General features: G+C 43.9%; 2 protein-coding genes across 8 annotated transcripts; one reads left to right on the top strand and one right to left on the bottom strand.

Annotated features, from left to right (window-relative positions):
• The first annotated feature begins 99,101 nt into the window (after positions 1-99,101).
• On the top strand, positions 99,102-122,991 carry TP53I11 (tumor protein p53 inducible protein 11). Its single transcript, XM_066187905.1, has 7 exons — positions 99,102-99,248; positions 115,577-115,951; positions 116,506-116,564; positions 117,124-117,172; positions 117,602-117,698; positions 118,238-118,339; positions 119,262-122,991. The coding sequence occupies exons 2-7, from the start codon at positions 115,823-115,825 to the stop codon at positions 119,393-119,395; spliced, it is 570 nt and encodes a 189-aa protein (XP_066044002.1). The 5' UTR covers positions 99,102-99,248; positions 115,577-115,822; the 3' UTR covers positions 119,396-122,991.
• A 72-nt stretch (positions 122,992-123,063) lies between these two features.
• TSPAN18 (tetraspanin 18) lies at positions 123,064-243,794 on the bottom strand. Of its 7 annotated transcripts, none has more exons than XM_066187897.1 (10): positions 243,651-243,794; positions 182,566-182,696; positions 149,547-149,631; positions 143,773-143,864; positions 142,815-143,009; positions 137,289-137,363; positions 131,488-131,586; positions 130,085-130,264; positions 127,517-127,600; positions 123,064-126,560 (listed from the first exon to the last, which is right to left on the bottom strand). In XM_066187897.1, the coding sequence occupies exons 4-10, from the start codon at positions 143,833-143,835 to the stop codon at positions 126,513-126,515; spliced, it is 744 nt and encodes a 247-aa protein (XP_066043994.1). In that variant the 5' UTR covers positions 143,836-143,864; positions 149,547-149,631; positions 182,566-182,696; positions 243,651-243,794; the 3' UTR covers positions 123,064-126,512. The 7 variants fall into 7 exon arrangements, with proteins under 7 accessions (XP_066043994.1, XP_066043995.1, XP_066043997.1 ...); XM_066187898.1 differs by lacking the exon at positions 243,651-243,794 and adding an exon at positions 243,089-243,193; XM_066187900.1 differs by lacking the exon at positions 243,651-243,794 and adding an exon at positions 241,995-242,077.
• Positions 243,795-288,358: the final 44,564 nt, after the last annotated feature.

Below are 288,358 nucleotides of genomic sequence, written 5' to 3'. Positions count from 1 at the left end.
GGGAGAAGCATCTCTCCAGACACCATGGTCAGTTGAAGGAGGAGAAGAGGTGCTCCAGGTGCCAGAGCAGAGATTCCCTGGCAGCCTGTAGAGAACACCATGGTGAGGCAAGGTGTGTCCCTTCAGCCCACGGTGGTCCATGGTGTAGCGGATACCTACTTTTGCCCTCTGAAGGACCCCAAACCAGAACAGGTGGATGCTCCAATCAGGCTGTGACCCTTTGGGAAGCCCATGCTGGAAACACGCTCCTGGCAAGACCTGCGCACCAGTGGAGAGAAGAACCCACACTGGAGCAGGTTTGCTGGCAGGACTAGGGGACCTGCACAAGAGCAGTTTGTGAAGAACTGGAGCCTGTGGGAGGGACCCCACATTGGAGCAGGGAAATAATGTGAGGAGTACTCCCCCTAAGGAGGAAGGAGCATAAAAGAAAATGTGTGAGAAAATGACTGCAGCTCCCATTCCCTGTCCCCCTGCACTGCTGGAAGGGAGGAGTTCTCTAACTCAGAAGTAAAATTCAGCCCAGAAGAAGGGAGGGTGGGGGAAGGTGTTTTAATATTTAGTTTTTATTTCCCATTATCCTTCTTTGATTTGGTAGGTAATAAGCTAATTTTCCCAAGTAGGGTCAGTTTTGCCCTTGATGCTAATTGGTGAGTCATCTTTCCTTGTCTTATTTCAACCCCTGAGCTTTCAGTAGTTGTTTTTTCTCTCCACTCTCTGGTTGAAGGGGGGGGTGATAGAACCACTCTGGTGGACACCTGGTATCCAGCCAAGGTCAGCCCGTTCCATCAGGAGATAAAATCACCATGAAGAAGATTTTGTATCTTTTCTATCTAGAAACAAATAATGGAAGGAAGGCAGTGCAAATTTGTACTGTCTCTGCAAAAATGTTACCTTTGAGGCTTGAAAACGCTTCCCTTCTTCAACAAGCTGCCTCCTCCCTTATCAAGAAGACATAGGGGGTTTTTGTTTTGGTTTGGTTTTGGTTTTTTTGTTGTTGTTGTTGTTTTGGGTTTTTTTGTTTTGTTTTTTTTTAATGAGTACATTCATCCCCTACTCCACCACCCATACAAATTCTCCTCTGTCTAACAGGCTCTCAGAATAAAGTTTTACAAATGCCAACATCAGTTCAGAATGACTGTCTGATTAGGTGTTGTCAGAATGACTGTCTAATTAAGTGTTGACTTCCAGCATTATATTGTCAAATCTGTTCTTCTATGAAATGCTGGATATTATCCTGCAGAGGCAAAAGGTTTCTTCTATTGACACTGAACTTTTAGCCAATGGTACAAAATATAATCTTTGCAAAAGTGGCTGAAACTGAATCGAGCTTGTCAAAAAACACACTTAAATGGTCTTCAAAGCTCTAAATGCTGGGAGCTGGCAGGTGCATTTGTCAGCTGCAAAATCTGACCCCTGCACCAGAAGAGTCTGGATGTATTTTGTAGAATGAGCTTGCCTAAAAACACCCAGTGTCTCAGGTGCTGCAAAGAGGGTGAAACACTGCAAAGAGGGTGAAAGCCGGGACCTGTGCTGGAGGTGAGGTGGTGGGGGATGCCTGGCTGTCATCAACAGGGTGCCTAAGGAAAGGTAGGAAAGCATTTGGGTCCTTCTGCAAGCTGTAGCACACAGCAGCCTTGACGTTACGGAGTGTTCTCCCATTTAAGATTGTCAAGATCGTAGGTAACCACATCAGTACCAAGAGGCATCTGCTTCCCAGGCTCTGCGAAACTAGTTGCTTGGGGCCAAACTTCATCTTTTTCCAGGAAAGGTCACTCAGTTGCAAGCAGAAAGGAAAATCCTACCACTATTACCCAGGCAACATTTCTCTGGCACACAGAAAAAAATTGCAGGACCACAGTGCTGATGCTCTCAGTCAGTGTGTCACCAGCTGTTAAACATTTTTCACATTAAAAATTCTGTTAATAAGCCACACCAAAATCAGGGACATTTCCACATTCATAGGTTATTGGATAGTGAGGCAGAACACAAACTTTTCCCTTTGAAAATCTGAAAATGGCCCACAAAAGAAAAGGAAATTACATGAGTGAGAAGGAAACTCGGCCAGAAGCCCATAGTTACAAATTACTGTAGCAGGGTGGGACAGGCTCCGAATGAGGTGCGGGGGAAGAGCTCTTTGAAGAGCACGTAACTGTGCAGAGCTGCAGTTTGTGTTTTTATTTCTGCTGTACAATAGAAGCGGTGATGACCTTCACCCAGCAGTGCTGGGTGTTTTTCCTCATCATGCTATATGAGTCTTCCACTGTTATTGGTAGAAGAATATGAATCCTTTAGCAATGCAGTGCTCTCCTTGAAGTTATGGGTTTCATTGGATTAAACCAAATGATTTCTTTAAGCAGACTGATGAATATTGCTGTGTTCAACTAGTCAGCAAGAAACTTCTGGGTGCAGCCTTCTACCCTTTACTCTCTTCTCCAGCCTTGACAATTGTGTCATCGCCTGAAGGGCTGGGCCTGCCCATGCTGTGGCCACAGCAGCTCTGATGCTAACAGGACAGCAGGGAAAGACACTGTTAAGGACAGTGGGCAGGGAGGAATGATCCTGCCTGGGGTTTAGAATAGTGTCTGGAGCCCTTCCTGGGAATGCTGTAGAGCTGCATGGGCAACTGAGGGTGTGGTGTGATGGTAGAGATGCCATAATGCAGCAGGCAGGGAGAGCCACTCCAGCAGTCACAGCCCCTCGAGCTGCCCCCTCTGAGCTGCATGCCTAACCCAGCAATTGCCAGCATAAGAAAAAGGAGGTGGTGGTGGGGCCACGTTGTCAGGGGAGAGGAGGAAAGCCAGACCTTTCCCTTGGCAGTAACGAGACAGGGAATCAGCCTTGGCATCTGCACCTCCAAGGCAGCGGTGACTTTAGAATTTCCTGTTCTGTGGTGAGTGGGTGCTGCCACAGCCACCCAGTCCTGACTGTGCTGACAAGGCTGTTCATAGGCCATGAGCTGAAGAAGGCTGAACTAGGTTAAAAATAATCCACAAAAAAAAAAAAAGAAGAAAGCTGCTTAGTTATCATAGTATTGGTCTATGCATCTGTATAGCCTTTTACCCAGATTGGTGCTCATGCCTCGGTCTGCAGGGATGGCAGCAGGAATTAGCAGTCAAACTGTAGCCAGAAACTCAGAAATTAAATCACTTGCTCAGGACCAGTCCTGAACTCTTTTGGACTAGAGGAGGCACATACAAAGCCTTTTTCAAACACTAGGGTCTGAGAATTTGCACTGGTATGTTTTTAATGAATAACCAGAACTGCTTTTCCATATGAAATGGTCTCTCTGTAGCTGGCCCAAAGACTGGAAAGCGAGGAATGTCTCTGCTCACAAGCACTTCAAAACTCAGTGGTTTGTTTCTAGGCACCCGTCACATGTTTTGGCAGTCCATAGGAATGTGCACTTCTGTATATCACAGGCAGCTACCCTGGCTTGAGTCAAATAACTTGTGCTTAACTATAAAGTTGTCTTTAAGAAAGACACTGAGTTCTGATCTTCAGAAATCAAGAGATAAAGAGTTTATCTTTCCCTTTGTCCTCTCCTCATTATAAACACGGGCTTACATTCTCTGTATGAATTTGGCAATATCCACCTTCTAGCCACTGGTTCTTTTTATGCTTCTCTTTATGCTCAGATATATTCTTGATATTTTCTTCCTGGGAAGATATTATCTATGCTGTTATCTAGTCAATTCAAAATATTCCCTTCTGAGTTAGTTAATGAATTTTTCTCTTTAAATCTCTCAACAAAAGATATTTTTATCAGTCCTTATATTGTTTTCTGCTTTTCCTGTGAACCCCACTCAGTTTTTCAACATCAGTTTTAAAACACGGTTGTCTGAACTGCCCCGGCAATATTGGATCCACCTTATCAAAAATACATATATCTATTTATAAACAAGTACCTTTACAGCTATGCTTTAAGGATCACCACAGTATGTTGTCGTGTCAGGACACTACAAGTTCCCCAGGAAAATGTCCTTTTACCCTTTCCAGAGCTGCTGTTACCCAGAGGGTGTTCCATCACTCCTTGGGAATGGCCTGTGCTCGAAGTGCCATGAATGGCACTGCCTGCAAAATCCCCTTCTGGGAATGGGCCCATTCTGACATCAAGCACTCTCAGATCAGATAACATAACACCTTCTCTTCCCTCATTTGCTAATCTTGATGTCACCTGTGAATTTTATCATCAGTAATTTTATATTTAACTTTGTGGTGTAACACTGGATAGGTTAGATGTAAATACTCCTTAGAAAGCCCATTCGTTGCTGGTTGTTTATCTATTGCAGTACCTGGAGGCAGAGTTCCTGAGCAGGGGACATTATTTGAGAGAGGTTGTTGTCACTTCAGCAGTCCTGCAGTTGACTCTGACTCTACATTGACGTTCTACATTCACTCTTCTTACCAGGGAGTTGCAGCTACTCCGTGCTGCTCTTGGGAAGGCCAGGATAGGCTCTCAGGATGCTCGCTGCCTTATGAGGGGATGGCCCTTGTCAGACAGCTCTTCCAGTTCAACTTTAGGACAACCATATGGAATGCCTCCTGCACACATCATTTATTACTGTTTCATTTTATTGGGAGGGCAAGAGTGTTGCTCTTCGGGAAACACTAACGTGATATGTTACAGGCAGTCTGTGCAACAGTTCCCCACTAGCTGATGTTATCCTTAGCAGGCTATTTTGTAAAATAAGTCAACACAAATGCTCCACCAGAGCAGAGCTCCAAAGCAAGTAGTTCCAGCAGATTTTCACAGGCAGAGCCTCCCCCATTCAGTGCTGCACTGGCATATTATGTTACGGGCTCTACACCACAAGAACATGATCTCTAAATCTCAGGATTCTCTCTTCCAAATTAGAGACATGTAGATCAAGTTTAACTCTGAATCAAAATTTTAATTAAAGTGACTAAATTAATATACACCAAATAAATACTTCCATGTGGTTTTGAAGTCTTGGAGGAGAAAAAAAAATTATACCAAGTAACTTGTTTCTTGTTCTGTTGCAGTCCAAACAATTTCATGTTGTTCTAATGCATCAGAGTCTAAAATTATTTTGACTGGGAGCTAATAATAAACAAAAAGTAAAATGACTGTTCAGACCTTCTGGAGAAGAAAACTGGATATAATTGTAGACCTTTGATTTTTTTTTTTTTTTTGCCTAATTTCAGCTGTCGATAATAGCATAATTGAAGATAATCAAATGGATTTGTAAGAAGACCATTCACTTAAAGGACAACATACTGCACTTAACCATAGCATTGAAGAATGTAAGGGGGAAAGAGCCCTAAATTTGGCATCAAAAACAGAATCTGAAGAAAAACATTGGTAGGGAACTACAGTGTCTACTCTCATGACACTTGGTATTTTCTTTAAAGCTTCTAATTACATGGGTTTCACAGTTTCCATTTTAAAAATAGTGCTTTCTTGTCCTCTGGCTAAGAGGCTGCAGAAAGCCTGGGATTCTGGACAAAATATTTAAAAATGCCTAAGCTAGAAGTAAATAAAAGGCAGCCACCTTTTCATTATTATTTTGAATGTCATGATTGTAAAGCTAATTCTGGCTGTTTAGCGACTGGCTACCTTTTTTTGTTTCTTTGTTGTTCCTGAACTCTGCAGTCTGCCAGATCTCCTGCCTAATCATAGTATGTTTAAGTCAAGAACCACTTGGTGGTTGGTTTTTTTTGTTGGTGGTGGTTTTTTTGTTTGTTGGTTTGGTTTTTTTGTTTGTGTGTGTGTGTGTGTGTGTGTGTGTTCTGCATTTGATTAGCACTTTGGTAGCCTTACAGTCTCTACATCTTCCATTAATACAAGTAATAAAAAGACTAATATAAGTGACAACAATGGCCATGATTCAGGGTGGTTTCAAAGCAGACAAATTACTTTATCGAAAGCATGAATGCCAAAAGTGTTCAAAGTGAAGAAATGCTTCAAAAAATCCCCACTGAGCTGAAAACAATGTTTTCATTGGTACAACTTGCATTGATAAGAGATTTCAAAGCTACTTTTTTTTTTTTAATGAGAAAAGATTTATTTCTCATTTTCTTTGCCTTTTCCTTTTTATGATGAAAGCTTCATCTTTTAGGTGTAGGTAAAATATCATGTGTTTGTCCCGTGTAAGCTCTAGTTTCCCCCAAAGGCTGAATGCTGTTTTCCTTTAGTAACATTGTTAATGACTTAAGCTTATGGAAGAAAAGGCCGTTTGGTTAATACAAAGTGTCAAAAGTGTTTCTGAGAACAATTTCAATAAAAACACATACAAACTGAAAAGAAAAATAGTATAATCTCTGAATTTGTCTTTCCTACTGTCTGAAGAATAAAACAGATTCAACACTTAATTTCACCAGAATGGATTTTCCTATCTTTATCAGTTGTAAGAACATTTGGTCAAAGGAATGCCTTAAAATATGGGGTAGATTCCACGGATTTTCCTGCTAAGAATGTTTTTATTTTAAATTTCACTAACAGCTTCCTCCAGACGTGTCGGAACATTATTTGTGTCATGATTTCTTCCAGCAGGAGGAAAAAGTAAGCCGGAGGATGTTTTTCTCCCTCAATTTCGTTTGTGAATGAGTTAGTGCGTTGTGTGTATTCCCTTTGCTTGGCTGGCAATCATGACCTTCGCCTGTTGGTGCGGGCAACTTTAAAGGCGAGCTGAGAGGTTGCCCAAGCCCTCTCAGGTCTGAAGTCTCCGTTGGGATCAGGTCGGGTTTTCACGCTGTCCGGTGGGAAGGAACTGGGGCAGTGCGGCGCCGTGTGGCGGTGGAGGAGCCGCGATGTGCCGGCTGCACCCTGGCCGCTCTCCCGGCAGGGCAGCCCCGGTGCGGGCTCCACTCCGCCGCAGCTCGCCCCGGCTCTCCGCATCCCTGCCCGTGGGACGGCCGCGCCTGTTCCCCAGCCGACCCTGCTTTTCCCGGGCAGGGATGGATGTTCGGCCGCCCAAGTGCCGCTCCCCGCCCTCTGCCGTCACCGCCACCCAGCCGCCTTCGGGGCTTAGGGAACAACCGGCGGCTGGGAGACGCGCTCCCCATCTCATCGCCGCCTCCGAGTGCCCGGGGGGCCAAGGAGATAGACTGACTGCTCATAAGGGCCCGCAGGGACAGAGGAAGGGGGGATGACTTTAAACTGAAAAGAGGGTAGCTTTAGATTAGTCCTTGGGAAGTTCTTCATTGTGAGATGGATGAGACACTGGAACAGGTTGCTCTGACGAGCTGTGGATGCCCCATCCCTGGGAGTGTTCAAGGGCAGGTTAGATGTCATTCTAAGCCACCTGGTCTAAGGGAAAGTGTCCCACCCATGGCCGTGGGATTGGAACTAGGTGATCTTTATGGTCTCTTCCAACCCAAGCCATTCTATGGTTCTATTCTTCTATGAAAATTAATAATTCATTTTTACACGACCTAGATTAAAACTAATTTTGTTTTGGGCTGCTACAGATATTTAAATGCCAGTTCCCTCTAGGCCACTCAGTTGCCATCACTACCGATAAACAAAGCATAAAGGAGGTAATGAAGTGGTAGAAGATGAGTCCACTCTCTTTATGCTACATTAGGAACACATTAAATGTTTGCCAAATAATTAAACCCCCCCTCAATATTTTAAACCAAGCTGATTTTCTTCAGGTTTCCTGAAACTGATCTTTCTTCAGCGTTCATGGAGACTATGCAGGCAGAACAGAAACTTAAGAGTGGGAATCTTACAAGGCTTTCCATGGAGCTCTTTCTTCATGTGAAACACAGCAAGTAAATTGTAGTATTCCCGAAAAGGACAGCATTGTTTCTTTTACCTTTGATGAACCAGTAAGTGCAAATTGATTTCTGAATAAAGCTGTGCCTCTAAATGTGGAATTTTCCATATTTTTCATACTGAAGCTCATTTTTAAGGAAGATAGCTTCCTGAGGATCAAAACAAAGCCAGAGAAAGATGGAATTATTGGGAAAGTGTTTTGGGACTGGAAAAGCCTGTATCAGAGAGAGAACAATGTAGAGTGAAGGAGTGGGGAAAGAAAAGCACTGACAGGAAGCTGTGAGGTGTGGAAATACAAATATCATGTCTCACAGTAATGTTTAATGCTGTGAAACCCCTGTCCACCCAGCACTGCCAGTCTCTCAAACAGCCTCAAAGTCTTCTGGATGACAGTCTCAGAGCCCTGAGTTCCCACATGGCCATGCAGCTCATGTTAGTACAGCACTTACCTTTTCTACATAACTGAAGCAATCCAAAATCACTTCTCTTTTCAAGTTCAGAGTCTCATAGAATCATACAAAGATCATCTGAGAAAGCATGACCTAGACAAGACAGCCCAGCACCCTGTGCCCCCAAATTTTAAAGTTGTTCAGTACTGGGGAATCCAACACTTCCCTGGGGACATTATTCCAATGGCTGATTGTTCTCATTGTTAAAAATTTGTTCTCTTGTGTCCAGTCAGAACTTCCTCAGGAGTAACCTGTATCCATTACCCCTCATCTTTACTGTGTGACTCCTCATAAAAAGGCAGTCTCCATCCTTTTGTACCCACCCTTTAAATATTGGAACGTGGTGATAAACTGTCTCCTAAGTCTTATATTCTCAAGGCTGAACAAATCCCATTCTCTCAGCCTTTCCTCACATGGCAGGCTTCCCAGTCCCTTGATCATCCTCATGGCCCTTCTCTGGACCTTCTCCAGCCTGTCCACATCTTTTCTGCATCATGGGGACTAAAACTGAACCCAGTATTCCAGGTGTGGCCTGGCAAGCACTGAGTAAAGTGGGATGATTTCTTTATCTCTGCTTATGATGCCCTTTTTGATGCAGCCCAGCATCCCATTGGTTTCTGTGTTACATCATCACACTGCTAACCCTCCCTGAGCTTGCTGTCCACTAGGACCCCAGGTCCCTTCCCACAGACCCCAGGTAGACCTCAGCCTGTGCTGCACTTCAGGATTATCTTTCCCCAGGTCCAAGACTTTACACTTGATTTTGTTCCATTTGATTTGTTCTCTACTCTTCTTCTGCTTTTAATTGACTCTGTGCAAAAGCTGCTCAGAAGTTTGGGTTTCTCCACGACGCAGATACAGCACTGCAGATGGTGCCAAGTGGAGGCTCCTGAGCTGGCCTGAAGCTGCCTGACTCAAGCAATGGAAACACCCCGTGGCAATGCTGATTCCAGAGTGGAACACTACATGGCTATCAGGGCTAACACTAGCTAATTATTTTGAAGTTATTTCCAGTGCCTTTGTACTACAACATAGTCACTTCTATGCCATATGAAAATCTGTTATGATTTCTCACTTACACAGCCTCTGAAGTGGTCATTCTGGTTTTAAAAACAGGAGAATATGTGCTGTATTACATCAGACATATGGTGCCAGTATATACCAGGCCTGTGTTATTTTGCAGTTTGAGTAGTTTATTTGTTAACTTTTTACTACTGGAAAACTGTTTTAGGAAACCTCTTTATCCATGAGAATATAGATTCATGATGTGCTTGGCTGTTATTCTCCACTTTACCGATTTCAATCTTTGTTGTTCAGAGCTCTGTTATGGCACTGTTTCTCCAGCAAGGGGCATGGAAGATCTTTAGCTGAAGCCTGAAGGTACCTCACCGGGGCTTGCTAGGTTCTTGGCACAACTATTTCTTCATGTCCAGAGATGGCATGTTTCTGTGCATCTCTGAGCCAGCTAGGTGGATGGAATCAAATGAATGCTCAATGTCTGCTGGCAGGCTGCTCTCTGATGCTATCCCCGTGTGACAGTTTACACCAATTTGGGTCAAAGAGCATCAGGTTTGGTGTAGGTGGGAAAACAAAATATTCCTCTTTCACAACTAGTGATGCATTTACAGGCTTCCTCAGTACTTGTGGGGATACAACACATTCCATTTGTATGTATCTGAAAGCACAGTTTCCCAGAGAGTGGAACTGAAAGGTGGCATCTTTCCTCTCCTGTTCTGAGCAGCAAACTGTCCCTTGCAGCCCCAAAACAGCCTCAGTCCTTCTCGAGGTGGTGACAGTAAATATGGGAAAAGCTCTGAATGTTCCTGCTCTGATCAGCCTGTCATGGGAGATTTTTTTCGGTTTTTCCTTTCTTTGTGTCCTTCCAGTGCTCCAGTGGCACACATGTGCTGGAAAAAAACCATCACCAAATCCAAGGATGCCGGCATGAATGTGTTACCTGCTTGCTGGAGGCACCAAAACCATCAGATTTTATTGTGTATAGTTCAAACCTGGATGCTGGTGCAGGGGTGATGGGTGATGAGGGGACTGTGAAAGGGTGAAGCATGTCAGCATGAGCAGTTAGAAGTACCAGGATGTGTGGCAGGGAAGATGCAGCCTCCACCCATGTAGTGAGTTGCTGGCTGACCCAGAACCTGATGAGTAAGGTAGAGCCAGGCTGTTTAACTTCTGCATTTCTACTCCCAGCTGTGGTATCCAAAACATGTGTGTAAACAAGTAAACGAATTCTGACCCATGCTACCCTGTAGGTCTGTGCAGTGGAAAGCAGAAGGATTGAGCCAATGGCAGAGCTGACCTGTCTGTGGTTGTGACTGGTGTTATCACTTCACAGTTACCAGAGTAAATCTCACCAGCCCTTTTCCAGTGTGGGGAGAAATTTTCTGGAATGATGTTTTTTCATCAGTACTATTCAAACTTGGATGGAGAAGCTGAACCTGCCCTTTGCAAGATGTAAATCCTCTCTGAATTAATGCTGCTCTTCCCCACATGGTGAGATAGCTCAGACCGACTGTCTGCTTTTCTGTAGCCCCAAAAAGAGGGAGTTGCTGCCCAGCCGCTGAGAGAGGAGGGACTGCGCAAACAATACTGCTGGCAACAATGAAAAGTGCTGGGACTGACTGAGCTTTGCTCCCCTTTGAGATCAGACTGATTGTCACAGCTAAGCAGGACAGGTTTCTCACGCTACCGGTGCCTCTGAAATGGAGGGATTTGTGTTGTTTACTGAGATTCATGTGTTGGGCACTGCCACTGCCTTAGGTTCAACAACCACTTGCATTTAATCTTTCTGTCAAAGCTGACAAAGCTTTTTCCCTAGGCCTGTGTTTATCTCTCCACCTGGAGAAGCTGATAACACAGGTAGATAAGTTATCCCTCTTACTCAGGATGGAGCAGAGAAACTGCATTCAAAGGGAAAAGATTATATTTGGAGCTTGACAAGTGCAAGTATCAAAAGAAATAGTAGGTGTACACATACATGAAAGAGAACAATGCATCTTCTTTTGCAGTCACACACACACACACAAGTGATTTGCTTGCACCATTCCCAGTGCTTAGGAGATTTAAGGTTTTCTCTTTTCAGTGCAAGTGTATTAGCATACCTCTACATGCAGCTATTCCATTAACCATTCCTGTTATCATGGAAAAATGAAGAGAGGACTATCCTCTTTTTCATGTCTGAGCCCACAGCTTTGCCTTTTCTGTGGCATATGCTACCTCAGAAACTTTGAGCAAGAAGAGGAGGTGGTCAGTACGGATTCAGCTCAAGCAGTGGAGTAGAGGGAGGCAAGGGTTAATCTCACCTGTCTGGAGCTGCAGGCTAGGCAGTGAAACTGAAGGTAATGGGTTTAGCTGTATTTATCTTTGGTTTAATCACTTGACTCAGGTTCAGACATACCCCTTTATGAGGGAACTGCAAAGTCAGATGCCCATGAGAAAGGTAACTGGAAGAAGAAATGCATCATAGGGAAGGATAAGGATCCCTGAGTGGCTTGAGAGACTGACAGTCTCAATAACCAGAGGAAGTCTTAATACTGAAGGAAGATGAGACACCGAATTTCTGGCAGATCCCACTGGTGCTTGTGCACAGGCTGCTCTCCCAGCAGAGACTCTGCACACTGACATGGGCCACTTGGGCTTTGCTCAGTAGTAGAGACCCAAAATCCCAAGTTGCTACCATGCCCATATCCTTCCAAGGACACAGACTGCTTCTTCTGCTGGCTCATATCATACAATGCTTAAAAAAAAAAATCTGCCTTCTTCAAATTCACTTCAGTAACATCTTGAAACAGAGAGTCTTTTGAAGAGCTGTTCAGGCAGAAAAAAATCCATCTTTTCAGCTGCCCACATTTTCCAGTAATTGCAGGTCTGGCCATTATCTTCCACAAACACATGCAGGATGACCCAGCAAGGGCACCCTCTTGGCAGGATGATTCTTGTATATCAAAGCCTGTGCCTTTGCACTGGTCATAGCGGTGCTCTGGCAACCCATCACTGTGTCTGTTCATGCTCTCACCGTGCTGTTCACAAACACTCTTTTCCAGAGTGCAGTCTTTTCTCTGTCAATGTAACCAGAATTTATGTGTGTAAATCTTCATTATTTACCAGCCTTGCAGGCAGTGAGAGCTGAGAATTTTGCAGACAGTAACTTTAAGTTCCTCTCTGGATTGCTGCTGGAGTATGGGAGAGCAGCAGGTCAGGGATGCACCTCTCTTGGAACGCCTTGAGATAGTGGACATCATGTTGACCATTCCTGGTTGGTGAAAAGGGTTTGAGGTCTATCAGTTGGTTGGTTTGCAGTGCAAGAAATGAGGGGGTATAATTTAGCCAGTTTAGTGATGAGCACTGTCACTGTCCTAGGATAAAAGCACATTTGTGATTCTCCCTCCTTCAAATGTCTCCAGACACGAAGTACCCTGCTCTGTGCAATAATTACCCAGCCTCACATGCCTCTGCCTCTGCCTGGTACCCCTCTCCCCAGTAGTGGGCTCATGGCCATGGGGGGTGAGCTGAAGACAGCTTGCCTCTGCCTCTCTCTCCCTGCCTCCATCTCCCTCTCTTCTTTGCATCCCATTTATAATTTAAAAGTGCTAATGGAATGATGCTTCCCTTACAGTTTGCAGACAAATCTCAGTTCTTCCAAATTTTATTTAAAATTGACATTAACTGTCTAGAGAGGTCTTCAGAGAGTTAAAAAAACCTCTTTTGAATACTATTTAGGTGTCCTGATTTTAAAATACTTATCTCTAGTAAAGTATATTCAAAAATTTTTTTTGTTAATGCAGAACATAGTAGAATAATGCATTAATCTCATGGGATACTAGTATGGTACCTGTTTTGTTTTTTTTTTTCAGAATACAGAAGATAAATATACACTGGATATGGCTGGGGGGGTTTGCACAGTAGTATTAGATAAATAATTATCTTCATCTGATAAAAGATCTATAATGATTTTAGGATTTCTTTTGTTCTTAGAACAAGCTGCTGGTGCATCCCATAGGAGAGCAACAATGCTTCCTGGAGGGATGGGGACAAGTTGTGTTGGGTGAGGAACAACTTTAACACTCCTGGTGACCGTGGTCATTGACCCTGTGACACTCACTGCATTTGCTGCTCCTTGTGGCCACCAGCAGCAGGCAGGCACTGCTTTTACTGCTCTCTTTGCAGGTGGAGGGCTGAGTCACAGACAGACAAAGTGATGTGGCCAAAACCACAGAGGAAATCTGCAGCCAGTTTTTTTCCCATTTAAGCTGAGTCCCCAGCCTTGGGCTGCATAAACATCCTCCCTAATGTGTGAGCAGATATCCGTACATGTGGGCACCTGCCACCGCCCATCCTCCAAGGCAGCCAGAAATGCACAGCTACCTCACAAGCCTCATGTTCCAGCAATTAAATAAAATTCTCTTTTCACTCCAACAGCAAGAGGATCTGTGCTTTTTCCTCCTGTCAGTGCCAGGCCTAGAGAATACAATAAAGTCCGGGGTGGCTGGTTTTGTTGTAAGGCAAAAAATGTGGGATGATTATTATCTTGGGAAGAGATGAGGAGGCCTAAAGAAGGTGTCGGAATTATGCAGCTTTCTCTAATGTAAAGCGAGTCATTCTGTTCTGCTTCACAGTCATCTACTGGAAATATTCTGGGATTAAAATGGACACAGATTTTGGCCTTTATAGTCCCCTCTAAAGTGAAGCTTGGGCATGCTGTGAGAAGGAGCTTGCTAATACATGACACAAAAGAGCATTTTTTATGCCCTGGAATGGCTTCTGCCTGCAGGCATATGGAAGACCACGGTCTGCTCCTGTAGGATCCTTGAAAAAAAGCAAAGGTAAACTCTGCCAAGGAAGTGCCTAAATTCTCTGTATAACTCTCCATCCTGGCATTTGAAGATACTTAGGGGCCACAGGTCAGGACTGGTGGAAAAGTACAAAGCACAGTGTGAAAAACATTGAAAACTGGCCCATTTTTGAGGATTTAAAGAACTGTAAGGAGGAGGCAGTCTGCAGGGTGATACCATTTCCTTCTCAGGAATGGAGGGGAAGGTTATCTTTGCTCTGATCCACTTTCATGATCAGTAAAGGGATTTAGAAGCACTTTCACCCAGCTCCTACTGAGTGAAATTCTTACAGAAGGTAGAAGAAAGGGAAGACATCTATTGCCGACATTGGTCTGGAGACTAATACAGGGGTATGGGGCTTTAGCAGGAAGCAACTGGTAAAAATTCCTGCAGCAGTATCAGCAATGCACTTTACCCCCTCCTGAGCAGTTTCCGCCCTGAAGAGGATCAGAGCCATTCGCTGAGCTGGGCTGAGCCGCACGGGCATCCCTGCCACAGTCAGGGGTGGGACTGACTCCAGTGGCTCTGCTCACCAGCGGGGTTAGGGTGCCGGAACAAAGCCTCGGTGTCCCGAAGGGAAAGTAGGAGATGCACCGGCACTATTTCATCCTTGGCAGCTGGAGCACATCACAGGGGTTGGCTAACAATACTCGACAGAAGTTCAGAGCAGAGCACAAGTTAGATCTCGCCTGTGGCTGATATGAGAAATAGAATTAAAACGTAGTTTCTTGATCTGAAATTCTCGTCAGACAATCAATTCTTGTGGGAAATATAATAAGCCCTTTGATTACTTATTATTCCAGATCTTTTTTGTGATACTCGAAGTGGTGCAAGGGATTTATCCACACAGACACCACCCTGCTGCATAAAACACAGCTGCAATTCCCAATTTGCTTTGAAATTTTCAGGTCTTGTTTCATCCAAAAAAATGAAAAACGCCTGTTGGGCAGCCCGCAGTGAGTAGGTGCTGTGGGTGGAGCCCTGCCAGCAGTGGTACTTGCCCCATCCAGCTTCGCTGCGCTTGGGGGGAACTCATCGAAGTTCCATTTCCACCTCCCTCCGCTGTGCTGGTGAGTCTCGCCCAGCTCTGCCCCCAGTAGCATCTGACAGCGAAATCCAGAGCCTCCGAAGCCAGAGGTGGAGAGGTGTGCCTGGCTGCCGGTGTTCTCCGCCCAGTCCTGCGGGCTGACAGGAGGGAAGATGCTGTGCGCTCCGACCTTTCTGCACTGGTGGGTGTGTGCCCACGGTCGGTGAACTCTGTGCATCTCAGCTGCCTCTGGGCGCTCCGTTTCCTTGTTTTCTTCTCTCCCTTCCAGGCAGGAATGTGCCATCTCTTCTCGCTGCTATCTTAATGTTTCTCTGACCGCATCTGTGTTACTGCATCCTCAGGAGCTTCTTGACTGTACAAGCTGCAGTGTTCATTTAGGTCATTTTAACAGAGGCAATTAAGAGGCAGTGCCCATGGGGAAACACACACCTTCCTCAAACTGCAGGGAGGCCCTGGGCTCCTGCCCAAAGCAGCAGGTGCCTGTGTGTGCTGTGAGCATTGGGTGGGGAGAAAGGAGTGATGTATCTGCAGGAGCCCACGGTACTGAGCAGATCACAAGCTAATAGAGAAGCCTCTGGTCCACGAAATATTTCTTTCCCGGCTATCCCTCCTACAGACATATGAGGTGAGATGAAGAGAAGCCAAGCCACAATGCTTGTGTAAGCTATGTCTGAGCACCAGTATAGCATCCATCAGCTTATGGGACAGTCGGGGAGGAGGGAGGACATCCAGCTGAATTGAATGGGAACCTCCATCTGGAAATGACAGCACTAAAGCAGGGGAATACAGGGAAGATTTATGGAAGAACATATGGGTGCTGGATGTGTGGTTGTGAGACAGTATCACAGGGATAAAGTGGGAAGCCGGATTTCAAGTATAACTGAAACAGTGTCAGAAAAAATAAGCTGGAAGAAATAATCTCTCTGTGTCTTTTCTGAGGGAAATGGCCCAGAAGGAGCCTCCTAGGGCTGTCTCGTTTTCACCCTCTGACAAAAGGAGATTGTATGCCAATGCAATAGGTTTCCTCTGGGGAATCTAGATGGAGGTTTCTCCATTCCCAGTCAACAAATAAAATATAATGGATCTAAATATAATATATATATAGCGGACTCTAAACCTCAGGGGTCACAGGCAGACCTGACTGCCTTACCATCAGGAGCTGAATGCAGAGGAGGGCTCCACAAAGGCTAGGACTTTGGGAAAAACATGTCCTGCAACCCACACTCACAATCCCATTGGCCTTGGGTACATGTAGGGAACTGCTCAACAGTGCCCCTATGTCCCTTGCCTCCTGCTGCAGTTCAGAGGGAGATAGTTTGTGAGACACAGTCTCTGCTCTGACTTGATTTTCTTTTTTGAAGTCAGTCAGTTTCCCATAAGATCAGAGGTGAAGGCAATCACATCTTACCATGTGGTGATTTCAGGAACAGATGTATATGTTTTTAGCATCAGGCAGATAACCAAAATAAATCAAGCTCTGACAACCTTGTGATTATATATTCATCTAAGAGCTCTTAAAGCCACCACAAGAAGCTTCTTTGTGTCTAGCAACACCTCCCTGCACAAGGCTCCCTCCTGTTTGTGTGGTCTTGCATCCACTCCAGCATTTACAGTGTCTATACAATGTTTCCCTGGGAAAAAGGAAGTGGACGTATGAGGGGGTGGCAGATGGGGGTTGAGGAAAATGTCCTTCTTACAGGTTGCCAATTGTCCTCCTTTGGCAAGTGCCAGCACCTCTGGGCAGAGGTACAATAAAACTTGTCTTCATAAATGTTTTGCAGCCATGGTGGTGCTGTGGGGCTGCTCCTCTTCTTTGCTGCAGAAGATCCCTGTGAGAGGCTCTCCTCACTGCTGGGGCTGGAGAAGATCCTTGTGAGAGGCCCTCCTCACTGCTGGGGTTGCAGAAGATCACTGTGAGAGGCTCTCCTCACTGCCCCCCACAGCAGCAGCACTGACAGAATGTGGTGTAAGGGGATGCAGTGGGAACTGGAACAAGAGACAGAGCTGGGCTATGGTTGTGAGAACACGAGGGAGTTACAGGAGAGGTCGGTGAAATGTGAAGACTCTTCCTGCAATTTGACCTACTTTTGGTGTCTTTAGGGGCAGCTGATGCTCTTTTTGCCTGTTATTTAAAAAGGTTGCTATGGGAAATTCTGTAGCTTCTCATTAAAGGCAAAGCTGCAGAAACAAAGCTGGGAGCCAATGCCATGAGGGAGGAAATCTCCGTCTGCTCCAGAGTGCACTTCCGTCTGCCACTGGCAGGGCCCAGTTTCCCATGGGCTGCTGATGTTTCCCAGAGGCAGAGCACTCCTCTCCTTGGCTCCCCCCTCCCTGTAGCTGACACTGAATCCTGAAACCCCCTGTCTACCAAAAATGACCCTTGATGTGCAGCAAACTGATCTCCCTTGCCCTCTCACGTCAGCTTTCCTACATGGTTATCCAGCACATGGAGCACTGCATGCAGACATGGACCACAGCCCCTGTGCCCGCTGGCCTCTGCCCTGCCTCTTTGCACACATGCATGCATACATATGGAGAACAGCTCCTATTTTTTTTTTTAATGCCATGAAAGAAATTTATTTTCATCCAGAAACCTCCAAGATTTAGTTTGTGCATTAGATGTGGTAAGGAAAACTCCAAACCTGTTTTCCACCCAAACCCTACTGAATGAAACATGGACTCTTCAGAGTAAAACTCAACAAACCAACAGCTAAAACACTGCACCGAAACCCCCAAAGTCCAAGCAATTCTATCTTTGAGCATAATGTGGTGAAAATGTTCAGAACTCTGGGAATATATCTAGCAAGTGTTACCTCTTGCCTGGAAGATGATACCAGGGGCGTGAGATTCAATATTCATCTTCTGTTTGTTATTATTCTTTAGTTTAAATATTTCAAGCACACAACTAGTGAAAGGAAAAAAATGCCCATTGACCAGTTACATATCTGCAGTCACGAACTGCAGTGTGTGGAAGAAAAACAATATGAAAAGAAATGATGGGCTGAAAATTACTCAGCCAAACACTAATGTATGGTGCTGTTAGTCCCAGAAATGAGAATAGGTCTGAACTGGAGCTCCATCCCAGCACTCACGTGTTTCAGCCATCTGCCTTTGTGTTAAAGCATAGAAGCACAGACCTGCATCAGACATTAGGGGAGTTTTCTGCTCTGATGAATGACACCCTTGTGTTTATCTGTTTGCAGTTTATTACAGGTCGTGTGCTCTGTGACTGGGTAAGAGCCAGCTTCCTCATGTTGGTTGCTGCATTCTGGGTTCAGTGGAGATTTCTGGGTGGAGGGAGTTATCACACTGACCAAGAGAGAAACTGAGTTTGCAGATGTGAAAAAGGTATGGACGTAGAGGGGTGGGGAGGAGGTGGGTGGGAGGGGAAGGTTCTTCATCAGAGAGGCAGAGATTTTGCTACAGAGGAAGATGTGGAGAGTTTGCTGAGATGAGAAAGGAGAAGGTGCAGCACTCAGACCTGGAGGAAGTCAGCTTCTCTGGAAAACTGCAGGGAGGTGATGTGGAGTTTGCTGCTACTTAATGTTACTCTAATTTTTACAACACCTCTTTTCCTTTTTGCATTTCTCTTTCCAGCTTCTGTTGGCATTGGTTACTTGTACCTCCAGCATGGCAGTGTTTGGACCAATGCAGTGGGAGAAGGTTTATGGGACACTTTGAGTCCTTTCTGAGGAGACTCATCAAAGGTGATGCCTGAGCTGTAGGGTTGCTGGCTGACTGGCAGCTGGTCCCTCCACTGGCCCCTGCAGTAGGAATGTGTGGCTTCCTATTTCTTCTAACATGGAGACACATTGAGCTTATTGATGGAGTAGGTGGTGGGGCTTGGGGTCAATGAACAGTGCAGGACATTGCAGGGAGAGGAAAGAGAGGAGCTGGGTGTGTCAGCAGCACAGTGACAGAGAGGGGAAATATTTTTTTTCTTCTCTCTTCTGAGCTGCAAGAACACCCAAACACAAAAGCTAAGGATTCTGGATAGAAACCTCATATTTATTTCCTCGGTATGGGAACCCCCATGAGGAAGAAAATAACTTCATCCCAGGAGCTGTTAGAAAGAGCCCTTGGGGCAGTATTTATGCAGCAGCAATATCTAGACCTTCACAGGAAGGGAAATACAGTGCACTCAAATTAAAGTCTATGCTCTAAATTGTTCCCTCCTGAAAAAAAAAAGAAAAAAAAAAGAAAAAAAAAAAAGAAAAAAAAAAAAAAAAAAGAAAAAAAGAAAAAAAAAAGAAAGAAAAAGTGTATAAGTGATGCTGAGCTAAAATGCTGGATGTTTCAGAAATCATTTGAAGAAGAGAGATGAGGGTTATTTACATTGATGTCCGCAACCTCACACTTCCCAGAAGTCCAGCAGCCTGCAGCTAGGTTGTCTGGCTCAAAAATAAACCAAGTTACACTCAGGCAGACACACAAGAAGGCTTCTATACTCTTCCTGCATTTGGGGGTAACACTAAGCAGTACAAGAATGCAACATTCTCATATCCCAGGAAATGTGTGTGGATGTCAAGGGTCCAAATTATATACATATGTATAAAGCATTAATATGTTCCATCTGAACATCCCACCTGAGTGCTTGGCAGATCTTTTTTTGTGTTGTGTGCTTGGAACAGTCCCTGAAGCCCTGCCTCAGAAGCAGCCATTTCTTCTGTTCAGTGTGCAAGTGGCACAGCAGAGGCTCTTTCTGCAGGAGCATTGAGCTCACAGAGATGTCCCCACAGTGCATGTTCCCAGTCTCACCTGAGCTCTTTCTCTGCGGCTGTTTTCTGCAGTACAGAGCAGGGCTGTCTTCCCAGCCCCAATCTTGACTCCCTGGCTTGGCTGGACACACCAGCCTGCTGCAGACGATGTGAGGGGCAGCACAAAAGGTAAGGTTATGGACTCCTGGTGTTTTGGGTTATCGAGTAACTGGAAGCACAGTGGAGGCAGAATATGCTGGGAAAATGCAAGACTCTCACTGATCGGCACAGATGCATCCTCCAAACCTTGGCAACCAAACAGGCTTGTAGGTGAATAGTCATGATGGAAGAGGATCATCTACAGCATCTTCCAAATTAGTAAATCACTGAAGTGAAAGAGTTTCTTTGACTGGCAGAATCTCTGTAGCTTTGGTGTTTGTTATTCTAAATTCAGTCTGTCCCATCCTTGGCTTTTTTAAAAAAAAAAATGGATCGGCAGGAAATGAAGCTGATATTTCACTTTATCTGTCAGCTTGTTCTACAAAGCAGTGTGTGAGAAGAGTAAATGTGACTGGACCCTGACCTGCCTCACAAAAAGTCTGACCCTCTCACTCCACAAACATACACTTTTTGACATGTTTATTTGGGGAAGAACATATACAGAACCAGATGAGCCCAGGCAAAGAATTTGTTCATGAGGAAGGAAAACAGCTTATATTCCCATTTCACCGGGGCTTTTGAATAAATAAATAGAGCAATTAATAATTAATAGATTTAAACTGGAACTCCTTACTCTAGGCAAAATTCCCCTTCAATGAGGTCTTTGCTCAAGCGCAATATGGGTCAGAAATTCATGGGCTGACGTGAAGATTTTAAAATATAATAATTGTGGGTTGATTTTCTCCCCTCCCAAAAGAAACATTAAGTGAAAGAGCCATGTGGAAAGTAGAAGTCTGTATTGTTCTCTGGATCTTGTCCAATGCTGGGGAAAGGAGGAAGCTAAAGTAGGGTCTGTGTCTTTCTTACACGTCTTTGGTTCAATAGGCAGCAATAAAGGTATCCAGGGGGAGGCATCACAAGGCCTCCTGAGCCCTACTTATTATAGGGCAGGGAGACAATCTGCAGGAGAGCTTCCTGAGTGGGGAAACCATAATACAGCTGGACTCGCCACTAATCCCATGCACAAACACAATCTAGAAATTATCCACAGATATTTCTGTGCTCACTGCCTAAAATGATGGCTAACAGCTTCAGACTAACAATTAGGCAGACCTGGAGCATTCTTGTGAGAGAAATCAAAGCTACAACACATGAATCTCATGATTCAGTAGATTTTGAGGGGCCCTTGCTCATTGCTACCTCCTCCTTACATGTTTTTTTTTCAATTTTTACTATGGAGACACGACACTACAGTCTTAGGAGAAAAAATAAGCAAAACTGAGTCAGTAAAGGAGTTTGAATCATCAATACTTGGATTTTTACTGTGTTTTCTCAGTTTTGGGGTTTTTTTCCCCTGTTGTTAATTTCTCCCAGTTCTGGATTTTCTTTTGCTTGTCAGCTAAATTGCCATCCAAGCAATCTCTTCTGACTGTATTTCATCCCTGCGTTTTGCTAATGTCTGCATGATGCTTCTACCCAAATTCTCCATCCACACTTAGTCTCCATCCTGTCCTGCTCTGATCCCTGTTTTGTTTCCCCAGGTCTTCTGATGCTTTTGTTTATCCCACTTGTGCTGTCTGTCCTTTTTCTGCCCAAATGCTTTGTTTGTCTGCTTCTTGCAGGTTTCCAGCTCTCTAGAGATATGTACACAACTGCTTTCCTGAGCTAAGCCAGAAGTCTTCATCTCCCCCCAAATGCCCCACACAAATCACATTTCTTTCTGTTTGGAAAAACAGCAAGTGAACGAAAAGACCAAACAACACACTGATGACAAAGCTTTCACTTTAGTCAGCAGAGATGAAAGGACACTCAAAGCAACTTCTTGTAGAATCAGACAGGTAAATGGCAACAAAAGAAATCCAGTGCTATTATTTTCTTTATAAAACTCATTTCAGAAAGGCACTTCAAGTATTTGTACGCTGTAAAGGTTTCCACATTAGCCCTGTCAGAGAGGAGAGATAGAAACATATCATGGCAGAGAGAGTTCAGAAAGGCCTTTTTGACCTTGGTCAGCAAAGCTTACTCTTGTAGACTGTGAAAGGAATGGAATGGAAGCATGTTCTGAAACATTTCTTGGACATACATGCTGAAAAGTTGACATGTGTGTTTAAACAATGAGCCAGAAATTGCCCCAGGGATGTCTCAGTTTGTTTTCTTTGAAGAAGGCTGTAAAACTGCTTTCATTTCATTATGCATGGGGCATGAAGTAGCTCTCTGAACTTCCTAAACTCTATTGGAGAAGTTAAGTGGGCTAACATTTTATAGGAGGCACCTTCTCCATCTATTTTCTTGGCCAGGAAGGAGCCTTCATCAGTGTTTTCTCTCCAGTCATGGCTGGGGCAGAGCTGATGTCCAGGATGAGCAGGGAGAGGGGACTGAGTCCTCTGAACATGCATCCACCCTCCAGACCTGGCAGGCTTGGAGGGGTGGTCCAGCTCCATCGTGGGAGTGACAGACAAGTCCCCTCAGACCAAGACAGCAAGTGACAAATGACAGCACAAGGGGACAATATGCAATGGCAATATCTTTTTCTCCAGCAGAGTGACTCATTCAGCCACGGCTGCCAGCCTGGGGCTCATTAGTTGCTTTACCTATGGAGGAGGCAGAGCGATCCGTGATTTGCTGAGGAAATATTAATTGCATAAAAAGATAATTACGGAAAGGCAATTCACTTCATGAAATTACTGTTTTGAGAAGGTGGCAGCTCTAGTGCTGGGGCAAGTGGATAATGCAGGAAGCAGCGGGTGTTACAGTACATTGAGCAATTAAACACACGCTCCTGGCTGAGCCGTGCTCATCAACTGAGCAGCCTGCGAATCGCTCGCCCCAAGCACGCTTGAAATGTCATCTCCATGACCAACCTCACTGCCACACAAACACAGCCTCTGACACTGGCCTGCCTCGGTGGATAATTTGGCTTTGCAGCAGAGTCAGGGCTCTCCAGGGCAGATCTGGGGACCTGCTGCTTTGAGATGGGCTTGGCCCCAAGCTGGGCAACCCCTCTGCCCTGACCTGCAGAGGCACAGCCAGTGTCTGGCGGTGCAGCAGCTGGAGGGCCTGGGTGGTCACGTGCCCTGGGTGTCCCCTAGACAGGTGTCCCCTCTCCTGCACACACAGCCTTTTGTCATGGCTCTTTGCAGGCAAGCCCCACTGCTGGGATGGGCACTGCCAAGGGCCCAGTTGGGATGTGGCTGACCAGAAGGTTGGGATGGTCTCTCAGTGGAGAGTGGCTCAGTGTCTGCAGACTGGTCATGGCAGTAACAACCCCATTCCAGAGGCCATTGTACCAGGGACTCAGGAGTGACAAAGGGGCAGAATTACAGGGAACTGAAGTGAATTCAGGGTGGCACAGCTGTTGGCTGGCTGCAAAGTCCCAAATCCTATTGTATGGCTTCAGTCTTTGTGTCACACGTGATCCACTTGGGTTTCATTAGTAAAAATATTCTCCTTGTACATGGAAGACAGGCAGTGAAGCTGCAGAGGAGCTGATTCAGATGAGAATGTCCCAGCAGAACAATTGGTGCTATTTATAAAAAATGCACTCTTTGCAGTGTATAATTAGAAGCTTTGCCTTCCACACAAAAATTTGAGATAATGGCTCTGAAAGAAAGTGAAGGAAATCCAAACAGAACAATTTCTGTCCTTAAACTCATTTGTTAAAAACTCTTTCAGCTTTTCCCCACACTCTCATCTGGATATCTCATTTTCCATGTCCCAGCTCAATGACTAGTGCTCTGCGGATGTGGAAGCACTGCAGAAGGTTTTGCAGCCAGGAAGGTAGCTCAGGCTGGTGGAAGTAAAACCTGTGGGTTTGTTACACCCTCATACTCAAAAACCACTTTTGAAAGCCCCACCTGTTGTGACAGAGATGCCTGGAACAGAGGAAGCTGCTATGCCTGGAGATCTGGACTTCCAAATTGGAGCAAAATATATTTTCAAAATTTTTTTGTGGAAAGGCAAAGCCCAGCTGTTCCATTTTCTGACTTCAACACAGAAATAGCTTTAACTGATAATTACATTTCAAAATTTAAATGTACTTTGCCTCCATAATGTTAACACATATCATAGTATGGATTAAAAACATGACATTCATTCTTAACAAAATTCCAGAGATTTGCTGTAAGTGCACACAATTAAAGTGAATTACTAGCTAAAACATTTCGAAAAGACAGCAAGGTAGTTCACAAAAATCAAAACACAGTGAAATCAGAAAGTTGCCCAAGAAACCCTTCTGGATCAGCATTTTTCTTAAAACAGATACAATGTATTCCCACAAGATATCGTGGCTTTCATGAGACAGCACCTTCTGCTGTGCTGTCCATCCACAGCTTGTCCATCCACAGCTCAGCAGCAAGCCCAGCTAATGCTCCCAGCCTTGCTGCAAGTGAAGAACCTCCTCAGCAGTTGTTTGGCATTTTGGGAGATGTCTTTGCCCTGAACCAAGGGAGGAAGGGAAGCCAAGGATCTGGTCAACGAGCTCTCCCACCAGCTCTGTGGCCTGGGCTGATGCTGGCAGGGTGGGGACAGCCACTCTGATGTGTAGAAGCAGATTTAATTAAATCCTGTCATACGGCAAAACTCTTGGAGTTCAAACACCAACTACTTCTCCATCTAGGCAGAGAGTAGCCCATCAGAGTATATGAGATCTCAGGTACAGGTGTGGGGATTGCTGAGTGCATTTGCTTGCCATATAAGCTCACTTTTAAAAAATTATAAATTGTTGATAATTAAATTATTTTCATATATAGATCTCATTGTTTTAAAGTCATATAAAAATTTGCTTTAAAAGCAGTAAAGGGAATACTCACAGTCCCCCTGCAGAGCAGCTCTTTTATACTCCTGTTTAATGGAGAGATAAAATGAGGTGCTGTGGATCAGCATAAATATCTGGTTTGGAGATCAGACAAATAGCTAGATGCACAGCTAGAAATAGAAACCAGGAAACTTATTTTTCACTCTGTGCACAACAGTGTCATCCATTCTCCTCCTATGGGAAAGGGAAACAATGAAATTATTATGGGAGTGCTGTGAGTATTTGGAAGGTTGGAAGGAAAGCATTTCCTTCCCCACAGGCAGCTCTGGGTTGGCTTCCCTTCTCTGATGACCACAGTGAGCAGTGTCAGACCCTCAAGTCTTGTGTCCTAAGGAAATGTGTCATTTGCATTTCTGACACTTACTGGGTGCCATGGACTCCTCACAGCTACAAGGCTACCCTTATTGTGCCTTCCAAGCACCTTTTGGGCGGGACATAGAAGATCTGGTTGCTCACCGGCTGGGGTCAGTGTACTGAGCCAAGTGGCACTCCCTCTCACAACAGCTTTCTCTGAAATCAGAACATACACCACTATTTGGAGACATATTCACTCCTGACCCCTCAAGCTACAGCTTCACAGCAAATATATGGTTACCACAAGATTCTTGAAAACTGTCCTAATTATTACCATCTTTGTTTTTAAAAGCAGTCTTACCTAGTTACTTGACATATGGTCCAGAATATATGATTTTCTGTGCTCTGCACTTTAAAGCTAGTAATTGTTCCTCAAAGTTCATTCCTTCCACCTCTGTTTGCTGAGCTCACAAGAACTTGCTTAGGATTGAGTGATAAATGTTTAAAAAGTGCTTCCAGCAGCATGGACTGAAATTTGGCAGGCTAAATCCTGTTCAGGATAGATACAGGCTGGATATGGATCAGTTTTATCCAAGCAGAAGGCACTGCCACTGCATCCTTCTCCTGCCTAGGACATAGCAAGCAACCTGCCAGCGGGACGATGATGACAATGTAGCCTCTAACTGCAGGTGGGCTGCTCCTGCAGCCTGGGACCCTTTCTCAGCATGCTCATTTGACCAGAAGGTGGAAGCTGCGCATAGGACTGGGGAGTCACCTATAACCTCCAGTATGACTGGTTTGATTTAGCATGGATAATTCCTTAGGCATCTGGTGATCAATGGAACCTGCTTGCAGCTGGGCCCCTTAATGCTGTTCACTTTTCAAAGAGATGCAGTAATGGAGTAGAACAGGCAGTAATGAAACTCTGAAGGACCCCAAAGTAGAGCTTCTTTTTCTCTTCCTTTAATTGCAAGGCTAATGTTCCACATAAATATATAGCAGCTGGTTATTTGTGTATGTCACTTTGAAAGCCTGGCTAAAGAACAAGAGAGAGTACAGCTGGGAGTCAAAAAAGCTTTCAGAGGAGATAAGGCACTTTGCCACCAGCATTTCATGGGAGGGGCACTCAGACAGCAACATGATTTTAAAAGATTAAGTGCAGACAGTATTAAGTTCATAAGGAATTTAAATGTTTATTAAACATATGTACCAGAGGCAGCCACAAAGCATCAGGTTTAAGAGAGGGCTCCTGAGATAAAAGGTAAAATACAGATGGTATATAATGCACTCTGCTTCCAATAAGGAGAAATCAGTCAGACATTGCTAAATGAAAAAAGAAAAAAGAAAAAAAAAAAAAAAGCAAAAAAAAAAGCATAAACCTCTGAAATGAGCTGAGTAGTAATTGCCTAATGTCAAAAAGACAAAGCACAGGGTTCTTCCCTCTATTCTCTTTATTATTTATAATTAACTTTTTGCTCAAACCTGCAGCCGTAACTGCTCCGGGTGCAGTCACCGTCTGGGAAGCTACCGGAGGCTGACATTTTAAAGGCAGAAGGGATCTGAGCTAGCCCCTGAAAAGCAGGGTCTCTGCCTCTGTAGACAGTTCCTCTGATTTCTCATGCAAATATATGGATAAATATCCAATTATCTGTATCTGACAGACAGGCATGTCTGTATGAATAGAAACATGCAGCTGTGTGCTCATCTCAGACTCGGTGTTTAAAGACTGTCTCCTGCCTCAAGGAAGCTGGCATTCAAGAGGAGAGATGTGTCAACTCCCAGACATTAGCTGAAAAGCCACGGAAGTTCGGGCGAGCCACCTCCGACAGGACTGGATTTCGCGGGCACAGGGGAGTAGAGGATCAGCTGATGGTCCAACAGCGCAGCACGGTGAGGGGCAGGGGGCAGCTCACGGCTCGTGTGACACAGCAAGTTCATGTGCTGGGCTCCTGGGAACCACCGTCAATGGAGGCTGTATGGCTCAGCAGCGAAAATAAGAAAGAAAAGTGAAACTAATCACAAGTAAAGACATGAAAGTGCATACTTGCAAAAGAAGAAAATCTTGGCTAGACTCAGAAAGCAGGTTTTAGAAAGGGAGCAGACACTGCAGATGAGAAACTCTGCAGGGACATCAGTCAGAGGAACTCAGCCTTAATGTGAGACTGTTTTTTTTTTTTTATTTCTTAAGAAATAACACTAAATTTTGAGCTCCAGATGATCTAATTAAGCATGTCCCTGTCATCTTACCTTAGTCTAAGTAATACGAAGTACATGTCTGTTGGTACTTGCCAGCAAGGATCTTTTGATATTTTTCTCACAGAAAATCTTGACTCATCTCTTTCCCTCACCTCCAATATTTGTCCATTACCTAAACTCCACTTAGCTTAACTAAAGCAAGGATGGCGTATGATGCCTGTTATAGTTACTCATTTCTGGTAAACCACTATCCATATTCATATCACATTCTATTTCTAATGACTATAAACAATTTCCTCTATAATTCAGGGCTGGTTGACTATTTATAGACCTACTAAAAGAGTTAAAATTATCAAAGGTCCAGCACTTGAGAGACAGAACATGATCAATTGTTAGCACCAGTGCCAGGGTGAGAAAAACCTGTAAGAAGACAACTTGAAGAGGTGATATTGGATGGAGAAGTTTCCCACCAGCCATTTCCAAACAGGGGTTTTGCTATCCAGATGGGAGCCCTGGCACAGCTGTTCCTTGGCGCCTCAGGACTTCCTTTCCCTCTCTTCAGAGAGCCGGCTCTGAGGCTTGCTCTGCAGCACAAGTGCTGCTGCCCTTGTTCATGTGCAGGACTTCACTTTCACGATGGCTGTGTTCAGCCCTTTCCTGTCAAATTCATGTCCTTTAAGTTATCTCCAAAATGGAGAAATTTTTAGGCATTTCCTAACCCCCTGATGTTGTAAACTCAGAAAGCTGAGTGGACTTAGAGCAGCCTAAACTAATTTACAAGATCCATTTACTGGCAGGATTTAATTTCCTTTTAGATTTCTGAAACACAAAAAAATTTAAAGGCTTTCTACCCCCTGTTTTTGAAATGCTTGCCAAATGGTCCTGCAAACACATTGACATGGACAATCTCAACACGGACAGTCTCTAACTGTGCAATTAATGATTCTCAAATATTTGCACTGTGGGAATGTGGGAGTGCTATTGTTTTTCTTCCCAGGAAAGCATGATGTCCACATCACTCAACACCCCCTTCCAAGGTTTTTGGAATAGCTGTGAGAATGTGCCCTGCACAAATAGCTGCATGACATTTTTATCTAGACCAGATTTACTTTATGTGCTTTCTTCAAATATTTGTGGGAAATAGATAAATGCATCAGGAATGTATGGTAGGGAATGAACTTTTAGAGGAAAACAGTGTCACAGAGATACTGCAGCTTTTTCTGCTTCAACCAGCCCCGCTTACCTTTGCAGCTCATCTCTGGGTTTTAAATGGTCTTGGACAACGCCCCAGAATTCAGGTACTTTTTCAATGAAAAATGAGGTAGACACCACTCACACTTCTCACAAAAGAGCTGTTTTCCTTCAGTCTTGGGTTTTTCTGTGACTGTGTGTGTCCTGTCAAGCATTTTCTTATTGCTTCCTCACCAGACCTAATGCAGGCCAGTCTGACATTCACTACCAGGGCTGACAATGCTGGGACCTCTCACCTTTCCATCTTCTTTCCTAGGAAGGGAGAGGGAAAGATGGAAGTATCCACAAGATCATCATGAGGAAATGGGTATAGCATTGTCACACTCCCATTTCCATTGACAGGGAAGGACATTCAGGTTGTTGAGCAGAGGTCCTTCATGCATGGTGAGAAGTTCAAGGGAAAAATGGATTTATTTGTCCAACATTTTAAAGTATAAAGTTGAAAAGCCTAAAAATCAGAACTCATTTTGCCTGCTGAGCCTGAATGTACCCAAGAAGTAGCAATACCTGCATCTCCACCATGCTTTTGCCCATGTTGGTATGAATTCCAGATTTCTAGAAAAAGAGGTGAGGGATAGACCTGCCTAAAGGCCTTTTAATCACTGACCTTTGTTCTGAATGACCTTCTAGGCTAGTTTTGACTCAAGGGATCTCATAAACTGGGAAGTCCTCCTCCTAATGGAGGTAATAAAAGTACAGTTTGTGCCACGCAATACCAAACTGACTGTACTGAGCAACTCAGAGACTTCTCTGGGGAACCAGAAACCTGTGGGTGAAAACAATCAATGCTTGACTTTTTATTTTTTGTCATAGTTAGCTTTCCAAATGTCAGTGTCACGCAGTTTGCCAGCAGTAGCACCACTGTGCTAGTAACTAAACTGGGGTACTGATTTTATACAGAGTGGAAAACAAAAACACTTCAAACTGCATCATGATTTTATCCAACCTCAGGAACAGCCAGGAGGTTTTCACAGCCAGAGTTCATCTGACACATTTTTTTTTCTGCATCCAAAGTCCAACTTGAATTTGAGTTTTGCTTTCCAAAAAGGGCTGTGTTCAACAATGTGCCTGTTTGAGTAACCTCTGTAGACAGGAAGTGAGAAGCTCACAGGTAAATGTTACAGAAACCCCAAAGCCCTCTTTGCACAGCTATTCTTAGCAGAGACTTTATTGACCCAACATCATCTGTATTGCTTAAGATGCCAGTTCTGGCAAAAAGTGCTAGACTGACAACTGTGGGGACTTGAGGTTTTTTTACTCACTGAACCAAGAGAAAACAGCAGCAGGGAATACTTCCTTCCCAGCACTCCCTGCCAACTTTATTCTTATAACCTAACTTTTGTACCCAAGCAGTTTTTCAGAGCTGCAACCAGCAGCTCCTGCTGCTGAACACTGTAAAAATAGATAACCTCTTTCATTCTAGCAAGCAGGACTAGGATAGTAAAGTACTTCTCACTCCTATGAGATTTCCAATGAAACAGCAGCTACATTCTGAGGATTTTCACCGTCCCGACCAAGACCTGCAAACTCATTTTATGCAGGGAACAGTGTGAAGACCCGACATCATCTAATCTCTCACCATCTCCTTAGGCTGTCACCAAAATCCTGGTTTAGGAGGACCCTGATCTAACGCTGTGATATGCCTGAGTAGTACATATGCTTTAGCCAAAAGAAGAGGAACAGCAGAAGGAAAACTAAGACAAGGGGATAGTTAGAAGAAACAGTGCATTACTGAGAAATGTGTTTGCCTCGGGGGCAGCAGAACAAGACAAGCTTTCCTCTAAAAGTTGAAAATTGCCTCCAATGGTCAGGGCTGAAGCTGAAGAACTTGACAATTTCTCGGTTTGGGAGGGAACTCCAGTGGAAGGAGATGGCATCCTGATTTGGAGTCCATTCAGTTCAGCACCCAGAGACAAGTGCAGCCCTCCAGCACAGAACACTCTAATTGCATCCTATTTACAGGGTAATTGCCCTATAAACAGACACACACATACAGCATAAGATAATTTGGATCTGTAATTATGAGCAGTTAGCAACATTCATTGCTCCCTGCTCTACTTATCCCTAATGAATGGCCTGTGCAAACAGCAGGCTTGGTACTGGGACAAATTTAAGTGTGACATGGGCAAGGGTAGTGCCAGAGATCAGCACCATTTGTCACAGAGTGAGGAAATGGAGGAGTATCAATGTCTAGCAGGAGCAATGAGCAGATCCCCAAAGCCAGGGGGGTAGGGGTCACAGGAACAGTGATTGACCAAAGGATGCAGAGGACTCAGACTCTGCTTTTGACCTGGAAGTGCAGTTTCAGGAAAATAATTTGTGTGTCTTTATGCATCAATTTCAGCACCTACAAGACAAGGCTGGCCTCCTCATTTCTTTGGAATTGAGATGGGACACAGAAAAAAAAATATGGAAGAGCTGAGATATTCTGTTATTTTAACAATCCAGAAGGGATCCTCATATACTAAAGTCCAGTAAATACTTTAAAGTCTTAGTGGATGGAAAAAACATTAGAGATATATGACTCAAAGGTGCTATCACCTAATGAGAAAGGCACTGGTTGAAGAGGCTCAGGAACATCCCCTAAGTCAGAAATTTTAGGACCAGACAAAACCAGATGTGTCTGAGGTATTGGCAGCAGACTACAAGGAAACAGGCACATTCTCATCATCTCAAGCTTGTGAAACAAAGCAATTTAATGTTGGGAAACTATATTCTTTGTGGCAAAGAAAGTCCTCCTGGGGCCGACAGATGAAGAAAATGGAGTTTTCTGTCCCTAGAAGCTACAGTTCTGGGGAGCAGAGCTGGGCACTAAGTGAATCAAAACTGTCTGTGAGGCTCTCCAGCAGATCTGTCATTTGCTGAACAGTGATGATAATGGTGAAAAAATATCCATGTTCTAAAAAAAATCTACTGCAAAGGGAAACCACCCAGCTGGGCTTCCACTCTATGAATTCAGGCTGTAGTATTATCTGGGAGGATGCCTTCTTGCTGGCAAATGTTAGCCAGTACCTGCTGGAAGAGAAGAAAAGCAGAACCTTTTTTCTGGCCCAGCTCTCCTCTGGGGGTGTATCCTTCCAGGAGTGACTCAGCAGCTTAGCTTGGAATTGCTCTTTTGCTGCCCTCCGTTTGTTTCTTGCATTCCAAGGAATGCAGGTCATTTACTTTGGTCTCCCTTAGCTGATCCTCGAGGCGTTTTTTCTCTTTCCCTCCTAGAGGACCATGTCCCCCTCTGGATTGCCCCATGCCATCAGGGGCAGAGCTGGTGCAGCAGGGCTGTCTGGGGTGGCTGCTTCCACAGAGGGACAGTACTCAGCCTTAGCACTCCTGCACCAAGAGGGTGCCCTGTGCAGGAGGCAGAAAAACCTCATATGCACCCTTACTTTTGAGGAATTAAATAGCTAGGAATTAAGCATGAATTTCTCTTCTCTCTTGTTTGATTAAGGTTAGAAAATACCATCTCGGTGAGGCTGGCATCCTTTCCCACACACAGCCTCTGGCAGCTAAACCTTCTCCTTTTTTGAACTCAGTAGCTTAGTGCCCTTCCCACTGGGTGCCCTGATCTGAGAGAACTTGTTTAATGAAATCTCCCATCTAATGGCTAAGTTCCCTGACACAGGGACTTACTAGGCCCCAGGAAATTTAGGAAAAAGTGGAGGAATTTTTCCACCTAAGCAGAGCAGAGTGTGAGCCATGGGTGGGTGAGCAGCAGGCTTGGCTTTGGTGGCTTTGGAAGGCAGTAATGCATCTCCCTGGAGAAAGGCACCTCTGACCTAACCCTGGGGGACCCATCTTCCCACTCATTTTGAGGAAACACTAACAGAGGCTGCTTCTGGTCCATCTCCTTCCTGGCATGTGCTTGTCTTTTTGGACTCCTATTCCCATGAGATTTCCTGCATTTTTCTGTGCTGTACAGAGAAGGTTGCATTCAGATATCAGCCTCACTCTCCCATCACACCGCTCTTCTTCATATTTCTGCTCTCTTAAGCCAGGAGAGCCCCATGGCCTCTGCGGCAGCCCTGGATCACCCCAGAAGGCTGTCCAGTCCCATGGAGCACAGCATCACAGCAGGCCAGGCTCCAGGGTGCAGTTCTGGCAACCCAGCAGCCTGCTGCCGGCTCTCCCTGTGCCAGGAGCCCTGCACAGGGAGGCATTAGCCAGGCACAAGCCTGTCGACCTGGAGCAATGCAATGCTGGCACTGCTTCAGCTGGAGAGCTCAGCAGGGCCTGGCTCTGGATAATCACAGCAACCTAGGCACAGCCTCCAGGCTCAGCAAATGCTGTATTTAATGTGAATAAAATAATTACAGGAATGGCACTCACTGTAGTTAGGAAAAAAAAAAAAAAAAAGACTGCCTGCACCGTCAGTGTGTGTTACCACTAAAGAGCACTGTTTAGTTTCATAATTTAAATTTTCTTTAAATTCTGCTTCCTGCCCTGGAGCATTTGAGAGCTTTTGAGAGCTAGCAATGGGAGGAGAAAAGTTGAAACAAATTCTGTGCTGGGCTCCAGGAGCACTCTGGGACCAGATCCTTCTCACCCCACCAGCAGCCAAACTTCTGCTTGGACCTAGAGGGAGCATGAAGAAAAGGTTTATTGAATGGCTGCCTAAAGGGCAAGATCCTTTTGTCAGCATGAGGAAGAGAAGCAGCCTATTCTTATCTTTGGCACTAGAGCAACAGAAGGGCCATACCGCTAGAGTCAGAGAGAGACCTAAGATGGCATTTTTAAATCCCCTTTTGTAGACAGAAGTTGCAGTAAGCAGAAGTCTTCTTTAAAATGCCAGCAGATACTGAACTGCCTCATGACGAACAGTTTTTGGCAGCATGTGAACATTGAGGATGGATCATCTGGACACATCTGTGGGCTGCAGATGGGGCAAGTGTTTTGCTGAACTTCAGGAAACCTTAGGATCTTGGCTGTGTTCACAGAAAGAGCAACAATTTCAGGAGTTTCTGCAAAACAGCACCCACAATAACAAGTAGTTTTGCTTTCCAGAGCTGCACAAGTCTTCCAGTGTATTAAGAACAAGGATACCCTGTAAGTCCTCTAACAACATTCATCAGGAAGGATGATACAATAGAACATGGAATAAGTGTATGTGGGAGGAAAGGAGGGGCATGAGATAATCTACATAATTTTTAAATCCAGGCAGATCAGATGTACTGAAGCAGCTCCTTACATCCAGGGAGATGCAACAGCTGAGCAGGTGATTAATGAGGCCTTGGCTTGGCTGTGCTGAACATTCTTCCAAGGCGTGGGAAGGGACACAAATCGGTGAGCTGAGGTGGAGTTGCAAGGAGGCAACTTTAAAAATTGGTACCATTTGTCAGCTTGCTGCTTACTCAGCCTGGGCAATTCTTCTCTGTCTGGGTTGCTCCAAGAGTGGAGAAGGGGACTGCAACCAGGTGTTCTGATAAAAAAATATTTGATCATTAAAATTATTTCTTGATTTAAAAAAGATAATAAATTTCACAGTAGCTCATAATGGCACCATCAGCAAACATATTAATCCTCATGTTCCTTGGAGAGGAGCAATGGCAAAGATCAGTGAGCCAGAAAAGTTGAAAGAAAGATGAAAGAAATTAGCATAATATAACATTGACCTCGAGGAAAGTAGAGGGAGAAATGTGCCATGGCAGGTTATAGTGCATAAAGAAGGAGGAGAGAGAGCGTGCTGGCTGAAGCAGCACAACAGGCCTTGGGAGAGCCATAGCAACAAAAACAGATTGAAGTGATAAAGCAAGAAATGTTTCACAGGGAGAGGTTTCTCAAGGCAGAGAGATGACTGAACAGGACTGAACCAAGACCAGCCAAAGAAAATCTCTTTGGAATCTGCTGGCACTTGCTTCAGAAAATAGACCAGTGGAGGTCAAAGAAGTCTCTTACCTCGGTTAAATGAGCCCTGACATATCTGGTTTTCTTGGAGCTGGAGCAGTTCTTAGGTCCAGCAAAAGTTAAGGCAGCATTAGCAATCACAGTGCTTGGCTCTAGCCCTGATGCCCACTGGAGCGCATATTGTACAATAACATGTGGGGTCCTACATGCCTGTGTCATTTTACTGTGCAGTTTCTAAGGCAAGTAATTTTATTAGACTGTGGCAGAAAAGATATGAAAAGGATAATTAATTTTATCACATTATTTTGAAAACAGACTGCTGTTGATTTTGAAATAGAAAATGTTTCCTCCTCTATATTTATAGAGTCTGAACTTTTAAACCCAGAAGGCACAGGGCAATTCCGCCTTACCACCTATTTTAGCAAGCTGGCCAGACTGTCTTACCAAAAATTTCAGTTTCAGATGGGTAGCATCTGTTTAAGATCCACCACCTCTGATTGCTTTTTTTTTTTTCCCCAGTCCTCAGTCCGTTGCAAGAACTGTTCCAACATTCAGGTGCAGATTAGAGCCTGTTCAAGCTGTCAGGTGACAGGAAACCTTTCCTAAATATGCTCAGGATTGCAGGAACAAAGTGCTCAGCAAACAATATTGCCATTGCAAGGTGTTTTTTTGATGAGATTTCTTCAACACATTGCTGATGATGCCATCCTTGTGATCTTGGTCAGGCATCATTTTGGGAGGGGGCTGAATGCTGTGCTGGTAACAGCACAAATGCCTTCCACTTTCTGCTCTGAAGCTTTCTACAGACTTTCTGTTCCCACCTCCATGTCCAAAGAGGCATTTTGGTCTGGCAGGAGGCCTGTAAGAACGATATCACTGAAGTTTCTGAAAGGCTGATCTGTGATGGGGAAAAGCCCATCCATCCATTCATTTACCAGCAATTTAGAGAAATAGGGTGAAATCTTGTTCCCCTCTGAAAAGGGAAGCAAAACTGCTCTCTGATTTCAGTGGCACTCGCAGGATGCACAACCCTCAGTTTCAGTCAGAGGTAAATCTGCCTCTCCCGAGAGGACTAATGGGACGAATCGATATAACCAGTGTAGATATTAGGGCCAGAGTAGGTGCTGTTGGTAAATTGTAAAGGATAGGGTAAGAGTGGGCTTTAATTTTATTTGCTAGCAGACCTCACCACATGTTGTGTGAAATAAGATATTACTAATGCTGTTAATCTGCAGTGACAGCAATCTTTTTTTACTCTGTGTGCTGAATGCTCACAATCACTAATCACTGGCGTTTGCTTTTCTTCAGTTCTTTCCTTTAATGAGCAATTAGCCTGTACAATGGTGGACCCATGGTGGATATAATTTTCAGGTGGATACCTATGCCATATCGTTCAATTATTACAAAAGCTTCATTAACTGAGTTAAATTATTAAGAAATATTTCCTGGTGTACGAAGTGGCAGCTGTTCTGGGATGAGGGGAATTCTCCAGGCTCATAAAAAGCATACGAAAATGCAGCATAGGTCCTCATTGGAGAAATATCTTTGGCTGTCTCTACTCAGCCTCTTAGATTGCTTTTAAGCTTGAAACATAATCTTAAGCCTACTTGTGGCAGAAGGGGAGGGGGGGTGGTGAGGGGGAAGCCTCAAAACTTGAATTCAGGGCTTGGCCTCTAAGCTTTGGGAAGTGGTGGCTGCCCATGGGATGACACATCAATATAAAAGGAGTCAGGTTTGTGTCCTGATCTTGCTTTGTACAAATTAAAGACATCTAGATAAATAACCACAGCCATTTTGCCTTTCACAGAGTCAAACTAGATGGGATGACCCTCTTCTTCCTCTTGCTGCCCCACTGTTTTGCACATGCAACCAATAAATCTAGTGAATGAAACTGCTTGCAAGTATGGCAGTTCCACTCAGAACTAATTCAGATTCTGCAGAAATATTGTAGAATAATTTTGTGGAACTTTTTTCTTCTGTGTGCTTTTAGCTTCATGCTTATGTGCATGTATTTGATCTCTTTTACTCTTAAAATATATCAAAAAGACTAGGAGACATTAATGATGAGATAGATGGCAGGTCTAAATTGCATTATCAACACTGCCTTGTCATCCACCATCTGGGTAAAATAACATGCAATAGAAATGGAAGTTTAAGTCAAAAAATCTGTTCAAAGGATTCAAGATTTGCCTCTAGCTTTACAGACAAAGCTGTATGACAACAACTACAGAGAGCAGTTTATTTTCTCTCTTCAGCAACAGAGTTCAGTGGAATGCTCTGCAGGCAGTATGGCTGAATTTAGAATTCTGTGGAAACTCAGAGCAGGGAAAATGACCCCCAAGAGTCCCTTTCTGTTTCCAAATCAGTTGCTCAGCTTAAATGCTGAGATAGGCTACTGAATGCAATATGAATACATTGAATATATTGTACCCAGCTTCAGATTTTGAAGACCTCAGAAGTTTTGGTTAGTGAGGAAGGAAGATGTTGTCCTGTGCTAGAGGCACAGAGCAACTCCTCCTCCTCTTATTCTGCCCAAATGCTTGTAGACACAGTTCAAGAACCCTCATGATCCTGAGATTCTGCTTTGTTGATCAGCTACCTTTGCCTGTGACAGCACTAAAATGAGGCATGAGGGCTGCCACTGCTAAACCCATTGCAGCGAGTGCAGATCTCTTGGGAATTTCCTCCCTCAGACCTTATATCTAGCTATAAATAGAGAACAACGAATAGCACAATTTGCAGGGCATTTTCTTTGTTGCTTAGCTGGATGCCTTCTATCTGAACAGATGAATACCACCCAGAGCACGGTATTTTAAGCAACTTTTGTTTACTTCTTCATTGTACTAGAGGCCTGAATTGTGTTACACACACTGAAGTGGTGGACACTAACCATATCCTGCAGCTAAATTCTTCCATAAATTCTTGGAAGATGGGCTGGCCTGGCTGTAGGTATAATCAAGGCAGGTTTGCCCTGAACCCTTGGCAGCACCTCACTTTCCTTCTGCTTAGTGTGTAATAGTGTCCACTAGCTGTTTTCCGCTCTCTGCTGAGAGAGGAGGCTGATCTGAAAGCAGAAAAGGTCACAGGAAATTTGAAACAACCAGAAATCTGCTGGTGGAACTGGTTGTGGGGAAAGGTTTCTCTGTGGCAGCCAAACACAGAGCCCCTCTGCCAGTGGGACACACACACCGTCCCTGCTGCTGGATCACCTTTGTCAGCTCTGGGGGTGGGCAGGGAGGGAGGAAACCAGACACAGCACCTGTACACGTCTTGAGATGTCACCAGTAGACTGGGACATTCTCTTCTGTATCCACCTGAGGTATTTGCTTCGTGGTGGTATTTAAATGCCAGTCACCTGGAATTTGATCCTCCTGAGTCCTATGGGAGGAAGCAGTAGGCTGGGTCCTCAACACAGGGTTTCGTGTAGAGCACAGGAGCTGAATTTTTGAGATAAATGCACAACTTTTGTTGTGGTCACTTCAGGAGAGTGGTAAGTAGTCCAGCACTGGAGCAGGTTGGCTTGTTGAAAGAGCTGTGAAATCTCCATCCCTGGAAATATTCACAACTTGGCAGAACAAAGGGCAAGTAACCCCACACGAGTTTGCTCTGCTTTGGATGAGACGATCTTCAAAAGCACATTTCCTCCCAAATTATCCTCTGGCACTCTGATGTCATGTCAGGGTGACATGGCTTTTGAAACAACTGTGAATGTTCCCAACACAGGCTGGGCAAAATGTCAGAACATAGGCATCTAAATTTACATTTCCAAACTTTAGGTCAATAAAAGTCACCAAAAGTGCCAAATCCACTAATGTAGATGGGCTCTTTAAACAAAAAACGTTGCTGCTTTTCACAAATCACCTTAGCCTTTCCTTTGCTTTGTTCTTTTGTGTTTTTCTGGTAACTTAATAATGGAGAAATCCGATTTATTCACTAAAGCTGACCAGAAAGAAAAGTTTTTTACAAAGGATCAAATGCAGAGCTGCTTAAAGATTAAAAACCAAACAAAGAAAAAACCAAACAAAAACAAAAAACCAAAACCATATCACCACTTGCTCCCCCAAACACACTGCCAACAGCCAGGAAATATAAATTCTACAAAAACATCCAGACAACCCAGTTCTCACAGCATTTATCTTAGGCAAGGGCAAGCCAGAGTTAAGATCTTTACTCTTTCTGGTTCATTATGTGGTCAATGTTTTTAATTATGTTTGTTTTGGCTTAGGATAGAGTGGGTGCAACCTGAGATCTGCTAGGGGATCAGGGTCTGAAGGACAGCTAGAGGAAAAAGCCAGCTTCATCCTCTAGCTTTCATCCAAAATCATGCTGGCTTGGATTCTGTATTAGGCATAGTTGGAATGAAATGACAGATCTGAGCCCATAAACCTGAGAACTGAGGAAAACTCAGTTACGCTGGTAATTCACTAGTCTCCCTGGGACAGGAACACAGGCTGACCAGCAGAATTCCATTAACCGTGCAAGAGGTGGAGTCGAAACAACACAAAAGTGCACACCTTCTGCGGACATGAACTATTTTAAAGCATTTTTCAATATTTTCAAAAAATATCCAACATTTTCCTTTGGGTCAGATTTTTGCCTGCCCTTTTTCTGTTCTGCTGCAGGTTGCACTGTTGCACAGTCCTGTTTTCTGCTTCCATCTCTGCTGGGGAGGTGCAGTAGAGACTGGGGCTCCCACTTTAATGACAGGTGACAAACACACATCAGGTCCTGTTGCAATCTATCTTTGGATTACGGCATAGATTGGGTGATCTGCCTTACCAAGACTGTTGGGAACATGTTAGAGCTGATGTAAATGGAGCAGAAAAAACACCATCCTTTATTTTTCAGCTTAAGGAACTCATTTTGGTACAGCCTGGAACACAACTCTGTGAGAGCATTACTTGAGAGCTTGCACAAGTACCTTTCCTGTCACAGTGCTGAATTCCTCAAAAATAATGCAGTCATGAATAGAAACATACTAACCATTAAATGTTTAGTGAAACCAAAAGAGAAAATTGGCAGGGAAAGAAATGTTCTTTTCAAACTTCTGAAAGAGCACTACAGGCAAGGGGGAGCAAACAGCAATATCAAAGCCTAATAACAATGATGCTTGAGGACTCCTTTAAAGTAATGAATATGTTTTTAATAAGCATATTTCCCCATTTTGGGATCTCTGGGTTCACATAGAGATGTAATTTCATATGCAGAGTGTGGCTGTGAGGATGCATCTGAAATGCCTGGGGACTCTCCAGATGGGGAGTTGGGGGTATGTAGAGGAACAGTCTCTGTTAGAAGGGGTTTAATTTGAATTGTCTCTCAAACATGAGGAAAAAAAAATCCAGAAAAGCTGGCAATCTCCCAGACCCTGCTGTCTGCCTCCCCCAAAGATGACTGCACAGCAAGTTCTACCCAAGAGTGTGCAAGACCCAGTCACTGAGCAGGGCAGAGCATCAGTGTCCTGGCTGTGCCTCCTGGATCACTCCACAGGGTATGGGGATTTTCCTGTCCCAACCCCTGTGCAAGGGCCACCAGCCTCTGGGACAACCACAGGGAATCTGCTGGCAATGCCCCAGTGGCACAGCCTAGGGCCTCTGACACCTCTCTCATGGATCTGTAATGAAATTAATCTTTCCTCTGCACTGTTGGGTGAGGGAGACAGTGGGGAGGGGTAGGCAGACTTCAGGTATGATTATCTTATCTTCCCATGCTTTTTGCCTTTTAGTAAATAAACCTAATAAGATGCTGGGCAGCAATTCAATCTGTCATGCTTCACACATCAGAATAATTCAGCCAGAAATAGAAAGCGTTCAACCCCCATTAGAGGCAGTGCCCTAAAGAACAGGCTGATTTCTCTGTTTTTTGGCTTGTAATTTATTTCAAATCAATTATGCACTGCCAACAAAAGTAGCTTCATGCCAAGCTGTGATCAACTCTTCTTTTAAAGACATCCTAACCATTTTACTTCTTTTCAGACTGCTTGTTGGCAGAGTCCTATTGACAGCAAAATCTTAACGATGTGAAGTAGTCAGATGTGGCTCTTCCTTCCCAGCGCTACAATGTAATTCCCTCTGTGGCATGAGGTCCTGAGCCCGCTCTCCCTAAGGTCTTTTCCTCTCATTAAGAGGAATGCAAATTTTGCCTGGCCTTGTTCTCATTGTCTCTGCGAAGGAACTATATGCTTGGAGAAAAATGTGACCATCCTTATGACCACGAGATTGACCACACATACTCTGACACTCACCCCTTGGCAGATCAGGGATCCAATCCTTGCAGTTTAGGCTCATCAAAAAGAGGTGGCAGAGAGAGGAGCAAGGTTGCTGACACCATGGTCCTAACCACCCTCCTGGAAGCCACATCTGCAGGCTGCATCACTGGCTGGGAAGCTCCTCTGGGAGAGGGGAAAGAGATCCTCTTTGCATTGTAGAGCTGTTCTACCCCTCTGCCTCTCTCACTGCATTGTCATGGTAATGGGTCTGCTTCAAACGAGAAGCCATACTCTTCTTTTTATTCTTATTACTAAATTAATTTTTTGGACCACATTCCATATTGCTTTACTTCTCATATTGCCACTAGCACAAAAAATGGAAACATTTTCTACCTAAATTGCACCTTGTGGAAAAGGCACAGATCAGATCTGCAATAGAAAAGCAGGGCAGTCACCACTCACATTTAGGCAGCATTCCTGAGTTGATGTTTCTGTAAAGCAGAGGTGAAGCACCTGAATGAGCCAGCCCTGCTGTTCAGCTCACTGCCCAGTGTGATGGTCTCTTGCCTTCCCTAGCTCTCACTGCACAGCATTATCCAAGTTTGCATGAATCAGACCTGGAATTCACAGCCTGTGCCAGGAATTGCTCATTCCATGCCATTCAAAGTTTTGCTGAATTGGGCATTCTTTTAAGTCTGTTTTTTCAATCATTTGCTAACACACAAGGGGAACTAAAAAGGTTTTGTTTCTTTGGTCCCATGTCCCCATCATCTGTGCTGTTTTGAGAGCTTGTTGCAGGCATATGTGGAAATCTTTGTTCTAGGGAGCCATTGGTAGCTGCTATCTTGGGAATCAAGAGAGAGGCAGGCAATAGCCCTCTGCCAGGGAGAAGCTTGAGTTTTTTTATATTCTTCCTGCATGGTGCTGGAGCCTGAAGGAAAAGGCATATCACCAACAGGTGCAGGTAAAAGCTGTGCCTGCCCAAGACATCCAAGACGCTGATCCTAAAGGGGATCAAAGTAGGAGTGCTAATTAATTCAGTCATCGAGTTGACTATCATTTCCATCATTAGCAAGGACAGGCAAGACATCAGTCATTCTCAGTGGCTGGCTCTGTCCCAGGGGTGGGCATTGCAAAGTCAGTCCCCAGTGGCACTGCAATGCCAGAAGTGTGAATGCATTTGCCAAAGTGGACCCAGAGGGCCTGGCTTGCTGCAATCCAGTGTCTCTGCCCTCTGAAACAGAGGAGTCAGGCTGGAGAGACGGGACTTTGCCTCTCCTGGTTGCTCTCTGGAGGGAACATGAAAGCTCTCAAGTGCCTGGAATTTCCCAGGAGAAAGCAGAGCCTTCAGGTACCTGCTGCTCTGGAGGAGATGGTGGCTGGGAGCAGGAGTCAGCATGCCAGGAGGCACTGAGATTGCTCTGCTTTTGAAGGGTGTTATTTAATTACTTTGCTGCATAATGACATTACCTGTGTGTTTCCTTTGCTAATACATCTTTGCCGGCTGTAGGAGACAAAGTGATTGTTAATCACACCGCTGTGACTGTTCAGGTATCAATATCTCACTGTGTTGTTTATGAACTATGGCAGTATTGCCTGTACAGGTATTTTTATGCCATTTCACCTGCAGGAGGTTGTAAGTATTTCTCCTTTCTGACTTCCTAGATAATACTGTTTCTGCAGAGCATTTCTGGGAGTTTTGCAAACTAGGCCAGCTTGTAAAAACCGTTATGAGCTCTTTCAATAGCCAGGGTGAACTGTGAGTGAGCCCTCTCCCTGGTGAAACCAGACTGTGAGGCGCAGGACTGGGATGCAGAGCCAGCCAAGGTGGCTGCAAGTCATCCAGGGCTTCTCATAGCCGTGTACAAGTGCCACTGTGGAGGAGTGGTGCACCTGCATGCACGCTAGCTCTCCAATCTCCCCTAGATAGGCACATAAATATACATATATAAACGTTCCTTTGCTTCCAAGCAATTATTTTCAGAAAAATCTCCAGATCTTCTGGGTTTGCAGGAAACCAGCTAGATCAAAACAATTTCCTCTGGTCTATTAAAGCTGTTGTTACACTTTGGCTGAGACACTATGAGATTTGCTTGTTTTCTTTAGAGCCCAGTCCTAAAAGCCCTGCCAGGAGCTCAGTGTGCAAACAACGTAACAATGCTGAAGTGCTCTTCCCAGCAGGTTGAGTAATGCTTCCATGTCTACTCGCAGAGAAGCTCTTTGCCACCTCTAAACATACTCACAGCCAGGGTTATGTTCTTACCCTTTTTTTTTTTTCTTTTTTTGTTCTGCTCGCTGGAAAAAATGAGGAAACTCGGGTGTTCTGTAATAGAAATTTTTATGATGTACAACCCCTCCAGAAAGTTTTTCATGACAGGATTGAGAAAAAGCCAGGTTCCAACAGGCTGGGCTTTACTGGCACAGCCAAGAGATCTGTGGCTCATTCCTGTCTCCAGAACAGGCTTTCTGTGTGTCTGGGTGGACTTCACAGGCTCCCTGTCTCCCTGCCACCGAGCAAAGGCCTTGCTGATACACAAGCCCATCACAAAGTCCTCGGATAGCAGCAAGTAATGAAAGATGAAGCTGGTGAGAACCCCTGAGCTGTGCAGGGCACCCCAGCACAGCTGAGGTGCTCCTGGGGAGAGGAAAGCTGCAGGCAAGGCACTGCTTCTCCAGGTTGCAGCAACCCAGTCCCAGCTGATCCTGGCTGCAGGCATGGTGTTACAAATGGACGTCATGGCTTAGATAAATCCTTGCCTTTTGCCCAGGCCTCTGGCAGAAGGCAGTAGCTTTATTGAGGTGGCCAGCACCCCAAAATCCACTCCTGTTTGCAAGTTCTTTATTAATGGCTGATTCAGTCTATTATAGAATGAATTATTTATTCAACAGACAGAAAACTAACAGACATAAGACTTAAATACTACACAGGGGTGAAGACAAAAAGAGACTACTAGTAGGTATACACAGCGGGGTTAAAGGTACCTATTAATGTTACAGCTAGTGAAGAAATAATATAACTTAGGATTCAATGTATCTTATCATCTAATTGTTGGTGAGGCACACATCTAGGTCCTTTCCCCAGGGAAGTAACCACAGATTTGCATCCAAATTCTGGGGAGAAGTGTCCCACACTTTCAGGGTGTGTGTGTGTGTGTAGAAGATTTCTGCCTCTGATAACTTATGTGTCTTTTATCGTTTGTAAAACAGTGTCTCTTAGTCAAGAATTTTTCTTTTATCTCTTCCCATCCTAGCTCTCCAAACTAAGATGTTGATTCTCAGCTGAGGCCTGAGCCCTTTTGGTGCCAGAGATGATCCGTTGCTGGGTCTTTCAGCCCAGGCTATCTCTTTTTGCACCAATTGTCTGGGGTAGAGGGGCAGGGGCGGTAGACGTCCTGCCACACATGGGAACCTGGAGACCTATGCAACACTACCTAATACTGTACTCACCTCCAAACTAGAGCAAAGCACTGATCCCTCACATTATATCTTCTATTAAAGACAGGCCAAAGGTCTTGCTGGATCAGGACACCTATCTCTGACTCAATGACCAGGGACAAAAGCACTACCTTAAGCATCAGAGTATGTTTCCAAGAGTGGGAAGGCAGTGATTTCTGATGCAGATGGAAATCAGCCTTGCCTTGAAGCACAATGATGGCCTTATCTCATAATTATTTCCTACTGAGTATCATTTCACATGCAAATCCCATCCGTGCAAAAATTTAATCCTTTTAAAAAAATCTGAATAAGTGACAGGGTCTATAATTTCCTGCTGTGGTGGCACTGCACAGTGTCATCAGGAAGTGTGGTGGTTTCAGCACCCGCTGGTCTCATCTGTCTGCACACTGCAGGAAGCTTTGCCAGGAGCTTTGGGCTTTGCTGCAGGTACAGCCAAAGTTGCCAGGGTTCTGGGCAAGCTGCTCTCTGCAGGCATTTACAATCTGTGGGGCGTTTATAAAACAAGATTTTCTCCAAACAAGCCCATTCAGAAGGCAAAATGCAGCTGCATAAATATAACTCAGGTGCTTGGGGAACTGAAAAGAGTCCGTGATACGTGTCAGAGAAAGGCTAGCGTGGGTCAGGCTGAGAGGTTCCAGCTGCCAGCCCATGCTAACCTTGGATTAGCACAGGGCTGGCTCAGAAACCCTTTGCAGACATTCTGTATGCCATCCTTGTCCAGACTGGGCCTTCCAGAGGAAAACTCTTCATGTCCTTCACTAATTGTTGTCCCCATCTCTACCTGGGATGTTCTTGAAGAATTATTTGGGATGTTTTGGGGAGACCTAGTTTTCCTCATTCATTGCTTATATCATCACCCTCTTCCTTGTGGCACTGTGAAGCAGCAACGGAGACAAAAAGAAATTTATGTAGGAATATTACTGGTCTTCAGAAGCCTCTAGCTGAGAGGCCCAAGCTGACGGCAGCCTGTGGGCCAAAGCCCATATTCCTGCTGGGGATGTCCTGGTGGTCTGCTGAGGATGTTGTGGAGAGAGAAGTAAATAAAGGCACTCTTCAAGGAGCTGTTTGCAGCTTTCTGTCCACTATCAAGGAGATGAATTCAAAAGTTGTGAAAAACTTAGGTTGTTGAGTACCACCTGTCTCTAGATATTCGTGTTCTTTTAGCTGATGATTCACTGTCAAATATACATACATACATATATATATACATATATATATACACATGACTCTGTCATATACATGTATTTAATACACATAGCTCACAACTGCACTCTGAGCTCAGTGAGAAAGATGAGAATAGGCAAATACCTGAGGAGAACTGCTTTCTCTGCCTGGAATGGGAGCCTGCCCTGAGCTGACAGCCTTCTACTGTGATCTATCACTATCAAATTCTTCACCAGCTTGCTTTCACGTAATTAAAGCACAAGTGGTGCTAGTTTTGATATTGAAAGCAAAAAAAAAAATATCTCATCTCTGTCTCCCAGGAAGCTCCTCTAAATGAAGCAACCCATCCTGCAAAGGCTTTCCCAGTGACAAACAGAGCGTGCCTAATGCTGAATCGAAACCAAAACATACAGATTGACAAGAAAGAGTATCTTGGACTGGGGACAGGAATACAAAAACACAGAAAGCAAAGCAGAGACCAGGCAAGGAAGGAGCAGAGCCAGGAGGCAAGTTAATTTGAGAGACATGAGCTGCTCCAGGCTGGATGTCTTCTTGCACAGCACCGTGACTGCTGGAGTTAATGCTGGATTATAAAACAAGCTCTTGTGCTGGCTGCTGCTGAGGAAACCTTCACTTACAACAGGAGCTGGGAGAAGGGAACAGTTTGTTGGAGCCAAAACCCAAATCTGTGAGATATCTATAACCAGGGAAAAAGCTAAAAGGTTTTCCAAATGGCAGGAAACGGCAAAGTAGACCCACATATTGGGAAACCTTGTGTCTGCTGCCAGCCCTGGCCCTTGCAGATTTGTTTATTTATGCAAAGTTAAACCATGACTGAGCTCTACTCACAGCAGTGTTATTGCCTGGCTTCATGCTAAAGAGCAGCAGTTGAGAGGACAAAGTACAAAGTTTTGTTTTTATGTAAAGATGGTTCATTCAGATTTAGCTCAGAATAAATAACAGCAATAAATTATTGTCTCAGAGCCCGATCTGTTAATCCAGGTAGAGACAGTTTGCAGGCCAGCAATCCAACTCTTAATTGCCCTGCTTGCAAAGCAGGGACACATCCTGCCTTGTCAAACCAGAACAGGCATTTCAGTCTGGGTTTGTGAGAGAAGGCAGAACATATCCTCAGCTTTGAGGTGTTTCTTTCAAGGCAGCTGGTGAGTAGATTTAAGAATTGCAGAAAAAACTATCTTCCCCAATCGTGTTACACTAATGCTGCAAATAAATCTACTCTTTCTGAAGGCCATTGCAGGGCTGTCTTTTCTCTCACTGCCCTTATTTCTCTGTCCCTCCTGCCTGTATCTGAACAGCATCCACACCCCACGAACCTCAATGCGTGGCCTAAATGACAACCCTTCCTGGTTGTATAGGGAGCAGAGAAAAAACTGAGAACTAGAGATAAAATTGATCATTCTCCCATTTCCCCGCCACATTAGTATAAATTTTGTATTCTCCTCTATTCATCCCAAAAGAACTAACATGACTCAGAGAACGCACATTAAGCAGATTCACAACTGCGCAGCAGGCACTGGTGGAAGTTAAAAAAACGTGAAGGAAACTTAAATTTGCCATTTTCTTCCTTGTTGCAGTTCTTCAGGAAGATAGATAATTTTACATAGACAAAAGAGAGGAAGAAAGCCTGGGAAAAGCAGCTGTTATCTTTGTATATATGTATGAAGCATGCATTCAAACCCCAGAGATATCCTACAGGAGCAGCCAGCCCAGAGAGTACCCTGAGGTCCTATGAGGCCGACCATGAATGCAAAATTGATCATCCTCAGTATTGGAAACTGGCTGTTTTACAATCTAGAGATGCTTTATGATGACCTTGCCATGGGATTTATGCCTCAGAAAATGGTCTTGCTGATTAGCGGTAAAGCAGCCTGCAGGCCCCTGGGGATTCCCGGTCTTGCATCAGAGCACTGAGCAGTGGGAGAAGAGCATTATCCCCCTTCCAGCCTATTGCTCCCAGCAGAAAGGAAATATGATAGCTTGCCAATCCCCCGAGTCACCCTTAGCAATAGGCAAGCATTAAAGTTAAAAAAAAAAAAAAAAAGAAAGAAAGAGATTTACATTGCCCTTACTGCAATGAAAAGCCTAATGAAGCAGTTACTATATTTAGAGATAGACTCTTATGGCTGTGGTCTCACTGCAAGGCACTTCTGCTCCTCAGTTTTGTAGCTAGTTACTCCAACTCAAAAAGCTTCAGAGTAAAACATTTTATTCCAGTAGTTTCCCAAAGCTAAGTCCTATTCCTGTGCCAAGCTTTTCCTACTTACTTGCCCCCTCCTAAAGTGCTGGTTGTACAGCATGAAATATCCCCTAAACATATGCCATCAAGCTTTCTGCTGAGTAAATTCCTAACTTTGGGATTTCCTGCAACCCCTGGTCCTGATAAATGAACGACTTAATCCTCTGCTCTGCTCATGGTACTCTGCCTGTCACAGTTCTGCAATTTTCAGATAAAAATAATGTCTGTCCCAGGTCTCAGCAAATCCTATCTCCTCATGGGCTGCAAATAATCCATGAAACCTGCTTCTTCTGAGCAAACAGATGGGTAGCATCAAATTTAGTATCTCTAAATCAATGGGAGCTTCTGTTCCCTATTTCTTATCATTTATCAGTTTACTTTGGAACCAAACATATGTGAGGAGACAATGGATATCCCAATGCCTGATAGAGACAAGGTGACATGGGTTTGGGGCTGTTAGGTACAGAAAATTCTTACAAAGAACTTGCCAGAGTTATCTGGCATAACTCTAAAATATATGGTCAAAGTGTGAAGATGGTACACACTGATACACCTACTCCAGTTTGAAATTATAATTTCACTGAAATTACATAATTGGGCCCAAAAAAAAAGCAGTGCTGTGTTCACTCTAAGTTCCTATAAGCCAGCAAAATCCAACTAAGAAAGTGGATAAATCTCTGTATGATTATCTTGTGTTGATCTTTATGCTGGACAGATTTTGTAAATGTCAATTTATGGGATCTGAGGTCGATGTAACATGATATTTGGTGCAAGCTGTTAGAGGCAGGAATCCAACACCTCAAACAACTCTGGAAGAGACATCCTCAGTAAATGCTGAGGTAAATGCACCTGTAACCAACTCTTTGTCATTTAGCCCTGATTGTTTAATTTAATGATACAATGTGATTTGATGGTTTGCAGTTTATGTAATTATAGCACTCATTGTATTTCCTTTGTTCAAAGAGCTTCTTTATGGGAGAGATTATTCACGTGAGCGACACAATTTGTTCTTCTGTCACAGATCTTAATAATAAAAAAAGCTAAAATTAGAGTGGCTGGTGGATCTTAAACAACTTTTCAGTGTTGCTTGTTGTAGTGGAAGAAGTCACAAGCGGGGCACTCAGATTCACCATTTCAGTACATCTAACATTGCAGTACATGATGCATAGGAGAGCAGGAGCAGACTGCAGTGGTGTGGAGGGAAAGTAACTCAGGCAATGAATGACTGTATTGGCAACCTGTCTGTGAAACAGGTGAGAAAGGGCAAAAATACATGCAGCTAGCTCTAGGTAGCACAATTCAGTTGCAAATCCCTGGCATGTAGCATCTCTGCCTAGTTGTGTGATATTGTCAGTAGCAAATTGTGTCTCTAAACCGTCTCAGAAGGGAGCATCTGCCCACAAGAACATGGTATTTGTTTATATGGTTACATGTCCTAGCTGTTGCCAGACTGGATAAGGGCATCAGTTCATCAAAACCTCTCTAGCCTGCTCTAATGCACCAATTTTATGTCTTACCACATTAAATTGTCAACTATGTTTCCCATATCTAATATCTTTGGAGACAATTAGTTTCACTCACCATAAATGTCATGTTAATTACAAACAGAATGAAATGTAATATGCATTTACTTCATCCACTTTGCACATCAGGCAGTGGTTTGCACTGCACACAGTTCAGAAATTTGCTTTAGAAAAGCATCTCTGATACTATAGAACTGTGAAAATTAGAAGAGCTTGTTGGAACATGGTTGGACTTTGATCCTCAACAGGGCAGACAGCAGATCTAATCATCTTTATTTCACTTTTTCTGAGTCTAAAACTGACTCTGGGAAGTGCTATGTGAGAAGTTATTGCCAGCTTTCTGGCAGTCTATGCTTCAAACTAAGCTGGGAGTACCAAAACAGCAGACTCCAGAATGGCAGTCAGTACACTTTGTCCTTTGTGCCTGCAAGGTCACCTTCAACTTTTTCCAGGACTTCAGAGATTGACTCATTCATATTCATAGCCTCACCTGGGAAATTTAGCCCACAGGAACCCTGCAGCCACAATTCATAACCTGTAAATCTGATGCATCACACATCCTGCTCTGACATACATTCATTCACTCCCAGATCACATCCATGATCAAAGTTTGGACACGTCCAACTTTCCATGCGGGAAACAAATGCATTTGCCAACATTTCCCTTTCTGAGGGATCTTTCCATTTAGAAAAACCCTCACTTTTTTTTTTTCATGACTTCATACACATGATGGGAGGCAATCTGCTCTTATTCCACATATCTCCACCCCGCAGGCTGACACACAGTCAGTGTTATCAATCTGTGGTGAAAGATGAGGAAACTGATAATTTACTTGCCTGACACCCTATGTCCACAGAAGAGACTTGTCACTTGTCTTGGTGAAATCTGAGAATCCAGAAGCAAAAAAGGTAAGGAGCAGAAGGATGGATCAAGCTGTCTGACTCAGACTGTCTTTGAGAGTCACAGAGTACCCCTGGCTCCCAATTATCAAAATGGCATGAAACCTTAATGTAGTAGAACATCCTGTTTTAGTAACAGGTGACATCTTGAAACTAAACTACTGAGTAGGCTGGTTAAGACATGTCATGTCATGGTGAAGTCACTGCATCTGACCTCACCATGCACAAAATGTGGACAAGGTCCTGAACCTTCATGGTAAATCTTACCTGGTTTTGGTTCCTCCCCTGAGGCTCTTGAACAATTCCTCAGTGAGCAGCATGTCAACACTACAATTTGCTTGAGAATGTCCTACTGTGAATAGTTGCCTATTTGCTCCCGTGATTATCAGGCCTCTTCCAGTAACCCATAGAAGATGTGGATCAAACAATCCACAGCAGGTTTTTAACAGTACAGGAGAAAAATACCCTCCAGTAATGCTGTATGGATGTGTCAGAAACAGCAGAAAAAGCAGGCTGAGAGAGCAAGAGGAGGGACATATTAAGCGCACTGTGCTGTTACTGTCTTTGTGTCCAAGGGTCCATGTGCCTACTGACTCACCTGTTTATTTTCTTCCTTCAGGTTCTTTTGGACTTTCACCTGCTGCACGGCATTGGCAGGAGAAAGAGCTGCCCAGGAAGTCTCTGTTACATCAACAGAGCCTGCCACACTTCCTCTCCCCCACCCTTTCCTTCCCGGGCTCCCTTTTATGTGCTGCCTGCCAGCCTGTAGCACATGTGACCCCTTACTGAAAAGAAGCACAGAAGTATTTTGACCTTAAACTGAGTTGACAACATCAGTGCTTAGACCAGAAAGATTCAGGTGGGGGGATGAGGAGGCCAAATGGTGCTTCCCAGAGACTTCTGTGCTGATATGATGAATCACAGCCCTGTCCCTTTCCATTGCTCTGGGCACAAACATTTATTCTGTGCTGACTGCTGAACCGTGAGCATCAAAGGGATTTAATATTTCAGGTCTGAATCCATGTCCAGGATTGCTGCTGCTATTGCCATGGCATCATTTGGGTCTGATTAGACGAGCTATTTTTTAAAACACTGCTGCCTACCTGCACAGGGTTTTCTACCAGTAATAGGGTCTATTAATGAGGGAACCAGCTAAGGTCAAAATGATGACATGCCATCTCAGCTTAGTGGTAGACGTATCCAAGTCCTGTGCACAAATGTCCCATGATAAGTCACGGCCAAATCACCCCCACTTGTCACGATGTTCCTGGAGGAAGAGTTAGGTCAAAGAAATTCATTTATCCCTTCAGTCCTTCAGGGCTTTGCTTAAATCAGAGGAAAGAGATGCTGCCTGTGCAGTAGGCAGCATCCATTTCTCCCCAGCTGCAAGCCTACTTTACATTTTTCTAAACAAATAAGAGCATAATCAGCTTCCCTCAGAGCTCCCAGCACTGCTGACTCCTCGGTAGGGCTGTCAGGCACCACTGGTGTAGTACAGGCATCCACAGCATCCTGGATGGAGGAGGGCTCTACTCTTTGGAGAGGTGATGGCCAAACCTGGGAAAGTGGCGCATGGGCCCCAGGCAAGGGCTCCTCAGCATGGAAAGATTGGCTCAGCTGGAAAAGAGGGAAGGTGTCCAGCCCAGCCTGCAAGGGGAATGCTCCCTTCCTGCTTTCCTTTCAAACCAGCCCCCAGTGATCCCCTGGTGACCCCTGTTCACTTATGAGGGAAGCTGGGCATACCCATGACGGACTGAAATTGTGCTCTCTGGAAAAGCTGCTCTGGGGTCACCTCTCCAAGGGGCAGCAACTGAGACAACACACCCATGTAAACTCAGTATTTGGGGAAAACTCCATCTCACAGGCTGTTTCTCAGGCCCTGCACAGGAGCAGGGGTGAACCTGAGTTTTGGAGGGATTTGGAGGCAGTGCTAAGGGCCAGGGCAGGGGTCAGGGCTGCTGGGCCTGGTGCAGCCACGGGGCAGCAGCTGAGCTCACCCCAAAGCATGGAGAAATACCAAAGGGGTAAGGGCACAGCTGTCGAGTACCCTTGGGGTCTGTTGCCTCTTCATGAGGAACCCCGTGAGGTGCCCTTCCCAGGGAAGGTAAGGGGATCTGGGTGGGCCAGAGACAGAATGCTTTCTGCTCTCAGATTGTGAAGATGTAGCAGGAAATCCCTTGGGAAAACTCCACCTCTAGCCCAAGGTTCTGCATCCACATTCTCCTTCAAATATTTACATTTTTTCATTTCTGCAACCTATGGGCATAGGACTGGTAAAGCAGATTACGACAGGGTGAGGCTTTTGCTCACGCATTATAGAATCACTTTCTGTTTCTAAATGCAGTTGGAAGGCAATCTCCTCTGCCACACAAAGGATTATTTCATAATGCTGAAGTTTAAACAAAATATTTTTCCCTAGAACAGGAAAGAAGCTGGGATCTACCGAGTACACAAGAAATACAAACCTACTGAAAAAAAGTATGTCATTTTTCTTCAGATGGCTGAGATGTGGTATCAGCAATTGGAAGTGGCATTGCTCAGCATAAAGGGAAAGGCAGGAAAATGTGACAAGTCACATACAAGGAATTGTTAGCTGATGTAGCCAGTTTACACTGAAAAAAATGAGTAGAGCAAAACCTTCTTAAATTTGTGCAGTTTCAATTTCCAAAAAAAAAAAAAAAAAAAACAAAACAGCCCACCCTGTTGGGCATGTTGTTTCCTTTCAGTCTTGTTTGTGGTTTGGGGTTTTCTTTCTCTGTTTTAAATATTTTCCATGTAGGTTGGCAGTGGAAAAACCCACTTTGCTCACCACCCCTTCTCACCAGGCAGCTCCCGCACGAGCCAGCACAGCCCCCAGCTCTCCCGGCTTGTACCAGGCTGGTTTTGCAGCAGTGAGTGCCAGCAAGGGAAGCAAGAAGCCTTTGCATGCAGGATCAGCATCCTTAGAGGTGCAGACCATGTCATGCAGTTTCAGACTTGCAGATCTCCAGTAGTGCCCTTGATGACATGCACAAAGTTGTTGGCACTTGGCTCAGGCTGGAAAAGCTCAGCTCTTGTTCTGTGGTGACAAGTAAACTGCTCTCAGTCAGACAGAACATTGTGGTGGTGGCTTCCAGTCTGTCCCTTAGTTTGTCCATTGCAAAGCAGGCTTGTGAGACAGAAATGTGTGGGTGATAAAGACCTGGAGGCTGTCTGCAGCTGCCTCAAAGGGGGCCACAGTGCAAACGTAGGAGAATGGCAGTACATAAGCCCTCACTGCCATTAATTAAACAACAGGACAGTGCAGACTCATCCCTTGTGTGATGCTTTGGAAGCTGAACAGAAACCACCATCTTGTTTCTATGGGATCAACAAAGCACAGCTAGATGCCAGCCCCCAGAGGACACGTGTTTGTGAACAAGGAAGGAAGTAGCTAAACACGGTCCTTTAGCCCTTCAGTGAGGGATAAAGTATATTGGAGCAGTGACAGTGATGGCAAGGGCAGCCAAGGCTGGGTTGGTCCCCTGCAGAAGCTTCTAGGGAGTGATTCCTTGGCTACAAGTGACTCCATTCTCCAGAGCAGGGTGAAGTGCCTGGAGGTGCCTGCCTGAGTCATGCTGCCTGTACCCCTGAGAAGTGCCTTCCCAAGGCAGCCCCAAGAGACCAGATGCCTGGTGTTTAGCAGCTTCTTGGAGCACAGCTCAAAAAAACCACAGGCTCTCTCCTCTTGGCAGGGATTAAGAAAACAAAAATAAACCATCTGGAAGAGACACAGACAGTCCTGGTGACTGGAGCAAGTGCCCAGGTTTGTTTGGAGTACCCACAGCAATAGGAGGAAAAACCGGTGCAGGAATGGCAGTGGGGAACAAATAAAGGCTCTGTTGGGCAGAAAGGGGTCCTTGTGCTCAGCCCTGCCCACTATCTGGGGGGGAGATGCCATAGGGGCAGAGTATGGAGAAGATCTTTTCAGGCAGGCTGCTGCTGCTGCCCACTCTTTAATGCCAAATAAGACAGAAAAATCTACTGGGTTTATTATCAAAAACACCTGCTCACTGTCAACACAAACTGGAGCACTGAGAGAAGGGATAAGCAGGGGATATGGAAAAGGCTTCAGTAGCCTTGTTATCTGATAATCTCAGTGATGACCACATCCCTCATTTTTCCTCAGCATGCTTCTTCATTCACATGGCTATGGCTCCCCCAGAGACATGACTGTGAAGCTACTTGGAAGGGAGTGAGCAGAGGAATCCTCCCTGCCTCTTTGGTCCCAAAAATGGGGAAAGTGATCTTTAGCCTCATGTTAGGAGGCTTAGTTAGGTGTCTGTTGTAGACCCGATGCAGGATATACACATCTGGTAGCTTAGAAAGGCAATGCTATGTTTGCAGGAAATACACTTTTCCTCACCCTCCACCCCTTTTCTAATGATCTCATTCCCAGAGCAAGAAATGGCAGGTGGCTTCACACCACATATGGCCAACTCATAATGTGCATATCCACAGAACTAATATCCTGCCATCAGCAATGTGCTTTCTTTGGATCAGATTTGGAAGGTGATATAATCCAGGGTGAATTGTTGGAGGGAAACGCACAAGAGTTTATCTGCCACTCTTGTCCTCTGGTGTCAGTGGTTATGCTTAGCACTGGGCTCCTGTTTGTGTGGGGTTTGAGCTCAGTGTCACTGTGCGCTGAGATTTCTCCCACTTACTGTCAGCTGACCAACACCTGGCTTCTGTGTGAGAGCCTGGGGCAGGTGAGGAGAGCTGTGCAGTGCCCCTTAAGGGGGAAGACAATTGTAAAAAGCCAGTAATAGGACTCGCCTTCTCCATTGGTAGAAGCAACGGTTAACATTTCTTCAAGTTCCAGTAAAACAGGAGTGCAGTATAAACACATGATTGCTAATACAAGAATTGTTAAAATAAACGTGTATGTGGGAGATGTTTTAAATAAAGAATATTTGTGGGAGAGAAGGAAAGGGGTAGACAGCTGTGTCATCCTCACAGCCCTCTCAGCACAGCAGTAGGGGAAGGTGATTCTCAGAAAAGTACATGTATGTTGCAATAGTCTGCACTGACATCATAACCACCAGTGCACCCTGAGCCTGTTTGGAAGGCACTGGGATGTACTGGAAGGGGGTTTTGTGGCATCAGGCCACTTCCTAACTCACAGGGAGAAAACCAAGTGCATCTTGTGCCACCAGAACTGACTCACAGCATGCATGAAGCTCTGCTTCTTTCCCCTCTGCAGCACCGGGGCGTGGTGCTCCTCTCCCAAAGCACAGTGCTCTGGTTTTGATGGTTTGTTGGTACATCAGTCATTGGAGTTTGTCCGGTCTGCATGGTAATTTCTGTTTGACTTGAATAGTCTTGCTGGGAGACAAATTTCTTGCTAGCAGGGCTGTCTGTGTCTCTGAAATATACAAGCTTTCTCAGCACCTCCTAGGGCAGTTCCCAGGGAAGAAGCAGAGAAACAGGGCTAACTTAATTATCTATCAACTAACAGTGAATAAACACATCTCACAATGAGCAAACAGCCTCTCCAGGCCCTTCTGTCTCCTTTGCCTGCAAATTGTAGAGGAAAGAGAAAAGCCAAATGGGCCATCACTCAGTTTCCTGGTCTGGGAAAGATCAAATTTATTTTTATTTGGTGTTGTCATAATATTTCTATGTAGGTGAAGCAATATTTGTGGAGGCATTTCTGGATTTGCAGAAAATGTTTGGAAATTGCAGCGGTTTGTTTCAATGAAAAATTTAAAAATATTTGATGGCATGTCAATGGATCAGTGGCGTCTTTTTTTTTTTTTTCTTGGTTTACTTATGGAGAACAAAGAGGTAGGATGTGCATATGGGTTAAGTGGAGAGCTACTGTAACTCAACATGGGAAAGGGAATCTGACACATGTCCACAAAGCCAAACAGATGGAAATGCAGTTTATATAAAACCTGTGTGCAGAAGACAGGAAACAATCTGGGGAAGGGAGGGGAAGATCCAGAAGCAGCACAACTGATAATGTGTGTTTAGCGCCATGTAGCTTTACAGTACCTTATGAGCCCTAATGAAGGCTCACAAAGGCTCTCACAAACAACAGCTACAAATGCTGTCTTGCAGAGAAGATGTCTTGTTCTGAAATAACCCTATGCCATAAAACTGCACGTTTATGCAGAACAAACAAAACAGGGAAACATAACCCCAGCCAGCAGGAAATCCTCAGATGCATGAAGGGAAATAGGCTGTGCTAGTGAGATGATTCTTTCATTATGTCACCTAAGTCAAGGCAAAATATATCCCCAAGGTTGTATTACAAGGAAAGGCAAGTAACCTTCTTTGGATAAGCGCTGTTGGTGAGGGCGAAGACAAATGGGATGGCACAAACAGAAATATGTGCTTGGTTTTCATTTTGACTGTTTCATAAACCATAGAGAACCTTTCATTCATTTCTCGTTCTGAAGACCACACTGGATGGGGCTTAGGCCAGGCTGAATGAGACTTTGAGCAAGTTGGTCTGTTGAAGGTTGGAACTTGATGCCAGGGGGGTTGGAACTGGATGATCTTCAAGGTCTCCTCCCCACTCAAACCATTTTATGATTCCATGATTATGATTCTGTGATTCTTTTCTCTATTACAGTTTTGGGCAGGGTACACCTTACCTAGCATGGCTATCAAGTTCAGTGGGTCACCAGTGGACTGGAAAAGCCCTTGGGGAATTTCCCTCTCCTCCTTTGACTTGTTTTTGGCAGCAGGGGCTCTGTCTGCCCTCTGGGAGCATTGCTGTCTGCCAGGGTAGGCAGAGCCCTCCTTCCCTCCGCCTCCACTTGCCTCACTCCTGCCCCTAACTACCATTGCACTGGCTGTGGAGAGTGGCTGAAGTCTCAATGCACACAGTCTGGACTTTCTCAAACCACTTGATTATGACAGAGAAGACAGAGGTCCCATGCTTGTTCTGGCTGTGCAGGTGCGTGCTTTCCCTCTACGCCATCCTGCTCTGGTGCTTCTGCTTTAGCTCTTGGTTCATAGGCAGGTTAGCCTTTCCTCCTGGTTTATCTTCTCCAGCTAGTTTCCATTTCAATGAGTCATCACACTCTTCTGTTTATTCCCTTTTTCATGTGGAAAAACATTTTCTCAGTGGATCTTACCATCTGTCAGGTATTGCTGCCATTGCCTGGATGGCTACACTGACAGCACGTGATGGAAGCATTTTCTGGACAGTAATCCAAGCACGGGAGGATAGTTCTTCAGGAAAAAAAGTCCAGGAGCACAAAGATCAGAGAAAAGTATTGCAAGTTTATTCTTACACATTTTCTCTCCAGATTTTACTCATATCCACCTTCTAGCACTGTCAAAAATAATGTAGCCCAGTGTCATCCCTGAAACACGGTTAACTTGTTATTGTCCTGACACCACACTTCCATGGGGAGGTAATATCTGGTTTTACTGTAAATAACTGAGGATAAACACAGGTCCTTGAACAGATATCAGGTGCTTCAGGCAACAATTATCAAATACTGGCACAGATATTCATGGATCACAGGTACTTTCTTACAATTGCAAGTTAGGAAAACAGACCCAATGGGACAGATTTGCATCCTTCTCCAGCTGAGCTTCCAGATCAGGTGGTGTGTGAACAGCTATTCCCAAATCAGGGAAGATGCTGTGTGAGCTAAAGCAGATCCATCTAAGGGGACATTGGCAGGCTGCCATGCATGATGTGCAAGAAAAGATTGAGGAAGTTGGGCTGCTGTAGCCTCAGTTTCTCACTGCTGACTGTAGCTAACTCATGCAGGAAGACAGAGCCAGCCTCCTCTCAAGAAAGGAAGAAGATAAGAAATAAGGAAGACAAATGGCAAAAAGGGAAATTTTGGTTGCATATAAGGAAAAATATCCCTCCCTGTATCACAGTATCATAGAATCATAGAATAGTTTGGATAGGAAGGGGCCTTTAAAGGTCATCTAGTCCAACCCCCATGTACCTTCAACTACATCAGGTTGCTCAGAGCCCCATCCAACCTGGCTTTGAATGTTTCCAAGGATGTGGCACCTCTCTGGGCAACCTGTGACAGTGTTCCACCACCCTCATTGTTAAAAAAAGTTTTCCTTATATCTAACCTAAACTTAGTCTCTTTCAGTTTAAAACCATAACCTCTTGTCCTATCAGTACACACCCTAAAAAAAGTCTGTCCCCATCTTTCTTAAGAGTTCCCTTTAGATACTGAAAGGCTGCAATAAAGTCTCTGGAGCCTTCTCTTCTCCAGGATGAACAACTCCAGTTCTCTCAGCCTGTTTTTACAGGAGAGGTGCTCTAGTCCTTGAATGATCGTCATGGCCCTACTCTGTCAACCCTCCAATCGTCCTATGTCTTTCCTGTGTCTGGATGCAGCACTCCAGGTGGGGTCCCATGAGGTTTCACAAGCTCTTTGGCAGCAACACCAGCCACAGAGATGTATTAATAGACTCAGTCCATCTGCTTTTTCCAATGTCACTGCCCACATCTGTAAGGAGAGAGGAAAAAATAACCTGTGGTCCAGATTCCCTTACCAATCATCCCAAAGGCCCAAAGCACCTTTTGATTGCCCTGTAAAAATGTTCATGCACTGAAAAGGGTGCCCCAGGAGCCTGCAGTATTTCCACCCTTGGAGAGACTCACAGCTCAGCTGGACACAGCCCTGATAGCCTGGTCTAACTGTGAAGACAGCTGTGCCTTCAGGGGGGTGGTCAACCTAGACAAACTTTCAAGGTGCCCATCAACTAAAAGCATCCTGTGACATCCACTAGGGCAAAGAAAGACAATGGAGAGCCTGGACTGGAGTGAAGTGAGGGAATATGATGGCAAGAACTTAATCTCTTAATTCTATTCTAACTACTCATTCAGGAATACATTATCAATATTACAATCTCAGTTCACCAGCAAAATAATCTCAAAAGTAAACAAGTTGGGACTTGGGACAAAAAACTTGGGACACACTAATACTGGACATCAAGACACCCTTGTGCTTGATCTTCATATGGACACAGCCAGTGACATTGAAGAAACCTGAAAATGTCCGAAAGAGACAACTCTAATTACCGTCCTTCACTAGGCGCCAATGTGCTGTTTACAGAAAAATCTTAAAATGAAATTTCTTTGAAGGTATAAAGAAAGGAGGACAGGAGAATTTGTCAAATGTGGTGCTGACCCATGGTCCTAGAGATGTGCTGTGTAAAATGATCCTTCCTCAAATTCTCGTTGTGAATCAGTCATTAGGTGAGAGAAGAGTGAAATGGTTCCCTTTTGGATAACTCATTTGCAGTGCCTTACCCTTGGGTCACCTCCAAGGGGACAGACAGGACAAGAGAAAAGGATCTTTTCCAGGATTTCTCTGCAGGAAGCCAAAAACTCAGTATTGCTTATGAAACATATTTTTGACTTTCTGCGGAAATATTTCCCAGCCAAATGCTTTTCATTTTTTCAGCACAATTAAAGGAAAAGGAAGAGGCAGGCTTGGTTTGACCAAAATAGACAGCAGATGCTGGAGAAGAAGAAGGGGAAAGGTTGTCAACTGGAGCAAAGAGGACAGAACAGCCAGTTGTAGATGGACACAGCTGCAAAGGGTCATGGCTCCACAGCCTTTCTGTCTGAGGCTGGAGCCATTTCACATTTTCGTGTGGAAGAGGACAGGTTACAATAACTCTGGCAAGAAGGGAAAAATAATTCCTAAGCCTCGGGGGTGAAAGAGATCAACACTAAAGTGAAGGCAGTTATTCCCTATAACAGAATTAACTGTTCCCAGGATCTCGTTTTACAACTACATCATCCAACTTCTGTGTGACAGGGGAGGCATTTTATTTCTAATTAAGTATATATTCTTGATTGTAATTTTCTCTGCAGGTATTCAAGATACTCTATGCAAGCATAGGAAACAGGAGGTCTTGAGATAAATAACTTCCTGTCTGATTGCAGAAAGTAGAAGGGAGATCAAATAATTTGGTGGACATGATCTAGCTAGGCAGTACTGTATCTAGGAACAGAAGTCATGTGCATAAAGTGATAGCAGAAATCCATACGCCCTGAAATAGGTGACCCTTCTTCAGGCTTCCTGGAATGCAGCTCCTGTGACAGAGAATGTGCTCTTGTGTACGGAAACACACCAAGTTGTTAAAGGTTGTTAAAAACGCCCATACCAGCCACAACAAATCACAGCAAAACTCACTGGAAAAAGCACACTTGATCAGAAAGAATCTGCCCCAGGGTAGTGGGAGAAACCCAGCAGAAATTTATAAATGTTGTTAAAATTTATCTTTGTCATTCTATCTCAACAGTGACAGAAGTGGCATAACTCAGTGTAGGTCTACTTGTCCTACACAACTAAGGTGACTATGAAAATCCTTCCAACTTGCAGTAACAGGCAGCAAATTCCTATTTCTGTGTTCTTATTCATTGTTCCCCTACCCAGTAGGTCTCAATGGGGCTGGCAGCCTCCAAGCCTGCAGTGACAAGCATGTGGCAACCTGGGTTCAGTGTTACAAGTGACATGTAGAAGAAATATCCTCATGTTCTTAGTATTGCCTTGTTAATGAGTAACCCAACACAGCCCTGTTTTGTGCGCTGCTATTTTTTTAGCTCCCCACTGTATAACATGTACGCACAAACGTACAGCTACTACAGCTTCTTCTGCTAAAGGCTCCATCAGCTAAAAAGTGCTGCTACTGCCTGTGATGATCCCCCAGACACTTTTTCACCACAACAAATGTCATAATCTTTTGCTCTGAGAGGAAATATATCCCAGCTTTTCGAAGAAAGTACAAACCAAGAATCCCAGCACAAAGAAACCATTCCAGCAAAGGGCAGATGTGAGGAGTTCTCTTTATTCAGTACCATTATATGAAATTATTTCTAAATGAAAGCCTTTCACTCTAAGTCAAATAATAAACACAAATATTAGCTGAGTTGGTCTTAATGAGTTTCCTGGTACCTCAGGGTTTGTCATTATTGTGGCTGAAAACAGGGAGAGGGAGAGAAAGGGAAAATTTGCCATTCTTCCTCCTGTTGTTCAGAGAAAAAAACCCTAAATAAATCAATGAATAGTTCCCCTGCAAGTGGTATGTATCAAAAGCAACAAAGACTGGCTATTAAGGAATGTCCTTTGTTACAACTTGATCAGAAATGTCACATCACAGAAAATACTTAAAAAATTTCATGCAGGAGTGAGGAGTGATTTTCTATTTGATCAAAGGATAAAAGAGGCAAGGACTTCAACATATTCTTTTCTGACTTATCAGACTGACTTCATTTTTATGGAGATTAGTATAAACTACAGATACTCCCAGCATCTCCTCACTCCTGCTTTGTCATCTCATAAATTCCACTCATTTTCACACCAGCATCTTCTGAAGGCAGGTTTTATTTCCAGTTCTGAACTTCTAACAAAGCCAGCAAAAAATGTTTTTGTTATGGTTTGAGTAGCAGAAGGTTTAAAAAGCCTCCTGAAGTCTTCAACTACAGACTGGCACCTTGATGGCAGTGCCAGCGCACCACCTCTGGCTCACCGTGATGGCAATGGGAGATGGACACAGCTCCCAAAACAACCTGCTGCCTCTGGCTTTGCTAACACCTGATATCAGCTCTGTGCTGGTGTGAACCACTTCATGGCACAAGGGAACACCACACTGCAGTCCTGTGCCACGCTGAGGTGAGCAGTGGCATGCAGATCCCCTGCCAAGGCAGGGCTGATCTGTGCATATTTTAAAATCAGGTTCCTCCAGTCTTCCTTCACTGCATTGCATGGTTGCTGCTCAACACAGCCCTGTCCAAAACCCCTCCTGCTAGGAAGGCTGAGGATGGGTGCACATCTCATCCTGCTCCAGACCACATCCCAACACACCCAAGGGAGAAGAGGGAGGGCTGCTGTGGGCAGCTCTGCAGGCAGCTGGTGGGTGCTGTCCTGGGTAGGCACTGAGACACATTCCTGGTGTCTGCTGCTCTCTGCTCTCCCCCAGCAGAAACCTGCCTGTGCCACCTCAAAGCCTGGTCTTCTCTGTGAAGCACTAGAGGATGGAGAAGTAAGCACCGGGAAAACACTGCTCTTCCTCCTGCACACGAGCCTGCATCCTGGTGGCACCCCTTTGCCTCCCATGCAGCAGCAACCAGGTCTTTGTCAGCCTTGGAAACAGAGAGTGCATCCTTCCAGGAACACCTCCAGAGGAAGATGACCTACTGTATATTTTGAATTCCTAACATTTTTGGAGGAAAAGTGATAAGGGTCTTTTTGGTCTTATCTCTTTTTTTTAGGAAATCATAACACTTTTTTTTCAGAGAGGGGTTAGATCTCATGCCCCCTGTCTTTAATGACTGTACACTTGGACTTCCAGCACTGTCCTGTGTCTCTGTGATTCATGACAAATCTGTGGGGCTGCATTCATAAACATGTATTTCTGAGCCCTTGAAAAATTCAGCTACAAATCAGAAGAGCACTTTCAGCCTGAATTAGGATAAGACTGTTTTCTGCTGTGATGTAGAGTAATAGAAGAGCAGGATGAGAAGTGGTTAGAGGCATGGGGAAACTTTCATAGGAAGACACAATGAAAAGAGAGAACCTGTCTAGTTTGCAGAGAAAATGAGTAAGAAGGACATGCTGCATAAAATATGAACAGGCTAGAAACAGTAAATCCGTAATGCTTTCTTCTAGAAGAAAAATAAGATGTTCAGTGAAGCTGATACTCAGTAAATGCAAAACCCAGGAATAAAATGTAGTTTTCACACAGCACACAGTCAGCTTGTGAGACTCAGGATTTAATCCAGGAGCTCAGCAGAGCCCAAGGAGGGAATGCGTGTTGTACACAGGAGGATACTCTTGAGTACTATGGAAAAGATTGAATTTGCAGCTGGAAAACTACAAGAATTTGGGAGGGATATAAACTGTCTTGTTCCAGGACACAAGATACTCACCAATAGAGAGTAAAGGCAGAAGATTCACCTGGGGCTATTTATTTTACAATACCTTGCTGCTGGTTGTATGTGCTGTCCTCTGAAGCATTGCTGAGAGCCAGAGGCAGCCAGAGCTACACCACCAGGAGCTGCATTCTCTCAGGGCCATAGTCCCCTGTGGACTCCACGCATTCATTTCTGGGAATGGTAGCACAGCTGTGGAGCATCATCCCACACACACAGCATGGACTTCAGCAGTTCCCAACATAAACCCACCCCACAAGGCAGGTCAGAGATGAGTGGAACATGCAAAACCAAGAGAGACTTCAATAACACAGGCATGACCTCTGATCCAGCAGGATTAAAATGAAGCATGTTTTAGAATCTCTAAATTTATGACATTGACCAGTTTGACTTCCATAGGAAGGTCACAGACTTTTATTCATTTATGACTGTAGTGAGGGTCATACTCCTGCTTAAGTAAAAGATAAGTTCTAGAAAAACAACCAGACTTCTTCTGAATGATTGAATTAAAACACCTTTTCTTTTGTCTGTTCATGGTTAATTTTCCATGTTGTCTCTGTTTCATCTACATATATTTCTGTGAGTCAGAATACTCTTTGCTGTAAGTGAATAAAACTCTCATTATTGTACCTTGGTGGCAGCAATAAATCTTGCACCTCAGTGAAAACATACACTGTGGTACAGACTCAGTCACAAGATGATGTTGTTTCTTGATACTAATATAGGATTTTATATATTAGAAGCACTGTGGCTAATATTAGCTAATGATAAAGTAATTAAGCCAAATTTAGATGCCAATATAATTTCATTTTTGTTTCTGAAAGCTTTTAAGTTTTATACAGGCTATACTGCTCAATTAGCTGAACTCTCATTAAATATTGCAGTCTGCTACACATTGTCTCAGACAGAAAAAAACAACATTATTAACCACTGATGGTATTTGATACAAATAATAGCTTTAGCAGTTGTCTGTCTTTGTCAATGATGACAACCAGCAATTCCTTCTTCACATTAATTTTAATGATGACTTCTAATACAAAGCGCAGACATAGTGATGAAAGTTCTCACTTGCACAGAACCAGGAGAACCAGGATGGCCTTGTGGGCTTTTTTCTTGTCTCTTAGGAGCTAGATAGGAGTATTTTGTAATGCAATCTGATCATCATATCTTGTCTTTCATCAGCAGTGCAACAGGTCCCAGCCAGACAGCGGAAATTTGGCATTTTGGGGCTGAACTTTCTCAGACAATCCTCTCTCTCTACAAGAGCTGTCACTACTTAATACTGATATCTAACATCAGACTTTTATAGGTCAGGTGGCCCTACTCTCCTCAACCACTTCTCTGCCTTGTAGCATATTTGTCTGCATAGGGTTTGGTCACCCACCCCATAAAAATCAAAGTCAGCTACCTCGTTTCTAGTCTTGTCAACTTTATACCACACTGACACCCACTGATTTTATACTTAGCCATGCAGTTGTGGTCATTGGGGTTAACTGCACCAAGAGCAGGGAGATGTCCCACTGAATCTCTTGGGTGTATGGGTTCTTTTCAAAGCAGGTATTCATCAGCTGCAATCACAAGCATAGGGTGGAGCAGGTACAGCTGTGACCTTCTGAGTTACTCTGGTTTCACTGCAAGTTCAGGACCTCTTTTCTCTCCCAGCTCTGCCCAAAGCTTTTAGGGACCTGGCTGGCCCATGACCTGACTGCTGGCTTTATAGAGCCCCCTGTGCACTCTACCAGCTGTGAGTGCACCACAGGCTCAGTGAGAGCAGCAGCACTGGGATGCACTGAGGGTGACTCCTCACTGAGGGGGGACTCATCAGGTACCTCCTGAATGAGCCACTGTCCTCAGGGGTGCTTATGCTATACCTTGCTGTAAAGTTTGATTCCTCCCATTTATGTGAGGTTTATGTCACCTTTGGGAAAGATGAAACAGACTCTTTTATGGGAGAGTTTCCACATCCTTTCTCATACTGAAATTCTCAGTCACTGGGAAGGCCATCAGATTTCTCTGCACTTCAGTTCAGGAGAAAACAGGTCTGGGCCCTGAGCCATACTGACACAGTTTTGCAGCTACAACTTTCAGAGCATCCACACCTGCCTCTGTGTCACCAGCTTGTCACTTCTGGACTGCAATCCCAAGCGCTGATGATGTGGAAGTGGGGCAAGGAACAGCAGGCATTGCACAGGTTGGAGGGAACGAGCTAGAGATGGCCATCAGCTGTGACAGGTTGCCTTGCCTGTTCTTATCCAGAGCAATGATCTCACCTTTCCATCTAGCTCAGCCACTCTACTTTTGGAGGCAGGGAAATTGATATTTCTGCTGGTTTTGTCTGCCCTACAAAAGTGCATTTCATGCATGAAAATGTGGGATAGGTTTCTGTCCAGCACTTATGGACAATTGTCCAAGACATGTCCCCAGAGCGTCCTTATAATAAATAAATAAATAAATAAATAAATAAATAAATAAAGTCCTTATAATAATAAATAAAGTCCTTATAATAATAAATAAAGCCATTCATGGATGACTATCTTTTGAAGGTACTGCATCCAGTTAGCAGAAACATTTTGGTGATGTCATTCCAGTACAGCACATTTAATTTCTTCTGGTGCTCAGATCAGCTACAGGACAACCCAAATGGGTCTTTCTGTGCCCCTACAGTGTCACTGCTCATGAGGAAATAATCCAAACTCTGAAACATGAAAACCTGCTATGTGACCCAGCCCTGGTGAATAGCATGGAGCAGATCCAACACCCTGGTCATGTAAGGGCCATCAAGAGTACAGAAACCAGGTTTCATGCCCTACACTAATTATTTTTGCACAGTTGTACATATCATCCCTAGGACAATATATTCCTTGTATCTAGTTAGTCTTTTATGTACACAAAAGCTCAGTGAAGTCCTTTAAAAATTTTTGAATGCATAATTAATAACAAAAACAGTTATGATCTATGGAACAGAGTGCGTACTTGCATTCCTACCCAAAATCCAGGAAGAGTATTATTAGTCTTATCTAAATAGAGCTCTTCTGTTTTCTCTGTACTCTTTCCGAAATGCAATCTGCCTCACAAAAAAGGCAGCAATTATCCCCATTTTTGATTCTTTTTGATTCAGTTCTCTGGTACTCATGTGCATTCCTATAACACATCTGATGTTGATGGAGGTCTTCGGGTGCAATCACATGGAATTCACTGCTCAGAAACCTGGCAGTGCCTCTGTTAATTTGTTATGCTGTAGATGTACACGTTACTTTACCCAGTGTAACCGCATGATAATGAGTTTGCCACATAGGTATGCTTTAACACTGAGATAAACACCTTGATTATGGTGTGACAGAGGTCTAGATCTCCTTTTCAAAACACTTTATTTCATAAATTATCTATTTACTTTCTTACCACTATGTGAAAAAAGGCTGTTTATTTCCCTGCTGTATTACTGAAGAATTACTGCTTTGATGACAAAAGAACTGAGTGTGGGAGCCAGGGCATCATTTCCAGAACCAGAACAGAAGGGGTGATCTGAGAACCACAAACCAGCATTTCTGTTGTTCATACAGTTAGATATAAATGGTACAAAAAGGAGGAGCAGCCATGGTTTTTGCAGGGGAAAGACATACCTTGAGAACTACTAAAATCCATCCTCACCCCTGGAGCTGTTCAAAGCTCATCTGGACCCAGGTAGCTGAAGTACCCTGGTCCAACCTGGCTCTGCTTCCAATGGGCAGTTGAATAGATAATCTTCACACATCCCTTCTGACTTAAATAATTCTCTGATTCTATATTCTCTCAATGAGAAAAAATGCATGAATGCCATATAATAACTAAACTTCAAAATTCATTGCCACTGGACATCATTCTGATCAAAAGCAGATATTATTTTAAAGATAAAAGACATCTCAATTGGGGGAATACCAATAGCAGTTAAATACCAATGGCAACTAAAGGTAATAATTTGTGTTCAACCTCTAGCACTGGAGGTCCCTGCAGTTTAAATTACATGAAGCTAAAAGCTGCTACCTCAGACAGCTCAGCCTTGTGAACCTGGGCTTCTCCTGCACACACTTCCTCTGAATTCCTGATAAAGTTGCTGGAAGGGTGGCAGCATTAAGTGGGCTTTTATCCTGATTAGTGTAGCTGCTTTTATGTACAAAACTGATGAAAGTGAATGGTGCACGAAGTGGTGCAGAGGTGGCAAGCAAGGCAGCGGCAGTACCAGTGTGAGGCAAGGCTTTTTGAAGCTAATCGTCTTCAATTAGCCTCTCACCTTTGAATAAAGACAGACTGTTACTGCCAAAAAATGCCTCTTGAATATTCATTTAAATTAACTTCTCTTGGCCTGGTTGTGTCCTGATGGGATTTGCAGACTCTGAGCACTCACACAGGATGGTTGCTCTGGCATGGAGGGCTGTGAATGGGACTGTCAGAGCTGTGTGCCCAGTTGTTCATGAGCGAGAAGCTTTTGATTAATTCACAAAAAGTCGATGTCAGAAGCAACACACTGGAGCAGCATAGGCTTTTTTGAGCAGCCTCAGTAAAACAACTTGATTTCCAGGGAGTTGTTATTGGCCCACGGGGATTTTAAAAGAGAAAACTGGGAATACCGTTTTGCTACAAAATCAAACAAAATTAAAAAAAATACATGAAGCTACACACTCAAGGGAGAGAAGACTAAACAACCTAAGTAAATCTTACCCATTACAAATCATTTGCACATATTTTCCCCACTGGGTTGAACTGTACCTTTCTCATAATCCATCACACATTTTGGAAAGCAAGAGCCTGGGTAGTGATCAAAACCTGCAGTCTCACACTTTCCTATATCATGTAATCACTTCTTCCCAGTCTTCTTGAACAGCCCTGCAGAAAGTCCATGAGTTGGCCCATGTGGGTCAGAAGTGCTGACTGACATGGAGAGGTATGTCCCCAGAACTGAGACATGCAAAGTAACCAGAATGGCATTGGAAACTCTGTGTTTTAAATATAGCTTTGATATTTTTGCTCCCTTACACCATTCTGCCTACGATGTCAGGCTGCTTCATTCCAAATAAACCAGAATCATAAGGCCCCAATATATCTTTTCTTACAAGACAAAGTTCACAGGGCCTTGTGTTGTGGGTTGACCCCAGCTGGATGCCAGGTTCTCACCACAACAGCTCTATCATTCCACTCCTCAGCTGGACAGGGAAGAGAAAATACAACAAAAGGCTTGTGGGTCAAGATAAGGACAGGGAGACATCACTCACCAGTAACCATCACAGGCAAAACTGACTCAACTTGGGGAAATTAATTTAATTTCTTACCAATGAAATCAGAGTAGGGTATTGAGAAATTAAAAACATACCTTAAAACACCTTCCCCCCACCCCTCCCTTCTTCCTGAGATTAATTTTATTCCTGATTCTCTCTCTCCCTTCCCCACAACCCCCTCCTTTCCTGCACACCTCACCAGCAGCACACGAAGACAGCACATGACATGGGGGCTGTGGTCAGTCCATCACACGTCTCTGCAGCTCCTTCCTCCTCAGGAGTAGGACTCCTCACACTCTTCCCCTGCTCCAGTGTGGAGTCTCTCCCACGGGAGACAGTCCAGCTCTTCACTAACTGATCCACCATGGGTCTCTTTCCATGGGGTGCAATCCTCCAGGAACAGTTCTGACAACACACCTGCTTCAGCATGGACTCCACTCTTCATGGATTCACAGGCCCTGCCAGGAGTTTGCTCCAGCACAGGCTTCCCAGCCTGCTTTGGTCACATCCAGTGCTCTGGTGTGGGTCTCCTCCATGGGCTGCAGGTGGATCTCTGTTCCACCATGGACCTCCATGGGCTGCAGGGACACAGCTGCTTCACCATGACCTGCACCACGAGCTGCAGGGGAATATCTGCCTCAGTGCCCTGGAGCACCTTCTGCCCCTCCTTCTGCACTGACCCTTGGTGTTTGCAGGGCTGTTCCTACCACACAGTCTTGCTCCTCTCCCCTGCTGCAGTTTCAATTGAACAGGTTTTTGTTCCCTTCTTAACTCTGTTATCCAGAGGCACTACCACCACTGCTGACAGGTTCAGCTTTGGCCAGCTGGTGTTGTATCATTCGGACACAGGGGAAGCTTCTAGCAGCAGAAGACAGCCTGAAGCCCTGCCACTACCCAAACCTTGCCACACAAATGCAGCACATCTTGGCAGTGTACATCTTGGCAGTGTGGGCTCCTCCCACCCCATACCTACGTGGCAATAGTTGCACCTGACTGCCCTACAGAACTTCACATGCAGCATGTAATAGACTTCTTGACAGCTCCCCAGTCACTGGAAACCATATAACTATTCAAGGCACATCTCGTTCCTCCACAAATCATCCACACATTTCCTTTCCTCCATAAATGCTGTGATAACAGCTGAAAAGTGAAAGCAAAATAAAGCTGTGTGATACATATGAAATGCAAAATGGTTGCTCTGTGTGGTACCATTTGTACAGTCCTTTTCTCCTATCACCCACTAAAAGGAGGTCATCAGTAGAACAAGGCAAGAACTGTAAGGGAGGGTGATGCCTTGTATTAGATGCACTGGTATAGTCCATCCAATACATGTGGTACAGTTTACCCTGATAGCAGATTATTTCAGCCATATTTAAATTGAAGTTCCAGGCTTGGAACATACAGATCAGAAGTTCAGAGATAATTTAAAAAAAGGGCGATACACAGAACTACAGGGCTGCCACTAGGGTCTCCTGCATAGAAAACAACTCATCTGTTTCCTGAACAAGATGCAAACAGAAACCAACATCAGCTCACAGACAAGCAGGATTCAGGGCAAGCAGAAATCCACAGCTGGAGAGAGCTCTTAGTTCAGAGCCTGGTCCTGTCAAATGCTATGTACAGTGAGGGAAAGGCTAGCAGCCTCATGAGTCCATTAGGGAAAACAAAACAAACCATTGAAGCCACTATTACTAAAGAGGACCAGCACTCCGTGTCTTTGGAAGGATCAGGAGTATGGTTCCTGCTCAGAATAGCCATAAAAAAATGCTGCACAAGATGGAAAGGGGTACAACCACTCCCTTAGGGTGGAACAACTCCTGGACATGACCGGCAGTCCCAAATCTTTTCTGTTTTAAAAAGCCCTTCAAGCTTGCTGCCTTCCTGGTGGTCACGAAAGCTGGTGATAGAGGGTCTCTTTTTGCACATTAGTGCACTTGCCTCTGATTTGTTGACACCTGGAACTTTGTAGAGCAGCAAGGGAACAGTAATTGCCAGATGATTCATGGGAAGATAAATGCTTTGGTGTTAGAGCCCTTGTGTGACTCTCCATCATTTATCACAGGCCTTTCAAGGCTCTGGAAGCACAGGGAGAGGATGTGGTTTAGGCAGGAAGGGCTTGATGTGGAGGTGAACAGAGCTGAAACTCTGTTTCTGTGCATACACAGACGTGTGTACACACAGATGTGGACACACACAAATGTGCACACAGGCATGCAAATTTATTTTCACATGAATTTCATTTTATACCAAACATCTGTGGAGAAGGATCAGGCTGAATCTCTGTTTAAAGCAACAACATGGGACTGTAAGCTTACTTTTCTTACCTGCCTCAAATTTATGCAAAAGTCCTTGTCCCATTCCTTGTCTGTAGGAGTGGATAATCTTCCTCTGTCCCTCTGAAGATTCATCTTGATTGTAATGGCACCCGTCCCGAGAATGCTCCTTTTTTTTGAGCCAATTCCAAATCCCTCAGGGGTTAAAATTCATTCATATCAAATAGGAAAGAAATCAGTTCTTTGTGCAAGTGGTTCAGACTAGATAACATCAGATCTGGCTGTCAGATCTTTAGCACATGACTGAGAATAATAATCATGAGCAAACATATTGCACATCATCTTTGGTCCAACCGAAACAATCCCCAGGCTCTTTCTCTGTGCCCTGTGACCCCAGCCAGAGCTGAGCTGGTTAGATCAGGGCGAGGATGATCATGGCCCCTGTGGTGGAGCACAGCAGGGCTGGACTCATCAGCATGCCGACAGAGGCCCATCCCAAAATGGAAAGCACCACAGAAGGCTCATTTTAATGCTCTAGAGATGAATAAGACTGCAAACCAAAAAATATATCATTATCTGGGCACATCTTGTAATTCTTGTTCAAACATTTTGAGTAATTTGCTGCTACTTTCAACATCTCTGTCCCCCATGTGGCAGTTTTTGACAAAGGGGAAACAGTAAATGAACTATTCTTGGAACATTTTCCATTACTTGTTCAGACCAGACTCTAATTCAAAGGATAAAAAACCCCATACAACCAGGGGTGTGAATAGGACTGTCTGGTGGAAATCAGTCCTCCGTTTAGTAGCAGACTGGTTACGGTTTTTTACCTCCCACCCCTAGAGCTTTGGGGACAGGGAAGGAACCTTCCAGGGAAGCAAGATGAGTCAAAGATCAGTCTCATTAAATACAGCTTGAGCACACGTCTGTCACCGACCACTTAGAAATGATGAAGAAAAAGCAAGAAAAGGCACAAAAAACCCTACGTCTTTCTCCTACCTGCATGCTTGTCTGGTAATAAGATGTATCTGATGCAGTAACATCTCAAAACTGTCACGAAAGATCACTTGGGATTTTTTATATGATCTAAACCTTGCTCTGAAGTTTCAGAAATTTTTGTTACTCTCAAGAGCAGCTCTGCGCTGCCATTAATAGATGTGCTGAAAAAGGAGGGGCCATGGTCTTGCTTTCAGACCTGTCTTTGCTCTCCTGTGAGCAGCTCTGGGGCTGAGCTGCTCCCCTGGCAGCTGAACAGAAAGAATTCTGCATTTTCCAGGGACAAATTCCCCATTCAGTGGATGCAGATGTGGGCAATGTTTGGCATACAGAATTTGGTATTCATTTTTTTAATGTCAAAGGTGTAGAGAGAGGAGTTCCACTTTCAGAGTAAATTAGTGATTTTGGTGTTCATGGGAATCAGAGACTCATGGGGATGATTTGGGTTGGTAGGAACCTTTAAAAGTCATCTAGTCCAGCTTCTGAGCAGTGAGCAGGGACATCAACTAAAATCAGGTAGCTCAGAGCCCCATCCAACCTGGCCTTGACTGTTTCCAGGGAGAGGTCACTCACCACCTCTCTGACCAACTTGTTCTAGTGTTTCATGACCCTAATTGTAAAAACCTTCATTCTTATATCTAATCTAAATTGATTCTCTTTCAAATTAAAATCATTGCCTCTCATCCGACCACAACAGGCCCTGCAAATAATGTTTGTCCTCTTTTTTCTTGTAGTCCTTATTAGGTATTTGAAAGCTTGGATAAGGTCTAACTGGAGCCCTCTCCTCTCCAGGCTGAACAAACCCAGCTCTCTCAACCTGTCCTCACAGCAAAGTTGTTCCATTCCTCTGATCATCTTCACAGCCTTCCTCTGGATTCAATGCAACAGGTCCAAGCTGTTCCTGTACAGAGGACCCTAGAGCTGGATGCAGCACTCCAGGCGGGGATCTCATCAGAGTGGAAAACAAAGGGTGACTTTTTTATCCCCTCGAAACAAAATCAAACCGAAAGCACTAATATTCATGAATAAACACTAAAACCTTTCTCACCTACGAGTAACTATCTAACTAATTCCAATCATAAGCACATCCCATCAATATCATCCTTTTTTCTTTGATGAATTCAATTGCATTTTTCCTATGTATCCAATAAATATTAATATAACCATGCCAGGGGGAGTTGAGAGTGGCTTGTGTCATGTATTGACACTTCCTTATTCACAGAAGATGCTGAGAGATTATTGAAGCACTTTATCATTGTTTTGGGCTGGCACAGGGTGGTTTCAGTCATGCTGTGACTTACAGGTATCCCCTTGTTCCACAGCTCAGCTGGAAGTTCTCCAGTGGAGCAGTGAGTGTGGCTCAGAGGGCTTTACCCCTCACCTTCCCTCTGTTCCCCATGGCAAGTGTCAGTGCTGCTCTGTGCTCTGCTTTTATTGCACCCAAGCTCCATCCACACTAAGGGGCCATCTCAGCACGTTAGCAGTGTACAGGCAATGGTCAGATACCAATGCTCCCATGATTTTCTAGGAAACATCTCTGACTGCAAGCAAGGGTTTAATAGAATTGTCAAGCTGATTTACAATTAAGGCTGCTCTCTGGTGCAGATGATGGTGCTGATACAATCTTTGTGGCTGGGAGTTTACTTGCAGCATGGATATTGGAGCATGCTTCTTTGACAAAGGGAAAGAAAATTACTTGGGCTACTGCTAGATTTGTTTGAGGCTGACACATCAAGTCAGGCCAAGGCAAAATCTCCCTGTGATGTTGCAGATAAATGATGGATGAATTGGTCTTCTCTGGGCAGAGTGCCAGGGCATGTCCTAGGGAGCCCCACTACTCTGTTTTAAAGGGTGTAGCAGTAAATAAAACGTGGATAAACTGTCCTGTTGAGTATATACGAGGAGCCCATTTACTCTGTATTCCCTAAACTGCAGGCAGATAATCTCCTTTAACATTGTTTACACTCAGCTGCACACAGGTTTATTGGGAGGAAAGCAGCTTCCCCTGCGACTCAGAATGCAATTATTGCGAGATTGTCCCTGTGCCTCCAACGGCTCCCAGTCAGCAACAGAGCCACAGGCGTTGCCAGCAAGGAGAGTTGCCAGGAGCTTCTCAGGGCTATGCTGGCCCTTTGCACCTCACACTGTGACAGGCTGGTGAGACATGTCCTGCTGTCCTGCTTTCCTGCTCCTGGGGAGTCTGGTGGTGGAGAGATACAAAATCAATCTCCTTAGCATCAGTTCTTTCATTTTGTTTTACTGTCTTCTGTAGGTGTGACTAATTCCCTCCTTCACTGCTGCTGTTGTGAAGTGTTTATACTCTCCCATCTCTCCCATCAAGTCTCTCTCTTCACCCTGAGCAATCATTCTACAGTGCACAATTCAGGTTTTGCACATCTAGCTTTTTCTTCTCATGTTCCTCTTAATTCCTTGCTGCCTGGGTAATTTTGTCTTTGCCTCTCTTAGCACTTTATAACTAATTTTTCGCACAGTTTTGTAAAGAGACAGAAACAGAAGAGCAGGATCATGGAGCACCCTTGTCTTCAAAAGCCCCACCCTGTTCATCACCCTCATCCTTGGATAGCTCTGATAGTCTCCATACCCCTGTGTAACACAACAGCACGGGCTCTGTGGGGTATACAGAGGACTGGCCAGTGTCTCTGCCTAGAACCCCTTGCACTGGACTCAAGAACGTGTATTTTTAACCCTTTGCATTGTAGGGCTACACCAGACAAAGTCAATCCGACTTTTGTCAGAGGCACCTGTGTTAGTTATTCTGATTGCTTAGCTTTCAAATTCTAATCACCAGAGGAACTGCATGAGCTCTGGGGTTTGGTGTGGGGTTTTTAATGTCTATTTTTTTTTCCCCTTTGGAATCAAACCAACACAATTAAAGTGACTTCAAATAAGTATTTCACGTTCCATTACAGAATTCAAGTCTGGTTTAAGAAAACTCGTGATGGTTGTGGAAAAGGACTGAAGATAGGCAGACTTACAAAAACCAGAGACGAATACACTATCAGGAAACCATGACAGGTGAATAAATTGTGGAGTAATACAAATAATCAAAGCAAGGGAGGATGGTAATCATAACTGTCAGTGCTGGCAGCAATTTTATACCAAAGAAGCACTGTTCAGTGGAGAGATAGGATCGGCCACAAACTAATAAAAGAACAGTATGAACGAATTGTACACTGAGCCAGAGGAAGCAGCTGATAGGCTCAATGTCTGCTTAGACTTCTCAGCAATAAAGCTCAACAATGTCTCAAGGGTGGCAGTGATGGGCAAGAGATCCCCATGTGCTTCTTTAAATGGGCTTTCTGACACTGAGGCCACAAAGCATAGAGGCAATGAAATGACAGAAAATATTCAGCCTCGCTTTCTCTGCTCCTGGTACTGAAGGAGATGAGATTTGCTGTCCTGAACCCCAAAAACCAGAGGGCAGCTCTTGGCTTTGGGATAGGATGAAGACGCATTTAAATGCCTTTTTATATTCCTCAAGGCAGTAAGGGGACAAAATGTTCCTGTATTGAAGGGTTCATGTTTGATAACCACGCTGGGATTTGGACATGCTAATTATTTGTCCACAAGCCATTAAATATGCTGTTTCCCTGCACAATCAACAGATTTACACTTCTGACCCACTCAGCTTTATGACTTATATCTGATAACAGACTTTGGCTTTATACAATTAAGAACCAGCAAATTAATAGAAAATTACCCCATTTCTTGAACAAATTAGAGGACTATCACCAGTGTCTGAACGAGAGAAGAATGCCTGTAATCATTTTTATCTAATCTAATTTGAATTTGTGTGTAGTTGTTAAAGAATAATCTATGCACCTCTACCTGTAATCATTCAAAAGGGCAAAGGCATGGCAAGCATTTTATATGCAGGCCTACACAAATTACACCATTTAACCTGCCCTGATCAGTTCTCTAGAGAAAAAAATGTTATTGACGAGTTCTCATAATGATAACAACTGCTAAGAGAGAAATTTTCCCTGAAAAAAAAAAAGACATAACCAAAGATTGCTGTAAGAAGAAAAGGACAATGAAGTGTCAAGGATAAGAACCAGCCAAGTAGCAACAATATTTAGAAGCTTTGATTGCAATTTTCAGTAGGAAGCCAAGAAAATGAGATTAATTTGCCAAGGATGCTCTCACTACTGTGAACTGAGAGCCTCTGGTCTGCCAGTTTCCAGACACTGGGACTTCCTTCCTGCAGGCATGAACAAAGGCAGTGCTCGGTCATTAGCTGGTCTGAAGACAAGAGTGGGATCCGGCTTTAGTTCTTACTGGATTATTATCTCCTCTTAATTAAAATGCCCTATAACATTATTTCTCCTTTAGAAGAAAGAGTCTTTGAAAGTTGTTAAACCTCAAGGCTAGGTAGGAGAACTTTCATCCTCAAAAATTTGAAAAAACGGAAGAGTCATTTCTCCAAATTAGAGAAGCAAATCCATGAGTATATTTGCTGACTGGTTCCAGAAAGGAAATCTTTATCCTTGAGATGAAGCCAATTAGTGAGGCTCATGACTACATGTTCCACAAAGAGTATTTTGTGGGAGGACAAAAAAAATAAGAAAAGCCAGTGTTAGATTTTGAAAAGGTGATGAATTTCTTGTCCTTCTTTCCCTACAGTAGGCACAAACAGTTGCAGAGCAAAGCCTTCAAGATGTCACATCGACCTGAGCCCACTGCTGTTTGGACTAACATGCAGCATCCCAGGTGTTCTCTACCAGCCATACCCTCAGCACAGCACCCATCAAAGCTTGCTCAACCCTAAGTCACAGTCTTGAGAGTAAGTGGCTTGTTTTCAGTGACTTGAATGCTGGAACTGACTCATATTCCCTCTTTTGTTTATATACTCATCATATTTGCTTCCCACTTACACATCTCTCCAGCTTATGCCACAAAATTAGAAAATGAGACAGACTTGTTAGAGACCAAATATGATCTCTGGTTTGACTCAGCAGTGTTTATGTGGAGCTACCCAGACATAATGTGGTTTGGCACATTGACGATGACAGAAAGGACAGGTTATAATAATTTTCCAGTCTGTTCCTCCCCCCCTGAAAAAAACCCGACCCATCAAAATGAATTGCCGTCCCCTGAGATCTTCATTAATAATAGAAATAGATAGTTATGAACGTGCCTTTTAGATCTGAGTTCGAATTTTAAGACTCCCTGCAAAAATTGCTGTTTTCTCCCATCTGTAGGAGTGATGCTCGTGACAGGTACTACCCCTCCCTCCACAAATGCTCTTGCTCATTGCTTCACATATGGGAAAAGATCATCCCAATTTCACACTTCAGATGTATGCAAAAGGCTGAATCATCTTTGTCTCTGGCTCTGATTGCGGCTGGTTGTTTTAAGCTCTTTGTGCAGGTGTTGATGGATGAAGCCACCAGGGTTGGGGTTTCCCACTGTGTGCGGCAGGTGCCCTGCCTGGGCAGAGGCTGGCTGGTTGCACCCATTGCCAGGTGTGGCTGTGTCTCCAACAGCTGAGTCCAGAGGGATAGAAGCTGCACAGAGCTCTTCCCTAGCATTTGTGTGGGGACCAAAACGGGATCTGGCAGCCAACAGAGCAGATTTGTGTAGCCAACAGAAACTGGCAATGAAGGCAGCGGCTCCAGGAAAACAAACACAAATATAAGACGCACAGCAACAAAGTTGTTCTATGGCAAGGATGGGAGATGACTATCAAACTGACTCAAGCAATCAAGCACAACCCAGCTGCACAGGGCAATCCTCAGCTTGGGAGGGAAGATGGGCAAAATACCCCTTTCTTGGCCCTGGAAACATGATATTCTGTGAGGGCAGCAAATTGCCAGCACAGGAAGCAATGATCAGCTTAGGGCAATGGTCCTGGTGAAGGCCTTTTGTTAAGATGGAAAATAGCAAGGGCACTGTTTGAACCTCCTGCCTACCAATTATATAATTGACATGTTGTATGGCAAATTTTTGGCTAAGGTGATACCGAAACCCAAATCTACTGGGTCTGTAGAAACCCAAATCTACTGGTCTGTATCCTCTGCCTTATTCAAGTATTTGAGCACATTCTCTCTATTTCTTTCCCTAATAGATGCATTGATTTCAGACTGGCACTGCCTGGTTAACAGAGTGGAAGCAGCCATGAGAAGGGTCCTGATGTTCCTTATCCTGAGATACAGCAGGGCTGCATCCCCAGGACTGCAGCAGCAGTGCTGGGGCTGGAGCCACATTCTTGGCCTGAGAAAGTCTCTGCATGTTTAGCACAGGGTGCAAAAGAGCCTCAGAATGGCTGAGCCAGGTGGCCTGGATCGTATCTCTGTGGAAACAAAAACAGATCATCTCCTTCCCTCTAAACACTCTGCCAAGGCAGAGACTATGCTGGACTACTCACCAGCAGTCTGGGAGATGTAGCCAAATTCAAGACAAACATTGACATCAGCTTTTGAATCCTAACCAGCCTGTGCAAAGATACCCTTACTTACACTTTGTTTTCTTTCCAAGCCTATTTTCTCCAGAGGCCTGGGAACAAGCTGCTTTCTCACACTGTGTGAGAGTGGAGTTAGGATGATCTAGAGTCCGGGAAAAAGGGAACAACACATCTTAATGGGGTCACACAGTCTTGTCTAACCTTTTATTTTTCTATGGACCCTCTGTTTTGCTGTCTCTAGCAGGGTTTCTGGATGACCCCAAAAGCATAAGCCAGAGCAGTACAGCAATTTGTGGAAAACACGTCACCCCAGTACAGCTCACAATGTGTTGCTCTTTTGCAGGGCAGCATGGAACTCAAAACAAACTGGACCCATGTTTCTACAGCACTCAGCTCCTCTTTCCCTCCACCTCGGTATTGCACTTCTCCATCTTGTGACAAAATAACCATCCCTATGGCTTCCAGCTGGGATGTTACAAACACAGGATTAGGACCATGGCCACTCTGTTGTGTAAATTCCCTTAGGGTTAAAAAAGAGCAATGAGATGACATGCAATGAGAATAATGACTTTGTGCCATCAAATGTTTCTTGGGAAGTGAGCCATGCCTTCACATTTGCAAGGTTTTAAGCTTTTTAACAGATAGCTTGGAAGCACTCATTGGCCTTGAGGGGCTGTACCTATCAAGGTGTTCTGTACCACAGGAGCTTATTACCATGAGCAATACTCACGGCATTACGCAGTAATCACCTTGGTGGATACAGTAAGGACAGTCGTCACCTGGCCTGGCACCATGGCCTGGACTCAGGTGAAAATGTTCAATAGCCTGTGACTAAATGAGTTGAAAATGGGGATCCTTCTGTCACTCCAAAAAAACTCACAAAATATTCCTGACAGATAATCAATCTCATCTCCTTGTGCTGGAGAACTACTGTGATGATTCTCATGACACGGAGCATGTGCTGTGCTGCTCCAAGACCACCTGTCATTGTCAGAATAACCTGGACCTCTTAAAACAAAAATGTGTCCTTCAGTGCAGGTTGGGGGGAAATTAAGAGAAGACTTGCCTGAACACCTCTTTCCCCTCACTCTAGTTTTGTGGGAAAAGCATTGCTATAAAGGGTTGGATGGATAGAAAAAAGAGGCAATGATGCTCTAGATGTACTTCCTTTGGTGTTTCTAGAACACTCATGCACCTGCTGATGATGTTAGTGTTATTTTGGGGACATGGGCCCTGTTTGGCACCATGGTGAGCAATTGCTGTAAAGTGCTGCATACCATGGGCTTATTAAGGAGCTGGTGCAGCAGAGTTTCCCCAGTCCTTGCTGGGCTGTTGGATCTGTAACCATGACAGCCAGGAACAAACTGATTTTCATCTGATCCTTCATTTCCATGTCCTTAGAAGGTTTAGGCCACAGATAGACATTAAGTTAACATTGATTGACTGTTTCACAAAGTGCTTAAAATGGTGGTAATCAGAAGGAGCAAGCAATCTCCTCTGGTGTGTTATAGTGATATACTGGTGAGAAGGGGGTCCTCTTTTGGGGTTCTCTATATGCTTCCAGCCAAAAAAATAATCTGCCATACACAAGGAAGCTGGTCCTGTGCAATGAAGGTCCTAATCTGTCACATGGTGTTTTGAAGCTTGTGATGCACTGAGAGGTTTCTTCTGGACCCAGCTGGATGAGTGGCCTGGGGTGATCATAGAGGTCCCTCCTTCAGGGACCATAACCCTGACTTAAACTGTCCGTGCCTGAAGCCAGTCCTTGATCCAGAGATTATGATACTAAAGAAATGAATGATAAAAACCTTTCTACCCTTGGGATCAATAATAACAAGAGAGGCGGATGTGCCACAACCTTTTCAAGGCAAGTATTATTCACATACCCCCTCAAACATGACTGGTGTATATAAATCATAGCAGAGATTATCTCAATGTGTCCTTTTCCATTCTTGTAAGAAAAGGTGCACCTGGATTTTATTTCTTTTTCAATTCTATTTAAAGAAGGAAAATAATCTTCAATATCATGGAAAGGCTTTTTAATCCCACACAGACAGTGCAGAACAGAAGGCCCTGAAGTGAGTGGCAGATGAAAAATGCTGTTCTTCCTTTTGTAAATCAAAAATCAGAGCAATTTTCTCGGATTCAGTCCTGTTATTGTGGTTTTCCCTTTTTCAAATATGAGCATTAATCCTCCTCATTTTATGCTGCTAGGTAATTGCATTTTCCAATCCAAGAGGACAAGTTTGCTTGTTTCACTAATTCTTATGATTTGCCATTCCACTTGCAGCTTGGAGACTGCACAGACAAATAGGAAGAGCTCTGAATGATTCCCAGTCCAGGAGAATCTCTTGGGACACAACCAGCTTAGAGGCAGGCTGGGGGGAAGGGGGGAGCAGAACAGCATCTCGACCACTGGAGGACTGTGGATGCCTCCTTTGGATTTGTAATCCATTACCCTTACACTGATTTGTGTAACTACTCTCCAAGGAGAATAAAATGGAGAACAAAAGTGTTAGGGTCTGACATAGAAGCTGGATGTATCTTATTAATTCAAGTAATATTTAAGTTCAAGTCCAAATGTGTTTCATCCTTCATCTCGTTTGGCTGCTTTCATTTCCTCTTTGTTGCATGTTTTCAAGTCATTGATTGTCTCATTCTGCAGCTAAAGCTGCTTAGTTGGGAGGCAGGGGGTGGCAGGAGATTGCTCTGCCTGAAATGCTCTTATTTTATTGCTGCTTGGGTCTGAATTCCTTCCTGCTCTTACAGTCAGTAAATGTTAAACATTGCTTGCTCTCAGTATTTACCTATTTTTAACCCTGACTCATTTTGTTTATTTCCATAATGTGTGCCTCTCTGTGCTTTACTTCTCAATATCCTCATTCATTTTTTTAAACCACAGAATATCCTCACTTATTTTCATTTGTAAGCACTTCTGTTGTTTCTATTTTTAGCTCATCTTTTAACTCTTTTTCTTTCTTCCTTGTCCAGTTCTTGGAGTTTCTTTTCTGAGATGTGTGAGGTTTTCTAGCCCAGAAGCCCATGTCTCTCTGTATCCTCAGCTTGGAGCTGCTATCTACCTGTCAGAAACATACATCTTGCTTCCACTATCCCCTGCAGAAAAACCAGCGTCCACTGATTTATCAAAAAAAACCTTAAGCATCTCATACCCCATTGTATGGAAAAGGCAGAGCTGAAAGCGTCAGGACAAAAATTATCTCCATAGCTCAGCTTACTGCTTAGAAAATCAAAAAGAAGATTTTTTAAAAGCCGATCCTATGGGAAGCCAGCATGGTTAGCAACGGAAAGAAAGCCCTTCCCTCCCCACTGCTAGTAATGAATCTTCTTCGCCTCTCAGCTGGTCCCAGTCCTCCCCTTGGAAAGCTAATTACCAGTGTAGGGCACACGGGAGCTGGCCATACAGCGTTAACTCTCAGACCCTAATGAGGCAGAGTGGCAGATGCTGGGGTTATTCAGAGGTTATGGGTGACCCTCCAGCCCACGAGGGGAAGCTCTCCTGGGGGTGGGGTCACTACAGGCTCATGCAGGGAGCCTGCTTGGGCATATCTTCAAGCCAACCAACAAAGCAGCAGACAGAAGGGTTAATGCTGCTCAATAAATGAACCGGCATCAAACAAGAGAGGCTTGAATCTTTCTTCCCCTGTAATACAATTTGTTGGCTTCTGGGAGCCTCCCCTCATTTAACTGGGGCTTTTCTCTCAGGCAAATCAGGGTGGGTGCTGCTTGCACAGCTGCAACATTGATTTCCAGTTTGGAGTAGAAAAGGAGTTATTTTCTCCTCCCTCGTGTAATCCCAGAATGAAAAGGAGACAAATAAATAAAAATCCCCTCTGTGCAGAATATGACACTGAGAGACCGTTGTGCATGGCACAGCCCCCTCCTCCACCCACCCCTCACCCTCTGGATACAATGCTCCCTCATTAACTGGACTTTTCATTCAGAGGCCGTTACCCAACTTAATTCGGAATAATTTATTGGATCGGATTCATATCAACTTAATAAGGCTTTAGTTGTGCGCAGAAAATCCATTTTTCACCAGCAGTAATTGCCAGTGATGTTAGAAGGTGACCCCCTCCAGCAGTCACTTATGGGGCTGCAATGCCACAGGGTAAGGCTTTCATGGGCATCACTGGAAGCTAGATGGGATAACACAAAGGCATCCCAAAAGCTTAATTCCAAACAACACAATGTTTGTCCCTCCATCCTTCCCCTTTCCCCACATCCTGCTGACCTCTGTTGCCCATTTCTTAGTGGGTTTCTCCTCCAGCTCCTGCTTCTCAGCTCCGTATTGACCCCCAGCTTTGTCCAGCCTTGCACTTTGTCAGACCTTCCCCTGACCCCATCCTGCCTCTCCAAACTCAGTCTTCCTTTCCCACTTCACTGCCTGCATAGCCCTTTCTCATTCTGTATCCAGCCCTCCCAAATGACCAGTTTCACTTACACCAGCATTGAGGGAGACACACCTTTGCTAGCCGGTGAAGAGTGGGCATCACCTCTGCCATGAAAAAGAGATGCCCACCATGCACTACAATCCCATGCCTGCTGCTCTCCTTGCTGCCCCCAGGAATTTGGAGTGGGGGTAGAACTCTGCTACAAAGAAGGTTTGGACACTATAACTCCCTCTCCTATGCCAAGCCGAAGAGGCACACCTGGAGAAGAGGGGGGAGAAGGGCCCGTCCCTGCGGGCACAGCAGGAGGAATGCTCGGCAGTGAGGTGGCTCCATCCCACCTGAAGCGTCACCAGCAGCAAGGAGCAAAGTCTCCTGAGGGATTATCCCTTCCCACGGCTGCCTGCAGCCACCGCCGGCTCTGGCAATTCAGTCTGCAGCAGCCACTCCCTTTTATGTCCCAATCTGTCAGGCTGGGGAGGGGTTAAAGGGAGAGGCTGGCCTCCCCATATGCCAGGGGCTTTTAAGTGTCTGACCCCGGAGCTGCTCAGCTGCTGTGCCTTAGCAGTGCTGACTGATAACGCTTTCATTCCAGCCGGGCAATTGTCTGGACAATTGTTCACATGTGCCACTGACTGCACAGACTGAAGCTCCTCACGCAAACTGGTTTTCCTCAAGGAACATCTGCCACGAAAAGGTTTTGGATGGACACATGCACGTAGCTGGCTCACCTCTCCACTGTGCACGTCTGCCTGTTGCTTCTTCCCAGTGTTCCCAGCACCGACATGTACTCTGCTTCCACTGCCAATTACAATGCAGTGGGGAGTGGGAGGTCGAGGGAGAACAAAGAGACTTCCTTTCATAACTGCCTGAAGCCCTCTGACCCTGCATTTGAAAAATTAGCATCATAATACCTGGCAGTATCGCTGTGCTGTTAATTCTTCTCTCATTGTCCTCCCGAAAGATGCAAATGGCATCACCCATTACTAATTCTCAGCATCGGAGTTCTCTTTAGAAGAAGTTAGGTGATAAGAAAGTAATTCCAAAATCAGCCTAATGGGCTTTGTCGGAACCTGAGCGCAGCTGGTGAGCCTGCCGATGTGCTCACACATTCCGAACGCAGCGGTGGGTCAATGAGTGGGCTTGCTACGCTTGCAGCAGAGCATCTCTTTCCCTGCTAGAGCAATAGGCTTTCACTGGTGCTCAGAGAGAAGGGGTAAAGTCCCCCTGTATCCCAAAACTGAGTAGAATTAAAGAAAGGCAGGGCAGGAACTACATCTCCCTGGTTTTCATAGTCTTTTGTGCAGATGGAGAAGAGATTTTTCAAAAGCCCAAAGCAAACATTGACCTAAGGCTACTCTCTGAAGATAATGGCCACCGTGGAGAGCTTTTGCAAATCCTGCTCCCAGGCAGAGAAAAGGAGTTTCATTTGAATAAAGGGAGGGAGTGACTGAAGTCAGAAAATTATAAAGCCATGAGCTGAACTATTTCTGGAAAAAATCCTAAAACAAATAATTGAAGAAATTTTTGAAGCACCTAGATAATAAGGCTGAGAAACTTTTAAGTTAATAGGAATATGTCAAGAATAGGTTGTGTCAACACAATCCAATTTCTTTCCTGACAGGTTAATAGGGTTTGTGGATGAGGCAGGAGCAGTCAGTGTCATGTGTGTTCACTAAGGTTTATGACATTGGGCTTATATGACACACTCATAGACAATTTAGGGTGGCATGGTCCAAAGGCAGCTTCTATACGCTGAGTATAAGGGTAGCTTAAAACTGCTCACATTTAATTGTCAGGTTGGAATGATTCATCAGCTGAGATTTTGCAGTGATCATTCCTGTAGCAGATGTTATTCAATGTTTTCATTAATGGCTCAGATGATGGAATGAGAACAAGCTTATTAAATTTGCAGGTGCCATTAATCTGGGGGGGACTGCAGGCACATTTGATAAGATTAGAAGTCAAAATGCTCTTGATAAATTTAAGAAATAGTCTGAAAATAATAGGAGACACTTTAATACTACCGCAAAGTATTATCCTTAGGAAGGAATAATCAGATCCCTAAATATGATGGAGATGGTGGGATGGGTGGTGGATCTGCTGGAGGAAAAGGGCTCATAAAGTGTCACATGTGCAGAATTTTGACCACAGTTATATTTTGGTGGAAAAAATCAAAATCATATTGGGATGCACGAATACAGTTTTTAAGACAAAGAAAGTGAGCATTTTTACTTTGCTGGAGCAAGGCACTGATACTCAGAAGTGCCTCATGAGCCACATGGGTGTTCCTATCCCCACAGGGCTGGTCTGCAGAGGACTGGAGGGGGAAATGTTTGGGAAAGTCATTCTCCCAGTCAGAGCACTTTAACCAATGGCTAAATAACTGAAAACATTCCAAAAGTAAGCCTCCCTGGCAGCCTAAACTGTGCAAAATTAAGGCTGCCTTCCTCCATCCTTCTCACTTCCACAAAGTGGTGCAGCCCCTGGGGTGGAATCACTTGGGTGATGGGGTAGCCCAAGCAGCTGAAGCACCAGCCCTGCAAAAATCAGTGTTTCCTTTGCACTGTTTTGCCAGCAACTGAACTGTCTGGAAATTAAACCATTTTTTTAACTTCATGGGGGCTGGATTCTGCCCAGCTCTGTTCTCTTAACCCTCTTTACCCAATGACCCACCAGGCTGTGGCAGCAGTCCCACTGGCCACAAGGTAACCAATTCTCAACAAATACATGTGAACCACATAGATGTTGGCATTACACTAGGCGAAATGGCACGTTTTTCTCAACCAAGCCAAGTTTCACAATTCTCCTATGCTTGAGCAGGGATCTTCGCCAGCTGCTGATTGCAGTATAAGTCCAATTAGAGGCTTGCCTGCCTTCCTTGGGGAGCCTGTGACCAGTGATATAATCACAAAGTCTCCCTAAAACAAGCTTGTTTGTTTACCTTCTCTGCTCAGTTCCATTTGCTAATAAACTGCCCACACATATATTTAGTCCCATATAATCTTATGTCTCACTACAAGTGGAATGAAATTGGTTTTCTCTCTTGTATTATGTGAAAAAACCTGATGCAACCCACGTTATTTCTAAAAGTCAAGGACCCATTGGAATTCAAGCTGTTCTATATTGTTCTTCCTGTCTCCCACTCTCTGTTTCCTCAGAAAAAAACAGTCTTCCTTTCCCCCAAAGCAAACACTCTGGACCATACCCAACCTCAGCTACACCACCTGGGTTTTGTCACAAGCCCTGTTTTCTCCAGGAGACAGTTTCAGGTGCAGCAGAGAAAATCCAGCTGTTCCCCACCCTGAGAAGAAAGTCTCTCCTTGCTCCCCTGCCATGTCTCTGTTCCCCTCCTTTCTTCTCTAGCTCCAGAGATGTGCTCTGGCCACCTCCTAGCTTGGTTTGACTCCAAGATGAGCCCAGCTCCTGGTGTGCTGCAGCCATCCAGTCCACACAATGGCACTTTGTCCTCAGGTTAGTTTGAGCAAAAGGCTCTTTTTGGTGGTTTCTGCTGGGGGACAGCCCTACAGCCTGTTCTACCAGAGTGGCAGCAGTGGGCGCCTGTCATGCTGGGATACCACACCACCAAAAGCGACACCACGCAAAAACAACACGTGTGAGCTTAGATCTCATTAAACTCTTCCCAGATTCCTTTTATAGGATTAAAGTAGGTAGGCTTTAGCAAATTCATTGTCACCCTCCTGGCTGTCCCCTTGGGGAACCTGGCAGTCACTTGCACCAGGAGGCTTAGATCAGCCCTAATGAGCTCATGTCTGCAAAATAGGAGCCCACCGTTTATGCTGGGCAGTTTGTGCAGAAGAATGTGACACTTAGCAAATGCTCACAAATGCTCACAAAGCCAGTTCAAACACTCCTTTTTTTTACCTTAAGATACACATTTCCTTAGATAGCTTAAAATGCCGTGGTGACTGCTGTTTGTTAAAACACAGACAAAGGCTCTCTTGAGAGCCCAGAGGCTTTTTGGCCAATTAAGCAAAGATCTTTTGTATCCAGAGGGGTCATTTCACTGGTACAAGTCCACCTAAAGGCGTGTGTACAGATATTATTAAAACCCACTGAAAAACGAGGGGAAAACAAAGCTGCAAAATTGAACGCAGAGCTTTGGGAAAGGCACATGTCCTTCTGTGCCCTCTGTATGCACTTGTACACTCCTTAAATCATCCTTCAGTGAGAGCAGGAATGTCTCCCAGGATTTGCCCTGAGCAGCAGCCTCAATGTTAGTGCTGTTGCCAGGCTCCTGTCTCCAAAACTCTGCTCACTCAAGTGGATGAAGAGTTGGTACAATTATCCCAAAGCCTGTCCTGTTTAGATCTGGGGTTTTCTCGGGCTGAGATCTCCAGATAGGGGCTTTTGCTGTGGGTATTGCTTTTAAGGCTACCTTATTGCCCTGTATACCCTGAAAAAGCCTTTCTGTGGGGAGGGGGATGCTCTGCAGGCAGCAATGGTGGGTCAGACCACACACCATCAATGATGCTGGGAGAGGGCACGTGCCCACAGCCCTGGGCACCGCTCATTGCAGAGCCACCACAGTGCAGACCTGGCTGAATGTCTGTTGACATGCTGTTACCCTAAAAGGGCAAAGGAAATCTCTGTTGATAAGTGAGAGCTACACAGATGTGGAGTTTTGCCAAGTGAAGGTGTTTGGGCTGTTTGCAAGAGCTGTTTCTGCTGAATAAGGAAGTGCAAGCCTTCTTTGCTGTAATATAGCATGCTGAGGAAATAATGATATGTATAATTAAAAAGAACTCTGCATGAATGCACAAAGTAGGTAAAGAAGGTCTCAGAAAATTACCTTAGACAGTACAAGGGTTAAAAAGATAAGGGGGAACCCTGCATGGGGTTTAGGTTCCTTGACACCAAGCTGATATGCTTCCACTAGTCTGTGCTGAAGTTACCAGAGCAAATAACTTTGGGCTTCAGGAACAGAGTGTGAATATTGTGGACTTTTTTATTTCCCCAGAAAGACTTTTCTTACTAAAATGAGTCATATTTGTCAGACGTGACCCTAGAAAATCTACTAAGAATTAATTGGCTTCCACTTACTTAAAAAGTCGTTTGGGAGGGCACAGCCTTGGTAGATCCATGCCCAAACACAAGCTGGAATTCACTTATAATAAGCAAAGTTGAACTGAAATTATGAACATCTTTTTTCCCCATACGTCCTTCCCACAAAGGTAAAGGTCTAAACTGCTAACTGTACTCAAAGTGTTTCCTATAAAGTAGCTGCTCACCTCTCTGATAGTGCTGAGGTTTTTTTAAATTTCATGCCATTTGTCTCCTTGGCTACCTGGCCCTATTCACCTCCCAGTGCCCAGGGAAACAATATTTTATACTTCTTTGGAAAAATGTAATTGTAATTTTATTAGGAAGTGTGGGCTGAGGCTAGTTTGCATCTTGTTCTCAAGGTGAACATTGGAGAAGTGTTGGAGGCACCTCTGGTGGCAAGGATACACTGGAGCAGTGTGTGAAGCTGGGGCCTTGCCCTGCCTGGACCCCTGCAGATCTGCCCACTCCATGACTATGTCCAGGCTCTGCCTGGCCTAGGGGCTGACCCAGATCTGAAAAGAAAAGCTGTTTGCTGAGGGCCTGCTGCCAGCTGATGCAAGATTTAACTTCTCTGGCTCTTTGTGTAGGGAATAAAAATATGATGATTAAAACTCAGGCCAAGTCTGCCCTAGGTCAAAGCTCGCAGTGAGAGCTGGACCTCATCCTGTACAACAGACATCGTCAGAGACTTGTGGTGAAGTACGTCCAGTGATAAAACTGACCCTTTCTGGCTATGGATAGAAATTTCAGGAAGAGGGTGATGAAAACGTCGTCACATCTAAGCCTTATTTCAAGCCTGCCTATTGTTGTTACTATTGATTTGTATTTAAAGCTTAATTTTGATTGTTAGAAAGCAAGTTGACTTGCTGCCATTTGTGCTGCTTTCTTACTTCCTATATCACTTCAGGTTAAAACTTATTAGGCAGAAGTACTCACTAGAGACAGCATCCCACAGCATCCCTAGTTAGCATGGAAGTGGTTCATAGGCTTGGGACTGGCCCTTGGCATAGAGGGAAACTGCAGTTTTGGTCCGGAGCTATGATGGACAGTTTTTCACTTACTGTTAACACCTGCTGCTTCGGAGGTATTTGCACACCCCTGACGCAGGGACAAGCACGGATGGGACAAAGTCTGTGTCACTTACAGATGAAGAATCTGGATTAATTCTTGTTTCTTCCTTTGAAGTTTCTTCTCCCCAAGCCTACCCATGACTTTGAATCCCAATTTTAAGGGGTGCATTTCCCTTCAGCCATGCTTCTGTGAAATTCTGCTGTTTATCCTTGCTCCCTGAGAGGAGAACAGGCACCAGGAACATCTGCACTGGGAACTGGCCTCACTCTTTTGGCATGAGGGGAGCTGTCAGAGCGCCCAGAGACATGAAGAGGCCAGATGCAGGAAGCTTTCTATTTACCCTAATGCGACTGAAAACATGTATAGTAAATTGGCAAAATATACCGAGAACAGAACTCAGCACACTGGAAAATGTGGGAATTGGCAAAGGCATTCATGGCATTAAAAGTATATATGAAAAGATGCCAAGAATTATATTTATATAACTAGCAGGCAGTGGAACATTCCCATCCCGCTAGATGGTCACCAAGGCCCTGCTCTCCGAGGGAAAGGTGTCCTCAGGGTCCCACCATGAGCTACCAAGTGCTCTCAGCAACACACATCAGTGCCCAGCAGGTCAGGCGGGATGCCCCATGGCCAGGGCAGAGGGCAGGCCAGCAGCCTGGTGACAGAAAAACCTAAGTCACTCTCCAGGCTACCAGTGAAAGAGGCAGAAGTGACTGAAGAAGAACCAAGTGCTCTGTTCCTTCGATGTGAATCCAGATCCTGCCTCTCACCCAATGCCAACCCCATCAACCAAAGGTTGACCAATTTAATTTTGTCCCTGCTCTGTCACCAGGGAAAATCTACATAAATGTTTTGTCTCTTTTAAGTTTTCCCTTGTTTACCCTGACTGAGCTCATGCTACCTACTCCTCCTTATTTTGGTGACCACCATGTGCTAAGGTACAATATTCTCTGCCATAGTGTTGAATACTCCCAGTCAGCAGGGAAAGAGAGAGCTGGCAAGCCTCAGCCAGCACTGCCTGACCCCTCGCCTGATGCAAAGCAGGGGTGTGGGACCCTGCAAATCCTGACACCTGGCTGTGGGCAGCAGGTCACAGCTCTTCTTCATGAGGGACAGGTTGAATGCCATCGTGCTGTGCCCCCATCACATACCTCACACACAGCAGACTCTCAGACCGGTGCTCCAGACCAGCCCTGGATCCTGCTGACCCTGAGCAGCTCCTGCTAACTCCCACTTTCCTTATAATGTGCTTTTCCCTTCTTTGGTTTCTCCTGCATCAGACTCCTCGTGGGCAGCATTGTGTGGGTGCCTGTGGCTCCTCACTGCCCAGCTCACACTGACTCAGTAGGGTACAGCAAGGTGCAGGGACAGGCTATTTCCTAGGAACTTGTCATGTTTTCTCTGGAAAGAAAGAATCTTTCCTGCCAATACTACAGTCAGGTGCGGGACAGCCTGTTGCACCTTACCCCTAACAAGCACCATTTTGCTTGGAGGGAGGTGCTCCAGTGCATTGCAGAGACCAAGGGACACTGAAGAGTAATTTACTTTTTTATGTAAATCTTGGCTTCCAATGAGCAAAGGTGCTCCCTTTCCCACAGGGAAGTTACTGAAGGAGCCTTGGGTTTAGTTCAGTGTTTATGAATTTTTTTCTATGCTTTCGTCAAATAAACCACTACCATCAGGAAGAAATCTGTCACTGGTGTATGAACACATCCTGGTTTCTTCTGGGAGAGCGACTGGTTCCTTGTGAGTTTGGTTTCAGCAAGAACCTGGGAGAAAGAGGAACTACACAGCCCAGGGCAAATGGCTACAGGCCAGGGAAGTGCATACCAGCAGTGATGGCTGAGGAAGGGACACCCACCCCTCTGGCAGAGACTGTTCTTCTGTGGTGCTGCTGCAGTGGCAGTGGTAGAGTACTGACTGCCCTGGAAGGTGACTCCACTGAACACTTAAGTGCCACCAGCAGGAAGCCCTGAATTTGAGCTTTCAAGAAGACAAGGCAAGGTGGGCATGCCATGGGTGAGGGCCTGTAAAGCCTGCTTTGGCTGCACTGGTATCCAGGCTGGGAGCAACTAGAGGCAGACAGCGATGATCTGCTGTGTGTGACCAACCAAAAACTCAGCAGAGTGCAGCTTGCTTGGCAGCAGCACTGCTGTGGCAGAGATCACTAAGAGATCACTACCAGTGACATGAGTGCCTCTGAGAAGAGCACAGCTGTTGACCAGGGAAGACACATCTGCAGCAAACCACCAGCCCCAGCTCTAGTGAGGGGCCTGCTTTGAATATTCATCTTTGTGGTCAAGCAGGGTGTTGTCATGCATGGCTGTGGCTCTGGTAGTGCCATGTAGGCAAAGGTGGATGCTCTGCCAGTTCTGCTGGAGCCTTCCAGCTGTTGGCAGCTGCCTGGCTTTGTCCAGGGGCTGAAGCAGTTAACTATGGAAACAGCTGAAATATTAAACTAGGTGGCCTATATATGCCAAGAAACATTCACAGCTGCTCTTTGATGTTAAATTTAATCTGTAGTATGCTGTGCAAGTACGGTTGGCTGTGCATCTCGTATAAATTAATTACAAAGACCTCGTCGTGCATGCAGAGAGCAGCGGGCAGCACTATAAACACTGCGCACAGTCATTTAAGGTCGCAGGGGGAAATCCTGTTGTGAGGCTATGCCGAGGGGCTTTGCCTCCTCCCTCTTTGGGAGGACACCCTGGGCATCACAGCTTCTCTGACTGGTGAGCTGTGGTTAGAGCACATGGGTGTCTCCCTCTATCCTTGTCAACCCCAGTGGGAGGCACAGAGCCCCCTCCTCAGTCACCAGCACCCTAAGATTCAAACATGAGGCACACACTTGGTCTGGATCCTGGGGATACATGTACTCTTTAACAAAATGATGAAAAGAAAACTAGTAGATCTGGGAGCTGTTCCAGAAAGGGGCCATGCAAAATCACAGGGAGGCTGTAATGGGGTCACTCGTTGGAGAGCTGGTCATCAGGACCTGGGCTGGTGTCCTGCATGTGTTTTGGGAAAGTACCCTGGGAAATGAGAGACGTCTCTTAAGACGTCTCTGCTTGGCAGTGGCACTTTGTTCAGTCTTGCAATTTTTTGTTCTTAGCCTTGTACCAGCAAGGTCTGAAGTTTTTACCTTGCATCTTAAAATGTAAATTGCTGCTTAGCTGTTTCTGGGATGTGGGGAACACACATTCCATATGTACTATGTGTACATACCAGGGATATGCCAGCCCCCAGACCTGGCTCGTGAGGGGCCCCAGCAGCACCTTGCTTCCCTGCTTTACAAAAAGAGCCAGGCAATGCCTTTTTCAGAAGGGAGAAGACATCTCCTTTCTTTCTCCCACCCTTCTGACCTGGAACTTTGGCAGTGGAAATCAATTAACACAAAGGAGAAGCATCTCACATTCTGTCAGATATTAAGCCACATTAAGCAAATCTCAGCACACAAGGTGAGAAAAGAAAGGCTACAAACAACCAGAAGCAAAACCCAGAAGGAAAAAGCTCATGCAGCCCCATATTTGTTGGTGGAAAACTGCTGCAGTGTCTACCCCAACATCTGGTCTTGATTACCTACCCATCCTCCTCTCGGCATTTTGTTATCATTAGCTAAATCAGCTTACTTTAATGTGGAAAAGGGACTGGGAGTGTCCAGGATGAAGGGCACAGGCTGCTGGGTGTGCAGGGCACTGGTGTAGGGAGCACTGGGGTTGGCCTGGGGTGCAGCTTGGGTATGTGACTGCTGGCAGCCTGGCTGCCTCTTCCCTTCCTCTGCAGTGGTTTGAAAACACCACAACTGAGCCAGCACCTGAGCTTTCCCTCCCTGCTAGAAACACTAAGCAGCAAATGGCTGGGGGTGTCCAGGCAGGGAGAGAAGCTCCTTACTCCTGGTTTCACTGGTGTGGCAGCATTCTCTCTGCAGTGAGAGAATGCAAGGGCTGCAACTGACAGCACAGCAGACCTTGGAAGAAAAGGCTCCAAACAAGGCTTAGTCACTAATTTTCCAGCTCAAATCAAAGAGGACAGCGCTGGGAGGGAGCTCTGTCCTTGTTTCTACATGTCCCTTGCATAGCTTCTATTGTTGCAGCCCCTCAGAAACATTCACAGACTTTCAGATGGGGGCAAGAGCATCACCAGACCCCAGTGTGGTGCCTAGTTTTAGGGGAAATCCCGCTTTGCCCCATTAGTTCTGACACTTTGCAACATTGGTCTCCACAGCCCTCTTACCATTTCCCACTGCTCCATCCCTCCCTTTTCTGGCCAGGAGAGCCACTCATTAGGGTGTAATACAGGCTCCTCTCAGGAATCAGAGGACAGGAGGCTTCTCTGTGTCATCTGACTCACCTTTGCCTCTACCTGCAAAACAAAGCACAGGCAGATCTTCTCCTGTGGGCATCTCTCCATCAGCTTTGCTTTCCCCAAGAAAATGCCACAGCAGGCGCCAAAGATGTCAGAGGGGCTGCAGTGGCCTCCCCTGAGTGCAGCTCACATTCCCCCCTGCTGCCATTCCCTGCTGGGGAGTGAGGATGGCAGATGCCTTTTCCTGCCTTGCAGCAGCCACGATCTCGGCGATAAAGCCATTGTGGTTTTCAGCTGTGGGTGAGGAGCCAGTGGGTGAGAAGCCAGACCAGTAGCAGTGGTGGCTGCAGGGCTCTGGACATGAGGGCAATGGCAGGGGCAGGAGCTGCAGCCCCCACAGCCCAGCCCACTGCCTCCCTGCCACACTGCTCACCAGCACAAGGGAGCAGAACCACAGCACAAGGTATAATCATGGACCACTTGCAAGTGGCAGTCATGTGGAAATCTAATCCCAGGTACAATCTCTGCACTGCTGTCACTGGCACAGCACCTGGGATTGCCAGCAGGCAACAAAGCCTGCTGGCATGATATCTGCTGACTCTTCATTGCCACACTTCAACAGTCAACTCCCAAAAACCAGCTCTCTCCATTCAAGATTCACACTTCTCTCATATCCACACATGGCTTGTGCATTTTTCTGACAGCAAATCAGGCTGCTTTGAATTTGCTGAGCACCAAGGAGAGATTGGGAGATAAATTATCCAGGGTGGAAGGCTTGAGACAAATGCAGAATGTTAATCCAGGAGATGACCCTGTGGTGTCTCTTCTATTAATGGGAGATGTAAAATACATATGCTTCCAAAACAGCTCCCTATGAAAACTGAATGTAAGACTTTTAGATAGAGAAGACATAAAAGGTCATAAAAGTCATTCCTTACTCCTGGGTTTAAGGAAGATGCCTGCTATCAAAAAAAAGGAAAAAAAAAGAAAAAGAAAAAAAAAAAAAAAAGAAAAAGAAAAAAAAAGTCCATGGGGAAGAAAACACATGGAGAAATTTTGAGGTGCAACAGCTTCAAATTATACATTGTCCTACACAACTGTTCCACATATTTACTTCACTACCACAAGCCCAGCACTGTTGGGGAGAGCATGTCACCCTTTGGTTCCAGATGTGCCACGTCCTTCAAGCCATCAGTGCAGGGTACAGACACCTGTGGTCACCACAGATGGATGCCACGCAAACTCCAGTGCAAAATTAGGTATGTTCTTCCCACAAGGCTGATCAAACATCACAACATATTTCTGGAAGGGGAAAGGAACTTGACTGCCTGTCACAGCAGGTTTTTGTGCCCAGAGGGCTGTGCCCACCCTGTAGGGGTGTCAGTTTCAAGATGCTGCCTGTAGAATGTGCACAACAGGATGACTTTTGCCCCCTGCCAGCCACATGCCTTCTGATAGCCTGTGTGGGTGAAAGCAAGGTGACCTGTGGGTTGAGACACAGGGTCAAACAGTGTGTTGACTGTAGTCCTTCAGCATTCAGGAAGGTAACTTCTGAAAAGCAGCTTTAGGGTAAAAGCTAGTCCCGATTGCCCTTCTGGAAAGTATGGCTATGAAACTCAAGAAGCTGTGATGGGTAGAACAACTTGGACTACTTAGTCTAACCATCCTCCCTGATCTTACAGCTTATAAATCTACCACTCAGCACATTTTCTGTAGCATCTTTCAAAGGAAACTGTAGGAAGCATTTTCGAGTGTGAGAAAATGACAAGCTAAAGGGTGAAAATTGAAGTCAGCAACTATCTCAACATACTGTAGAGACAACAAGACAATCTCAGATGCACAGCATAAAAGGACTGAAAAGAGGACTCTCATGCATGCTCAGAGGAGCCCAGTTGCTGAGCTGAGCAGCTGGGGGTAAAAGCATCTTTAGGGTAACAGCAAAAAAGCATTGAAGACTTTGAAAAATAAGGATGGCAAATCAAAGGGTGTGGGAGGGGCATGAAAAAGAGAGAAAAAACATTGCTCTGTTCCAGTGTGACCTTCTTTTCCAGGTGATGGAGTCTGTGCCCAACCTGCTGAGATAGCAAAGCTTCTGCAGGAGTCTTGTGCAAGCTCTGGAACCCCTTTCAGTGACACTAGATACACACAAGACTCCCTCTGCCTCCTTCAGCTGACATTCTGGGAGTAGCTTTTTCACTTTAATTGTTTGTGTTTTAGTTTGCTTGGGGGTTTTGGTGGGGTTTTTTCCTCCTAAAAATGCTATTTCCTCAAAGACATTGAGTATGTCTTATTCTGCTTCAGATAAAACCTGCAGATATCGTTTTTAAAGTTTGTACTCCAACAACAATTTTTCTGCTTAATTGTGTATACACAAAATTATTTAAAAGACAGATATTCAGATGCAACCCTCTGAAGGCCCTGAATCAAAATGCCTTGACCAGAAACAAGTTCTTGATATTTTCTTGAAAGAGGAGCAAAAAGTTTGTGCCAATATAGAACTTACTTTTTCCTCTTTCTAGGCCTTGCTGCTTTTCACAGATCAGAGAACACAATTTTCATAACAGCTTTTTTTTCCTTGAAAGCCTGTCCATCTGACTATGCAGCACCCTCAAAGAGCAGTCTGGGGACACAGATCCTGCACCAGATCTCTGTGCTACCTTTCCAAGACAAGAAGGCTGCCTTGCTCTTAAAGCAGCTTGTGTCTTGTTCCTGGTAAAGAAAGTGTCCCGTCATCATCTTCATGCCCCAACCTCGGGGCAGAATTAGTTCCTCTCATGAGAAGTGATCCTAGCCCAAATGGGACATGCTGTCTTGCAGGACCTGCAGAGCTGGGGTCACACCAGGGGTGTGGGGTGGACACCAGGGGACAGGTGGCCAGAGCTGTGAGAGGTGTCAATAAAAAACCAGAGACATCTACAGGGTATTGATTATTTCAGCTGTTCGAAAGTTGCAGGCAGCTGCCTGCTCTGTGTCGGCCTGCTGCCTCCCTTCCCTGGGCTCAGAGGGACACGCTGTCCTCTCCAAGTTCTTTCCACCCAACACCTTGCAATATACCTAAAAAAAGTAGCTCTGCACTCATCAGGTGCTGTGTAGGCAAAAGGCTTGCTTGAAGATGGTTCCAGCCTCCAGCCCCTTGGACAGGGACCACCATCACTTGCTGGGGCCCAGGAGGGGGTATCTGAGGAAGCAGCAGAGCCCACTGCCAGCTCTGGCCCCTCACAGCAGCCTGCTCTCTCTCGCCTCTCCATGCATTGCCTCACAAACAGAACACACCCACTCATACCCCTCATGGGTATTCCCAGACTTGGCTCTCCCACAGACGATGACAGAAGGGGCCAGGCCCACAGGGCAGAGCAGGGGGCAGTGCCACCCACCGGCTTTATCTGCCCTCTCCAAGGTTCCAGCTGACCCGGGAGAAAAATTAAGACTCAGCATTGCCTGAGGAAAAACCAAATCCTCCCCATCAGCATTGCGGGGGCTTGCTCCACACACAGTCTAACAGAACCGAGTCTCTGTGCTCTAGCCTGCCTTGCATCCTCTCAGAATGTATTTTAATGTGTTCAGCACTGCATATAACAAATCCTACTGATGTAGCTGCCTTAGCACATTTCAGAGGCATCGTGTTTAACAAACTGTCCTATTTGGAGATGCAGAAAGCAGGCTGGTGTTTCTCCAGCCCAGGACTATGAAAAACAGGGCTCTGCCGTGCCTTTGATCTACACAAAAGGCTTTCTCCCCCGCAGCGGGGGAGGCTGCTAGACCTTTCTCTTTTACAGATGCTCCTCCACCAAATATTCATGAGCGCTGCTTGGGAGAGACTCGGGACCAACCTCTCCCTTCCCCACTGCTGCCTGGGGCCTCTGAGCCCCCATCTCTCTGTGGCCCACTCTCTGTGAGTCACTGTGTCCACGAACTCTTAGTTCACAAATTTTTCCTTTCCTTTTCCCCTTTCATTCAAACGCCAGGCGCTGGCTGGATTGTGCAGGTTCCGGGGGCACGTGCACCCCCTTCCTGCTCCCCTCTCCACTCTGGCTTGCAACGCCTCTTCCCCCAGGTCCAGGTTGGAGTTTGTTTTCCATCCTTCCCACTCTCCTGCCTGATTAAATTCCTCAGCCGAAGCTCCTGGGGCACAGCGAGCCGGTGACTCTGAACCATTTGATTTCCTTGGTCCTGGGGAGCAACGCTTCACGTCAATGTCAGCCCCAGGCCACTGGTGCCTGCTAGAGATGCTTCAGCGAGGGTTTAACTGCGCACTTCCTAAAGCTGCTGCGGAGGAAACGAAAGCCTGTTTGGGCCCGTGTAACACAGCAGCGTGGCGCAGGTGAAAGCCTCCCGCAGACCAGCTGCTGCCTTTTGTACCTCTTCTCACAAGTGCCTCCTGCTGCAGAGAGCTGCTGATCCCCCTTGTGAGCTGTGTCACACCCCACGCCTGCCTGTAAGGAGTCAAGATAGATCTGCCTGCACCCATCCATCTGCCTGTTGCTGGGGGAGCTGGGAAAAAAATGTGCCTGAAAGCCTGAGGTTACTTATCAAACGTGGTCACACAGACCAGTATTAATGCTGTGACGATCTGCTCTGACCAAACAGCATCAAAGACAGAGGGGAGAGGGACAGAACTGAAGGCACATCCTGTGGCAGTTGTCTTGCCATTGAAACACTCAGCAGGGAGGACAAAGGCTTGACCCAGGCTTCTGAATTAATAAAAGGTGGGTGGGTGGGTGATCTAGGCAGTCTCAAACAATGCAGTTGCTGCAGAAGGCCTCTGGCTCTTGTTTATGAATTCAAATCTTGGCTGAGGTTAATATTTTCAAAAGCACATTTGTACGTGCCAGAAATAACCCCAGAGTCCCTTGTGACATCAGACGACACAACTGTTTGAATGATGAACACTGCAAAGAAACGTTTACTACTTCTGAAACTCTCACCCTGATGCAGCAGCCTGAGCTATCCTCAGAAAACTGCTCATTACTTCTTTGAAACAATTCTGAGAGATCTCCTTGAATGCAAATTTCTCTTTTAAAAAGCCAGCATGACATATTTTGACTTTCCTTGTTTGGCAATATCATAGTTATTTCATCTCAATAATGTAAAACGTGATTGTTTCGGCTGTGCCTTCTCATTTTGCTCTGTGTGCTTTTGTATTTCATTATCATATTTCAATGCCACAAAGCCCAGATGGAGTATGTATAATATTTAATTTCTTGTACATGTTCTGGCACAATCACACTAAAAATTTTGAACTTTATTACAGTAAAATGTTTGACTAGCTCCAATGCAGGATTGAATTTGTTTTAGAACTTGGATTTAAAACAAAACAAAACAAAAAAACCCAGCGTTTCCCCCCACTGTTATGCAGCAAAACCAGCTACTAAAATGTCAGATATTCCCTCGGAAGAAATGTTCTATTTCTCAAAGATTAATTACTTGGCCTCTGTGAAATTGTACATTTCAGCCCAGTTGCCAGTGGATAAGCCTTCAGTTTCTCAAAGGACACCCTTGTGTTTGCAATGACCTCATCGCATTGTATGTTTGAGGATGTGGTTCTCTGTTAGGGTTTATCCATGGGGTTAAAGTGAGTTCAAAGGTTCCCACCCGGTACACTCTCTGTACTTCCCTCTCCCTTTCCCTCATGCAGGAAGGGCTCTTCTACACCTTCAAACTGGACCCGTCAAACGAGCTGGATCAAAGGAACACACCAGAAACCTCCCTTCGAAAAAGGAGTTGCATCAGGACAGAGACAGAACTGCCGCCAGCTCCTCTCCCACCCCTCTGTGTCTAATAGCTCCCGATGCTTGCCCTTTACCATGCTGTCATTCTCTTTCGTTACAATCTTATCTGCCCTGAACAACCGCAACACTGAAATGCCGGCACGCCCGACATGGTCTCCGAGCATCCTTCCAGAGGGACTCGGTGATGTGAGCCCCGCTCCAGGGCAGGCTCTGGCCAGGCTGGCGGTGGGAAGTAGCCCTGCAGCTCTCTCTGCAGCCAGGCTCGTCCCCTGCACCACTTCACCTGGGAAAACTATGCGTGTTCCACTACGCCCACGCTTATGCTCTTTTGCCTTTCTCAGGGAACCGTAAAGCAGCCCTCGAAACCATGCGGCCGTGACCAGCACGATCGAAGCCTCATTTGTCTCGCAGAGAAGGACTGGGACAGTCTCGCTGCCGACCCTCGGTAGCTCTAGCCCGTGGGACATGAAGCGATGAGACCCTTCCGGCAGCTCCCCGACGGCCCGGCTGGGACGGGAGCCTTTTGTTCTTCCCGTGGGTTTATTTCCATGGATGCCCCCGCCCCTTCTTCCCTCGCAGGAACGCGGCCCCGGGACGACGCTCTTTGTTCCCACGCGCCAAGCAAGACGCGGTCACAGGTGGCCCACGCGTAACCTGCACAGGCGGCACCCGGGACCCCGCAGGTAACCCAGCGCTCCTGCGCGGCGGGCGGGGGTGCATGGTGCCGGGCCAGGCCAGGTGGCAGGGCCGCTCCGTCGGGCGATGGCGGTGGCGGTGGCGGCGGCGGTGGCGGGTCCCGCCCGCCGTGGGCCGGCGCGGGCGGGGCGGGCGGGCACGGTAAAGGCGGCGCCGCGCGGGGGCCGGGCTCAGTCTGGCCGCCTGCGGGCTGCGCGGCGCCGTGGCCGCCCCCGGACCGCTCTGCCCATGGGGCAGCTAAGCCGAGCCCTCGGGACTGTCCCCCGCCGCCGGGACCTGCGCTAGGGCGGTGAGTGCTGTGCGCGTCCCCCCGCGCCGCGGACTTTCCCCGCCGCCCCTCGGGGTCCCGGGGATCGGGGGCGCGGACCCCGCCGCGGCCGTGCGCCCCGCGGGAGCCCAGGGCTGGCAGCCGCCCCCGCTGTCCCCTCGCAGTCAGCGGGGACGGGGGAGGGATGGATGGACCGACGGACGGACAGGGACTTAAGGAGAGGGATCAGCCCTTGTGCTGGCTGCGCATGGCTGCGATGGGACCGTCTCTGTCCTGGCCGTGCCCGGTCCGGGTGGGATGGGTGGAGGAGGTGGTGCAGCGTTGTATCCTGGTGGGAGGGTGGCAGGTTACTCCGAGCGTTGGACGGGCAGCTGCTGTGCCGCCTTGCGAGGTGATGCGCAGGCGGTCCCTTCCTTGGCTTTGTGGCGAGAGCTTTCTCCTGGCTGTTACTCGACTCAAAGGCAGGGGTCCGATGTCACTTCTTTCCTGGAAGTGCTCCGTCCTTTTCCGCATGCACGGGAAGCGTCACAGGAGGACCACGGTCCCCAGATGAGTACTTCAGGTGCCTGAAAGGGGAGGCTGAGTCCTGACCACTGCACGGGCTAGGGGGTCAGCCTCGGTGACTGAGCGTTGCGTCGGGTTGGGATGAGGGAAGCTAGCACAGCTGTGTTCCCCGTGGGATGCAATCCTGTAGGTGTGCTGGGGAACCCTGGCTCTGAGGAGGGCTTGGCCATAGTGGACGGGGTGGTGCCTGGGGGGGATGGAGGGAGAGGGGCAGGGCGCGGGAGCCGTGATGCGGGAGGGAGCTGGGACAGACCCCCTGCTATCACAGAGGGGACGGTGAGGAAAGCCAGCTCTTAGTGTGCTCTGCATCCTTGCCAGAGCTTGCACATTCCTGCGTGCTGAGTGCTCTACTGTGCCTCTTGCAGGGAGGGTCTGGCTGTCCCATCTGAGCAGGTGCACTGCTCTGTCTAGAGCAGCAGCAGCTATTAGGCTTCTCTGTTGAGTTCAGCTCTGACTGAGCAAACCAGGGTGAGCAAGAAGCAGCACCTTATTCAGCCCTGCCTCAGCACTGCTTGGAGTTGGAGTTCAGTGAGCCTTTTTCTTACCTGAGCAAGGAGCCTGACCCTCTTGCAGCTGCCTGAGAATCGGGGCTGCAAGTGATTAAACGGGTACCATTTAATCTCCTCCATCTGAAAAGGCTGGGAGTTACAAATGCCAGCAGCAACCAAAGCCTTGTTGACATTAGGGTACCATTAGCACAGCTGAGCCATGAGAAACTACAGAGTATGCAAGAGCACTGGCTATTCTGGACTTGGCATAAATAACTTGTTCAGTAACTATCTGCAGTACAGCAGTCTGCTGAACAATGGCATTCAGGGCCCTGTGGCTGAGGAAAGTGATTTTTAAACAAATAAATAGTAGTTACATTTCAAGCAGGGGAGTCTGCCCAGGGAGGAAGTTTTCTTAGACAGGTTTTGTCAAAAACCCCCAAATAAACAATGTCTTAAGACTCAGCATGAAAGTACCTCAACTAGCCCCAGCCCTGTCTCGGCTAGGTTGCATAAATACACTCTTGATGCATGCACAGCAGAGTGTGAGGGACACCATGAACCTGTGGTGTTCTGGTGCCCTCAGCAGTGAGGGGCTGGATACTGATGGTAGCTGGGAAAAGGAGGACTTGGTTGCTTTAGTGTGTGTGTTCTTGATCTTCGACTGCAGTGTGGAGCAAGGTGAAGGAAGCTCTTCCTTGGGGAGGTCGTTGTCCCAACCAGGAGGCTGAGAAGGTGAGGTCTGCTCTACAGTCTCAAGAGAAGTTGTTCATTTCTGCTTGCAGGCCTGTAGTGAGGTTTTATTGTGGAGATATGAACACAAGAGCATGTCCAGAGATGCACAGCAAGGCGAGGCTTGGGGTGGCCATTGATCTGTTGGAGAATAAACCACGGACATGCCCTCCCCTGAGGTTTTCAGTCCATTTGGAGCTTCTTGGAGGCTGGGGTGTGATCCAAAGGGAAATGTTTTCCTATTGTTCTCATTGAGCATTGAGTGCTGAAGCGTGCAAAGTGCCAGGAGTACATCTGCAGCTGGTGTTCACTTGTCCTGCAGCTCTCTGTAGGTCAACATGTTGAATAGTAGGGGCTGGGAGGGATGGTACCACATGCTGGTTACAAATATCACTTTGAGCTTTTTGGATCATGTAATGTTCTGTGTGATATGTGTGCTTGGTCCTCACCCAGTAAGCCCCCAAATTTCTGATGAAAACTTCTAAATGCCATTAGAGCACAAAGAGTATCTCCCTCTGACGCAGGCAGGATTGGCTGCCTTCCCACTGGGCTGCCCAGGAGGCTGCATGTTGACCTGGGTGGAGCTGTGCGTGAGGTGGGGGTGTCGGTCTTCTTCGTGCTACGTTTTTGGCTACAAGCTCTCCCTTGGCACAGGATAAAAGCACACGTGAACCAGAAAGATGTTGAGATTGTTTATGTTTGACATCTGGCCTGGCGCCAGAGGGAATGACTTGGTGACCTTGGCACTATTGGGACATTATTTATAGAACGTAGATCTTCTGGGGTTTGTATTTTTGATGTAGGAATGTGAAAATAAGTCTTGGGAGGAAAAGACCCAATGCTGGCCACAAAATACATTTGATTTTTTTCCAGAGCAGGAAAAACAACACTTAAGAGGTGACCAGGTGTTCCCTGTTTGCACTGCTTTCTGCTTTCCCTTGGAAAATATAGGTTTGGTGCTGTCCTGGAGATCACAGGCTAGCATGAGTTTGAAAAGTTCTTATTAATGATGCTGAAAGATGTTAAAAAAGAAATCCACTTGTAACCCGTGACAATCTCAATAGTTTACAAATGATAAATGACTCTCTGGGCTTCTTGGGTTTCCTCTGTGAAGCTCTGTGTCATCTGCAAGGCCTAATGCATCTGTTTGTGTTTCAGTGTCCATCTGTGGTGATGGTTAATGTGGCTGACCCCGGATGACATTTGGAGATGCACAGGATTTTATTGGAAGGCCCACAACACAGTGCTGGCCCCACAGCTCTGTGTCCCAGGGCTCTGGTGAAACCCTGGTAGCAAACTTTCCTTCTGGGTTTCACAATACATATAAATCTCTCATCCTCATTCTGTGCAGTGAGTGTATGTTCCGATCACCTAAATCTGTAAATGTCCTTCTATCCCTCTGTATGCAAAGTACGAATTTACTGAACATATTTGCACATTGGTTTTGATAGGGAAGCCCTTGCCTAGGCTGTACCTGACTCATTTATACCAGACTTTGGTTGGACCCTTACCCAGCTCATCTTACAGAGCAAAATCAAGGACCAGTGTCTAAGAAAGCTCTACTCCAGATTTATACTGACTGCTGCTGTCATTATGGGGAGGAGAGATCCCTCACCAAAACTGGGAAGTTATCAAAACCATTGTAGTTGGGTTTAGTGCTAATGCTTCTGCTGATGTTGGTGGTCAGGAACCACATGCTCACTTTCTCAACCTAAAGGGCCAAAATGAGAGGCCTAAGTATAGGGACTGGTAGCTGGCTCCTTTGGTGCAGAGTTTCCAAGATGTTTTCGTTAGGGATTTGGATTAACATAATTTAAGTCAAAGGCACGGAGGAGAGCATGGGGAGAAAAGCAGTTAGGAATAAATTCATGGTTCGGTAGTCTGGTCTCCTGAGGAGTGGTATTACAGGATAAGTCGGTGTAGTGGGAGATGCGCACAGAGGAGTGTCAGATAACACTGGCCACATAATTATTTGTTTGAAGGGATTCTGTATTTTAGAGTGAGATTAGTGTGCAGTCCCCTTCGCAGCTGCCTGCCACTGCAAACCAGAATGGAATCCCTCCTTTTTGTACTAAAATTAGTGCAGCAGCGTGGCCCAGAGGGGCAGGTGCAGTCAGAGCAGCACAAAAAGCTTGCAACCCTCTTGTTTTTAGCTGTATCCTGCCTGGGCTGAGAAAGTAAACAGTTTGAGTCTGTCAGCAGCCAAAAAAGAGACCTACAGAGAAAACCCACAAGTCTTCAGGAAACTCCGTGGGTGACTCAGACGGTGTTTTTGTCTGAGTACCCATTCATTCAGTAACCCATGATGGCAGCAGAAGCACTGCTTGTAGTGGTGCCACCTTATGAGTGAAACACAAACATCTGGTGTCAGATGCTAATGGTCATATAAAGACTCGAGCAACTCTTTCAGCCAATCCATGTTGTTCCAGGAATTCCACCGCTGAGCCTTAAAATAATCCCAGCCCTTGTTGGGTGCTGCACTTTCTTTCTGGTCTTCCAGCTAGGACTGCTGTAGTAGGACTGTGACAAAGAGCAGGCAGTTTCCCAAGGACATCTGTGCTTCCTATCCTTCCTGACAGCCAAGAAGATGCCTTTAGTTCAGCTTTCCTGTCTGTCTGGCCCTGCCTCGCTGTGTGCAGCATGGACCCAGCCAGGCAGCAGCCTCACTAATGCCCCATACTGTGTTGCTGCAAAGCTGAGAAATGTGTGGGCAGTGCTGGAGCACAGCTTGGGTGCAGACACTCTGCCATGTTGTACGGAGTCCTCAGGAAGGACTGTTTTGTGGAAATGGGGGGCTGTCTTAGCCAGAGCTCCAGGACGCAGACTGTTTTCTGAAGAAACAAGACATTGTAAAGGTCCATGGTTTTAAGTCCTTCTTAGTCTTTCTGTTAAAATTATTAAATTTTAGCTGCCCGGCATGCCATCATGGTTGGTGTTTGGCATATTCCAAGTAGGTAGAATCATGAGCTGCCTCCTTGCAGAGGGGAGAGGGAAATTCAAAAGCCACAATACTGAATCCAGGGGAGCTGGATGGTACTGGCTTTTCCCCAACATTTTCTTTGTGGCCTAGGAAGAAAAGTTTCTGTAGAAGCTGCTTAATAGGAATAAAGAGCATCCAAACATTACTCCACAGAAAGCAGAAATCTACCAGGAGTCAAAGACTGCACTGAACAGGACCAAGAATTTAGACCATCTGTCTGTGTTTTCCCAAGTTGTTTTCATGGTAAAGTGAGAGTAAATTTAGCTGAATTTAATATCAGCATTGCTGGTGTAGTCTGTGTAAGTGAGGACCAGAGAGGTGGTGTGCTTCTGAACAGCAGGCACCTATGGTGCATCCTTCTACCCTCCTGCCCTACTGCTCTGGCCAGTGCAACTGTTTTCTCCTTAGGGTGTGTGAATTGTTCTTGCCTTGTCTGCTGGCAAAAACCCATGAGGAATTCTTCCAGTGCCTTCCATGAACTGTGACAACGTCCACTGTTTAAATCTCTGGACAAGCAGGATGCATTGAGGGTTGATGGATGGAGGAATAATAAAGCAGTTGAGCTTATCCCCTCCAGCCAATTTATTCCCTGCATCACATCACCATACAAATCGAGTGCTTGTCATTAGTCAAAGAACACAGGAGAGAAGAGGCCAACCTGAAATCCCCAGAGCCCTGGCTGCATGGAAATTACATTACAGCAAGAGGTAATGGGGAAGGTGTTGACTAAAACCTGACACTTCTATGTCATGAGCTCTTCTAAGCAGGAGGCTGTGCTGTATGTTTGTGGACAGATGTATATATGCACAGGCACAGTAGCAAAGCACCATGTGTGTATATACACACACACAGAGTCCTGATGGATGATCCTGATATTACTGGAACTTGTTGTACGCAAGTGTCTGAGACTTAAAAATGAAAAAGAAGGGAAGGTCCTTAAATAACCCTTGATAGTAGAGATGGGACATCTGGCAATACTGCGTTTTCCATGGTTACTTGAGACCTTGATTTGTCAGTAGCATTGACAATGTAGCAGTGATGCTGCTATCATTTGGCTGCCTGAATCTCTCTGTTGCCTCCTTGTCCCTGGGTAGAGGAATCAAACAAAAGCAGGGAGAAGAACTAGTCAGAACTACCTTTATAATTTTTTTCCTAAGACTTCTTTTGCTTGTGCCAGGCGAGATGGAGAGAGAGCTCCTGTGGGACCTCTCAGTTCACAGATATCCATTGTCACCAAGGCTGTTTATACCACGTACTGGTGTTCATTCCTTTGCCTCCTCTCTGCTCTGAAAAGAGAAATCTTACTTTAGTTCCCTAGGCTGATGTGTGTCCTTTGTGGCTCTGGCTATAGGACATACCATCTCCATGCATGTTGTTGTCTAGTCTTTTTCATAATCTCAAAGTATTACTTCATGCTGTGAGATGGATGAAAGTCATACAGGGTTTGCCTAGGATCAGGTAGTGAGAAGTTCACTTCAGCAAGGATCTTGATCTTTTCCATCCATATAAAAGCAATCAAAAGGCTAGTCTTGCTCATCATCTAGGCTCCTCCTGTGGTATGTGAGAAGAGGTGAACCGTTCCAGGGTAGTGTGTGCATGCACCTTGTCCTAAAATGGGCACCTCTAGGGATTGGCTCACCCTGCTTATTTCCAAGGGAACCTAAAAGACGGAGGTGAGGAGATGTACAGATTCAAGTTATAGTTGATGGTTCCAAACTCCATTCGTTCCACCCATGAAGTGCTTTTACTCTGGGCTGGGGGCACACTGACTCTGTGCATGTTCCTCACAGTACACATACACTGGTCTTTTGTGGAAGCTGGAGAACCTGTCATGCATCAGAGACATTGTCTCTTTCAATCTCCTTTATATGAGTTCCTTTTTCTGATGAAAGCTATCTAAAGGGTACTTGTGTGCTGAATAGCCATTGTTGATAATGCACGATATGAAATCCAAAAGGAAGGCTCAGATTAAATGTCACGCACTTCACAGTCGGGGAATTCAAAGAGCCTTGTTGATCTGTGCTTAATTCAGGGCTTGACAGCTCATGCATAAACAAACATGTGCACATCCACATACATGGCTGCATGCAGATATTTCCCCTGACTCAGCAGCACATAAAAGCAAAGTCAGATGGGTGGGTTCCAGAGGGGTGGGTGCTGTGTTCATGGGGAAAGCCTGTGGGTTCTTCAAGACTCTGACTTGAGAACCACACTGGCAAATGCAGTCATGTGTTGTTAGTGTGGTGGGCTTCCTTCCGCCTTCCTCCCCTGTGCATCTCTCTGCTGAGCTGTGGCTGCTTTGATTTTCTGCATCTGGGTTTAATCTGACCACGAGAATCTTCTGAGAGTGTCTGGCATGTGCGAGGGCAGTATCCATGTAAGGTTCACCCCAAGGTTTCCACAGTGCTTTCTCCTACCAGCAGTGAATGAAGACAGACAGAAAAAGTCAATGTCATGCTAAGCTGGTTGTTAGTCAGGCCAGGAAGGGCATTTTTGCCTCTGACATGTTGTGTGTAATGAACCAAGTGCTGCACAGGAGTCCACAGAGCAGGCCGAGGTGTCACAGCCTGGCACTGGTGGGGTGCAGGGGCTGGGTCATTACTTGTAAGATGTCTCATTTGCTGCACATGAGCTATATGAACTTCTCTGGTAGATTTACTTTTCATATACGTCTGGGAAAACTAGGGTCTCAGAGGTTTAATGACCCAGCCTTGATTTTATGAAAGGGGCAGCAGTACTGCCAAACCTATAATCTAATAGTTTGGCTTTCAGGCTTCCTACTCTCCATGCTGTGCTGTAGTTCTGTTCCTAAAGTCAGCTGGTTTCACTTTCAAGTGCCTCATTGCAGGAGAGGGGTATACTTGTGGCTCCTCCTCGTTCTGAGGGATGCTGTGGAACAGTGCTCCACAGACATGTCTGTGCACCATGTGTTCACCCTCTAGTGGGTTGCTAGAAGTTTCTTTTAAGTTGTTTCACCACCAGCTTGTGAATTAGCAGAGCCTGTGCTAGCTCTGGCAGCAGCTATTTAGAAGTTTTCCTCTTCTAAATCTGTCCTCCTAGCTCCTGTTTGCCCAACATGGGGAATTTTGCATCTGACATTTTTAGCAGTAACCTGTTGCTATAGAAACTGCTAAGGTGTCAGAGGGAGATTTTTGCCACGTTGGGATAGGCTACCAAGTAGTTAAGTATGTGTTTTGTTGGGAGGCCTTCTCCATCATTTTTTTGCTAAGCAACTTCTTGAGCCTGTCTGCATGTCTGGGCTTATTTCATGTCTAAGGAGCCATGAGGGAGCAATAACCCAGAGTTCTGATTGTGTGTGAATGAACAGGAAATATTGGCAAATTGTTTAGGGAAGATGTGAAAAGGTGTTCTCTAGCTGCAGTGGTGGTTCCAGGTGGTGTGTAGGTGGTGGTAGTCCAGGGCTGCGAGATCACAGGTGGTATCAGTCTTTAGGGCAGTAAATTGTTGACACAGAAGCAGGAGTTGAGATTCTAAATGACATCTCCCAGGAAGGAGTCTGGGGCAAGCTGCTCCTCTCACCCTTGAGACTGAAATATAGGTGAATGCCAACATTGGTTGGTCTGGTAGTCTGAATTCTCCTTACTAACTAGTCAAGAGATTGTGCAGTGGGACTCAAACTGTGTGCACACAAATCAACCCATGTCTCTTATTTGTGTTTGTGTATATGTATATATATAATATATATTTATATACATATATTAATATACAAATATATATCTTTACATGTGTATATATATGTACATTTAATTTGCTTAATTTATTAATATATAACTTATTTATAAAATAAATGCATTTATGCAAATAGTAAACTTTTATTATTTTATCCAGGATGTGGATGTAACCATGTATATGGGAAATGCTCTATAACAGGGTTGTTAGTTACTCAGTTGTTGACTGATAGTTGCTTAGGCCATTCCATATCAGGCCTGATGTACAGAACTTCTGTGTCATAGAAGGAAACTTTATTGCTTGTACAATGAGAGGTGTGAGTCCTGTGAGTGCCTATGTGCCAGGGACTCAGGAAATATCCTGGCTAGACCAAAAGGCAATCTTCCTGTTTAATGCAAATTTATTCGTCTGCCCTTTTTCCTCCCTATTGTGTTTGCCTAGGCTGCACATCTGGTCTTATCATGACAGACTATGGAGATGAGAAACTCTTTGTTTTCTACACAAATGGAGGAAAAAAATCTGATGCTGCTGGGGTGTCCTGCAGGAGTTGTTCTCAGTCTGTGGTTGCAAATTGGCCCATGAAACTGGATGGGAATCTGCTTTTGCATTTCTGGAGTGGAACAAACTCATTTCATCTTCCATTTCATGGTTGTAGACATGTTGAGAGTGCATAAATCACAGTGGTTGCATTGTGCTGAGTAAGTTCCAGGATTGCAGATAGAGAACTAATGTTGCTGGAGGTGTAGATTATTGTCTTGGGGGAGGGAATCCATCGAGAATGGCTTTGAAATCACTGTTTCAGTGACAGTACACAGATGGATGATGTGCCTGTATGTGGCTCAGGAGACTTAATGTCCCAAATTGTAATTTCTTAACGATTTTCTTTTGAGTTCTGGAAAATGACAGAGGTGCAGGGAGTTGTTGAGAATAAAGAGCATTGGCTTCCTGGAGCATTTATGAAAGTCTCTTGTTAGGTGCATGGGAGCACAGCAGAAAGAAAATTTGGGGAGGTTTGAGGTTGTCAGGAAACGAGGTGCCAAGAAGCCCCATGTTACTGTGAAGGTTTAGTGTCCAGTGATGTTGTGGATAAAAAGCACGTGCATAGACTCCGCTCTGCTCCTCCCAGGGTCTTCCCATAGAGTTCCTCTGAGCCTCTGTTGCACCTCAGGTGCGAGGCAGAGGAGATGAAATGTAGTTGTGTCATATTTTCTGTTAAACTGACCTGTATTACCCTGAAGGGCTTTCCTAGCTTTTTAAGCTGCTCTTTTTCAGTAGCAAGGATTGATTTACTTGGCTGGCGGTTTTTTGGGGTTTTTGTGTGTGTGTGTGTGTTTCTGTGTGTGTGCATATGGGTTTTATTTTTCCTTCTAATGTTTCCCTGTAGGAATCATCTGCAGGACAGATGGCCCGTTAAGCTTCTGGGTCTGTCTCTCACAAACACCTGTCTAAGGCAGCTGGGAATCAAAGAGGAATTCTCCTCTTTTAATGCCCTTAAAGAAAAACAGCACCCTATCCCAGTACGTCCTACTTCCCTCTCTCTCTCTCTCTCCATCCTCCCAGCTTCCTGGGAAACTTAACTGCGTGGTTGTGGCCATCTGTTGAGACGGCGAGGGGCTGGGTGGGGAGGTGGCAGCCAGAGCCTTTGGGGGGGCAAGGGTAGATTTGGGGTGATGGATTGCTGTGGCTGGCTGGGCTGAGAGCCTCGGTGACAGAGAGGAGGATGGTGCAGGGGGTGGAGTTTTATGAAGTAACACAGACGAGAGCTGCCGAAGCAGTTGTACATTGTTGTGCTTGTACCTTGCATCCTTTGTGGGCATCCTTGCGTCTGGGGTGTGAGTGCACGTGTGTGGCAGATGAAGGGTGAAGTCTGTTTGTCCCCTGAGGTCGCAGTCCCCGGAGGCCATACAGAGGGGCCATGGTGGGGCCAGGTGTCCAGCTGGGCACCCGTGGGGAGCGCTGTGTACCGTGCCGGTCACCACAGCTGTGCAGGGCGCCTGCCCGAGCGCATGCAGCGTGTCACAGGCTGCCCTGCCAGCTGCTGCAGAGGCAAACAAGCATTTCTCCCCTGAGGTGCTGCCCAGGCTCCCATGGCGGGGTCAGGGAGTTGCTGCAGGTGGTGGTTGGCAGGCCGGCAGGAGCGAGGTTGCTGTGTTTAATTATAGCTCCCATTTGAGAAACTAGTAGAGCAACAGAGCTTTTTTATCGTGTTCTGGGGAAACTGAGCACTTTACAGGTTTTGATTGCTGTATAACACATCCTGTGACACAGGCAGAAACTTTCCTGTGGTCCCCGCAAAAGGAAATTTGAAACCATGGGCCATAGAATTCTGGAGATGGGCCGTACCTCTCAGCTGCTATGGGATATAGCCAATAGTGGTTCTTCCTGGGGCAGGATGTTTGGACGGCCACGGGGAGCTTGAGGGCAGGAGCTGCTGCACCCAGGGGCTGCAGAGGAGCAGCGGGGAGGAGGGTGCAGAGACTGAGCCTGCTTGGGCTAAAGCAACCCTGAAGCAGATGGAGGAGAGGATGCATGGAAAAGGCTGAGCAGACTTTGGATGTCCTTTTTTTTCGTGAAGCGGTGACTGAGTAAGCAACACAAGTTAACTCTTTCCTCCCCAGCGGAGGACTCATTGTCCCCTGTTGAGGGGTGATGCTGGCCGTATCCATTACGGCTGAGGTTGCCAGAGCTGCTGTAGGCACTGAGTGCCACTGCCTTGTGAGTGGAGGCTTTGCAGTCATGGGCAGCTCTGCACCTCTCACAAACTGCGTTGGAGGACATTCAGTGGTGTCTGACCATGAGATGTACTCTGCCTAAGGGTGAGCTTCAGATGTGCCTGAGGCTCTTGGTGCATTGCAGATGATTTGGGAGATGATATGCATGTGAAGATGTCCTTTCACCTAAGGATCTTGCTTTGCATTTTCATCGTGTGTAGAGGCAGGAAATCTACTGCCTAGGTTTGTAGGTATTCCCTAGGGATGACAGTCTCTTATGTCTGCTTATGGAAGCAGCTCCCTGTGCCTATTAGAGTTGCTTAAGGGGCTGTGGCAGGGCTGGGGATGAGCCTCTGTCAAGGCATGCTTCCTGCTGGTATTGCAAAGAGCCTTCTGTGCTGAAAGGGTTGGTGTATGTGTGAGAATGGAGTCCTGTGTACCTGGCTGGTTACAGGTGAGAAATCTGAAGTCTCTCTGTTGCTTAGGGGTACAGACTGTGCCAGACAGAGCGGGAGCAGCCACCGCATTCTGCTGCTGTGATGGCTGAGTGCTAATTGTTTTTACTGCCTGAGCATCAGGTTATTTTTGGCTTGATCAAGTTTCCTTCCCAGCTGGCTGGTGGTAGAGAGGTCCTAATAGTCTAAATCTCCACGCTTGATAGAAATCTAGGCAGGGAGCTGGTTTGGTCACTGTGGGTTTGGGATGTACAGTTGCAGAAATACAGGATGAAAATAGCTGTATTTTGGTAGTTACATGGGACATGGGGAGTTCTGGCTCAGGGTCTGCTGCACCATGGGCCTCCAGGGGAAACTCTTGATAGGCCATTTAGATAGGATGCACAAAGATGTTTTGTGACTCTCAGGTGTGTTTTTGGGTTAGACACAGAGAATTTACCTAATCTCTCAGGATTTCTGAGTCCTGAAATGTCTGAGGTGGTTTAGGAACAGTTTTTAAGCATATAAAAGTGAGCAGACTGAACCTTCATGTGTGGTGGGGAGAAAGGAGTCTTAGGTCCCCTGCAATTAGGCAACAGTGTAATGATTGTAAGGATGAAGATACTTGGTAGGTCTGTGGATCCTGTCCTTAATCCACCTGTGTTTCCACTGCCTCTCCTCTTTACTATGTGCATGTGTTTGAGCCCAGGCTTTCTTGACAGCTCTGTGGTTGATGAGGTATAGGATTCAGAGCAGCTGCTATGGACCCAGTACTGTCCTAAACAGCAAAGACAGAACTGCCACAGCCTGGAGGAACATCAGAAGAGCTGGACAAATCCATTACAGCTGCTGGGCCCGTGCAAGAGAAATGCTGTAGGCATCAGCCCAACCATGAGGGCCAGGTATAGCACAGCTGCCATGGTGGATGCCCCTCACACTTCCTTATGCTGCTGCAGTGCTGGAGAACTCCCCTGGGCTCTGCCAGATTGCTCCCAGACAACTCCAGTATTGGAAAGGGACGCTGCCTCTGCTTCATCTGCTTCATACTTAGTATTGGTTCTCAACTTGTGCTCTGTAGAAGATGCTTATGAATGGCAAGTGCCCTGTTAGGCTGTTACAAAGGACATGCATCCACTGTACCTTCTTGGATAATTCTTAGGCATAACAAATCAAAGCGGGCTCAAGGTGTTGAATTGTCTTGGGCATACTGACTTGGGAAATGTAAAACAGGAGAGCAAAAATCCTCTCGCTGGCCTGAACGTGATAGAGTTGAACAAACTTGTGTCCAGTTTAAATGTAGAAACATTTCATTGTCCCAGCTTGACTGGTTTCATACTCTCTTCCCCTGCCTGCAGATCAGAAGTGCCATCAAATCCTTGGAGTTCTGTAGTGCCACCTCTTTAATTCAAGCACCACTGCTTTGTCAGGTAAAAGGCCGCACTGTGGACGACAGTGCCATCCATCTTAGCAGTAGACGGCGTCCCTGTCCCCAAGGCCCTGGGGAGCCATGTCCTCCCAGGTAGGCAGCTTGCCACCCTCGAGCAGTTGGGCTCTGACTTGCAGGAGCTGTAGGCAGTCAGCTTCAGGAACTGCTGGAGCAGGGTCTGGTTCTGCACCTCTGTGGTGGGTGCAGAGCTCTGGCTGCTGCAGCACCGTGGCGTGTACAGTTGAGTCTCCTCTCTCCCACGCTGCGGAGCTCTCCTTTCCAGACACTGGGAGGGAAGCAGAGACGTTGGGGGAAGAGCTGTGGAGGTGGGAGAGATTGAGCTATCATTGGCGTGGCACCAGTGAGGTTTCTTTGCACCACTAAGCAGTAGCTATCAAAATTGAATGCAGTATGCTGAATAGCTGAGCAAGCGAACAGACACAGAAAAGAGACTGCAAAGAAAAGGGATCTATGAGGAAAAAACCCTCTTTCAGCTGCACATAGGCACTGCCCATCACAGAGAGCTGTGGCAGGGAGCAGGAATTGCCTGTTTATGGTGGTTGATCTTCACAGTCCCTGGGATGCTTGGAAAAAGGATTAAGGAGGAGAGAATCACAGGAGAAAGAGGAGGAGGAGGTTTCCCTTTCGCAAACTCACAGGCTAATAGAAACCATCCTCTAAATTGTCAGTGTGTCAGGATACATTAATGTAAGTATAATGCTTTCAAATCCTCAGCATCTTCTATCTGAATGTCACTGAATTAGCGCTAATTGCATTCATTAGCTCGTTAGCCATTAATATTCAGCATTTGTTCGACTGGCTCTGTCTCTGGACGATGGGGGTAATGAGATGTGGGACTGGCTGCGGGGCCATGCCATAGCTGTGCTGTAGGAGCGTGTGTTTATGCACCAGACTGTTTTATTGGCATTGGTGTCTGGCCTGTGTTGTGCCGGCTCTTGGCCAGTGGCTTACCACAAATTAGTGGAAACTCGTAATGGGAGAGCAGTGTTAATGATGATGTGGATAAATTTCCACCAACTCCTGCCCTGAAAGCAACTGGCGAGACAAATGATGAAGCCAAATTTTGATCTTTTGGCCTTGAGCCAGTTGTTAAACTGCCTCTGTAATCAGAAAGCTATTCAGTGCAGTCTTCATTGGTGAGTCATGAAGTCCCACCTTTCTTTGCTTCTTGCTCTCAGGAGAAATTCTCTATTACTTTTTTCTTCCTTCTTTTTTTTTTTTCTTCCTTTATTTTTCTTCCCCCCCTTTTTTTTTCTTTTTTTTTATTTTCTTCCTTTTTTTCCTTCTTTTTTTTTCTGAATCTTTTTTTTCTTCATTCCTTTTTTTTTATTTTTCTTCCCTCCTTTTTTTTTTTTTTTTTTTTTCCCATCCCATCTTCCCTTCCTCAGGTGTTTCTGACTGTGAGACCAGGGCAGGAAGGTGTGGGCATCAGGCTTTTCCTAGCAAGAAATCAGGAAAGATCCAGAAGTGCCAGGATGGCATGGCCAGCACACTCAGCAACCCAAGTCCTGTCAAGACCAGCAAGCCTCAGTTCTCTAATCCCTGAGGAGAACCAGTAGGATACTACTGCTCAGGCCGTCTGCCAAACTCTTCCCCTAACTTTAGAGATGTGGGTTGGCATCAGAGTGAGAGAGAGGAGCATTCACCACAGGACTGTTACTTTACGATTGGAATGGATGGCTTTGATCAGAAAATACTGGGCTAGAAATACCACCACAACACGTCTTCTCTGGTTTCAGTTCTGGTGGGAAACCACACAGCATCCAACCTTGTGAGTCTGGGTCAGCCAGGAGCAGAAAAAAATGCAAAAACTGTAGCTAGTTAAAGAGGTTGAACTTTTCTTTTAGACCCATCACTCTGGCTTTGGGGTGGATTTCGTGTGTAGATTACCTAGACTTGAATACACACAATTGATTGTGACAGTTGTTGGCAAACTCCAGACATGGTAAGTCTTTCAAGCTTTTCTACTGTCAGCTACCATTTGAGCTTCCTGCCCTGTGCTCAAAGGTAGGCCTGAGTATACAGCTTCTGCCTTTCTCCTGTGCAGTTGTTTTCCACTGTCCTAATTCTGAAATATTTCTAGACCCTAACTGCTGCATTGTGGCTTCGTGCTGCCTTTCCAGGAACCTGGCCTTAGTTATTCAGTGGAATAAGAGCAAAAAACCCATGACCAAACAAGCCCTGCTACAATCCAAAAGAAGTACCTCTAAGGCACTGAGTAGCTCAACTGGCTCACTGAAAAGCATTTTGCCTGGCCTGCTGAAAGGACCTTATTAAACCTTTGATCATGGGGTTCACCTTTTGCACCATCCCAGCAAGACCTCTTAACTTTGCCTTAAAGAAAAAGTTACATTGGTCACTTGCAGACAGGACTGGCTGTTCTTGTCTGAGCGACCACAGGGAAAGATTTTCCTCTGAGAGGGAAATCCCTTGCAAGGCACTGGGACAGCATTTGCATGCACAATGCCAAAATAATTGTACTTCATTTTATTACTCTCCAAAGACTCGTGAAATATTTAGACATCAGCATAAATTGTTTCCTCCTCAGGCAGCTCTGGGAAGGCTTGGCTGGGGCACAGGGCTGCTGGTGCTTGAGCCCCACACTTGCTTGGACTGGATTAGGTGTGCTTGGTGCCTGGGGGGAATTTCTGTGGGTCTCTGGAAGGGTGAAGTGGCAAATGGAAAAAAGTGTTTGTGTTCAGCTGAGCCAAGATGAAATGAAGACAAATTGGAAGAAAAGGCTTTCTGAACTGAGCCTTTCCAGGGTTTTACGGTTGTGGGAAGAGACGGAGTGATTTCCTGGGACCCAATACCTGTACTTTTATATGCATATCAGGGCAGAAGTTATCTTTTTCAATTCTCATTGCCTGTGTTTACTTATCCCAGATAATATTTGTTGTTTCTAATTGTCATCATTTCCCTGAAAGCAAAGTGAGTGTCTTCAGGGAAAATCATGCCTCTGGCTTCTTGTTCTTCAGGGGCTGATATGTTCAGCCTACAGCATCTGAGGGGGGGCACACAAATAAATAATTGATACTTGTTTGGGGTTTGACCTGAAATGGCAGCTGAAGAATGTGATGTATTGCATGAGAAAAGAAAAAAGGCCAAGCATTACTTAATGATTTTAATTCCCCTAGTCTGAGACACACTTAATTCCCTTAATCTGAAAAACAGCAACGAGGTGCTATTGGGCATTGTCTCATGCTGGGATAGACAAGATTATGGTTTGTAGGTCAAAAGCATTTATAACTAAATGTCCGTGCTAAAGCCACTCTGCTCTGAGTTTTTTCTTTCCCCCCCAAGGCAAATCCCGGAAACAACAGGATCATTCTGAGATGAGCCACCTGTAACTGAGGCCGGCCTTGTTGCCAGGGCTCCCTGCCCCGCGAGGATGAGGAGCCGTCTGCCAGCCTAACAGAAAGATTTTGTGGCGGCGGTTGTTTTATTTTTCCCAAACGTCGTTGAGATTTCATGTGACAGCAGAGCCACTTCCTGCACCCTCCTTGTGGCACCTGGCAGCCAAGGGTTGGGTGGGGCAGGGCCACCACCATGGCGGCGAAGCAGCCCCCGCCGCTGATGAAGAAGCACAGCCAGACCGACCTGGTGAGCAGGCTGAAGACACGCAAGATCCTGGGTGTCGGCGGGGAGGATGATGACGGCGAGGTCCATCGCTCAAAGGTGAGGGCGGCAGAGAGGGAAGCCCCTGTGCAGTAATGGTGGAAAAGGGACCTTCTGCTGGGCAAACCAGGGTTTTTGCCCATCCATCTGGTTTGGGGTTGTCGCAGCCAGGCATTGTGAACAGGAGCGTGCTCACACGAACATGAGCAGCTTTGGGCAGTGTGCGCATGACAGCAGGATAGATACTGTGTCACTGAGGGCTCTGCAGGAGCTTGTGCTCCATCAGGATGTGTCATGCAGGTGATGTGTGTGAGGAGTCAGTTCCCTTCTTCCATAGGTAAGAGGAAACAGAAGTTAGTGTTGACTCTTCCCCAGCTGCATGTTGTAGGTGGCTGATCCCAGTAAGGGAGCAGTAGAGGCTGCAGCTTCTGGTGGAAATTAAGGCAGGTGTTGGGACCAAAGAGCCACAGCTGAATCCTTTGTCCTCCTCCTCTTTCCAGACCTCTCAGAGGTAAACTCCCACATGGGAGTAGATGTGTGGTTTTGGGCTGGTGAGTACTGCCTAAAGACTAGGAAAGGATCTGCTTATCTTGTGCCTTTCATTTGAATTTCAGATTAGCCAAGTCCTGGGAAATGAAATCAAGTTTGCAGTCCGGGAACCACTTGGACTCAGGTAAGGTACTGGATCACCTTGGAGCTAGGTCATCTGAGGCCCCTTGCCCACAGCATCCCTGCCAGCTCTGGTTTCCGACACCAACTCCGCTGCTGTGCCAGCATCACTGCTCCCTGCAGGGGCTTCTTGCAGGCTGTGGAATCAGACCAGCTTCGCAGTCTTCCCCCATAAATGAGCCTGAGGTTGTCAAGTTCTTGTCTCATTGCATGTGCAGAGCACTACAAGGGCTACGTGGGGCTGGACGAACTCCTGTTCTACTGTGTGACAGGGTGGTGTGTCCTGTGGGAATCCTGCTCTGCACCATCCTCTTGGCAGGGCCACTTCCTTCCTTTGCTTGGGTGAGGGCGAGTCTGGCTCTGTCTCACCAGCAAGGCTGGCCTGCATGTTGAGGCTCGAGCTAGGGGGACGTTTCCATGGGAGGTTTCTGGCTGTCTCACTTGTGCATGAGGGAAGGATGCAGGCTGATGAAGGAGCAGGCAGCCAGAAATGCTTTGTGAAGTATGAGTGATGGGGTCACCTCCAAGCTCATGCTGGGTCCTCTGTCTTCACTCTCATGCAGGGTCTGGCAGCTGGTTTCCGCCATCATGTTTTCCGGGGTCGCCATCATGGTGAGTGAGGGATGTGGTCCTGGAAAGAACCAGCTCCTGACTGCCAAAGGGGTGCCCCAGCATGGCCCTTCAGTTTCTGGCATTTAGCTTCCTCCCCTGCCTCCAGCAGCTCCGACCACTTTCTCCTGCCGAGGCCTTTGCCCTCAGTGTGTCTCAGCAATGGGCTTTGCCAAGTGTCCTTGGCACCTTGTTCCCATCACCAGTCTGTTTGCATTAGCAGGGCCCATAAACCAAGGAATGGCAGCCTTGGTCACAGAAACCGGCCATGCAGCTGATAGTTGACATAGTGATATTCCTGCGCCTCCTTAATTTCCGGTTTCCTGGCCAGCGGCTCCAATCCCACAAAGGCATGATGCTGCTGCCCAAGGGGACATGTTTTGGTGGCCCCGGCCAGTTCAGGTTGCTGAGTTTCTCTCTCACCTCTGCCAGGCCCTCGCTTTCCCTGACCAGCTCTTTGATGCCATCTTTGAGGAGGAATCGGTGAGCAGCAAGACTCCCATCCGGCTCTATGGAGGAGCCCTCCTCAGTGAGTGCCGTACCACTGTGCTGGGGCACGCTGCTGCCCCACAGAGTAAGGGAACAGGTGGCCAAAACGGCAGCAGGGGACAAAGTCCATGCCCAGCCGGACACCTGCAGCTGGAGAGCAGAACATCTGCTGTTAGCAAAGAAATTGCTGAGGGATATTTTGAAAAGCTTGGCGGCTGCTGCTGCTTTTCCCTAGCAGGGATTCAGGCGTGCTGCAGGTGGGGTAAGAAGGGCTGTGCATGCTCTGGATCCCTGGTGGATCACCCCATGTGCCCCAGCAAAGGGAGCCCGCAGGGGGGGCCGGGGAGGGGCGCTGGGCCGCAGCAGGGGAGGTGGGGGAGGCGGCGGCATCGGGAGGGGCCCAGGAGGAGGGGGGCGAAGGACAAGGAGGTGCGGGGAGCCGGGAGAAACGGTGTGGGAAGGGAAGGGAAGGGAAGGGGGCCCAACCCGCGTCCTGCAGCGGCACCGCGCGGGGCGGGCGGGAAGCGCGGCCCTGCCGCCGTCCGGCCCTCGGGCAGCGCGCCCCGCTGTCGCCCGCAGGCATCGCGCTCATCATGTGGAACGCCCTGTACACCGCCGAGAAGGCCATCATCCGCTGGAGCCTGCTGGCCGAGGCCTGCTACTTCGCCGTGCAGTTCTTGGGTGAGTGCCCGCGGGCCGGCCGCGACGAGGAGGAGGAGGGTGCAAAGACTCTGCGTGGTGGGAAGCAGGGATGATGGTGGGCAGGGCAGTGGTGGAGCATCTTTCCTGCCAGCTGCTTGCCTTTTTTTCTCCCCCATGGAATATCCTCTGCCCTGAGCTGCTCCTTGAATATTACCATCTTAGAATTCATTAATTTTTCTCTCTGAAAATGTCCTGGGCTTCATAGCCAGCACAGGCCATTGTTGGAACAGGCTGCCTAGATGCAGGGTCTAACAAGAAAAGATTCTAGCAACCTACACTAAAAAGGGGGATGCTCAGTGTTACCAAAACAGAGCATAACAATTTAGCTTGTTTCTAGGGAGCTTATCTATATTTAACAATGAAGGGGGTTCTTGAATGTGTGTCTTGGTAGCTCAGTGGGTAGCTGGTTTAGACATGAGCTGTTTGTTGGTGGCCAGAAAAGAGAAGCGTTCGATAGAGGTGATGTGTGTGGACTGTGCATATTTTGTAGATGCTCCTAAAGTTGAGAAATGTTTATCAGCACTGAAGTGTTCAAGCCACAAAGCAAACTCAGGAGGATGTGACTCCCAGATTAACACCTGAGCATAATGGAAGCTCAGATCTGCTTGAGTGACTGTTTTAGCCTGAATGTGGGGCTGCCTTAAAAGCAGAGTTTCTGTAAGAGAAAGCACTGGGGTCCATGACAAGCTTCAAGGCAGTGAAAAGAAGCTAATGAAGAGCCTCTGCCATGGGTTCACTGTGCATGTGAACGAGCCTGTGCTGAAAGCTCCTGCTCTCACAAGGCTCAGCAGTTCCTGCCGAAGCTCTGCGTTAGAGGGCAGCAGAAAACAGCGTTGTGCTATTTGTCTTCTTTTGGTTTTGCATCACCAACCTCTGCCTTGTCTCCTTCCTTCTCCTGCAGTTACCACTGTCTCCCTGGTTGAGAGTAGCCGGATAGCCACAGGTGCCATGCTCCTCCTGGTCAGCCGAGCCCTCTTCATTCTCGTCAGCATTTATTATTATTACCAAGTTGGACGTCGTCCCAAGAAAGTCTAATTCCTGGGCTTTTTTGTTACGGGAAAGGTGGGAGGGGGGAGTTTGTGTCGGTAATTTTGCATTATAATTATAATTTTTTTAATTTTTTTTTTTTTGTTAGTCCCTTTTGGTTCTAAAGTAGTTTCGTTCTTTACCGGCATGAATCAGTTTGTAACCCAGTGCTGGTGGCATCGCCAGGTGAAATGGGGGGAGCAACATCGGTGGGACCCCCCAGCCCCTCTGCAGGAGATGAGGAGCAGTGGGAGGAAGGCTCAGGGAAGTGTGTGGGCCTGGCAGGCTCAGGGAAAAAAGCCAATTTTCTATGGGGAACTGGCTGATGGGATCACAGGCTCTGAACCCACTGGAACAAAGCACAAAATAAGGCCAGCATATTGAAACCAAATCCCTGAGGAGACAGGGCAGTAAGATAACCAACAAGGGACTTGGCTACTCTACTTGGTAAGCCTTGCACCTCCCCTGGTTTACAGCCCGTTCCCCTTTTAGCAAGTACTGACTGTCTAGGTAGCCAGGAGCTGGATGGGTTCAAGTTCAGTGCTTTGCAAACATCTCTTCTTTCCTCACTGCCAGAAGTACATTTTTGTGTAGTTCATAGTTTTGCACCAGATGCTGTGCAGAGCTTGGCAGGAGATACAGCAAAAGAAAGGGGAGAATCCTTGCTTGTTCCCTCTGCAGGGACAGCACTGGGAACAGTGGAGCAACTTGAATTAAAAGATGTGAGAAGTGAAGGAAGCTATTGGAAATAGTCCATTGAGCACAAAGACGTTCACTTGTTTAGGGTGTTTCATGAAGTTTCTAGGCTGGGGTCCTGTCCCCTTCACCCCAGAACACTTCCTACAGTTGAAGCTTTACTGATGGTAGTAGCAGTGGTGGGTGTACAGTAGCTTTATCTGATGCTTTAGTTGAGCAGGGGCTGGAGTGCTGTTGTGGTTAGAGCTGGTAGAGGACTGTAACAGTAAGAGCATCTGCACAGATGCTTGGGTCAGTGAGCAGCCTCTAGACATGGGCTCTAGCTGTGGGAGGTGGTGTTCCAACTCTGCTTATATCTGCATCACATCTCTTCTGACCTTGAGAAGAGAGGACCAAAGTTTTTGTAGCATTAAGCTATTTAACTGGGATGAAGAACAGCAAGGAGTGGAGTGTATGATGGCAAGGACAGACTAAATGTGCTTTAGTACTCACTAGCCAGTTTCTCCAACACTTCCTGGGCTTAATAGTGTTGACTGCCCTGCTTCCTAGTGCTTTCCTTGTGGATTATCCCTGTCCACAGCTTGAGGCAGCTTTTTTTATTCTCCGTGGGACTAAAGCCAGAAGGTTTATGTACAGGACATGGACTTGTTACTCATGCACTACTGTTGACTGGATCAAAGCATGCCCTGGAATATAGCTGACGTTCCAAAATCCCAGTAGAAAGATTCCTACACAAACAGAACTGCTTGTGTGAACAACAGTCCTCAAGCCACTGGTAAGACTGGGATCTACAGCTATTGCTATTTAATATCTTAGTAGAGTTAGAAGAAGGTAGTGGGTAGTTATTGTATGTTGTGTTAGTGCTTTTGGCATTTAGAAGCAGCTGCATAAGCTTGGGACACTGTGTGCATTGTACTTACTGGCCATGCAAAACGTCTGTCACATAAGAATATTGGAAATTGTTGAATCAGGAAACATCACAACTGTAACTTAGTTTTTTGCTTAATAAGTAAATCAAATGGAGAGGCAACATCCAACAGCAGGCTAAATTCTGGAGCCTCATGGCAATACACGCTTGTCAAGCTGCTTTCAGCATGTCCAAAAATTATACTGAGCAACTAAAATTTTAATTAAGAAGAGTGTTCCTGTTCAGATGGAAGAATTGGGGTCTAAGAGGGAAACCTTTCCCTGTGAGGCAGGTAATGATCAAGTGCAGGCTGGAGAGGATCAGAAATTAGACCAAGTGGTGCAGCATGCAGGAGCTGGAGCATGGCATGCTGTGGCTGTTGCTCTCTCCCTGTGCATCACCTGCGTGGGCAGCTGCAATGGCCTCAGTGTGGCACTTTGGCTGTAGTTGTGGGTATAGGTACGTTGATTTTTTGTGTTTTGGATTGTCATGTGAATGTATACACAGATTGATGGTTGGTTTTTTGGGGGGTGGGAAATTATGTTTCTAGGACAGACAAGTAAAACCTACCACAGCAAAAGCAATCTTATAGAAGAAGGAAATGGAGCATCTTCCTCAGGCTGCCTCCCATCTGTGTTGGCACAGGTGCTATGAACTTAGGTATTGACTTGAGTCTGATTAGAGTACCTCAAAAGGTCATCCCATAGGTGAGAGATATGAGTTACTGCACTATGTGAGAGCAGTACTCCAAAGACTTCTTGATGGTTAGATCAGGTGGGAGGGTGGGGGAAGCAGTTACAGCTCTCCAGGGTAGTTTTAAATAAGGTGAGATCAGATTTCTCTGGTCCCCTGATTAGCAGCTGCCTCTGCAAAACTTGAAACAATCAGCCACTTCTAAGTTTGCTGGTCGATGGCTTTTTCTGCTTCAACATAGAGCAAAGCCTGGGGGAGTGGCCACTTAAAAGATCTCATGCTACTTGGTACCTAGTCCTGAAAGTGGAGAGATGATGTTTTATTTTGATGCTTCTTGCTCCTTCTTGCTCTAAGTGGACCACGTAGAAAACACAGAGCTCTACTCCTCCTCTACAACTAAGCTGTAGTTCCTGGCATGTCCCTTCTCAGCAGCAAGGTGCTGCAGGAGAAACATTATCAGGCCCACTGGAGGTGGTGAGTGCATAGCAGGTGAGGCCTAGGAGGGAGTTGCTCAGGGTGGTTTGAGGATGGAGGCCAGGCAGAACAGCTGCAGCACTGTCAGAAACCAACTGCACCTGGTTGTCTTCACTCTGTTGTGAATGAGGAGAAAGGGAGGAGGATGCCAAACCTTTGTACAGAACTGTGTCCCCAAGGATGGACGTGCTGACTTCACAGCTGCAGGTGGCAGTTGAGAACATAATTTGGGATCAAAAGCGTTAGGTGTCACTTCAGGCTTGGCTACTGATCTGCTGACAAAAAAATTCCATCTCCACAGGCCTCGGCTTCCTTATCTGTTACATTCTGAGAGGCCTTGTAACAATGTCATCTCCCAAGGGAGACTGTAGTGAACTTCCTGCATTTGTACAGTGCTGTGCAGGACTTGGACGTATGTTCCCCAGAGGATTGTGCTCCAAGCAGGCACAGGCCAGGACTTAAAGCTGACCCCCTTTCTCTGCTAGGGATGAATCCAAATTGTTGCATTCACAGAGCCCTCACTTTGGAGGGTGAAGAAAACTCATCATTCACACAAGTCCCTACATCATCTTATTTGCATCCAACCAAATCTGGCAAACTGGAGCTGGTGACACAGGAGAGGCTATGTCTGTCCTAAGCTGGCCTCTTTTCTGGTCAAGGGTTTTTACTTGGGAGGGTGTGGGTGGGGGGTGGTGGTGCAGGGGAGAATGGGACACTTCAATTTATACCTCATTTTAGCTGCTGTACCTGAGTTTATTTTTTCCTCTGGTAAGAAAGTGACTGTACTTAACACCAAGCAAATAGTGAAAATTAAAGCTGTTTCACTTCACTGTCACAGTATCTTTCTTTTATTTTTGGGTTTGTTTTTTTTTTTTTTTTTTTAAGAAATGCACACAAAAACCGTGCAGAGAGTGCTTCAGGCTTGTATTCTGGTTTATATTACCAAAAAAAATTTCCTTTCAATATAAAAAAGCATTACATTAGGGAATACAGGATAAATTAGCTCCACTATCTAATAAAAAGAACATCTACATTTTTTTAAAATAGATTTCAAACATTATTTCACACGCAGCCCTTTTCCCAGGCATTTGTGACAGTCATTGGAGCATTAAATAGCAACCAGGAGGCAGGGATGCTGAGAGGGGCTGGGGGCTTGCCCAGGCTGGTCTCTACTACTCCCTACAAGGTGCTTGGGCCATGGTCACAGTGCTACAGCAAAGGAGATGGTAGCTCCTTCTGCTCTCCAGCCTGCCCAGAGTTCTCCGGCCAGCAGTGACTTCAGCTTGAGCCCCTGACCCCAAAATACTCACCAGAGCTGTTATAAACAAATACAAAAATACAATTGCTTCTCCTGCCTACAGTTCTGAAAACTACTGTACCACAGAGGGGCAGCCACGAAACCAAGGGACAAAACCAACAAATTTACATGCTTTGCCATACAGTGGGAGTCTGCTTTTTGGGCTTGCTTGTTCATTATATTCCCCCAAGGCAAATTCCTTCTGCATGTTACAAACGGCTACAGATCCTCTCAGCCTTGCACATACCTTTACAGCTATCTTGTTTGGAACTGCTGCCTGGCCTTTTGAGCTGTGTTCCCAGTGGCACGTGAGCCAGCCTGCAGAGAGGATTTGAAATCTTCGCACAGCAAAGAGCAGTGGGGGATCAGAAAAGGTAGAAGAAGAGAAACAGCTGTGCACAGCCCAGAATAACAGATGAAGAAGAGATCCTTTTGAAGATACAGGGACTACCATTAGGGAGAGAAGGAAAGCAAGAAAGCTTAAAACAGACAAAGCAATGAGTAGAGAATTAGGAAAGCCAAAGAGCAACAAGCCAGCAGCGATCATACTTCAGGCATGTATATTTAGTACTTTGTGCTCTGGCTGCTTTGGTCCAGTTCCCCCAGCTCTAACACATTTTTCCCCCATGCCACTGGTGGCAGAAAAAGGCTTTAAGGCTTTTTTGCCCTTCAGCCACCCACCATGCACAAATGAGGATATTTGCCAGCCAGGCTCTGACCTGAGAACTCTGCATAATAAACTGAAGGGAAAGGAAGAAACTGGAGACTGGGGGAGGCATTTCTGCTTCTTTCGATCACCTCCAGCCAAATTACCAACTCTGCTGACAGTTTTGTTCCTTCCCTGGGAATTGCTCTCCCAGAACAGTCAGACACCAGCTCCTGAGGCAGAAGGAGAACAGATAAGCTTGCTTTCTGCTCAGCTCATTCCCTACAAGACTGATAGATGGAACAGATTTTTCCTATGTACAGCACCTGCTGTCCAGTACAGATACTGCTGGGGTTTGGCTAACAAAACTGTTTTTCTTTATGAAACAACAGACCAGAGTTTAATGCTAAAATGCCTCATTACAAGGAGGGCCAGAGGGAAATAGTTCAGAACAGCTTCCCACAAGGTTTAATGCAACATCTGATGCTGCTCAGCAGCTCTGGTCACATATTTTGTTGCTGGAATATGCTGACTGCAGCATGGGAGGGCTGCAGCTCTACCTGCCCAGCCCTCTCCTGCCAATGAATAAATTGTTTTTCTCAAATGAAGCTTGGAAATGCTTCTAATGCCTCCTTCCTGTTCCCTAGTATCCTGATTCCCCAACCTAGATACTTTGCCATATCTTTGTCTATTGCTGCTTTTTTTCCTTGCCTGTGGCCTGTGCAGTGCCACTGGGAGAGCTTAAGGAACACAGCCGCAGAGGTCTGAGGGAACAGCCAGAGGATGAATGTACTGCTGCTGCAAAACCTGGGCACGAAGTTTAATGCTCAGCTCCTTCCTTGCCAGAGATTACAGCTTTCAGTGGAGCTGGCCTGAGCCTATATAAAAGTGCTCCCATAATCTGAGCCTATAAAATCTATAAAAAGACCTGATCTAAACAAGAAACTACAGCCTCTTCTGTTATTCCCCAGGTGAAATGAGTTTGGGGTCAGGGAATAAGTGGCCAGATGAACAATTAAGGCAACAGGAATTGATGATTCCAGATGAGAGAAAACAGTCACCTGTCCAAGTCAATATGCATGACCATAGGAGCAGCAGCTGGAGCAGTTTGGCTGCACACAGGGTGTTCTTGGATCCTGCCTGGGATCTCAGTAGCTCCAGCTCAATCTCTGACCAAGGTCCAGTCCCAGGCATCTTTCTCAAGTTCACTTCCAAATGATTGAGCAGATGACCATGTTAGTTAAATACCAAACTATCCCAAGGAAGGAAACGCTATCAACTTAAAGAATTCTGACTTGATGATTACTTTCATCATGAGCCCATGGGAGAATCTCAGGGGAAATTCTCTGACCAGAAATGATTCCACCAGACTTGTCCAGGAAAACAGCATGGGAGTGGCTGACAGACTTCAGCCTCTTCAATCCAGCACCATGTCTGGACCTCCCCTTAGGGCTGGAAAAGCATGCAGGAACCACTGCAAATACTTACGCTAAAAGAGCACCACAAACCATTTTTTTGCAAGTATCAGAGGAAAGGCAAAGGCTGACAAGATTTAAACATTATATCCTCCCCTTCTCAGGAAGGCAGCAGTATCAATGATGCTTGACCAGAGCCATTATTTTTCCCAGGAGATGGGAATACAGCAGGGAACCATTTGGTCTCTTTCACAACAATGAACAATAAATCTTAGTAAAAACAGAAAGGTAAGCACCAAACTCTTGACCCTCAGCCAGCCTTAGCTGAGTCCCATTGCTAAGTTAGATCACGCTGCCCCTGCTTGGAGTTCCAGAGAAAAGTCAGCCTCACTGAAGTGCTTGACATCTCTGACAAGTTTCACGTGACAGGGGCAAAGCTTCCACTGAAGAATGAGTGTTTTCATCCTGCGGCTGAAAATTAAAGCCGGAATCACACAAATGTTGGCCTCACCTGCTTAGACAAGCCACCACTGCTTGTTTCAAACCCACCTGGATAGTCAAGGCCAACCTGTTGCCTTATGCAGCCCCTGAATGTCTGTTCTTGAGTCCTTTGTTTTCTAAAGCACGATGAAGCGGTGAATGTTAGGCTCAGCCTGGTGTGAGAGGCAGCTGTGCTCATCCTCCTGCACCCCACCAGCTCCATCCGTCTCTAGTGCAATCGGCTGTGCTGGGCTCCTGCTCCACGGTTGCTGCGGGTGGCTCTGGGCAAGGGTCCGGTGTACAGTGTAGTGCACATCACCTCAAAGTTCCAGCCCCTGAAGTACAATCCTTTTGGTCATTCATATATTACAACCCTCTTTTTTTCTTTTTATTTTTTTCTCCCTGTCCCATTTTGTTAAAAAAAATAAAGTTTTTTGGGTGTTTTCAGGTTTTGTTTCTTCAGATTTTCCTTCTTTCTTCTGAGCATGTGGGGAACATGGCGGTTCACGGGCCACTTCTTACTGGATCCCTCGAAAGAGACACATAGCAAAGATCATGGCAAACAGCTGGGAAGAGGGCAAAAACAAAACAAAGAATCATAAATGTCAGCTGCATCTTCCAGAAGATGGGCAGAGCCCTCTCTGGCCCTAGGATCATCCCCATTGCTTCCTCCTGCCCAGCAGTCAGTGATGGAGAGAGGGGGATCCTTACACCCCGGGGGAGGCTGTAGCAGCAGTTTTTCCTCTGCCCCTCCCTCCCCTCCCCAAACTGTTAGCGGCTACAGCAGCAGCCTGACTTCATTCCCAAACCGCCCTTGGTGTCACAGGGGTGTAGGATCCACAGTCCCTGCTCTACACATCACTGCTATTGCCTGGCACGGGCACAGCACAGCCTTTGTGGGAGGCTGCTGGGCCTCTCTGCCCAGATCTCTCTCCTTTGCACAAGACGGGGGGCTTTTTTTTTTTTTTTTTTTTTTTTTTTAAATTGTCCCTGCAATGTCACAGGGACATAATTTCTGGGCTAAAACCATGTCTGGTGAATGTCTGTTCCTCAGAGACATGACCAAAGAAGTGGCTACTAATGCCGGACAATGAAAGCGCTCTGGAGCCCACGGTTTCAGTCTCTAAACAGAAGGTTTTAAAGCACAGGCAGGGTTTGAACACATTAACGAAGTGACAGATTAGTCAGCTTGCTGGGGCACTGTGGCAGTGGGGGCAGTGATTGTGCAGGGCGCCGTGGAGAGCAGTGGGTCCCCAAAGCCCCTGTGGCCAGCGTGGCAGGGCACGAGCTCTGTGCAGGCCCAGCACGAGGTGGCACTGCAGGCGTGTGGCATCGCTTATTTCCCTGCCCTTTGTCTCAAAGGATCAAGGAACCTCTTTCCAGGCAACTAAAACCACAGGTTGATAGCCTGCTTGCGCTTTGCCAGAGCACCTTTCCCCGGTGAGGGGGAGCACTGCCTGTTTCCCTCGCTGCTGGCACGTTACTGACACTGCTTTTATTCCAGTCAGACAACAGTAAGTACCTCAATAGCCAGCACTCCGATGGCAAGAGCTCCTGCCAGGTACACATAGGTCTCAAAGGAGTTCAGGATCACAGTGTAGCAGCCCTAGGAAAGACAAAACATGGTGAGACACACCTGAGCAGCACATTGTGTTGTTCGCACAGCAGAGCTCTTCCTGGGGCACGAGGTGCTCTCAGGCTCAGGCAGCACGAGCACGGCTCCCTCTCATCACCTCACCCAGCCCCACGGCACAGGAGGCAGAGGTCCACGGGACAGTGCTGGGGAGGGGAAGGTATTGCTGTAGCGTGGTGGGAGTGGTTCACACCCCTCACTGACCATGAGGAACCGAGTTCCTGCAGGGCAGAGAGGAGCAGCACAGCGAGGAACTCCATCTGCAAAGGGCAGAGACTAAGCACAGAAGGAAGGACACTCGCTGCAGGTGACAGATATCCAAGACTGGCTAGAGAAAAGGATGGTTTATTTAAAGCAAAGGCAGGACATTCTCGATTCATCTCTCACAGCCAGCAGCTCTTTAGCAGCTCAGGACCTTTTCTCTGTGCTTTCCCCCAAAAGAGGCTGGCTGAAATCCTGCTAATCTCGCTATAGAAGAAGAATTTCATTAAGAACCCAGGGCCATGCACTATGGCAATTATTCCACTTACGAAGCATAGCCAGCATCACCCTTAATTAGATTTATTATTGCTAATACAATTAATAGCGGATAGATCTTCCTGCAAAGGTTTCAGGATATTTCTGGAAATCACCAGCTTATCCTGGCCTTAATTTAACCAGCCTAAAATTTCAGCCCACTGGGAAGTTTCTGCAAACAGGTTAACATAGAGAGAAAAGCAGATTGGAGTTTGTCCAATATGAAAAGTAGCTTCCTCTCCACTGAGAATATACTTCACACATACATTTTAATCCTATCCATACTGCTAGGATGTTTCGATCACGTGGGCTTTTTTTCCTTCCACCCATAATTAAAATGTTGGAACTGCAGGGACAGCCCAATAGGTATGAACCTGTGTCCATGCCAGATCCTGCTCACTGTGAGTGAGGCACAACTGGTGGAGAGTGAGGGAGGGCATGGAGAAGATCGGTTCATGAGGTCACCCCAGGGGACCCAGACTGCTGGGGCAGTAACTGAGCTGTTAAAACCATGCTCTTGTCAACTTGAGACTGGTCAGCATCAGCTCTCTTTTAGGTAAAGCTTCATCATTACCAACCAGGGAAAACTTTAACTCTCTTTCTCACAATGCATTTATCTTTCCCTCCCTGCTGTCTGTCATCTCTCTCCTCCCCATCTACTCCCAGCAATCAGACCTGGCAGAAGCAGCATGGTGCTGCCTGCTATGATCTCTCACTCCGAGTGCCAACTATTTCCAGCTGCCAGTCAGGGAAGAGTTCACGTGTTGCTTCCAAAATCCTTTCCTCTCCTTCTCAATCTGCTCTTAAGTGCTGAAAAGAGGACCACTACCTAGTCTGGAGGGAGAAGGAGGCTTGTACATATGGTCAGTACAGAGCTCTGTTTGTTTTACTAATGCCAAGGTGAACACAATCAGGAACTTTGCTGGAAAGTTTCTTAAACGCCACAACTTGGTGATATTGGAAGGAAACTTAAACCAGCATCGATGGGATGAACTGTCTTGTCATAGAACAGTATTGAAAAAATTTCCAAGTCGAGAGGCCTGGCAAAAGAATCACAGAATAGAACTATAGAATGGTTTGGGTTGGGCAGGACCTTAAAGATCACCTTGTTCCAACTCCTCTGCTACAGTCAAACACCTGCCACTAGACCAGGATGCTCAAAGCCCCATCCAACCTGGCTGTGAACATTTCTAGTGATGAGGCATCCACAGCTTCTCTGGACAACCTTTTTCAGCATCTCACCACCCTCACAGTCAATAATTTCTTCTGTAATATCTAGACTAAAACTACTCTCTTTCAGTTTAAGGCCATTCCTCCTTATCCTATCATTACATGCCCTCATAAAAGTCCCTTTCCAACTTTCTTATAGGCTCCCTGTAGATACTATAAGAAGCTATAAACTATAAGAAATGCCCTTTTTCTACAGTGAAAAGTGAAAAAGCAGAGAAATGCAGCCTTACAATACTTCTCTTCCTTAGAAAACAGATATGGTTTTCTGTGGCTCTTTAACCCTTGATATTTTGATTGTATATATTGATTAGGAGTCTTTGTGAACTAAATTGGAACCATTCCTGCAGCCAGTTAGGGTCAGCTCCATCCCATCCTACTTGACCTGTGCTGGCTTGCTAATTAACTTCTCAGAAGTAGTTCTAACCTTCATGAACACAACAGAACTTGATCTAAATTTCCACTTTACCTCTCAATCCCTTAGGAAAATCTTCGTATTTCTGAATACGATACAGCACAACATGACTTAACAGTGTATTCAATGAAAGGAGATTGTCAAAATCAGCCATATGCCATCACTTCAAAAACTGTCAGCAGAAGTGTAATTAGGATGTGAGGTACAGTCAGGACCTGCCAGATTCACTACCCACGACCACTGCAGCCATCTCTCTGCCCACTGTGAAGCTCTTTTTCCTAGTGTTTGGCCTCCTTTACCTGCCGGTTCTGAAACCTCTCATTGCCTTTTAGACACTCTTCCTTGTTGACAAACATCCCTTCCCGGCTCTGGAGCTCTCGCTGGCAACAAGCCTCCGGTATCGCCTTTTCCAAAGAGGAGTGTGGAAGATGAGGAATAGCTTCAAAATCTTCTGGTCCATTCACTCCACAGCAGGCAAACTGGGGAGAGGCACAGAGAAGAAAGGAAGACAGAATTGACACGTTTCTCTGAAAGCAGGCATGAGAAATCTAAGACCTGCTCTTGCAGGAATCGAAGCTTTAGTTAAAGCAGAGAAAAAACAACCATTGTTTCCAAGGAGCAGGTTGTGCTTGTACTTTGGAGCTTCTGTTTCATTGAAGTCTTTATGAAGTCCCACTGTTTCTATGCCATACTGTATATGCTAAGGTACTACTAGGAATATTGCTTCAAACTACACAGGGCTTTGGGGCATATCCAGAATGACTTGCTTGACATCACCCAGCAGTACAATCCAGGCTCCCAACCATCCTTTCTCCCCATAGCTAGTGGCCAGGATTGTTGCTGTTCAAAGGCACTGCTAGGTGATTTGAGTAAGGTCCCTCTTTAGGATTCCAGTCAGATGCTTTTTAAAGATTCAAGTCACACTCTGACTCCGTCTCCTTTCAGTCAGCAAAGGGAAATGTCTTTATTAAAGTCCTGAATCAGCATGAAGGGCAGCAATCATCCTTTCCTTTTAAGATTAAAATTGACTTTTCATCTGCAGAAGCTGACGTCCTGCTTTTCACTCCTGAAGGGATACACCGTGGGGTGTACGGAGCACTAACACATGTACACACACACACAGATATTGAACTTCTTGTGGTAGGTAGTAACAACTGTAGCTCCAATGACAGTCAGCCTGTAACCTGCCCAATTAGGGGTGTAATAACAAAGTCAATTTTGATGGTTAATATTTCTATAGCGAAAATATATCATTAGGCACACTCCTGCCTAAGCTGCTGTTAACAACAAAACATTAGTTGATGCCAGCTTTTGGCTGCTGTTGGCTGGGAATAATTCTGAAGCAGTCTGCAAGGTGAAAGGCCCAGAGGAAATGCAGTGATACCCAGTTGCAAACACCTCCACTGCTCTCTGTGCCCAGTATTTGAAAACTGAGGGTACTCTAATGCCTCAGGGCTTTGGCAAATCAGGTAACCCTGATGCAGTCACTAGGAGTGTCTCTATCTCAGGACTGGTGGCAGCTCCATTTGAGGAAGACTGACTGCCAGCCAAAGTCTCACCTCCCTTCAACCACAAGCCCTGGTGCTAGGCTGGGCATGACAGGATGGTTGAAGCAGGCTGTCCCTGGGAGAGCTGAGGGTGTGAGCAGCGTGTTGGTGGCCACAGATCATGGGCAGAATGGGACTGGTACAGTCTGACTTACTGTGATCATAACAGAGTTCCAGGTGGAAGAGAAGACATCAGTGTCGTTGTTTCTCTGGTAATGTTTCTTCAGCTCCTTGGTGAAAAACTCTCTGGTCAGCTGAAATGCACAGACAGGTGGAAATGTAAAGGCTGTTGCCAGCACCTTTCCCAAACATTTCCTAAAGATCCCTTCTGAGAATGGGATTCTTTGGGTTTTTGGGTTTATTCTTTTTTTTGCAAACCTCAGAGGAGAAATATGTGAAAAGCCATTGTCATCTGAGCCATATCTATGTAGAGGGTGAAAGATGCCTGTGGAATAAAACTGTCACTCATTAAAATCAGGGACTAAACTATATCTATACTTCTAAAATTATGTTTACACTTAAATGTTGATTTGTTTTAGTTTTTGTTGTTTTTTCTTCTAATTTTTGGCATGATTTGAAAATATTTAATAAATTGAAACAGGCCTAAACAAGATTTTAGAAAGATTTTCAAATCCACACCCAAACTGTATTTTCACTTGGTGTGCTTCATGAGGTCTGCAAGCAATGCATGGTTTTCCCCTCCACTTTTTAGTCAAACCAGTTAACTTCCTACTAACAATGGGGATACTGCTCTGAATTTACTTCAACATGTGAGAAAGCAGAACGAAGCCTTAACATGAAATCTTCTGGAAATTAAAAAGAAGTTAAAAAAATTAATGAATAGGAACTAGCCAAGTCAGCTTATTAATCAGAAAAAACCCACCATTTTCTTGACCATACTTTTGATTATCTAAACATGCATGAAGAAAAAAAATCCATGAAAAAAAATCCTCTTTATATCTGTGTTTAGATAATGTAAACATTTTTCCAAAGGTCAACAACATAAATTATTGGAATTTCATTTACCCCTGTTTATATTTACAATAAAACAGAATAAATGAACAAACAATTTGTTTCAGAGTCTTCTTGAGAAGTTAGACACCTTGAAATTACATTTACTTAGGATGACTCTCTGGAGGAGTAGTAAACATGCAATCCTAATAATCTTGTTAAACTGAACATTCCAGTTCAATCTTGCTGCCTTTCTGTCACTTTAGGACAAAAACTTCATGAAATCCTCTTTCATGTTCCCAGTAGGTCTGGGCTTGTGTGGTCCCTTCCACAAATTGTCTTGTGATGTGTGATCCACACAGGCAAAATCTTCTGCCACTGCAAAAGCCACAGAGAAGGGGGCTGGACTTGGCTGGCTACTGCACTGCTGTGATGTTGCATATTTGTAGGATCGGAATTAAGCTGCCTGAAAAATACCCTTTTTATTCCCCCCTGTTGTTCATACAGCACTGCTGATGCAATAACAGAGACTGCTACAAGCTGGTTTCAGGTTCTTGATATGCAACGTGAAATATCTCACATACACATACATATGTATGAGCTCTATGGGCGGGCACAAAAGCACAAGCACAATACTGTTTGTTTCACAAAATTAAGGAAAAAAAAAAAGGCTGTAGTGAGTTTCAAAAAGACTCTGGATACCACCTAATATTGGTTTCTCTTTTACAAATATAAACAAACACCAAATATAATTACTACATCAGTACTGGGTAAAACTTCGTCACAAATACTTGAATCATGCAATTAGCTCAATCTCACTACCTTTAATTAGTTATGCTGTTAAATTCCTAAATTACGTTTTTGGGACAGATATTAACTTTTTTTTTCCTTTTGAATATTAAAATAGCAGAGGACATGGCATTTTTTCTTTGGGAATTTTTGAGGTTAGAAGATGCTGAAATATCTCCTCAGTGTTCTCCTTTCCTTCCCTTTTTCTGCATATTTTATCCATGCAGCATCCAACCCTGCAGACAGCAGCACATTTTTCTGATGCTCGTCTGTTCCTGAAGCACAGACTTTGAAACTGATATTACTGCTGGTAATAATCCCAGCCGGCTGCCTTTGTTGGGGTCTAAAACAAAAGAGTAATTTAAATACAGAGTGAAACCTTTATTTTGACAGCAGCAATCCCAGAGGAAATTGTTCAGAGTTTGTGTGTGATTTTTTACAACACTTGGCCTAAAACAAAGCCTAGTGCTGGAAGAATACATTTGCTAGGAAAATAACTGATTCCATTTTGTTGCTCTTAAACCGCTTGTCCCAACCATCTCAAGTTCAGAAGAATGGGGCCCAAAAAAAAAAAAAAATTCTTCGTTTAAAAACTTGCTGACAAGGAAGGATGAAATAAGACAGTCCTACTGCCATGCCCATGGCCTTCCTCTAGCTGAAACAGGTACTGGCCCTGTTGAGGTTGGTGCACATTGGATTTTTATGGCAAGAACGATCTGGAAGGGAGTAAAGGACCTACTGAAAGAACTAGAGCTTCACACACACTTTGACCACACAGTTGTGGCAGCCACAGCCATGAACAATGAGGAGCTGCTCAGCTGTGTGTTTGGGCAGGGCGCCTCCAATGCAGCACATGCATGCATACATTTACATGGCAGTGAATGAAGTGAGACTGTTTTGTCACACTGGTTCAAAAAATAGCTTTGCTGGGATTAGTGCAGCCAGATAAAAGGTGTTTAGAAAAAGGAGTGCATTTCTGCACAACAGAGGCATGCTGGCACTGCCCAGGATGGTCACAACCTTCTCATGCTGCACTGTGCTCAAGGATACTGAATGCTGTGCAAGAAGCTGCCTTCATGATGCCTGCTAGGGAAACAGGACACACTCCTACCCATCTACATCTGCCTGGAGCATTCTGATATGTTTGGCAGAGTAGAGGGCATGGAGGTACAGTCACCAGAGCTGCACTTCCCACTCCTGCAGTTCTTTCCATCTGAGAGACCTCTGTTTGCTCAGCTGAGGAAGGTTTGTGTTCTTTAGCTTGCGCCTCATGTCTGAGGGAATAGAGGCACCAGCAACCAAGGTGACTTGCTTATTAAGTGTTAGAACTGGGGCTAAAAATCCAAACATACAGACTTCATCCAAAGCCCTGCCACTGGACTCTTCTGTTCCCTACCATCCTACTTTCTCTCTTGCTAAGACAGTTCACTAAGGATCAAATATCCCTCCAGGGTCTTTCCCACCCAGACCTCTCAAGGGCGTATGAAGAGCCATTCCTATTGCTCTTTCACAGTCTCTCTCTAATGTTCCTGAAAGTCATTATTTTATGGGAGAATTTCTAGATGAAAAAGGGTTCTCCACCCCCAAAACCTCCTTTTCAAAGGAAGAGGAACTCTGGTAATCCCATTGCTGATTAACAGTGGCCTTCCTCTTCAGAGACTGCTTTTAGATAGCTCTTTGGAAGTGCAGCTGGACTTGCAGGTCACAGCAGCTCACCTTCATGAACACCACCTTCACCTATCCCACCACCTTGCTCTGCTTCAGTGATTCTTCCTCTCATGTCAAATCTCAACAGAAAACATCTCTTTTCTCCCTTATTTTTGGCTCTTGATTTCTCTCACTTCCTTAGCTGTTAATAATTTAAACCCATTGAGTGTTTGGGAGCTGTTTTGTATGTTAAACTATAGAAGAGAAAGCCGCACAGAACATTATCTGTAAAGCAAACAGATTAAGTGTATCTTTTGTCTCATTTTACAGACCCAGAGAGGCCGCAGCCATATGGACAGGTGCAACAATGATCACAGAATCCCACTCGGTAAGCTTTGAAGAAATTTAGATTGGCTAAATGTGCATTTGCCACCATATGCCCTGAAAGTAATTTATTTCACAAGGAGGAGAAAAGCACATCTGATCTTGACCTTAATTTGCTACTCTTAAGAATTCTTCCTGCCATGGGATCAATGACAGACCACCTCTATCCATCCATCTAGCTCAACCTAACCCAAAGGTGACAGCAAAATTGGCCATAAGTAGCTTCCAAGCCAGACAAGCTACCACCACAATATACAGCAACACCAAAACAAGAGCTATTTTTTCAGAAGAAACCTGAGGAGGAAACAAACCACAAGAACTCGCAGATCAAGTTTGACTTCTGCACAGAGCCATCTCCAGCTATGCTGGGATCTGACATTCTTCATTCCTTCCCATATAAGCCCTTCCTGTCAATCATTCTGACAGAGTGGGAAGCTGGTGATACAAACAAGGAGACAAGCTCAAGAAAGATAGAAGTTTGTTCCCCTTCAAGTTTTATCTCACGAAACACTGCCAGATGCCACAGAAGTCTAGAATAACCACTGTGACCTTATCTTGCAAGATAACATGACCTTATGTGTCCTGTGGCTCCCGTGGGAGTGGAAGGTACCAATGCTTTGCCCAGAAGCAAGATGTAAGCAAGGAGGACATGTCAGAAGTGCAATCGCCCCGCACCCAGGACTTGCAGCAAGCCTGGGCAGTTTATTGTACCTTTTATAGTTTTCCTACAGAGAAGGGGGGAGGCGGGAGCCATCAGCTGCCAGCTGCTTGCCCTGGCCCTACTCCCCAGGGACCATGTTCTGTCACAAAGAACATACCTGGGTCTGCAGGGCAGTCTCTATGTGTACAGTCTGCCTCTTGTGCTGAACCAAAGGAATTCTCTAAAAATTCCTAACAGCAGAGCTGTTATGACCGGAAGACACCAGACTTGTTTATAGGTGTTTCTATACTGCAATATGTGTATAGGTGTTTCCATTAGGGCATGGTCTCAAAGCCTAAACTGGAATGGGGCACCCATTCTGAGTGCAGAGTGCCATCCCTTCCCCACTGCCTTCAGATCTGAGGCAAAGACAAAAGACCACCAACTCATAAATAGAAAAAAATTCCTCTCACTACCTGCCCCCAAGCCCATCCTACTATACGAACCCCACACTCTCTTGCTGTGAGCTTCCTAAGTTTTGATTCTTTTCTATCAAAAGCTTTTTACAATGAATAAAATTAAAAGTATATCCTGGTTTAAGAAAATCATCATTATACGTGGCCCTTCTTTGCTCATGCCACATTTCTCTCATGTTTAGAACAGCAAATGTGCTCTATGTTCTCTTGCTACAGGCAGAGGCAAAATAAGCAAAACAAATACAAACAGTCACTAGTGACCACCTCTACCAGCCAATATTTTTTCACAGCCTTCACTCAGAGAAGGATGGACCTACTTCAGTCAGGCTCTCCTTTGCACATGTGTGAACATGAAAAAAAATCCACAGACCGTTGCTGTTTAGAGAAAGAAATGAGACTGTGGTTACTACTACTGTAGTAAAAGTTTACCACTAGCACTGGGGCGGGATGATGGTCATATAATAATATTCATTGCAGAAGAATGGAGAAAGGCTATATCATATGAAGCTTTGGAGAGAAAGACTAAACTAAGCAGGGCAATAGAGATTTGCTTAGGGCAGGTCAGGGGGGATATACTAAAAGCAGCATTGGTAGGAGTCTAGTGTGCAGCAGAACATGCAAGATCAAGAATGAATATGATTAGAAGATTCAGAAGAGATTTTTTTGCACTGCAGAGCAAGTATTGGCTCTGTCTGGAAAACAGGAGTTTTCAACTATTAATATTAAACACATGTGATATTGAAAAGGAAAATAGTTGCTTTTAGTCATAGTGTGACTTTATTATACAACTTCTCTCTGATGCAATGTGAAGCTGGTTTGGCTGCAGGAGAGTCAGGAAGACTTTAAAAGACTCTAAAAACTTCATGAATAAATGTGTCCCCATAAACTCTCCATCCTGCACTAGCCAGGTCAGTTAGCATTCCCTGACGTGCTGGCAGTTCTGCAGACAGGGTAGCAAGGAACGAGGTATGGATGATATTTGAAACAGTCCTGTACAGACAAATCAGCCACCATCCAGCTGTGTATAACCCCACTGGGGCCCAGAGATTTCCCACCATCAGATACTTACATTTTCTCTGAATATAAAAGCCAGGATTGCAGCTGAAAGCTCCGCCAGGAAGATTAACAAAATAAACATGAAGAACTGGAAGAGAGAAGATAAAAACCACAAACATAGCGTTAAATGTGCACAATAGGTATTAGGAATACAGGGGTTTGCTAATCCCCAAAGAGATGGAAAAAATAACTAAGAGAACTCTTTTCCCCCCTGGGAATTAAGAAACCATATGAGACAGTCACTTAAAGCACACACATTCCCTCTCTGACCTCATCACAGGACATGGCAGCTTGTGACACTTTTGCCTGGTTCTAATGAGTAAAAGTGTATAAGGTTACAGAACCCGTAGTATCCCCTGATAAACCCACACCAGGTCAAAACAGTAAAGTCTACTTTGATGGAAAAGCTATTGAGTTGTGACCATGCTCACTCAGGTTAAACTGTCCAGACACCAGTATAGGTATCACATGTAAAGGCAGACACACCCCTGATTGCAATACAAACAACACTATTTTACTGTAATATGATCACAGCTTATTTTGTGTGGAAGGAAGAAGAGGGATATACCCTCAAATATTTATACCTATGACCTAAAATGGACTGTTTTCATTTCAGGACAAAATTAGTCATGGTTAATATTCCCTCCACACAATGGGGACGCGCTGAGTTAAGTACTAACCACACAGGACCTCTACAGAAAGTTGATAACACACCATAATAATTTAATTTGATTATGCAAGTACCATCCCTGTATTTGGTATGGTATCTAAAGTGTGCATATTCACATCCTTAAGACAAGGGCATGCTGCAGACTTGACAGAAAGCACAGCCTGCAGATTAAGTGAAAGTAAAAGGGAAACAGGCCTCCAGGTTGAAGTAAAACTCTTACACTTATGTCACCATAATTTTAGGAAAAGGGAAGGAAAGCGAAACAGAGAGGCACATGGCTGTTCAATCTAAGCCGGAACTATATTTCATCCTGTTGTCTTTGTAACCTTCTGCTGCTTCAGTCTAAAAGTTTGGTTTTCAGTCTTACCAAAAGCACCTTGTTTTGGTAAGGTTACCAAGACTGAGTGATCCATTTAGCCTTCACCCCCCACCCCACAGAAGTAAATCAGATGCACTTAAGGGGTCTCATCCCCAGAGACTGACATCCTGCTGTGAGGGTGCTGTTCCTGGGACCTTGTCTACCCTGAGGGCTCAGGTACTCAGCAGTGCTGCCATCCCAGGATGAGTGATGGGACTGCACAAATTCTGCCCATTCTTGTGACCAGTCCTCAGTGACACTGATGCCTCGTGCTAATTTGCTGCTGCTTTAGTCACTATGAAACAGTAAAAAGAACAGACAGGGATGTGCCTTTTAACATCCTTAAAACCATGAATGTTGGTGCTGAGGAATAGCTGTAGGAATGGGGCAGAAAGTGGCTAGATTCACACTCTCTCCCAAAATGGTATTTATTTCCATTCTTGTAGACAAAATCATGGACTTGAATAACCATAAGTCTGAACTAACATTTTTTACATTCTTATTGCCATAAAGAGAAATTACCATTTGAATGAGCCTGTCTAAAATTCCAACAGCCCAAGAATTTGCCCACAGACTTTGAGCTTATTTTACAGAACTGAGAAAATGTTAAGACATTAACTCAGATTTTGGCATTGTGTGAGAAAGGCAAAAGTGAACAAAGAACCCTGTAAGACCACATCATATGAAGGGTAATAAACTTGGTACATGTTACCAATGAAGGTAGATGAAGCAACAAGTAAAAATAAACACAAGAGAAGTCTGGAATTTTTTTTTTTTGTGTGTGTGTGTGAGAAGTTTATAGAAGATCTTTCTGAAACAGAAAACAGGCAGACAGGGCCAGAAGTACTATTGTGATCCCCAAGCAATGATTTATAAACAGTGTCTGAAAGGCTGTGCATTGTGCACTTCAATAATGGAGAGACAATTCAAACTATCTTCTTGGAATGGGCAAAATGTTGTCTTGTTGTCAATTATCAGAGCTGTAAGTGATTTTTCCCCCCTGGAAAAGCACACGCATCACCCTATCACATTTGTCTTCCTTCTTCTGCAGTGGAAACAAAAGAAAAGGAGCCGGGACTCAAAGGACAAAACAAAAAAAGTCAGAAGAGCAGGGATTTTGTTTTTTAACAGCATGCTGTTGCTTGATTTTGCTGAACTAGTTAGCTCTCTAATTTATTCTTTCTGCTGGAGTTTTCTGTGTGGATTCTTTTTTTTTTCCTGCTCAGAGACTGTTTTAATTTCACCACAGGAGGGCAAAGAACAAGTGATGAGAATGAACGATGCTTTGCAAATTCACATCATCATCCATCAAGGGATCTCAGCACAGTCACTAAGGTCTAAGGTGGTGATCAAGTGATTAATCCCATCACCCTGCTAATTGCATTTCATTTACTGATTACTGGGGGGCACATGTTCACCCAAGCTCCAGCACAGATCTGTGCAGAAGTGGAAGCAGTCGTTCCCAGATTATCTGTGATAAGGTTCATTATCATTCCCAAACTGATTTACACTTACATTGTGCATTCTGCATTACAGATTTGTAAGTTACAGTAGAAAAAAACCCACAAGCAGCCATTAGGGTTGATGAGAAAAAGATAGATGATCAGTGTTTCAGACCTTGCTCCCATTCAGCATTTGAAGGAGAGTAAAAATCGCTTAACCTGTTTTCCTTCCAAAAATTAAATTGATTACTGAAATGTGAGAGCACGAAGGAGCCGGCTGGTTAATGCACGGGACACAGTAACATCACATTCAAATTCAAGCTTGATACTTGACATTTGAACATGGATATTCCCCACATCCAAGGTGAACATTCTGAGAAATGGGATCTCTCATACTGGTCAAAAATCTTGCATCAGCTCCAGGTGATGGTTACAAGAGTTTTCACAGAAGTGGTCTATCAGAAGTTTCCACAAATTAATGTTTTGTGATTATTTTTCATAATTCATCCAATGTTCCAGTTTCAGAACTTCTGTTCCAAAAAGAGCATCAGCTGTCTTTAACTCAAAGGACCTGCATTTTCATCCTGAGAAGTTTGAGGAGCTACTACACCCATTTTACAGGAGTGCAAAACAGGATGTCTGCATTTGAAACTAAGCCAAATGAAGCTAACATGGGCTCTTCTTTTAACAAAGCTGGATTCAGTCCCTTGGTGCAATGTTGTATGCTCAATAGTGCTTTGGATTCTGATTTTTACAGTGTTGTTGGGCAGCCAGAGGACCTTCAGGACGAGTTATTCAACGTCTGATTTGCAGGCCACTGTTTGTTCCTGTTTTTTTGTGAGTCAAGTCCAAATGCCTGGAAATCTAGAAACACTTCACAGCTTTGTGCTTAATGCAACATATTAGGTTCCATCATAGTGGAGTTATTTTTTACCAAAAGACAAGCAGCTTAATGAAAAATAAAAGTCCTTGCAAACATTGAAACCAGAAACTAAAGAACATGCATCTGTCTTGTCCCTTCTCTTCTATCTTCTGTTTACATTTGGACTAAAAGCTTCAGGCATACATTATGCATCACTGAAATCTCACTCAAGCAGCTCTCTGGCTCATCAATTCTTTAACAACTTTGTAAGTGGACTTGATTTGATCTAGCAACTTCTCCCCAGGTACCACCCCCACAAAGACTTCCATTCTCTGTTTTGCAAGTGTTCCCAGTCTCTCTGGCATACAGTCATGAATCCTTTGCCTATTCAATGTCTAAAACTTACTCCTTTCAGACTTTGGGTTTCACAGATGTTTTAAGATCAGCTGATTTTAACATCAGCTGGTGTGGCCCCAAAAATAAGTTAGAAACTTATTTCTTCTCTCCTGGTATCTGCACAGGACCTCATTCAAGTGCTTCACACTGGTGAACATGAGATGGCTGGCAGTTTAACTGAGTTGGTGTTGATACAAAAAGCCCTCGAAGATCTGACTGATCAAAATGGAACAAGAATGCTTTATCCAGTAATTACTTTTAGAGTTTCTTCTAGTCTAGAGCATTACTTTCAGCTCATATTTTTCTCACATTTCATTCAAAATAAAATAATAATAAAGGTAAATAAATAAAGCAGCAGGGCTCAGAACTATCTCTAGGAAAGTAATAACCACAAAATTGAGTGTACTGGAGTATAACTAAAACACATGGAGAAACATTCAAACCTGAAAATGATGTTAAATCAGGAAAGAATACGGCCCAGAGCTCCCTTTCTCCAGCCAGGTCACCAGACTGCATGCAGCAGACTGAAAATATTGCTCTCCCATTCAATTACAACAACATTTTTCTTCAAACTTCACTTTTCGTTTTTCAATCTTACAAGAACAGGTTTTGAAGTAACTTCAGGCTCATTAGGCCTCATCTTTTCCATTTTATTAGATTCCTCTGGGCAGATCTCCACAGACTTCACAGGTGATACATTTGTTTTTCTGATTTACTTCTGAGATGAATCACAGAAATCAAACCCAGAGCAGCCTCCTCCAATTGGCTCTCATTTGCAGGCTATGAATTCAAGGCATATGGGAGCCAAGGGCCAGAGAGAATTTATCTCAGTGGAGCCACACTCATCTCTAGGAAAAGATAGGTTTGCAGTCAAGAAAGAGGACTTTCCTGTCCTGTTTAGAGACAAGCCTCTTTTGAACAATGAAGCAACTGTGCAGACACAATCTTAACAAAATACAGTAAAAAAAAAAAAACAAAAAACAAAAACAAACAAACAAACAAACAAAAAACCCCAAACCAAACCCCACAATAAATCCAAAGTGCCACCAAACACATAGGGAGAAACAAAAGATCATATTTCACAAAAAACCACAACCAAACAGAAAACAAACCAACAACTAATGGTCTTTGTCTTTCAGTACCTAACTGGAAATGCCTTCTAGTAGGAGATAATGGCTGGAAATCCTTCAGTGTCAGAACTTGGGAGGAGTGAGGGGCAAGAGCAAAAAGACTTATTTTAGCCCTTTGTAATTATGGATGACCACCATGGGCTGAAATTCAGTCCTGTCATTCCGGGGAAAATTTGTCCAAAGATAACAAATGTGATTCATTTTAGGAGCAGAGTAGGCTGTGTCAGGGAGCGATAAGCTATTCGGAGCAGCAATGACCAGCAATTCTGGGCTGGGCCTTTCTGCTGGCATGGAGAGTTCCCTTGCACAGGGGTTGTGCTCCAGTGTTCCCTCCTTTGTTGTGAGCCCCCGAGGAATGAATCCACAAGTGGAGAGTAGCCAAGAAAGGACCATTTTTGGTCACTTTATAAATGTAGAAAAAGACCAAACAACCAAATGGGGTCAATTAGAATGAAAGCTTAGAAAGGTCAAAATACACTCCCAGACCGGGCTCAAATCTATATAGGTGAAAAAGTAAATTCTTGGTATTTCTAAGTGTGTAAAAGTATCCTAAACCTACTTATCATCTGCAGGAGTAACAGCTACAACAAGACACCCATTCCTGTGCTTATCCCAGCATCATCTCTCCAGTCACCCCTACGGGAAGCATCACAGGCCAACAGAAATTTCAAGGGCACTTACAAACAGCAGGAGGCATTTGTTCTCACGGATGGCACCACAGCAGCCCAGGAAGCCCAGCAGGAAGAGCATTGCTCCCATGGCCAGCATGATGTATGCTCCTGTGAAGAGCAGGGGGTTGGCAGCCACGATCTCTCGAAAACCCGTGGGATCCACAATGACCCAGATTCCGAGTCCCAGAAGGCATGCTCCTCCCAGCTGTCACAGCACAAGGACAAGAGAGAGGGAGACAGGTCAACACAGAACAACTGCTGCAGAAAAACTGGATTCATTGCTATCTTTTGACCAAAGATGTTAATTTGGAGAATTTGTGTTTCTCCAGGGCATGTATTCTCTGCTGTGCAGGTGACTTCTGACATGCTGCTCTTAGTATCTCTTGCTCAATAAATGAATAATTTGCAGCGAAAGCACCTTTCTCTTTTGTCACATCACTCTAACAACTGTTTACTCCCTCTTTACTGCTGAAAAACAGTCTTGATCTGCTGCCACATCTGTAGAGGACAGTCCAGTGAAGGGGCTCACATGAACCATACCCGCCACAGAGGTCAGGGTTTCTGGGAACTCCCACCCTTCCTTTCAAAAACAAGAACAGCTAAGAATGACTCCACATGTGGCAGGAAAATGACTGGTTCTGAGTGAAAACCTCAGCAGGGCACCCAGGACTAGAAAACAATATCTTCTGCCATTCAAGGATGAACCACGTGCACCATTAGTTACAGCTTTCCCTATAGTTTCCCCTGTCAAGGAAAGCAACAACTTGGACAACAGTGACCACTGTACTGTTTTGCTGAATGTCTGAGCATCTTTGGATGCTGCAAAACACTCAGTGGTTGCCAGTGCAAAACAGAGGGGATATTCTGTATTATGGCAACTTTACCACACTATAGCCTATCCTGCTGGGCAACAGCAGGCTGCTGGAAACAGGGAGATCCAGAAAAGAAAGTGAATTCCAAATACTTACAAATATAAAGAAATTGAAAAGAAACATCAAGTATTTCATGCAGCTCAGACAGTCTCCCTCCATGGTCTTCAGGGTCCTTTGTCCAATTCCTCCTGCAAAACAACAGCACTTTCTTAACATGCTTATTTTTATTGGAATAACTCAATGTTATCTCCAATCTATTTGTATTTTCCCCAAGACCCTGTGGAGTTCATTATAGGGAAGAGCTTTTTTCTTACCTGAAATGTAAACATAGCACAGGCTAGTAAGAGATAATGATTGCTGCTTGGTCCCTTTGTGTTTTTTAAGGTTTGAAGGCAAACACAGAAGTGAAGGGGAAGGTTGCAGGAGAGGAAAGGTCTAGCTTTACTTGCAGACTGAGATACTTGGAAAAAAATATCCCTCTGCACATGAAGATTTTTTTTTTCCCCACTCCTTAAAGCTTGTCAAGTCTAAAAATCACTGAATGTACCTGTCTATTTCAGATTGAGAAAAGATCATATTGAAACAGGAGCCAGAACAAGCTGTGCCCACTTAGAAGACACGCAAAAAGCATTTGGGACAGTTATCTTCATACAAGCTTCCTCTATGGAATGAATGCCACACAAGCATGGACAGCAGCTTCAGGCAAACTTGTAGACATTTGGGTTTGGAATGACAGCAGTGCATGGACATGGCAGGGCCCAAGGAGGACCCCTCACATGATTACTCAGCCTGGGACACAACACCTGCTTGCCATGCAGCATGAGATGTACCTGTGCCAGTGAAATCCTGCTGCTCTATGCCCAACCCCTGTGTAGATCTTTTGCAAGAGGAACCCATGGATCAATGCTGGAAAGCTTTTGAGGCCAGGAGAAAATGCTAAGGAATCTTAACCAGTTCTGAAACTCAGTGTCTGATTTAGACAACAAACTGCTTGGCCAGTGCTTCTATTGGAAAAGCAGCAATAAATCCTGACCAGGTGAGGCTACACTGGAGGAAAGTTCCTGCCTGCTGTTTAGTGAAGTGACTATGTGTCCAAATATGCCAGTATATCACCAAGTATCCTAGAGGGACAAACAAATAAATACATAAATAGTAAAACTTCCACTGAAACAATGCAGTCATGGCACTGTGCACAAATGGAGCTGTACATTTGCAAACACAGAGGCACAGGTTTGCTCGGCTCCCCAGAGGAGCCTTCCCAAACCCCACATGCTTCTTAATGCATCTCGCTCCCTTTCTCCGCTGCAAATGCCATTCCCTAACAGACCTGTCTCTAATGATATGCTATGTTAGCAAAGTCCATTTAATTCACTTAAAAGAAAAAACTGAAATTATCCAAGATTTTCACCAGGCCAGAAATAAAATTGGCTTTCACTTCATTGTTTTTGTTAAACCACAAAATCCATGAGTGCTCTAGAGCCTCACGAGGTGCTTTCCTCTGTGACCATAGGAACTGCTCTGCTTTAGCCTAAGAGCTGAGAAAACCCATGGCAGCAGAGCTCCCAGCATGGGGCTGCCTGAGGTAAGAGCCAGATTTTTGTTACACAGTGTGTGTTTGGTATACTGCTTTCACTTGATTTAAAATCAAATCAATTCCTTCTTTGTGAAAAAAACAGGCTGAGATGCAAATGGTGTGACACAGAAGCTCATGTGGACAATCAATTGCTCTCCTCTGCAGCTGCCTGTACCTGGGGCAGGACAGGAGTGTGCCTCTGCTGGCTGGGTACTGCCCAGGGAACCCCCTTTGCTAGAGGAATCCTGAGAAGATCCACCTTACCTCTGGAGAAACACAAACCTGAATCTAAACCTGAGAACAAGGGCAATATCTTTTCTTTACAAAGTTTATTTTCTTACACCCCTGATACATAATTGTTCTGCCCAGAGATATTCAAAGACAAGACAGTGACTGCAGGAGATGGGGAAGGACACAGAGCTCTAATATGGGCTGCAGGAAATGCCCACAGCTTCCTGACACTGTTTAAAGCCATGTCTGCAATCTGACAGAGAAAAGGGATCTTGAAGTCCAGAAGGCTAAGAGGCTGGGCAGGGAATTCTTCAGTTTCATGGGAAGGGTGAGCCTTCAGCTCCACTAACACGAGTTGGACACTAGAGAGGGATATGAAAATGCAGACAAATCAATAGGGTACTGGGATTTCAAGAGTCCCACAATTAGTGTCACCTAGACATTCCCATCACCACACTAAAAATTCATGCCCCAATGAAACAAAGGACAGCTAAATCTTAGTATAATAACCTAAGTCTTAAAGCTATCTCAAAAATTTCAAAGTCCTGCTGCCTTGAGCACCCACCTGTGTGATCCATATTAAAAAAGCCAAAAAACCCCCCCAAAACCCAAAACAGTTTAGCCTTGTTGTGACACTATACATAATTCACACATCTCATTACAGTCACCCACGTGAAAAACAATGCCTGTGGTCCAAGAAGCAGCAGCTCCTAAGCCTAACACTGCTGCTTTGCAGTATTGATAAATCACATTCCTGCCTTACTTTCCATGTCTGGGACGGCTTCCTCTGTAAGGTGAGCAAGCTCCCTTGGAACTGCTCCGATTTACAGGAGCTGAATACAGGTCTACTTTTATTTTCAAAGACCAACATAGGCTATGATTCTCTGCATCTCTCCTGCCTGCCCATCCACTCAGTATGTTAAAATGTTTTCCAGGTATAAGTAGGGAAGGGAGATTGTAAATCCATTGAGCAACCAGATCCTGAAAACTTCACTGTCCAGAAGAACCAGTCAGTCACATTAACATGAGAGTAACACAAACACATGCACACTCAGCTTTGACAAACAAGGGCTCCCTTCTTCTTTGCTTGGGCATGAAATTGTCAGCTGTGGTACTGGGCTCAGATTTGTAATTCCTAAACCCACTACACCTCACACAGCGAAGCAATAACTAAGTGCAGCCTTACTCATTGTGCTGTGCTTCAGATCAAGACTACACCTGCTGGGGCTTTCAAATTCCAGCTTCTTCTGCTCAGGATGTGCAAATGGCACTCGGGCAATAATGTGAGGTTTGGGCTGGTAAAGCCAAGAACAAACCATATCAGAGTTTCCACATCAGAAGAACTCAATGCAAGCTTCCAAAAAATGCCAACCCACTGACGTGATCTAAGAAACAGGAACTCTGAGCAGCTGTTGCACTGGTGGAACTTAGAACTTGGAGAGACCCACATATATCAGCACAACACACACTTTCCAGTTTCTGCTGGGTACCCAGATTTCCAAACAGGTCATGCAAGGTCACCATTTGGATCCTGTGTTTGCACTGATTCAAACAGGGCAAATCAACCAAAAGCATGGTCTGATCTCTTATGAGGCACTTAAAACTGTTTGGTGTCAGATCTTGGGCACTCTAGCATATAACACCATCTAGTTCATATTTGCAGTGGTGCTCCAGACTTTGAAGAGTATGTAAATAATGCTGTCTAAAAACAATGCAAGCAAAATGCAAATAATATGACTTACAAATAACATAATTATCAATGCATGTATGCCAACTACTGCCTTGCTAATTAGCTGAATGTACCTGGAGTCCCTGATGACAGGTTTCATGGCTAAAATATCTGACATTGAAGGACAGTCCTGACCCACAGAGATGAGCTTTCCTTCTACTTTTGTTTTTAAGCCATACACAAAAAGAGCAAATTATCTGAGTTACTCCTATTACACACTCATACAAGTGTGATAAAAACTGAATGCATATGTCTTAATCTACCTTTTAAAAATACCTTCACTCCCCTCCTCCAGGCCCCAAATCTGTGAGAGATTAAGTTTTTCTCTGCAGGAGACATTTAATGCTAAGCAAACATTAGCAGTCAGAACTGCAGAAGACAGTGGTTGACAGATGCTCTCCCTGGCTTGTCCTATATTAGACCTGTGAGACAAAGAGATGCATTTGTTTTTGTCTGAAATCTAGATGTAAATGTTCAGCTTTTTCTTTGTAGGCACATTATTCTACATTTCTCTCTCCCCTGTATCCCCCATGAATTTTATCTTGGAAAGGGAAGGGGAGGGTAAAAGTCCTCAGCAGTGTAGCCAGGAAACACACCCCAGCTGCCGTAATCAGTTAGGAATAAAGTCTAGTTTTTTTAAGGCAATGCATTTTTTTGTTCTCCAGCCACTTCCTTCCTTCTGTCATTTGCTTTGCATGCTTTGCAGCTGCCTTGAACTTCACATTTCTAAAGGCAGCTGCTCAACCACACCCCTCCAAAAGGCCTCCAGTTTTCTCTTTGCTGCCACTGACATTTCCCTCAACTCCCATATCCCTTTAACACTGGATTGAAACTCATGGATTCACTTAGATTGCTTCTTTACCTTTGCCTTGAAGAAGGAATCACTGAACAGGTTGGACAGGACCTCTGGATGTCACTGAGTACAACACCCACTGCCTCCAACTTGGGCGAATTCCAAATCTGATCCAACTTCAAAGTTAGAGCATGCTGCTTAGGGTCACATTAGTTAAGTTTTGAATATCTCCAAGGACTGAGATTCCCCAGTCTCTCTGGACACCTCTTCCAGTGTTTGGTGACTCTCCTTGGTAAAAACACTTTTCCAAGCAGCTGCCCAAGGGGTGTCTGAGTTACCTGGTGGCAAGTGGAACAAGAACATCTCATGGATGTGCCAGTCTATCAGAACTGTCAGGAACACCTCATCTTCACCAGTCTCAATCCTCACATCTTCTGTATGTTATCACTCCTACCCTCTACTGAAAACAAGTGTGCGCACCATTTTCCTTGCCCATCCCTAATCAGCCACTGCAGACAATTCGTGTTTCAGTATAGAAATTCAGATTGACTGACTGTTCATCCCAGTCCCCCCATCTCAAATACTTGATAGAAAACACAGAATAACTGAGATTGAGTGAGATGTCTACAGGTCCTCTTGCCCTCATGCAAATCACTTTTCAGTCACTGCTCTTCTATCACATGATCCATGTGATAGAACATAAATATCTGTTCCTTCAACATATGCATCTGTTTGCGGTCAATATGCATGAAGAACTTCTCCCCTGAACTGTTTCTTCCTGTAAAACATAAGAACCTGTTCTGCAGTACTTCCTACAAAATATTAGCCTGTGTCTTGAGCAGGAAATTATGCCAACTCACACCTATATTCATAGCCATACACAATGTACCAAGTAAAAGCAGAAGATGTGTTTGAAGCTCTCCAGAACCAGTGCCAGGTAGCCTTTAAAGAAAGACATTAGCAAATATGGACTAGATTCTTTTTCAAGTAAATGTATTGATTTCTAGAGGCTGTCCCAGATAAGATGTCACTGGAAACATCCCTGAAGCTTTAAGCTGAACCAGTGGCAAAGGATCATCATTGCTCGGGATTGCTCCTTTGTGTCCTCTCCCCAGCAATGTGGCAGGCCACCCTTTGGCTTGCAGGCATGGAGACTTTCCTCAACATGCCTGCCTTCCTTCCCAAGTACACCTCTCATAAGAGGATTTCTGTGTTCACTGTCTGCAAGCAGTATTCAACTTTACACCAAACTTGTGGGATCCCCTAAGAGAACACATCTAAGAGGAAGGGCCTTCCAGAAAATCCTCTCAGAGCATTGTTTTTGCACAGTCTGCTCCTTGAGATACAACAGAGATTAGGGGCAGTTTCTTAAGGGGTTTCATAAGGAAGGATGACTTTCTGAAGTACCTTACTGGCGACAGTGGCAGACAAGCTGTGTATTTCTTACTGCCTCCAGCACACCATAGCTACCCTTAAGCTGCCCCAAGAGAGATACAGAGGAAGCACCTGGCATACAGAAAGAGCAAGCCATTAACAGCACTCACCTTTACTAATCTTGGGACTTGAAGTACAGTGTCTCTTCCAGTGTTTAATTGTCTTTGTGTCCCATGTATCTCCTTCTATCTAGTCCTATAAGAGAAAAATACGCAATTACTGAAGAAGTCAATAAAATGCAATCATGTTAAATACACAATTTATTAAAACACATCATCCTGATGAACGTGCTCAGTTTAATTGCCACCTTAATTTAGTGTACATTAGCACTAATGAAGAGCTTTTAATACCCAGTGAGGGATTCAATTCTTCAGAATCTCTTTAACAATCTTTGGGGTGTTTTAAATGCCCACAGACCACACATAAATCTATAGTCCCATTACACATGCACTTCATACCACAAGAGGACTAGATTAATACCAGCTGCACCTTCAATATTTTATAGGAGGTTTAGACAAACTTTAATCTGCTGTGACTTTACAGCCCATTTACTGGGAAAATGGAAAAGGCAGGAAGGAAGATGGAATGCATCTTTGGGAAGTCCAGCCATTAGGAGCAGCAGCGTGAAATGTTGGGTGCTATCCCTCGTTCTTCCAGCCAGCTGTCACGCCAAGCTGAGCAAACTATTTCCTCTCCCTCTGCTTCATTGTGACTGCCTGGGAAGCAATAGCAAAGTGGGACAGCAAAGCCACAGCCCTGTCCACCCAAAAGCATTAGATACATGGGTTAGACCTGAGGAATTCAGGTACAGACTGCCACTGTCCTCAAGGTAACAATAACAATTTTTTTAGTAAGTTTTAATTTCTGCCCACACAATGCTAATGACAGGTTTTGACTAGGCAAAGGTGAGGTGAGACTACAGACTAATGTACAAGGCACGCATATTTGACTCTTGCTTTCTCAGGGCACCCGCTCCTTTATTGCTTTTTCCACCTATCTGATAACAGTCCCAACCCCATATTGCAGGGCCTGTGGGGAAGGGGCAGTCTTTAACCCTTCAAAGAGCACTCCATGCCATAAGAATCCAATATTCCCATGGGGCTCAGCATTATAACTCACTCACTCATCCTTCAAAAAAGGTTTTGGCACACTCGCAGCTTTGCTGGAGCTGCTGCTTCCCTGTGAGGCACCAGATAAGTCACCTGGGTCTCTCCCTGCTTTCTCTTCGCCAGCATTTCATCATGATTTCTGGAGTGGGTACATTTAACATGTTTCCCACAAACATTTGTAAATGTGCCTTTGACAATTGCCTGCCATTAAGACTTCTGTGAGTAAAAGTCTATTGTTCTGTTGGCAGGAAGCGAACAAGGAGTTTCAAGGTGGATTGAACTATTACAATATAAAACATACTGTGAATATTCATAGACCCTTTGTTTTGCATTAATCCCTCACTTTTAATGTCCTTCCTCTGTCACTGTAAACCTACATCTCTAGATGAAGAACAGGGATGGCTTCCCCTTCGAAATCTGGAGGGTACAAACATCTCTTGCCTATCCACCTGTCTCTGCTGTGAAGTGCTGAAGGCATGAGCTGAGCAGTGGCTGAACTGCCCTCCTTCACAATGCTGGGTACGAGGGCTGCTCTGGGTCAGTACAGCTTTTCCACCCGTGTCTAAGTCCAGAGGGTGCTGTGTGACTGCCTGGGAGATGGCAGCAGCAGGTTCAGCAGGTCTGAAGAGGGTGTACATCTAGGACAGGGGACAGTGCCTCACAGCAGAGAGCCCCTGTTTGGCAGTCAGAGCCCAGTGCTCTGACTTCACATGCCTCATCCTGTGTTTTGCAAGTGTGATCGAGAGACAATTTCTTCAGTTGTCCAGTTCTGTGATGCCACTGTCTTGGGATAGATGCTGCCAAGAGAAGATGGTTCTAACTTTAAAGCAGAGATGACACTGTGCTATATAAACCTATCATTAAGAAAATAATCAGAATGATAGGATTCCTGCTCCTACTGTGTGTGCATATAATTACATTCCTACAAGCCCTCGGAGGTCTGCGTAGGAGAGGAATTTTATTTTTTTATCCATCATAAGTCACAATATTTTAAAGAAATTACAGCACCCCAGAGAAGAAGAGTTTAAATGCTTCAGTAGGTACCAGCAGGTACTGTGTCAGAAGGGATGAAAGACTGCATTTAGTGCCAAACAGCAGCAATGTTCCACCTAACTCTGTTGCCTTAAAGGGGAGGAAGTCCCTGCCAAACAGATTCTCTTTGGTTAATAGCTACGATTTTGTCATTAGAGAGAATTGCACAAACTACAAACCCAACAAGCCTAATTGTGACTCCAGCAAGCTGATGCCTTTAATTGCAGTCTCTGGAGAAACACAGTGGGAGTTGGAGCTACAGCTGAGGCTAAGCCTCATCCTTGGGCTGGCCAGCTGTGGCTGGCACATTGTCCACAGCCACCACATCAACTCCCCTTGCTGAGCATTGGCTTCTCTTCACATTGACATTGCAGCCCGTTGAGGACCTGGCTTTGATGAAGGAAAAGCAGCTAAACATGTGCCTCCTGCTGGTATCTTGCTGCAAGAAAGACACCTGGAGCTCCAGAGCAAAGAGAGATGGGGCAGAGAGGGGTTGAAACAGACAACAGGCAGCAAGTGAAACAAGAAATTTACGGAGTGTGCAGGATGGAGAAGCAAGGCCTGTCTTTGTGAGAAATCCAGCCTGTTGACTGGAACAGGAAGGGCCACCAGATGAACCCCTTAAAACTGTCGTGTTTCACAAGGGCTTCTACTCACTGCCAGTCGCCTGCATTCACCACATCCGCAGGGTCGAGAGAGACACTTAGACAATGCCAGCCCATATGTTCACACAAAGGGGAAGCTGAAGACAGAAGTCATGTCCTGCTGTATCTCTACATCAGGTCAGTGCTTTCACAGTGAAGGGTGAGGAGAAACATCTCTGTGGAAGCCGGATCAGAATAATTCCATTCCCTTGCCATGGCTTCAGAAAAAAGGTGAAACATTTTTTGATTTAGAACTGGACCTTGGCACAAGCTGTCAGCCCCATGTGCTATCCTGTAACTATTGCTCCTACCTAAATAACTAATTGTTCTGGAATTTCATAGCACTTGTGCAGCAGAATCGTTGCTATGACACAACTACATTACTGCATGTAAATCCAATTAGATCCCAAAGTGCGCCGTGTAACTGTAATCGGCCCCTGTGGAGCAGCTATGAGGGGACCTGCACAAGGCCATGCAACTGGATACTAAATTACAGTCAATCTACCTCCTCTTTAGTAGCATTATAATGTTAATGTCACTGTAACATGGGCCCGTTTACCATCGATGACTGCCTTGCCTTGCAACACCGGAGGGAATGAGGCTGTTGCACTGCCTCAGAGCATTTAATTCCTCAGCACAGTTGAGTGAGCAAAGCCCTTAGGGGCATCTTATACCTTCAAACAGTAACCTGATTGGCTTTTATAACACTAAAAGTATATGAGGCTCGTAACAGTGTTTAAATGAATCAGAGCTGCCTCCAAAACTACCCTAAGTTTCCTGCACAAGCAGAGCAACTGGGTCCCATCTCATCCTGATTGTTTTTAACAAGAACACATTTCTGCCACCAAAAGTCTGTGTGTGTAAGAGAATATCAGTCTCACGCAGGAGAAAAAAGAGGGCTGGACTGAACCCCCTAAATTTTCAAATAAAAGCCACCAGCTTTGCAACAAAAGTATTAACACAACCCTTACCCTCTGTTTTATATTTGCCTTTGCACAATGTGTGCATAGAATACATGAGATCCTATGGAGGTAAAATCTCCCATACGTGCCAGCCATTCAGAATGGAAATTCAGAAGTCCCAGAGCAAACCAATTCTAAATGCTGTAACATTTTGAAAAGTGCTAGATTATGTGTTTGAAGTGCCAGCATGGCTTCAGGCCACAGACCACTCCATTTCAGCTGGGGCAAATGTGCACACTGCACTGTTCAAAACATGAATTGCTTGCTCACTTTGGCCCCTTCCCAAGGAAAGTTCCACAGGTAATCACATCTGGCTCTTTCGTACAGCTTCTCACACACAGGCACCAGCCGTCTCAGAAATGAAGATCCTGCATACAGAACCAAAACATCTGATAGCCTGCAATTCTTTTAAGTTCTGTTCCTTTATAAAAAAGCACTCAGATAGCTCACAGGTGTATTTTCCCTTGTATTAACCGCAGTACAATGGAACCATTTGGTACCAATTGTCTGTCTTCCTAAACAGATGACCCAGAGATCATATGCACTGATAATATAACATTAACTTTGTTTATTAGATGAGAAAACCAGGGCTAAAAGGGGAATGGATGTGCTAAACCTCCTGACCCCCAATACAGCTCTCTGCTCACTAGTCCTTATTGAGACCAGCCCCAAACCCAAGAAAAAGCTGATCACTTCTGGATGACAAGTTGCACTCTTTGCCAGGCAACTCCTGTCCCAGAAAGCTGTTATTTAGCAAACCAAAAGGGAGGCAGCTAACTTTGGCCTCCTATTTCTGAAAGTATTTCCCTTCTGGATGGAATAAAAGTCACCCTCCTGAGTGGATCGTGGAGTTGCAACACAAACCAAGTGACATTATCCACTGTCATGTCAGATACTGCCATGTGTTGAAACACTCCATACGCTTGCACGGCATTCCCGACGCTGAGGGGATTTAACACAAAGTCTAAATGCCTGCCACTTTTTCCCTGAGCCTGACACATCTCACCTTTACAACAACCGGCTCCTTGGTGATCATTTCTGTGCTCTTTTCCTATAGCCCTGCTTTGTTTGCAGCAAGTGCCTCAGCAGTTTGTGGCATTTGTGATGGTTTTGAGAGACGCAGGAAAAAATCTCAGGAACACTGGACAGTTGCTGTGGCAACCTTGTCCTCCTCAGACCATGATTTTCAATATTTTAAGAATTTTCCTGATACTTTGCAGGCTTCAGGGAAGCAAGGCAAAGGAGAAAAAATACTTTCAAGTAAGGATGTTACCAAAAGGGATTACTATAAGTCACAGGGCTTTGTCCTATCAAAAAGATGATGATGTTGATGTCCTTAGCTAGAAAAAGAAGCTGTGACTATCTGACCAGAGCCAAGGGGCCATGGGCAAGGGAATTTGAAATCCCTGTTTGTATCATCTGTTCTAACACAGAATGAAATTGCAGATCAATAGCTTAACTTCTTTTTATTGTGTTTATTCTCAGTGTTTTCTCATAAGGCAGAAGTGTGGAAAAATGAACTCACTATTTAGGATCATTTAATTGGGGAAGTAATAATTATAATTCCTTTTTAAAAAGAATTCCCAAATAGAGCTTTTAATGCATTAACTATTGTACCAAAAAACCAAAAAAAACTCCCAAAACCAAACCAAAACCAAAACAAAAAACCAAACAAAACCCAAAATGAAACAACAACAACAGACCAAACAAACAAATCCCCCCACCAAACCAAAACCAGGCACAACCCCCCCAAACTCCAGAAAGCTAGCAAATTCTCTGTTCAAGGTAACAACCTAAACAGATATAAAACCAAAACCAGTCTGTTTAGTCAGGTTTAGTCAGTCTATAAAAGCAAAGGTTAGGAAAAAGAGCAAGTAAGAAAAGCAGATCTTAAATGAGGGATTTCAGTAATACTAAATAACCCAGAAAGTAGTATTTCTGGAAATCTGAGAAGTGACATAATTTATCTGCTTCTGGTCATGTATTAAATGTTTTTAACGAGAAGAATAATAACGCATCCCAAATTGTTACGATTGTAAACACAATAGGATATTATAGGAAATACATACATTTCACAAGCTATAGGTGTGATATGTGAAAGAAAACTTGAATGCAGCAAAACACATGAGAAATGGCCTAGGGAAGAGAGGTAGACCTGAAGTCTAAGTTATCCTGCTTATAGTCAAACTGATACACATCTCATAAATATTTCATGGGTAAATCTAAACCAAGTTTCAATGTAATCAGCACCTTTAACTTACTCTAACACATAAAATTGCAGCTAATGTGGTTTGAAAGGTAAATGTGGCTGATCTAAACCACACCTGTCCCAATTAAGGTATCAACACCCAACCATTCAACATCTTTTGCTACATATATTTTTAATTTCAGATTAAGAGAGAGAACCTTGGCCACAGCCCACAAGAGGGCTTCAGATGTTCTGCAGGAAAGCAGATGAGAATTATTAAATCCCATAATCTTGGCATACATATTTCTAAATGTTCTCTCTTCCTCCATAAGACATACAATCTAAGTGCTCCAGCAACCATCAGGTTCCAGGCAGACAAAAGACCCCAAGCACAATTCATACGTAGATGACAGGAGTAGAGGGACAAAGTGAGATATGAGCCAAGACTCGAAGGCTCACTCCCAGCTGCTTTTGCTTTCCCTGTGGATAACAGATACTGCATCAATACACACAATGTCATGCTAGTGAGTTTGCTTCTCTCTTAACACCTCATTTTTCTCTCAATCTAACTTATTTTGAAAGCATGCAGTTCACTGTCCCCTTCTCCTTTCTCTTTTGTCCTTACTCATGGCATGGGAAACATGAAAGACAGCATGGCTGGTTATTGTTAATGTATTTGAAAGTGCAGACCTTTAAAAGGGGGTTATTCTGGAACATGCCACGGTTTTCCTTGTTATTTGCACAGGCAGCTAATGATCATCCTAATAGCTTCTCTCTCTGAAGTCATAATAAGCTTACAAATGAACCCATTCAGCACATATTAAAAAGCAAGGGATGCTCCTTTGATTACAGCCTTTATGGAAATCTCAGAATATTTGTTTTGTTGCTGCACAGCCGCAATTAGGACATGCTGCTGGGAGCTGGCTCAGCTGCCAGAGCACTGGGGTTTGGAGACACCTCCAGTGCCATAGCAACACAGCCACCTCTCCCAGCGTCAGACACAGGGAGCCTGGCAGCCCTTCAGCCCAGGCAAGCCACTTCAGCTCTTGCAGAAATTAAGAAAGAAAAGGTGCCTAATTAAACTTCCTCGTCTGACGCCTCACCTGGGCTCCCAAAGCAGCACGAAGAGCCCCGTGCGCAGCTCTCCCGAAGGCACCATCCTGCTGCACCCACCACAGCCCTGCCATGAGTACAGCATGGGTCACACAGCTCCTGAGACGTGGCTGCACACCCCACTCTGGCATCTGGAGGCTTCTCACTGCAGGAAAACTGGGCTACAAGGGGAACATATGTTGGGGAGACCTGAGAAGGCAGGAGCTTTACATTGCTGAGGTGCTAATATGGGGGAACTCGCTTCCATCGCCACTTCCCCCTCCATAACCTCACCCTTCCACATGTAGGAGGGGGACCAAATAACCTTATGAAAATCTCCTTACCACTTAATTGCTCAGAGGTTGATCTAAATCCCACTTATATTGCTGTCAGACTTAAACCTCTCCAAGGGGGCAGCAGGGGAGGGGGAATTAAAGGATGTAAAAAATCTGCAAAATTGAGGTTCTAGTTTTCATTGAGATTTGATCAAGCATTCCACAACAGCTAAAAGTTAAAAGACTGTATCTTTTTTCCCCTAAAGGAAACACTATGAACAATATACCCTCTTTCCCAAAATATCCCTATTCCCTAAGCACAGTGGAGAAGTAGAAGTCTTAAGTGGAGAGACTTGGGGAGTAATTTATTTTTGCAAACAAAATCAGCAGCTTACGTGCCGATGACATGGATCCAGAGGCTTTCAGACAGCCTCAGTGGGGTGACTTTCACCCACAAAAATATAACTTCTCCTCTCACAAAGCTGGGACTCCAAACAAACTGCTTCTACTTTGCCTGAAAGCCAAGACCTTTGTATGGAACAGATATTTTCTAAATCTCCAGGAGACTGGCTGAGGTTAAAGCAGGTCAAACCATGTAATACAGATATCTTTGTGTTGATACTACCCACAGTGCCTATTAGGAAGGCCACAATTGCAAGAAACCTTTTCTCGTCAAGGATATTTAATACAGTGCCAGAGAGTCTCCCCAGGCAGTCTTTGTTTTAAGGTTTGTGAGCTCTGGGGGGAAAGAATTGTGTCTCTGATTGTGAAGTATGTTTTTAGCTCTATTGTAGCCTAAATAACACATTAGAGCAGCACTGGAAACTTCACTGCCAGCATCACTTGCAAGAGGCCTGGGTATAGCCTGGGGCAAAACCTGGAGCACCATCAATCACCCAGACACATAAAAACTGGCATGCACTCACAGGGCATCATGAGGACTCTCAAACCGGAAGCAGCAAATTTAACTATGGAAATACTCTGGTTGCTTTACTCGGCCTTCACTTCTATTTTACTCACTGGAAGTTAGGACTAAGAAACTAAAGACATGAAACCTTTTCTAATTCAAATCAGAAGGGCTGGAATAATTACAAATGCATCAGTGAATGATGAAGGCACAAACTGATCCTGTGGCCTTAAATCAGTACAGAAAAAAATTTGCAGATGGACTGATGAGCGTCATCCTCTTTCCACCCAAAAGAAGCACAAACATAGTCTGACCCAACCTGGCAATTCTGATTTTGAAAGTCTAAGCAACCTTCTTAGGGAGGACAACAAAACCAGATCTTTTATGAGGAACAGGACTCCACAGGCTAACTTTCACATCAGTCAGGACTGGGCTGAATTCCGAATGCACAATCACACCAGTTTTCAGTGGCTGGAGCTCACTATACCCACACTTTACTGTGTCTCTTTTCTTGATCAGCATGCAACTTGAAAGATATGCTGCATTTCAGCTAAACCCCCCATATTTTAAAAGTACCAAAATGAGGTTTGCAGAGGAAAGAACCAAAGCAGCCCAGATTAAGGCTGAAAAAGCATAGGAGGCAACAGGATGTTCAAGTTATCCTGAGCACGGAGAGACAACCCTTTGGGGACAATCTCCCAGCTAGGCTGCAGAGTTGCTCTGCATAAAGGACAACAAAAGTTGTCTCAAGAAACACAGCATTTAACAGCTTCTTCTACCATCCCTGTTGTCAGCATGAGGAGAAGAATCTTTCCAAAAACACTGTGGAGTCTTGCCATGAAAATACATTTGACAATAAATTTTATGACAAATTTCATTACAAGATTTGTGGTTACCATTCCTCATGTCTGATGCACAAACCACCTTGCATCAGAATATTAATACCATTTAAGCCTTAGATTGCTTTCCACATTAGTCTGAAAGCCCTTTAAGAAGCTGTGTCCTTTATAAAGCTGATGTGGCTTTGCTCCAGGATACCCAGCAAGTGTCCTGGGCAGCTTCTGTGGTCTCCTATCTAGTGCTCAAACCACTTTTGTAATTCCAGTTCTGCAAACATCTCTCATAGAAACTCACAGACATTAGCAAGCCATTTCAAGCTGATGTTCATCATCCTACCCCACTGCCTGTATTTAATATAATTAACAGCAACACTTATCTGTCACCCATGGAGTTTCAGATGTTTAGTTTGGTATCCTATGAGAGTGCCAGGCTGCCTGCACTGAAAACAGGAAAAAATGTACCCAGAAGACAGTATTCAAAATATTGTAATTTTTAGATGAAAACAAGTATTTCAAGTGACTGCCAGTATTTTTTAAAACTCTTCAAGTACAAAACCCCCAGGTAGGGTCCTTCATAGGGAGCAAAAAATGTCAGACGGTTTGTACTCCATGCTCCTCTCAACTATGTGCTCAAAACTGTAGAAATACCCATTTAGAGCTGATGTCTCCAAAGGTGCTCTCCTGCAGCCCTCAAAGAGACAACCCCTTTAAGTTTCCTCTACAGGTTCACACCAGGAAATTTCTCACTAGGAGAATCCCAAGTCAATGGTCTTCTGATGAAGACAAAGCAAGCTTTGTAATCTTAAAAGTGGACACTGTCCACAACACAGCTGAGGTCCCACATCAACTAGCACCACCAGGGCCCCCAGAGAGTGAGAGGTTGAATCACAGGGGTTGTGCCTTGGAGGGGAAGAGCATCCTGGTTACAATCTAAAGGGCCACTGCCAACTCAATGCACTTTGAAACTCCATGTTCAGCACCACAGCCCACACATCACTCTCTCTGCTGTTCGCTGTTGACAACAGTGTGAACCAGCTCTTCCAGGGGGCCAGCAGGGACGTGAGAGTCTTCAGGGCATTTGGGATCAAGGATCAGTATCCTGGAGGCCTCAGTTGCTAATAAGGCATGAGAACTGGATGTGGGGATACTTTTGGAAAATGTAGTTCCTTCAGAAGTACCTCAGAAACTAAAGTTTTCCAGTCAGCACACTGTCAATCAGGCATTTAAAGCAGCCACTTCCAATAACCTCATAGCAGAAAAGCTGCAGAGCAAAACTTCCCCCAGTAAGGGATCACCTACTTGCATGGCTTGGAAAACCAGGTTTGTTCATATATCTTTTGGATGAAGCACATTAATCTGAACACAGGATGCATCCATGTGAATTGGCCTTCCAGCATTTCTGTTTCTGTTTATTTGCACCAGCCTCCTCCAGCTCAGAGCCCACACTTAACCTCCATCCTTTCAAGCTCTGCACCCAGGTGCTCTAGAGGTGAGTGCAGCGTGACTCTGATGAGATGGAAGATGAAGTACCAGAGATGCACAGAGACGTATGAGAGGCAGGAGATGTGCTGAGGGATCTATCATTTTGATAGGTTGTGCTCCTTTTCTGAGCCTGCACACTCCCTATGGGCAAGGGAAAGCAGGTGAGGATGCTGGCCCACTGTGGAAAGCCCTGCAGAATAGCTTTGACTCGGGTTGTCCTTCACCAGTTTTGCTGTTTAAATGCTGCAGCTCATTGGAGCTGAGCACACCTCATCAGCAGAGCCAAGTAGTCCCCTTTCAGCCCCTTGAACCCCAGAAGACTGAGCATAGAGATGTGCAACCTTTCCCCAAAGTTTTGCAGCTGCTGAAACAAGCATGGGCTCAAGTTGTCCTGATTGACTTAACCATCCCCCCATCTCTCCTCCAAGTGGGGGCTCTGTCTGTATTTCTCTTCCTCATCCATCTCACTGCTTCAAATTTTGAGAGTCTCTATTTTACCTTTTATTTTCTAAGTTTCCCTGTCTTCTGCAAGGCACGGTGTTGACTCTGTTAGCTGTGCCATATATCTCACACCATATTAATCTTTTTTGTCATCTGATTTTTGCATAGGAGTCATCATTTAGAAAATGTGAGTTTGCTCAGAAGAATCCAAACAAATCTGTGAGTCAAAAAGAATGAGAGAACAAAAGTGAGTGCCAAGTAAGCTCCCGTTTAAGCACTTTACATATCCTGTACGAAATACCAATTCCTAAAATTCATTTTTTCGTGAGATGACATCTCATATAATATGCTATCTTTCCATTATCCCAGGGTCACAGTGCTCAGGTATCTCAGCTAACACTTATCTGCTGCTTTCCCTGCTATCCTGGAAAGATTATAAATGAATTAGGTGACTCCAAAGCATTTTGGAGTAAAAGCCAGGATATCCTTCTGATAAAAAATCAAAGTCAGAGGTGACCAGATAACTACAGTCTATCAGGACCAACTCAGGGAATTAATTTCTATAAATCAATTAAATACTGCTATATCTATACCAAACACTCAGAATAATGATTTTCTCACTACTTAGACTTTGCTATTGGTTCAGAGAATCTGAATTTAGTCCTTTCAAACTGGACCATGATTTGGTCCTGAGGTTAAAAAAAAATAAAATCATTCTAGGATGGGATATTCCCGTAATGTCAGACCTCATTCAGGCATTTAATAAAAAAAAATTGATCACATTGGTGGGTGTGGTATAAGCTACTAACCTACAGAATAAACTGATTTTAATTAAGGCATAGATGTGCAAGTTTTTGGCTGAAGACTTTAAATATCTGCTTCAAGAAGCATGATACATTTATATGAGTCATAGGCAAGATAGGGAGGAATTTACTTTACACATTCATTTTTAAAGGACTGAAAATACAGGATTTAGTTCATGAAGGCAGCTTTAAGTTACCACCTGTGGTTATTACCCCAGCTTTGCTTGGAGACCTGAATTTTACAGCCTAGCTGTAGTGACTCATATAAACAAGGGAATTCGCCTGGGGCAAAGGGTGCTTAACCTCGATGGGTTTGACAACATCTCCAGTCAGACCGTGTTTCATTTTCCCAACCACACAAGCAGACCATGGCCTCATCAGGGAAGCAGCTTCTGCTCCAAGCAAGGACACATTTTTCTAGCTGAAATAAAATGATATGTCATGACTCTGTTCCCTTTATAGCATCAGTTTCTTTCCTACTGTACCTGAAGGCTTAGTGAGCAATTTAATAGAAACTTTATAATGTGAGTGCTTTTCTCCTTTTAAAAGATGATGTATCTCTCCTTTTTGTTAAAAGATCTAAATGGAGGTACACCAGAAAAAATAGTTCTTTGCCAAAAACTGGAGCAAGCCATATTGTAGTAGGGGATATTGCTACTTTAACTGAGCAGCTAAGAGTCCAGTTAGCACCCTGCATAATATAGGATGAGGTTTCTTAGCATCTGTCCACTTCACACAATGTACAGGAGCTCCTAAATCAATAAGCTTACTCCAAACCCTGAAGAAAAATACCATCAGCCTTTTACCAAAGCCTTTTTGCCCCTCTGGTTTAAATACAGGCACTTGAGGTTTTACATGGCCACTAAAAAAGGTCCCTGTAGGTCTGACCTGTGAACGCATTACTTTACATATTAAAGAAAGAAAGTAGTATTAATTACAAAGCTGAACAGATTCTGTGACCACCACAAAATGAAACAGACTCTTGTAACTACACAGTTGGAAAAATACAGAGAAATATTAAGAAAATACCCCAAACAATAGCTTAAAAAGTCTACCAACCTTTCCCCAGCTCATCCTCCAGGTAAACATGAGTGGAAACCAACTTCTCACTCACCCCCAAAAGTCAGGTGCCTTGTTCCACCCCCAGACAAGCCCCAGGTGTGAGTGTAGGAACCTCAGCCAGCACTCACAATGGGCACTTCCTGCAAAAGGGCCAATGTGACACCTGGGCCAAACACAGATATGCCTATGCTTGGAACTGCTTCAGGAAAAATGAGAAAGCCACCAAGCTGGAGAGCTGGGGTAATGCTGCTTTATGGCTTTTCTCTTAAGAACACACTGCACCCATTAACACCTGTGACATATTTCCTTAGAACATGAAGCTCTACTGAAACCCAAGTGACATTGTAAAGAGCGAACAAAGAAACTTCCAAAGCATGGTCAGGATGCCTTACCTGACATCTATCCAGTGTACTTTTACAGGGCACCATCCTGCAGGAAGGCAGCCACTGGCATTTTTACTGGTTGACTGAGAAATGTAGTGTCTGGAGTTCAGAAGAAGAGAGATATGTGCATACTTTTGTGTTTATCTTTAGTATTATGCAATATGCCAGGGAAGGATGGGCTTTTTTTGGCAAGGACATACCACAAATTATCCTTTCTCTTCTCAAAGCTCTAATGTTACCTTCCAAATCAGCTGAGAGCATATTCAATCTAGTGATAGGAACTTCTTCCTAGATGGCTCCAGCCAACAAGCACCTGGGAGCTACAGGTTGTAAGAGGTAGTAAAATTGCAGCTATGCAGTATCCAAAGGGGAACTGCACTGGCAAACCCAGAACTAAATAAGAGATTGTCTGGTAAAAAATGCACTTTTTGCCCAGTACAGTACCTGAGATCACTACGTTTGTCCATGGCAAAGCAGATAGACCACAGAGGAGCACACCCTACCCTAACAAGTGTGACACCACCCAAGGCAGGCTCATGGCTCTCAGGGAGGGTTCCAGGTTTCCAAATCGGCCCTGAAATGACAGTTTCCATGAGGACACTGACCTGCTGGGCAGAGGTTAGCAGCAGGGAAGTGCCATCATTCACAACAGCTGGATAATAAGACAACCTCTACATTTTGCAGCCTCAATTCTTCAGCAACACTGGTTTTCAAAATACCAAAGATACCAGGTGAAAGGGAAAGGTCCTTTTTGCGTTTACAGCTTCAAACAATAGCACAGTGGTAGGAGCTTTACAGACCTTGGATATTATATGACCTACTCAAGCACTGAGGCCCTGAGCTCTTTGTCACAAGGTCTCTGTTCAGAACAAAGCCAAGTCCTTTCAGCTCTTCTTAAGTGACTCTACTAGCATTCATTAAAACGACAGTAAAAGGGACAGCAAACGGTTTGCTAATAAAGACTGATTCTGAAGTGCACTACGGATAAAGGAGAGGTAGCATAATTACATTAGTAAAGGTAACTGAGGTCACTGCCACATTGTTGTTCGCTCTTTAATTTCACCAAAAATAGTGTAAGGTGGCCATAATTGGAGAGAGAGGGAAAAAAAAAAAAAAGAAAAAAAAAAAGACAGGAGAAACTGTTCTGCTTTTGGATGAATCTGACTGCATGATTATAGGATGTTGGTTATGTCTAAGAGGGAGCTACTGAATATTTAACCTTAGAAATGGAAGCTTGGTTGTCTCTTGTCCTGTTAACATCCACACGTATCTTCCATTAACTCTAATTAGGGCTAACAGGGTGTTCACTAAGTATCTCCATAATTATCGTTAATAGTAGTTACAGGCAAATGTTGATAGAAGATGAAATGCCAAGGTTCTTCTCCAGGGTTAAATACTCAGCAGCCTGTCTGTCTCTCATTTCCATTTCCTCCTGTAACAGCTCTTTAATCAATCGCACAGAACCCAGACAGCCTCACACACCCAGTCTTGCAACAGGAGACACGTGCAGCCATAAGTAACAGCACATACTGTTATTTATACAGAATATAAACACAGACACACAATACCTGACACATATTAGGCTGGTCCATGTCCTTATGCTCACCACTGTACAGATATTTCAACAATGTACTAACAGCACAGACTGTCACATCCCTTTTTCCTTCAAGATGCCTGGGCTTCACAGGAAGCAATATTATTTCTCTCATATATTAAGATAAGTAATTTTTAATTAACCAACCAAAGAGCAAACAGATCATAGAAACACCTCAATTACCCTTATTAATGCCATTATGCCACCTTTAGTTGATAGACTATACTATATCCCCAAATCAGATGTTATGAACAAAGCATTAAATTTGTAAATGAGAACAGAACAATTATCATCCATAATCAGAACAGTTATAATAATGCACCTTCTGTTGTGCTTCTGGGTCAAGCCCTGAGCAGTAGCTCATGGAAAAAGTGTTAGCAGACTGCTTCCAGCCAAGGGTCATTTGCTAGCACAAAGTCTCACTCCCTGCTCTCCTATTGTATCCTAGGTGAAGAATATTCATCAAACACGTGAAATTCTGTGGCTGAGTAGATTTATAAAGTGCCTTTAGTTGGGAACGTATTTATAAAGCCTCAGGGAACCAGAGTAGCACTCTGCTGTTTCCCCAGGAACTGTAGATACTATTTGTAGAAACCTTGGAATGTTGACACCTTTGCCAGGGATGTCTCAAAGAGGCAAAAAGCATCAGAAGAGGAGTGATGGGACAGCCTGTGCAGGCAGCCAGGAAGGGAGGAAGGAGCAGGACAACGTCCCACTGGAACTGGCTGTTGGAGCCAGACAAGGAGCTGTGCTTGTGGAAAATGTGACTGAGGCATCCAAGCCCTCCCTGCACCCCAGTGCTGGCAGTCACTGGTCCTCTTGCGCTTTGGGGCTGCTACAGGAACAGAGCACATGCAGACATGAGTCCCACAGAAAGGAATAGGTGCTCTCTACAGGGTGAGGAAAAACACCAGTTTGTATATTTATCAACTCACCTATACTGTCCCCATGTTACATTAAAGAAGAGACGGCTCCCACGACTCATCTTAAATCAAAACTGGAGATGTTTTTGCTTTGTTATGTGAAAACAAACCTTTCTTTGCCTGCTTTGTTTTCTGCCCTAGGGAATTAGTGACTCAAGCAGGATGCTGAAGACTCAGTGGGATTTACTTTTCATCATGTTTAAGGAGGGTTTTCTTCTACTAGGCATGCAGGCTTATTAATGCAGCTCCACTCAGTAATAGACTTTAAATAAATAATTTTGTCCCCCCATTTTTCTTCATAAGTTTGTGGGGAAGTTACTGTTCAGGAAAGCAAGGGATATGAAGCACAGAAGGCACTATCTGAGGCATGTTGGCTCTCTGCAATGGGGTCGGAGCCAGCTACCCTTCTGATGCCTCCCCCTTCACCATTCCTTTCTCAGCCCTTCTAACAAGGGGGAGGATCTCACACAGGGCAGGTCTCACTCTGGGCATCTTTGCACTGCTGTCTTTGTGGCACTCAGTCCTTGTACCACAACCCTCCTCTTTTGGTTCCACATTTCACCCAGTCTCCTCTGACAATACATCTATGACTTGCATTGAAGCACCCACTTCACTGCTGGATCCTCAGACTAAGAAACTTTGTGAAAGAGGAAAGTGTCTGTAGGGTAAAAACCTTCCCGTTTTCTTGGTTGGGTCTGGTTTACCAGAGATACTTTGCTGTATCCACAAAACTTTTCTCAGAAAAGGAGCATAGAGTATTCTTTTCCAGAGCTATAGGATCAGCAAATATTTTAGCTATAAGCAATCTGACCAAGCACAATGTTTCTTCCAGTTGCTTTCAATATATTATGAATATTCATGATATGCTCTTTCTTGTAATTACCCAAAACAGAGGAAATACATTTAACAGTAGCAGAACCAAGAATGGCCAGGGCTCTTTATTACCTGTTACAACAGTTGTCTCTTTTCCAGGCTACTCATACTCTTGGCATGTAGAAATGCACAGTGAAAAAGAAAGTGTAGTCAGTAAAAGTAACACTTGTAAAACTGTATTTTAAAATCAGGGTGTTGTAAAGCAGTGGCTACAAAATGAGCTGAAATCCTAAGCAATGACTTGTCTAGACATTTTTATAAGAGTTGCAATGAATGTTGAGTAAGTGTTCGAGGAAATTTGAGTTGATTGAAACATCTGACTACTCTGTATTCTAACTAGATGGCTGGTGCTGCTTCAGTATTGTGCCAGCAGGATGAGAAGGACATTAAAATAGGGAGCAGAAGGGGATCAGCGAAGAACAGTGATAGGATAGTTCATCTCCTCTTAACTGAGTGAGAATGTTCTCTGATTGTGTTGGATATCCAGTTAATTTTATCCAGGTCTCCACAAAGCACAAACCCACTTTGGCAATACAAGTAGCACAGAGAGATGAATCATGTCTGAGGAAATTTGCTCTCACTGGATTTTTTCTCCTTTTTCTCAGCACAAACAGAAACAACAGAAAAAAAGTTTGAACTGAATATTTTCTGTAAGACAGCTTAGTCAGAAGCTGAAAACCTGAGCTCTGAAATGTATTTTCTAACTTGAAATCTTTGTCCTTTTGCATTCTGATGCCAACTCATTTACCTTTCATTCAGCATGATGGAATATCACGCACTTTCCTGAGAGCATGTTGCATCCTCCAGATGAAGTCTAAGTCTGAGCTGAAAATTTCTTTCAGTTTGGGAAGAGACATTTACTGCTTGAATTTGTTGAATACCCAGGTATTTTGTGATATTTTTGTGAATCTAGGATGGAATTTTTAATCAAAACAAGATAGACTTGAACCAACCAGAAGTGTGGTCAATGGGGCATTAGTGTGGTACACAGAAGATTCAGGCTAACATTCCTGGTCTTCCCAGTTCTCACCAGGGAACACAAGCAACCTACTAGCCAGGCTATTGACCTAAAATTAGATGACACAGAACACACATTTTCTGCACAACCCTAACTCAAATATGTTGCAATGTACTACACCGATTAAAGTTCCTTGTCCTTCCAGTATGGCATTGTCCTTGCTCAAAAGGCCACTTGGAATTCCATCGTGTACAAGTTAGGAAGCATTTGGGGAATTTAGGATTAGTCACAGTAATACAGGGAATAGTATATAAAAGAACTGACTAGTTAGATCTTAGCATCTTCTATAGACCACTCTGACCAGACATTGAGAGTTATTCTCCAACTCCAGTGCACTGACTAATCCATGCTATAAGAGGTGGGAAAAAAAAAACAGTTGCAGACCTACTAATATCTCACAAAAAGCAGAAGATTTCTCCAGGGGCATGAAGCCCAACTATCCCCTCAGAACTTTACACGGGGGTAACAGTGTAATTTTTTGTCCTACCAGATCTACCTGTCTCTGGCAAAGCCCCATGTCTGTGCAGCTCCTTTACTGTCCCCCTGCAATGGGGTGAGTGCTGGGGCTCTCCTTCCACTGACCAGCCTCAGCTCCCTTTGCAGGGAAAGCGCATGTGACAGCCAGCAGCCCAGGCTGGCTTAAGAACCAAAAGCAACCACTGAAGTAATCTACATCCAGTAGCCACAAAAATATATATATATTCTTCCTCTCTCTAAAATAAAATAAACCACAATCATAATCATCCTAACCATAGCACTTCAGTTTGCAAACGCTCTCAAAGCTGCAGTGGACAATAAATCAGACATGTCACTTCCAGCAATTCATCTCTGGAGCTGGTTGCTACATGACCGTAATATATAAAGAGGCTTTTTCCTGGTGATCCTCAGAGCCAAGATTCTTTTTGTTGGCTCTTCTTTAAACAAACACTCCTGTAAATTGCATTTGAATCTAATTTTATCATTCAATCCTAATTATTTTCCTCTAATCAGTGGTTTGAGAGTGACTTTGGTTCTGATAGGCTGATACATTGTCATACTCATTTAAAAAAATTAATTCAGTTAAGCTAACTTCAAATGTATGCGCATGATATCTCTGCTGTAAATTCACCATCATCACATAAGTCACACAGAAGGCAGCCAAGACCTTTTCTTTTCAGGCAAATTGTCTCAAAAGAACAACAATAAATGTCAATAAGGGACAAAAGGAACTTCTGCAATGTCATGAAAGCAAAATGCACTGAGGCTCTGTCGAAACACAGCTATAACATCCCATCCCTTCCACATCACTCAAGATACGAGAGAATTTTCAATAAAGCAACAGAACATGAAGGTTTATACATCTTTGATGTCCCACAGCTGGAGGGAAAGACAACAGTTTACTAATCCTGTACCATTTCCCTTTCATTAGTTTAAGTTTTCAATTTTGCACGGTGCTAAATTTAGAAGGAGGGGTTAATTGTTTAACCTTAGAAAAATAATTATGCTTCTTTTGGTGCTGCCTTAAAAAAAAAAATCATATTTTTAGTTGCCTAAAGGATATAAAGCTCAATGCAATGGTAGGCTCTTTAGCGGAGACTGTACCTGTGGATTCACTAAACAAAAATCTGAGATTAGACTAAGTTTTTACAGATTTTGGACCTGCCTGCCTGTGCTGTGGGAAAAACCTCCCAACATTTATTTAAAACGAAAAACTAAAATCAGGTTTGGGATTTTTTTATTTCTGTTTTGTATTGTTTTGTTGTTTTTTTTCTTTTTTAATCCAGTGTTTCAATACTGCAGATGTTCAATTTAATTTCTATTCCAGTTATTACTGTCACTTGGCTGGAAGAAGAGACGGTGTGGCATAGCTAAGTCTGGTTTAGATCTTTCAAACAATTTTTCAATCAGAATTTCTTGCAGTCCCTAACTATTTTTCCTCCTACGTGTTGTGAGCTAGGGTTTTTTTCCCCAGTAGAGGTAGCTGAGTAGCGATAATTCCTTACACCCTGAACAAAACTAGTGTTCAGCCCAGCCTTGTCATTCACACAGATCTGTGTACAGAGGTAAGAATTTCAATTTCCAGCCTGGTCACTGTATTGTTAAGTTCATTGATACTAATATAGCTCCCAAAAATGTTACTCCACTCTTCATTTCAGCAGGAACCAGAGTAAATATTCACTCCTCCAATTTCAATTTTCCAGAAATTACACAGGCCTTTCTATTCTACATATTTTCTCTACTAGTAAAAAAAGAAACCAGGGAAGATAAAGGGGTGTGGTTTCCATTTTAAACAGGAAAATTTATATAATGTAAAGTGCTTAATCCAATGGGTTGTTGGGATATTAATATTAAAATTTGATTAGGAGATGGAATTTTATTGACACCACTGGTTAGCAGATAGTTGGTTTAACGAAGTAAATAATCTGGTAAAAAACCTAACAAATTTATTTATGAAGACAGGAGGAAGAGAGCAATAAACAATTTATATGACAAAACCCCTGTATCAAACTATAGCGATTTAATGTCTAACTTCACCTTCAGTAGAGAGAAAAGGGTTTCTCATTTCTACTTACAATAGATACTAGACTTTTGTGAATAGTTATTTACTGACAATCAGTGGCTTTGTGTGCATATTTTCATACATACATATGTATGTGTATATATATGTATATACATTTATACACACACACACACAGAGCCAAGACAAAGCAGATTCACCTTCAGTCCAGCCTTTCAACAGTCTCCTCACAAGGAGCCCCATCTCTCATCCTCTGACACTCTTCATACATGTGTAAATAGAAACACAAAGCGTGGACTGCAACATCAGAACAATACACTTGTGTCGTCAATCATCTGCACTTGTTTTGCAGAGATGCAAATACCTTCATAAATAAGATTTTCTAAAGACCTAGGAAAAATTGCTCCACATTTCATGACCTTCTACTGTTTGTCTTGAAACCCTTCAGGTTTTCAGACTTCTAAGAGTTTTGTTTTTAATGTTAGTTCAAAATTGGGGCTGTCCTCCTTCAACAATGAGGATGAACCAATCTTAAATGTGACTTTGCTCAGGGGTTCATCTCCCTGCCACACACACTTCATTACACTAATTTGTTTTCCCATATTTTAGTTGAATGTACATATTCTTAGATCTGGTAGTATTTCTGTCATGAAAATTGACTGTGCTTTGAGCAAGAGGACCCTGATCCGTTATTTGAGATCTTTCATGTCCTCTCAGTCTAAAGGTTAATTACCACTACTGACACAGTTTCTAAGTACTGTTTGAAATAGCACAATACTCTACAGATGTATACAGCAAAACCCATAGCATTGCAACATGAAATAGCCCAAATTTAAACTAGCTGAGCTTAAAAATTTTTTTTGACTACTCTCATTTAGTGAAGTTTATAGACATTTACACATGTGCTGTACAACAGGGCATACTCCTAACGATGAGCTTTCGTGTGCTCAGCAAAGGAGAAAGGAGAATGTTTTTGCCCTTCAGTCAGCAGTCCCCTCTGAACACAAGAATAATGCATGACTTGGCCAGTCACTGTCACCAAGCAGTGATGTGTATGAACTGCAAAGAGCATTTTCATGTTTAAGATGAAATAATTTATTTTTAAATATTCAGCAGTCAGTGCCTTCTTCGTATTGTACTCACAAGGTCCCAAGTCACAGGCTGTGATTCCATGTTGCCAGGAAGGCTACTTCTCAGCAGTTGTAGTGTGAGCAGCAGCAGGAGGCTCAGAACAAGCATGTGAAATAAAGTGCATACGCCAGAGACAGCACAATGGCTGGTTTGCTAAGTGGCATGAAGCGCTTCACCCTGCAGGAGCCCTCAGATCTCCGCGCTGAGCAGCTGGGCTGCACTTTTCTCCTATCAATAATAATGATAAATAATAATAACAGAAGCAAAGTAGAAGGAAGCTCTGAGCTTGCAGGCTGCATCAGGTGGACTTTGTGCTCCTGCTTCCAAGTGCACAGGGATTACTTCGCCCACCTCTCCCCACACAACCTCCGCTTTCACAGGGCTGGCTGGGGGACTGAGATGCAGGACTACCCTGTATCCAGGCAACAGGCATCCCCGAGGCTCTGCAAACCTCTGCAGTGCAAAAGAGGAGAAGCTGAGACAGGTACCTCCCCAAACTTCATGGAGTGTGGGATAGAAGGAGCTTTTCCAGTTTTAAAAAATAAAGACAGGGAATAAAACAAGCTGCCAAACTACTTTCTGTCAATGAAAGCATGTTCCAAGGTCTCCATGGGGCTGCCTGCTTTCCCAGCAGTGCTCACTAGAAAGGTGCAAAACTTACTGTGACTTTCTCTTCTCTTTCTCAGTGCTCTGTATGTTCTCACCTAGGTACAACCCTTCCTACTGCAGGACTTTTCCAGATTTACCAGCTGCCTATAGGCAGCAGTCTTAATTCCTGGAGCCATTTTTGGCCAGGCAAAACCTACCAGTGTTATGATTAATGGACATACACCCACATAACCAGGCTTCAGAGATGGTTTGTGGGAAGAAAAGATCAGTTGAGAACAGGTGATTCATCAATCCTTATATTCACAAGAAGTTCTTCGTCAGTAAAGGGATAAACTTCTAGGCCCAGGGAGATATGTACACCGGCTCCAGTGGCATTCAGATTTCATACACATTGCCTTGGGCAGGTTTACTCATTTTGACTGTTCCACTCAATTTCCAGCTTCAGCTGATGTTGGCAGAGACTAGGACAGTCTGACGGAGATTTCATATTTGAGGAAAGACCAAAGAACACCTGAGCTAAGAAAGTTATAGACACAAATCTGGTCCCCAAACATCTTCCATTCTCAGATAATCTACAGGCCGCTGATATTCAAAACATGAACTGCAGAGGATGAAGTTATTTGACGAAGAACTGGAAATATGGTCATAGAGCTTCTGTAGTGTTCAGCTGCCTTCCAAACAATTCTTCAAGCTGCCATATGGACATTATGTAATTGCAAGATATACAGGGAAGAATGGTCATGAATAGAAGAAAAGTATGACAAATTTCTGCATGAAGATGCTCAGATCTAAACCAAAGAAACCTTGTGTCTAGGATGAAAAAGGGGTCACAATGGTCCTTTCCTACCTTACTTGATGCTGTGTCAGCACTGGAGGTTCTGAGCCATAAACATAATTTGTGACACAACAACACTGCACAGCAAACACAACAGGTAGCCTAACCTCTCTCATCATCACAGCACTAATACACTCTCCAGTCAGAATTTTTACTTTCATTCATCATGACCAGAAACATTAAACAAATACTACCTCCAGAGCTGTATGAAAAGATAAAATCAGGAGCACTCTTCAGAGTTTGGGAATTCTCATGACTCCTGCTGTAATCTCAACTCCCTGCACATACCTTCCTTCTCTCTTACCAACTTTTACAGTCTCGCTGTCTTGGCAAATAGCTTATTTTCCTTCTAGCACTGACAGCTGTTATTGTAGGACACAGCACAGTATAAAGTTACTCATTAAGGGAGGTAAAGAACTACCTCCCTTCAACTCCAGTTGAACTCTGGGGAAAAATAAGTACAGTTCATCTTTTCTCCTTTGTGAGCAATGACATGGAACATCAGAAAAGGGTGGCCTAAGTGTACGGTGTACAGATGTCTTCAAGGAGATTAATTCACGGCATGCAATTCCCATCCTTTGCAGTACAGGGAGTGTCTTCCCAGCCAGCTACACCAATTTTACAACAATTTGCTCAAGTCAGAAGGGTGAGGTGTGACCTGGGTACCAGCTGTCCTGGATTTCAATCTGAACTCACCCACTGATAGAGGAAGGGCAAAGTTTTTTATCTTTTAAATCAGACCAGCTTTTCCCCCAAAATTCTTACGCACATAAGGACTGTCCTGAATCACATAAATCTTTTTTACAGCTTTTCCCTTCCCAACATGTCCATGTTGCAACACTGCCTCAGCAAAAGCAAGAAGAGTTGCAGCAAAGAATCTGGAGGTATGGTAAGTGGAAAGACAGAAGAAGAATAGGCAAAGGGATAGTGCTATGGCACCACTGTAAAACTGAAGCACAGGGGTCCTTTCTGAGATAAGGTGTGCTCCAGACCAGAGGTGACAGCAAAGATCCAAGGGGACATCTTAATCTTGCGTTAGGAAACCACTGAGATCTCCAGAGCACACTTCAGCAAAGCACTACCACCACCGTCTTCTTCAGGACCTACAACTTAAAATACCCATTAAAGTGCTTTGGAGAAAGTAGCCCAGATGCTTTCACCCATTGCAAAACCAACTCTTCTGCCTGGTGCTATTTTGTGCAAATCGATCCCTCATTCAGAGATTAGAAACAAAATGAGCAGCACTGAAAGACACATCAGAAGAGCTCTGACTGAGAAGAAACCCAGAGCTATGCTGATTGATTAGTCCCAGAATGCCTTTCACCAAAGCAATAATGAAGTACGTGCCTGGGACAGCAGCCCTGAGCACTGCATGGAAACATTTGAAGAGCTTGCCTGCACCCACAGACCTCCCTGCCTGAGGAGCATATTTAAAACAGTTCTGCAAAGCACTATAGCCAGGGCCTGTCCTGAAAAAAACCCAAACATTGCCTTCCTTTCCATTCTCCTCCCCTTTAAATCAAGCTCAACCCCCAATTCTGGGAGCACCTCTACTATGTGTGTAATGGTATCTGTCCAACATTCTTCAGTAACAGAATCACTTGGGATGGGGAGGAGAGTGCTCCTCATCCTAGGCAGGCACATTACAAGGAATACAGGGAAGATAAACAATTCCCTTTGGAGGTTTCAAACAGAGTCTACTGCTGGTGCTGAAGGCAGTTATTTTAATCCTCAGCTGCAAGTCACTGGGACACAATAAAAGAAAATTAGGAAAGAAAACATTTAATGATAACAATGAGCATTCATGCCTTACTCCTTGACTTGCAGCTGAGAATATTCAGTAATTCAGAGGTGGATGAGAAAACAGGAATGGGAAATCCTAGAGCAGTGTCCCTGCCACTGAGAGTGGCAAAAGCAACTCATCAGCAGAAGGAAGAGTAATGTCCTAATCATCATTTTCCTGCCAGACAAACCCCAAACGCTTTCAAAAATGGGGCACAAAAGAGAAATTTTATATTAACAGAAAACAAACAAGCAAAAATTACTCTGCATTAGTATACCCAGAAAGAACATAGAAAGATGATCAAAAGATTATGTTGTTTGGATGACAAAAAGAAAAAAATAAAAAACCCAAACGAGATGGGAAGAATTGCTTCAGTTTGAACTGGTAGAGATTTCTTCTAAAACAAAAAGAAAAAAAAATACAAAGGTATTTCTTCACATTAATTCCCCAAACTTTTGTTTAATCTAAGATGAAATTTTATTTTTTTACATTTTCTAACTTAAAAGCACCAACTACCCCAAACAAAAACCCCAAAAAACCTTCTTCTTATAAAATGTTTGAGTCTAATTTTAATAGGAAAATGTATGTTTCATTTTTAGATGTTAAAAATATTAGCTTCGGCCTTTCTACACAAAAATACATTGCATTAAAAAATCTGGAAGTAAACATTTCAATGTTTACAAATATATATTTGTAATTGTATTGTATTTGTAATTGTATTTTTAATTTGTATGTTGTAAAATGTCTACGTACCCCTACTGTAGATTGAAACTATTTACTTAATTTTAACTTGATTTTATGAAGATGTACAGTCTCTGTAAAGGTTCTTGGATATAAAAGTTTGTGTAATTTTTGTCTTTCATAAAAATTGTCTACTACAGGGATGTGATCCACAGACTTGACATGCACAGCTGATTTTCTATTCACAGGAAAAGAACCATCAGGACACTAGACTTTTCATCAATTGTCATTACTACTGATCAACAGAAGAAACACATAGCAAAAGACCAAGATCCCAAGCAGCTCAGGCAGTAGCTTGAGATCAGCTTTGTACACTTAACACTCAGGACTATCGAGCATCCCTGGGGATTTATATTCATAGTCTTAAATATCTGGATTTACATTGAGCTGGTTTGGAGTTTTCCAAATGAGTTCTTTCTAACTACATCTTGTGGGGAAAAAAACCAAACAAACAAATCCACCAAAATATAAACCATTTCATCACTGCTTTTTAGAAGTCACCATCACTTATCCATGTTTCTGGAGGTGACTTGTGGAATACACACAACTTTATCCACCGTGTGGTCCTACTAAGTTTCCAGGAGAACCTGAGCTTTGCTGTACTGATCTTCAGGTATTTTAATCAACCATAAATTGTGTTCATGTGAGTAATCTATACTTACAGTCTTTGCTTTGAACACTGGCTTTTGGCAGAAGCACCCAGAACAGCAGAATGCCAGCTCCTGGTTCCAATCAGTTCAGAGAGACTTTGGCTTTCAGTGCTGCTACCAGATAATATACAGAACTGGGAGATGGAAAGGAAAATGGAAAAGCAAAGGTAGTCCTGGCAAATAATTACACTTTCCAGTAACGTGATCCATACATGAATCCAACTCACAGGCCAATAACTTGCGATAAACTTACAGCTCCATTCTGAGAGCTGAGCACTTTAGCATGGGGGGAAAAAAAGAACAAAACTCTTTCCTTCTTGTTAACTGAATCCTTGTGGGAGAAGTAAGTTAAAGTTGAGGATATTATTTTTAGCTTTCTTGGAATGTACTCTTGGATATACTTTGCAGCCAGAATTGTTATAAATGGTCCAGGTCAGTTTGAGGAGTCAGTGACAAATTCTGCCTTGCCAAACATGTCCTCTGTACTGCACTGGGTCCATCTTTCTCTTTCTAGGACCAGCAAGGGCTACTCAGACAGCAGTAAGAATGCCCAGGCCTGATAACCCTGCTGCAGAACATGGGGAAACCAGTGGGTTTGATAGCCACAAACTCTAATATCCTGTCATTAACAGTCATAGGGAAAAGTGCCAGAAGCAGTTCAAGGTGGCAATTACACAAAATCAGTTCACAGGGAAAGCTTCCTCCTACCCTCCGGGGCTCAGGGGCTGGCTCCTGCCATGCTGCAGGGAGCGGCTAAAGCCTGTTAAACCTCCTAGGTACTTGAAAAAGTCAAGACAGTGCTACAAGTCCATCTGAAAACTAGCACGTCATTAGTGATTGAACATTTGAAAATAAACCTTTCACAGATGATTAAAAAAGGAATTTTAGGTCGCTTAAACATATTTCTTTGAAATATATTTATACTTGCACATGCTGCTGGGGGTGTTGGTTTGCTCATACATGTGCTCTACTCCATGTTTTTGGGAAAGGAACAGCTGCAGACAGTCACATGTTCAGCTCAAGACCTCCATATGCTGGACACACTGGAAGCTAAAATACAAGCAGAGCACTACCATTATAACCCCTTCCATCTCATCCAGCCACAAAATGCCTGCATGTCCTCTCTACCTTGGCTCTCCTGACACTTGCTTCTGAGGAGAACAGCCCTGAATGTCCAGCACAAGCGTGTCAAAGGCTGCTTCTACTTTCTTATCTGCCAACAACTGTCAACAAATGTAATGTCTGCCAAGGATGCGACTCCCATCCATTAGAAGGTAACCGGAGCATGAGTCATCGTACAAAGGACAAGCCAGACATTAGATTATCATCACCACTATCTTTACTGTGCACAAGCCTGGCCAGCAGCTGACCTGTGTGCAGGCTTCTCTCTCAAAAAAACTCTCAAGATTTTGCACTAATTAAATGCATCAATGCAAGCAAGAAAGAAACCTCAGCTTTAAAATGGGTCAGGGCACTTGATAGTAATAATAACCTTTTTCATGCTCTGCAAGTTTAAAATCCAACTATTTTTCAATTTATTTTCTTTTTAATGTAAGACGCAGAGAATTTTTTTGATATGCAGTTTTACAAGCGAGGAAAGAGAATTTGTAGATTACTTCTTTCATTTTTACTTCTCTTCCCTGTTCCTGTTTTGTCACAGAAAGGAGGAACAACCGGGAAAAATATGAAGATAAACCCTTCTGAATTAAAACTTTTTTCATCATCAGACTTCTCTGAAAAGGAATGCAAAGTGCCACAAAGTTAGTTTCTACACAAAATAAAATACATTTCCTATAAGAAAAAGCTTATCAGCTGTTTTAGCATCTTTATATAGATGATGAAAGAAGGCAGAGAGGAATCAAGCTATTTCCCTCTGTCAGTATGCAGTCTAGGCACAGAGCTAATAATTGAATGCAAAATTCCCCAAACCCACTTCACTTCTTAGAGGGTAATACTATCCTTATTACCGATTTTAGTAATACCACCTTTCACTGATCCCAGCTCTTACTCATAAGCCCAAGAATAAAAGCTTCAAATACATGCACATATACCCCGCTTATGTATCTGTTTCCTGAGAAATCTCTACAGTGAGAGAACAGTTCCAGCAGCTTTTGAACTAAGTTCCCAGCTTCACTCAATAATTTTCAAAATGCACAAATCAAAAGTAAAGGTACTTTTGTATGTCTCAAAATAAGCAATGCAAAGCCTTCACTCCCATTCTCAGTGACACCCTATCTCAGCCACTCCGCCCAGGATGTGGCACAGCAATGAAAGGCAGTTCTGCTTTCCTGTCCTGTCACATTGGGTAAACCTCATTGTCCCTTGACAAAGCACTTTATCCATGATAGAGTTAGTCAAAAAAGCTTTCAATTACTCAGTAGTGTTAGATCTAAGTGACAGGAACTGTTAGAAATATATTTCTAATGACAATTTCCTTCTCCATCATGATCGTTTCCATGTTACACAAGCTCCCAGCTTCTTAGGGAAACAGGCACAGCCCAAACCAGTCTGCACATGCACTACAGTTAGCATCAGAAGGATTAGCTTCAAGTCTCTGGAGCAATACCTCTGAGTAGATCAATCCACTGCTGGCAGAATCAGCTCTAGCAACATTTGGGTTCCTCTAGGGCGATCAGAGATAGAAGTGGCAAACACGTGCCACACTGTCAGCAGCCACTTACAGCCTGATGAGCACCTCTTGCAGCAGAAGAGCGGAAACCTCCCGCTACCCCAGCTGAGATCCCAAGCTCTGCTCCTCAGAGAAGGTGCTCAGGATGCATGGCTGACCTGGCACTCACCCGTGGCGTTCCTCTGTCCCTCGTTAGCACTACCACAACAAACGTCGGCCACTGCAGCTCCTGGGACAGTTAAAATGTGAGGAGGCTTCAACCAAAACATGTGGCCTGGGAATTTGCAGGGAGCTTGGAACAACGGCTGCTGGGCCAGGAGCATGCCATTTATCTGTGCAGTGCTAACTCAGATGTCCCATGCCAGCCATGTACATGTCAAAAGTCATTTGCTGCTTCACTGGTAATTTGAGAACCGAGAACATGGGGCATCGCATCGTTCCACACCACTCGCTGTCATATCTCCTCTTGATGCCACAGTGGACAGCATTTAGGAAGCACCAAATTACCTTTCATGAAGAAAAAGCTACATGAGCGTATTCCCCTGCTATACTGGTGCCAGCTCAAGCCCAGAAGGCTTCCCCAGTTTTATCTCTAGCATAATTACAATTTATCATAGAGTAAGATTCTCTTGGAGACTAATTTTGTAGGCATTTGAGAGTAGCACATCTTCTCCAAGCAATTTAATTCACAGTCAAAAGAAAAATTAAAGAAAATTAGAACTTTCTCAGTACAATATCAGATTCTTTTGGTCAATGCAGCCTCCATTTACAGGCTTATTTAAAAAACACCAAACCTTTAAAAAGTCCTTACTCCATTCTCACAAAATTGCAGCTTCTTTAAAATTTGTCAAACTGTTAAACATTTTAATAAGGAAAAAAATGTATATTGTCAATGCACACACAGATAATCATCATAATAATATTGAACTATTAATATTCTGCCCAAAACTTTGTTTATAAAAAGTACTTTCCCTTTTTCCACTTCTGTAATCACACCTCAGCATAACACAGATTGAATATTGTGACATGATTGTGGTAAATGAACCTCAAAATTTGTTGCTTCTTCTTTCTAAGAAGGAACTGGGTTTTTTGTACTCTAATTTTTAACAAGTTTGCAGCACTATCAGTCGTTGAACAGATTTTTATGGGGACAATCAGAAGAGCATCACAAGGAAACAGAAATGATGGCAAGCATAGAAAGCACAACTAAAAATTGCATCCCAACTGAAGAGGCTACAAGAGGATACAAAAGAGTGCCCAAATCATATGCTCACATGCACAACACACACTCATTCCTCTCCAAGACTTAGGTTTTTCCCAGCTTCCAAACCTATGCCTTTCCCTCTCCAGGCTCTGCCCCAGCTTTCTGGAGTCAGGGGATTCAGCCTTTATTGGGCTCATACTGCTCCAGCTGTTCCTTTGTAGAAGTCGCTAAGTGGATGTGTTTGAATTTCAGACTTATTTCAAAAAAGCGGGCAATTTCTGTTCATCAACAAGTGACAGTTGCACCAGGAAAATATCCCAAACTTCAGGAGTTCTTTTTCTGAGCTGATGCATGTTTAGAGTGACCCCTGCTACCCACAGGACTTCAGCCCCCAAAATACTGCTGCTCACAGCCTCGCCTCCTGCAGGCTCATCTGCCTGCTGGGATAATTGGGCTGTGGTCATCCCCAGCAGTGGGCTTGGTCATTCCACAGAGCAGAGGAAGCCGCTGGCCAAACTGCTGCATGCCATTCCCTCAGCACTTCAGCTGCAAAATACATGCATAGAAGGTAGATTGTGAATGAAAAGGGACACAGAGGGGTGCTCTGTGCCTCTGTCCCATCTGAGCATCCTCTTAAGCAAGAAAAAAAAGGTGAGATAATAAACATCATTATTACTCGTTATTACTGAGTTCAAGATGCAGGAAAATGCGATATCCTCTCCTCCTGTCATAGTAGCTGCACCTCATCATTTGCCATTTTGCTGTTTTGCCTCATCACCTGTACTGAGCTAACAGAGACAAAAAAACTCTTCTGCACAGCCCAAGATGCTATACCATGTGTACCATGGGCTACCACTTTCATTTTGCCTAGAGCTTGCATCAAAACAGAACAACTTTCAGCGAGGGGAGAAGAAAAAGCAACAGTAAGAAATCAATTTTTAGAAAGAATGTAACATTATGCCATTTTCCTTATATGGCCACTGGTATCGCATGTGGAGACACAAACAATAGCTAGCTTGGCAGGGGGTGGAGTAAGAAGACCTGGAGGGGGGAAAAAAAAAATATATTTATTTATTTATTTATTTATTTATTTAAAAATCCCTGCTGGTCCTCACCCTCCATTTCCTCTTGGATTTCTTTGTGACTGCACTGAAAGGGGTCAATAGCTCCCAGCTTGAGAAATGCAGCTTTTGAAAGGACTATCACCAGCTGTATCTGTACTTAAAGCATGCCTTTTAATTCACGGCCCCCCAGCTAATGCAAAGCTTTTAAAAAAGTGAGCAGCAAGATAAATTTTCAGGGTAAAGAGAAAGCGAAGGGGAGAGGAGAAACAGTGCCTATCTGCCTTGGGCTTACTGACACTTTCACTGGAATAAAGCTTGACTGGCAAAGCAGGGACAGGGAACATAAGCTGCAGATGATCCAGAGTGCTATAGATCATTACCCCTGGCTTTAGTCTCCACCTCCACATCCTTTAAAGTACATTATGAAACCACATGAAGCAGCCAAGCACCAAAGTGGAGAAGAGTTTCAAATTATTAAAAAACAATGGGAAAATTAGCACAGGACTCAGTCAGCATATCAAAGCTTTGCAATCTTCAGTGTTTAAGAATTTTGTATCTGACAAACACAGGCAACTTAGCCAAATAAGCTTAATTAACTTATCTTGATAATGAAAGACTGGACCGGCAACTAAGAATATATTTAGGCTTTCTGTTTGAAGAAATACTCCAGAAAAGCTATGGCATGTTAGAGCCAGCATTTATTGAGAGGGAGGAGGAGCAGGATTGTAACCTCCTCCTTTGGTGCCAAAGGACAGAGTCCGTGTGGAAGACTGGCACATGCACAGTTTTTCAGGACCTCCAGGCTCCATTTCACATTCAAGCCTCATTCAAACATCCAATGGCAATTATATTGCAGTTGCTTTCTGTATTAGGTTGTTGTTTTTAATTCACTTTGGAAGTGGATGAATCCATATATCCATGCAAGGAATTCGTACAGCTCAGCTGTTGCTGTACTCTCCAGGTGTAACCTGGTCATCTGCATTCCGGCATTCATCTGCTTTAGAAACTAATTCTCCCTAATAAAACTTTTCCAAATCTGAGAAAAAAACCCAGATGAAATGTCACAGAAAGATGCTCTATTTTGTATTAACTAAATACAACCAGCTATGATTTTCCAGTTCAAATTTATTTGATTTTATCTGATTATTTAACTGGAGTCTTCCAGTAAACATTAGAAGAAGCCCACAGCATTCACCTCAGACAAGCCTGAAATTCACAGATGGAAAGGTGCAGTGGTACCTCCAGCAGCACCACACACAGCAAAAAGGTATTTCATCCTAACAAATTGTCTGGGAGAAAAGCCAAGGAGACCAGGGAATGCTCCAGAAGCACAGAAGTAAATTGCCTCTTCAAGTCTCTAGCACAGGCGGCATATGACTTCACATTTCACTTTAGTTCCCAATCATACTATCTTTCTCACAGGCATTCAAATACATTAGTCTGTGCCTTATCAGATCCTGAATTACAATTGTAGAAAAGCTCCTAAGTCTGAGAAATGTAGTTTAGAGACATTTATGGGGCTGTAATGAGTACTGACAGATAAGCCACACTCATGCAAACACGCTTGCAACTGATGTCTGGTTTAACACAATACAGCCCTAAGCCTTCATAATACAGCATAGGAAACAGAATCCTCCCATCACCTACTACTAATTGCATCTGCAGCGGTCAGGGGTTGAAAGAGAAGTAAGCAGATTAATTCTATTAGTCTGTGCAATAGTATCCCAGGAGGACAAGGGAAAATCCCATCATTTAAATCAGGACTGGTAGACGCTGCTGGGAACGATGTTACATACTAGTAGGGGATTAAGAGTTTGGACTAAAGGGCCTCATTTTTTCTAGATCTGGTTTCCATGAGTCATAGCAATTGGAACTGCAAGGCTTTTGTGTTTGTTGTTTTTTCACTTATGGATGACCTGATACATCTTTCTCAGTTGAAAACAACATTATTAAATTAATTTCTTACTAAACCCCTTCTCCACAACATGCATGCCTTTATTCCTCTTTCTTAAATAGTTTTCTGTTTAATTTAAGGTATTTCCAATACAAAATTATTTTAGAACACAAGATCTCAGTATTGGTTTATTAATTCCTCGTATACAACATTTTTCTTTTTTCAGCATACTCCTCCCATGCTTTTAACCTATATTTATCTCAACCATATGGACAGTCTTGATCCTCTGAAAGTACGTTTTTGCTGAGAAATGTTCCCCATGCTGTAAATACATTGTAAGGTTACATCCCTATAGACATGGCAGGCAATGGTGGCTAAGTCCCTCTTGATCCAAATGAATGGAAAAAGTAATTTGCTCAATCCAGTGCAGGTGAGCTGGAGTATCAGAAGCACTGTCTGCTTTACCTGTGTGCTGCTTTGAGGGGGCAGACTTTCAGGAAAATACTTGTTCTCCTCAAGAAGTCAGGATGTACTGAATATGCATCGGACAGGATCCTCGCTTCAGGTCTCTAGCACTGTGATCGAGGCTGGTCAACCTGTCAGAAACAGGAAGAAAAATACATAAGACACATACTGGACCTGAGGAGAAGACTGCCACCTTGTTTTACTTCCTTCTACTTAGGCAAAGACTAACTCTTTCTTGTACACCTGAAGGAAATGAGGGAAAACATCTCTCAGTGACCGTGAAGACCCTTTCAAGGTCAGGACTAAAGGCAAAATCTTCTTCTTTAGCTTTCAGTTCATTAGGCTGACCAGAAAAGGGCTTTGACCAAAAGGCAGGAGGAGGACAGGACTATTTCCAGTAGAATAAGAAAGAATGAACAGAGTTGCTCTGCATCTTCCCTTCTTGCTCCTCTGCACAGCAGAGGAGATTCATGCCTAGGAAGAGGTGCTGTGAGTCCCCAAAAGGCAAGTTCCAGAACAGAGGATGGAGTAGTGTGTGACAAAACATAGATAGTTAAGTGTTTAACACAGACACACACAGACACAGACACACACACACAGACACACACACACAGACACACACACACTTTCTGTATTGTAGGCAGCAAACGCACACATCTGTTCACCTACTGGAGAGATGTTAAAGTACCACTTACTCTGAATGGAGGGAGCCAGAAACGATTGAGGATGTAAAAGAAGACAAGGTGATGGAGCTAAGAGGCAGGTAAGGGTGAGAGGAGGACACTAACTGGTGTTCAAGGGGTGAAAACAATAAGGCAAGTGAAAGAAGCTTGCCTAAATGAGAGCCTGCAGAAAGGCACAAAAGGCCAGTGGGAGAGGAGAAGGGATCATGCCAGATTGTGTCTGTTTTCTCCTTGCAGAAATCAGCCAGACACGGGGCACAGAGGTGGAGCCATCACTTTAACTGAGCAATCGTTCCATAACAGCTCCTCTCTGGAGAGCAGCAGCGAGTCTGGATCTCATTCTCCCTGACAGCTTCAGTTCAGATATGAAGGTGGCGCCATGTAAATCCATTTCATGATACTAATTCTCTCTTCTCTAGTCTACTTTGTTGCTTTGCTTTCTTTTGAAGCCCAAATCCTCTGCCCTGCCCAGCCACTTCAGATCTCAGGGCCAATACCAACTGTCCAAATGAAACACCAGATAGCATCTCTGACCCCTCTGCATCACACAATGCTTAGCACCTCCTTCAGGATAAAGATGAAAAGCTGGGAGAGAAGGTCTTGTCGCAGAAACTCCACCCAGCAGCACCATAAGACACTGAGACAGGGCTGCAGCAGCACATGTCAAGCTCCCCTTCTCTGTCATGTTGTCTGAAGATGACAGCCATACTGAGCTGAACTGCCATTTGTCAATCCAGGGATTACAAAGCCACCTACAAGCCAGCTGGAAAGTGCTAATGTCACATCAGACCACATGAAAGGAAATGCCTCCCACGCACAGGGTACCAACCCTCTGTCATCAGCTCCCTGCTCCCCAGGGCAGAGGTGTTATTTCACACTTCCCCAGGATAAGAGAGAGGGATTAGTGGGAACACAGGGGCATTGGTGAGGAATGCTCTGCACCCTGGACATTCATCTGACTTGCAATAGAGGGGCAGCACCGTCTAGTGAGCAAAGCAAGGGCCCACCAAACGGTACTTGGGCAGATGTTCTCCCTGCCTGTGTCTCCATTGGACTCTTTCAGCACTTTCAGCTGTGGTTCATCCTCCCAGGGGTGTTTGTTTACAAAACCCTGCTCTGTACAACCTGGCATTTCAAATACACACATACCAGCCACATCCTGGCTTCTTTGAAGGGGTAGGACAAATATTTGAGAGGTGCAAGTGCTTGTATGTAGAAAATGCACATCCATACACTTCTACACAGGATAAAGTGCCTGCTGCCTAACAAAAATATATTCTATTGAAATTCCCAGCCTTTGAAGACAGTGAGGGGAAAAAAGTTTATTCAAGTTTGTAAAGTGATCTGAAACCACAACATGGAAAGTGTCACAGGCAGGCATACAAAATTTTCATCAAAATTTTGATTCAATGGTGTCTTTAGCAGCAATTTTCCCTTTCCATGATGGAAGAAAAGTCCTGTCCATGTAGGCAAACCCCATTCATCCCCTATTACTATTCCAGCTGATGTACCTCTGTGATCAGAAGCAGAGGGCTCTAATATACTTAGGGTCACTAATAATGTATTTTGTTTTCTGCGTGTGCTTGCTCAGATGAGGGATTTCAATCATCTCTATTCAAGGAGCATTAAGAAACATAAGATACATCAGGTCATATAAATCCTCCTCTCCAGTGGAGGATCATGCCTCTCCTCTCTCCCCTGTTTTGTTTATATGTAATCCAATTGAAAGTGTCCCAGGCAGCAGGAATATTCTCCTTTCTCTCAGCAGACTCCAGAAAAGTCTGATAGAGACCTGTCTTAAAAACTTGTTGCATGCAGAAAATGTCTGTCTGGTTTGTTTTTTCTAGAAAATATGATTCCTTAGTATCTCACCAGAGCAGAAGCAGTAGCATGTGAGAAATGTGAATAGAGAAAACAAAAAGCAGACTTCCTCTCCAAGACCGACGCAGAGGGACGGAGATGGACAGCAGCACTAGAGGATCCAACACTCCTCTAGCCTGCAGTTGAATTTTCACTAGAGGAGTAGGCCCAATGGACTATGCATCATCTGAGTTCAATACATTTTTAATATGAAAACAAAAAAAAACAAAAGCCTAATGTGAAATTTCTCCTAATTGTTCCCCCAGTCTTACATTCTCTCTAATCAGTGCTGGCTGCTGTTAGAGACAAGACCCTGGATTAGACATGACCTGACCTGGACTAGCAGCTCACGGGTGCTGCTCCCACAGCACTGCACTGAGCCCCACACCCTTGGGGCTTTAGATTCTGTGGCTCCTGAGTTTAAGGGGCGCAATTCACTCTACTGGAATTTAGTTTCTAAAAAAAATGTTTCTTTTAAATCCAACCCTCATCACAGCTTTCTCCCCACCTCAGTGTTTCTGTGCTTTGGTGCCCCAGTGGTGGTATATTTTGCAAATGACATTTTTTTCCTCCTTGTATACTTGTGCAACCACACACATGGGTTGTATAAAGCCACTTAATCAAGCATAAGCAACAAGAGTTTGCACTACATACTGACACAGACATCAGGAGGAACACAAAGCATTCCTGTTTAACATTTTATGCACCAGAAACAACACCAAAACAGATGTAAAGCAAGCCAATTCCTCATTACTTAACACAACACGAATCTTTGTGCATTAAATACAAGTGAAAGGGAGCTGTGGAGTTGGCATTAACTTGACAGATGTTGAGATGAGCTGCACCAGAACTGAGTATCTCAGCCTGAAACAGTGCATGTTAAAAAGGCGTCTGCTTATTGTTTGAAATGTGTATTTATTTACATAGACAGCTTGCTGACATGCTGAAAGGTTGGGGAGGGTGGTGTAGGCTGGCATTTTAAACTCTCAGCAGGCATTCAACAAGTGGTTTGTTATCCTTTGGTCATGCCACAAGCTTCCATTTTATTGCTGAGTGGTGGCAAAAGGGGGAGCAGAGAAGTAACCAGGATCCCCTCCACTGTGCAGACTTAACTCCCCTCCAGAAGCTTGCCCTTAGCACACAAGGCAGCGTTTCCAAGCTCAGCCTTCACAAGCATGTTGCCTCTAGGACTAACCCTTCAATTTCTGGGGCCTTTGATACAGACATGAGAAGAGTCTCTAAAAAGCAAGTCAAGCACAGCTCCTTGTGCATAAAAAGAGATCTTTTTTAACAAGAAAGGAAATTAATTAAGTGGGTAAAATCCCACAGGTTGGAACAGCAGCTGAGGAATTATCTTTCTATCAGGTTGGTAATGAGGACTAAAAAACCTCACACAAACATTAACAGCTTCAGATGGGCTCATTGGCATTTCAGATCAGATGTGAGATTTGGCATTCCCAGGTGCACCAGATGCAACTCCAGTTACAGACCAGACTACGGGCAAAATGCATTTTGCCCTGCTGAACAGTCTTGTCACAATGTCTGAAAATTAAAGGTACATATCTATCTACACGATACATTTTTCCCACAGAAATTATGCCCAGGGAGAATGTAGGTCACAACATCTAATGCCTCAGGTTGATCTGACTCACCTCTGAAACCTGAGTTTAGATGTATCAGTGTGTGTGAGATTTCTTCAACGTGCTTTGGAGAACAGACAGCACACATCTGGGTGCACATCAAATGACATGATCAGACACTGGCCAAATCCACCTCCTCTTACACTATTGGATTCATAGAATTGTCGGATATGCTGAGTTTGGCAGGGACCAATCAGAATCACGGAGTTCAACTCCTGGCCTCATGCAGGACATCTCAAGAGTCAAATTGTATGCCTGAGAGTGTTGTCCAAATGTTTCTTGAACGCTGTCAGGTTTGTGCTGTGACCATTTCCCTCAGGAGCCTGTTCCAGTGCCCTACCACCCTTTCCTAATATCCAGCCTAAACCTCCCCTAACTCAGTTTCATGCTGTGTCCTTGGGTCCTGCCCCTGGCCACAAGAGAAAAGAGCCCCTCCATTTCTCCTTGTGAGGAATGAGGTTTCCTCTCAGTCTCTTCTCCAGGCTGAACAGACCAAGTGACCTCAGCTGCTCCTCATATGGCTTTCCCTCCAGACCCTTCATTGTTGTAGCCCTCCTTTGAAAAACCTATAATAGTTTCATGTCTTTCTTATATTGCGGCTCCCAAAACTGCACACAGGATTGCAGCTGAGGCCCTCCCCATGCAGAGCAGAGCGGCACAATCCCCTCCCTTGCCCAGCTGGTGATGCTGGGCCTGATGCACCCCTGGACATGCTTGGTCTTCCTGGCTGCCAGGGCACTGCTGACTCATAATTCACTTGTAGTCAACCAGGACCCCCAGGGCCCTTTCCTGTGGCACTGCTCTCTGGCCTTTTGTTCCCCAGTCTGTCCACACAACCAGGTTTGCCCCATCCCCGGTGCAGAATCAGGCACCTGCCCTTGTAAAATGTCATATGGTTGGTGAATGCCCATCTAACCTGTCAGGTCTCTCTACAGGGCCTCTCTGCCTTCAAGGGATTTGACAGCTCCTCCCAATTTAATGTTGTTGATAGACTTACTTAGTATTCTTCCAAGTCCTGCATTCAAGTTGTTAATGAAGATGTTGAGAACTGGGCCAGGGATGGAGCCCTGACGAACCCCACCAATGACCAAATGCCAGTCTGATGTCACCCTATTCCCTATAAGTCTTGGTACCTGACCTGTGAGAGCCAGTTTCTCACCCATTGTAGGATGTCTTTATCCAGCTGAGTGCTGGACATTTTGTCTAGAAGGACACTGTGAGAGACAGTATCAAAAGCTTTGCTGAAGTCCAAAAAGATTACATCTATTGTCTTTCCTAGATCAGCTGGGTTGGTTACTGTGTCGTAAAAGGAAATGAGGTTTGACAAGCACCACTTTCCCCTCATGAAGCCGTGCTGGCTGTGACCAGTGACTGTGTTGTCCTCCAGGAGTTTCCACACCAACACTGCTGGCTGCTTAGCTGTTAACACTCACAATTACTACTTAATGCTAAAAAAAAATACAGGTTTTTTTCCCCCATACCCTGAAATGGAAAAACTACCTGATCTAGGACCAATGACAAGAATATCAATCACATTCATGGTAACCACTGCAATAGAGGATCCTACCACAAAGAAGCCACATGGCCTACTGAGCACCATGCTGAACTGTGACAAACTATTCAAAGTTTCATTTCAGAAATACTTTAACTTCCCTGGCAACTAAGGCAGAGGAATTTGTCCCCTTCCCCCAAAAAGAGAAAGGAAAAAAAGGAACTACTGGCCATCTTTCCCCAACATGCCTTTGCACATCTTCCTGCCCCTTTGTTCCTGTTCATATCACAAGGGTCCCTAGAGTCCTGCAGAACCCAGCTTCTTACTATGTGCAGCATAAAAGAGCTCCCTGCCCAATAAGCTAGCTGACTAAACAAATAAAAAGCAGGGAAAAAATAGTATTTCCCTTGTTACAGATGGGAAGCAGAAATCCAGAGAGATATTGGTGGTAAAGAACAGGCAAGAACCGAGTGAATGAACTGGGAAGAGAACATCTTCAGTCTCCAGTTTATTCCTCCAGTGTGAAGATCACTGTTTCTTCCTTTCTTCTCCTGTTTTTCCCTGACACTTGCTCCTTTTACAGCTTGTAAAGTTCATCCTTAAAAGCAGAGTTGATAGGCTACTGATGCTTCTCATTTTCATGGGGAGGAGATTTAGGAATTCTGATGCAAATAAGCACAAGGAATTCTTAGCTGGCACCCAAATATTGCCTCAAGGAGGCCAAATGCCCACTGTTTCAATGAACAAGTTCTGGCAGGTGCTGTTTTGTGAAGTTTTTTAATATACCTAATCATGGGGCCTTCAACTCACTAACTCAGAGCCACTTTAGTGCAGGTACTTCCAAGGTAGATGTTTCATATATTACCCATGTGTTATCAGTCAATACACATGACAACCCTACCAGATGAAGAAATTATTTTGAAATTGCACGGAAATGAAAGATACCTCTTTCAAATGTTTCAGTAATTAGCCAGACTTTCCAAAAGCTAAGGATAATGGAGTGTTTCCTCCATTATCTGCCTCCATGTCTGCCTTTCATTAATTCAAATGCCCTCTGTGCCCTAAACCTGTTGGAAGAAGAAACCAATTGCACTTCTGAGCAATAGGATTAAATTACCTGCCCCAAGGAAGAAGGTTGTCTAACAGAAGCATTTGCAATATTAATAGCTACTTCAAATAATTTTAAATCATCATTTAACAACCATCACTACTTCCTCAGTTTTTCTTGAGTTTGAAATATCTGTAGTGCATAAACAACAGTCAATCTAACTGTTTTTCAAGTTATTTTTTTCTTGTTTGACTCAGAAATGATGCTTTCTGTCAGCCTGAATTGTTAATTTAAGTTTGCTATTGCTGCTCTCTCCTCTTTCCTTGAATAAAGGGCTGGCTGATCCCTGGGATAATGCAGCACAGCACTTGGGTTTTCACACTCAAGCTGTCACTCTATTAGCTCTGACAATCTGGCAGTTTTCTATCCTACTTTTTAAAGGCTCTCATCTATCTCTTGTAGCTTTTTCCTCAGATTCACCTGAGAAGGCACATTGACAATTTTGGACAGGATGTTCCCAGAATTACAGAAGCATCTAAGGGAAGAAAAAACCCAGACATTCAAGGCAGCAGACACTGTATGTGCAGCAGGGGATAATGTCTATGATAGCAATTCAAACATCTGCTGGTAATGAGGTTAGTTTGGAAAGGCTTTGATTCCTGCCTAGGGAATTTAGTGTCGTTTGCTTGCTCTATAAGAATGCCACGGGCTTCCTCATGCAGTGTTAGATCCAAATATACTTTCATATATTACAGAGTTTTATGTATAATACATGTGTGTGTGATTCAGGTCCTTCAAAAGATTTCCCAGTGAAAAAGCTAATACAGAATGGAGCACTTCACGGAGTTGTATAGTTCTTCAACTCTCCTTTGGAATTCGTCATTAGTTCTGCATAACTGATATCTCTGTTTTATCTTCTTCAGATCCCCTTTCTTTAAACAAACTCCAGATTCCCCCACCCCCCAAAAAATGTCTCCTAAGTCCTGATTGTTTTTCTTGAAACACACAATAATTTTAAAGGGCTTAACAGGAGTATTTCAAGAGGAAAAAGCACACAAAACCCAATAATCAAGTGATAAAGGCCAAAGAGAAAGCCACAGTGAGTTATGGAAAAGGACAAGCAATGCTGTTCCATTATCCTCTTGAAATGAAGAGTTAAACCTTGCAAAATTCCAATCCAGTGCCTGCTACTCCACCTAAATCCTCCTGACCACAGTAACAAAGCCATTATATAGTGCATATCTTGGCATTTTCATCATGCTCCGAACATCTAGCACATGGTTCAAAGGTTTTGGTCCTTCAAAGTAATAAAACTTGTGATGAGCACATGAAATCAAATTGCTAGATGTGAAGGGAAAAGAAAGTTGATTTTCTAAGACATGGAGGAAACCACTCTCCCACCTCAAATCCTTTTCTGTACTCCCCCCTGAGTGGGTCAGGTCACCTTGCCCATATGTTACATCATTTCTGTATCACTTCAGTGTCCAACATTTTGCTGTTCTTAACTGCTTCTTCCTAGAGTTGGAGTTAGCTCTGGCTGTGCACAGGTACAAATAAGCCACAAGAAGTTTTGATTTTTGCAAATTACTGAACTTAACCTCTGAATAAAGGCTACCATGGAAGAGTACAGTGCAAATACACCACCTAAGTCAAATTGGAGCAAATTTAAAAATTATCAGTGAGTAAACTTCCTTGGAACATGCAAGCCAGCAAAGTCACACACCACAAATGGAAGTACAATTTAACTGGCTTGGATGGAAATCACGCTGTCATTGAGCAATAGGGCTGTCCATGGCAGAAAACTGAGTAAAGGCAGAGCTGAGCCCCACAGAAATAGCTACTAAATTTTCAAGTACCAATAATCAGATGCCAAAATGTAAATACTATTAACAATTTAAAACTTAAAAGCCTCAAAAGGGTCTGCATAACAGAAAGGCAACTGCTAATGACAGAAAGCCTGTAACTGGGAGGAACAAAGAACATACAGAATCTGCCAAACAAAGAGCAGCGCAAGATAAAGAACTCTAAGTTAACGCCAGCCAAAGACATCCATCCATCCAGCCTATTCTTCTCCCAGAAAACAAAAATAAAAAATTGTCATAAGAGCTGTTTTTCTTTTTCCCTTCTACTCTCTGTATATTAAAATAAACCAAACCAAAACCCCAAACAAACACAAAAAACTTTCTGATCACCAATCTTTCAGGAAAGAACAATTTTTTTGTTCTTTTGACAGATTTTTTTCCTGGAATTCTGTGTTACAAATGGTCAAAATTCAAAACTTTTCAATGGTCCAAAAGAAACATGACTATCAATATAAGTATTAGCAACTCCAGCACATGTTAGAAACATAGAGATGAGGTAATTGTTTTTTTTTAGCTAAGGCTCAATATAGCCGGTTTTTTATAGCCATTTTGTCCTGTGTGGCATTCAGCAGAATTACAGCACATCAGAATGGACTAACTAGGGACAAGGCAGGTATTAATTTCGTGATGGTAGTTTCTGGTTATGGTGCTTTTAAGGACTCATACCAGCTTTCATTACTAGGGCATCTTCCTTTTTTGCAAATGTTTTTGATCAGCATCTTTCCCCCCAACCCATCCCACTGGTTTTCTCTTCTGTCCTCCTATCCAGCTGTTTTAAGAGTTAGTAATCAAAAACAGTGTAGCATAATGGAAGCTGCAAGTATGGAGCTGCTCATGCAGTTTAGATCAAGGACAATTGTTGTTATTATACGGCACAATACTCTGGAGATTCTGCAACAACTCTGGATGAATCCCAAAGGATCTCCCAGAACTGGAGAAATGGGATGCCACCCCTCTGAAAGCTACAGTAATCAAGCTCTTTGGCTCACTGTCACAGTGTGTCAGCAAAGAAACATCTCTCCCCAGCTTTCCCAGTTATTAATACAGTCATTAAAATGTGAGACAATGTTTTCTGCTGTAAAAACACTGTTGTCAGAGAATACCCTTTTGGTGGACTCAGACAATTAGAGAAGGAGCAATTCTGATCCTTGAACACAAGAGAAGGAGGGATGCCAAGGAAAAGTACAATTCCATTGAAATTGAGGGCAAAACTCTCTCTGCAATAGGACCATAACCATATCCCAAACAGATGTATAGAGGCCAGCTTCACAAAGTTTCTGAAAAACTTGGCGCTCTGGAAGTGTTTCAAATGAAACCAAAACAATCTGTCCTACACTCAAAACTTTAGATGTCACTGACATAAATGGTGGGACTTCTGCCTTGTTCATTTGCCCACAATTTTAGAAGTGTTCCCAAAATGCTGCACATGCTGATACACCTGTCTTTCCAAGCCTGGTCATGTAATAGTCTGTCAAAGCCAAAATGCAACTTTTTACCAGCCTGAACAATAAAGAGGGGTTCTGATTCTCAGAATTCCTCATGACAAGTGGGACCCAAGGCTATTTCTTCCGACCAATACTCTGCATTCTGTTTTTTCTTTATTACAGAGCTGCTTGCAAAGATGTCTTGAAAATAACCATGGCCTTATCTTTTGCCTGACCCTCCCCCGTGCTTTTTTCTATAATTTCAGCTTCAATTTTTTTTCAGCATTTCAGTAAAGGGCACATCTGCAATTCAGCGTTTTGCACCAGCCTAGAAACAGTGAAACTGACAGGGAGAAAGGAAAGACCAACACTACTTGTAAAACAGTTTGGCAAAGACAATGTGAACTAATATAAGCCTATTGGCCTTACAATTGGCAACAAGAGCTTTTACTGGTACTTAGCTTTTAACTGCAGCATTCCACAGGAATCTAGAGGAGGCAACGTCCCAACGAATTAGGTAGGCATTGCCATCAGGAAAACATGACAAGGAAACAACTGCACAAAAACTCTCTGCTGCATTATTTGTCTTTGTCTCTTGGGCCACACAAGCACACAAGAGGCTTCCAGATGAGCTGTGGCATAGCTCCTAAGACAGCTGCTCTGGACGGACAGTTGTATTTCATTTTGGGTGTAGTTAGATGTTTAAAGGCCATCAGAAAGCAGCTCTTAGCTGCAAGATGCCAAAGAGCTACTGCAAGGGGAAAATTTTGTTCCCTTTGACTCACCTGCTGCTCATAATCGATGATTAGTGAAGTCAGTTCTAATGTCTGGCTATCAGATGGCAAGATTCAGCAGTCTGCACAGAGCTCAAGCTAGGACCATGGAGGAGCTTTCTATCAGAGAAATGCTTTTCGGGACTGTAGAAAGTGAGCCCAGCAACTGGGAGAAAGGACAAAGCCTTGGGAGGCTGTGAAACCTTGCTCTTTCACACTGATGGTGCAATCAAGATTTACAACCTTTGAATGGTTTCTAAACACTTGCACAGCTCCAGCCCGTCCAGGCAAATTATAAGACAACTCTTCCGAGGCACAAGCTTGTCAGTCTCAAGACATTCACGAGAGGTGTAGCGTGCATATCCCTCACCTAAGCAAACCTCAGAGTGAGCTTGCCAGAGTTTTTACATGGCTGCTAAAGCATTCAGAACACTCCATCTCCTAGCCAGAGCAGAAACCAGCTGCATTTAAATTAAAGGCAGGTAGGAAGGAAAACTAAGGTTCAGGCACCAGCTGCCATCCCAGGTAAAAGCAGTCAGAGCAATGCTATGGCACAAGCGTCTACAGCTAAAGGCTTCTTTCCCTCTTGGGCCTCACTCAGGAGCAAGACAGGTGGAGGAAGCATTTGGTTCACTTTGGGCTTTGCTTTGTCATTGTCTCCTCTAAACAGCTGCCACAGTGTCCTGCTGGAACCCAGGGCCAGCTGAGTCAGGGATCTCCTTTGACTGTCCTGTCTCCAGAGCTCACTCTCAATGCAGTGGACTCCTGTACCAAGGGTTAACTGGAAACGAAGAAGGTCAAACAAATTATCAGTGTCAGCCCTGCCAAATGAGCTGCCGACCAGTAAGACAAGAAAGCCCTCACTAAAAGCAATCACAAGCTGCAAGAACTACTCTCAGTGCCCAGTTAATACTCCACAGGGCCCTACTCGACATGCAGGTCTTTCCAGAGCACTACTAAACCAGAAATCCCAAGCCAGACAAGAAGCTTTTCCAGGCAGACATTAAACATTCATTTGTAATAAACACCCTCCTGAGCCCCAGGGACCACTGAGAGGTGTAGGGAAAACACAACAAACAGAATCCAGAGAGGCCAGATGCCTTGCACTGTGGTTATTTGAATATGTGAAGAAAAATAATAGAAGTGTTTTGAAAATGGTCCGTGTACTAAGAAACAGCAATAATATTTTTTATTGTGGACACCTTAGTTCTTCAAGGGCAGTTTCCCCTTATCTCTGAACAGCAAGAGAGCATGGGTCTCACTGTTATTTTAGAAATGTGTACAAGAATTTCAAACATGGTCTTTGCTTTCCTTGGAGTGAAATGTCTCCACACTTGCAATCATTTTATCTCTACAGAGCAAGGGGCAGCTGGGGACAGCAGGGGAAAAAGGGATTTGTGAAACCACAAACCAAACGCTGGGACAAAGAGCAGCTGGTTATCGCTCATTTAATGGCTCTGGCTTGTCCAGTTAGTGTTGGATTTTATTGGTCTATTGATTTTATATTCACGGCACTGTTGTTTTAAACAGAACCGTGGAGGTCTAGCAACATATAACAGGAAAAGTCTTGCAAAATCAGATGGAAGGACACATATAAGGCACTCTGTGACCACCACTGAGGGTGGAAGTCACTACATGCAGTTTCCACAGGAAATGCTTATAACTCAACAATATATACGTACAAAAATTTCATAAAATTACTTAATGTCACATATGCCAAAAATAAATATTTAAATGATTAATATTTTGAGATCATAGAAAGAAGATGGGCAAACACAGTGAAACTAATAAAAATGCAGCTGAGTGCGTAACTGAAGCTTTCCAGCAAATTTGTTCATTTATGGTAATGTCCACTGTGCATTAGCATTTCCATAAATACTCCGTAAATAAGATTAAAAAGGATTGTTTCAGTTTCTGCTGATAATCAAGTGCTAAAGAATGGCTGCAGAATAAGAATTTTGTAATTCAATGCAAATATTCGTGCAAGAAGCTAGATCCTATGAATTACATGCATTTAGTCAGGGAGCAGAAATACTATTGTGTGACCTATATGTCAAAATACGAACTGAATCGTGCAGCTGGAAGCTGAACACTTGAATACCAGCCACTGAATACTAAAAAGGAATTGCTTGTAAACAATCAGCAAACCAAGAAGCAATCTATGAATAATTTCAAATAACTCATGCAGTTGAAAAGTCAGTAAGTTATTTGTAGACAATTTGTCAATAGATCTCACATAAAAATGTATTTTAAAATTTCTACAAATTATCATGTAGATATCAAAAGAGCATTTATGATTCATCATGAAAAAAAATAAGTAATTATACCAGGGGTTGAAAAGGCATTTTCTTTCTTGTATTATATTCTGTAACCAATCAGGTGCATTAGAATAATACTTTTAGTTATAATTCTGCTGATCCCTGAGGCATAAGCCATTAGTGTGTGATGGAGGCACGATGGTGAAACTTGATGGCTGAGTAATCTGATTCGCTCTCACCAAATTTGAGCAAAATCTGACGTCAATGAATCTGTACTTGAATGTACTAATGTCATTTTTCAATCTCATTCCTGCAGGTGACCATACCAGATAACAATTTCATTCTCTTGATTTGGAGAAGAGCAGTGACCTGTGATTCAATACACAGCACAGCCCTCTTTAATCCTTTAAAAATTTAAAGCACCTGACTTGCCACCATTGTGCAGTTGGAAAAAAAAAAAGACCACAAGCCGTCCTAGCGATGTATTTTCCAAGAGCTAAGAGCTGCAGGACAGGGATCTTGAGCTGTACATGACAACAATAAAAAGAAGATTGGTGACCTTCCTGCACTGCTAAATCAATTATTTGTTGAATTTACCACAATACGGCATGGAGAGGCAGCAAGCAGTCACCAACAAGCCTTGATCTCCCAGGTTCATGGCAGCAGTTCCGGATGGAAAATTCATGAGCCTCCCAGTTCATGAGGAAAACAGCAGGTTATGGAATACAAGGAAAGCTGGCCCTATTCAACTTAATGAGATCTACTCCAGGAGCAAAAGGAAATACATTTTTAGGTTGGTCTTATTCTGAAGGAAAATTCCTGGAGCCACAGATCTTGTAAAAACACTAGGTTTCCTTAACCTCAGTAATAAAATGGCAGGACCCAACAATTGCTGCAGAGATTTTGCAACATTTAAAAATTATTTTATCATTCTGCTTTTCTCTTTGATTTTGCACTTCATTTGATCTTCATTTGATTATTACACCAGTTCCTCTACTGCTGTAACAATGGAGATCAGTACGTGACATCCTTTGTTTCACACAGAAGCCTTTGCTTCCTTCCTCTTGACCTGAAATTAGGAGCACTACAGTGGATGATCCAAGGGGAATGGATCATCAACTAAATAACCCTGTTTGCTAAATCACAGAAACCAGAGCAGCAGAAGTATGGAAGCAAGCTCCTTCCCACAGAATTTGAGGGGTTTGTGATTCTACATTGGGTCACGTATCTTCATTCATTCGGGGTTCTACCACCTGCCTCTCCTAAAAAGTTTAGATCGCTACTTATTACACCTCAGCAGCACAACATATCTCCCAGACCTTCCATGAATAACACATCTGGGGAAATCTTAACAACCACGAGACTTGATGCATTACCTTTATGTTTTACAAGTGGTCTCAAACACTCATACTATTTCCTTCAAGTCGGGTACTAGACCAGATGAAAAACTGGCTCTCAGGTGTGTCTTGATAGCTCCCAAAAAGCAGGAGGGCAACCTAAGTAAATGGTTACTTTTTGCTAAATACTGCTTCTCCCTGCAATTGCACCTCTCCTTGTCCACATGAGCTTTACTGGCAGTAAATGTTATAACAAGGACAGATTACAACCTGCATTAGCACACCAGTGGGGTATAACGAAGCCTTCAAACAAGACTGATGTATTTGGAATTGAGAGAGAGACAAAATAATTGAAAAGGACAGGAGAGTTGTCACAAGTACACTACGTGTTTGATTTGGAGTCCAGCATTTTGGAAGTGGCTCTGGCACGGTCGTCTAGTCAAGATTAATCACACTTCTGCCAGCACTCAGCCAGGCTTCTGTGATGTCCCTTCCCTGGACACTCTCTTCTCCTGTTTGGGTCAGCAGTTAGAGGAAATCCTAGGAAAACAAGCGCCTCCTTTGGGGCTGTATTTAAACAAACAGACAGCTCCTCCTGAACAAATGCCACTGTCATAAAGACATCCAAATCATTTTTCAACATTTCACAATGTTTTTAAGGAGGAGAGGTGCTGTCAGGCTGAAAAACTCAGGTAGCAGGCCCTTAGGAACCAGCCACACTTCTTGGGGTGACTGGCTTTAACTCTTTTCTGTACAGTTCTTGCCCTCCACCTCTCAGGAAAAAGTAGCAGCGTAGCTGTTTTACACCCCTCAGCTGCAGAGGCTGGGCAGAGTTTACCCAGGAACTCCTGGAGCTCTCCCAGCCCAGACAGGGCTACAGACAAGGAAGATCCTAACCTCACCCTCCTGCTAAACTGAGGAACTTTGCTGTCATGAGAACACCAGGACAATACACTGCAATTTTGGAGCCTCACAGAAAATTCATCTTTTAAAAATGAATAAAACATCTTTCTTACTTCTAAAAAGGAACTGTAACACTACCAGAAAAAGCTAGTAATTCTCAAAAACTTTACTCTGTCCTAGAGAAACAAACAATTTTATTATCTCTTCTCTCACTAATGTGCCCCTAACCTATCCCAGCTTCACAACTACATTTTCTCCAACAGATGGTCTAAGTGATTAACATAACTTTGCTAAACTTGGGGAGAGTGTTCTCAACATGTATTTATTTAGTTTCAAAGGCAGATGCTTCTATTTCAGATATGAGAAACCACTTTTACATGTTTAAAAGACTGCCTCCCCCAACAGTATCAATAGACCTAATAAAAGATCCAACCTACTTTCCTTGTCAACCTTATCCAAGGAACTGACACTGATAGTTGTGTTGCAGTACTGCTCTTCCCACTGAATCTGCTTACACGTCTCTGCCAGCCTGTGTTCATATTTCAGTCAACAAAGGATGAAACACTAAAAGTAACAGCTTCCCCCTTGAAGCATACCAAAGCATTTTCTCGCTGTAGCATTTGTATTTGCTATCAGTACAGGTAGGATTGTGTCTTCCTCCTCTTAAGCCAAGTGCTCAGGGAGGAAGAGATCAGCTGGAGCCGAGCTTGCACTCACAAGCAAGAGGCCTTGCTTTCAAGTCCTTTGTACAGTATTTATAAAGTATCGATGGAAACTGAAGGTGGCAGCTGGTTAACATCCTCTAACACCACTACAGAACAGTTTCATCCAGAAGTTAGCAAGAGCCTCATAATTAATTGAGGCTGCAGGAGGAATGCCGGCAGACTGACTAATTACCTCCAATACTCTGGCTAAGATGCTTGCTGTTGGAACACGTGTTAGGGGATCTCTGGTGCTCACAAGCAGTTGGGATCTCTGTTTCATGTCTCCACTAAAGATGCATTTCTAAATACCTAACACAGCTTCCTCAGCCAGAGCTTTCATTCTGTGTTATATTGCTACAGCCATCACTTTCTTTTGCCTCGCACAGCACAGCCTTGATCAGAGCTGCCATCTGCTCCTAGCAACTCTAAGATTTACCCGATACGTACTGACCAGCAGGAGAAATCAAGTGTGAATACTGAGGGCAGCATAAAATTGTGTCAGAATTGCCACTGCCAGCCCTCCGAGCTGGACATTTACATGGAAACAATCAGAAAATCATTCTTGCACTGAGAACCTTGTAAGGTTCAGCAAAGCAAGCACAAGGCAAGTGGAGCAGGAATGTAAAAAAACCCAAATCACATCTTTGAGTGAAAGGAAAAAAAATAGCGCAATTTAAAACAAACTTTAATACAGCATTGGCCAAAATGCCTGCTAAAGGTACTTATGCAATAAATCAGCTTCTGATTTCTGCTTAACCTTGTGACCTTTTAAATCTGTACGTGGAAAACTCTCTGGTTAGAAAAATAGTAAAAGGAGAGATCAAGTTAAATAGTTCACCTGGCAAATATGCAAGAGGCTTAAAAACTACCAGCCTCATTTCCCCAGATTAATCTGCAGTGCAAATGTAAAGATGCTAATGATTTATTTCTCATCCCTCAGCACCAACTCCCTCTCGGTCTCTTTAAGACAGAAAAATGAATAATAATAATGATGATAATAATAACAAATTTATGTGCTCTTTTCATCAACAGTTCTGAGCTCTCATTTCTGACTTGGTATTAAAACATCAAAAAACAAGCTCCCCATCCCCCATCCCACAGGGTGATCAATGATTCTTTGCCACTTATAAAAGATCTAAAGAGGCACTTATTACATTTATTATGTTACAGTCACCAGCACAAATTCTTTTCAAAATGTAGTAATCCTGTCCACGTGACACTTAACTCCCCAGTAGGTCCATTTGTAGTCAGGTTAATAACCTTCGTATTATGTAGGTAAAGGAAGATTAACTCTGAATATGTTGAAAACGAATTTATAGTATGATACCTCCTCCTTTTGTTCAGTTCTAGGCCCTGCTGGCCTCTGCCTAGAACTTGACAAATCTCATTTGATATTGTTGGCAAAGGCTTCTTGATTGAGCATTTGGGATCAAAGAGGGTCTTCTCATTTCCTCCCACTGCAGCTCTGCTGGTCTAGTCTCACTTTAATTTGTCTTCCTAGTCCCACAGAAACAGTTAGCAAGCAAAAGAAAATTATTCCTTTCCCACTAGAAAGTCAGCTCTCAAAAATTTATTTCTAAGTTCTGTGTTATTTCCACACTGACTTTAGGGCAAAATACCATATTTTCAGACGATAATACCTTATTTCCAAACTTCAACAGGCACCAGAGCTCCTATAAGCTAATAAAATCCTCAATATAAGATGGAAGAGGACTTCACATATTACTTTGCATTCTTAACAAAATGTGTTTTTTCTCTCCTGTTTCTCCATCCTGAAACATCACCCAGCAGACGTGCAAGCACAGCTTGTTCTGCCCGAGTCAGGAAAACCTCAGGGCAGTGGCCTCCCCTTTGAACCAAAGCAGCAAAAATTCTCATTAGGTATCAACAAGGTAAGGAATAGAAGCAGCCACCTCCCTCCCCCAAGCAAGGGACCCAGCAAAGCATTGCTGTCCAGCAAAATGGTTGTCCTGCAAAACATATCCATCACATCTTTGCTCCAGCTTGCTCTCCTCGGGGCTGTTGTGTTGAGAGGCTTTTTGGCTGATAAGATGTGTGACATCCAGGTGCAGGCAAGAACAACAGGGCTCATTCAGCACAGTGCAGAGACACAAGAAAGTGGTTGAGGAGGAAAAGAAATAAGAGATAAGAGAAGAAGGCAGCAGGTCCTGAAACTCTGAAGTCCTTTAACCTCATGAGGATTTTACAAATAGCAGCTATGAGCCTGTCAAAATCATAAACATCTGAATGGAAAACATGCTGCCAAATCCCACCTGCCACCACATGTAGAGCTACCAATCCCTCCTCCCCAAAGGAAATGGGAGACTTGTATTTCAGGGAGTCAATCCTGTTTCCAAAATGAAACACTGATAATAAACAGCTGATAGTAAACAAAACCCCAAATAGCCATGAAATACAGAGCCACTCAGGGAGACGGAGTCAGACTTCCAGCTCTCTACTTGACAGCAGCCACCAAGGATAAATCCTTGCTTTGAGTGGGGAATAGACTGCAAATCAGCAAGGGTATCATTTTTATGGAGCGCTGTCAGGAGTTTTGAGCTAGATTAGGCAGAATCCCTAATCCTTTTCCTCCGTCCACTCCAGTCAGATCCTGGACTGCCAGAGATCCATTTTCAAGGATGTCTAAAATGAGGTCTGAGAGGTGGACTTAGAACTTCCTTACCCTAGTCACCTCCTTAGATGACAGGATGTAAATTCACTGGCACGCCGGAGAAGGACCAGATAAGCACTGTTGTCTGACACAGGCACAATAGCAGGACTTGTGTGGGCTAAAAAAACAGAGGCCTAGGTAGACAGGAAAGAACGCTTTGCAAGAAACCTTCCCCTTCTGATTTTCAGATGTTGAACAGACTCAAAATCCTGTCACGCTCCACCCCCTTCAAAACACAGCAAGTTGGAAGAAGGAGAGGTTATTTGTTTCTTTTAGTGATTGCCTTTTTTTTCCAATCACAAGCCTAACTGATATTTTCTAGCCAAAAGTTCTTCTCAGATTAAAACAAATAAACAGGCTCAAAGCATTAAAAACCTAATCTTACAGGTTTTAGATTTTAACATTTTGACTTCATAGAAATTACACAGAAAAGAGTGTATCCTCCTAGACCTCAAAATAATTGGGAAGAAAAGACTCAGGCATTTAGGCAAAATGTGTATGGCTGGCTCAAACTAAACTGAATAATCAGCAGAGCTCCTAACCCCAGGCTGGCTGGAGGCCTGGCTTCCCCTAGCTTAGACACTAACTATAGTCACTCATTATTATACAGCACTGGCTCAGCACAGACAATACACACACTTAGCATTGTAAAAAAGCAGAGGAATGTACTCTTCTTGCCTCAGTGGATTTATTTGCTAAGGCCATCAATCTCATCCTGACACTTGGTACACGTGGCAATCAGCAGATAGATAACTGTCAAAGCACTGCATCCTTTTTACCTTCTTATACTAAAGAGAACACAGTTACATTTGGTGACTCTTTTATGAAAACAAAGCTGGTCAAAACATTTTGAATTCAAACTTCCCCTCAAAATGAAAGAGGAAAAAAACACCCCGTGGTAATCTCTCCTGGTTTTCAGCTCACTCTTCCTGAAAAGCAGCTTTGAAGAAGATCGTGTTCAAAGAATATTTGGAGCTCAGAGAGCACATCTTATGAGGAGCCAGCAGAGCTCGAAGCATTCTGATTCTCACTTGGTAAGGAGGAGCTTGTTTTAATGTGATTGCTGCAAAAGCAGAGACAGGAAACCCTCTGCAGGGCTGCCATGGGGCACTCCAAACTTGGTAGATTTAGTTGCAAATGTGTCTTAATTAAGGGGATAGGATTAGGTAAACGGAACGAAATTTTGTGCTGACTTAGCCAAGGTAGTGACCTCGATGTGCCAAGCCTGTGACGTGCTCAGCTGCAGCCTCATACCTGATGGACACCCATGTGCCAGACCAGTCCCCGTGGCAGCCAGCAATTGCTCCACTTGGTGCCACACCAGTGCCAAGCCATGCTGCAAAAGCAAACTGCACACTCCTTGGCACCCACAGATGAGGAGGAGCTAAAGCCTTCATCTCATAGGGTAGATAGGAATAAACAGACCTGTTTGTTTTGTTTTTTGTTTTTTTTTCTCCAAGATGTTAAATCTGTGATAATGTTCACAACAGAATGAATGCAAGGAGAAATCTACCCCAAGGGAAGTGCTTTAAACTTTACTGAAAGGAAACCTGCCTCAATTCCCACTTAAGGGAGCTGAAGGAAGATGAGATCCATCCATGTATGCAGCCACAGCAGCATACATTGCTACAATTTTCTCCAAGGCTTCTTTGGTTCTAACAATCAGATCTTTCCTTTATGGGTATAATTTTGGGATGGCCAGACCACAACAGCAAACATCCATCAGTATGGTGCTGTCAGACACAAAGTCTCTTTTTGCCAGCAAGTTTTCCATCCTGTGGGAATCATTCAGGTGTAGCTAACAGCCACCCTAAATCCACATGGCTGTAAACCCCATATATTTAAATTCCTCAGTTTCTGAGGCAAAACATCTAATGACTTTATTTCATGGAGAGCAGAAAGGGATAGCAGAGTAACTAAAAAGAAAATATCCTGCAATGCAAGGAGATTTCTATCCCCCTTTTGTCTTTGTTTAAATACATAGTGTAGAGGAGAGCACAGATCAAAGAAAAGAGAGAGATGTAGGTCTGGATGAAGTTCACTGGAAAGTCTGAAGTTTTTACTCTCTCACAAGACACTGGATTTACTCCATGGGCAATTCCTTCTTTCTCTCCTCTCTTCCATCCCCTATGTTGCCTCCGAATTTGAAAGATTGCCTGGCCCCTCCTGTAGCTTTATGCCACTTCACCCTAGCCAGCTTAGGCAAAACTGAGTTGAGTTTGATGCTTCTTCTCCTAGCACAAGCACCGTGGGTGCTGCCAGAGGCTGGGGAGAGTGGCTGTTATGCCCATCAGCATCTTCCAGAAGAGGAATATGCCCTTAGGATCCTGTGGGCAGCCACATCAATATGACATCGAATCGGTGTGAATTTGTCAATTTAAAAGTTGAAAAGAGACAGAGCCCAGCCCTGGCACACTCCACAGATGCAGTCAAAGGGGAGATAGGCAGTAGTTGAGCAGGTACACATTGTGTTGCCTATTTCTACCTCCCTCTAGGCAGCAAAAGAAGAGACTTCTGGGCCTCTGCCCCACGCATACATCTGCAGAGGAAATCCCACTGGGTGCTGCCTGAGCCCAGCCACAGCCATCAGCAGAATCACCAGCACAGGACAGAGCTGGATTTAAGGCTACATTTAGACTGTGATTTCAGGTTTACATTTGGGTCCACACACTCTAGACAGCAAACACATGAGTCTCTGGATGCCAAGTCATGCAGGGAGGCGGCGCTGGCCAGGCTCCATCCCTGGGGCCTCAGCCCCAGCTCTGACGCAGAGCTCCATTGTGAACGAGAGATCTCTGGGGAAATGCTCGCATCCGGGCAAACATCCCTTTTGAAAATCCAAACCAATTATTAAGCCCTCGCCTTTCTGAGCAGGTTGAAGTACAGAGAAAGTTAGAGTCCCAACTGGCAGGGGGAGCAAATCAAGCACTTATTGATCATCAGGCCCAGTGCAAGGACAGTTACCCTCTAAAGGTGCCTTGAACTGAGTGTGCACAAAAGATGAGCCTCCTTTCCATCTGAGGGTGACAACATCCTCCAACCCACTGAGTTGAGCCAAGCACACCAGAAGCCAGGGTGGTAAATGACATCATTATGCATCAGAACACAAATTATGTAAAATTATGCACACAAACATGCAGGGGAGGAGGACATCCAACTTCTTCTCCCAGTTGTGGCATATATTAGCTCTTCAGCATGGGCTTGCAAACTCCTTAAAATCCTCAAAGAATATCTTTCTGGCCTTGCATATTCCTATCTCCTCCCTGCTCTCCTTTTCAAGAAAATTTCTCATAGCAAAAATAGTCAGCGATGAGAATATGCTACAGAATACAGGCTGGATTTCTGCTTGCTGACTTGAATTTCACAGCCCTGTGGCTCCGTTTGCTTTCGTGGTGTCACTTCTGCTTCATGAGGGAGGGAAATCTCAGGTCCCCAGTGTGCAACTCAGGCACAACACTGTAAGTGTTTTCTCGTAAAGCGGTTCAGTCATATGCTCAGAAAATAACTAGAGCCAAGAGTGATTGTATAAGCTCAGAGGAAAGTGTCTCAAACAAGATACGATGGCTTGGGTTGTGAAAGGCACAAAACACCATCTATACCCTTCGCCCTGGGCTCAATGTAGCAATCTCTGACCACTGACATCTGTTAACTTTAGCAGACTTTTTGTTTTTAAAACAGATATAAATGAGTAAATGAGTAAACCATCTTGACAAGAAACCCTACCTTCCATGCCCATTAAACCTTAAACCCTTCCAAATCTTCTCCAGCAGCTGCAAGCATCTTCCCAATAGTTTCTGGGATGCTTGTTGGCAGGCTGCACAGCAAGCCACAGAAGTCTCTAAGGATTTCTGTCTCTCTCCTGGCAGAAGTAAAGACAGAGATTACATTTGTCAGTTGGGGATAAGAAGTTAACGGGGCCGATAAGGTTAGACATGCCAAGTGATTCAGCAAACAGTTCTGGAAAGAACGATTAGATCTGAGCTAACTAAGTATGATAAATTCTGACTTTAACCCAATTACTTACAATGATTTGAGATGTCTGGGAAGAGCTGAGCACTACAGTGTTGTAATCAATGAATGTGCATGAAACTGGGCAGGCTCCTTTCCTCACTCCACCTCCCAAAGACATAGAAATTCAAGTTGAACAGTTTTTGAGGAAAAAAGGTCTCAGAATTTTCCTAAATCTAGAATCTCTGTCCTGGTCATAGAAGGCTTTAGCAGCAGAGAAATCAAGATCAGCTCCTAGTTTTATTTTTAATAGCAGAAAATAAACTTGTCTAAAAGACTTCCATGGTCTGATGTTAGTAAGAAGCCAATAGAGACAAATGCTTGGTCTCCACTCTGTCTAAAGAAAGCCTTTCCCCCCTACAAATGTCGTCAACTGGAATAATCAAAAGAAAATATTTGTCTCAGAGAAATGCTCTATTTCTCTTTCTCTAACCTACAATCCAAAGACCCTGAGATTATTTTCTCCTCCAGCTGGTGCCTCCCCACTTTCTGCGGCTCTGCACCATCATCCTGTAAGAGTGAAAGTCACCCCAGACAGAGGCCAGCCTGAGGTCTGGGGTTCACTTAAATCATACAGGCTTAATGCAAAGATCAAGGGGGTTTTGAAACCAAGACCATTTACATCAGATCTAAAAAACTCTAGATAGGAAAAATATCCTGGTCTCCTAGCTGCTCACCAATGCATGACATTTAATAATAGCAAAGACAACCACTGTAGGTTAGGCCAAAAAGTTTCTCAGTCAAGTTGGCTTTGATGTATATGCCTTCAATAATAAACTCATTTGCTGTTCATGTTTTCATGCTGAGGCCTTATCCAGAAGGAATACTGCCTCTCTGTTTTTCCCAAAGTATCTTTCATTTATGTCATGAAACATATCAACCTAGTTTTTTTCATCTAATTTAATTTGTGGTCCTGGCTTGTCCTAGCACCAAAATATTTCTTCAGTGTGTTGTTAAAGAGCATAGATACATTCACATGAGCTTCAACAAGCTATTGTGGACAGGGAAGTTTTTGGGGAAATTGCTTGGAGAGGTTTAAAAGAAATTAGCTCTTTTATTATTAGGACTCGTAGAACATAAATCCAGCTCCCAGACATTTTTCCTTTTTCAAAAAATTCTGTAGTTTAGGAAAAGCCTTGAAGCTACCACAAACTGGCAAACTGCAGACCCAAGAATTATTTTGTAGAAAAGAGTATGAAAATATTTTTATTGCATTCATTCAGAGCTACAGTGTTCTTGAATTATGCCGGATGTCTAAAACAGACCTGAATGTAAATAGGATGCACCAGTATGGCATGTGTTGAAATTAAATACAAAACATATGAAAGAAAAGTTTGCTTCAAGACTGTGCACTCCCTTACTGCACCAGGATTACAGTATCTTATGTGTATTCTCTCTTTGCAATGCTTTTATGAGCCAGGGAAACTGAAGACAGTACAGAGAGCATCTAAACAGAACTCAGAGGTCTCTGGCTGCCTAGAAACCCCTGCATCCACATGCTTGGTCTCTGTGTGCCCAGGGTAGAGCCTGCCAGCAGCCCCACTAAAAAGCCTCTTGGAGACAGTTCTTTATCAGTAGAAGCAGAACTCTGTGTTTCTAAGCCTAAATGACTTCCAGGCTAGCATGCAAATATTCACAACATTCCAAGATAGCATGCAAATAATAGTAAGCACAATTCCTCAAAGTCAGCTCTGACAGACCCTAAAACAGCACTATGCTCCTTAGTGTGTGCAGGTACACAGACTTAATTCAGGACCACCAGCAGAAGGTAAGAACAGCTTAAGAATTAAAGGAACTGCATTTTTCCTAAAGAGTTTGTTTAAGGAATTTTGGCTAGCAAGCAGATGAGGGGAGAAAACTTTGGATGGATAACATTAGTTGATTTAAAATATTTTGTATTTCAGTCATGGTCAGAAATCTATTTGCCATAGAATCAGAATATACTGAGTTGGAAGGGAAACATCTGGATCATCAAAAGTCCAATTTCTGGGTACCTCTCGGGTGCTAGGCAAAGCTGAGAGAAGAAATGAGTGTGAAACAGCACTAGCTAGAAGAATTATCCAATAATAAACTACTGAGATGCCCAAGTAATGCATTATCTCCAGGAAGATGGGTGTGGTGTTAAAAATTGTGTGGGAAAGAAACCAGGAGAAGTGATGAGTCAGCAAATAACCGGTTAAAATATCTAGCTTTAGCTGTGAGGCACTGGCCTGCTCAAAATCATACTTGGACCAGAGCCTAATACTCTCCAGCTGCTCCCTTCCACCATAAACTCAGGGGCACTATTTTTGGCCAAAAAGGCTGGGGCAGACCCAGGAGAGTCCTATGGAAGTCCTAGAAACAAGCCCATGAGAAACAAGCCAAACAAGGCATGCAGCTACTCCCTCATTCCCCAGTTCCCCCGGTGAGATGGACACCACTAGCTCTGCTGGGAACCAGTGCAGCACCGCAGTTATTTCTGTTCTCTAAACAAAACTCTGCTGGCCTTGGATGATTAGATGCTTGGAGCCAAGGAGCAGGTGGAATAATTTTGTTTGGCAGTGGTTCAGATCTGGCAGTGCCTCAAGGGACGACAAACGCAAGCAATGTTCAAGGGTTTAACAACACTCAGTCCAAGGCAAATTGTGAAGACCACAGAGTGGTGTGAATTGAGAAGCCCCATTAGGCAGCAGATGTGTGAGGGACTCTCCTGGCAGGGCACAGGCAGGCACAGCAGGTCCTGAGAGGAGAGGTGAGGGGAAGAGAAAGCTGTGCTGGCCAACTCTACCCCAGCCACCAGGATCACAAACCCAGCCTGCCACAGGCCCACTTAGTGCTAGCAGTGAAGGACAGTTGATCTAAGCTGTCAAAAGCAGTTTCTTTATTAGTACAACCAAAAAGTTATCTCTGGGCAGCTTAGCTCAAAACATCAAATAAAGCTGATATTAACACCAAAGTGTAGGATTTGTCTATGCAGCCAGAAAAAAATAGAATTAAGAGAGCAGTCTCCAAAGAAATTAAGCTGCCCGTAGCCCTGTTTATTGTCAATTGGAGCATTTGATGGCTCATTCAACAAAGGTCTAAGTATCATTTCGCCCCAGCCCCAAATTCCCACACAAGGTATCACATTTGCTTGGCCCACAACTTCAAACTTTGCTAACAATTGTTCCTGCTACATGGATTGTTCCCATAGGAGAAAATTATTTTGGGTAGGAGGCACTCAAATCCAGAACAACGGCTCTGAGGCTGTTTGGCCCTCTTCATTCTGCAGCTTGTTTTGCTGAACTCCTCAAGGACATTAAAGAAGACATTGACAAGAAAGTAGGGAGAGCTACATTTACAAGAATTCCTTGTAAGCACCAGCCTCTGAAAAGCAGACTGGGATACTGCTGCTTATAGGAAAGTAGAAATGAATGCTTTTGGTATATTGCTTTCTCAAAGGACGAGAATAACTTTCTGTTCATTCCACATGAAGATTTATAGTGGGCTCTAATTCCCTGCAAAGGAGCAGAGAGTACTCCATAAAGGATGGACATGGAAACTATGCAGACAAGACTGCTGTTGGGTTAACATTTACTTTAACTCTAATTTTCTGGTGACACATATAAGTGTTTGAAAATAATAAAGGTTGTCAAAATATTTTCCATAATAAACTCCTACGCACAGCACATGTACAAGACCAGCACAGTTTCCTACCCAGCTGGTGTACTAGCTGCTACCAAGATATTATCTGATTACTAAGATGCCATTGCAGCTCGTGTGGGAGCTTGCCTTCTCACACAATGGGCTGAAGCATTGCCCCTCCTTGTCCTTACTTCTCTTAGCTTGCACAGTGTCCTGCATTCTCACAAGTGGTGACATTCGGGAAGTGGAGGATTTCTCATGTAGGGGTAACTAGTGATCCCAAAGTTATCAATTACTTCAAAATCAAGGCAGGGGAAGGCTCTATATAAGTCTGCAATAAAGGCTGATGTATAATGCCTCTGGGTAGATTGCAGAAGACAACAACAAGTCACAACTCCCCTGTGTTACTCCACACTCATATGGTTACATGTGCAGGATGCAAGGGCATGGGGCATTTCCATTCTTGCTAAACACAGCAGCAAGACAGAAAAAAAAAATGAATTTAAGATGTACTCTCAGTTGGAGAACGGCAGATTCATTCCCACTACCTCTTATAACTGGCTTGGGATACAAGCTCTGGAGCAGGGATCCTGAGGCTCTTTATTTCAGACCTTCATTTTATGCCTTAGTAAAGCTTCTTTCCTCCTCCTTTCCCCAGCCACCCCCCCCCCCCATACACACTTTTATTAATTGGAGATATAAATAGAGAAACAAACAAAAAAGTCCTCAAAAACCCATAACAGGGTGAGGCACCCATGCTTTCTGCCATAATAACATTCTCTAATTAAAACACAAAGCAGCCAGGGCTACAGGATTAATGGACATGGTTTCCTCTTTTCAAGTCTTGCCTGCTGACAGATCGCCTCATTCCTTCCTTGCTCTTGAACCTCTCAGGAAAAAAAAATAATCCAGTTTGCTTATCTTACAGTGTGGGGTTGCCATGGAAACCGCATCCCCCTGTGAGATGCTCTGTCATAACATTTCAGCACTGTATGGAAGGCTTAAAGACACAGCATCCTCTACTCTGAGGCTCCTGAGCTAGCCAGAGTCTTTGCAGATGAGCAGCTGTCAAACCTAGTGGAAGTCTAAAGTTGGGAGGGAGAGATAGAGAAGTAACAGTAGAAATACTCAGTTGCCCGGTTCTTTGCAAAAATTCTCTTCTTGCATTGGCAGATAATATTGACGAAGAAGTCCTTCAGTTTGGTGTAAGACACATTTTACTCTTCAGAGAACCTGTCCCCTGACCGCCTGTTGAAAAAAAAAGAGTGCTGGCACCAAAACATAACCCATCATTCTACCATGGGGTAGCACAAAGCACCTCTTTAGTCAGGGTTTTATGTCAGATTAGTCTTTGAGCCCTATTTCTCAGTTCTTTTGTAAGAAAGGAGGGGAAAAGTAGCAAGCACAATAATTGCCCATAATGGGAACAGGCCTCCTATAGCCTGCTCCTTAATTACAGGGATGGCTTCCAGGCTGTAATCACTAGGGGTCCAGATGGAAGTTCTCCAAGCTCTTTGAGGGACAGAATGTGTCAGTTATTAATTAAACATATGAGGCAATTAGCCTCAAAACTTCGTAGTAAATCACTACAGCTGTGTTACTTTCACTTTTTCCTTTGGTGAGTGCAAGTCAAATGCACAGTGCATTTCCCAGGGGGGTCGCAAAGACTGCAGCCAAAAAGCATTCCCAAACAAGACCTTTGTAGTTGGGTGGAAAAAAGTATCTGCAGAAAGCTTGTTTTCAGAAGTCAGCTACTTCACAGTCACATCCCTCATGAGAGACGATGGATTCTGTGTACGAAAGCTATTCATCACTCAAGCTGTCTGGTGTGGAAGGCAGCTCAACTCTCTCTGCCACCCCAAATAGCAGGCTGGAGTTGTTCTGGTGCAGCAGCAGGAGGAAACCACTCCTGTGATTGACGTGGCCCATATTCCAGCATCAGCTATCAACTGTAATTAATTATTTTGGGCCTTGTCAAGATTTGTGTCTTGGTAGACTCCAGCACATCTAGGACCCTGTTGCTGGTTGGTCAAAACAGCTTGAAAATTAGATGCTGTGTTGCAATTCTTTGTCTATCTCCAAGTTCAGAAACCAGGCCAAAACCACCACAGTTGTTAAAACCCAGTAATAGTGATTTATTCCAGTATTTGTCTTCACAGACAAAAACTCTCTCAGTCACATCAAGGCAGCCTGACGTCAGTGCATTGTTAGTCGGCTTTTTACTCCGTGGTTCAGTGCCACAGTCGGAGATTCTATCAACTACAAAAACCTCAGTTAGTTTCCCTACACTTTTCTCACATGTAGCTGACAAAAGATGCAGTAAGTCATAATTGACAACAGTAAGAACTGGGTGGTGACCTCAGCCCTGTTTTGCTCTAACAGAAAAAGAACTTCAACTCAATTTTACTCTAATATATAAAGAACTTTGACCCTTTCCTTAGACATTTTAGCATGCTTGGAGAAAACACTTTGAGAAAACTCACAGGAAAAATGGAGAAGAACAAAACAGGCAGGCTGTAATCACAGGCTGCAAGCTCCCCCTGCTACTTGACAAAAACACAGCAAGAGGAGTCAAGGAGGCTTCTTTGGAGTGAGCAGCCACTGGATTCTCAAGAAGGGTCAGTGATGATTGCTTGCCCAGTTCAGGGAACACAGCAGCCTGAAGGAGACTTGAACCCACTAAAAGTTATGTAAGTTAGAGGAGGACACACATATCCTCTTGCCATGGAAGAGGATAGAACAGAGCCAAGAGCACACCAAGCAGACCTTTAGTACACTTGAATTTAACAAGATGACAGATGACTGATGTGCAGAATAGTAAGTACTTTGTGTGCAAGCCGCTCTCATTTATAAATTTATTTCCCACTTTTGCTCAACAGGCCAGACATGAATAAAATAAAGGGGCTTTCTCTGGCAAACCAGATTACTGTGTTGAGCTGTTAAGACAAAAACTGGATGCAGATTCTCATGTCTACCTCATCCTTGTCCTGGTATTGTAACTCATGTTTGACTGTCATGTAAGCAGGGAGACATTTTTGCAGATTTTCTGAAATTAATACTATCAAATTCAAACTGAAATACCAAATACTGCTCAAAGTAAAGCCTTTCAGAATGTTTGCAGTGAACAGAAAGTAAAGCAAAATATTACCATTGTCTTTGTTTTTAAAAGTCTGGGTAAAGTTAAATTGAATGACTTTATAGTGGATTTGCAACATCTCTAAAGCTTTATGCTTAGAAAAGGGTAGATAATACTCAATACATGTAGCCAGACACACATGGAAACTTTTAATAGGGCACTCTCCCTACAGTACATTGGAACAAACTTCTCAATTCTCTGCATAGCCAGTGCCATTCTCAACATAAACTTGATAGCATTTTCTCAGCACTCCAAAGAAAACAGTCAGAAACTAAGAGACCTTGTGCTCCCTAAGAATAGAAATGCTCCTTAATATACTTAAGGATTATTCCAGAAGGGAAAACAAAACAAAACAAAAAAATAAAAATAACCTAAACAACATGAAAAAACCACCAAACAACAACACAAAAAACCAAACAAACAAATGAACAAATATCCAGAAGACAAACAAACAAATGAACAAAAAAAGAAAGAAAGAAAACAAAACAAACAAACCTTACCCCCAGGAACTAAGGCACTTGTCATCATGTCCTTATGAAAAGGGGGAAGAAGGAACAACCAGCAGACACAAATTTTAAGCTGGGTTTCTAAATTGGGTGTACAAAGTCCATCATTGTACAGGCCTTCCCGGAGTAATCAAAATGTTACAGTAAAGGAGTATTTTCATTTTCCCAAATTTTAACCAAAAAAGCATAACATGAAATTTAAAAAATTGAAGTGATTTAATCACACCAGTACATTTAAACCTTGAGAGTCTTTGACATTCATGAAAGCAGGGAAGTTGGTCTGTATACAGAGGATTACCCAAGAGTAACCTGATAAAAAAACAAGACTCAAAATCAACACAAACATCAAAAGAATAACCTCTAATTAAATATGCTGGGGATTTTTTCAGCCTATTACTGAGTGCTGATCTTTTCTGAATTCCCAGGGCTCAGGCAGGAATAACAACATTAAACATTCTGTGTGTTTTTGGAAGAATAGAAATAAGGGAGAACTGACACAAATTGCTTAAAATTCCTATTAAGATCCTTCGCCTTGTACTTACAAAAAGGTGGAACTCAGTTCTGGTCAACTCAGCTCATATTTTCACTGCCAAACAAGCCCCAAGAACACAGTGGCCAAGGAGCTTCTGTTTTCTGGAGGTCACTGGAAAGCTGTTACATCATTTTGTGATGCACAGGCAGACTGTTTTTGTCCTTCAGAGGTTTTTTCTTTGGTAATGGTTTTGGACCTCTCTGCCTAATTGCACCCACTTCATCTGTGGAGAGAGATTTATAATGGAACATAATTTTGAGGGATTAACTTTGATGCTGGTACATGGCGCATGCAGAAGTGACAGCAAAAAATTTATATTAGCTGTTGCTCCTGCCAAAGAATAACAGAGAAGCTTATTACACAGGCAATCTAACTCCCAAATTAGTGCTGATTTTAACCCCAAGGCACTTTAGTGCTGTTGATGATGGGAAGAAGGAGCAAATATGAAACAAAAAACCATCAAGAACCTAGCTGCCAATTTTTATTCTTGAGTGGGGTGACCAAAGTCTGTTCAGGTACAAATCTCAAAGGCAGCAAGAGCTGAAGACAGAGCCCAAAAAATTACGGGAGGAATCAGGATTCTTACAGAAAGTTTCTTGGGGAACTTCTAGTCCAGCATTTCTAATTCAGAAGCCTGGCAGAACATCAGTTTTCTCCCTCCCTCCCTACTACTGAAGAATTCTCCTAGAAGTTGTGTCCAAGGCAAAGCTGAATGACCTCAGTATTAATTATAATGGCAGCAATCATGATCCCACCTGCAAAAGGATACAGGTAGGAAGATGGGCCTCCATCTATACCAGTTCTTTGCTGCCGCAGTTCTCTTCGAACAGAGCTCAAGTGGACAGAACATTCACTGTAAACAAGCTGTGAACTGTGGAGCTTCAAATATTGCCAGTGCTGTGATTCACCACTGGTGTGGTTCTACTAACAGACCTAAATCACTGCAAGCAATGGAAGAGAAATAAATCTGGACAAACAAGATAAACTGGGCCCCTTTCATCAGAAGTATTCATCAGAAGAAAGGAGGGTTATTTAGTATCTGTCATTTGAGAAACACCTGAAGCCAGCCTTAAATATTCACAACATGATGTGCTTAATTAGGAAGCGAGGCTAGAAACTCTGCCCTGGAAAGACCATGACACACTGTAACCAGAAAGTTTACATTTGACTTCACTACAAAGGAATCCTGACTCCCCAGATCACCTGAACCGTTTTCTATTCCTCATGTTTTCCCATGGGCAGTTGATGCCTCCGTGTAATTAGTTGCAAATTTATTTCCCCTCTCCTGACCTTTATGCTTTAAGAGGAAAAGGCAACTTCTGTGATAGAAGTGTCCTGTAGAACTCAAGTGCCCATCTATGCAAAATAATTTCTCCTGAAGTTCTCTTTCAAAAGCAGGGTAATGCCTTCCACAGCTCTCACTGAAATCAGCTGTAGTTCTTCTATCAAGTTCCAAGCTGAAGCCGTCTTAACTGAAATGCTGTGTATGTATGTAAAGTTTGTCCATGGTTTGCACAGATCCTCGGAGGATTAATTCAACCAAATAAAGATTGTTATCATAGATAATTGAAGACCCATTAAAAATGAGACAAATCTCCTTGCAACACATCTAAGAGGTTAAAAGTAAGGTATTTCTTCTTAGTCTTTTATTTTCTGCTCATTGATACTATGCTTCCCACTTGGATTTGTTGTTGGCCTCAACAATAAATCTGTGTAATCTCTCTTAAAACTATTGCTTAACAAGACTTGTTACCCCTATTCACACTATGCATGGCTATTCTTATAGCTGAGTAGAGCTACTTTATGGTGAATTCTCAACTATCTCAATGTCTCCAACTGCTACTGAAAGGCAGCATAGCAGATGGAGGCATCAAGGGAGAGATTTGTCCTCAGATCAACTCCAGTAGAGGAACTCCTCAGTCACATCATGTACTCCTGAGCATGGCAAGACCAGGCTGACAGTCTGGGTTTGACAGTTGGTGACATCTCTTGTGTTCACTTGTTAATAGAGCTTAGAAAAGCTTTTTATGGCAGCTGACAGAAGCCAGAGTAGTAACTTAAGATAGGTTCATGCTACACTTATTTTGCTAGTGTTTGGTTTAATGAAGTACTCCCATAAATTTTCAAGGTAGACCCCACTCACCAGAGAATGCCCAGATTAGACAGGGACAGGTACCTTAAAGGATTCAAAGACCAGCCTTATAATTTTGCTAAAGAGTAACTGTGACTCCCTGCTCTGAAAACTGGTGGGTCAGCCCGAGGTCTAGCATGAAGGGGCTGTAGGCAGATATTTAGCACTATGGCTTAAAAAAAATCATTACTACAGACTGAATAAGCAGAACTGTGGGTGCCAAATGAGAGGGTAGCATCAAACAGGGCAGATGGAGCCATGAGCTGCAGGAGGTGAGAGAGCAGACAGAGGGTTGTATCCTGCACTGTGAGCACTGTATGGGGCTAATGCTGGACAAAGAGAGCAAGCAGAGACTACAGCTCACCAGCCTCTCCAGAGAAATCTGCTCCCAGCCTCCAAAAGCGTACTTTTCATAAATCAGCCAACAGCTCCTTAATGTGCAACTGTACCCTCAACACCACAACATGAGGAGAGATGCATCCAATCAGGGATGGCTCCGGAGGGCTATGCCAGCACAAGTAGCTGAGTAAATTACAACATTCTCCTCAGGATCATTACAGAAAAAGAACAGTTGGAAACAAGATCCTGGAATATGAATGGTTTGCAAAGAAATCCAGATAACAAAGCACAGTTAATGTACATAGAGCTGTGGTGTCTGATAACATGAGAGTTGATTAAAAGACCAAGGGGTGCCAAAAATATGCTTCAAGTGAAAAAAAGCCAAACATAACCACAACAAAACAAAAACAAAAACAAAAACAAACAAACAACAACAACAAAAAACCATTAGAAGCAACACATGTAATGGAAAAGGGGAAAAAAAAAAAAAGAATTCCTTAGCACAAGGCCACAAACCATACAAAAGGGCCTTTAAGACCACAGGCTCTACTGCTGGACACTGATATCTGTGGCATGTGCAGCAGGGCCAAATCAAACACACCACGGCTAGGTTCGAGTAAGGCAATAATGCAGCTTTGTGTGAAGATGCAAACTCGAGTTCTGGAGGCAGTAGGATGGCAACACCATCCTACATATCTAAGGCTCTGTTTACTCGTTGTCCTGATGTCATTGTATTACTTCCAGTTCCAGAAGCACTTTTCTAAACACTGTCTCTGGCATCTCTTCAGTGCCATATAGGCAAAGGCAAAAACAACTTTTCCATCTATTTTCCTTCCTCTCTTTCTGCAAGTCTGTTTCTTTGTAAAAAAGACAGCAACATCAGTAAAGTCATCCAGCAAAAGGAAAGTGGTTACAGTTTCTCCTAAAAGGGATGCTGTAGCCATGAAACTATCACTACAGTTAGTGATTTGAAGTCTAATGGAGCAGGAAGCAGCAAAGTATGCAATAAAACTTCCAGAGAATATCCACGCTAAGCCCACCAAGCACACATTAGGCTAGAAGTAGCTGTGGCCGTACCGAATTCAAGGTCCTCGAGATGACACTTGCCTGTGCCCAAAATAAGCTGCTTCATTCAACATCCTTTAAGGCTGATTGAAGCAGACAGTCTCAGCCGTTCTCACACACAAGCCACACAAGCCACACAAGTTCAGCAGCTCTGCGCATTCTCTTCAATTGTATGCGCTTGCCCTTTGAGTTTGCTTTAGGTATCACACTCAAAAATTCTAGAGATTCCTCAGACTATGCAGGGATACAGGTCTGATCAAGCCACACATCCCTACAGCAGCAACAGCACTAAGGGCAGGACCACGTCTTGCTTTTCATACAGTGCTGGTGACCGGAGCTGGAAGAGGGTAACCCAGACCAGAAATCAGGAGTGTTCACTGGCAATGCTGGCTCTGGCACAAACCTTACCTACAGCACTCTGCTTTGGCAGCTCCCATAGCAGCCCATGGTACATCTGTGTCTCAGTTTTCTCACCTGTATAACATGGGCAGAACACACCATTTCTGGATCTCACTGGAGTGCTGCACTACCTGTGGTTTGCTCACTTCAACAGAGAGACCAAACAGCACATTTCCTCCGGTAAGTACATCAAGAGACAAGTACTAGTCCAAACTTGAAGGATATATGAAAAGTTAATATCTTTGAGTCTCCTTTATACCCACCAGCAAAATCCACCCACTTGTGCAATTTGCTTTGAAATAAGGCAGAAAGCACTAATTGTTCAGATTTATTTGCTGGCTGGAGCACCTAAGAGTATGTATTCTCTGCAGACATGAACTTGCTCTGTTCCGGGGCTTGAGAAAATACCAGTTTTGCTGGTGCACAGCATTATCTTTCGAAAAAATTCACCACAGCATGCACTACATGCACTTGCCTGACTAAACTTAGATTTTAAATGAGAACAAATATATTGCTATGAAAAGCCCAAGACACGTCTGAGCAAGTTATTTCCAGATGATTTTCCTGTGAACATCTAACAAAACTGAAGTTTACATTAAATATACACTGAGGATCTTCTCTTTCTTTTGAGGGCAATCAACATACTAGTTCCTCTGCCCCAGGAGGTACTGGCACAATCCACTCTGATTAGATTCAGAAGGGGGAGCAAACAGACAATTACTCTGATAACAATCTTATCTGAGGACAGAAATGAGATTAGCGGCCTAACTGCAGTGATTCTTACCCAGATACACTGTTAAATTCCCACTAACCCAGCATGGGACTGAGAAGGAATTTCCCAATGGAGCCCATTGGCAAGTAAAGTGGGGTGCAATCCTTCCCCTACTAGTCCTTGTCCAGCAAAGGGAATTATCTGTTAGGACCCAGTGGCCATGAACAGCACATATTCCAGGCTAGACATGTTTCTTCCTTCTAGTATCCAACTGTTACACAGAATCTTGTAAGCAAAAAACAGAGTAAAATTGGCAAAGACCCTTCCCTGCCAATAGGGAACGATTCCCTCCTGCTGGCTCTCCTGTTCTTTAATTTTTGCAAGTCTACTCTCTAAATTCTCAGATAGTACTCGTTAACCTCTCATGAACCTAATGACCAATGCTGTTGTGAAGTCCTCCATAAAGTTTTGTTTGTACTTCTGTAACTTGATCTCATTGTTTTTAGTTATTGCATTTAAAATTGCCAAATCAACTCCTGCCCCCTGGGTGTTTATTGCCTTCACATATCTGGAACAATGTCCAGTAACAGACAGGGCAACATGATGGGATATTAACAGAACTTCTCCAAGATAAGGATCCCAAATAAGTCTGCACTTTAATCCCACAAAGACAGGTGATTAATGCAGGGACAGGACAGAAGCCTAGCTGCTCAGAAGGTTGCTTGCACCATGCCTATACCATAGGGTTTACACAGGGGCCTTGTAAATATCACCTGCAGTGGACACCACACACCAGTCTTGAGATGTCAGCTTTAGTGCCAATAAATCCAGATGCTGTAGGCTCTGCTCTGGACCTGGGGGAATGTGCCTGTGGGTGGGGACACCTTCAGCAGCTGAGCTACAAATTTTGTATTGCTGATGTTGTTTAATGAACTTTTCACATTGTCCAGTTGTAGGAAGAGGTCAAAGACCAAAAAAACCCCACAGATTCACCAGAAATGCCATACCCAAAAGGAATAATAATTTCAACCGTCTGGATAAATCAAGCTGAAGGTGATTTGAAAACTGATAAAAGGCAGAGGGTTAAACTTTCTTCATGCAGTATATGACAGCATCGTGCTTCAGTATTTGCAGTTTTCTTTACACATCTATTTAGACTAAGATGAATAACCTTATAAAAATACATAAGTAAGCAGCAGAAGAAATGGGCCAACTGCTGTACTTCTGCTCTGCTGATCTGAATTCATGGCATTTAGTTTTAATCCCTCATATAGGAAGTTTATTTATACAGACAGGGATTTTGGGAAATCTGCAGGATTAGTCAATCTACAGCATTCTCAGGGCATGAATTTTAGCATCAGAATTACACTGCCTGGATATTCAATGCCTAGAGTAAATATTTGGGTTGATGAAGGTTAAACAGATTAGACAAGATGAAGCCAGGGTTCTCTGCTTATTTACACAGAAGCTTAAATATTGCTGCTCTTCATTGAAGAAGCCTAATTAAAAAGAAAATCCCACAAAAACAACAAACAAAACATACTCACCCAACCTGAAGTGAGATAGCACCAAGATTTCTATCATCTTTAACCTGAGTAGGCATATGACAAAGCCACGCACTGAATCACAAATCTCACACTCCTTAGCCTCCTTATGGGAAATATGCAGAGGAAACAAGAGCTTCAGCACAAGCTTGCTGCTCTGGGTTTCAGCTGCACCAGGGAAATGGGATAAACAACCCCCCTCCCGGTTCCATTCAAAAACAAGAGGGAAATAATTGGTGTGAAAACCATTTACAGTTCAGTTACACTTTTGTGATGTGAAGAGGCAGTTATGCACAAGGCTGTCTGGGACCTGATCATGTCCATAAATCCTACTGAGGAGAGGATTTCCAAACATTTCCAGCAATGCCACACATCAGCTTTCATCAAAATCAGCAATAAATTCCCATCCATAATAGGCAAAGCAGTGTTAAACTAAGTCCAATTCCTACGTCCACCTGCTGTATCCTCCAAGCTTAGTGACATTTTTCCATGTCATATCAAGTCCCTGATCCAAGGCCCCTCCACTGCCAATAGGTTTTGGATCAGCTGGGAAAGGACCAGTAGGTAAGCGCTAGACACAAAAAGCAAAATTTTGAATTCACTCTTTGATAGATTAAGATTGAAAACAAAATGACAAGGCAGGTATGCCGGCAGGTACACAGCTGGCACAAGCTAGAAGTTTGAGGAGTGGCCAAGCATTAGTTCACATTTCAGTCCATTTGTTCAGTTCCAATTTCTGAAATAATTTTATTAAAAAAGAACAGACATTAAACTGTTTTCTATTAAGGCATCAAGGAAAAAAAAACCAAAACAAAACAAACAAAAAAAAACCAACAAAACAAAAAACACTTGTGTCTAAATTAACTACTAAATTAGCACTACTTTTACTTGCTGGATTTCCACCCTTCACTACTGCTCATCACTCAGCCCTGACCCCGCTGAGGTTGTGTTTTGTTTACTACAGTCTCAAGAAAAATTGTGTACAAATTTCAGGCCCTTTGGAGGAAGAATTTCCACCAATCCATGTTTACTCTGATCAGATGTAACATTCCTAAGAAGCTCTCAGCTGACTGCCTTTGAAGTCTGAAGAAAAAGGGAGGGGTGGGAGGGGTTGGGGGAGCATATAAAAAAAAATTAAAAATAAAAACCAGTCGACCTTGAAAGCTGCATTTCTTCCCTTAAAGGAAGAAGTCTCCAGGGACTCTTGAGCAAAATAAAAAGAAAATTCTCCAGATCCTTATCTTGTATTATTTTTGAGAGCGTTTTCTTTTGTTCCTTTCCTCTTGTCGTATCTTGGACTAAAAGACTTTCACAGACACAGCACATGTGCAAGCAGTCCATACACCATTCCAGATCTGTGCCCTCCAGGCCAGGGCAACTCCTCCCACTTCAGCTTTTCCTTTTCAGGAAAAGCACAGCCCAGCCTCAGACCCAAGCATGACAAGAAAATTTTCATGACAGGCAGCCTGCTGAGTTCTGCAAAGGTAAAGCATTGACCCGGAGTGAATTCCCACCCACAAAAGCAGTCTCACAGCCAGTCACACCTTGTGATGGGTCAGTGACCGGACAGCGCTTACACAGCACTCAGACTTGCACACCGACAACCCTCAGAGCTGCACTGTGACCTCTCACACAGCCATGGCTGAAAATATTATTTCATCAGACACAGCTTGCACTTACCCCAAAAATGTCAGTGGGGACTAAGTTAACTTTAACAGGGCAAAAAAAGGGGCTGCTTTTCCTGTTTTGCTTCTCTGTCTGCTGCCATGTCTTCGGCGTTCCTCTCCTCCTCTCTCAAACTCAGCTCCTCCTCTGTTAGCCTGCCCTATTAACCTTCTCCATATCCCACCCACCCAAATTTGCACATTATTAAGCATCCAGAGCCTTTTGTTCAGGTCGTTAAACAAAAGCATGGCTACTGCATTTCCTGGCAAGAGGTGTCTCATACCCGGCAATCACTTAGAGCAGCTCTAATAGATTCATTACTCCCAAACACAAAATCTGGGCACGCCAGACAGGCGAATTCAAGGACGTGTCCTTTCCCGAATTCCACAGAGCAAGATAAGCCTGTGAGCCTTGTGCTTACTTTATCTTAACTAAGAGACTTCCCCCGTTTTCTCACTCGGTAAGAAACTAATTATTTGCCACTGAGGCATGGAATAGGTTAAAGTTTGCTCTGTCTTGTCTCAGTTCCCTTTGCAGATTAGGGGGAAACAATGAAGTCTCCGCACTTTGTGATATTGCTAATGCTTCCTGTGGGGATAGCAGCGCCGGCTGCAAAGAGGATTATGATTACAGTTTAAAAGGAGTGTGCACTGCACTGCCGCAAGAGGCACAGGCTTATCAGGAAAGAAACCGAGCTGCCCCCAAACTATGCACTTGGGACTCCTGCCTGCCTTCGGTTCTGGCTGATGGCTCTGCCTCAGATCACACACCAGCTTATGAGGAGTGATAACGCAGGAGGTGATCTTGGAGGGGCCGAGGGGATAAATGAGTAACGCTGTGCAAACAGCTTGCAAACATTCACCATCAGAACACACAGCGATGTTTACAGATCATCCCACCACATTCAACTGCAACAAAACACCGGGCTGGCCAGGGCACAGCAGAGTGCAGGGGCTGTGCATTCCTGGCCACAGTTGGGAAATTTGAAAGAAAAAGTGGTGGAGCAGTACTAGCCGTGGTGATGTTGGCTGGCCTTCCACAGGCAAGGCTGCAAATGCTTTGAAAAGCACAGCATCGTCAGCGAGATCTCTTCCCCGCAGATTTAGCTTTGAGGTGCAGCTTCAGTGCTGGTAAAGGGCCTCTGTCAGTCTCCGAGCTGAGCACAGAGTGGACTCACTGAAGGAATAACAAATTGCCACTGTGGAGTCACAAGACATATTTCTACCACTGGGCCCTGTAAGGTACCAGGAACAAGACACAAGTTTATTTACACCCATTCATCTCTACCAGCACAACTGATTTTTTATAATGCCAAGGCTTTGGCCAAAACAGCAATCAAAAATTTCTTGACTTCCAATAGTGCTTAACCTACAGGATGCAACTAATGGTCAGCATGGCACATTTTTCCCCTTTGTGTAGTTCAGCCAGCATGAAAACCTGTATCCTCCTGGTAGACACATCCTGACATGGGTCAGGATGGTTTTGTCCTTCCTGTTGGCTTGATTTTTGTGTTTGGTTTGATTGTTGTTTGTTTCTTTTTTTAAACACTGCCTATGCTTGCTCTCTTCCAAGTCATTTGTACAACTGATACAAGCTGAAGTTATCAGATATTCCCCCTCACCCCTATTTCTATTAAGAGGGGCTTAATAGCTCTCTATATGCTAGCTAGAGGCTACAACAACAAACAATAGCATTAATGCATGTTTCTCCTGAATTTTTACAGCCTTAAAAATCCTTGAGCTTCACCCAGCATGGCACTGTCTAATTACACACTGCTGTTCTAAGAAGTCTTTGCCAGCTCTCACCACACATCAGAAAAACCACAGACCAAACCTTCCAAGCAGTCATAGTACCGAACAAACAACAGTTTTAAGATGCTCACAAGGCACTTCCATGAATTGTTGCATGCTTTAAACCAAACCGACTTCTGCAGAGGGATAAGGTCTCTTAGAGTCAGTGAAAGCTGGATGCTTTTTGCCAACTGAAATAAACCTTCTTGTGCTGGTACAGTTCATGCATCTCTACTAACCTTTGCTGCTGGATGCCAGACTTGCCTAGGTTTCGTCTCTATCCACTGCTCCTTACCATTAATCTCTGTTGAAGAGGGAATAGAGCTGAAAGACCAAAGACTTTCCTGGCTTATGGCTGTTATAAAACACCACAGAAATTTTCCCATCAAAATGACCTCAACCAGCTTGTGCTTTAAGGGACTTGAGAGCCCCAGTAGAGACCTGAATCCTGTTGGGCTAATGTTTTCCCCTTTAACTCTGAGAACAATGACGGCAGAGACACACATTATTAAATTAAATAAAGTCACTGTCTTTCAAATTTTGATCAGGTCATCATGTGGGCCCTGAACCTTGGAAAGGACAACCTTCAGTGCAGTTCTCAATTTCACATGCTGAGAGCCAGGTGACTTACGGTATGCAAGGAAACTTCGTACCTCAGGAAAAATGTCCTGCTTGATGATGTTTTAGAGATTACTGAAAAGATTAAGGGGATTACTTGATAACAGGTTTTACACAAGGCAACAGTGAGAGGAAAAGCAACCTAAGCAAGGAGGACCAACACAGAAGGTAAGTGAAGCAATCCAAAGAAATCTATCTAGGTGGAGTTTGAATAAGTAAGTTTGAGAAACAGCAAATTGAGAAGACTGGATGCAGGTCTAGTTAAAGGCATTTCATCACTACCTCTGCAGAAAAGTTGTTCTGGTTTGCAACATGGATATTGAATTGTATCAGCAGCATTCCACAAACTTTCCACTCAAATCTAGTCAATGTGTCTCTGCTCCTTCCATCCTCAGTGCCTCAGAGCCCCTTTGACTGACAGTGGCATTCATAATCATACTGTAGAGATCTTTGATACCCCCCATAAAGGGGACCCGTCCACAGGATGGGTTGTTGATTTAAAACAAAGGAAAAGCAGACACCCTTTGCCAGGCTATCACTGGCAGTGATACAGATAGAAAAGCATTTTGCAAAGGACAGCTCTCAGTGGTTGGGCAGAGACAATCAAAACTGCTATCAGGGAAAGCTGGAAACAAAGAATCAGAAGTAGCTATACAGGCAACCTTTACACACCTCTGTCCTGTTTGACAATGCAGGACTAAGCCTACATAAAGTCTACCTTAAGATTTAACTGAAAAACAAATTATTTAGATAACTAAATGTCCGACTTTTAGAAAAGACTAGGTACACAGAAAAATTTCCGCCACAGTAAACAGGAGGAGCATCAACAATTCATGTTAAAACAAGTTATTTTCCAACACGGGCCTCAATGTCAAATGCAGTGATTCATTTTAGGACTTGCACAGACTCAGCAATGCGTTTCTCACCAGTCATCTCTACCACAGCAAAAGCGAACCAGGCTGAACTGAACTGACCACATCATACCCAAGAGCTCCACACTTCTACAGCCTCCTGAGCCTGCTCATCTGAAACGCATTTAGCACTCTCAATACGTTAAACAGGGAAGTGTTTGCTGTCTTGCTTGGATTTATCTCACTCTGCCTATACAGACACTTTGGTATATCAACTTCCAGAATGCAATTTATACATTTCTAGAATCAATTAGAATCCCTAAGCTTTTACAAAAGGAAATGAAAAATATTACTGTCAAACGTCCATCAGACCTAGAAGCCTATGTGACTGCCATACATTAAAGAAATTAAAAGGCTGCATTTGAGATAGTATATGCTCTTCCCATCCCTATCTTGAAAGGCTACGATTAAAGCACTCTAAGAATCAAAATTCAATTTCTTTCAGGTCTTGCAAACAACATTGGCCTTGAGCTGAATGCTGCCAGCCTGACTGCAGCCTTTGAGGAGATTAGGTTTTTACCAGCCAACTATGAGAATCTTAAATCCAGTGTTAATCCTAATTCCCATTTAACCACATCTTCATTGTGCAGCAAAAGCAGGCTGTGCATGAACTTGCACGTTTGTTCTTCCATGTGCAGTGATCGGTGTCACCAACAACAGACGCTAAACTTCATGTATGTTTAAGAAACACATTCTGACCCTGGTTTACAGAAAATCACGGCAAAAGAGAGACTGGAGCTGGAAAGAGAGTTTGTCACACTGGGATGATTCCTGAGAGATTATATGAATCTCTCAGCACAAATTTTTCAGCACAAAAGCTTTTATCGGCCAATCACAGGAGACTTGAGTCCTGGCTTGGAAGAAAACAAGATGGAAGAAAACCAGGTCACAAGGACACAGCAGCAACTGTGACCCTGACTCCATGATCACGGTGCAGTGGTGCTGCCAGCATCTACCCACCAATACGTAATCACGGAGATGACAATCACTGAGGCTGCAGAAAGCACTGCCCATCATCACCATGATCATGGTCACTGCCAGGATAAGTTTCTGGGGGCAAAAGACTCAGCATTTCCTCTGAGCAAGCCCTTGCTCCCCTCTCCTCTTGGAGGTTCTGAAACTGGCATGGGCCACCTTGCCACCCTCACATACGAGCCCCAGGGGATCAGGTCAGATCAAGGTGAAGCCTTCCCACTATTCACCGGAACAAAGGCAATTGTTTAGGTGCAATTCTTGGTCTCCTAAGGCTGAGCTGGCACAGACTGGCTACAGAGGCTTTTGCTAAAGTTGTCTCTTCCCAGTGTAAAGACCAAGGAGTGAAAGTGGATATTCCTATGTCCTTTCTAACATCACTTTACACCAATTACCTTTCAAATTGCATTATGGAAGTCAAATTGGACTCATCTCCAGGCTGCCAAGCTTGCTGGATCATCCATGGCAAGGTCAGATCATTCAGTGCCTCTTGGTATTCATAGACAAGGAATACTGATCTCAGAGACAAAGCAACTGAAAGTGAGGACAGACTGCTGCTTGGTCTGCTATCAAATGGGACAATTTCAATTCATTTACAAAGAAGTTCTCACAGATCTTTGGGAAAAAAATTAGTATTTCCTGTGTTTAAAGCACAAGAATTCATTGCAGATGAAAGGAATCTTTCAGGAAACACATTCCCAAGAGAACAAAAATGTATTTGGCACCAGTGCCTGTTACAAGCAAAAGAACCTCCCTACAGGCAAGGCAGCCAACATCTGCTGGAAATGGCAATTTTTATTTTTTTTTTTTAGTAAGAACAGTAATTTCTGAAAACCTCTATTTTCACCAACCTCAAAATCAGCTACCTTAACTTCCCAAACTAAAAATGTGATGAGATTCAGGGACTACATTCTCTAAATGGGGGCACAGCTATATTTCCTTCTCCTAGCAACTGGCTATTACTTGCTAGTTGCTCACTGGGACTCTCCAGTGGAGATCCCAATAAAGTTGTGGTGCACTGCAGTAACAGTAGGCTGAGCATCAGCTGAGCTGTGGTAGCTCTCCCTGTGCATGCTCATCCCCTGCAGATGATGTGAGGTAATTTAATTTAGCAGTGATAGAACTTAGTTAAATTGCATTACCTTTCATTTGCCATGGGCTAAGACCACACACATGGACAACAACCACAGCTCATCCAACAAGTAGTTTGACTGAGTGTCTGGATTCTGGAATACTGCAGACTGGATCGTACAGACTTCTTGCCTAAAGTTCAAGCCAATATTTGAACTGAGAACTTTCTCTTTCTCAGAAGGTGATCTACCAATCATACTGCTACATGTCCTGGGGTAAGGTATCTTCAGTCTTGGGAATCTGGAAACACAAAAATTCTTGGGGGAAATAATTACTGCTACACTGGAGACTGAAATCTTTCAGAGCACAACAACTCCAATGTTTTAAACCTCAGTTTCTCTGAGAGGAGAGCACAGATATGTCCAGTATGAGCCAATAGGAACTTTGCCTCTTTACTGTCATGGCTGCATCTCCCACAACTTTTCTCACTTCAGAAAGATAGATTAGTACATGCAGAGAATCCACAGCCAGCTTCTGAAAGATGGCAACTTGCAAGACTGAGGTTGCTGTTAACCAGCATTTCCACAGCCCTTCTTTCCTCATGCAGTCAAAAGAAAGGAGAATTATAAGTTTTAAGACTATGCAGGCATGTAAAAGAAAAAAAAAAGGCAGAAGTAATTTATCAAAGAGGGTGACCCATTCCCTTCCAACAAATGCCCTTTACAGACCATGCCTGCATATCCCACTGCCTCTTTGGCTAGTCCAGCAACCTGCTTCACAGGCTCATCCAAAAGCCTGACTCTGCATGGCACATTTCCTCAGGCATAGTAGAGGATTTTGTTTTGCGTTTAATCTGCAGAGATTACCTACATATTTAATCAGAAAAGTGACATTGACATGTCATGTACTTACACTCCACTGTAAATCCTACTTTTCTCACTGTCAACACCATCTTCTAGCATGGAAGGAGGGATTGTGATGGAAGAATGCACCTCAAGCTCCCTTCCCTTTGCACACACAAAAAGGCAAATGGAAAATGCAAAGAAGTTGCACAATTTAAAATTCATGTCTGCAAAACAACTATGGAGACATTGAGAGCCACCTGTTTATTTATGCAACCTTAAATGTTCAAGATTAAGCAAAAAAGCACCTTTTGTGAGAAACAAGAATTTGAAAAAAGTAGAGTTTTTTTCCCTGTGATCGCAAAAATTTCAGGGGGAATAATTTCTCATTAAAAAAAATATTGTTTACAATTCCTAAAGACACCCACTGAGAAATATAAGAATTAGACAAAAAAAAATCCACTGAAAATGGCCTTTAAATATACATGAGATTGACAAGGGAATTGTAACTGTCTATGCTGGGAAAAAATACAAGGGGGTGGGGTGAATAGCTATTTCTTCTCACACACACACTGACTTAAAGTAATACATTTGCTAAAAGCCAAACGAGAAACCACGGTCAACACAATGCTTAGTGCACTATGCATTTTCATAATATTTAGAACAATCCACATTAAAACAGCTTTCCCTAAAGCTGACTTCCCAAATGTCCTATCCAATCTACCTTAGGATGCCCCAAGCTATACAGCACCTCAACAAACTCATGTCAAATGAGAAAGGAAAAGCCTATTCCACATTGTCTCACTGCTATCCAGCCTCTTTACCTTGCTGCATCCAGTGTCTTCTTAGTCTCAACCCCAAATAAATCCCTGCAGCAATCCTTTCCATACTGCTTGCCCTTGCTCCTGCCCCCCAGGTGATACATGTTGGCAACCAAACACTTCAGCTGCAAAATGGAAAAGACTGATGCTTTGAAGATTTGAAATAAGCTGGCAGCTCATATTTAAGAGTAAAAATACCTTAAAAATAATAAATAAACAGCACTGTAGGTTCACAGAAACCTGAAAGCCATAAGCTTAATGGCCTAGATAGCCCTGCAGCTCAGTGATTTGGGCTCTCTTGAGGGCTAAAATTGCCTGGCTAGTCTTGATTAAAAAGATAAGCACAGACAGACCCATTGCTCTAACATATTTCAGAGAACGCTAAAGGAATGACTGAGTCTCATGGGTCTAATAATACACAATTTCAGTTATTTATATCACTGGCTAGCCAAGTATTTACCTGGTTCCAAAGCAGAACATTAACAGAATCTCTGTAGAGTTGAATGAGATATTCCTAACAGGTCAAAAAACTTCAGCCAAAAACCTAAATAAACAGAACAGCAGCTCCTCACAGGTACAGAAAGAATCCCCTGAGGAATTTGCCTGGCTGCCTCCTGCACAGACTTCTCCAGCCCAGCCACTTTGGGCAGCAACAGCAGAGAAGCCACAGCACTGCAGAGCCACTGCAAACACAGTACCTGCTCAGTATCAAACACAAGCCTTTCTGTCCAGTTCATGACAGCCACAGAGGAAATATTCCCAACCTGTGTGTCTCCCGGAGCCAATGTCCTCCCTGCCTTAGGGTGATGAGGCAAGACACCCAGGAGGATCAGAGTCTCCTCAGTGAGACACTGGTATCCTGTACCGCTGTAGGACACTTGTGTTCCATCTGTGCAGGGAGGCTGGTCCATCCCACCCCAGGGCCCTCAGGTCCATGACTGGATGAGTTGCTCTGGCAGGGACAGACCTGCCTCACAACAGAGGCATCCTTGGCACCGTGGGCATCCAGTGTGAGCTCTTCAGCCATGTCCTAGCCTTTCCTGTAGGGTGCTGGTTGCAGGGAGCACCTGGCCTACACCACACCTTCAGATGGGCTCAAATGTTTGTACAGAATTGGTCTATCCAAATGATGGGTGCATCAGTCCTCCTTGTCACTGGGAGAAGTGGCTAAAAGATGAAAAGTTACTTTAAACTTAAATTTCTAACAGAACTGTCCTTTTAGAGTTGAATAGCATCATTCTCACTTCCCCTCCATCAGCTCCATATGTTGAAAGGGTTAAAAAAGACAGCAGAACCATTAGCATTTTGATAGCTTTCCACACATGTATAGCAAAGTCTTTAAAATTCATTGCACTGAGATAATCCTTCAAGTCTAGCATTTCCTCCTCAGCTTGAGGCAACCAACTGGTTTTCCTCCCCTTAATACCTTAATAGAAAGCTCCAAGGAGTTGCCAGACTAGAAGTCTCAAATATGCTCGAGAAAAGCAGAGTCCTGAAGTTCAAGAGAAGTCATGTAAGGTGTCTGGGGCTTAATTAAGAAACAACTATAGGGGGCATCTTATTAGATACTGCAAACCCCTAGAGATCCTGACTTCTGTACATCACAGCTCACAACACATGCACACGCTTTTTTCCTTCCAAAATGCTGAGCACACACAGCTTTCACTAATTTCAGCTGCCACAGAAGGGGCTCAGCATCTCTGAAGAATGAACAAATTAAAAACCTTGACCCTTATTCCACTTAAGCTCAGGGACTTGAGCTCTCATCAAGATCAAGGCTGAATTTTCTTTTTTTTTTAACACTATTACAATCTCGAGAACAAAGCTGTGATTTTGCACAACTGGCATTAATACTCAGCAGCTCCACACCTGTGCCTGGGAAGTTGTTATTTTTTTTACTGCATGTGCTGTTTTAATAACTCCAAAGCAAATTGCTTTCTCAAGGAAGCGCCTGGGAGTGCCTCGGGGCAGAGAAAGAGGCCATCCCGCTTTGTGGCTTTGATTAGGTTTGTTGCAGTGAAAACAGGCAAATGCTTCAGGAGCGCATCACTCCTCAGATACCACTAAAAGGTAGGACTCAAGGAGTCACTAACATTTTAAGGGCTATTAGGCCTGATTATATGCTCTTCCCAAACACTATTTTTGGGAGAAAACAATCTGAAAAAAACGATCTGTTCAAAGGAAAATGCTTGTTATGAACCTCTGCACACTTCTAAGGAAATTTAACTGGTAAGAAGTTCACATTCAACAGGAAGAAACAGTAACAGTGAATGCACTGCAGTACTGTGTGGAAAAGAAGGTTCAGATCTCAGGGCCATCACCTGTACTCTCCCACACTCTAGTGCATATCCCAAGCCATGAAATATTGACTCTTTTGTCTGAGGTAGGAATTTCCCCGCTCCCAACCCCATTCCTTCCAGAACTTCAGTTCTTGATTTTCTATGAGAAGAAAATCAATCAACCAAGCCTGGCCCCTAACCTCCCCCTGCAAAAAAATCTCCAAACACCTCACAAATAGAGCTTCATTTACAGAGAAAAAGTTGTCCTATCCTAATTCAGTAAATACACAATTAACATAGCCAAAAGAAGAAAAGGCCTTAGCAACATATCATCAAATTGCTTGGGACATTTGGCTCCAAAAGCACAGAAAAGCAAGTCAATTATTTAGCTGGGAAAAAATCTTATTGTGATACAGGAAATAGTCCCACCTCATTTTTTAAACCTGAGCTATCTTTCCTAGGAGCAAAATTTGGATAGGTGCTATTCTCTTATTTTCTAGTGTGTTACAAGTTTCCCATGACACCCTCAGTAAGTGATTAGGATTTCACTTACACCAGTAAAATGGGAATTCTCTGCCTCAAAAAGGTGCTAGAAAGATACAATCCATTTGCAACTGTGAGAAGTTCAGATAATGTGGACCACACAGACACTCAATAAACAAGTGGGAGATAATTACTGTGACATGAAACAGAGAGGCTGCATCTGCCAGAAAAATTCTGAGCAACTGACTCATTCTGGTGGGCCACTCCAGGGATAATTCAGATGCCTGTCCAATCTGTTCCTTCAGGCACAGTGCACTGTTTCATTATCCATCAGTCAATCTCTGATTTCTATCTCAGGGTGTACATACAACAGCAAATGGTACCAGCACTGCAAATCCTCTTTCAAATGCATTTGCAGTTATTGGAAGGGTGAGAAAATTACCTTATCATCAGTTCCAACAACTGCATCTGTTTCACCACCTCCTTGCTAGACAATAGTGTATCTAGACAAATCCTGGCTTTACTTAGGCAGAATTCATCACAAGGAATAAAGCTCAAGGACAGTAGAACAGAAAGGGTAAAGGAAGAAGCAAATCTTGAGTAATCTATGAAGCTACAATACAGCCAGACTCAGGCAGTCTTATATTTAACCATATTCCATTTTAAAAAAATCAATGTTTGGTCCTACCCCACACTGTTGCACTCCATAAAGAATCAAGGATTTCAGATGAAGATTGTAGCTTCTTGTTAAAGCACAGTCTACAGATGTAATCTTGTAGGATGTTAAGGGAAACAGATCCACTACACGGGTTCTCTTGGGCTCCTTCAGCTTCGCATGACAAGTCCTAGACAGTGACATTAAAGTCCACAAGAATACAGCTCCGGCCACAAAAAGGATTTTGCAAGCCAGTCTCAGGGAACAGCTGGAGCATGCAGCCCTGCTCTGCATTATGGCAAACCCTTTGCAACACTATCGTAGTGCAGCTGACTTTATTTCAGCAGGACAAATGTAGAGTGTGGCTCAATCACACATCTAAGTCCTCAGCTTGCTGGAACTATTTTCAGACTAACCTATTTTATTTTTTCAATTCACCATTCCAGATTCAGAAGAAAAAAGTGAAGTCATACATCAATAGCTTGCTTTTCCCAATAATTTAGGTATACTTTAAAAATGGGCAGAATTCAGACACGAAATGGATGCAAAGAAGTCAAGTCATTCTCTGATTAGAAGGTGCAAACTGACTTTCTAGTGCAAAAGGTGCAGTCCTTAAAAAGGCATCATATGACTCCCAAATTACAGCTATCATTGAGAGCACAGTTGAAGGCTCTGAAGAAAGGTAGCTTACCTTTGTCTTCCTGGGGATCTATGGAACCTTAGCAATCAGCCTCCTAGAGGTTCCTTTAAAGGTTCCTTTGATGACTGTAGCCATCAGCAAGACTAGAAATCTGCTGTCATTTCAGTTCTAGAAGTCTTAGACTTGATTAATTTAAGAGAAATATTTTCTTAGGTCAATTTTTTGTGAAAACATATTAAGATATTATTTTCATCTTTATTTTAAGATAAGTATTGCCTGTTTATTATTTAAAAAAAAAAAAAAACCAACCCAACCCATAAAAGCAAGGCTTATGGTGTTTTAATTTGTTCTTTCAAACACTGTAGCTATGGTCTGTATCTCTGCAGACAGACAGACACAGTGGAGCCCATCTCACATCCAGGACTGCTTTGACATTACATGATTACCAGAGCTGACTGTTGTGGATCCAAACTGTACGCTGCAACCAAAAAAGCTGTATGGTAATCCTGGTTCTGATTCCCACTAGGTCAGGCCTTCCACTGCTGCTTCTGTGTGCTGTAAACACACCTTATGCCTCCTAATTTAACTTGAAGGAAAAGGAGGGGTGAAACCAAAAGGGCAAGCTCAGACTCCTTGTCTACCACAAGATGAACACAAGTCTTCTTAAAACAGGTTAGTGGAGACCATCTGAGGATGAATTTGGCTTCCCTGAAACAGGAAACTCCCATTATTTAAACCTCAAATACACAGCAAGGGCTTGGAATTTTTTGCCTTTAAGAAGAGTGTTTTGTCTTTGTGCAATGATGAAGCTTCAACCCTCAGCCTTCCCCCCAGCCCTTTTCTAAAAACAGCAAGTACGAAATACAAAGTAAAGGCAGAGTGGCATTCCCATATAATCAGAGCTGGAGTGTGCACCTCAATTTTGCAATCCCACCTTTTATAATAGAGGGAGCCCCTGAAAAGTCCTCTTGTCAGCCAAGCAGCACAGAGCACATCACAGTTCAGGGAGCTGAGCTGCACTGGAATAACCAGATTCATGGTCTTTGGTGGTGCAGAGCACAACCACAGAGAACAAATGCCCTCGTTAAGCCCACACCCAGCTTAGCTGAGATCCCCTCTTGGCTTTCTTCTTGTTATCTCCTCACTCTCCTAGGACAATTAAGGAAGGATCAAGACACGACTACTTTCTTCTCCTCTCCATAAAACACAAGGAAAGAAAAAATTGGAAGAAAGAGGCCTATGACTGAAACCATGGCCTTGCCTTTGCTGAGCTCACTGCAATCAAACCAGCACAAGAGTGTTTCATGCTGTTCCAAGCAGCTCCTGTCTTGCCCTAGGCATTATTTTTCCTTCCCTGCCCAACAACAATGGCCCTGGCACAAACGTATCAGCAATGTTCAGCTATATTTTCCTTGGCTGCTTAGGGTGATTTCCTAATAATATTCCTCAGAGGAAGCAGTGGTTTAGGAGTTATATATCCTTGTACAGCCTTGACCCTGACAAAATACACCAGCAGTGCTTCATGGTCAGTCTTTCCCCTCCTGTCACTGACAAGCTGATTGCTTTGCAAAGTCTTCAGAGATTCTTTGCTCCACTCCATAAGAGCACATCCAGAGGAAACACAAACCTGCAGAACCAGTGAGGAAAGACAGTAAGACAACTGTAGAAGACATGAGGACACCTGGACTGGAACTCAGGTTTTTGAGGGAACTACATTTTTTTAGACTTAAAATATCTTTTTATTTCACATAGGGATGAAAATTTGGAACACACCTTGGAATCCTTCATACATAAACACATGTGCTCTAGAACAGCAGTTCTGTGGTCAGGACAGGCATTTCTGGCATGTAGGAAGCCTTCTTTCAGGACCCTGTTTTGGATTTGTGACAGCACAGGTGAAAAACCCAAACCACTTGGCTCCTATCTGTTTTGGCTAAGAAATTCTATCCTATATGCAAGAAAGTCACCCAAGGAGAACCAAGTGGAGGCCAACCCTTTCTCACAAAGCAGTAATAGTTTCAATAAATCAGCATTTTCTGCAGGCAAATTTTTTGCTTGAAAACTTGAAAACTCCTAGCCAGTCCTAGCCTCAAGCAGTAACCAGCGTGGTTTCTGCTTGAAGACACAAGCCTGGAAGCAACCCACCCAACAGAGGCTCTGATTAGGAACAGCTTGTCTCCCCTAAGTAGGGGCACTGCAACACAGTGTAGAAGAAACAAGTAAGGTTTCATAAAATTTTCCCTGACAACTCAGGATTCTGTCTTTTTCTCCTATTCCAGCAGCTTGCATTGTTAAACAGAGGGAAGGAGGTATGGTGGGAAAACCTCACACTCTGAATTCATGTTTACTTTATTCATTCCTTAGTGTGGGACAGTAAAAATGTTGCTGATATCCAAAAGATCATGTGCATGTGTGTGTGTGGCAAAAGCTTTGGAGCCTGGGTTGTACATTATGTGGTCAATTTTACACATGGGGGCAGACAGGATCTTTTTTTTCTGCAGTAAGGAGAAGTAAACCTGTCTCCACGAGGAATTCAAAGAAAACACAGTAATAACACAGATGTATGTCATAGTTTGTCATGCTGATTTAAGACTCTTCCTATGAAATGGCTTGAAACAATCTCCAAAAGTACAGTCTTCTTAAACTGTGTTCTCCAGAAAGAATGTTTTTCTACTTCTAAACACGGCAATTTTTATGTGCAGTACAGGATTACCCTATATAGGTCACTGACACTCCATGGAAACCTAGATAAATAGCTCTATTCCCACACTAAATTTTGTTGGCTTCTCTTCCTTTATTGCTAAGAATATTTCAACTGGAAAAACATATTTGTGCCTTTGAGGTTCTCTGTTCCTGCTGCCACTTCCCCACCTGGAGCTATAATCCTACGCTTGTCACAAACCCAGCCACTGCTTCAGAACTTATTACAGCTACAGTCTGCAGATTATAGCAACTTCTAATAGGGGATAAGCAGCCGGAAAAGGTGAGTTTAAGCTGCAAAGAACCTGCTGGTTCAAAGAGCCCTATTATTAATATTTATTATTTTTAAGCATTCACTGAGTGCTGTAGAAGATGAAAGAATGAATTGAAAGCAAGAACCAAGGAACCAAGTTTATATAAGACAAGACAATGTGAAACCTTAAAGAATAAGTGCAGTGTCTGGGCAGGAGGGGAGCCAAAGAAAAAGTAGTAACAGCAATAGGAAAAAAAAAAAAAAGCCACACCTTTTATCAGCACAAAGTTCTGAACATTAATAAGTATGAAGAGAATTAAAGAATCCTTCAGTGTCTAATCAGAACTGTTGTCCATAGGGGATCTTCTGAGCATTATTACAAGGCATTGGCATATCTTTAAAGAGTGGAGCTTTGATCATAAAAAGCAAGAGTGTGGAGGAGAGGGGGAGACAGGAAAAACAGCAAAAGGAAATGCAACTGGTGTTAGGGAAAAATCCAGCCCTGGACAGGTGCTTTACAAAGCTCCAAATAAATCCATTTAGATTTTGTTGAAAGGGTTAGAATGAGGCATAATTCTCACTCGGGTCCCTCCATTACAGGCAAATTTCTCCTCTTTCCCACAAACCCTTTGTGCCTGTTGCCAAAGGTCTCCCAGCTGATACCTCTCTTCCTTAACCAAGATGCAAGCTCATGGCTTACACCATTTTAAACCTTCACACTTTCAAACAACAACCCACAACACTTCACAGTTCCAATGCACTTTAGCAAGATTAGCTAACAAGAATGTTCATCATATCCACATGCTGAGGGTACTGTCTTCATTTCCACAGCTGGTGAAACAGATGCTCAGAAAAGCAATGCAACTTTCCCAGAGCAAAGGAGTGTCTACAGCGGGCTGATGTTAGGAATGCTGGCATTCACCCACCTCAGTTCTGAGCAGGAAAATCAGTGATAGCACTTGGGAGTGAGAGTGTCCAACCCCCCTCCCAAAGCCCTCTACTCCCCAAGGCTAGTGCAGAGCTTCAAAGCACTTCCCAAAGAGCATCACATTACAGAAATACTGTAAGAAATCCACTATAAACTGAAACTTGGAACTATCTGCTGCAGCATTAACAAAGAAAATTAATGTTTTTCAACTAACTCTGACTCTTCTCCTGCCAAACCTTCCCCACTGCAGTATCAAAATATGAACACACAAAATGCAAAGCCTGAAACCTTCTGCTCCCTTCAGCACAGTGAGGAGATAGAATAAGACTTCCAAAAGACTGGCTGGATTAAGTAGGGCTTTTTTTCTTTTGTCTCATGTCTTCTCTGGTTTTTCTTTCTTAATCGCATCAGAATGCTGTTCCTGACTGATGTTTCCCTTAACATTCAAAAGAAGAAAAAACAATTCATAATTAACAAAGCATTACTTTAAGCTGAAATCCTTATCAGATTTGCAGATTTTTTTTTCAATCCTATGAACCCAGAGCAATTTGTCACACCAGCAAGGTATTACATTGTCAATTCTCAGGCTGCCAAAGCAAAGAGATCTTTTGGTGCTTTCAGCATTGTGCCTCAAGCACTTCCAGAATTATCTCTCAGTTTTTCCTGTATCTTATTTTGAAAAACAGCTTGGTGTAACTCTAGAAGATCCCTGCTGCATGCCACATTCCCATCGGAAGGAAAAGTTTTGTTGATCAACACAAAATAAGCATCTCATCCTAAGCAGCTCTGAGAATCCCCTCTGACATTAACATGAAAAAAGGGCAGTCAGCAGTTCAAAAATACATCATATCCAAAGTTCACCCCTCTCAATAACATTCTGACACATTCAATCCTTTATTTGCCATTATTTCTCGTACATGTCCACATTGTACCCACCACATTATTATCACCATTAAGCTCCATCAATTTTTATCAGCAAGACTGACATTAAAACACATTCTGGTTTCAAATGACTACAGAAATAAACACATCAGCAATAGTGACAGTGACTCTCGTTCCAAAATCCACTGCATTTCCATTCAGTGGAAATCCCATTATCCCATTTATGCTGGCAACAGGTTTTGAGGACTTCATCTGAAAGGTGCCCACAGGTCCCAAAGACTTCCATGGGAAACAGGCTCTCAGCAGGCCTGAGAAAGCAGTCCAGTACAGGCACAAGCTCCCTCTGTACCAGAAGATCTGGTTTATTTTCACTCCACAAGAAAATGAGATGTGCCATCAAGTGAGCCAAGAACAAACTCTATCATTGCTTTCCCAGCATAGAGTGTTCCAGTTCAGTGCCCTGTGAGGTCCATGTCTCAGGAACAGGCAAACTGCCAGTCAGTTCATTTAGACCATTTTTCCTGAAGAAGTGTAGACACCATAATTTAGTGTAATATTTATTACTCTAGAACTCTCCCCTCATAGACTGTCTTACACTGAGCTTTCTGTAAGGAGTAAATATAGTAACTGTTTCCATAATAATGTTAAAAATACCCCAACAAATTAAATTCAACAGATGAAACAGGGCCATAAATACGTATGTCTAGCAACATGACCAAAATCACCCTTCTTCAAACTGGGCATTGGGCCATGAAAAGAAAGCTGCTAGCATTACAATTTCAGTGTTGAGCTTTAGGAGCAGCACAGAGCTGCAGAAACAGTCAGTACAGTAATCACGCACAATATACACAACCCGAGCTGCAGCCAGGGCCTCTGAGCTCCTGAGCCCCTGCCAGGCTGTGCCACTGACCCACACTCAGCAAGTCACATACAGCCCCATACCCCATTCCACTCATCTGTCTCATGGGCTTTCCAGACATCTGGGATGGCACAAGACGTATTTAAAGCCGTTTACAACTCAAGTGAGAAGTCTGAGAAAATGTAGGAGTTGTTATTACCTCTGCTGCATGTACTACATGACTTTTTGCATTAGCAGTTTGGTTTAGTTCCACTTCTATTGAATAAATAACCATTATAAGGTTTTTTCCTGATGGTAACACCACAGCAACAGGAGTAAAGAGGGTACTCGTTATGCTGCTTCCAGAAGACTAATCAGGGCAAAATCCAGATCACACCACAGATGACCCAGCAAAGTCCTTTTCTAACATGGCCATGCACCAAATAAATGAGGGCAAGAAAGGCAGAAATAAAGATGAACTAAACATAGTTGATCAGAAGCTGAGCTACTAGGCAAACTCAGACCTAAACCCTAATTCACATAATAATGCAGCCATTTGATAACCAAGTAATATCAAGCACACAGATGAGATTCAATTTCAGCACTATTTATTTCATCAAAAGCATCCTCTTTTTCTGCCTGAGGTGATAGACCAGCCTAAAAACTCAGAACTCCATTTGAGTTTAAAAACTGACTCTTCTACAGCAATTTTTATTTTATTTCTCAAGGAACAGGAAACTTCCATTTTAGGCCAGGTTTATTATTTTTTAGTAAATACACAGCAAAAGGAAGATTCTGATAGCAAATAAATAAATAAATAAAGCCCAAAACACAAGAACCCCCAGAGACTTATCAGTCATTGGAGCCCTTGTTGGAAGGACTACACAGTCAGGAAGACTCCTGCGCAGAAACAAGATCCTTACTAAAATCCTGTGACGGTCAAAACTCCATTTCCAACATCTCTGAAGGCAATGACAAGATACTGGTTATGGTTTTCTTTGAAATTAATTTGGTGGGGATGAATTGACACCACGTGACCACTCTCAGTTGTCATGAAATACTTGCTGCATATCAGTCCACCAGAAAAGAAGCATTAAAATTAGGCACTCCATCATCCAGAGCTTCCTGTATCAAGACACCTGCAGAGGCAATTCAAATCCAAAACACCCCACAGGTATACAACTCACCAGGATGGTGAGACTCTCTTCCTCTAGCTCTGAGGAAGGCCAGTGAAGGACAGCCCACTGGTAAAGAACAGGCAGAGGTGCAGAAGAAAATCCCATTGTAAGAGCAAAGCATCTTTATCATAAATTGTTTCTTTAAATTTTATCCATGCAAAAATAAATAAAAACATGATGACAAACTGGTTTAGCAGATGGTGTGGTTAACAGAAAAAGATCAATGCACTGCCTTCCTGTAGTCACTTCTTTCAGACTCAGAAAATTTATACTAAATTAGCCCATGACAGATCTTTACCAATGCAGAAATGATAAACAGAAAAGCAGCTGTTAAATGCTTCAAGACAAGAGATTGGGTGGGGAGAAGACCCATCAACTACTTGGTGGGCACTGAATTCCTCCAAATTCCCTGAAACTATGGGATGGGTTAACTCATCACCAGTTTGGAAACTCAAGACTGAAAGAACAGTGAAAAGAAAATAAGAAATGTAGGTGTAGGGGAAGGAATGGACACAAGAGAAATGCTGAACCGTACAGTCATGAACTAGGGTAGGACCAAATGCAAATCAGCTGCCATATCAGTCACAAGTGAGGCAGCAGTGACCATCAGAAAGCTAAGCTCTGGCCATCTGGAACATATCCTCTTATGAAATACAATTAAAGTCCAATTATCTTCCCAGTGCTGAGAAGTGGATAGTGTGAAGGGAAGGGACAACACAAAACATTAAAGTTTTAGAAGGAATAAGCAGCATGAGAAAGAATGGAGTTGTCTGTACTGATTTTTCTGTGCAACTATTTTCTTCCTTCATTTGCCACTTCCAATTAAAATTAATAATTATTTCCAGGGGAAAAAAAAATAAAAATAAAAGAAGAGAACATATAAGAAACAACTTAAAAGGGAATGAGCACTTTCAGATCTGAAACAGCTAATTTCTATGCATCTTGAGGGAGAAGCACACAGGCTTTGCCCTCTCGTGCAAATACACTGCTTGGTTTTGAGTCATTATTTTAAAGTGACAACAAAAGACCACCCCTTCCCAAAACAAGTTACTTTTCAACTCTCACTGTACAATTTGTGGGTGTTTTTTTCCCCCACAAAAAACAAGAAAAATGGATACATTTTGTTGACAAGTCAGTTTAAATTAAACAAACAAACCATACTGAAATTAGTCAAAAAATTACTGAGAAAGTAAAAGCAGAAATTGTTTTGTAACAGTATTCCCAAACAAGAACTGCTTCAACAGCGTCTCAGGGTTAGCAAGGAGTATAGATATCCATCTGTTTTAATTATAACTCCCAAACAGACCTCAGACCTACTACCACCTCATGCAATGACTCATCCTCAAGTCAAGAACTATGCACTACCTCAGGAAACTCTCTAAATACAAGTTGGACTACCATCTGCTTTTTTAGATACCTTAGGCCTCAATTTTGTAGCATCTGAACTTTTCAAGTCCTTCCCCTCCTCTAAGACCTACAGGCCCATAAATCCAGTAGCTTCTGTCCCCAGAGCAGTGTGCCTGTTTTCCTGCAGCCTGGTGAGAACAGACAGGACTCAAGATAATTAAATAAAAACACAGGAACTTCATTATTTATTTTAAAGGAAAATGTGTTTTCTAGGAAGAAAGTCCTTTAGCTGGGCAAATCTGTAAGCTGTTTATCAGCTTAAACTCATTATCTGTCCATATGGTCTTAGCACTGTGGTTAAGAAAAATGGGCATGCACTAGTTGATGAAATGTCATCTGCCCTTATGCCAGAAACTACTATTTTTTCCATTGACATCAAATTAGGATCCTTGCCACAAGTGAAGGGCTACCATAAGCATAGTCATAATATTTTAATTATGAAAGGATCTTGCAGAAGGCAGCAAGGAAGGCAGGAGCAATGCAAGAAAACCCATTCACAAAAATACAAAGTCACTTCATTCACATTTTGCCTCTGCTCAAATACTTATTCTTTGTGGAGGTGGGGTGGAAAGAAAACAACCCAACTTAAAAATAAAAAAAAAAAAGGGAGGGGGGGGGGGGAGGAAGGCAAGGGAATGAGATGCTAAAGTCAATAAACACACATCAAAGCATGAGAGATGGCTCTGCTTCAACTGCCTACAGTATTCAACCTGGGATAGATTAAGGCAAGACAAAAGGTGCTATGAGGGAAAATACTGCCCCTACAGCAGTGCAGACCCTCTTGCTCACTTACTCAGCCCTAATAGTGAGGCCCCAGCCAGCTCTGCTGCGCTGGAAGAGGCAAGGGCACATGATAGGCATGACTTTGTAGAAACCCGAATTTGTCCCCCATCGTCTGCTGTTGTGATTTGAGGCCCTTCCCACTCCCCCGCTGAGTTGCTGCAGAGAGGCAGAAGCTGGGTTTATTGATTCTGTGAGTCACAATTAGCCGTGGGACACACGACCAAAGGTTTAGCACAGGACATTAAACCTGACTGAACTGTCAACTCGGTTATTCCAAGGAGAGAGAAACAAATTGAAGTCACAGTAACAGATGTTTCTCATGTTTTATGAACTGCAATATTATTACTAGTTACAGACACAGTTTCTGCCTTTTAAAACAGACCTGCAACGCCGTGCGTGTGAAATTATTCGAACTAACACACAGACAACTTGGCAAAGGACTTACAGATAGCATTTCTGTACTCGCACAATGAGTCCTGTTTCCCTTTTGCCCAGCCCCACCCTGAGAAGTATAATTCGTGTTAAAGCAGCCAAAAATGAGATCACGCCAGGATAGAGTACTTCGTTGCCATCATCTGTGACGAGGATGCAAATACTCTAACCCCTCTCCTCTTTTGTGAAAAACACACTCAGCCTCTTCTCGGTTCCCACTGTGGGGAAATTAAGTTGTTGGGATCGTTCTGAGTTTTAAGGGCGCCTGGAAACTGAAGACTGGTGTTCTTCCCAGGATGTCTTATCCTTACACCTCAGGGGCAATAAAGGGATTTCCCCATAATTTACAAAGGAAATCTGAAACACGCTGTGAACGCCAACCACCCCCAAGCCCATTCCGCTCCGCCGTGTCGAGGAGCGAGCGGAGGGGCGGCCGGCGCTCCGCCGCTGGCACGGCACAGCGAGAAAGCCCTCTCGTGGAAAACTCCAGCATCACCCACCCGAGCCCTCCCCTCGGAGCCCAGCCCCGGCCCCAGCCCCAGCCCGGCAAGCCGCCGCTGATCCCCGGCTCCCACCGCGGCCCCGCTCCCCGCGGGGCTGCCATCCCTCCCTTTCCCAAGTGGTAACTCCCCGGTCACCTGCAAATCTCACCGGGTTAAACGCACAACGCGGGGAGAGGAACGATTTGTGGCACGCGTCTGCCATGCAGAAAGGGTAGAAATTTTTTGTGGATTTTGCTGGCAGTCTGCAACATCTCAGAGAAGTTAAGGCGCTTCCTTTCTCCTCACCCCGCTACACTTGAATTCGTGGCAACTGTATCACATGGTATTTTAGCTTGAGCCAACAAAAGCTGTACCTCGGCCACAACAAATACAGAAACATTAACTGCCTTCCAAGGAGGGTCAAACATTCGAAACATTTTAACATACTATAAAAAATACTTCAGTGAAAACAGACGATAAACGCATCTGTACATTATGCTACACAGTTGAATTTGACAGATTCTCCCCAAATTAAAAAAAAAAAAAATAAAGAATGTACTTATTTCTCCTGACATCCCTATCGTTTGCTCTCAGTTTCTATACTTTCATGACGGAACAACTACTGGTCCTTACAAAAACCACTGAGCATCAAAATAAGCATTTTACTGGTAGAATCCATCAAATGCTTACATGCATCCTGTTGAATTAAGACAACTCTTTAACAACTCCAACTTTTTACCCACTAGCAAAAGTCCAAGGCGAGCCCATGGTCACAATTAGCATATATCCTGCCAGGCACACAACCACCTCCAGCACACTTCTGCCCAACCAGCTTTGGTAGCCACTGGCTATTCAGTGAATTATGTGCCTAGAATCTATTAACTGTGTCCAAATTTGCCCTTATTATAGAAATACAAGCAGTAATCAGGCCGAACTTACTAATTGCTGAGAAGAGCTAGAGGAAAAAAAAATTACGATTATCAAACATACTTCACAGAAAACCATTCAAGTACAACACACACGAAAATGCTATTTACTCACTCAGTATAACCGTTAAATACAAAAGTTACGATAAAACTTGGAGTGCCCAGTTCAGCCGACAAAACCCCCATGTGGTACCTCGCTAACGTGTTGCTGCAGCGATAAATCTCTATTAAAGACCAGGCACTGACCCAGGGTAGCGGGATGGAAGATCAGCAAAGTGTGAAAGAGAAAATTCCTCCCAGCCCGGGCTGAAGTAAAAAACACGGGTAACCGTCCCACCTTCCTCATGCGAATTCCAGGGGTGGTGGCACACCCCAAAACGCGACAGACGCAGTGCAGGGCGCTCCGGGCACAGCCTCTGGGCTGCCCGGCTCCTCCGCTGGTCTTTACGGCAAGAGGGATCCCGGAGGGAGGGGTGTCGGGGCGGAGGCAACAGAATACAGAAATACCGAGCACAGGCTCCGAGGCTCCCGAAGACGCTCCCGGAGCCCGACCCCGAGAGGTGTTACCAGCGGGGCGAGTTCAGCTGGCTCGGGCAGCCGGGGCGCCCTCCCCTGGCTCCCGTGCCGGCGGTACTGGCGGGCGGGCGGGCTGGCTGGCTTCTCAGCCCCACAAACTTGCACGCCCAGCACCCCGGGGCGTCCCGGCGCTCCTGCACATCCTCCCCTCCCCCGAGGGAACGGCGCAGCGGCGGGGCAGGCGAGCCGCCCCCCGTGGGCACCCCCGAGCGTCCCGGGGCAGAGTCAGGGCGGGGGGTGCCGAGCCGAAGCGGCACCGCTGGCCGGGGAAGGGCTGACGCGCCCAGCCGGGCGGCGAGAGGGGAACCCCGCCCTGGGGTTACCTGGCGGCTCCGGCGGCGGCTCCCGCGGCGGCGGCTCCCGGGCGCGGAGCGGGCGGGCGGACCGAGCGGCGGCGGCTCCCGGCGGCGCTGGGCTCCCACTGCCGTGCGCGCCCCGTGCCCGGCAGCCGCGGAGCGCCGGAGCCGCCAGCGCAGCCGGCTCCACCTCCCGGCCGTGCCCCCTCCTCCGCCCCCGCCCGGCCCCGGCCGGGCGGCCTCTGCCCGCGGTCCGCCGCTCCCGCCTCGACGCCCGTGCCACTCGTCTCCCTTCTCCTTCGCCAGAAAACTTCCCCGGTGCCCTCGGCAGGAGCCGCCAAGGGCAGCCCGGGGTGACTCGTCCCTCCCGTACCATGCCTCGGCCGTTCGGGATGCGGGAATGGCAGCCCGGCCCAGGGGCAGCCTAACCTGGGAGCTGAGAGCAGCCCTGAGCCCACCGAGCTCGCAGCACGCACCCCGTCTGCAGGGTGTCCCCGGTAACATCCAATGGGCTCCTGATGCACCGGGGGGATCCTTGAGAGTCAAAAGGAGGAGACCAGGGCGGTGGGAGAGAGGTCATTCGCTGACCGACCGGTATCTCAGTGAGAGCTGCTGAAATGCCTTCGGAGATCTGCCGGAGAAACTTCATAGGACACACTGCGGGACTGGGAAGCCTTTCCAAAATGCATACCAAACCGAAGGAAGAGCCCATGTTTGCGATATGGGAAAAGCCCAAGGAAATACAGCTTCTGCCGTTTTGCTGTGTGTGTGTACCAGTAACTTCTGAGCCAGTTAAAAAATTTCAATAGCATTTGACAGCTACAAATTCCATTAAAATAAATAACTGTGTAGAAGAGGTCATCTTTTTTACTGGTCTTGCACATAGAGCGACCGTATTTCAAGTCCAACAGCATCTGACAAGGGAATCCACAAGGGGGTTCATTTCAATTATCCCTTAGGAAAACTACTCTTCACTGTTCCTAATATTTACAAAGTCCTTACCGGGCCGGAGTGAAAGAAACTACTGAGAGAATAAAAAGGGAGCAGAAGTAACACTTTTACTTTCAGTAAAAATCGATAGCTCAGGATCAGTAAATTAGACTTTAGGGAATTGGACATTACATCCTTGCACAACAACAGAGAGACCAATCCTACAAGGGCCAGATCATAAAAGTGATATGCAGATGTGTCCTGGTGCTGATCATAAAAGTGATATGCAGATGTGTCCTGGTGCTGATAAGAAGTCCTGCTTATTTCATGATGCTTTGCAAGATAGGGGATGCAGATTTGGACCCTCAAAGCTTAGTAGAAGAACAAGAGACAACAGGAATGTCTAACAGTGCAACGCAAAGGAAAAATAGATGTGCCAGCATCTCTGCATAATCTCTGCTAATGCCTCATATATCTGGTAATGATCAGTTACAAGGCTCCCCAGGTGCAGATATTTGTTGGTGTTGGCTTTCTTTTATTTCCTAATGTGAAATAAAAATAGGGAGATACACATAGAATTTAAACAGTTATGGTCCCAAATCTATTTCTGTGTAATAGCAAAACTAGATTACACAACCAGACTGTATTTGAAGAGTATGTTTTGTTATAGTCTATTGCTTAAGACAGGCAATCATTTCAGGGTCTGATATTTTCTTGTAATGTTTGGGCCCATGTTTTCCATTTCTGTTTTGCTATTCATTTATTTGTGTCACACAGCATGATTCTAGCTCTGCTTGGTCTTTGTGGCAGAGTAGGGGATTTCCATTTCTTTATTAGACACAGTTTGACACGAGGTAATAGCCTTGTTCCTTATTTGATTCCTTTGCAAAGGACTCAGAGTGTTATTTTCCAGGAGGCTGGCTTGTCATACCCCTTCAGCAGCAGATCATAGCTCTTTCAGGCAAAGATTACATTTTTGCTCCACAGACCTGCCAAACTGGGTCCATTGGTCCTCCCCCTACACCTTCTGTAACAAGCTCACATGTGTACCCCTCCACTGTCTAGGACTGCTGCAGGACCCCACAATGCCAAGCAATTTTGCTGTACCAGTGAATAAACCATGAAAGCAGATATGTATGTCTCTGGCTGCCCAACACTTACCCTTGTTTTAGGGCCTAATGCACAAATCTCATGTGGAGGGTTTCCAGTAAACTGACTGGGCTTAGTCCTGATGGAAACACCACGGTTTTAAACAGCCCCACATTCCACAGACAAGACCCTTTCCTCATCAGGGACACTCTTGGCATTTTTTCCAACGACTGCCACCCCTTTCCCCTCCAGTGACATCATTATTCTGATATTTTGGGAAAAAAAAGTGCGGGGTGATGTATCCAAAGACTTGTATGTGTTTTCTGTTTTCCATCCTGATTCTGTGAAACTGTTTTGTAAATGAACAAGAGTCAACTATATGTGACCCCAGCTTTCAAATCTTCCACATGCTAGCATAGACACAATAGTGCTCTTACATGCTCAACTGTGCAATTTAAGGGGCCACTATTGAAAATTAGCTTCCCGAGTTCATAGTGCTTTCACCGTCATGAAGGAATTGCTTTGTGAATCCCAGCCAGCACTGAACTGAGTTTTGCATTTAAAGCCGAGGTTTACATTCTTTGTTATGTGTAAAGAATATAGTATATCCTCTGTGAACTTAAAGCATAACAACAACCTCGAATAAAGCCAATTTTATGACAGATCAACATGTGACAGGGCTGTTTTACTTGCTTTCTGATAAATAGGTTATTGAATTGAAGTCAGAACAAGAAAAGAGTTCCATGGTTTAGCCCAGAACACTAAAGCCACTTTCTCCCATTTCAGAAGTGCCTAGAGCTGCAGCCTTCCCACTATCTGAAAGATCTGTCCCTTGAATATTACATCATATGTATCACAGTCCAAATAGCCTCTCTGTTACGCTTCTGATAGGCTTGAGCTTTCAGAGGCAGAAACTGCAATATTGGGAAGCCATGAACAAATCATGGCAGGTTCCTCGTAGGTGTAACTGTGTGGATTTTGAGATAAATTCCATTCCACGGAACTCACCCATTACTTATGAGAGCTTTCTTGTCTGCACTTCACATCTTAGTTCTCAACTTCACAGTTTCTCTGTTCCTTCCTTCTCTTGCCTTCCCAGCTTTCCTCCCGCTTCCCTTGCCTTCAGACTTGCTCTCTTTCTTTTCCTACTATTCTCTCTCAGTATTTCTCCTAATGCCTTTCTCAATTTGCTGTGAAGGCAGATAAAGCAGGGATACAGCCCCGATCCAGCTTGGCTGTGATTCCTAGAGCTGGACTGACACTCAGCCCAGCTCATTGCCTAGACAGATGGGCAGAAGGAAACTCTCTGGCATCTGCATGCTGGAACCTGAATACCAGTCTATTTCCAGATAACCATAGCATATTCCAGGAGCAATCTGTGCTCAGTAGAAATCACACAGTGTTATTAACTCTGCCATGAAACTGAATGGCACTTCTGAGAGCACAAAACAAACAAGGTCTCAGCTACAGAGAGCTTAGGATGACAAACTGACTGCCTGAACCTGATCACCTGCTCCCAGATAAAGACAGCAAAGTAAGAGATCTTGTTTTTCCAAAATGTCAAGCACTTATAGTGCTGACTGAAGTTACACTGATCAGTATGTTCTCTCATCTGCTATCAGACTGCTTTTCCAGGGCCCCTCCATCAGGCTTGGGAAAACAGCATGATGGGGCAGTTTATGTACTGGTAGTGAGAGATCTGTTCAGGCTTCATTATTAAAATCATAATTAAAACCTTGCCAGTGTATTTTTCAACCCAGTTTTGCTTTCCCAGGCTCAGCTGGGAAAACTGAAGCTAAATTGTTTATGAGTTGGTTTCTTTGTCAATATCAGCATTTCCCAATCATTTTCATCCAAGCTACAGCTAACATTTTGGAGAAAAAAAATATCACAGGCCCTCCCTTTGCCATGTTTTTTTGTTTTTGTTTCTTAAATCAAGAACTAAGCTGCATTTTGAATATTCATTTACAGATTTATTTTTCCCAGCTTTGTTTTCATATTCACTTGATCACATGGTAACATACATGCATGTTTTTCTGAAGTGAAAAACATGTTTTGTCATTATTTCACATATCACCTCCTCATCTCTTTCTGACCCACAGACCACAAGATTGGAAGCAGGCTTCCAGGGCAAGAGACATGCTTTTCTTAAGATCATCCAACCCATGAACAACACTTTATGGTCACTGAGATACTCAAATAGGTAGACATAATTTTCCTAAAAGCTTTTGTGCTCACCTCCCTCTTTCCTTGTCTTTGAAGTTGTAAGATTACACAAAGGAACTGGCAGCAGTGCTTAAACCCAAAACTGTAGCAGCAATGATTGAACAAACCCTTGGACTCTGCCCAGAAAAATCTCAATTAAGAGAATTCTTTGTAACAATTTTAATATGTAGCATTGAAGGGATACTTTAAAGGCAAAATGAACATATTTAAGATGACAGCCATCTCCCCAGCTAACAGCAAGTAAAGCTGTATATTACTGGAAAAAAAAAAAAAAACAACAACAAAACCCCCCCAAAAAAACACAAAAACAAAGGGAAAAAAAAAAAAAACACCTCAAACCAAATCAAGATTTCCAACTATGTACATTTTGAGAAAATTCTCAGCATTCATATTTCCTCTGAAATGTGCAGCTGAGATTTTCCTGTACTCCCTGAAACCTTTATGGAAACTAACTCTATTTCTCAGTCTTTTTAGTAATTTTCACTAAGAAAGAAAAAGCAAAATGGAGATCCCCATTGTACCAGTAACCTTGCAGTTCCTCACGTTTAAATATGGCAAGAGTGACAAATACAGAGGAACAGTTATCCCCATTTACAAACAGGAAATTGAGGCAGGAAGGATGAATGCTGAAGAAGTACTAGAGGTCTGTGTCAGCTCCAGGACATGCGTTAGGAGATCCTGGATCACAGACAAATGCCTTACTCATTCAAGTATCTATCCTCAAAGGTTTTGACTCTTCTTGGCATTTGCATCTCTCTTATAACACAAAGGGAGGAGGCTCAAATGCATTTTTAAAACTCCAGATTACACTAAAATTGTAGCTATTTTTACTCTCATAAGATTTTACAAAGCACCTTTCTCCTTTGAAAAAGAAGAAAAAAAAAAAGAAAAAGGAAAACAAACATAGCTTCAGGGTTTATTGTTCCTTGAGATGTTCCAAATAAATAACACCTTATTGGACAGTTAAAGTTCTTTGCAATTTTTCTGTCAAAAATGTGGTATGTAGTTCACAGGTATCTACAGAAAACAGCAGTAACTGCCGCGGTGGGGGGGGGGGGGGGAGATGGAAGTGTTGAAAACTTCACTTCTGACAACAGTTAGATGGTCACCCAATTTGTTTCAACACAGCCAGTTGTGTTGCCATAATGTGTTAAACATCTGCTAAAAACATATGGAATCCTCCGGGGGAGGGGGCGGGGGGGGGGGGGTGTAAGTCGATGCCATTCATCAAACTATTTCACTGCACTGCTTCCCGTCTCCCCAGATGACTCCCTCCAGAGAGCCAACTGAAGAAAAGGATTCCAATGTCTATATGAAGAAAGGGATCCCCTAGCCAGAAAAGTGGTAATAGCTCCCCTTGGAACTGGGAGAAGGTCCTATCCAAGTAAATTCTGCTGAAGCACATGTAACGTGGTTAAGGAGAAAAATAAACCAACATTTCATCAGAACTCCAAATCTGGCATCCCCCTCCTTAGGTGACATGAGGTAGCATGAGGTTCTGCAGCAAAACTAATCCCCATTCTGCAGAATTCAGTTTACATGGGCACTACCAGGTTAGCTGGGAGACAGCTGAAATAATGACCTTGGGCATAGAAGGACCTAATTTTTTTCCCAGTATTACACAAAACAGAATGTTATTACATCGAGAAAATTGAATAGTCCAATGCCTAAACGCTGGGATGAATATTCATGGCTGTGTAAAATGATTTCAGGAAGGCTGTAAAATGCAACAGGAGTGACAATGACTTAGAGTGGTGACAGTAAGTTTTCATGGTGTGAACGTTGCTGGGCATCACACATGATCCCAGAAATTTTCATGATCAAATTCAGTGCCTTAAGTGGGATGTAGCTCTCCAGATCTGAACTGATCTCTAGTGACAAATGGAGATGACGTATCCTAACAAGTCCACAAAGCAACGATTGGATGGTGATGCTACTAAAACCTCATTGGGATAGCTGTCGAAAACTACACAGCTTTCTTTTGTTTCCTGAGGCTTCTGTTGTTTTTCTCAGATATGCTACTTTCTATAATAAAAGATAGTACTTCTCTGCAGACCTCTTTTCACCTGTCATTCACACCCCTTCCAAGCATACACACAGTGAGGGCAGGAACAAAACTGCACAAGTTTTGCTTCTTTTTCCCTCGATCTCAAGAGTCCTTTTGTGCATTTGTGCATAAGGCAGCCCTGCTCTTCTGTCAACAAAAGGGAACTGCTAAGTGAACAGAGCAGCCATGCGGGGTATGGGAGCTGGGAAATTCCTGAATGCTGTATAGTGGGATTGAGGCTGACTTGATACGAGGGCAAGATCAATTATTTTTTAAAATGTAGTCATAAAATTAATGGTCCTTGTGAACCCTTCATCTGGCACTAATTAATCAGCCTTCCGTTTTTACAAGTGAGAGCAAATGAATGCCAGGAATATGAAGTGATATTCGCCAAGTGGGCAGTAGGATTAGATTTATTAGAATTTAGGGCTCCTAACCTGTGATCAGAACATGGCTGCACCTCTATCAGTTACTTCAAATGTGAGTTTTCTTTATATGAAGATGAAAATCCTTTCATTGGCTGGATATTCATTAACCAGAAAAATTGCTATACAAACAATGTTATTTTGCAGCTTAAAAATATGAATTTATGTAGACCACCATGGAACACAGGTTGGAACTATGTGAGTCACTTATCTGACTGACTCTTGCTATGAATGTTTTAAACAACATTGTGAGTTATTAGCTGCTGTTTCCTATCAGGAAGAGATAAACTCTGGATTTATTAAATGTTGGAGCCAATTTCACCCCTGGTTTTACTGGACTGATTTCAATGAAACAATGCCAAGGACACATTCTCTTAGCCACCTTCTGCATTAAACTTATTGTGCAGACATCACAAAAGTTTACAGAGCAAGAGGAAAGAACCATCTTCCTGATTCCTGTATTCTGAGCTACCCTCAGTGAAGGATCCGGAATCCAGATTCTGTTTGAAATATCCCCAAGACTAGCCCTGTAGACTTACAGACCACTAAAAGTTTGAATCCCTCAAGTCCCTGAAACCCGAGAATTGTAGAAAACCTGGCAAAGGCTCTAAAGCTACCTGCACTTCTCTCCTGTTGTAACCAGGCCCCCCTGTGCAACCTTTCATGCCAGGTTTTGGCGCTTTCTGATCCTCCTGGCTGTGATAACAAATTGCAGACGTGGCTGTGACAGTTAAAAACTGTAAGAAGAAATTGTTAAACAGATTTTCCTGAAATCCTGTACAGCAGAGTCAAGACTAGGGAATTTAGAGGGAAATGGGAGTTTGCCCAAACCACTTCTGCAACATTACTTTTAAGATGATTACAGTTGCTCTAGAAGAGGTGCAGAGGCAGGAAGTGGTGCAAGCCCTCAGGTTAGCTCCTTCTGTGCAGCATACAACCCAGTCTGTACATTTCTGTCTTCCTCCTTTTCAGTACATCTCACTCTCCCCTTTCATCTGCGATTCTCTAGGCTCATTTTCTCCTACTATCTCCAGCCCTGTTGTGTTCCCTGAAGCACTTTAATTCTTTACTTTCCCCTGTGTATCCCTGTGATAATCAGTCCCTCCCTCACTATCAGGTCTCAATGTTGTCTTCCAGGTAATCCCATTTTGGTTCTACAGATAAAGACACAAAGCAGAGAGTGAGTAGAGGAACGGGAGTCACAGAAAGTCAGAAGAGGTTTTTCTCTTTAAACTGACAAATGTGGGCAAATCCCTCTGTTGCAAGCAAAGATAATGACATGTTAGACAGGATGAGAATGGAAACTCTGCCTTTCTTGGAAACAGCCACTGACATGAAGCAATAGTTTTGGGAAGCCCAGGGTACTGGTAGAGCAGCTGTTCTCATTCCATCTGGGATTTGCTGTGTTCCGGGGCTATAATCAAGCAAATCGAGAATTTGCCAACCAAGGCTTTATTCAATGTGCCAGGGAGCATCCATCCCTTCACCTGAGCTAGAAATGTCTTCACTAATGTGCAGCATGTGCACAAGTCACTAAAGAGCCTTCACCCTTCATCAGTCAGACAAGTGCAGTTGTGTGTGCAGCAGGACGAGCAGAGGCAAGGGGATGGCAAGCTATTAAGAATGAAGCCTAATGGCCCCTTGAGAGCCATGGGAGGGGGGAAATAAAATAAAATTTAAAAAAACCTTCACCTGAATTTTAATCATACCCAAGGGAAGACATGAGATTTAATACAAAACATTACACAGCTGCTTTGCTACACGAGATTAACTTCATGTAACAGGATGAATAAAAATATTCCCACTCCAACTTTCTGAAACATTCTGCCCTAAGGCAGTGAGAGAAATGGCATAGAATGCAGAATGAGGCAGGGGGGTGAGCTAGAGATGCTTTTAAGCTCTGTGCAAGTCACCCATCCAAAGCTGGGCTCTGACACAAATCTCCTTCAGCATCTCAAATTAATAATTCATCCTTAGCTGGGCGATCATTACAAGATCTCTTTCTGTAGACAGACAGTCAGAGAGAACAAATGTAAGAGTTAATGCTAGCTGGCAATACTGTGGACCTCTGAGAGCAACAGGCTATGACAGCACAGCTTAAGTTCTCCTAGTGCTGTGCTGAGTGCCTGGGCATCTGCTGAAGACTGTAAATGTGCACGGGTGAGGATTGACCCACTTCTGCAATTGAAAGTTGGAAAACCTCCCAGATGCACACATGACGTTTTGGCAACACAGAGAGAGAGAAGTTCAAGGAAACTAGGAAAAGAGTTCAGAAGAGGAGTGTGAACAAAAATACACAAACAGAACAGGAACAGAAAAACATCTAGTTCTAAACTCTTTGTTATCAGTCATCCAAGATCAGTTGCTGTCAAGGTCAGTAGAAATTTTTGTGATAGAAAAGAGGCAACTTCCCTCAGCCACCAAGAGAAGTTGTTGGTTCACATCACAGCCTGTCAAAGTCAGCAGGGACTTGGTCACAAATTGATTTACAAGAACAGCAGCTGGAGATATAACCTTTTTACTTTCCAAGCTGTAGAGTAAATGCATGTCCCTTGACAAGTAACTTTTCCTGGTAACCCCATCAACCATTTATGAGGCAAGAGTGGTATTTGCTTAGTGCTCAGCATGACAGGCAGTGTGCATTTCATAAAATACACTTCCTTCCATAATAATCGACCATTTAGAAGATTAACTGTTTACTATTCTTGCTAAAAATTATCAGAAGAATCCAACTGATCATTGTGCACATTTTGTGCTTGTCCTTTGGGGATAGCAGTCGCATTAGATCCTGAAAATCAAGGAGTGTCTAGCACTGACTAGACTTTGGAAAAATAAATCCAGATCCCAACAACTACTATGAGTCAGATGTGATTTTCTTGTTTTATGCCAGATGAGAATTCACAACTTGAGCGTGATGCCAGTCATGGAAATACACAAACACAGAGTTGCCTAGGACAGCAATGTGGTGTGGGGCATCATGGTGCCTGCTTAGTCTCTGTGGGAGCTCTGCAAAAGCAGGCTGGTTGTGGCTGTGGCTGCTCAGACAGAAATCAGGGCTATTCAGAACAGATGCAGCAGTCACCTACCTGATCTCTCTCGGGTGTCTGGCAGCAGTGGCTGTAGCAATCCCAGTCCCCTTGTGCTTACCTCTTCAGCCTGCAATTATGGTTGCACTCCTTCCTGTTACTCTTCTTTTGCCTGTGGAAACAGCAGACTCACACCAGTCCCTCATTTTGGGGGCTGAAAAATTCAACTCTCTGTTTGCTATGGAGAAGCCTGGAGTCACCCCCAGGAACTGGTGATGCTCTGCAGCTGGAGGTGTATTGAGTGAGATGTAAATCAAGATGCTTGGTCATAAAGCAGCAAGTGACAAGACTTGGAGGGAGAAAAGGTGTTATCTTTAGTAACCAGGCCAAATGCCAGCTCCAGCTAAGATAACAGACATTCTGCTGACTTCCTGCAATTTTCCTTCAGCGAAATATTATCCTCTTTACTTCCTGCCAGAGTGTCATGTAACACTGCTTTGCCAGTCTACTGTGATTTGCTCAAAGAAAGTTGTATTTCAGTGAGGACTAAAGTAACTCCACTACATTAGAGATGTGCCCAAAGTGTGCGATTCTGGATGCCATTTATACACATATTCAAGAAGCTACATGGATTCTGTAGTTCAGTTTAATTTTGGTCAGTGAATTTAGCAATAACCCTTTGCTACACAAAAAAAAGCAACTAACCAGTTACATCCATGGATGACATAAGCGTTCTTGTTTGTTTCTGGAGAGTATGTGTCACTAAAATAATTTTCTCAGAACGATAGCAAGACCGTCGTCCTGTAGCACCCTGATCTCACATTCCAACAATCACTAATCCAGTCACCTGGAAACAACGGCTGCTCCCAGAGACAGCTCTGAAGTGCCCTCCAAACAGGAGGTACCAGCCCAATTCCACTGCCTTGTTTGGACTTGATGATTTTAAAGGTCTTTTCCATCTTGAACAATTCAATGATTCTGTGATAGATACTGGGCTATTACATACAGCTACATTTGCTGCATATATTGAAGTGTTCAACACCAGGTGGGATGGGGCTTTGAGCAATCTGGTCTAGCGGGTGGCTTCCCTGCCCATGGCAGCGGGGTTGGGACGAGATGGTCTTTAGTGTCCCTTCCAACCCAAACCATTCTATGATTCTTTAACACTGCAGTTTTGCCTCAAAAAAACCTTGCAGACACCATTAGGTGATACAAATGCTTTGTGATAACATATTACTTGATTTCAAGATAAAACTTGAAAGATAAAACAGCAAAGCAATTTATTGCTACCCGTATATTTGCACTGGAATATGTCAGTGTACCTGAGAAAGATGTAACAGCTCCCAAAGTAAGCAGGAGGAAATGTTTTTCTGCTCACAGTGAGTTTCCTTATCAATCAGGCATGTTCATTAAAGCCTGCTTCCTTTAGCAGGATGACTATAAAGGGCAGTTGTGGAAGAGGAAAAGGAGTACAGACTTACGACATGCCATTTTCCAGGATTTGTCCTGAAGATTAGTTTTATCCACCACTTTAATGAGGCTGAGTCCTCACGAATGGGTGGCCAGCATCTTCACATTGTAGTGTGATAGTACAATAACAAGACATCCTCTCAACATGTGTGAGACCATGCCTTTCACAGGAACATTAGGTACTGAGCACAAATCACAGGCCAAGTAGGAAAGGCACAGCTATTCACTGTAATTCAGGTAGTGTCAGAGCCTCAGGATCCGTAAGGTCACAACTGCTATAGTTAATAGGCAATTTCTCCATCAAGTGTCACACTGTTCACATGTTCCTGCTTTGCCCTTTCCTCCTGGGGTGTTGATGGTGCTGCTGATGAAGGTGGGACTACAGCCAGCTGTTCTCTGACATGAGGTGTGCCAGGCAGTGGGATACTGCCCTCAGCTCCAGAAGCTGTCAAAACCATCATGGATTTATATTCTGTGGAAGTAATTAGGGACTCCCCGTTGCTTCTCCACTCGCCTTCCATTTGTAGGGCAATCACATCAGACAAGAGTCGTGCTCTGTGAACACTGCCAGCCTCCCCTGAAGCCAGTGGGGACTATTAAGAGAGGTTACTGGGGCAGATGGAATATTCCCCACTAGAATGCACACGCAGAGCTATAGATTTTGCCTTTGAACATAGCCTATGGCAATTTCCAGCAGATAAATGAAAGATGCTATTCTCATTTGTTTGGATTTTTTTAAATAATGATTTGCATCACTTGTTGCTTTTAGTAATCCCATCTCTAGTCTGTAGTAGAGAGACAAAATAATTTTTTCTTCCCTATTTGCTTGATTTTTTCCACTCACTTCCTCACTCTCTTCACGAGTAGTGCAGGCATACAGAGCCTTTGTGCTAAGGGTGTCTGGAAGGGGAGCTGCTGCTGCTGCTCACCAGGCTCCTTTTGTTAAGGTTTGCAAGGGGAAGGGATGGGCCCTGAAATGCTTAAGGAGCTTTCTTCAGCCAGCTTTGGTCCTCTCGTCATGATTGAAATTGGACTAGTGGTTCAGAGGCATAACCTGATCTCATTTTATCCTCCTGCATCAGGAAAAGGCCTTTATAATGCAGTGAATTTCTGAGGCCTTGGGCTTCCACTGTTTCATGAGGCTCACTGGGGGATAAGACCCATGAGTTTCACCAGGATGAAAAGCCAAGCTCGTGCAGTTTCCTGTCTAAGAGCAGACCCCTCCATCAGAGTCCTTGCCCTCCCCCTCGGGTGAACTGCCACTGACCCAGTGAATTCAATTAGTACGGTTCTTCCTTTATCAAACAAACCCCACATGGCCCAAACCAAACATGGTGCATTTGAAAACAAATGGATTGAAACGGCCCTAATCTAGTCAGACACTGTCCTCTGCATATGTTCCCTCCATTTCAGCCTACCCACAAACACAATCAGAGCATCATCAGGATCCCATCTGGTCTGCAAGGGGAGCGGGGAGCCTGACACCCTGCAGAACAGAGTATCACTGGTTTGGGACTGTATCAAATGGACCATCACATTGCCTCCACAGTGCTTTTTGGGCCAGTTTTCTCACTGTCTCCACTATTGAGCCTGAAAGGAAAGGGGAAGAATGCCTCAGTTGAAGTCCTAGGAAGAAAGCTTGCGTAACCTTGACTCCTTGCATTTTTGCCATGCCTAGTGGTGATGCAGTATACTGTCATATGCAGTCTGGACAAATCCCACTACTTAAAGCACCTATGTAAATCACCAGGGCAGAAAGCACTGGACCTTGACTGGAAGGCTCTGAATCACTTCAGCCACTTCACATGTGAAGGTTTCTCCTTCATACCACAGGGAAGTTGTCAGTGCTCCCATTTCTGAGGCCCACTGGTCAGCTACATCTATTCTAGGATGCATGCCAGCAAAAAGAAATCCCACATTAAAGTGGGATTCTCCAGCTGACTTGTCCAGAAGAAGAACCCAGCTATGATGAGAAGGGAGCTTTCTTTGCTGGCAGATTGGCACAGACCCAGAAGCTAACCCTACTACTGCCATCATAAACAGCACAGACCCTCCTTTAACAGTTTACCAAGCATTGAATCGAGGTTGTCAGAAATTCCTGGGTACCCCCAACACCTATCCAGACACACCTCCCATGCCCCACCTTCTCTTAGCCAGAAGAGCCCAGGCATGAACCCTGCTAGCCCACAGGACATGGACACAGAGGGAATCTGGGGGCTGTCCCTACCCAGGAGAGACGTCCTTTTTCTTCAGGTCACAGACAGAGTCAGGCAGCACGTCATAGGCAGACTTCCTCGGGTGGTTCCCAGGGAAAGCCTGGTAGAAGAGGATCAGAGACAGTGCAAATGTGAGAGGGCTCAAACAGCACTGCCATCAGATGTGGAGGAATGGTGACTTGCCTGAAGAGAGCTCTTGTGTAGTACACTGAGGACACATTCTAGAGATATGCTGTGGGACCAGTGACACACATAGGAGTTTCAAATCAGGGCTGTGTGACTGGGTGGCCATTGGGGCTGCAAAGGCACTAAGGAAAAAAATCAATCTTTCTTAGCACAGCCCATCCCAAAAGACTTCCTCTGTTCAGATAGCAGGACGCTTTAGCCATCTCCTACAGCAATGCCCACGGTGAGCAGTCTCTCCTGACCCACTGGGCATTCCTTCTCATTCAGCCTTAATCCTCTTGGAGGCAATCTAACAGCAAGAAGGAGGCAAGCTAGGGGCAACTATTCATTCCAGAAAGAGTCGAAGGCAGTGAATATATTCCCTTTACACAGCCTTTATACATATCTTTTCAGTGTATAACACATGCCTTAGGTGAGTTTAACAAAACTGTGAAAAGAAATCCTGTGAAGCTAGACCAGAAATCTTAGCAGAATATATTTGAAGAAACTGCTGAAAAACATAAATTAGAAGCTATCACGTTTTCTATTCCAGGCTGCCTAGAAGGCATAACATACATATCCCTGTGTGGTAGATGTGAATTTTCCCACTGGAACCAGTAGCCAGCACTCCACATTTCTGAGATGAGCCATACTTTTGAACTACTTCCTTTGCCCCAAAAGCCCTTGACAGGTTTTCCATATTCTTTAAAATACATGTTCATGTATTTTTCTTTTTTTTCTGTCAGACTTCCCAAAGATGAAAAAGGGCAAAAACCAAAGAGGAATTTCTGTTGCACTATCCAATCCCATCATAAGTAAGGCAAACTGGAAATTATTGCAAAGCTAGATGCTTCCCCCAGGGGCAGGGTGCTCCCTAGGAGCATTTATGGGCAGAATTCTACCCACTGCTGCTTCTTTTTCCCTGCAAACACAACATTCCCTACAGAGCACTCACACAACAGTGCAGCTGCCTCACTGAAAACAAACTAAAATATAGTTGAGGAGACTTCTGGAAAGGCCTTTAAGAAAGCTGAAGAAAGCAGTGCTATCAGTACTACAAATGCACCAGCACAAACAGAATCCACTGGAAAATTATATTGATCTGGCTCTTCTGATTCTGAGATTTGAAAAACTCACAAGAATGCTTGAAGTTGCTAATTTGTGTTTTGTTTCCCAGAATGCAGTTCCAACTCATGTGTTTCCCACAGGCACCAACATCAAAGCTGTGGAAACAAGCTATCTTTGCATGGAAGTTTTCTTTTTAATTAAACATTATAAACTAAGGCCAGAATTTCCTTCTTCTTTCACAGCTGGAGAAAGCATGAAGGAGAAGAGAGGCTAGAGAGACAGAATCCATCAGTCACTGTACAGAGAGAGATTGCTTGGCCATGGATGCTTACAATTGCCTTCTAACTGCTTGGCTCATTCGTGCAACATATGGCAAGGCATGGAAAGTGCACCTATAGCCCAAAGGTCACTGTGCCACCTGCAGACCCCAGACAACATGCAGCCTTGCACAAATACACATGGAAGTAATTAGGCAGGCAAGGGAGCTGGGATTTGAAGCGGAACCCCCTCAAGTCTGCTGCATTAATCCTTCCAGCTGAGTTGGAGAAGAAGTCTGAATTCCCAGGGGTCTGATTGCTGCAGCTTGTAGCTCAGGGTGGAAAAAAAAAAGTAATTTACTGTTTCCTTGCCACAAACATGCCAGTACATTTTTGGGGTTTGGATGGAGAGAAGAGCATAAGGGAGTTCTGAAGGGGCCAGGTTCCCTTCCCTCATTATCTGCACAGTCACAGCTTGGCAGGCTGCCTCCTTAGTGTTGCTCTTCCACAAGCTTTCAATTTAGAAACTGCATTTGGATATTATGAATTTTCAGTTGAAGATGACAATTTTTTTGGACTAGAGTGGCAGATCCCAGCGAGTGGATATGGGGATGCAGAATGACAGGAAGTTTGGATTCAGTCTCGTTTATAATGTTGCATCCTCTGGAAGTCCTAAGTTGTGGATTGTGCCACCCTTCCCTGCATTAAACTGATAAAAACAATGTCCTCTTTTCCCAGAGATCTTATCTTATATCTGAAGCACCAGCCAAGAGATAAAAGTGACAAGGATGTAGCATGACAAGGAAATCATGGTGATTAGAGGGATGTGATAGGTTTGGAGGGGTGGATTGAAAACACGCTAAACACTAAGTGGGACTGAAGAAGAGTAAGAGGATAATTGTACCCACCAGAGATCCAAGGTTCAGATGTCAGTAAATCTTCAATCTTCTGCCTCAGTAGATCCAAACACCTGTGTCCATCCTACATACTTGCTAATAGGCAACTTGGGAAAAGTTTGCCAGTCGTTCCCTTCATGATACTGGCATATTCTTCTTGTCTCCACCCTGCTTTACTTCCCTGGATTTATCATCTCTTGCACACAGCTTCCTGTGCTTTTTTTCCCTCAAAGGTTCACAATTCAGGTCACTTCTCACACAAAATTATGACTCCACATAATGAAAATATCACCTAGCAACCAGTGAGGGTAGCTCTGGTATGGTTAGTGGATGGTGAAGAAACCCCACAAAAACCTCATGACAAAGACTTCACTTCAGTCCCAGGACCAAGTTCTGGAGTTGTCCTTTTCCATCCAGCTCTATGAGACAGGACTAAGAGGCAAAGCATCAGACAAAAATGAGCAACAGGGAGAAACCACTACACACTGATCATAACCCCAGTCCCCTTTGTGCTGCCTGGGGACAGTAAAGGAATCTGGACTGAAAGAGTGAAGTTGAGCCTGAGCAAGAGCAGATGAAAGTTGTTTAATATTTGGTATTTTTTTATTTTCCACTACCAAATTAATAATTAAATTTTAATTTTAATTGTCAATAAATTATTTTCCCAAATATATAGAATGATATGACCATTTGGGTGGGATTGGACCTTAAAGAAGATCATCTGCTTCCAACCTCCTCTCTACTGGGCAGGGACAATGGAGCGTGCAGTCTCAGCAGACTGCTGGCAAGTAGCACATCATGCTCGTGTCACTTCATCAGTTGTTCACATACACTTAGTGAGTGATAAACAAGCCACTGCATTCATCTTTGTGCCTCTTTCACTAAGTGAACATACATCATAAGTGCAGCCATCAACAATGTTTCTATTTCATCATTCCCCTAGAGGTTTTCTATCTAATTTTAAACTAACTGTTTACATTTTCTGGATTGTGTCAAATAAACAGACACCACTATATGGAAGCTAAGGACACAGGAAGAGGCAGGGATGGGGAGCGCTGCTAAGCACTCTCTCTTCTCATCTGTTCCAGGAATATAAATATTGGGCCTGCAATTCCTAGTACAATTGTCTCTGTTCTTGTGGAATTGTATGGGTAAATTCTCAAGCATCACAGAGCTGTCTCTGCTTTTTGAAAAATCCAGTCAAACGCACAGGGAGCAGTTCTGAGTGAATAGCAGGAATGTTTCTATGCTACCTTTCTGCTGCTGCTTGGCCAAGAATTTCCAGGCACTTTTCATGATGCAGCCACTCTTATATGAGGTCAAGATTATTTCCTTTTCATGGTGCTTATCAGGGAGGAAAAGCCTTGGTGCCTGCTGTTCCTGCTGAATCTTCCAACTCTGCATTTTCTACCCACCCCTCAATGTGGGTAAAAAAACCAAACTCCATTTGACAAAATGTTCTACCTCCTGGTGAGAGAAAAGAAAGCAAAATATGCTGGGATGGCATCAAAAGTCAGAACTACAGGAGGTGCTAGGAGAAAACTAAGGTACAAGGGTACAAGCTACCCAGCAAATCTCCTTACCAAATAAAAATTGAAAAGCTGATCCTAAGTTTTTAACTTGGACTATCATCTTCAGCTGCTTGTTGCTGTTTTTTCTGCATTTGAAAATGAAAAGAAAGCCCTAAAACTGCTCTGGAAAGCTTTTACATTGCATAAAGTGGGCAGAGTCACATGTTGCACCAAGGAAAAAAAAAAAAAAAAGTGGGGACAATGGACCTAAACCTTTCTCTTGCTGATTCAAGCATCAGAGCACAGCACACTCGGTTCCATAACCCAGACTAAGCCTTTTGCTGAATGTCCCCAGACTACCATTTCAGGGAATGTCTGCAGAAAGTTAATGCCATGTCAGCATCCCCATGTGGGAAATGGCAAATATTTAGGCACTGGGAATACAGAAATGCATGCATCCAGAGGCTGCCTTAACAGACTTCCATTTTCACTGAAAGCAATGCTTTTCAAAACCAAATGTAATTCACCACTGGAAAGCTAGATAACTGCAATTCAGTGCTGCCTAATTTCTGTGTGAACTGCGTGGATGTATCTTAATTCTGTCTTAACACAAAGGTCTGACATTTGAAGAACCAATTTTCCCCAGAAAGGGATTTTCCATTCTACCCAGAAAGACGCCATCTCCCTGGTGAAAAGCAAAATTCTCTAACTAAGGGTCAAGCATATAGTCCACATAAGAGAATGGTGGTTTTCCTGCATTATCAGTCCAATACAACAAATATTAAATAATCATGGACTAGTAGAGTGGATGCACAGCTCCCAAAGAAAGACACCTCAAATTTGAGTCTCTGACTGTCATGTTTAAGACATATATCTGTCCATGTAGTTTAGGGCTTTAAAGCACCTTACCACGGTGATTTGAGGCCAAATCCTCCCTCATTCTTGGTAGAACATTTTTCACAGGCAGTTCAATTTTTATGGAGCCATCAGGAAATAAAACAAGGCGGTGCCTGTTTTCTCAGCACACTTTCTCTACTTCGCTCAAAGGGGAGAAATGCAGTTCTGAATCACTTCCCATCAGTGTGAAGAAAGAGCTGTAAGTGGTTAATCATACCCAGCCAGGCTGGTGCCTCTGTGACAGCAGAATGGCTGAGATGGGGTCTGAACAAGCCACTCCACCTGCTCTTCAGTCACTTCTTGGCCCTTGTGTGTTACAATCATTATCAAAGTGGCTGGAGTCATTACTGCAATGCTGATTTGTGCTCCAGGGTCTGGGCATATGCCTGTTTTTAGCCCACTCTGAGGTGCTGAGGAACAAGATAAGCTGTCTGGACTTTATCAAGATGCCTGGTCCCACTTCTTAGTAAACAGTAAAGATTTTCACTGTTAAAAAGCCCATCTTACAACAAATGTAATTTCAGCCTGGGCACAAAAAACCACACGGGATTCCTTCTGGAGGAAATCTCAATTAGAGTGAAATAGATATGGGGACATTGTCCAGTGATCCATCACCAAGGATTATGTGTAACTGTCCTAGGGTGAAACACAGAAAGACTCAGACAGTAAATTTTGACCCCATGACCAAAATTTCATATGAACTCAATTCCTGTTTGGGTCGAGAAAAAGCTGAATGCCTGAAATGCCTAGTTGTGATCTAAGGCATACTTTTTAACTCAGGCTTTAGCCAAGGCTGTTTTTCCTGTTTCTGATAAATTGGTGTCTTAGCCCTTCCTTCTATGCCAGGGAAAGGAAGGTGTGGCATTAGTACAACTTGCAAGCCTCTTCTTTAGGGCTTGGAGAAACAATTTTAAGTAAATCAGTCGCTACAGCTTAACCAGCGTCTATCAGCTGAAGTAAATGTGCACACTGCTCACAGTGAATGCCTTTATTTAATACACAGATATAATAGCTAACCTGTTGAGTATTTTAATTGTTGATAGAAATAAGGACCTGCCTTTAAACTCCTTTCTTCTGGTGACAACAGATATCTGTGCTATATTTTTCCCCCTTCTAAATAAATCCCTTTCAAAAGTAAACATCCACGAAGAAGAATTCTGCCAAGCAAAGCAGCAGCCTGAGGCTCTGGAAACATCTAACCATTGAACACACCACAACAGTGACTGTTACCATCTGCTGTATCAGAGAGCTGAGGTGCACAGCCATATCCTCTCCCAGGCTGTAGGTGTCTCTGGGCTGCCTTCCACACCTGCAGGGCTCTGGGCAGCACTCTGCCTTGCATCACTGCACATGTGACAGGGCTGCTGTGCTCCCCAGAAGTCCTGGACTTTGGATGTTTGCCACCTGAAGCGTACAAGGAGGCATGGTGTGATGGGGGGTTGTCAGAAATGACATCCTAGACTATTTAGGCTAAGCACTCATCTGGGTTTTGCAGCTTCTTGAACATATTCACCAAGAACAAGTAACTCTCTTGTAACTCTCAATACAGCAAAGCAGTATTAGTAGGAATAAAAAGTATAAAGTTTAGAAGAGAGTAGGTAGCAGGAGGCAGCACTGCATTCAGGGTTTCTCAGCCCTTCTCACATTCTACACTCTCAAGGAGTTTAAACCTTAAGTAGGATAATTATTTGAAAATATTACAGCAAAAGATGAATCACTCAACTTTATTAAACTTTAATGACTCTTTTGATTGCTCTGACTGAGATGACAGGACTAATTCCACTGTATTTACAAGACTGCTTTAAAATCATATCAATAATTTCAACATTAGACCTGCTGATTTTCTCCTTGTTCAACATTTGGCCAGCAACCCAGAGCCTTTGTGTTTGCAGCCTGGCTCATGGAAAATGAGATGGCATTATGCCACAGTCCAGGGAAGCATCATCACCCAGATGAGAATGATTTATTCAAGAAATGAAAGTCAGCACTGCTAGTTAGTAGACTATCAGCTGGAGAAGGAGCCCTTTGCACCCTCTCCCATGTAAAACAGTTTGGAAACACTGTGAATTTTGGTGTATGGGCATTTTTCTTGCACAAAGAAGAAAATCCCACTCATTTTAATTTTGCCAGATGGTTTTACACATTCTGCTTCTGGGCCAGTAGTGGCAATTTTATCACATGGAAGGGATTTACAGATGGGATAAGAAGAGCTGTTTATCACTGAATCTCTCTACAGTTATGCTTGCCCCAGTTCTCTGTTGTGAAGAACTGAGATTGCCCATGTTGTATGTCACACTCTTTCCTCCAGAAACAGTGGAAGCTCTTGTCATGGAGTATTGCATTACACAAGATCAAACCTCATGGGCTACTCTGAGTGGTTACTGACTCTTTTTTGTTCCATTTCAAACCTTGTGTTACTGAGGTCAAATACAGTGACCCTAGCCTTCATTTGGCATCAAAGGGAGGGATACAGCCTTTATACACTGTGGGAACTGCAGCTTCAAAGGACATAGCATCAATACATACAGGAAAGTGCCTCTAGCACTTACTCATTACTAGCAGGGGGAAGGCAGGATTTTCCTAGAGGTTCCCTGTGGGCCCAGGCACAGAGCGCACCCCCCACAGCAGAACAGATGCTCTGGCTGAGGTCTGCAGAAGCTGTTTGGGAAGGGCTCTTTTGTAAACGTTTCAGACACTCAATTCCTATAGGATGTGGGGGATTCCTAGGAGGCACTTGAGAGGACACACATGAGACTTCTAATGTCCCAGATCTTTACAGGTGCACTTTAAAATTATCTTAAGTATCACCATGGAAGAATTCCTGAGGTATCTGCCACCCACTCACTACACTGAGTCAAGGGCAGCACTCACACATATTTGTCTTCCTTTGAAAAATCTTTCACGTTGGCTGCAGCTGAAGGCACGTGGCAAAAAATAAATAAATTAAGAAAACAAATTGCTTTACCAGATGATTCTAACTTTGTAGGTCTGGCTTCTGGTCACATTGCATGGACTTCACCTTTCACACTGTACCAAGCCACAGGTATAAGCCTGATCACCAGACAACAGATGCACTTAATATAGCATGTTTGTCCTCATAAACATGCTCTTGCCTCCATTCTCAAACAGCTGGGTCAGCCTTTGGATTTCTGAGTTTTTCAAAACTGAAGAGAAGCTGCTGCCAGCAGACCTCATAGTAGCACAAATTTACATAGTTGCTGGGGTTATGAGCATACTGTGGGGTTTTTCCTCTAGTTCACTCTGGGAAAATGTACTATTTTAAAGAATTTTCTTAATATTCTTTCCTGCCTTTCTCTCTCGTACCACAGTTCTTTGCTTTGTGACATTTCTGTTCTCCGTTAAATTATACAGTATATTTCTCTAAAAGTAGCTGAGATGGCCTAACTTTAAACATAGATATGTTAATGCAGAGAGAAACTCCTGTGACTGTGGGACTTCTCCTGGAAGCTGCATGTCTGAATTATTGCAGCTGCCCACTTAATTTAATACAGGACATACCTCAATAAAATATAAAGCAAAGATTAAAAAAAAAAAAAAAAAGAAATCCAAACCCTGCAGAGAAGCTCTCCAATCCTAACAGCACCAAAGTAAATGTCTTTTCCATCTCAGTCAACTGTATTCGAAGTTCTTCAGCAGCAGCAGCTTGAAGGTTGCATCTTACCAAACTCAGATGCTCATTTCAAGTACAGCTGTACACATCTGCATCCCCTCAGTCACTCACTGGGAAGGGTTAAAACGCCTTTTTCTCTGGTGTGAAGGGATTGGTCTGATAGCTGCAGATATAAAGGATACTCATAGACTCCTCAGGAACTGTGATCTAGAGACACCCTGTTACTTGCTTAGAACATCCATTTGTTGTATCACTCAAATCTTTTTTGCATATACAATAATCATCAGTAGAATATATCAGGATAGTAGAATATATCACTGTTCTGAGAAGGGAAAAGAGCAGAAAAAGGGAAATAAAGGGATAACAGTGTAGTTTATCACAGGTGCCTGGTTTTGAGAGGGCTAAAGAGAGCCCAAACTCATTACTTTACAATATATCCCACTAAACAGTATGCATCACTATCTAAAAGCAACTCTTTGCAGCTCTACTGTACTGCCAAAAATTATTGGTGAACGTTCCTTTTCAACTCTCCAAGCCTTTGTCCACGGCTGCTTCAAACAATGGCAGTTCACAAGGATGTGGAACAAACAACCACAATTCCCTTCTGAATGCTTGCTATGGTGGGAACAAATAGGGAGGGCTTAAAGGAAACAATTGCCAATAGCACAGGTGAGGGAAGAACTGGCAGGGAAAGGCTTTTGCAATTATATGCCAACATTCTTTGCTCTGCAGCGGAAAGGGGGGAATCTTCCCTGCTGGGACTGTGCCTAAAAAGGGAGGCTCTTTTAGGTCTGAGTATGACCAGTGTGAGGATTTCCATGCCTGTTTAGAGGACACAAAATGTTGTGGGGGAAAGGGGGGGATAAAGACAGTCTATTCCAAGGAAGTGTTCTCTAAAATTTCTCTGTTTGGAGTAAAGTAAAAAATTGAGGTGGGTAAATCCTAAGCAACAAGAGGAGAAACTTGCAGTCTGCAGAAATCCCTCTAACAATGCCTTGGGATCACATAAACAAGGTTATTAATAGAAGCCTGCCTCTCCAGCAGCCCTGAAAGACTGCTTCCTCCCATTCTTCTATCTGCACCAATTCAAGGCAGAGAAGCCCTGGCTTGAGAAAACCTCACTTGCTCTCTTGTTGTTTTTATCTTTCCCCCCACTGTACTTCCTGTCAAGACTGCAGGTCAGAAAAGCCGGAAATCTCTTTGTACCTCTTTCTGCCATGGTGTGACCAAGGAATGTGCCTCAGACGGAACCCAACTGCCCCTGCACTCTGGTGCGAGACTGTGTGGGGAGGAGAGTGCTGCAGAAGTGAAGTGGAAAGTGAAGAAAAGTGTGGCTGGGCACTCGTGGCTGTTCACCACCAGCAGTCCAGATTAACACCAGTGAGGATGGGAACTGGGGCACAGATTGCTTTTCTAATTACTTCAGAAAAGCCAGCTTTCCTGCTTCACAGCCACAGGACACAGAGGACTTGACCTCGCCTTTCCTGAGCTTTCCAGTCAATGTCCCAGCAGACACCCCCAAAACATTGTGGTTTTTTTTTTTATTCAGGCTTCACAACTCCCAGGCATCTCTTTAATGATTTTGCTAACAAAAGGCAGAATTTTATGCACCCCTGGGATTTTCTGAGGAACTGACAAGCTCTGAGAAAGAGAAGTATTTTACACTTTTTTCTACCATTTTTTCTGTTCTGTTGTTACAGAGGTTATAGCTATACTTTCTCTTAAAGTTAATTTTCTCAGCTTCTAGAGTTACAAGAGAGCTGGGGAATAAAGTGAAAAAAAATTACAGAAACTCTAGGATTAACACACAACACCAGCAAATGTACCTACCACAGAGAACATAAAGGCAGTCAGACTCACAGTTGCACACACAGCAAAGAAGAAACCATTATTAATACTGCAAAACCACAAAAGGTCAGGCCAAATTTATCTACATCTTCAGACAAAATATTCCATGAGAGGTGCTCTTCCTGGGTGCTGGTTTATTCAGAGGTGTTAACAGAGAACAAACTGAAATACTGCACCCATTTGACCTGATAGTTTCTCCAAATTTAAACCAAACAAGATGTCAAAATAAATGCTTCCCCCAGGATTAGACTTTAAATAAAACACAGAGAAGTAGGCATATGCTCCCTGCCACTGTCTTTCCATACACGATCTAGACTATTTGGGGTCTCAAGCTCTGGAGTGATGCACAGGTTGTTTTAAGCTCACTGAAAAACTCATAGCACAAAAAAAGCCTCTTCCAGTACACATACAGAAGCAAGAGCTGCTCCGTTGTCTTTGTCACTAGCAAAATATATTTAAGGACTCTGTTCTAAAATCTGTATCACTTTGCATAATGAAACAGATTTTGCACAGATTTTACATGGTTCTCAAGGACTCAATCTTCCTTTCTTCAGCCTCAGTAAGCCCTTCTGAGTTGAAACAACCACTGTGGGTCTTTAGCTTTCTTTTGGATACCCTGACAAATTTCAAGTGAACACAGGGGAATAGAGAGAACTCCTTTCCCAGTCTAAAGTTTTGGCTCCTTTGTTACTTTTGAAAACCCATCTGTGTTATTCAATGACAAGGTAGTGCACAAGAATGTGTGTTGAGCAGGGTGTCTGCAGTGGCTGTATGTGAAATAATATAGCCCTACTATCTGCAAAATAGCTGAACTGACAGTACTTCTGTTGCTAAAGAACATTCAGCTGGAGGAGCTGGTGCTGTTTGTCTGTCATGACCACAGACCATCCACCAGCAGGACATCAATGCACCGTGGGCATGGTGACTCCCAGTCCACACCTTGTGTGATATCCTTGGAGCTGAAAAAATGAGAACACAGCATGCTGAGGCATCAAAGCTGTGAATTAGCTTGGGTTCAGGAGGAACACAGCCACAGCACTCAGGGCTACTGGTAAGTGAATAAACAGGGAAACCATCACAGTGCTCTGCTGCAGAGACCTGTGGGTTCAGAACTCAGCACTGACCCTTCACCTCTTTCCCCGCAGATGCTAAAGACATGCCTTAGCAGCTTTGCTGGAAGCTGAGCAATGTGTAAGCACAGGAGGAAATTTTAAAAATTGAGAAATAGGAACCCAAAAGCAGTACATCTATGATCAGAAAATATTGTTAGCTGTTGGGATTGACTTCTACAATTATCACAGAAGTCAACAGATTGAAAGTACTCAGAAGACTACAGGACGCTTGCATAGATAATGGAACATGCAAGGTTATTGTAAACAGCATAAAATGGATAAAGAATTTATAATCCTATAAACCAACCTATAATTGCTTACAGGAAAATGGAAATTGCCCCACCCTAGTCATGATTGGTGACTCTACATTTTCTGCATTCTTTTTTGAATCTCTGCTTTTGAGTACTCTCTGAAACAGGCTTATTTTCACATATGTATAACTTATTTTTATATCTCACTCTGGGTAGCTGTTGCATGGTCCTCCGTAATCCCTGATTTCTGTCTGCATGGAATGGCAAAAATACAGGAAGATTTGATTATAGGGAAAGCAGGGAGGAGACCCTACAAGGGACTGAACTTTTTAAGGGGAAATATTCCTGGATTTTTTTTTTTTCACTTTTCCTTTTTTTCCAACTCTTGTACTGCTGACAGAAGCTGGGAGAGAACAGGGAGCAAGTATGTTGGAATAGGGAGTAGACCAGTTGTGATGCCAATCTGCAGTTGGGCTTAATCCTGTCAAACTGCAATCAAGAAGACACATAGCTAAACAAACAGGCCAGAACCTCTCTCCTGTTAAACATTCAAAACCCAAAGGACTGCTCTCTAGGCACTACTAATGATAAAGTCGTGAGAGAGCTCAGGGTGTGCAAGAGCAACCCACAGATCTGCAATGACTGTTCTCCACAGACAGCGTTACTTACGGCAACCAGTACCGAGAACAGTCATGCTGATGGCACTCTTCCAGCAAAATCTTATCAACACTCTGCTTCTGTACACAGCTAATTATACCATGCTTAAATGCCACAGGGAGATGACTGCTCTGTCAGGAAATGCACAGAAACATATGCTGCCAAACAGAAGAGATAGTCTTCACTGGGACCAATCTCTGTATGTATAAGACCTCCCAGCCCTATTATATTATTGTTTATAAAGCAAGTCCCTAGAAGGTAAGCAGGAAAAGAAAAAAGAAAAAAAAAAAAAAGTGGCAAAACATTTCTGTTCAGCTTTTGGTACAAGAACAGCAGCAAGTAGGAAGGAAGGTTATCCCTTCTCTCTAGAAGGAATAATAAAGCTTTATGAACATGTTGCCGAGTCCTGTTCCCTAAACAGGAACTTTGCTTTGTTGCTAAAAAGCATTGAGCTGATATATCCTATTTAGGAAATTTAACCTAACTCAGAACATATACACCACTTAAAGACCACTTAAAGTGCAGCAAGGCAAAATTAAAATGCAATTGTACCGAACTAAATGCCTTGATTTCTAGTAGTGTGTTTGTAACTAGCCAATAAATCTTAATTAGAAATAATCAACCTCATTCTCACTGGAACCCATTTTGATTTTTGTCCTCAAGGAGCAATACTAAATGTTCAGTGAGGCTGATTTTATTTGCAGATCAAGTGTCTGTCCATCTTCTTCTCTCCTCCAGACAGGAGAAAACAAAGGGAATCTTTTGTCACTTGCCTACACACCCTTACTAACATCATACTTGGATGGCTGGTGTGACCATCAGTTGTCAGCAGTCATTTACATCAGGTGCAAAGTGACTGCAAGATGATACTAAGAATGGTAGCAGCTTGCATCGATGTAAAACTTACAAGGTGTTAAATCATGAAGCTGTCCCACTCTTCATCTCTGCTTGCAGTCCCAGAGAAGAGTTTGCCTTTTACCTTTGAGCCTGTTAAACTATATCTTCAGTGTTGCTGGGTCCTGATGCTTTTAACACTAAAGTCTCTCGGTTCTCTGCACCAGTGAGGAATCAATATGCCACCGTTAACTGGTGCAGCACAAAATCAGAATAGCAGAATAAAGCCAGTTTCATTACACACATGCAATTTAGTTTGAGGCCCTTCTCATAAGCCCTTCCTCTCATGTCTTGCATCCACTTCACATGCGATTTTCCATCAATCAGGATGAAATGGATTAAGAAACCTCTCAAAGTTGTAGTCTGTAAAGCTGTAGTTACCAACAAGAAGCACTTAAATCAGCCAGTGATAAAAGTGCTGACTGGGATGTTAACAGGAGCTACGTGCTCCATCTTTCCTGTTTCCTATTCAAATCCTTGCCCTGGGCCTATCACAAAAAAGTGTGTGATCCAGCTCCACTGGAGGGTGTGAAGACAGCAAACAATGACAGAGGCAGCTGAGAGAATCAGACAGGAGAGTCACTACGGAAATGTGATTCACACGGAAAGTGTGTAACAAACAATTTCAGCCCTGAATAAAGGGGATGAGGCAAGACTCTTTCTGAATACCACTGTGAAAAAAACCCCAAAAATCTTAGTGCCCTGACAAGCTCTTCCTGAAAAACCTTTAAAGGAAAGGGACTCTTTTTTGAAAAACACTCAGTCAGGACTGGAAGCTTCTGCAGAGTTTCCACTGACTCTCTATAAAGACCAAGTTATTCTGTGCCCCATCTCAGTCCTGTCTGTGTCTGCTAATGGGAATAGTAATCCCTGTCTTACAGAGCTCTTGTAAGATATAGTATCTGCAGAAAAAATTAAACTGGTAAAATGGAACTAGACACTGAAGTGTTACTCTGTTCTGCTCTTGATGGAAGGGATTTAAGTATTTCAATTATTGGTCTCCAGCACAACCTACCTTTTGTTCATGGATGGATGCACTAATGAGCAAAGCTGGACATAAGCTTTCAGACAGAACAGTTTTCCATTTGAAAAATGCCAGTTTAACAGAATCAAACTATTTCATTGGAATGTACCTGCTTAATTGAATTTTCTGGCAGAAATCTGCCTGTTTCCTCACAGGTTCTCCTGTCTACCTGATCAGCGGGTAGAATTGAGAGCCTGGCAAACCTAGCTCCAGTTGGGATACTAAAGATTTTCCTGGCAGGATGCCTGGAAGCCAAGGAGCCTTGATTGAGCTAGAGCAACCAAAACTGCTAGGATCCCAGCTGTGTAGCAGCAGGCCTGAAAGAAAACTCATGGCAACTTTGAACAGCATGGACCAACCCACTTCATAAAAAACTAAACCAAAACAACAAACAAAAAGAAAAAAAAAAAACAAACCAAACAAAAAAAGAAGAAAATTAAACTCCCCAAACCAAAAACTCGAAGAAAGGCATTTGGATGGCATTTTTCAAGCTGAACCACTGGAAGTTACAGCTTTTGATCTAATGGAAAACATTTTTGATGTTTGACGTATTCCCAGGCTGGGATACTGGGCTGCAGGCAGACCCACAGTCAAGCCTCTGTCTTTCTTTCCCTGTTGGTTCATGTTCACACCTTAATGGGAGAGAGGAAACAAGACCAATTCAGCAGAAGTGAAAATGCCTCTGAACATGTTTGTGCTGATAGCAGCCTATCTGGGCTTTTTTCAAAGACAGGTGGTAAGGGAGGGCCACAATGATCTATTTAGAGATTTTTCACTGCTCAGTCCACTGGTATTCATAGATTAAATGAAGAACCAAAGTAGAAGCTCAAAAGCCACCAATAAGTTATGAGCAGCCAACTGTCCAGGTAAGCAGCAGACAACACCAGATAGCCAATATTATAGAGCCACGCTCCCTACTGATCACCGGAGGGAGTCAGGATGCCAGCAGAGAATTTTCTGCAGATGCAGATGTGTGTCTTGATAGACCTGGTATGCACGGTGCTTAACTGCAGTTCCTGTGTCCCACTTCCATTCTTTCTTCTTTTCCATGACTTCTAGTAGAGTTTGCGTCAGACACTCAGCTGCTGAAGCCATCACATGCACATGTTCTTTTCTCTCTACAAGTTTCTAGAACTGTTAATCCAGCTGCACCAACAAGCATTCAAGCTGTGTAAAGGACAGATGAAGAAGAGACAGTGGGAGGAGAGGGAGAAGTTCCTAAAGAGCAACTATGAAGCACTACAAATGAAAAATGCAACTCAAGAAATAACTGAAAAGGCCATGCTTCCTGGTGTGTGTCTGATCTCAGTTCTCAAGCTCTGAATCCTGTACTTGCATTCTATTTATAAAGCAAAAGTCATTTTAAAAGCCTCATAATTTTTTCTATGCTTCTTCTTTCAGAGGGCAAATTGCCTGCTGACAATTTCAATCTGTGACCTCTTAAAAATGCACATCTTCCTGCCAAGATACCCAAAGCTCTGCGTGGACTCGGAAGATTCAGAGCCAAAAGAACCTTACCTCTTTTCCTAACAAATGCAGAGTTAAAATTAAAATATTGCTAAAAAACATTGGTCGTAGCTCTGACTACACATGTGGAGTGGAGAGAGATGAATGGAGAATCAGAAGGTCATATTGATTCTCCACTTCTGACTTCAAGATTTGTTGTAATAACAATTGCTGATGACTTGCTAGTAGAGCTAATTACAAAGAGGTCAAGAGGGTGAGGCTTTTGTAAAGAATGTTCTTGTCTTTAGAAGATTAAAACATGTAATTTTTTTACAGTCTATCGATAAGAGGGTAAACCCAGAACATCCTCACATAGGCATGCAAAGCTTTTTCAGAAAGTCTTCATTTTTTCCACAGATTTTTGCTTTGAATTCCAAATTGAAGCAGTTTCTGTTGCAGTTCCTGTACCTTTATACACTTCAATAAAGTACACCCATTTGAGGAGCTCCTGCCAGTGCTGTCTTGAAGAACAGGACACTGGAATGAAAAGTAACAGAAAATGCAGGGGAACAGGCACACTTACAGAGTTCTGGAGAGAAGGGATGCAAGACACAGTGAGGGCAAATTTGCCTCTAGTGGTTTTTTTTCATCTCTCTCCCTTTCATGCTCTCTGATTCTTTAGCAAGTGCTGCCTGTGTCCGTGTTTTTGAACTTCCCGCAAAGGGAAGCTCGGGCTTTGCTTCAGAGAAGGGAGCTGCCAAAGAGAGCAGCGTTGTCCAGGCATGGATGACATCAGGCTCTGGGGAGAAAGAATGACAGCAAGAGGAACAGGAAGCTGAAGATTCAGAAGCAGATGGTGCCCTCTTTCTTTCACCTCTTCTTTTTCTCCACCTCCCACCTGGACACTTTGATAGCGTGGGATTGTAGTTTAGTCCGGACAGCCACTGCTAAGGTAAATACCCTTCCACTACCCTACTGTCATAGCAAAAAATCCATTCCTCTCTCCACTCTTTTCTCACTGTAAGAACAGTGGTAGTCTATGTTTGAAATAGCAAAGGCTTCTGGAAGATGCAGACTAGGAAATACATGCAGAAATGTGGAAGTGAGGAGGGAAACTCAGGCTTACGGCAACTGGAGGCTATGTTCAGAGCAGCCTGATGTGCTGTTGTGCATCAGGTTTACCTCAGAGTAGCTGTTAGCTCTTTTCACCCCCAGACTTTTCATAAAAATTACAATGCAAAGCAAGAAAATCCAAAGAGCACCTACAAAATTTTTAGAATACCATGACAGAACGAAGATGTGTTACCTTTCAAAGAGAGTTCAAAAACTGTCACAGACCTAGAGGCAGTGTCTGAGGAGCAGCTTGGTCAAACTGACAGTCCCAAATCTCACCTTTGATAGAGCCCAGCTCAACCCAAACCCACATTTTTTGCTGAGCAAAAAGCATAATGTCGTGTTAATAATGAATAGTCCTGTATCTCCTGTACTTAACACTGGAGTCTTGAGCGGATGCACAGCACTTTAAAAATTATCTATTGCAGCTGATTCAAGGCCCGCTGGGAGTGTTCTTGCAGCAAGCATCTTGCCTGGCTGTAATGGAATCATACCATTAATGCAATTTCAATTAGACATACATTATAGTGCACAGGTGTCTAAGCAAACAGTCTACAGGAAGCCTCCCCAAGGGACTCATATCCTAGGGAAAAGGTGTGTAAGTGGGACACTTTCCAAGGGATCCTACAATTGCACTCTAAAGGCACTTAAGAAATAAGCAACCCACCAAGCTAAAGCAGGAGGAAGAATGTGTCTGTAAGGAAAAAAAAGGATGATCTTCACTTGCTTATAGCTAATTCCAAACTTCGATCTTTTTGGTTATAAGTTGAAGGACCCTCCCATGCTTCATCAAGCAATCTCCAAGAACCAAAATCTGGCAACATTCTTATCAGCCTCTGAGTCTGCACTCATGTGCCCTGATAGGAAATCCTCATCTCCTTTGGAAATCACATAAACGTCATCCATGGAACAAATATTTAGCGGTCCTTTGGTCTGGCTGGGACTTTGGGCCAGCCGGGTTCCTGGAGAATAAAGAGATGCTCACCATCTACATACTTACTCTTGGATTAACAGCTCAGACTCCCAGAGAGCTGGAACAAGTAGTAGGTGGCTGCACCTCTTGCCAGCTCTCTAGCAAAAAAATCCCTTTGGTGTATTGCAAGCAATGCTAGTCTTCCTGAAGCTCAGGAAATCTTAATCTCATTTAAATCTACATCAGGATAAACTCTTGCAGGCTACTGCTCAGGTCACCATTCTACACCCAACCTGACCTGCGAGGACCCTATGACTGAAGGTGTTGATAACCCGAGGGAAAATGAGAGCATGGTCTCTATCAACTTTTGCTCTCCCTGCAAGACTGCCAATGAGGTGTCTAATTAGTGTCAGTTATGGATGATGTTTTTCTGAGGAGCAACTGAATGAAGGATTTGCTAATTTATTTCATGCCTTCCAAGGGCCTTCCAAGAAATACAAGACACTAATAACCACGAGCCACTGCTGAGCTGAACTGGATTTGAAAATGAAAGTTAGAGATAAAAACTTCCTTATCTCCTCTGCTGTCCTGCCTCCTGCTGATCACCCTCATTAACAAATTCTTATATTAATGGCAAAAATATGAACTAGACTGTATTCACATAATGATAATGCTGACCACATAATGATAATGAAAGAAGCAATGTCATCAGTTAAGGCAGGATCTTTCTCAATGATTCAGTAAAACCCTCTCTGCTCCCAACTTTTGTGGGCCTGGATTCACCAGCCTGTGTCTTTCTTCTCTCATGTCTGTGGCAACCAACACCTTGGGAACTTCCAGTTGCCGATAAACAGTTGATGCTTGAGCTCAAAGGCGGACTCCTAATCAAAGCACCATTAACAACTCATACTCTCATAACCTGTTTCAGACCCTTGTGGGGGGCATTCAGCAGTAGTGTGTTGAAGTTCCACAGGATCTGGCTGGCACCACTCCTAAACCCTCATTCTTCTGTTTTAGGAATGCAAATACTTACCCCAGATTCTCAAAAAATGGAGTAAGAGGGATGACGCGATTTTGTTGGATTATACTTTTTTTTGACCCAGAGATGGGGCAACTGAGAGGTGTTTTAAAAACTTTTATTTTATTTTCAGTCTCATGTGAAGGGTGAGACAATATAGATGTTACAATTTATGCCATCACAATCAGAAGGCAAACTGTTTTCTAATTACAATACATTATAAGCGTTTCTTGGCTTATCAGCTTTTGCCACACAATGCTTTAATGCTTTAAAGCCAATCATCTAAAATCTAAGCTTTCTCTCTTAACAATGTCTGTCTTATTCCATGGCATTTCTAAGTCAGCATTTTCTATCTTGATGTTTGCATACAGATACATACTATGCAAGCCTTTTGACGGCTTTGAGAATTTTCAACAAATCTATTTTCCACGACAGACAGACTTGTTCTCCCCTTAATGTTTACTGAAGAGCAATCCAGAAAACCAAAGAAAAGGAAATTTTAATTTGCAGCCTGCTATCTAATTTCCCTACATAGCAAGTATCAGTCAGGTGGTTTGTTCTCTCAGTTACCTTTCACTGACCATTTAAAAGTAACAATCCAATGATAGACAGGCCAGGAGAAAACCACTATCACATCATTCATTGCACTCATAAAGGACATTTGATGCTTCCACCTGTTAGGACTTTTTTTTGACAAGTAACCAGAGTAGTCTTCCCTCACATATAGCCTTAGTCATGGAGAAAGCAGGCCACTTTCAGCTTGTTTGATGTTGCTCCAGGCAGATTCTTGACAGCACTAGTCATGTGGAGTCTGGCTCATAAAAGAAGAACAGCCTGGACAGATGGGGTGGCTACTGCTCAGGGCATTAAGGATAATAAAATGCTGCCACAGTATCTGTCCCTTGAGAGCAGTGGCACAGTGGTCATGGCCTTAAAAGGGGGCAGAGCATTAGGTCGTGCAAGACACCTTCCAGACCTCACACCAGAAATGACATTGTACATTGAAGAGCTGCAGGGTATCATCTGACAGATGATGCTATCCCTTACCCTTCCAGAAGATGAAATACATTTCTGACAGCTGTCAGAAACTACAAAACACACAATAAGTCACCTTCTTCCTCTACTTTTGGTGACATCTTAGCTAAATAAAAGGTGTCTTCCAAAACTACTTATTTCACCCTCATCATGATTGTCTTTGAATTGTGTTAATCCTCTTAGCATACAAAAGAAGAGCCTAAGCAGAAGGCCCAATGCCTTAATACGGGCTGTTGACTGCTCTTTGTCTTTTCTAAGTGTGGATCAGATGCACATTATTTCCACTTTGGACTTACAGCTGGAAAAGAAACTTCTTTTAACTTGCATATCCTATCCAGCAAGTGACCCTGCAGATCCTTCCCTTAGTACCAGTGCTCTAAGAGAAATCCAGAGGCCTTGCACTTGAGCAAGATCATCTCTCAGTAATGCCTTCCCCCCAGAATGTGCTCCCCTCTCACAGTGCATCCTGCTGGCCCTTAAAGGATAGTTCAGGCACAAGGCCCCAGTTTTAATTAGAGGCTTCCCCTTTTAACACTACCAAAGGATTAAAATAATTGGAAAAATGTAGTCAAACTGTGCTCCCTTGAGGCTTGACAAGAGGCACAGGGGAAAGGAACACAGCCCAGGTGAGATAGAAAATTTCACTGGTTCTCAGCCCCTCTGCCCTTAACCTCAAATACTTTGCAGACTGTTAATTTAAGCTGCAACCTCCCCCTCAAGTCTCAACTTTTGGTCCATGGAGACTTTGGACTGGAACAGGAAGAAGAGAGCTGGAGTTGTCCAGCTGTTCCCCCCCAAAAAGGAAATTATAGAAAAGGAAGTCCTGTGAGTAAGCATGAGGAGGGAAGACTTTGCAATTGCTGAGGGCAACTGCAGAGGAGAAAGCTTCTCTGAAGGAAGTGCCTTTAGAGGAATATTTATTCTAATGAGCAAAGTAGGTTGGCAGCAATGAGATTGCCTGTGGTATTCACCACAGGACTGCTGAGGGGGGCTTGGAGGAAGCAGCAGGGAACTGAACCAAGGAAAGATGGTTTGCTCAAGTTGTGGCCATAGTTTAGAGACTGTGAGCTTTGCAGGCAACCACACATGAAACCCTTGGATGACCAAGACATCAGATTAACATCCAAACAACAAACCAGCTATGTTTCTTGGCCCAGAGTACTGTAAATCACATGCAGAGGTTGAGCCACTGTCTGCTGTAAGTCTATCCAGGAGCTGGGGCACCCTGCACTCACATTTAAAACCTTGCATCGTTGCAAATGAATGAAAGGAAAGGGTGGTTTCAGAATGGAGCCCAGCTGAATCAGAGACTGGTTCTGCCCTGCAGCTCAGCTTAGGTCCTTACAACATTCACAGCTCTAGTTCAGAGCCCACTGCACGCTGTGCCTCAGCTCAGCCAGAGCACAGAGACTGACCCTGCTCTTGGGCTGGACTTCCTGCTACCCGGGTCCTGTCCCATCTTGTTTGGGATTCAGTCCTGAGCTCTCTTCTTCCTGTTCCAGTCCAAAGTCTCCATGGACTAAAAGTTACTGACTGTAGCAAAACAGTGTGAATAAGTCTGTGGGGGAGTCTGCACCAGCACAACATTTTGAGAGGATCAGATAAACAAACTCTCCTGCCATGAACTTGTCAAAGCCTAATCCCAAAGCTGCAGTGGTGAAATGCTATTTCACACTTCCACCACCTCCCTGTCTGCTGAATTTTCATAACATCTTAGGTTTGGAAACAGGAGGCTTAAAACTTCAGTTCCTGATGGCTGGTGAGTTCAGACTCTGCTTCAGCTCATGTGCAGTGTCTCTAAAACACAGAGAAAGACATAGTCTCCTTTGCTTTGAACAATGGATTAGGCAGTTTACGATGAAACTACTGTATTTCTCCTGGACTGACAGATTAAAGTTGCATTTGAAAGGCTTGAAATGCTTTCAGGAACACTTTGGAAATTCAGAGAAAAATAATATTTATCTCTGTCCAAAGTCTTTAATTCTCCATGGCTATATTTAATCCACATTTCTTTTTAAAGCAAACGTATAATACAGGAACCTCACACAAGAAAATTCCCAAATCATGATTCAGAGAAATTGCATATAGACTGAATTCCAGTGCATTTCTTCCAAAAAAGGAATGAATAAAATAGTTAGCCTTCCCTCCTAGGATAATTGAAGTCCTTGTCCTACTGGATGAACTAGGCAGGTAGGAGTCCCTTAAAGAAAAAATGTGGATCAATTTCCCAGTTCTATAAAAAACTTCAAAAACATAAAAGCTTAAAAAACTACCACTAAAACATACTGAAAAATCTCACACATTTTGAGTGACCCAGAGCAGTTGATTCCTCCTTCAATACCAGACAAGAGTCATGCAAAATCCTGTGCAACAAGTGGTGGTGAAGGTCAGGTTGTGAGAAACCTGCCTTGCATCTGCTTGCAGATTGTATACATTTTGTATAGTGAGGTATGCCATACAGATCTATGTCTTATAATGATGATCTCTAAATTCATTGAAAGGTTCACTATCCTTGAATATTCCAGCACCCACAACACACAAAAGACTTAGTGAGGAACAGCTGAAGTGTTTCCTTCAGAAATCAATGGTCAGCCACAGAACCATCCAAGTATAAAGTCCTTTTATTCTTCTTAAGTATATATAAGTATTCTTCTTAGGAATACGTTGTAGGATCCTTCCAAGTGTGCCTACCACCTGCAAACAGTAACTATGAGTACATGTAATTGATTCTCAGCAAGCCAGCAATCTTCCACCCCTGTTAGAGCCCCTGTTTGCCCGCAGTCTGCCTGTCTGGTGCTGCTCAAAGGTACTGGGAAGAGGCTGCAACACACTGTCTAAAACAGCCACCTTCTCCTGAGGGCCCCTCCCGGCCAAATCAGTAATTAGTCTGGGTGCCTACTCTGGTATACTGCCAGACTGTCCCTTAAAGGGCACTGAGTCTGCCTTCACTTGCAAGAAGACATACAAAACACTTTGGTGAATAACAAAATGATCCCATCTTTGTACCAAGTGGTTCCTGGACAGGGATGGGGATACCATGAGGCTTAGCTCACTCAACTCACCGCAAACTAATGATGTACAAGTAGTTCTTTCCTACGAAAGCTTGGACCTGCAAGCAAATGTCTCATCTCTGAGTTTCTCCTTTACCAAGCAAATCTTCATCAGGAGATGTGACAGGAAAATGCATCATGTGTGAGACACACACAAGGCTTTGCTGCTGGAATTCAAGGTTGCTGCAGAATCTCATACAGAAAGGGCCCAGCCCATGACAAACCAACACCACATCCTCCCCACAAGCTGTGGTTAGTTATGGGTTTCATTCCTAACCTTACTGAAAATGTCAAAACTTCCAGTCTACCTTTACTGACTTGCTAACAAATTGCAGGTGTTTTTCTGTGTATCCAGGAATATTAAAAACCATAAAATTGCACCCTTCATCCCCTCCCACCTTCATCCCAGCACACTAATAAAGACCCAGAAATATTCCCACAAAAACTTGTTATCAGGTATTGTCTTTTTATTCTACTGTTGGTGACCCTGAAAAATATGAATCTGAGACAATATAGTCTATACAACAGAAATGGCTTTAGTGTATTCTTTAAGCTCCACAAACCCATGAAATCCTGTTTCTCTACAGCAGAACAACTTTTGATGATATGCCAAATAGTGACTGGAGCTGGTTGGAATTTTTCATTCAAAGTTGTTTTTAGCCTGGTTTACTAAGGAAACAAGGATTAAGAAACACAGTTCTCCTTTTGTCCATTTATCATCCCAGCAAAACTTTGATTCTTCTGGCTAGTTTAAGCCAAATTGAAGAGGGGGTTTTGTCCCCATCCCATGCAACTTATAGAAGTTTAGACAAAAAAAAAAAAAAAAAAAAAAAAAAAAAATCAGTGGCTGGATATAAGAGAGAAACCCTGCCAAGTGCATCTATGCTGTGCTGTGGAAAAACTGCACTCTGAGCTTGGGACTTAGAAGATACCAGAGACTCCATGGGAGAGAACATTGTTATAAATGCTCCCACCATGAGAACACCTTTGAAAGCTACTTACCTGTTATCAGACGTCAGAGAACCTTGTCAGTTTTAAGAGAATTGCAGAAAACCAGGCATCACTAGCCCAATGTGGCTATTAGGTTTTTTTATTAGATTGTTTTGCAAGCTGCAATGTTAACTAAAACCAGATTTTCACTGAACAACGTATTTTTATATTTTTGTTTCGCATGACGGATGTTCTTAGACTATTAGAGAAGCATGTAGGCATCTTTATTTGAAAAAATAGAGTAATAGCACAATCAGATCTGAGACTGGGACCTAAACACCATGGCTTCTATCCCTCCAGTACCCTGCACCATCCTTTCTGCCTGTTGGAGACCCACCTGCATTCCTTCACAGCTAAAGTTATTTACAGCTGATTGTTTTTTACACATACAGTCATTTTTACAGAACATAAAAGGACATGTGGGTACTATTGCACTGAGGATCATAGTTCTGCTGAAAATGTTCAGAACATGAAACCAGTCCAGTTGGAAACCAACACCATGAATAGGCTGAAAACACTGAGAGTTCATTTCAGCTTCCAGCAGGCTTTGACACCTACAGGTACAACCCAGTCCCAGTGATGCACCCACTGGTGACCCCAGCATTAGTGGTACTCTAGCACACAACTATTTCATGGATATGAGCACTGATGTGCCAAGTCGCAGACACACTCCAGACCCATGGCACCAATTTTCTCTGGGCTTGCTGCCATTTTTGTGAATTGCTTCTATGTTAATCTTTGTACACAGAACACTGCATCGCTCTAGCTCTGGAGTGTGAAGACTTCCATAACTGTTCCAAAGGAAATGTCAGGATATTCCTGCCACAAGGTGAAGTTCATGATATAAAGCAGTCAATACACAGGTTACTACTGGAGCTATGTCTGCTTCATGGTTCATCTCTAGTCTGTCTGAACTTTTCTGCCTTCCACTCCTTGATGTTTGTTCCCTCTTCTTCCTGGCCTGTGCAGAGATAGGCCAGTTTATGCATTGCTCCATTGTAAACCATTGCCCAAGAAGGCTGGAGGAAGACACAATGACTCCTCTTTAGGAGCAAACCCTCTGTGTTACAGAGGCTTGTAACATACACAGAGACTGGACCACTTCTTCAGGTGTCTCTGTCAAAGAGAAGAGCTCCTACTTGATCTACTTTCCCTTCCTTGTTGCAATCTTTATTCTGGGAAGCTTTTTCCTTCATGCAAGTTGTTGAACCTCTCTCAAAAAGAAACTTATCCTCCACATAACAGAAATAAAAATGCTTCATCATGCAATGTTGCCCTTTCCTCCACCAAAGTAAATACTAAACATGAGAAGGATAGGGAGTTTGTCCAGGCAAACACGGCCAGGATCTGCCAGGCTGTAACCATCTCCCTTTCAACCTTTTGTGTTATTGACATCTGTCAGTATCAAGCTGCTCTGTGCTTCTGACCTATATCCAGTACCCTTTCTAATCTGAACTCTGCTTAGCTAAAGAGTATTCAAAGTACCTGGAGAGACACAGGGTTGGGAGCCACACGTAAGAAGACCATCAGACCCCATCCTAGGAGAGGACTATCCTCCCACCTCTGGCAACTGCAACATCTCCAACAAAAAGGCAGTGACAAATCAGCAGGCCCACAGTGCCGGTTGTCAATTTGCTTTGCCAGTCACCCATGCCACTGGCATTAAAGGCAAGGAATACTCACCCACGGAAAGGAGGAAGGGCAAAGGAGGGAAAGGAAAACCTACTTGAGCAACATGAAAGTAATTTTATGTGAGAAGGCTTGAAAGACCTTGTCAATATTATGCAAAAGATGGGGCCGAGTGACAACTGAGACACTCTGAGAGGTACTCCAATTACCAGAAAAGTCATCTCTCAGGAAGAAATTCACTGAGCAGTTTGGTCCTTAGGCCAGCCCCAGAGCGCACACGAAGGGGACTGGGACATCAGAGCTGTTTTGGACGAGCTCGTGCCAGTTCTGCTGGCAGTCTCAATTCCTCCCACTTGGAAATTGCAGCCTTATTTAATGGAATATTTGTTTAGATTGTCATGCTCGTTTCAGCTGGATGGAGGATCTAGTTCTCATGCACTCAGGAGTCACTGTTGTGCAGCTTGCAGTAAGGAGATGGTCAGGGCCTTTGGAAGGAATGGAAGAGGGAGATTCCTGCCTTTCAATCAGTGCAGTTAACACCACCAAACACTGCCTTTGTGCATTGCCTGTAGCTCCGTGCAGAATCCGTAGCGCAGAGCACTCCGAGCTTTGGAATGATAAGTGAGAGTAAATACCGCAGTAATTCACATGCTGCCCTTCCCCCACACCCTGACCTTAATGGAAACCACATGAGGAACACAGGACACGGGGAAGATCACTGGGAAAGGCAAAGCTATGCAAACAATTAGCCACTGAGCTGATGGCATGAAAGCCTGGCAGCTACTTCACACCTCTCTCCTGCCAGGGAGCCCCTCTGGCCCCAGCTTTCCTAAGCACAAACTGCACCTTCTGTCACTGATCTGAGGTGGGAAGTCAGTGAGGACACAGGAAGAGAGGCAGAAGGGGCAACTTGGCTCTCTTGCTTCCAGTCCTTCCCCTGCTAGAGGGAATCTGCTACCTTCAAATCCCTAGTGGAATACTGTTATTGCTATTACTAGACACTCAAGCAGACGTTCATTTTCTCATGACCTAAAAAAACCCTAAACCAAAAACAACAACAAAAAAGACCAGAAGAAAATAATTTCTTCAAACTTTCCAAAACAATTAAGCTTCAAACAGACACCAAGCCTAAAGCATTTCAGTCAAAAAGCAGATGTTTAAAAAACTCTGCACGTACATCAAAATAGGGCTAAGAAAGTCCTGAAGGAAGAGTGTAACTACCTTTACAAAGCTATCACACTCAAAAGGGAATTAACATCCAGAAGAAGAGATAATCTACGGGGTGAAGCTGACCTACAATAATGAATATGATTCTCTAAAGACCCTGTATGAAATGACTGAAGCAATGATTGCCTCTCACAGAGTTAAGTGAGTTAGCACAGTTCATTGAAGACCATCTTAAGTAGTCTCTAATATACTCTCTTCCTATATCGTTTCCCATTCATAGAGTTTTCAAGGGAAGGTGATGCAAGGAATTACTGAGTCACAGTAAGGTACGGGAAAGCACGTCAGTGGGTGTATGGAGTGTGTGTATATATCTGCATATGAGCACACATGCCATATGGCTGCTCTTCCTGCAACTTTTTCATTGCATTCAGTGGGTTATTGACCTCAATATACATTTTTGCTGTGTTCTTTCATTCAATAATGTGGAGAAGCTCACACACATTCTCTGGAATCTCTAACGAATTATATAAGAAAAATGTTTTGTTATTAGTGCTATGCTCTTAAGTCCTGGGGCTTCAGAGCCCAATTTACAGCTTAACCACTGCCCTTGTGTGTGCCACACGGGGAAACACCTAACCTCACTTTCCCTTAATCTTTCTTTAACTTAGACACAATATCATACATATCAGACACTTAAAAAGAATCTTGTCTGCAGATCCTGAGAGCTTTGAAATCCTCAAAATGAAGCAGATGAGAAAGAGGATTTTTTTCAGTTATTTTGAAGGCTCAGCTGATAAAGATGATGCCAAAAGAAAGGAATACGAGTCAGTTTGTAAAATATATTGTAAGGTGAAGAAAATGTGAATTTTATTAACTGAAACTCATCTATTCAATAACCTTGGAACTGAAACCACACTGGAAACAAGAAAGATGATTCTGTATCGATCATGAGATTCATTATAATTTTTCAGTGTATGCATTTGAAAGATGCAATGTCCACAGAAGTGCTCCCTAATGTATAAAATCCACTAGCTGCCACTCTCAATTAAATGTAGTTAATGAGATCTCTGTTCACCCTATAGAGAAGAAGGTTGTGTCTCCATAGTTTATTGAAAATGGAGTTAAAACATGGCTGGGATTTTAATTGGTTATTGTGGATATCACCACGACATGTCTCATATGGTCTGTCTGGTGTATCTGAGATTCATAAAATCCAATAAAGCATTTAAATAAAATCCAATAAATGCCTGAGGCTCTGGGCTTTAATACCAGAACATGAAGCAGACGTACACAGAAATGACAATTGACAGGATATCCCTTGCCGATCTATACATAACAAAGGAGGAGCAGCTTCCACAGTTGTATTCCCCTCCCCGGGATGTAACAGGGCATGGCTTTATCCCATGCCGAGCAGGTGCAAGAAAAACAATTTAGAGCTGTGCTGCGCTGATGTGTGCCAGAAGGAAGAAGTGTCGCTTGGGAGCTGCCAAAGGACAACAGCTCACTTTTTCTTTGGGGGACTCATGGGAGACAAATGGCCTGGAGGAAGGACACGGCCATTGTGATTCTAGCAACTGGAGGCTGACGAGGCTGGGTGCTGGTGCTGACAATTAGGACTCTGTTGTCTCCTGCGGTTTTCTGGTCAGAGATTCTTATGGTCTAATCTAAATGGACAAGTGAAGTTCACCTCACTTCTGTGAGGAAGATTTTTTCCATAAGATGACAGAACGGAAGGTGGTCTTAGCTGAAATTCCTCTTCATTTTATGCCTTGGCCCCCAATTCATCCCAAAAAACATACTGACCCCTTCCACTGACCTCTTTCCACAGTTTACTGAGAGTTCCCTTCTTTTCTGGAAAGGGAGCAGGAAGAAAGATCAGCTGGGCAACCCCTGCCTGACTTTCCTTGGAAAATTATTTTTCTTCTGGTCACCAGTTAAGAGGAAACAAAAAGCAAAGCAAAACAAACAAACAAATAAAAAAGCCAACATTGTAAATTCACCTTTTTTTTTTTTTTTTTTTTTTTTTTCATCTCAAAGAGTCTAAAAATAGTCTGGAATTATTGAGCTTAAAATCACAGTTATAATAAAGTGGAAACGATCCCATCAGGCAATACAGGCCAGCTGTATCATTACCGTTGCTGGGCTGAATCCTCTGAGAGACCATTACACCATCAGCTGAGCAATTACAAAGTCTGTAACTGCACTCCCTGCAATAACTATCTTTAAATGGGCTCTGGCCGAACAGACCGAGCAGCAGCCAGGAGAGGAGCTGAGCCCAGCGGCTCTGAGGGGGGCAGGGTGAGGACAGGATGCCTTGTAGCAACAACCTGAGTGCTACTGCATATTGACTGTTGGCAATTTTCACTCACCTGTTTCTCGTGCAGATTTCCTATGGACCCTCATATTTGGGGTTGTTCTCAAAACACTGCTTTGATCCACATGTGACAGCAGCCCCCGAGCTCTAACATATGTGGTTCTTACAAGGTTCCAAACTTTTTGACTGTGGCCTGAATACGGTTCCATAGGCTCTAAGTTCCCAGCAAGCTGTTCTGCCTCAGGACGAAGAAGCTGCCCCGTTGGTTAGCAGCAGCTTTGTTAGCTGGTGGTGCTAACCAGCTACAGCAGGAACCACACGTTACAGGTGGCAGCAGCAGCACATTTCTTCCTGCCACAGCCAAAAGGAACTTTCATTGTGATTAGCCCAGCTGGCTCTGCTTACAGCAAAGTCAAGTTTGGCCCTTTCCTTTTCAGTGTTTTCCTCTGCATTTTTCCTCTTGTTCTCCCTTGCTCCTGGAACAAGTCTTTGCAGTTCTTGTTAGGCCTCATCTGAAAACATCTCTTTTCTTACTCTCTAGTTTAAGGGCTGTTTCTGTCCTGCAGTGTGATTCGGCTGCACTGTGGTAGATTGCACTTTTTGGGATTACTTTGTTTTCCTTGGCATAGTGGGAGCTGCTGTGCAGCAAGGGGAGGACTAGGGAAAGAGAGCTGCTGATTCACTGCAGCTGTTTAAACAATCCAAGCACCCTATCCTCTCCCTTCCAACAGCCCCACTCAGCATTTCAAGGCCAACCTGGTCTCCTGCTTGCTTTTGTTTTCCTGCCCATTAAGGTTGTGGTAGCAGTAGAGGCATGTTCTTGGGTCGTTTTTTCTTCAGCCAGGATCCACCTCCAGGTCCTACAGAAGCTAAATCCACAACTCCGAGTAAACATACAGCACTAGCACTCCAGCTCCCCTTACTCAGGGTTCCATGGACACTAATTCAGTGGTAATGCAGGCTGCATTTATTGCCACATCCAAGGTGATCCTGTAGGGAAAACAGGAAGATATCCAGAAGGTACACCTTAGCAAAAAGCTCCAGTGGTTAATCACACTGTAGCAGGAATACTTCAATTTTCCTTGAAGGAAATTTAGGCAGAATATACTAATTTAAATTTTGGAAGGGAAGAAAAATGTACTAGCAAGACCAACAAAAGATGTCATTCTTCTGCCAGTAGTGGGGGAATTGGTTTGTCAAACACCAGAGGCTCCATACATTTTCAGCATCAGCTTTTCCTGAGACCAGGGGGTGAATATGGTATTCATAGCATAGAGATTCATGGCATTGAATCACAACACAGAAGTCTGAGAAGGCAAACTAACAGACTCAGAAGTAAAACTTGGTATGCATAGGACCTGGGTTCTAGAAATTGCTGGAAGAACAGGGATGAAGTTATATTTACACACATCCTGTGTTCTTCTGAGGTGAATTATATGACCTTATGTTTGGAAGATGTTGGGAAGGGTGGAATAACTTTGGGGCATGGACATAGGATTAAAGGAATATAAAAAGCATTCTGTCACCTGGACTAGCAACCCATGCATGTGGATGACCACCACAGTGGATTTGCAGAAACTGTGGTCTATTTTAAACCTAAGGATCAGATTTTAAATCTATGGATCCTGGATCTGCTCCTGATTTAAACAGTACTGTGCAAATTTCTTCACTGTTCTGATTTTGTCTTGCCTTTGTCTTACTTAGCTAAAAACGCTTTGGGTAAAGCATGCTTGGATACAATCTGCTGTAGTAGCATCGTGAACTTTATCAGCACATCCAGACACCTTAGTAATAATGATAATTGAATGTGTTGTGTAAAGACCACACAGATTAGTACATTAGAGATAAAAGGGAGAGACACTTAACAGGATGCTAGGAGACAGAGGAAGGGAGGGAAAGAAACATCCCCAGCTGAGTGTGCAAAATAAGATGGGATTCTCAGGTTTACACAGAGCATTTATGCTTTGCTCACTGAAATATTATCATCTTCACATTAGGCACAGAGACTCGATGGAAACAAAGTGCTATCAAGTGAGGCCAAAAGCAGAATTCCTACGTGTGACTGTGGTTTGGGACACGTGTTCCCATGTTCTTGGCATCTTTCCTTCCTGTTAATAAGAGAAGGAAAGCATGTGGAAGCTGTGTTCTGCATGGGAAACTTGTGTATAGCTTTGGGCACTGGAAGAATGAATTTATGTGCTGGAACTGATCTCATACATGGAAGACCTCTGGAGGGAAGGCAGAAGTCAGGGAACACTGGGAACATGCTCAGCACTGCTTCTCCCCAAGGACTGAATTTTGTCATGAAAGGACCTCTATTTTAGCAAACTGCATGCTTTACTTGTGGATGAGAGAACAGTGGTGATGGATGAGAGGACAGTGGTGAATATTGTTTTCTTTTTAGTACAGAAATATCTTTG

Source organism: Chamaea fasciata, unplaced genomic scaffold (genome assembly GCF_029207755.1).
Source record: "Chamaea fasciata isolate MVZ Bird 193981 ecotype frontalis unplaced genomic scaffold, bChaFas1.0.hap1 SCAF_7, whole genome shotgun sequence".
Taxonomy (NCBI): domain Eukaryota; kingdom Metazoa; phylum Chordata; class Aves; order Passeriformes; family Sylviidae; genus Chamaea; species Chamaea fasciata.
This window is presented reverse-complemented; position numbering and strand designations above follow the sequence as displayed.

Bases quoted from the DNA above. Each gene is read 5' to 3' on its own strand.
- TP53I11 (XM_066187905.1), top strand. From the start codon at position 115,823: ATGGCGGCGAAGCAGCCCCCGCCGCTGATGAAGAAGCACAGCCAGACC. The intron at 115,952-116,505 runs GTGAGGGCGGCA...TTTGAATTTCAG, and splicing joins GCGAGGTCCATCGCTCAAAG to ATTAGCCAAGTCCTGGGAAA. The intron at 117,173-117,601 runs GTGAGTGAGGGA...CACCTCTGCCAG, and splicing joins TTTCCGGGGTCGCCATCATG to GCCCTCGCTTTCCCTGACCA.
- TSPAN18 (XM_066187897.1), bottom strand. From the start codon at position 143,835: ATGGAGGGAGACTGTCTGAGCTGCATGAAATACTTGATGTTTCTTTTC. The intron at 137,364-142,814 runs GTAAGTGCCCTT...TCTCTCTTCCAG, and splicing joins ACAAATGCCTCCTGCTGTTT to TTCTTCATGTTTATTTTGTT. The intron at 126,561-127,516 runs GTACTTACTGTT...CCCTCTTCCCAG, and splicing joins TCGGAGTGCTGGCTATTGAG to CTGTTTGCCATGATCTTTGC.